Source organism: Mastigoproctus giganteus, chromosome 9, assembly GCF_048544385.1.
Source record: "Mastigoproctus giganteus isolate SK-2022 chromosome 9, ASM4854438v1, whole genome shotgun sequence".
NCBI lineage: Eukaryota > Metazoa > Arthropoda > Arachnida > Uropygi > Thelyphonidae > Mastigoproctus > Mastigoproctus giganteus.
In genome coordinates this window covers 18,262,344-18,550,701 of record NC_143583.1, presented here as the reverse complement: position 1 = coordinate 18,550,701, position 288,358 = coordinate 18,262,344, and the positions used below count along the sequence as shown (strand labels likewise).

Genomic DNA, 288,358 nt, shown 5'->3' with positions numbered 1-288,358 from the left:
TACCTTAAATGTTCCGATAGTTAAGAGGGTCGTGGGATCAGGACGCCTGACAGTTTTTCCACCAAGTGCGAGATCAATATCCACTGCAATTATTCTTTGTTTCCCTCTCTACCTTTTGCTCAAATTAATTACAGCCCGCAATATCGTGGAATGGATTCTGCTAGATGAGATATCTGAGGGAGTATAGCTCTAGGTTTCACCATTCTTCCATCAAGATATTTGTCCACTGCTGTACTGTGGTGGGTAGAGGACTGCGAAGCCGAACTGCCCTTTGTAACATATCCCAGACATTCTCAACGGGATTCGGATCTGGAGATTCAGGACACTAGGGTAGATGCTGGAAATCTTTGGAATGTTTCTCAAATCATTCAGATACAATTTTTAAACCTTGCCATCTTGAAAGCATCCATCTCAATCCTCGTAAAAATGAAGCATTGCAGGGAGAAGTGGGCTCCATATAATAGAATAATATACATTGGCGGTAACAAGACATTTTGATGGCATGGCAGAACCAATCCGAACCAACAGAACAACCACGAGGTCTGTTGGAGTCAATCAAAGGTTTCTAATTTCTTTACCAGCGAGTATAATAGTGCCAGAAATTCTTAGTGCTGTTTGGTGTTTTGACATTGGGCAATCCGTCTTATCTTCATTCTGCCGGTTCTATGGAAATGATCTTTTAATGTTCCAGCTTGTTAATTTTTGTTTAAAACTGGCTAGTGCCGAATACTTTTGACAGTATATGTATATACATACTCATATATAAGTTAAAGATTAAAGAAAAAGCAATGCTCTTATAAAGAAGAATTATTAAAATTCATTGCAGAACGATGGCAGAGAAAATCAAAAGATTAATGATAAACGAGCTGTACTGCATAACGTATGACATGATAGATTTTAATTACGACAGGTGCGCAAACTCAACGATATGTCGGGCTTATTTGTGGAACATAAAACAAAAGATCGTTGCAAGAACTGGCTTCATCTTTCTGTTCCATTTCAGCTTCCTTATTACGATCATTATGGAGAACTTAGATCTGTCACGCAGAAGACATATCGCTGGTTCCAAGGCACTGAGAGGCCAACTGATCGATCAATATCTGCAGCTATAGCTAAACTTACGTGACAGAAGTGATTGAATAAAAATTGCGTTATGATGAATGGAACTAATCTCATTGAAGGAGAGTCTCTGAGGAAATAGAGTGTCTTTTTCTATTTAGGATTACGATTGATAATTTTTAATCAGTCACCATTCACTCGTTTCTAGCAGAAAGGAGTGCTGCTAATCGATTTGACAGATGCCATTATAACGTCACATTGTTTCTGTAACCCATTCCTTACCAACGTGGCCATGATATGACTGGGTTTAATTAAGTTCAGCGTTAATAGGAAGCCAAAAAAAAACCCAATTTTTTTTGAATTGTTGAGAAGTCGATCATTTTTATTTAGCAATTAAAGCTCTGACTGATAAAACCTTTGAAGTTAGACTACTGGCCAACGTTAACTGGAACAATGTGCATGCTGTGACAGGACTAAAATTCCAACTTCTGGAAGTCCATAGAATTCATTGTACACTACAGTAATTAGAGAAATCATGTACACAATTACACATTTATTTATACCTGAAGAAGAACAAATTAAATCTTCTTTGAATTCCATTTGCAATGCGGACAGAATTCTTGTTTTGTTGAAAATTACTTGTTACGAGATTAAAGAGAATTATTTATTTTTTTAAATTAAAAATATTACTATTGAAACTCATAAAAAGTGGACATTATTTTAAGTAGTGCAAAACCGAGGTAACTGGTTGTGTAGGGATCAGTTGGCATTGACAGGAGAGCACCAAAGTCACCTGAAAAGTTTTTAATTTGAACTACCGCTGGCAACCCTTATTAATTTTTTTGTTTCTTTTTTTTTTTTGTTCTGAACGAGGTAGATTTAGGGAAGAAATTACTTACTAACCCTTTAGTAACAATTTGTCCCTTAATATTTGAAATTTACTATTTTTGCAAAGTTAATTCTTAGTTTTTAAAGTAATAAATGATAATTTATTAACTTTTATAATTTATTAATAATAACTTTTTATTTTATTGAAATTTTTAAATGATAAATGAATAGTTTATAAATAATTACTAAATATATAAATAGTTATTTAAAAAAATCAGTAATAACTATTTGTTTAGTAATTTTTTGAAAAGTTATTTGACCTAGATAGCAGATAAAATAACACAGAAATACTGTTATTTGTACAAGCATCTTTTATGATTGTAATTTGTAAATTTTGTAATTTTTGATTTGCAATTTTTGTAATTTTTGTAATTCTAGTTTTTTGTAATTTTTAAATTTTTTTATTTGCAATTTTTGTAATTCTTGTTTTTTGTAATTTTTAAATTTTTTGATTTGTAATTTTTATAATTCTAGTTTTTTGCAATTTCCGTAATTTTTGTAATATTAGAATTTTTGTAATTTTAGAAATTTTGATTTGTAAATTTTGTAATTCTCGGATTTTTCATTTGTAATTTTTGTAATTCTAATTTTTTATAATTTTTATAATGATAGTTTTTTATAATTTTTATAATTCTAGTTTTTAATAATTTTTATAATTCTAGTTTTTTCTAATTTCCGTAATTTTTGATTTTGAATTTTTGCAATATTAGAATTTTTGTAATTTTAGAAATTTTGATTTGTAAATTTTGTAATTTTAGAAATTTTGATTTGTAAATTTTGTAATTTTCGAATTTTTGATTTGTAAAGTTTGTAAATTTGGATTTTTTTGTAATTTTTGATTCCTAAGTTTTAATAACCAATTTTAATCAGCTAATTTTGTTCTAAATCCAATTGTATCGATTTACATCGTAATGCGAATTTTAATTTCCATTTTCTTCAAAAATCTCTAAGACCTAAATCTCAGGAAAAAAAATGGTGTCTTTCGTATAATAAAATAAAAAATTAACTATCAGATAAATTTAAAAAAATAAATAAATTTAATTTTTGAAATTAAATTAAATTTTTTAAATTTAAACTTCTTGTAAAGATTTTATTATGGATTTCCTTTTTTTTTTATTTCAATAAACAATAAACAATTTTAACATAAAAATTCACAATATTAACATTAATTTTTTCCATTTAATCTCTGTTGTATTTGGTTCTATTTATTGCTCATTTTATGTGCTTATTTTTTACACAACTTTTAACCGCTTTCATATATTTGCAAGCAAAATCGATTTAACTAATGACCATTGCTTAAGAAACAAAGAAAAACGTCATTCCAATGATACGATAAATATACCGTACATTACAATATTGACATCTTGCAAATCTGGCCCCTGACGATAATAGTTAACCCCTTCTTACGTGAGCTACCTGCATAAGACGATCTCCTCTCATTACTTCGCCGCTAAAGCCACTCACCACGCCACATAATTGCCACTAATTAGATTCAAATATGTAGAAACAGTACAAATCACTGAGTCGACTCCGGCTGACCCATTTAATTGTCACGGACCGGCAGTCCTCTTTGTGCGAGTGTGTGATCGCTGCTATTGCATCCGATGATTCACTAACGCTTTGGTTGAGTGAAGGTTGAAGGTCATCCCACATAGTAAGGGTGGCCGGGAGAGCGTGGATGAAACGCAGACAGATGAAATAACTCTCTCGAATCACGACTTTCGGTAGCTGGGCGATGCGATAGCAAAAATATATTCTTAACCCGGCAATAAATTGCTGCCTCTACACTGTTATTAGGACTTGTATAATAGTGTAGAGTATGATGGAGTTAATAGCGACCTCTGTAGTCGGCCCATCTTTTAGGTGATGTAGATGCTATCGACTCGCGTACCAACCCTTTTCCTGTAAAACCCAGAAACACTCCCCGTTGATGCAGATAAAACACAATAAAGTAGTTTGGGGGTAAAAAAAAAAAAAGAAAAGAAAAACAGCCAGGGGTCGCTTGAAGAGATGGTCAGGATGTTTAAGTGGTCGAGGATATCTTTCATTAATTCAATTGGAGCACACTGTGGATGACACCTAACGATGTATTTGAGCTTTAATTTCCATTACCGATGTGCTCGTTATTATGATTGCTTCGGAACTGTCTTAATCAATGTCTTATAAGGGCGGGATTTGATTTATATTGAGAGTCATTGGAGGCAGTTGTTACGTACAAACTACACTTGAGAACGAGAACTTTGAATTCAAATCGGTAACTCAGGAATCTAAAGATTGTATTGGACACAGAAAATATTTAAAACAAAAAAGGTTAAAAATTAGCAACAGCAAACTACTGACAGAGAATAATAGTTAAATAAGAGTACATCCAAAAGAAAGAGAACTATAGATGATAGTAAAAGCTGCGCATTGGCATGCTGGACATTTTCGAGCTTCTTGTACTGCGGTAGCAATATCCGGAGGATCCTTTTCTGTTTCAGCATGACAATTCACTATATCATACTGTATAGCCTGCTAGTTTGAAGACATGGGTGTGCAAAAGGGACGGCCTGCCTGGAGTCCTGACCTTAACCCCGCTGAACACTTTTGGACTGAACTGGAACATCGGATTCGAGCCAGGCCAGCATGCTCGCAATCAGTATGTAGTGGGAAAATTGGAAATAATAAAAAAATAACTCATCAGGGTGTTTACAATTAAGTTCGACAATCTCTGTTTTAAATTTTCAATTGCTTTTGCTGTTCCTATGAAGGTCCTCAGTTCATGGAGCTAACTTACTAACAAAGAAAGCGAATATGTATTTATTAATAATGTTTACATTAACAGAGGCTCTTCAATCATTTACCATATCTCCTTCTTACAAGACAATCTACCTTTGTTGGTTTTTAATGTCTTGAATAATTTTGAGTTTATATTCAATTATCGTAAACTTTTTTGATGCTAGTGTTCTATCAACTGCATGTTTCAGAGGAGGAGAAGATTCCATAGGAAAGAAATAACCACTCCTTTCTAAAAATGATTCGTCTTATTGGCCTATGAACATACAGAGAGTGGACAAAATAATACAAATACCTGTGAAAAAATGTTACAGTTATGCACTAATATGCATCTGGGCCACACTTTGCTCTTAAAGCAACTTGTGTTCTACGTGGAACAGATTCAAATAAATCTTTTACTGTCTTAAGAACAACATTGGACCATTCTTCATGGAGGTCCTTGTTTCGAGCTCCTTGAAAGTGCAGGAAATCTGTTTCTCACTCTCCTCTCCAAATACGTCCACAGTGGCTCAATAATGTTCAAGTGTGGTGATTGTGCAGACCACAGGAAATGGTCTGCACAATCACTTAGCTTCAGTTTCATGATCTTCAAATCATAACCGGGCACGTCTTGCTGTGTGTATTAGAACATTATCATTTTGAAATGTGCCATCGTTTGTAGGACATAATGTTTGTGCCATCGGATGAACCTGGTCACTCAGAATATCAAGGTAATCAGCAGTAGTAATTAGCCCATTCATGGTGATGATAGGACCTAAAGGACACCAAGATATTACTGCCCAAACCATTGTTGATCGTCCTATTTGATGGTGGGCAAACGATGGTCAGGATGATGCGCTTCTTTTGGCATTCGTCAAATGTCAACTCTCCCTGATGTTGGAAAAGTGAGAATGATGATTCGTCTGAAAATATGACGTTTCCAATCATCAAGTGTCCAGTTTTTGCACACCGTACAGAATTTCATCCTCTTTCTAGGATTACCATCAGTAACCAATGGCTTGGCAATGGCGGTTCTGGCATAAATTTCACCTTTATGAAGTTCTTACTTCATAAATGAAAAATTCGATTTTCAGGAACTGGTGGTGACAATGTACCTCTCTCCTGAGACCTAGTAATTCGGACTTGCTAGGAAAAAATTCCTCTCGTCTTGACGGGATTCGTATACAGACCTTTCCAATAGGCTGTGCACTAACGAGCGCAAGGGGACATAAAAACTAAAGGGGAAATGAAAATTGTAGGAATCACTATCCGAAGATAAAAATAAAGTTCATTTAAAAACACAAGAATAAACTCATGAAAACTCCACACGAGAATAATGCAGAAAATGTTTATTACAGAAGGAATTGCGTACATTATTTTGTTAAAGAGTGAATATTGAGCCACCTCTGCAGATTTACAACATGTTTTACCGAGTGGCCACTTTATTAGATGAACCAACCTAACAGCGCGTACGTAGTGGTTTCATCATGGCATGGACGAATTAAAGACACGTCAATGTCATGTCCATTTTTTTTTTTTTTTTTTTTTTTTGAACCACACACATACAGCATTACTACGTATCTTCCCACCTGCTTTTTTCACGTGATAAAAACACGTAATAAACACGTGCAGCACTGAGGGAACACTCCAATTCAAGGTAGGTGTAACTAATAAAGTGGCCACTCGTTGCATATACACACTTGGACATCGTAAAAATCAGTATACAATTTTAATTTTATATTCATCGATAAATTTCTTCTTAAATTTATTGTCTTAAATATCTGTAAATCGAATTTAAGACTGCATTTGATCTGTTTTCCGCATATTTCTTCGCATATGTCTCACTACTTCTGTCAGGCATTCATGAAAGAGAAATTCAACTCCTGTACTATAGCTGACCAGGTCCTCGACCAGTATTTGAGTGGGAGGGGTGGGGACGGAATTAACCCACAGCTGCTTGCATTTTGATTTTGTTGGTTGAACGCACGAGGTAATTGTAATGTTTGAAAGGCAGATGTTCTTTTTCTTATTGCAGTAACGGCGTTGGCGTCTTCTATATTTCCCCATTTAATAGTCTATGTTGTATATGAGCCCTAGTAGTTAGTAAAACTGCCAGCAGGTGGAGCATTCAATAACGGAAGAAACAGATAGAACACCGTTGACGTTATTAACACCCCCTTACTGCTCGGAGACAGCAGGGGGGCTGTGGAGAAAGACATCTGGAACAGTAGCACACCTGCATCATATCGACCCGATCTCACACCCGGAATAAATCACTTTAGAAAAAATAAGAAATAAAAAATTGGTTCCTCTTTTCCCTTTGAGATCACCCCAGGTGCCCCAAAGCATATGGTATCATATCCCTCTGCTAGTTTGGGCGATTAATATTACACGAAAAGAAGACAAAGAGACTCGCCCGTGTCCTTTTTTTTCAAAAAAAACTTCTTTTGCGACGCGCCGTCGCTAACAGGAAGTCGACAGGTGTTCTGACGCCCTTCCCCGACCTGATGGTCAAAGATCATAACATCTCGCTAGCATGGTATCGCATCCCATAAAAATAGAGAGGAAAAAAGAAAGAAAAATAACGTACTGTATATTCCATTTCCGGTTGACAGATCTCCATGGCTACGGGCAAGTTGTAATGACTTCGGAGAAAAAGAACACGTCATACGAGACGCAATGAATTTTCTAGGTTCTGCACTACAATGAACGGAAGCTGCTTCCATCTGAACATCTGGTTTTTTCCTTTGGTTTTTGTTGTTTTGTTTCAAATATTCCAGTGTCCTGATGTTGCCTTGTGTTGCATGAAATTGTGGTGTTTTTGTGAGATTCGGTTTTGTCACAAAAGGAAACTGGTGGTTTCGGCTGAAGTGTGACTCATGCGTTGTTGAAAAGCTCGATACCCTTGCTTTGTGTTTACCAAAATATTTCATCACTTCGTATATCATGACGATGACAATTTTAACAATCTCTTTAGAACAAAATATCAAAATTAAGAGACTTTTACCTCCTTTGGTTCAAATTCTTTCTCTAAAATTCATCAGTTGCCTCCTTCGTTCTCCCAACTCTGCAAATCACTCAGAACTTTTCCACTTTTTTCTTTGAAAATCGACTCTTTCCAATCTTGCTTTCTGAACAGTGAGGTAATTTTCCCCCTGTTCCTCCGTGATTTTAATAATTCGCAACTCCAGTTGGTTCAGTTTAATTAGAAATCGCGAAAACTCAACATCTGGACCCAGTTGGCTCAGATGCAGAAGATTTTCTGTGATTTCTAATGACTTCGCACAGCAGAAGAAATGTTTACTTCTTGTTCTTCTGGTTATAACCAAGGGTGGATCTTAGCCTTCTCGACAATATTTTACCAAAAAGCCCTCCAAGAAGCCAAACTTCTCAGACTTCTTATTCTCATGATCTTCAAGTCGTTTTCTACGTCATCCACTCATCTTTTATGTCATCTTTTAATCACCACTTATGTCTTCCTCTTGCCCTCCTCCCCGTAGGTTTCAATTTCATTATGCTCTTAGTTGTTCTGCTATTATCCATTGTCATAACTTGTCTCAATGACGCAAGGCTCTGGCTCTTCACAAATCTGACGATGTCCGCACCCTGAATAAGATGGTCAAGTTCATGGTTCTTTCTCATCCTCCAGGATCCATCAACATCTTGTATGGATCCCAAAGAAGATTAAGCATGTTAATTTACATATCATAATAACAGACATCCTACCTATACATCCAACACCCTTGATCTTTTCCTCGCCAACAACCCTCCAAAGTACACATTCTACGTTAGAGTGCTACTCTAGGTACGTAGAATCACAATTTTCATAATTTGGTGATAGTGTCTTCTCCAATGAGGCCTCTCTCCCTCAGTTATTCTCAGACTCGTATTTTTGGCTTTACAAGAATGAGACATGAGATTACCTGAGTGATTTCTATTCCTCTTTTCGTTGATTGGATCGCTGTTTTAAATCTTCCGATCCTGATGTTGATATAATTTTTGTAAGAATTAAATCATTTATTCTCCATTCCACCCTAAATGTAAACTAGTCTTTTCAAACCTTGGCTTTCCAACGAATGATAATACTGTTTGAAACAAAAATATAGCTTCTCATAAATTGTACTGCATTAAAAATTCTCTGCTTAATTTTGTGCTCATTTCTCCAAATCTGCCACTTTCTTCTAAGAGAGTTAAAAGATGCAACGACAGTTATTATTCATCATTTAAAGACCAAATTTTCTGCCTTGTTCTTTATGTAAACCTCCATTCTTTGAAGTATCCTCTATGCATATATTTTCCCTCGTTTCTTATGTCTTGTAATTCTGTACAGTACACGCTATCCATTGGTGTTCCGCAATAAATATAATCACCATCCTCCTACACTGGGAAGAAAAGGCCTGAGTTCGAAACCTGGTAATTTTTAGTATATAGCTGAGTTAGTCGGTCTCAGGAGAGGGTTTCATGCTTTTTTTTGTGCCGGAAACTCGGGACAAAAAAAAAGCATGAAACCCTTGCCTTTTTTCAAGCAAATGGCAAACCGACTGAAGAATACATGCAATTACAGACCCAATATGCTGATGCCAAGATTAGTTACCTTGGTCCTTAACGCACGCATCATGCGATATCTCGAGCCTCATACCTCGGCATATTAGTCCAGACTTCCATGTTCCTAATAAAGTGACGAAGGAGTGTATACATTATCATATTTTGTAATTCGCATGCAGCCATTTCGGAGATTATAACTCAATGGGTAACTAAGCAGTTCAGTGATGATACACGCGTAACAAATAAATAGTAATATACACTGCCCTGCCATTATTATTCGGAAACCCCTCCATGGATGGGAAACAGGTCCTATGCATGCAACACGTCACAGAACCTGCTATAAATATGCACACTAGGCTTTCGAACAGACAATTGCAAAAGTGGCATGCAAGATGACACGTTCAACAGAATTACCTCAACAGTTCAACAGAATTACCTCAACAGTTCAACAGAATTGATCATCTCAACAAATGCTAGACGTCGATTAATATGGTGTAAGGAGCGCGAATCCTGAAATGTACAGCAGCGGAAAACAGTCCTATGGACAGACAAGTCGAATTCGTACACTACCAGTGGCGAATGCCAGAGGAACAGTTCCTTTCTGATTGTATCCTCCCAACAATGGAGTTTGGTGGAGGCAGTGTCATGGTATGGGGCTGCTTTTCATGGTTTGGCTTGGGCCCATTAGTCGTTATCAACAAAACCATGAATGATGTGCAATACCAGGACATACTAAACAATTATGCACTTCCATCATTATGGCAATACTTCGGGGAAGGCCCATACCTGTATCAGCAAGACAATGCACCATGCCATACTAATCGGGTCGTAACAACGTGGTTTGAGGATATGGGTGTGGTAGAGTTGAATTGGCCAACCCAGAATACTGATTTGAACCCTATCGAGCATCTTTGGGATGTGTTGGATCGTCGGGTACGTGCACGTCGAGATCGCCCAAAGAACTAGGCCGAAATGGTTACTGCGTTAAAGGCCCAGTGGAGGAACATATCACCTGACATTTAATAAAAAGCTGGCTGAGAGTATGCCCCGAAGATTGAAAGCCGTCATAAAAGCAAAAGGTTTCAGCACAAAATATTAAATTACACAATGAAAGGTCTCTTTTTGTTTAAGGGCAGGTGTCCGCATATTAATGGTAGGGCAGTGTATACTTTTTACGAAGCAACGCGTTTTATATGTAGCGAAGACTGAGACAACTCATGGTAATGTCGCATTTAAGACAAAAGTGCGCTGTTTTTCTAAGCACAGAATGATTTTTCTTTAGACTTGGTTCGTATTATTCAATCAATGAAGCCCGATGATTATTAGTTCCAAGTTATTTGAAGTTCCAACCTGGTTTTTGAATTTTAAAAGACCCGCCCTTACGCTCTAAATTTTTCAAGTTCTCTTTTTAAGTATCGACAATAAATTTAGGAAATAAATCGATCCCAACCTGTCATCGTGAATGAGCACTTTTACTATCATTAAATACAATGCCATCTGTTTCGTAGTTAAACAACATCTGTTACATAAAATTTAAGCGGTTTGAACAAAATAGAATTAATTATTGTTTTTCATAAGTGATCTGACCATGACTCAGTAAGCTGGGTGATTTTAACTGCAGGCGTCAAACGTGACCACTGTTTTTCTTACAATGTCGTCCATTCAACCATGAAAAAAAAAAAAAAAGAAAACAGAACAAAAACCAGTATGGTCACAAACGGTGACTTATCCTGCTCTGTTATTACCACTGACGTCACGCTATTTTATAATGGCCGAGATTGTTTACGCCTGTGTCACCAATGACAACATATCGTGACTGGTTTTGGTGTAAAGAACACAGTGAAAACAATGAAGTGGCTTTTAGGAAAAAAAGGTCAAAGCATAACCGATAATTACATTCACGGGGTGGCTTCCCTTACACAACAGCACTCTTCTCTTCAATTAACACCGTTGTTAACTATAAAATTGATTACAAAGAGTATTTCTTAATCTCTGTCTCTCTCAGAGATGCTTTTTTAAACTTTTTCTACTTTAATGACGCAGCCAAAGAGAGGACAATTCTTGGAAGATCACTCGCCATTTCAAGAAACTTACTCATTCGTTGGTAACTATTTTTTTCCCTCTTTGTACATTTATCTGTTTCGTTCAAGTAAAGTCAAAGACCGCCCTACCCATCTGGAATCCAGGTGGAGTGGCATTTTAAGACTGAATGAAGATTTCACGGTTATCTCAATGGACACATTGTTCAGTTCTCGGTAAATTAACTGGCATTTCATCTTTTTTTTTTTTTTTTTATGTTTGGGACGTACGTTGGGGTTGCCCCTGTGGCTTCTTACAAATACACGAGTTCTCGCGCGCCACCTTATCTATCTTCTCCGAGCAGAACAATGGTACTCATCAGTTTAATTTTAGCTTTTGGCATCCGGCGAAGAAGACAACGGCCAGCGGCTTATTTTTGCTGTTAGACATCTCATTCGAAGATGGAATGAGTTTCCAAATGTATCTTTTTGTGACTTCTATTTTTTGGCAGTTCTTTGTGGAAAATAACAATATACGAGGGAGAGGTGAGGTCTTCATTTCCGTTTTTCCATTAGCACCATTCATTCAGTTACAAAATAGATATGACACGTTTTCTGTTGTTTTTTTTTTAATACACAATAAAAAATTCCTAATAAATCCTTTGATAAAAGTAGAAAATAGTTCACAAATTATAAGTTACTAATATATTTTTCTTTTATCTTCTTTTTAATTTCTTAATAATTTTTTCGACAAAATCTGCTGATCAACAGTCATGGGCTTTAACCCGGCTCATTATAATTGCAATCCCACTCACGACCACTCAGCTACAGAAGTCACTCTACTAATAATTCTATGGCAGTGGATTAAACCGACGTGACTCCCAGGAAGTTGCGAACCTTTTGTAAGAGGTACTGATGATTACCACAAATAAAATCATATTAAAAAAGAAGTTCATTGACCTTGGTGGTAGAAGGAAGAATGGTCCCAGGACAAAAAACTTTCATTGCTGCTACTCTGTCCCGTTTTCCGATTATTGTTGGATTGGAGAAACCTGTCCCTAGTGGAAAGCTACTATATAAATCGGTGGAAGTTGGAGTTACTGGTCAGGTCTTACGGTGGGTCTCAGGGTGGCTAAAGGATAGGAAACGCAGGGTTTCATTAATGGTCAGTCTTCAGAGTGGTACACCTTGAAGTTGAGTCCTTCAGGACTATGTGTTCGGTCTTCTGTTTCTAAATTTCATAAATGATATTGACAAAGGCTCAAAGAAAGCTGTCAATTTTTCTGAGGATACGAAGGCAGGAAGGGTGGCTAATAATTCCAGCCAAACCTTGTTGCAGTAAAAAGACTGATCGGTTGCATATAGGGTCCGAAAAATGGCAACTGAAAAACAAAAATCATGGAGTCACATGGTTTTGGAAAGAGGCGACAAAAGTGGTTCAGGACAAAATAAAAAGACTTAAAGAGATACAATTCAATTTGACATGAAATATTCCCCGTGCAATGTAAACAGCCAACTAGGAAGGCACATGGTCTCCTGGTCTTGCAAGTAGGGAGAATGAAGTCATTCTCTCTCTTTACAAAGCTATGGTTTGATCTTCTTTGGAATGTTGCATTCTGGTCTTGACACCGACCTGAAAAAAAGACATTGACGTTCTGGAGAGGATTCAGAGAGGTTCAACCAAATAGGCGACCAGCGAAAATCGATTCACATATGAAGAATGGCTTAGAAAGTGTGGACTGCAAGGTTTTAAAATTAAACATCTAAAGAGAGATATCTGATTGAGGTGTATAAGGCGCTTAAGGAGTTGGGTAACATGAATAAAGAAGTAAAATGAACGAATAATAAAAAATACATATTCCTAGCTGTCTATCTAAGGTTAGTCCAAAGATCGCATAATATACTGGTTCGCACTTATAAATGCAATTATCTTGAAAAACTGATCTCGCACACGACTATAGGAACAGCGAATACATATTTCGTTTTGGGATTATTGATTACTGATCGTTTTAGGATTACAGAGAGCTGCTGTCCAATAAAACATCAATTTAAGAAAAGTGCAAATGTATTAAATGGCCTTTATTTGTATACGAACGGGCTGTGGTCAAGGGAATTTCTTCAAAGTGATTATAACTGAACTTTCAACTCCGCCATAATTGTAGCATTGGCGACCCGAATCGCCTCTGAACGTCTGCGCAGATGATAATTATTTAAGTTCATGAAAAATGAAGAGAAATAAATCCTCTTTGGACATTTATTTGGTTATACGATAAGATGCATCTGAAAAGCAGCCAAGTTCTGTGTTCCGGCAATTGAAAGATGATTAAACTTCGAGGTTTGTCACGACAAAACTGCTTCGCTCGCTGATCAGCGAAGTTCCAAGAAGGGGGTCAGCGATAATTTTTTGTTGCGTATCGAGAAAACCATATTTCTTCTCATACCGCGTTATTTGCTGCTTTTAATGTGAGTGTTTAGCCTCTCACCCTCAACAGTAGCGTTTAATCTCGACTCCAGCGTAAATATTTCATGCTGTCATTCTACTCATGTGTAAAACAGATTCGAGTGGCGGTAAGTGATTTTAACAATTATCCGCTTCGGTATGAGCACGCTCTACATGAGGCACGTGAGATGCCACTCAAGTGGCGCCCGGGAACGTTTTGTCATTTTCTGCTAGAGGGCGCCATTAATATGTCGTTTCCTGTGTTATACAGTCTCGCGGAATTTCCTTACATTGTGCTCATGCACCAGAAAGAGATTTTTGTGCAAAGGTGTAATTATTTTGATCGCGGTCAATTGTACCTACAAGAACGCTCATTTTGTAGAAAACGCCTACAGGCGTCCTACCTTTCTGATAAATCAAAGATGACAACTTCAAGTCCAGTAGGAATTCTGCTTCGAACTATTAAAAAGCAATTAAATTGGAGAACTTTAAATATACGCAATATTCTCAACCGTATCTGGACCCCTCGGAGACGATACATTTGACCTATACCCGCCATCCACGTGTCAGGAATGAAAGCAACTGGGTTCACGCTAGAAGTAAGCGGTTTAATGAGATGCAGTAGATGGTTCCAGGAGTCAAGCTTGGAGATTTACAATCAGTCTGTCCATGCCGTTGCAGCCAAACTGCAATACTCAGTATCAACTATTGCTGACGTGATCATCAAATGGAAACAGTGCTGCTACTGCAACCGGAAAAAGTACTAGAAAAAGCGAAAATTGACGGAAAGAGAACTAAGGATGTTTTGGGGAGTTAACTATGAATTCTGCCAGTTCTGATCGTATACTCTCACCCAGGAGGTTACTGAGTCTAGAGGAATTGATATTAGAGCAAGATGATACGTAGGGGTCTATATTCCATAGGCTGTTGAAGAGGACTGCAGCACACAAGCCATACATGAAGCACCCGTGTCGACCGGGCTAGCCGAGTGGGTAAAATACCTGCCCGGCAACCCAAAGGTCGCGGGTTCGATTCTCGCCTCGGGCTTGGGTCAAAGTACTGCAAAAACCTTGGGAGGTGCAATATGGCCACAGAAGCCGATGCGCCAACAACTACCAAATCAAAGAAAGAAAGAAAAGAAGCACCCGTTGCACAATGTCGAGTTGCCTGGTGCACAATCCATTGTAGTTGGTTCATGGAAAGTTGGAAAACTGAGTAATGGATTGACGAATTACAGTGTCCAGTTTTCCGGTCTGTTGCTTGGTTGTGGCTGTGGTAGACTCTCTGAAAAGATTATTTATTGGAGTATTTAGTACCAACTGCGAAGTTTGGCCAAGTTACTATCATTGTCCGGGTTTGTTTCTTGTAGTTCGGCTTTGAGCATTGGTTGCCTTTCCTGGAACAATGAATGTCATGCAGTAAATAGACATCCCAGATGAGTCTACTTTTCCTACACCGTGGCTGAGACGGGGTGGGCCTTTTCTTTTTTAGAAAGGCACTATGTCATACTGCATAACCTCTAACACCTTTGGGATGAATCAGATAACTGGCTATAAACCAAGCCAACTCATCTACTGTTAGTTGATTAATTGACCACTGCGTTAGAGGAGGAAAAGACAAAAATTCAGCCTTTCTCTTATCAAAAATTGGTTGGGCGTCTACCGACGAGAATAGAATGTGCAATTTAGGAAAGATACTTGAAATATGCTGGTGTCCGGTTACTTTTGGAATTGAAGTGTATAGCCTCATTTAGAAGTGTCAAAACTCGCAATCCAAGTGGACCTATGTTTCCCTGGGTCCAGATGTATCTTTGCATGCCGGAAACAGTGGAATATACAGGCCTCTGTCATCCTGTGGCAGCAAAATAGATAACAAATACGCATGTTATACGTTCGAGCCTACACGCTGTCACAAATTATTCTTTATTTTTTCATGCAGAAGTTTCATAACAATAAAGAATTCAACGTAATCCTTATTTATTTATTTATTTATCCAGTAGATTTAAAAATATATTTATAAATAGATCTACTAATATAAATGTATTTATATTTATTTTTTCAGTATAATGTTTACTTTTTGCGATTGGTGATAAGACTTCGTTCTTGAAATAAGTCGTTGACCTGTTTTAGGATGTCTGAAGATTCACCCTAATCTTGGTATTCTGCAGAAGGAACAGCAGTATTCTATCTTCCCTACAAATCTGAAAAGGAAACCTAGCACCATATGATAAGAGACCCCACATGGAACCTGCAGCATAATTTATTTAAACATGGTTAGACTTCAAAAGCGGTCTTTTTTACACAGTGTTTCAAACTGGGAGAAGAAAGTTTAATCTTATTAAATGCCAGAATATTTACTGCTCAATTAATTTCCTTTTCTCTGGTCCTTTGAGAAAAAAGATGTGTCATTTGCATTTAATTTGTCACCTCCCTTTCATTAAATTCTCGCCTCAATATGGCATCAAAGCGGGTACTGATAATGTCGTCTATGTTTGATCATACAGAAGAATGATTCAAAAGAATTTTCCTCGTTTTCTCAATTGAAATTCTATGCAAACTACGCATTTGTATTTCCTTATGTCTTTCAAAGCTGCTAACTTCAAGGAAAGACAACGCTAAATCAATGTTAATAGACTGCATATTCATTCAAGTTTTCAGCCTTGTTTCTATAACTTTCTGAACACATGTCGCAATGATTTATGACACATTAAAAGATAATATTTCTTCACTTTAAAACCAAAACAGTGAACTCTTTGAAATCAGAAATCTTACACGTAAATCACAAATAAATCCAATTAGTTGAAAATATCGAATTAATGGAAATGACTTTCAAGAAGAACCAGGCATTCATTCTACTTAATAAATGAAAACATTAAATCCAAATCCATTTTGGATTTGAATTTAATTAAAGTTTCCAACTTTGATTCGGCCATTGGAAATAGCTCCTGATTCATGTGTGAGGCCAACAGAGGCTGACAAGCCTCGTGTTGGTCAATGAAATTAAAACCCAGTACAACAGTGGTAACCAAAGAGATGCTGTATTTCAGAATGCGCGACTCGTCGTAACTTGTCACTGATGGGGAATTGCAACCGACAAAGGAACTGCGTTCTTTTCTTGTAAGCAAAAACCAAGAATGTACGGTTACAATTAGTTCAGGAACACCAACACTAGACACTGAAGGACGGGGGAAACGTTTGTCTGCCCAAAGAAATTCCACTGGTGCTATTTCACGCTGAGGGAAGGACCAAAAAATGGCGAAACCAGCATGCGTCCATGAACCTATCTTGACAGGTGTCAACAATGCAGACTGTTTGCGGCAGTGTAATGGTTTGGAGAATATTTTCATGGGCAAATTGGACCTCTTCATACCAGTGGATCAATATTTATATGCTACATGCTATCGGGAAATTGTTTCCGACTAGATGTATCCCATTTCTTGCCGCAATGTACCCAATAGGATAAATGGACTATGTCCCAAGGCTAAATAGTGTGATTCAAAAGCGTCAAAACTCGCAATCCAAGTGTGACCTTTGATTTCCAGGCTCCACATGTAGTTTCGGTACTGTACGGAACTGGTTCCAGGAGCATAAGGGTGAATTCAGTCGGTTCCCTCTTCAGTCACCATATCTCAATCCAGTTCAGCACGTGTGGGTTGAGGGGAAACGAACTCTTTGGACCAGAGATCCTTAGCGATTTAATTTGCAGTAACTGTGGGAAACGATTGAGTTCTGGAACCCTGTGCCACACTTTCAACATCTTCTCGAGTTCATGCCACGACGAATCGAGAGCTAAAACTTGCAGAATATATATTGAGAGTTATATTTTATGCACTTATTTGCATAAAACCTAACGGATGTTTACAGTAAACTCTTTAAACGCCTGAAAAAATCTGTAAAGAGTTTACTGTATTTTGAAGCTTATTAATGAATTAATCAATTTAAAAATAGTCTACATTGCAAGGAACTATCTTAATGTAAGAAGAGTTAACTAATCTACGGAGAGTCAAGGGTTGTGAAACCATTCTCTGAAAGGTTTTTAAAATCAATATTTAAATTTACAGTTATACTTAATATTGCTGTTTTTGTAGCGTTATCAAAATATTCTATTGCTTTTATTTATTTAAAAAAAAAACCAGATTCTTTGAATATTAATCGCTGTTGTCGAACTGGTCGTTTGTACATGGTCTTGCCCAGTTATTTTTCACTTCGCTTCCTCATACCAAGAGTCAATCCAGTTCATGGACTCAACCAGGATTCGTACCTCAGCGTCATGTATGGAACGCACTGTTTAAATGTTAAAATTTCCAAGCATAAAAAATGCAATGAATTTGGGGCGTTTTTTATGATTTAGTAATTGTATTCACTCAGTATAGAAAACTTTCAATACAGAGATTGGATTATGTTTCAATTCAAACATTGGATTATGTTGGTAACTTCTCCTTTTGATCGGAAAGTTATATATTTTTAAAACTTGTGTATGCTTTATTTTACTTTATTTTTTATTATTCTTGGAATATATAAAATTAAACAATAAAATACAATAAATAAATAATAAAATAAGCAAATATATTTGTTTATTAAATTTGCTTTCGCTTGCATATTATGGTCTGAAATTGCAATTCCAACTTCTGACACCGTTCACATATTAACTATGGCATCACTATAAAATTTAAAATAATATTAAACCTTAAAAATCAATAAATGAAAACCTGTGTGTTCTACAAAAAACCTTTTTATCTCTTATTTTGTTTTTTGAATAAAGGAATTGAGAAAGGCGACCTTATCCCAAAGTAAAAAATGTATATAAACAAAAAATAAACAAAGTAGGAAATTTTAAGGCCGGTGTATTGCATGTGGGAGGGCTACTTATCATTGCCTAGTTGCGTAGATATTGTGGTGTAGGTCTGTGTTTGCCTGCCGTATAATCATTAGGCCTGTGAAATTCTCGCTTGATCTTCGACCTCCATTAAACTTGGCCACTGCGGGATGAAGTTCACGTTGTCCTGTCTTCCTGTATTCGCTGCGCCCACTCTGAAACTATTGTTAGTGCTCTGTTCCCTAAGTCTTTGCCATTTGTAGTCCCTTTTTATATGCAGCGCAGAGAAAATCCGCCCATTATTATACCCGAGTTGTTAGCACCCCGTCATACTGTTCAGAGAAGGGAGCTGTTTATTTATTAGCATAGCATATGCCGTTCGCAAAGGCCTTACTGTTGACCTTGCTTCTCGGCTAACAAACAAGTCTCTTGTCCTTGGCCAACGCTTCACCTGTTCTGAGGAGGCCAGTAAGATGGGGAGTGGTCCATCTCTGGCATTTTTTGGCCTTGACGCACTCAGGCAATTACTTGTTCGTTCTAATTCATTTTTTTTTTTTTCTTATTTTCTCTCTCTCTTTCGCGTGGGACACGGGCTGAATATGAATGATCAACATCATCTCACACACTGGGATTAGAGACGATGACATTTTCCAGAAAAATTCTAGGACAACCACGATTAATGATAAGATTTTAGTTAGCGACCTCCGAGCTCCGTAGGTATGTTCGAAGGGAAACGCTGGCGACCTCATGAGAGGTCATTACGTTAAACATTGTAGAATAGCCCCAACGGGTTTATCTTTGCGGAAATGCAAATTATTTTCGACTTAATGCGAACTATTACGGTCTTAGTGGAGGTGGGTTTTCTGGGTACGAAGGTCATGGGTTCCATTTATGACGGCGCCTTTCTGGGCAAGTAGGTGGGTTGGTCCCGTAGCCCAGATTAGGAGGTATTAATCCTATGAAAAACTGCCTGCACCCACGTTATACAATCTTTAGGCATCTCGTTTTAGGTTTCAAAAACCAGTCTTATTATTAGACGTTGAAATCATCTACCAATCTAGACTACCCCTGGCAGTAGATCTCCGAGCAAGCGTTCGTTTTAATGTAATGTCTTCTATCTCTTTATAAAAATAAATAAATATAATTTTATTTATCTTACGTTGTTTTCTCTAAAATGTCGAGGACTTAAAAAACTCCATTGTTAATTCATTGATCTGCAGAAACGCAATTCAATCCAGGATAGAATCACGAGTCTATCAAATAAAATTCAAATAAAATTATTCACGAGTACGTTGTTAAGTTTTATTTGTCCAGTGAAAGTTGTATCACAGTATTCTCACGTGCAGTTTACTATACAGCAAATCTTGACTCATAGCTCGATATACATTTCATCGGAACTTAATACTTGACTGTTCGCTTTCAGCACTTCCATAGATAAGATAGGATGATCAGAGACACGCCCATCTCATTTGAAATAGAGCGTCTTCAATGCTTTTGATAAAAATCATTGAACTCCGAGATAATCATTATCTATTCATAGATCGGTCAATTTGAAGGTAGTTGATTTTTATACGCAGATGAAGTGCTTGAACCTTGAGTAATGATTTGTGAGAGTGGGAGTTAGATCCCATAACGCAGATCACGAGATTTCGCACTAATTTCTGTGTTATCTGAGCTCGGTTATTTTTACTTCTTGCAGTTAGAAGAGGCGAGACACCATCTTTCTTTTCAATGAGGACCTTGAATATTTTCTCATTGTACAGAGGTGGACGAGGTAGTTTTTGCATACTTTCTTTTTGCTTTCTAACGGATGTGCCCCGTTAGTATTGCAGTAATGACATGGTAGTAAAAATGAATAAAGAAATTTCTCAGAAACGGGATTGTCTGCCAGTTCATCAACAGGTTGCGGATAGCGGAAATGGCCCATATACAGAGGTGAACAAAAAGAAGACGGGGGAATCGAGAGACCTTCACAATACTGTTACCACTCGTGAGTAATCCTACGTTAGGTTAACGCAACTTTTTTGATGGGGCGGGTTGGGTTTAGGCTGCCCTTAAATCATCACGTAGATCTCCCGATGAGACACCGAGCCAAAAGGTAGACTTACAGCTTGTAGTTTGGTTGTCGTGTGGTTAGAAATGCTGAAGGATCAAGTGGTATCTGAAGAAGTTACAGTTATCTATTGGATTATAAAAGCTTTTCTCGCGAATGTGACATAGCAGTACTCAAGTTTATGGGGTTTCGCTGTTTCTGTCACACCGTTAGAGAATTCAATTAAACGAATTTGTGTATGTGCGTCTGAGAGAGAGAGAGAGAGAGAGAGAGAGAGAGAGAGAGAGAGAGAGAGAGAGAGAGGGCAATAGATTAAAAAAAAAAAAGAGATGGGAACAGAGTAAGGGAGAAAGAGACAGAAGACACAGAGAAAGAGAAAAAGAGACAAAAGACACATGGCGTGACAAAGAAGACATAGATATAGTGAGAAACAGAAAAACGAGAAGATAATGAGAGAAAGACACAGACACACTGAGAAAGAGAGAGACAGAAAGACAAAAAGGAGATAGGCAGAGAGACGGAATAAGAGAATATAAGTGGGATGGTGAGAGAGAGAGAGAGAGAGAGAGAGAGAGAGAGAGAAAGAGAGAGAGAGAGAGAGAGAGAGAGAGAGAGAGAGAGAGAGAGAGAGAGAGAGACAAAAGGAGTGAGCGTGAGACAGAAAAAGAAAAATAGAACATGAATGAGATGGTGAGACAGAAAGACAAAGAAAATTAATAGAGTAATATAAAGCGAGAAAAAAAGATAATATAGTGAAAAAAGATCGAAAGATAATAGTGTGAAAAAGAGACAGAAAGCGAGACAGAGAAAGAGAGATGTACAATAGATTAACAGAAAAAGAAACAGAAGACATACAGAAAGAAAGAAATTAAGAAATAAAGAAAAAGAATACACAAAGAAAGAGAGAAATAGAAACAGTAGACACAGAGAAAGAGAGAAATAAAGACACAGTAGACACAGAAAGAAATAGACAGTAGACACATCGAGAAAGAGAGAAAGAAAACGAGTGATAGAGATTTGAGAGAGTATGAGAGACAAGAAGACAGAAAGAGAAACAGACTGAAAGATGGTGTAGGTTTGTGTAGAGAGAAAAAAGAAAGAAAGACAGAAAGAAAGAAATAATAATAATAGAGAGAGAGAGAGAGAGAGAGAGAGAGAGAGAGAGAGAGAGAGAGAGAGAGAGAGAGAGAAATAAAAGACGTTAGTGGAATGGTGAGACAGAGAGAGTGAGAGAGAACGACATGTGTACATGTAAAGGATGGCACCTGGAACATCTCTTTGACTCCTCTCGTGTCTCTGTGAAGAACAGAATCATGTTAAAATGGCTAAAAATGTGATTGGTGTTGGTTTGTGTGAGTAGTGTGCATATTTTGTTGTGTTCTGGCCACTTGGCTACACAGAAGCATCAGTTACCAGGACAGATGATTCTGGGTACTCGTCCACACCACGGGAAAGTGGGCTAGTGACAGTAGGGCATGCACTGTCTTAAAAGAGACTCTGACCCACTTGGCGTTGTCAGAAGGTGGGAGCCCATTCCAGAAGAAGAAAATACACTTGTGGTTAAAAAAAAAAAAAAAAACAGTGGTTCTGATAAAAAAAAAAAAAAAAAGAAGAAAGAGAGAGGAACAGAAGATATGGATAACATAAGATCAGTCTATAGTAAAATTCTTAAATTCACAAATCACAGAAGTAGTAAAGTCAGTTTTAATACACTCATGCTTTAACAAAGTTCATAATTACCCAACTAGGAACCAGGATAACTGAGAGGTCATACTGATGCCCTTTAAGATCAGTCCAATAAAAACTTTTGCGTGTACGAACTACAGAAATAAATGTAGATAATTTTGATGCCGTTATGCTTAAACAAATTCATGAGGAACCTCATGAATTTGTTTAAGCATAACACTACATAGAAATCCCTGAGTGTCATCTGAAAGAACATATATTGCCATCGAAGATAACCGAGAAGCAAAATGATTTCACACCCAAAAAGGAACGCATGGTGGACTATTTTGGTTGGTCACTTCGGCGTTGATTGTCTTTATGCAAACAAAGACCTCGGAGGGAAAGCTCTGAATAGGTAAAAGATGGTTTTAATTCTGTAGAAGCAATCCTGACGCGTGAGGATTGCTTCTAAGGTGTCAGGGGATCATCTGTAGAAGAGCTCATCAGGCCCTGAAGAGAGAGATCTGAAAGTCAGTTCGGAGCTTCATTCTAAGATCATCGGATTGCACAGTTAAACAGCAGGTGACTCCAATTTTCTGCATTCCCGCAGCGGCAGAGATCAGTGTGATGCAAGCCAAGCTGATGGAGTTTTTTGATTGAGGTAGCCATGTCAAATTAACCGAAAGGAAGTTTCCATAGTTAATGAGCCCCTAGATTTTAACTGATTTAGAAAGTAAGAAGGTCACATTTGGCAGGAATTTTTTTCTAGCAGCTCCAAGTGGGGTGATGTCTCATCTGGTATGCCAGATACTAATTAGCTATTAAAGCATCTGGATTTTCCTTTTTAAAGATCGTCATTTAAATTTAACTGGATACCCACCAAGTAATTCTGAAGGTATTTTTTTTGTGTCGAAAGCAGAGGCCACGATGGATGACAAATCGATCCAGAAGGAGGGACTTGCACTGTAGCTGTGGAAACAGCTCTGCAGACTGTGAGAATTGAGAGGAGCATGCTCGCTGGATGGTATTCAGTTTTAACCTTATTTTGGAATTGGTGGCCCGGTGGAACCAAGGTTCTGCCGCATAGGTGACTATGGGCAGAAAATACATCATAATAGAGAAAGCGTGACTTCCTAGCGAGACTCCACCACTCCCCCCACATCCGGAAATTCTAATAACTGACCCTGTGAATTTTTTGATTTTGGTAATCATATGGACCAGATGAGGATAGAATGAAAGATTATGGTCAATTATGACTCCAAGGAGTTTAGCCTGAGTGACTATAGGGAGCCGCTAGTCAAAACGTTTTACTTGGGAAGGCTGCCACTTGGATTTAAAAAGCATCATTTTTGTTTTCACTAGATTAATTTTAAGTTTGTTAGCCAATGGTCAGGTGGAAAGGCCAGTTAAAATCAACTTTCCATTCACCTCCTACATGCACGAGAACTGCCCTAGGCTGTCAGGTCATTGGCAAAAGCAATAATTTTACAATTACGGTGAAAGATTCCCAGCCACTCTTGAAGCACAATGTTACAGAAAAGGGGCTCCAGGACTGAACTTTGGTGACACATTCGAAAGACCTTCCTAGCGAATTGACGAAATTTTGATTTGACAATTCATGAGCGGTTAGAGAAGTAACTTTCAAATAATTTGTACATATAAAAGGAGCAGCTGCCAGATCGGAGACGTTGAAGGGCACTGTTCCACCAGACAGTGTCGAAGGAGCTCTCGTAGTCAACCGTAATAGCTAGTTCAAACTTGGACTTTGAATTTTCAATGTGCCAGATGAAAAGGCTTCCTCGCAAGAATGACCTGGAGTGAAACCATATTGACGGGGGAAAAGAGATTTTACCGTTGAAATAGAGTTGTTAGTCGAATAGCTATAAGATGCTCTAAGATCTTCCCAAGATCTTAGAGCATCTTATAGGAGCACAATTGGTCTGTAGGCATGCAGATTTGAGGAAGGTTTATCCGACTTTTTGATAAGACGGAGCAAAGCAATCTTCCGAATAGAGGGAAAGAAATCCTCATTTTATTGAATAGAAAGAGCAGGTAGAGAGGTCTTAAATTTAACAGCCAGAGAATGAACACATTCAATCACGTCCATTCCTGGACACTTCTTCACGTTGATCTTCTTGATTACCGAGGTTAGTTCTTCTAAAGTAAATGGCTCGGTACGTTCTTCAGTAATGTAATTGTTATTTATCTCCCGAATTGCTATAATCTCTGGAAAATCTTCAGAATTCCATCAAGAATTTGGTTGACAGAGTTTGTCCAGCCAAAAGTTTCATGGGTCTCAGTGGTAACAGTGCCTAGGACATCAGAATGTTGTCTACAGTGAATGTTCTCTCCCCAGCTATCTTGTACGTGAGCACCAGGGGTTTTTGCTGTTGGATTCTTTTACAAAGGCGGTCCAGGTTTCTCTCTTTCTCGTTAAAATTGCTTTCTTAAAGATGTTATTTTTGACCATGTAGTTATTATATATTCGCATAGCGTCAGTAGCGGGCCAGTCACGGTGTCGTCGGTATAAAGGTCGAACAGGCTGAACTGAGTTGCGAAGAGCAGTAAGGTCCTGTGACCACTAGGAGCAGACTTTAGTGTGGATGGTCTTCTTCTCTGTTGATTTATAGGAGGCTTTTATAAGAGACTGTTGAGGAAGCTGGGCTAGATTTTCTATAGAAGTTAAACTGAAGCTGTCCGGGGGAGGGTGTTAGTGGATAGTCGTTAGTGATGGAGACAACGAACGAGTCACAATCAACAGTTTTGATGTAGAACCGGAGAAATTCTGGTGTTCTAGGCGAGTTTCAGTTGGTAGGTGCAGCGACGGAGACATAAAGACATGGACACTGGCGGATCAAAAAAAAAAAAAAAAAAAAATAATAATAATAATAACAGGGGGGGAACCATTTTGTGCACAAGAATGGCGATCACATTAGCATCAGTATTCACAACTGTAGTCAGTTGAAAATAGCTGAGCCACAATGCAAAAATAGATAAAATTCTATGTTAACAATGGAAAAAAAAAATTGTAGCTAAAGGGAATTTAAATGATTGGTGTATATTTCCCGAAAAACGACAGGGAGGCACGTGCCACAGTGCCCCTACTCTGAATCCGCCACTGGACATGGAACACAATGGGTCTATGGTCGCTGAATGTTCAATCTGGGATTGTTACTCAACCGCTGATGTGCGAAGTTTAGCCAGCAGTGGTGAGTGTAACGTCAATGTTCGACTTACTGGTTGAGCTGCAATAGGTGGAGAGTTGGCCTGGTCGATTATGAACTACAAGATTATGATTTAAAATAAAGTCCCCACGAAGAAGGTCTCGGGTTTCAGAAACAGCACTGAACCAGAAATGGGACTTTGCATTGATATAGACAGAGAAGAGGCTAATTGCAGCCAAGCTTCTACAGACCTGGCAGGCCAGATGGACAGACACTGACAAGGGTCTAATTACAAAAAAAAAAAAAAAAAAAAAAAAATATATATATATATATATATATATATATATATATATACTACCAAATATATATATATATATTCCCGACGTTTCCCTTGTTTTCCCCAAAGTTCCACCGTGGTTCTCCCCAAGTCTTTACGCAACTTATCTAATAACTTGGCATGGTTCGATCAATCAAAAATTGACTTCCATGGGCATAATAAATAATCCGTATTGCTCTTTTGGAGAAATCGAGGACTAGAATCATTTACTGTACCTCTACCCACTTTATGAGGACCTTCGTAGCATCTTTTACACTAGGATCCAAGACATACCACAGGAACATGAACATTTGATCATTACAGAAGAACAGTACTATGATGCGTTCACTAAATTTGCCCAAGATCTGTTCTCAAGACGGAAGACCCTAGCGCCTACTCATACTGGCAATCATGATGATGCCCAGACTTGAGCCAGCTGAATGCCATTTGGTTCAAAAACTGTACACTGTCGAATATATCTGCTAGTAGGATTTGCTAACCCTGTCTTTGGACAGAGTAGGATTGAACACCCGGCTCTCTAGCTGTGTGACTTCCTTCCCTTTCCTGGGACTTATTCCCTTCCCCTTTTCTTTTCCCGGTGGACCTTTTTACTTGATCTCCGCTGAGGAAGCTAAGGCAATCTGACAGAGACTAGCCAGAGAAAAATGGGCAGCCTGGCTACCTCCTAGTGGTGTGTGCAGCAACGTGGGGTCCCACTAGGGGCCTTGCGGCCAAATTCCAGGAAACACAACAGAACCCAACACAAAACTACACGTTCAACACACAATACCTTTCTGGTATTTACAGGAGTACTGTATCCCTTCACAGCGTACATATGGCGCAGATGTGGGAAATCACAGGTGGCGCCTGACCCTAACACACTATGCAGACCCTGAACAACAACCACATCTAGATTTCTGTTTAAAATGATGATGCATGTTTTAGGATCTTGGGGCTGCACCACTCGAGCAGAAATCGTAGAAGCAAGAGTATCACTGTCGCAAGCAGTTGTTAAGTCGCCATCCGCTTTGGAAAATGAGAACGACGAGACGGCGATCTGCGTATAAAGTGGAACAGTTATTTACAAAAGTCAGCATTAGATCAATGAATCAGATCAGATCCAAGTTAAGTGCAATCATGTTCTTGCAAACCTAGATCCTGGAATGTTTAACTTAAGGACTTTTATTGTGAGAGAGTGATGTGATCAGGAAGACATTCCGAAATTTTTCGCTTTGTGTAACTTGTTGACACGCAGGCCGAAGTGCTCAATATTATCACGATCATTTTGGTTCATACGGAGGATACTTCAACTTTACTTATGATTCACAATGGGGAGAGCACTGTAAACGACCAGAGGACACAATGATGGCAAATCTCTGAGAGGACGAAGTTAGGTCCCTTTATTATTTTTTTTAAGGTCAGTGCCACTGATTGACACTGACCCAGTGGCATCTTCCTTTTGTCAAGCGATAGGCGATCAGTCGTAGCATAGTAGTTGAACCAACTCTCATCCTATGCAGCGTTTTCTTGATGACAGCGGCAGTGTCATCAAGAAAGCTTAGCTGGAGATATCAGGTAACAGTTGTCACCTGACAACTTCAGCTAACGCCTGTCACGGTTCATAAAGTGGAGAAAATGGACCTGACAGACGAAGTTAATTGAGTAACGAATCACAATGCGCAGTCCACGCATTATATGGACCCATTTTGGTATGGTTTATGTCCACGAAACGATTTCCGGAATTAGAGGGAAAAGCACTATGAAAAGCCGACATTGGCTAGCCTGTCTGAATCCATCTGAACTTCTCTGAAATGTTTGCGAGTTCAAAACAGAACAAGTTAAAGCGAACTGGATATCATAATGGACATTTCACAACGATACTTTTTTTTATTATGGATCTCGAAAGCAAAATAAACGTAGCTATAAACTTCAACAGGGGTTCAGTTTTGGCTTTCGTATTTATCGGGAATAAATGTGACAAACGTGATTTTTATAGCAATACCAGCTTTCTACTTAATTACACCCATTAATTATTCAGTCACTTATCCAAACTAGTTTTAGTATCACCCAAAAAATAATTGATGTGTAGCAATGACAACCATCGCAGTAATTAATAAGAAATTGTAACTTATTTCAGTTATTAATGAATCTGCATCAATAGTATAGATAAATACTCCCATAAAATCCCAGGAAATTCTGGATAAACCTGCTTCTCTATAAGGAAGTTAATAACGGACAGTCACTAAAAAACAAAAAAGAAAATATATAGCAATAAAAATGGAATTCAATAAGAACAACGTTGAGTTATACATTGCTAGGTTAGAAGAAAAATGAAGAGTAAACCAGAAGTTATAATTTATGGTATTTTAAAAGGAAAAAAAAAAACTTTGTGTCTGATTAGATTTCAACTGAACTAGTCCTGTATGGCAAAGCTAGAAATGATTTAAGGTAAGAAAAACACAAGATTTAAAGTAATAAAAACACGACACCGTTGTTGATTTGACATTGCAATATCCTTATTTGTCAACTTAAGGAAAACAACAGTTTCAGCTCGCCCAGACATATAATTAGAGCACATCCCCAACAAATTCCAGGCATTTTTTTTCTCTCTCTCTCTCTCTCTCTCTCTCTCTCTCTCTTGGAGACAGACTGGATGACCTTGCTGGAAAAGGATATTTGTGTTCTATGTGGTCAACACTGCCTTTCTGCAATGTGTCTATTAATGAGTTTTGGTAAGTGTGGATGCTTTTAGGTCACGAATACAAGCAGGGACCACTTGATGGCCACTGCTAGTCCTTTATTCCAGGGCTCGCTGAACCCTCAATGCACTATGGATTCCAGGACAGTATCAATATAATGTAGGACCATCAAATTGCTTTCAATGATGACTAGAGTATATAACTGTTACAGGCGATGGTTCATCATACCACGATTTCTATTTTCATTATTTTCATCATCTTTAGACAGTAATCTAAAGATGATGCCCACTTCAAGCGAATAGTGCATTTTGTGAAACCCTTTGTTCTTGAAACTGGAAGAAACTGGTTTAGAATTAATATCAGTAATAGCTATATGGTGAAAGGAAGCTAGAAGTTTTTGCTGCACCAGCCCCCAAAAATTAAATTAAACATAAGAATAATAAAATAAAATACAATAATAAATAAATAATAAAATAAAGCAAACCGCCTATTTGACTACTTCCTCATGTAGTAGTCCTTCACCTATCCAAATGATCCCTGAATCTTCACAAGTGTCAGCCTTAGTCGCTAATGGAAGCCAACCTATTTCAATAATTAACAACTAAACTCTATCACCGTAATTTGAATTTAGGGTTCCTAGTTCTGGGATCATTTATAATAATGAAATTTTTACTTTTCAGAGCCTTATACATCTCAATAAAATCTCCTCTAAGGTGTTTAGTTTCCAGGGTCAATCGACCGCGTGTTCAAAGTCTTTCCTCATATGGGCGCCCTTTTGCTCATCTCACTAAGCGCGCTATCTGTCTTTGAGCCCTTCCAAAAAGCTCGATGTTTTTCTTTAGATGCCATCATCATACCTGAACATAACGTTCCGAGTGCGATCTTACAAATATGTTATACAGCGATATTATGACTTCCCTATATCTACAAGCGAATGCATGTTTAACTCTACATGATAAATCCGCTACTGTTTTTAATTCAAAACCACTAATTGTGCAAATTATTTTGGGGTTGCTGTTCCCCAAGGGTAAAACCTTGCATTTTGCTGCATTAAAACTTAGTTGACACTTTCCTGACAGTTTTAAAATCGATCTAAGTTATCCTGAAAAAGAACTGTCTGATGCTGGTTATTAAGTACTCTACCAGTTTTTGACATCATCTTGCAAATTTTGACATCCCATCTTCTGTCCCTTCGTCAACGTCATTTAAGAAAATCGTAAGCAACAATGGTCCCAGAACCGATGGCCGATCCTTGGGGGACTCCACTTTAGATGTTACATTAGTCTGAAGAATATCCATTAATCTCAATCATCTGCCTCCTATTCCGGAGCCAACCTGTGACCCATCTAATCATTTTTCCTTTCATTCCAACATCTTCCAGCTTATAATCTAACTAACTAACATATTAGGATCATCCCGTAATTTCTTACATATACCCATGTGTATTTGGTATATAAATTGCATGTGCTCTCTGATCGATTTGCTTATTTTACTGGATGAAAACAACCCAGTTTGTGGTGGGGGAACCTTGCTATCTATGCCTGAGACCGACTAACTCAGCCACAGAGTGAAAAAACCCATAAAATTTCACCGCGTCATGGACGGGATTCGAACCTGGGCCTTTCCGACCGGTGTGGGGAGGACGGTGTCGACACCACTGTGCTATATTTGCAGACAGTAATCTAAATAAATAAAAAATAATGTCATGCATAACTAAGTCAAATGCCCTCTTGAGTAGCACAGTTGGTAGGATCGCCGTCTTCCCCACACCGGGTGAAAAAGACCCGAATTCGAGTCGCGTCGATGACGTGAGAAATTTTCATGGGCCTTTTTCACAACGTGTTTGGTTAGTCGCTGTCAGGCGAGGATAGCATGGTTTTTTCTCCTAGAAACTTGAGTTTTTTGTCCAGAAACAGAAAATAAACCTCAGAACACACCCAATTTACAGACAATATACACAGAACAATATATGGTTCAGTCGATAATGCTCCTAAAACCCTACAACAAGAACAACATAAAAATCCAAATAAACTATGTCGAAATTGTTCTTTACATTTGGCTCATGATTAACTGTGCGAAAATGGTTTACCAGGTTGTTAAACATGGTTTTCCTTTAATAAAACAATTCTGTGCTCCCTTCAGAATTCCATTTCTATTTAAGCGATCCTGTATTGCACTGTGATAATTGTTGTCATGATATTCCCTGCTATTGAACTCAGAGTAACTGGTCTGTTGTTACCGACTTCACTCTTAAAATCGCCTTTATGTATTGGCAATACATTGGCATTTCTCCAATCCAATGAAATTTCTCCCGGGTACAGAGATGTCCTCATGATTAACCTTAAGGTTCAATGCACTCTCTTTCCGTCTTCCTCAAAATTACTGGGTATATACTATATGCCATCAATTCCAGAGCTTCATTCGCATCCAGGGGCGACAGTTTCTCTAATAAAAAAGTCTTCTGACATTTCAGTATAGCTACACTGCTTGACAAATTTAACAGAATACGTGGGACGCGTGGTGTAAGCTTGCGATGAAACGGGACAAAATTTGGTATGGTGGTGTACCACAGAATGAACATGAAATGAGGAGACAGCGAGAAACTTCGGACAGGCATGAGGGACATTTATAGGGGTTGTTTAAGAATTACCAAAAAAGGTCACATTGCAGAAATCGATACAAGATTCTCCAAATTATGGTCACATGATATCAGTACGGAATATGATTCAATACAACGGTTAAACAGTCCAGATATTGGTGAACCATTTTCGATATAAAGGCGTCTATAATATTCTGTTGTGACAAATACCATTCTTCCACCAGCGAAGATCTTAGCTCCAGCAATAGTCATGTCCGGTGTGTTTGTCTCAGCGGTCACAGCCGCTGGTGTAAGGTTCAGGGAATGTGTAGAGTCAAGTCCGAGTTGGGTCATCACTGGTGCCTTCGGCCACAGAGGGATCTTGAGACAGGTGAGCAGTGGACTGCGTCGATTCCGTGTCCGGTCCTGGTCCTGTTGCAGAAGGTCCTTAGTGTGTTTAGCTCAATCTTTCCGTTTGAATGTTTCCGTTCAATTAGGTTGAGTTGTTTCATTCAGTTACTGGCTTTAGTTTTGATGAATAGCAATAAATGTCCTCCGCCTAGAAAACACCTCTTGCGCAAACTTCGTGAAGGCCAGAACTCCTCCCTCGAGTCTAGAAGGTGATGCTTCAGTCCTGCTGGTAGATATGTGAGTTCCGTCGTAAGTCGACAGCGGAGGTCTTCATAATGGTCGCAGCTGTACATAATGTGGGACAATGTTTCTGTCTCTCCTCATGTGCAGAGGGGTCTTCCGTTATTCGAAAATAGGTTAACTTGGCGTTGAAGGCAACATGGCCCATCAGAAGAAACGTTGTAAATATACCTGGGTAGAACCAAGAGGGGGATCTAGAATACACGCATCCGACTGTGGGCAGGAACTTCCTGGTAATATGCCCTTTTGTTTTAGGAGCATCTCTGATGCTCCTAAAAACCCAACTAAATAAGGTCATATTGCTCTGTGTATATTGACTGTAAATAGCGTGTATTCTTTGTCGACTTTCTGTTTTCCTGGAACATGAGATTTCGGGAGAGAAAACCATGATACCATCGCTTGAGACCGATTAAATTAGCCACGTTGTAAAAAGGCCAATAAAAATTCCTCATCATCGATGAGACTCGAATTCAGGTCTTTTCCATCCGATGTGGAAAAGACCAGAGTTTGTACATAGTTATTATCCTGTTAACTGTTCTACCCACGAAGGCGTTTCTTACTGGCTTGCCGAATTAAAAATATTGGGGACATTTCTCAACCTCTGTAATAACACAGCCTACAGACTTCCTGACATTTCTCGCCATCAATAATATAATCATGCGTGAAAATTCGTGCACTTTAGTAGACGAAATCGCAATTCACGACATTAGGACTTAAAAGCCAGCAATGTTCAAATCTTCATCAGATAGGTATTATCAAACAAAAGCGATCCTACTACAGTTTACCTTCTGAGCAGAGAATAACGTCCTGGCTATTATCTCAAGAAAACTTTTATCTAAAACGGGTCATTAGTATCAGGTTACCATATGATCATTAACACTGCAACGCCGAGAAAGGTCACTGTATAGGCGTCAGGACACGTGCGGTGTATCTTTGCACAATTGTTGGAAACAGGCGTTAATAACCAGGAAATTAATTATTATGGAGTTACCCTCAAGTTTTATATCACTTACTCTATTGTTCATTAGATGACCACGGTAACAAGGCTGAACACGCCTTTACATAAACCTAGCTCGACAAACGGGTTATGCGAAATTTTTTGCTACGGAACGCTCTGAAAGCAGAAGCCGAGTTCCTAAGTTCGTTTAATATGTGTCTATTTGACCTACCTAACAGGTTTTTAATCCCTTGTTTTTATATCCTTTTAGGGAAGAGCTCCAATAACAACCTTGCGCTTGAGAGCAAATAAATTGATGGGTCAATAAAATGAAATGGTTCAAATATAAAAATTATATATTGTCGGTCTGCAATAAAATAAGTTTGTCTGGCGTGGTTGGATGCGCAATTGATGTGGGCAGTCTGAAGACGTCTACTCCAAACACTAAGTACCGTAAAAAAAAGTAAATAAAAACAAATAATATCGATGAAAAAAAAATATATATACTAAATTTTTTTTGTTAAGTTAGTTCTGAAAGCTGCCGAGAGTGGAGCCACAGTCGCAATCAGAAAAAAATGACGTAAGCCAACTACATGTGTGCATTGTTAGTTTCTAAAAGTCATGGAAACTATCAATTCGATTAGCAATATTCAAATTAGTGAATAAACGTTGTACAAAGCTATCTCTCTTGTAAATAGAACAAAAGAACATTAATCGTTAGGTTAGTTTTAACATCCGGGGATTTGTTTAATGTAATATTCAGAATCATTGAAATAAGTGGTGCGCTAGTCCTAAATTGTCCATAGTTATGTAACTATTAAGGAATTAATTTGGTGTAGCATAATGTTTTAAAACTTGGGAGCTTATTGCTGATTTGTGCTGCCCTCTGGCGGAAAATTTCTTCAGAAATTTTGAACAAACGCAGTGCACTACTGGGCAGCGTGTGTTTTTTGTGAAAAAATGTACGATACATCGTAAAGACTTTTCTTCTGTCCGAAAGATATTCAAAAAGCGTGTAAGATAGAATGTAAGCGATTGCGCATGTCCTCAGAACGTTGGTTGGTTGCTAATTTTTCCACAATCCTGTTATGAGTAAAATGTCCGAATATTCCTGGTAACAGAGGGTATACCGGTACAGAACCGGGCCAACAACCACCTACTTGTTAATGTAAACAGCTTCGAGCCAATATATTATTACGAGCATGGCAATTACGAAGACACCTTTCCCTTTGCACCCACAGCGACGAAGCATCCTGGAAAAGCTAGTTCATTAGCATATAGTTAACATGTAATACAGAGGACACTGTGGATCTTTGATTACATAGGTGTGTTGAGATCGTATGAGCAGTTGTGACTCATCTATGCCCCTGAAGGAAGAACACCTTCTTTTAGCATCTCAGGAGATCTTAAGTGGGAATTCTAGTTGGATCTTGATCAGAGTCGAATTAATAAAATGATCTCTTATTATTCACTTAAAATGTAATCTCATTTAGCTTATTAGACAATTTTTTCCACGTGCTCAAAGACAGATTTCACAATTTCACTTTTGGAAGAAAGTACAAAATAGATAAAAAGATAAAAGCTTATAAAATAGATAAAAGCTTCCAATTGTAACATCACCTTTCCGTCTGTATGAGTTTATTGAGAGAATTTTGGTGACGTCCAGCCATTATGAAGCAACCAGATCTTCTGAATACACTGTCCTTCTAGTGCATCCGTTGACAACTCGCTCTAGTAATTTTGTCAAACGGCATTACGAGTATCTTGACGGTGACCACCTATATATACACCAGTGTAGTCAGGGATTAAGTATGGCATCCACTGGAGGACAAAATATAAGCCAGTGAAGCTGCAGTCCAGGACTTTAGAAATCAGTGGAGCTCCAAAATGACTATGTATAGGGCACAATATCAAAAGCTAACCTTTCTGACATTGAGACATAGGCTTCCAGTGTATTTCAAAACTACTTAATTAATTAAAAAGTACTTAATGTTCCCTTATGTTTTGTGCACATGGACGTATATAACGATGTACTTTCATACTATATTTTTTCCAATCACTATCTGAATTTGAGATTGGGACCATGAAAAATAAATAAAACTCGAGCGATTACTCTAAACATTTCAAAGGTGATCTGATATATTTTACTATAGTGGGGTAGTCAGCTGCTAGTTGAACCGACATTGCCAGGATGTATAGAGGGTCCCTTTAATGAGGTACGCCTGGACCAACACACTTAATACTCCTAATGTTGATTAACAACTTTTTTTAGGAGCTGGAAAAGATTATTGTTTCTAGGAAGGGAACTTTCTTACTGGTATTGTACGTCTTTCTATGAAACCTACATTGGAAGGATGTGAAAACCCATTTATTTTTGAATATAGTCAGCCCTTCAGTCAACACACTTTCCGGTACGATCCACTACTTTCGTAACCCATTAAAAAAAATTTCAGAAGATTTTTGACTCAAACCATCCAACAACTATGATGGATGGAGTTGTTGACTGCATCCATCACAGCTTTGTCGCTGTCAAATGTATTTCCTTTCAAGTTCTTTTTTCAGATTTGGAGACATAAAGTAGTCCGATGGCTCCAAATCCGATGAATAGGACGGATGCTGTAATAGCTCGAACCCACAGTCACGCAGTGTTTTCTGAGTTACAAATGCTGTGTGAGGTCCAAGATTCCTCACGGAAACGTCTCAGTAGGTTAGAATAATACTCGGCATTGATATTGGCACCTCGATCCAAGAAATCAACCATGATCACTCCTGCATCTCAGATGATGCCAAGACTTCACCTTCCACACTTCAATGTCCTTCATAAAGCTGGAAAGTATAGTTACAAATTGAAATTCTTCGTGAACACAGAAGCGTCACAACACAAATTGGTAAATATTGTCTTTCACGAAAACCTTTGCGATGTATATTGAGCTAAAAAAATTTCATCCCCCACCCTACAATCTAGGAAAAGCAGGTGTTCCTGTAAAGGTAATTTTAGAGAAAAAAAGTTTTTTTTTTCTTTTTTGGATTCTTGTGCGAGCAAGTCGATTTAAAGGAAAAGTATGATCATGCAATGAATGGTCATGTGACCTTTTTTTATTATATTTTCGAACAACAAGGGCGTGTCAATCAATAAGTATTTTCCCCCCTATTCCCGGGAGCTTCGACTGACCTTTCAGTTATAAGATGAATGCGGAAGCGGAGGACAACAAGAAAAACGATTAATGTATTAAAAACTGATCGGTTCCTTAAAGGTAAAGAAGTCATTCACTTACGAGATAGGCGCCTCCGTAGCCAGGTGGGCAGGAGCCCCTCACCACCAAATACGGAGGATGCGGAAAGGTCAGGAAATGACCACTGCAAATCCCCGGAGCAATATGGCCTTAGTTGCTAATGCTCCTAAAAACCAAATAATAACAACAACTTACGAAATATAGAAATAAAAATAACGATTTGGAATGGTTAAACTAGTGGGGTGAATGAAAATGGCCTTTAGGTGTTTTACTCCAATCAATGGCACCATGAAAATGATTATCTACGCCTTTCATAAACACTTCACCTTCCACACTTCAATGTCCTTCATAAAGGCCGAAAATATAGTTACAAATTGAAATTCTTTACAGGAACACTCACTTTCAAAAACACTTCTAAGTTTGCTTTTTCGCAGTTCGGTGGGTGGGTATCTGCTAGTGGAACCAGGGAATGTATAGGATCCCTTTAATGAGACGCAGTTTTGTAAATGAGTAAAAGGATAATTAAAAATAGAAATTTTTACTCTTTGATAAAGGTGATCATTCTTATAGTGAATCAAAAACGTGATTATTTTAACGGGGAATTTAAACTGCGCTCGTTCATCGCTCCGTCCCTTACAGGACTGGTTTCGGCCATCAGGTTTCTCCGGTGAAATTTTATTTGAAAAGCAAAACAGTCTTCAACTGCCAACGCTTTTCACACAGATTCGCGTGTACCTCCGAGCCACTGTCGGGCTTTGAAAGGACCGTGAAAGGCCATCATCACGCTGTTGGCAACCCACCCTTAATCATCACCTTGTCGCAGTGGGCCATTTCCAGCTGACAGTCACAGACTGATGCTGCCGTTGACCACCAAACTCAACCCGTCAACCCCTGACATTTGTTTTGAAGAAGACGACTATTATCCGAACACAGAAGGCAGTTTGATTATTAAATCTCCCGACATTCCTCTTGTTCATCCTCTTCCCACCGCAGCCCAATAATCGCGTTGACACCCTACCTGCTTTTCCGTCCGCATAATCATGTCAACCATTACTGTTGTACGTTCGGGGATAATGACAGTGTGTGTGCTCTACGATCAAACTGTCGGTGCTTTGCCGTAAGCTGCTAGGCAACAGGGACGCTGTTCAACACACGGCTTGTTATTAATCCCCAGCATCTGGAAGGCTTGGCCCGTATGCCCAATACAGTGGCAGGTGTTCGGGGGTTCTCTGCAAAGTGGAAGAGGCAGAACGTATTTCGCCAAAAGGAACTTTTAGTGCGCGTGTGTGGTGATGGGGTATACCCGGCATAAAATCACTGCAATTACTAATTTTTTTGTTTCAGTTTATCCGTTAAAAAAATGGTTAAAAGTCATAAAAATATACTATTCGACTTCGCCTAGTAATGTATAATTTGGATCGATGAGGCTCGCGATTCGCCTTTGCCATTACTCGTAAAAATATCGTTAAAAGAACGATGCAAATATTATATAAAAAAACATAAAACAAAATTTAAGTTTATTTATAAAAGCAATTTTAGATATTACTTTTATTTATAGCTGAAAAAACATGTAGATATATAATAACACCTCGTTTAATCTGGACTTCAGTTATATAATATGGCAAGTTTTAAATTATTTAATGCAATATAAGTTATTGCCATGATGAATTTCATAAAATTATATATTTAGCTGATTTACAGGGTTTATGGAACCATTCCATTTATTAAAATGTAAATTATTATTATTTCCACGTCCGTCTGTCCGTTCGCATGTAATAATGCGACTCCCAGTGGTTCAGACTTCTTGAAATTCCATACTTGACTCTTTTAGAAAGATTTCTCGGCTCTTTTCAAATTTCATTAAATCGGACCAGTAGAAATCCGAAAACTTTTAGGCGAGTTAGCATATATATAATGTCCCTATTTGTCTTCATCATGTCTGTCCGTCCGCATGTAAAAACTCGACTCCCAAATTACGGATTTTCGATAATTATTATTTATTTTTTTATACATATCACATAAGCAATACATGTACCTTATACTGTAGTTGAAGAATTGGATATTATGTTTATTGCTGTGAAATAATATTTTCGGATGGGTAAACAGCGAGAACATAACGATATACAGAGGAGGAACAAAATAATGGTAAAATCTCATATGAAAGTAGCAATTTTTTAAATGGTTGTATATGACGTATTTATGAACTTTTAGTGATGATTTTTTCTTGCAGGTAGTTTATTGGGTACCCAATTTTCTCCCTGACCGCTCATGGCAAGAGATGGCAGACGGCTCTCTTTCTAACGTCATCACTAATACTAGTTTTCCCCAAGATTCAATTCTTTCTCCCACTCTTTTCCTCTTGCATATTAAAGAACTTCTTTCACTGAGTGGAAATCCTATTCATAATTATAGCACATTACATTCCACCTTCCAGTTTGAGGAACCTTGCCTTGCTCAAAGAGCTTCAACTTCTCGAATGTCCACTACCAATTCCTTAATTGCTAACCTCTAGGTAATTCTCCAGTGGGGCATAGATAACGTGGTTGATTTCATCAGTATCCTTTTACTGTCTAACTTTAAACTCGCAGAACGTTTCTTCTTCCTCGTTTATTCCTCCAACTTCCAATTTCTGGTATACAAACTCCCTTCACACGTATTTCCTGAAAATTATAATCTATAGAAATTCAAGTCTAATATCATTAAATATCTTCTTTCATCTTCTCAACGTTCAAACCACGCACGATACTAAGTACCAAGGTCGAAAGCACTCTGAAGGAATGATGATAAAAGGTATGCTTATTTAAAAGTAAGCATACCTTTTATAAAAAGGTATATAAAAAGGTACTATGTGAATTCCAAAGAGGTAAAATTATTGGTGCACGTTTAGCAGGGGCATCGGTGATTTTTTGATATCGAGCAACTGTATCGGAATGATGTCTGCATTCACCGCGCATGGAAAAACAAAATCTGATAGGAAGAACTGTGGCAGAAAATTCAAGCTGAATGAAAGAGACCTCTGGACACTGAAAAGGATTTTAGCCTGAAAACAAAACTACTGCCTCAAAAATAACTGCAGGACTTAACCTGAGTCCCAGCAATAAAGTTTCTAGCAACATGGTTCAAAGAGCTTGCGACGTTCCTTCATGAAGAATGGTCCAATCTTTCTCTTAAGTTGGTTCAAGATTAATTTAGTATTAATATTAGTATGCAGGACTTAACGTGAGTCCCAGCAATAAAGTTTCTAGCAACACGGTTTGGCGAGAATTTCAGAACGCTGAAATTTATGGCAAAGCCGCTATTGCCAAGCCACACGTTACTGATGGTAATCTGGAAAGAGGATTCAGTGGTGCAAGGAGCACAAAAATTCGACACTTGATGACTGGAAATATATATTTCAGACGAATCATCATTCACACATTTTCCAACATCGGGGAGAGTTTACATTTGGAAAATGCCAAAGGAGGCGCATCATGCTGATCCTCTTGCGTCAACGGTCAAACAGCAGGATCAACAATGGTTTGCGAAGAAAACATCTTGGTATTCTCTAGGTCCTCTCATCACCCTGAATGGGTGAATTATTGCCACTGATTACCTTGATATTCTTAGTGACCAGGTTCATCCAATGGTGCAAACATTAAGTCCCACAAACCATGCCTTTTTTTAAAAAATGATAATACTCTAATACACACAGCCAAATGTGTCTGGTCGTGGTTTGAGGAGCATGGAGCCGAGGCTAAGCATCTCCAGTGGCCTGCAGAATCATCAAACTTAAACGTAATTTAACTACTGTGGTAGAGGAGAATGAGAAGCAGATTTTCTCCACCTTCATCATTCAACGAGCTTGCAACGTACCTTCATGAAGAATGGTCCAATCTTTCTCTTAAGATGGTTCAAGATTTATTTAGTATTAGTAGTGGAAATGATGGAAGAAAGCAAGCTTATACAGCATCAACAAAAAAAAAAAAAAAATTCGCATTTTACCTATCCATCACTTCCAACTGTTTGTTTATTTCTTCCTTGAATTTCCACATCGGATGCAAGCTTCTTCCAGCAATCAGCCACCATTTGACTGAAGGTAAACTTCCATACATCTATTCTGCAACCATCCTTCCTTAATTCGAACGTATTCCCCCTCATAGTCTGGGAAAGAGGAAGAATGAATCCCATGAGCATTGAGTTTGGAATCTATGAGTTTTGATTTGAATCTGTATAAAGTACAACAGGAGGTGTCATATAAAGCAAATGGCGGCTGAACACCATATTAGTGCATACCTGAAATTATTATCACGGGTGTTTCCATTTATATTGTCCACTTCTATATATAATTTACAAAAATCTAAAAAGGAACGATTAAATGTACTTTAATCGTTTAATTTACTTTGAACACCAGCACGTGCAGCCGAGGTTTTGATTTCGAATTATTGTGCCATACAGCGACGGAGCCAAAACTGCAATTTCACATGAATTTGTGGGTGGGGTTTGCCGTTTGAGGTCAAGCATTTCCGAAAGTCGGGTGTAACCGATTAATGCTTATATTCATTAGCAAGACCAACATTCTCTTTCTCTTTGTTCCACACTTAGCATCCCACGCTGCGAAGAGTTTTTTGCTCATATTCGAGACTATTTTTTAAGGGGCGAGAGCGCACAGTGCTGATTGATATTCCCTACATCGTATCCAAACAAAGAGATAAAACGAATAGTTTTTGATACAATAGAATCATAACTTAGGTGTCCTCATTTGAATACAACACCTTCTTAATGGGGTGAGTTTAAATGATTCATCCTCCAAAACTTTGTGGGCTGCAATTTACGGTTAGACCAGCTTAAGCTTAATTAAGTTTTCTCACAGCTCATTCTTATAGATAGAGGCCACTTCCAGCTTAACCTTGTTCAGCAATTTGTTACGATGCTGACGTGTGATTTACATGCCTGGCAAAGATCCAAGTGGGGGGAGGGGCAGAATAGCTACTTTTAGATCAAAATGTAAAGTAGGGATCCCACCCCCCGGGTATATCTCATTTGTTTTTGTTGTCTGCATCACTCAATTTCTTTTATATGTATTGTCAAGTTTATTTTCTGGGTTTCAAGAAGACAATGACGCCAAGTATTATCAAGACTAAGTACCTCTGCAATAAATTGCCCTTTCAGAGGTATTTGATAGAGAAATAGCCAAGTATTTCAATGATTGTGATGCTGAAACTTAGATATCATTCATGACCTTACTACTCCATTCGCCGTATTACGATTTTTGCCGGATTATCAATTTGTAGCGTATTGAGTTGCGCTAAATTTCGATTGGGTAATGAGAGAGGTCTTTTCTTCAACAGCCAGAAATAAATAAATAAATGAAAACATCCGCGCATTCATATGCAACCGATCGAAGTCTTTTTGAAGCAACGTAGTCTGGCTGGTATTGTTAACCATCCCTTCCACCTTCAAATCACCAACAAACTTTGATAGCTTACCTTCGATATCTTTCAATACCATTAAAGACAATAAGAAAAAAGAGGGGACATGTCCACTCCTTGAGTAATTCCACTTTCTACAGTGGTTCACTCCGACCACTGACCATCTATGTCAACCCTCTATCTCCTGTCTTTTAGCTATTCCTGATCCAGCGTAGCATCTTATCCTTAATGCCATTATTAGTATATTATTAATATAATCAAGTATAATATAATTAACGACTTCATCAAGGTAATTTACTAGGTTGGTCAGACATTACCTCCCTTTAACGAGCCCATTCCAGGATCTATCTAGTATACCATTGGCGCCTCTGTAGCCAGGTGGGCAGGAGCAGCAGTGCGTAGCACATGCTTCTCGATTAGACAGGGGTTCGAGCCCGTGACCACCGAATACGGAGGATGCGGAAAGGTCAGGGAATGACCACCGCATATCCCCGGAGCAATATGGCCTTAGTTGCCAATGCTCCTAAAAACCAAATAACAAACAAACAAAATACCATTCTTGTTGAGATCGTCGCCCTGAATTACATTCTTAATCTACTATAGATGTTATCTACCACAAGAGTCAAACTCACGGGCCGACAGTTATGCAACACCTATAGCGCCATCTTTGTGGATTCCGGGGATAATAGCACTTCTTCAGTCCAATGGTGGAGAGTCTTTCCATAGTTCAATGACGGTCCCATTATCACTTCCCCAGGTTGATACACTCCCATGCAGTCTTTTTAATTACAACTAAATACCACCTTCTTCTGGAGTCCAGCTTACCTTTAATCCCAGTAGCTGTTCTGGCAAAGGCTTCTCTGAGGTTAGTATATATCAATTATATATCAATATTGCATTCTGCTGATGGAGATTTCTGTTGAAAATATCGTTGAGTTGAAAACATCTGCCATTTCTGCTGGGCGTTCTTTGATCCTTTTCAGTTAAGGATTTACTTATGAAAAGAGCTCTCGTTCTTAGCTCTCTTTGCTAATCCGTTCTCTCTCTCTCTCTCTCTCTCTCTCTCTCTCTCTCTCTCTCTCTCTCTCTGTTAACTTACTTTATGAGTGGTTTTGTTACATATTCTGTTATAATACTCATAAGTTCATTGAAATGAGAAGGGGAAAGTTAAATAAAAGTTGTATATCACAAGCAACAAGGAAACAATTTATATCAAAGAGCAAACATCACATGAAACCGTTGTGTTCGTTTTTTATTCAAATAAAATGGATATATTTTTAAAAAGGGCAGGTGTGCCGAATAAAGTGACCATTCAGTACACGTATAACCTGGTACGATACGCAACACTATCTCTGGCGTTTGATTGTTGGATGATGAGAAGCCCAATAAGATAATTTTCTTATATCAGTATTGAAATTTGGACTGTCATAACCAGATGGCCAAGGGCTAGGATACAGAGGAATATTATTAGTGTACCAGAACATCTTCATTCAAGATGTTCTGGTCCACTAATAATAATCCTCCGCAATCTCGCCTTTGGCCACCCGGCTGTGACAGCCCAAATTTCAATGCTGATATAAGAAAATTATCAATAATTTAGAACCTTGCAATGAGGCAAAATTTATAAGCGTTAAAGACTTAGGCTTTTCTGGGGTTTAAAGATAGGAAATGATCTCTTTATGTGACCCTACTGTCCAATGTTTAATCCCTGAACAATAACACGCAGAGATTTCCGCCACATGCTTCTCGTAAATGGAGAAACGTCCATTAAATTTTTTTGCACATTATATTCCATAATCCAAGTTTTGAATACCCTAGTACGATTAGATTATACCATTTAATCAAAATCTGTGCCATAAAGACCCATCTTTAATCCAGTATAAATAAATTAATAAATGATCTTTATTGATATATCAGTTAATATATATTGAACTAAAATACTTCCATCTCTCCTTCTAAACTCAAGACATTTTTAAGTTGGATTCGGTTGGGTTGTTTTACTGCTATAAATGAGGGGATGGTTGAGAGGAGAGGGTGGAACTTAATGGGCACCAATCTTCTTGGATTAATGATATACTGGGTCCCTCGCTGTTTTCATATTTATTTTTATTAACGATATTCATGAAGTCAATCTTATTTTCTAAGTTTCCAGGTGATACAGAGGTTGGTAGTGATTTCGTATTGCAGTTGTTAGTTTTGAAATTCGTAAAATCACAGTTTCTTTGGCTACGAAGTCATCTTCCTAATCAAGCATCACTCATCCATTTTCACCTCACTGTATTGAAAGAACAGACCGATTCATAGCATATTGGCTGATGGAAGACTACGCTGCATTAACTCAAAGCTTAGGGCTCAATACACAGGAAATTATTCCGCTTACTAATGTGATTACCTTAAAATATTAGATCGGGCTACGCTTGGAATCCAAATGGCACTGCTCATTGCTTAATTTATCGAAAAATTACGAACACCTGTTTTTTTTTTTGTTTTTTTTCGCTGATGTATTTTATTCTCATGAGTTCGGGTCAGTAGCAATGCGAAATGGACTGCCGGAGGGATGACCTCGCCTTTTGGGCTCCACCAATCGTTTCGAAATCCATGAATCCGTGATTTGTGACACCAAGGGAAGCTATAATTATGAAAATGAAGACACACCGAGTCATTAAAGAAAACCATCGCTTTATGATTCACCTTCGTGACGAACGACATTAAGTTGGGCGACATTATGAAAGAAGCTACTGTTAGCTTTCGCATTTCCTGCGAATAGGTACAAGAAAACCTATCTGGGGAGGATAATTAAGGGAAATATTGCGGAAAATTGTTGGTCATGATTCTGATTAGTTTCTACAGCATTTCAGGATCTATTCTGAGTTATTATAGCTTCGTTAATATGCCACTGCTGTAGTCCAAAGAATAGAAGACACTGGTCCCCCAAATCTATATACGTGGGAACATCGAAATGTAATGGAACAACTTCTTCAGTGGCAACTTGAATTAGTGGTTAAATCACCTACGCCAATATATCATCCGCTGAAGCTGTCATATCTAAAGAAAGCTACCAACAAGAGAAGTAATCTTTAATTCAATGGCTATTATCTTCTAAGTTTAGCTAAGTTGGTTTTTCATTGAAAAATCTTATAATTTATTGGCGATGAATATTGAGGCTTTGTAATGCGTTTGTCTCTTTAGAAATCATGATCGTTTTGGCGATTATTCCGGGTGCAACATTTACTTGAATATACACTGTATTGCCAAAGTATGCGGATACCCCTGATGTTTGGTAAAAATGAACCATATCTGTCAACCACGTGTCAAAAATATGTTTAAAATTCCTGGAAGTAAACAGATCGACGAAATACAATATAAAAATAATGCAGGTGTTGAGTTTAGCGACTTCGAATGGGGAGGCATCATAAGATGCCATATCAGTAATCAATCTTTTCGTTCCATTGCAGAAACTTTGAGGTAACCAGATGAAAGGACCATGGTGTTTTTACAGCCCGGAAATGCTAGGCTAGACCACAGAAATTGGCGGAAGGAGACCTTGGGTGGGGGGGGGGCTCACAAGAGTGGTACGTGGATCTCATATGCCATCTTCGAATATTGCCAACCAGGAGTTCAGGTAGGCTAGCGGAACTGATAGTGTAGTACAAGAACGATACATAGGAAGCTGCATGGCATCGGATTTTCCAGAAGGACTGTAGTACCAAATCAAACACCAGAGCATGCAATGCAGTATCTACATAGCTGATTACTTCTGTCGTGCTTAATTCAACTTAATTGGTCATTAGAAAGCTGTATTCTGCAGTGAAGAGTCACGGTGTGTCGTCTCACCTGTTAAGTTTAGCGGAGGTGCTGTCACTTCCTGGAGTTCTTTCTCGGGGTTTGGCTTTACCCATTGGCCCTCGTTCTTGGAACAAGGAATATCATGCACTACGTTGACATTTTGGACAGTTCCCCTCTACCTAGACTGAGGCAAGAGCATGGGGTGGGCTGACCTCTATTCCCTCTCTGCATAATAATGAGAACTTAATATACTGCACGGCCTATAGTGATTTGGTTTGAAGATCGGCATGGCCAAAGCTCCGACCTTAACGCCATTGATCACCGTTTGGATGAGCTAGAACGTCACTTTCCGACTAGGTCGACAAGCCTGCAATCAGTAGCTGAATTACCACCTGCTTTGAGGAGAAAGGAACCAAAATACCGCTTTCTTGTTATCAAAAATTCGTTTGGAGTTCACCGACGAGTGCCAGTATAATTAAGGCCAAAGGCGGCGGACAGGTTTGTTTGTTTATTTCTTTGTGGGTTTTGTGGTAAGGGCGACCAGGCCATAAATGCGTCTAACCATGACAGAGATAAATGCGCAGATGGGCAGACACATTATTAAATGTTATATCCATAAAGTGTTCTTTTTTTTAAAAAAACATTTGGCTGGTTAATTTTGGCATTATAGTATAGAAATAAAAAAATGTTGGAAACAATCATCATAATACAGAAATGATATTTGGCTACATCCAAATATTATTTGGATGTAGCCAATAAGTCAATTGTGCGTGTGTGTGTGTGTACAAATGCAAAAAGATAACACCGTTATACAGAAATGAAACAAGTTTATTCAGTAGTGAAAAATTTTGCATACAATGCAAACAAAGGCACAAATGTCAGAAAGGCGATTTCAAACCTGACTAGAAACAAATTAGGTTTCTTTCTTTCTTTTTTTTTAAAAATATATTTGCTACCAAATTTTAGATTGTTTTATGGTCGAAAATAGCACCGAGATTTTAACCAATGAAAACAACTAATAGCACATCACCTAATTCTTACGGAAATAACCCATTGACACATTATTTATATGTGGCCTTTCAGGAGACAAAACTTAAGAACTACTACACCTTATAATCATGGCCCACATGCTTGATTCGCAAAAAAAGAATCTCTTTGTATTTGATTTTATTTCTTTATATGATTATGAATAATAATTTGTGCGCAGTCTGAAAAATAAATGTCCAACCTTGCACGTTTAGGAGTCTAAGGCACGTCTCGAAGAAGTTTATAAGTACTGTCCTAAGGCATTGCTCAAGAGAGAGCATAATTTTAAATCGGAAGAATTCAATTGGCTACTTCCAAATGTTAGCTAATCATATCTAAATGATGAAGTGGATTACAAACCAGACGTATTGTATTTTTTTATTTGAAAAATAAAATATTTTGAAATAAATTGAAAGTATCTTTTAAATATTCTATAAAAGTTTTGTTTGATATGAATTATATCAAAATTTTGGATTCGTATCCTAAATTAAACGCCAATTATAATTTTTAATAACAAGTGGTTTTATTCTATGAGCTCGTATTTTGTTAAAATTACCCCAAAAACCAAAATTAAACCAGATCACTAACCAAAAAATCGTGTTTTTGGTTTGGTTAACCAAAAATCATGTTTTTGGTTAATTAATCAAAATTTTGAATTATTAAAGTATTTTAAATTAAACACCAATTATAACAAGCGATTTTATTCTTTGAGCGCATATTTTATTTGTACTCGTATTTTTGTAAAATTACACAGATATGATAAAGAAGATATATTCTATAGTCTATACATTAACCAAAACATCATGTTTTTTTTTTTTTTTCGATTTGGGGATAACCGAAAGTCTAATTACGAATACACAAGAGAAAAATAATACTGACAATCGGAAGTGTATGTTTTATATTAAACTACTATACCAGAATAATGACAATGGTAATAATAATTATTATTACTACTTATTTTTCTAAAAATATACGAAGGTCACTCAAAGCGTTACCTTCCCCGATAATAAAGGATTTACTTTTGAATACTCATCGTTTGAATACCCCTAGTTTTACCCTCATAAAAAGAAGATTACTATTTATATCTATTACGTTTGAAATAAGAATTTTTTTCTTCATTTTTATCTATGGGGTAATCTATGTAATCCATTATTATTACGAAAGAATTTTAAAGAAATTAAATTCTGCCAAAATAATCATTAGCAAATACCGTATTTAATCGAATCCAATATACACAGAAAAAAATTTGTTAAAAAGTTTGAAAATTTTCAAAACGTTGGTTTTAAATTTGAAGTATAATTAAACAGAATAATCAAAATTATTTATAATTTTTGATATTCTATTTAAATATACTTTTTTATAAAAATGAAAATACGCAAGTTTATCAATGGCTTAAGCACAAATTCATTAGAAGTATTCCCGGTAGCTTTGTTAAACAGAAGGATATTTAAGGGACATTTTAAATTCCCAGAAACGAAATGTATCTTGATTTAAAGTTAAGATCCAATTCTTCAAATTTTATTGCCAATATGTTTTGGCAAAATTATTTTCTGGATGAGAAACCTACACTGGAAAATTTAGCAATTTTTCCTTCTCCAGATGAATCACCACATGTTTAAATCGATGACTGAAGTATTCCTGTTTATGCAAAATTATTAAGGCACAAAGTACATTAACAACTATTCACTGGGAACTGAAGCTTTTCACGCAATCTCTGCAAACAATACTACTGAGGTGCGCTTGCAATTTTACTACTTTCTTTTATATCAAAACTATGGAAGAAGGTGACTCTTATATTCGAGTAAATACGGTAATAACATTCCTAAAAACATTAGAAATTACTCTGTTGCATAGATATCTAAAATCAGCTTCTGCTTAATACATTTAATCTTCTTGCTTTCCCATTCAGTCATTCTATCTCTTACTTTCAATACATCTCGTCGTGAGCATTATCGAAGTCGTTGCAGATTTTTGTTTTGAATACAGAAATGCTTTTTATACAGAAAACAAAAAACAACAACATAAACACGACACACTTTTAACAACAAGTAAAAACAATAAAAAAAAAAAAGAACCAACCTGTCTAAAAAACTAAGAAATGAATATTTAAGTCTACATCTAACTTCTACACATATTTATACGTGTATGTATGTATGTATAAGAGTCAATCGTCAGCCTTAGTAGGCTGGTCTTGGCACACAAATTTAAGTCACCAGCGCATTTTATACACCAAGAACATCTGAGCTCTCACTATGAGTTCCTTGACGCAAAACATAAACAATGCCACATATTTGAATTGAGCTTATCAATGAAATATCAAATTGGAATGCTAGTCTACTTGAAGTTTTTTATTTGGACGGAGGCAGTGAAATCCGGTCTCGCACCGATCTCCTAATCAAAGTTTCATCTACTTAGTTCATGGAAGACATACCACAGACTTCCGACAAGTCCATTTTGAATAATGTGAGCAGTTGTCGCTAGGAGGCACTGGTAGGCAGCTACGTTGATATGTACATCTTTCACCTTTAGGGCCACTTTTAACAGCGATTATGGGCATACGGAAAAATCTTTCTTAAGTCGTCTTTTCTTTTGCTTTAAGTGCGTTGTGAAAGTACGGGAACCCCATCCAGAAACCTCATAGTGGATAAGGGTGGCGGTAGTAATGCTCCAGCTTGTCTATAGCGCAACATCACTTGATCCAGAACTCCAAATAACATCGGTGAAGGTGGCTCGATCGATGCTGGAGTCTTCGACGAGGTTGGAGATTTCGGAGAACCGGGAATGGAAGAACCTTCTTCAGTTGAAGACTTTTTGGTTAAGGCTATACCATTGCTGTTTTGGTAACATGGCTGACAGTAGCCGTGGGTTAACATGTGAGCAGAGAAGGGAAAAGTTTTACCACACTGAGTGCATTTTTCTTGTGGTTCCCCTGGATATAAAGAAAGAAAGAACATTAAGGATCAGTGAGAACGTTAGTGATTCACAAAATATTTTTAAAAATAAATAAAATAAGAAAAATACATTTTGATCTAAATTATTCAAGATGGCGGCAATACTTTAAGTATGGCTGCCTAGGCCAACTTTATATATGTATATAATTCACCTCAAGGGCGCCACGATCTATACAAACCAATTATCCCTCTAAGGAGGTCTTTACTTACAGATCTACCTCCGATAAACGTTTTAAAAGACATTTATTTCCAAGCAAAATAGAAATAACAACAAAACCATTCATCAGCATCGGATTTTAGTAACCTTTCACTAAAAACAGCAATGACCGTGTAGAAAGAAAGCCATTTTTATCTTTTTTTGTGATCAGTCACGGAGGTTGAATGATGGTGAGGTGCTACCGCCTTGCGGCCACTCTTATAACCTACACGTTTATCTACTGGCTTAGCCAGAATGCCAACGTAGGTGACAAAGTCAGAGAGCAGATAAGACTGCTTACAAAAACATTAAAAGCCGGTAATTATGCACCCTTATCTCCTCTACCACGGGAGGAATATGCACGTGTGTGTTGCTATAACATAGCTGGTGGGACATTTTTAAAATCCATCTCGAAGGCTACTCAACCCATGACTCTTAAGCCAGTGACGAGATAGCGAACTCTCTCTCTCCCTCTGTCTGTTTGTGCGTATGTTGCGTGTGTCGACCTCCGCCTTCTTCGTAGGGGATTCCGCTCACGATTCAGAGGATGGTGAGAAGTGGAGGACGACATTCGTCGCACATGTGGATCAAGGTCGAAAAACTGTGTCAGAGCCTACACCACCCCTTGCGACCACACCCTAAAAGCACCTTACCCCCCTCGTAAATTGATGAACAGGCGAATATGTCTTGTTTTTTATACCCCCTTCATCTTTCCCCATCTCTCTGTCTTCAAAGCGATCTCTCACTGTTCCGTTTTAATCTGTCCTTGGTCAGTGCCGCTGCATTCTTGGCCGCCACAGTGTCGTTTTAGTCTTCGCTCACCACTGCCCTTGCTCCAGTTCGGTCTGTTGTTTATCCAGTCCCCCCCCTCGCTTGCCCTCTTCTCCCCCACCTAGCTGTATGCTTCAAGAGGTGACGAGTTATTTATTTAGCCTTTTTCTTAGTGAAAATTCGAATCACGGTAGCAGACGAATTGGTTGGGAGGTAACAATTTGCATTTGTGTGGGTGTTTTGGGAATACCACTCGTTCGTTGTAGTTTCTTCAAGGAGTAAACAGCCTTAGGACAACAAACTTGAAGAGGCTTCGGAATTAAAAAAAAAAGTCGGCAAATATTTAAAGGTGTGTTCTGAGGGCGGTTTGAAACAGAAGAATCAGCATAAAAACCTCATTCTAAGTTTCTTTTTTTAAACGTATTCACCTCGAAGCAAAGAGTTTAATCCTTGAAAAATATTCTTCAAGTTGAGCATCAGTCTTCCACAGCTGTTTTTAGTTTCTCAACATCTTTAAAATGAGTTCCACGAAGATTAGAATTGAGGTTTCTGAACAAATAATAGTCACTTGAAGTCAGATCTCGACTGTACTGGATGATCCAATTGTTCAAATCCACATTCGTGAATTTTAGCATGTGTATCCCAGGCTACGTGCACGGGTGTATTGTCATGGAGAAGCAAAACCCGATGACCCAACTTTCCCCGAATTGCAGCTTTTAATTTTGACATAAGGCTGGCATAATATTCCATTGTTATTGTGGGTTTAGGTGCATGGTAATCAATTAACAACAGTCCTTTTCTTCCCAGAAAACTGATGCCAAAACCTTTCCAAGACGGTTGGGTTAGAAACATTTTCGGGGTTGGAGATCCCTTGTGCTTCCATTGCATGCTTTCTAATTTGGATTCTGGATCATAAATGTAGCCAAGTTTCCACCAGCCGCCAAACGAGATAAAAAAATCTATCTGGATTATCAAAGATTAATTTAAAAATTATCTTTTGATGATTCCACCCTCTGACGTTTGTCAGAGGCTGGAATCATCACGAAGAAACTTTTCCATAAATAGAAAGGTTTCTGTGAACCCATCTTGCGTAAACTGAACATTCCCAAACATTCATATACTGTATTATTGTTGAAATACTTCCACAGGAAATGTTAAGTACTTTTTTCTCAAGTCCACAAACTTTAAATCTTCTATTTTCAAGAATTATTCGTTACAAACTTCGACACATGTCATAATCTGATTTGTAAAAGCGTTGTAGTTTCTCCCGATATCACAATACTTTTGGTAGCATAGTATATATAGGTCTATTAGAAAACACTCTTCGTCTTCCTCATTGCCACAGCCCTAATTTTGAAATGCGCCAAGCTGTCCTCACAATAAAAACAGTAACAACCAATCATGTTCGCATGTCAATAATGCGCATATCAAATAGAACCTCTTTGAAGAACTACACCTAAAATTATAAATATGCATGAGCAGGTGGGTCATATGTAGAATATGATAACGCAAAATGAAGGCTATACTTTATATATTCATTACCTACAGACAAACAGACGTTTCAGATTCCAGACAATTTTCCCCCCTTGCCCATCCCTTCTCTCTTTCTTCTTCTTCTTCTTCCTATTCGCAGAGGAAGATTAATTTGATCTTTTATCATTTTTGATATAATAATTTCGAATAAATTTGCACTGCTATAACCAACTCAGCATACAAGTTTACCTTCACAAGGGGATTTAAGGCGTATAGGTTTGTGTTTTTTATTTTCAAATTCGATATAATTTAACAACTGGTTGGCAAATCATTGCTGTAACCGTGGTAAGTACACTGTAGCGGATTACGTCTACTTAATGGTAAAGGAAATTGGATTATAGTATTTTTCTTTCTCTAAGATATTCGATCCTATCCTGAAACGTAAACAGAACGATTGCCTATATGTCTATTAGAAAGTACCATGCCCTCTCCTCCCCCGCAATCTGACAAATTCAACTGCATGGGCTGTAAAAACGAGCGGTTAATCACGTCTTTAGTAGGCGGAATAGCCCTTCATTTCTTACGAGGGGCGTCGGCCTCTCTTTACAAGTTACTGGACATATGAGGTGTGGTTGTGATACGTCTCGCTGGTGCATTAACAGTAGCCGAATGCAGCTTACCTCACGACTGTGGGTGGACTGAGAAGGTAGACGGAGATTTGAATTCTTGTGAACTATTGTCTTACTGTGAGCAATGATAAGAAGCTCTAACCTGCTGAGAAATCGAAGGTAAGTGAACTCTGAAGCCAATGTCGGGCTTTGCCAAACTGTTGTTTCTAGTTCTTTGAATGGTAGGAAAGAACAGAAGATCCAATTAAATATTTATGCATCGCAACCATACAACAAGAAAGAGAAGTGTAGGATATTTAAAATATTCGAGGACACTCAAAAGGGATTGCAGATCCAAATTCGCTGAGGTTCAATATAGATTGACTATACGATTTTTTAATTAAAAAATTCTTAATTGTAAACTTTCTTAGGAATTCCTGGCTTTGTACAGATCTGTGACCGTAATTCATCAAAGATTTTGACAATAATACAGTTTATTATAATGGACTTTAAAGAATTTGGTAAAACTCCAGATTATGGGTACACCTCCGGAGGAAGTGGCTTCTTTTGCTTGAATTCGTCCCGAATTACTGGCGTAAACTAACATAACCTTTTTTCACTAGCCAAAAATGAAAGTCTATTAAAAAAAAAAAAAAAAAAAAAACACTTCGTTTGCTTGAATCCGCCCCGAATTTGGCCATGCCCGCAACGCAGCGACAGGGTGTACCCATAATCTGGAGTTCAGCCAAGAATTTGCTTGCCCAATACCGAATCGATTTCATTAACCAAGATAAATAAATAAATCAAAATAATGAATTACCTGTTATTAGATACGAAGACTAGCATTCAGAACTGCATAAAGTTCTAGGAGTTTTTCAGAATCGGCGTTTTTAAGAAAAACGGTGTTGAAAGTTTATGACGTCACCACAGTCATCAGAGAAACGGATGCAAAATGACATTATTACACTGGAATACAAGTAGTGCAAAACACACAGATGGCTGATAGTACAGGTCTCTTTAGAGCCAAAACTGTCACGATTTTTAATAATAGGCACCTTTTCTAATTTGCATAACATTGCGAATGTTTTCCGCGCGGTGAATTCCAGTGTGAATGATACTTGTATTATCACATGACCAACGTTTTGCTGAGATCTATGCCATTATCCTACAGACTAAACGTGGGACGCGTTATTTCCACTTTTTATTAATGCGGTTTATATTATTTACTACATTCCAGAGCAATTTATCTTCTAAAATATCAGTAAGGAAACTGATATTTTAGAAGATAAACTGCACTTTCCTCAAAAGTAAAGCGTAGCATGAATAAAAGAAGAAATATATAACTTTTCTTTTCTTCATTACATGCTGTACTCCCTTGTACATTAAGTGACTAAACCAAAATGGCTGCGGTACATTAAAAGTGGACAAGTAAAAATATACGCTCAGTTATTATCAACAGGTGACAATTTTTAAAAGTAGTGCGTTGATGTACCTTCATTTATGTAGTTCATTATTTTGTGATTAACTGTATTTCACAAAACCATCTGTTGCTTGTCTTACCCTTTTCAAACAGCCCTTGCTGTTTCCTGAGTAGACTATTCTCAGAAAAATTTACAGTCTGAGTATTAAGCAAGAATAATTTTTCTTGTCCTAATTGGGCATTATGAATCCATTCGATCTTTTTCTAGAACCAGTTATCTTCTTCATGGAATTTCAACTGGCTGCTATCGCTCCATATTTTTTTTTCCGCGAGTTCACGTTAGCTCCTCAATTGGCATTTCTTCTTGAAACTGAGGTCCATTGGCCACTGCTCATCCACTTCTACTTATTCCAGAAACTGCACTGCAAACCGAATATCATTTGGATCACCATCTTTAACTATTTGGTCTTCAGAGAAGAGTCTTTCCATTTAAGGGACTTCCGTATGGTGGACACAAGCATGTCCAGATGGCGAAGAACTAACTACCCACACAGCGCTGCTACCTTGAGGGTTGGGTCCCACATTTCATGGCAGAACTGTAAATATTTTAGTGGGAGTAGGGGACCGCCCTACAATATAACCACTTACGTACCAGGGGCCTTTAAATTTCTTTATTAAGACACACATACCGATTTGAACATGGCCCAGCGTGGTAGTTGTGCATATATCGCAACTCACGTAGTTCCACCTCCATATTTCAACCTTGCATGTCATTATGATATACTAATTCATCACAGTGCACTGAAAATGGACGTTCGCGGGGTTGGCATATATTATCAGAGACTCTGGTGGCAGGAGACGTAACTACTCCTTTAGGCAAGTTTTGATCTTTCTTGAAAGTCCGACAAGAATTCCAGAATGTTCTACTTGTTCCTAAAAAACCTTTATTCAATTATTTGTTAATTTTAATTTTATTTTATTTTTTAAATTATCCGTCCAGGGTATTTCTTCTACAACAGCCATTCTGTAATGCTTGAGTGTGTAGGTTCTTTACACCTCTGCTACACTGGTTTCCATTTGGCAGCCACATCCTTCATGGAACATACATCAATCTTAATGATTCTATAGCAGCGCCCCTTGAGCAGTTATATCAAATTTCCACACGCTCTTTAGCAAGTACCAAGAAACGCCGACCGTCGTGAACGTACTTGAGATTCTCTGAATGGTTTGTGGTCCGAAACAAGGTCGTTTTGAACCAAATGACCTTTCTTCAAGTTGCTGCACCAACTCGGAGCCAACTATAAGATTCGATGTAGCTCGTGGCACGGAGCTACGCCCTCTATAAACATATCTTGCCTCCTCTGACAGATGAATGATAGCTCTATATATGGATACATACGCTCCAGGTTCGTTATTTAAAACAAGGCACACCCTCATCATACACAACGTGTCAGCGGGACCCTGTGAACCTCAATGTCCGCGCCCACCAGGGGAGATGGAAATGTGACCCAGTTGTGTCTTGGTTAGTGGACACCGCAAAGCTACTATTTTATGGTATTCTGCTTCTGGGGAATGTATGAGGAAATTTTGGGGTTGACGAGTGAACTCCTTATATCAAAGGGGATTTTCCCCTTCAAGTAATGTTTGCTTTGAATGTAAATTTGCATTGTTATATGAAGTGTAGCAACTTGAGGATACTGTGGCTGTTATATGTCAGATGTCAATTATGTTGATGTCAAGTGACTGTTTGTTATTTATGGAAGGCCCAGTCATGTAATATAATTCACAGAAGTAAAATTATATTACGTGACCGGGAGAAACTGGAGTAATTATATTAACTCCAGTTACTCCTTTTCGGAAAATGCCATTTTTACAGAAAGCACTCTGTGAGCTGGCATATTGTCATGGTGTAGAAAACATTCACGCCGTGAAAAATCCAAATAATATGTCCGATTACTTGTTTGGTTATCACACATGAAATATAAAAAAGAAAAATGTAGTTTATGTCAAGAAATAAATCACCAGCGTTTGAATTTTTACATACTTACTTTCTTGACAATATGGAGGATATTAGGATGGTTTTTGGCAACATTTCATGCAAAAAATCCCATCCTAATTATATTTTATAAGTGTATGCATGCGATATATTAATAATTTATAAAACACTCATCACGTTTGTATCGATCGAACTAATGTTTGAATTTTCCCAAGTGGCCAGCGTCCACTATCCATTGTCCACGCATGTAACTTATTCCAGTAATCCTTAATTTGAATTTATTTATTAATTATAACTGAAAAATTTGCCTTCATTCACTTTACTATCTGCTCTCAGAACCTTATGGACCTCAATCAAGTCCACTCTAAGGTGCCTGGATCCAATCACTGTAGCCCACATATTCGAAGTCTTTCCTCATATGGACGCCCTTTTGTCGATCTCACCAGCAGTTGCCCGTTATGGACCCTTTCAAGAAGCTCAATATCCTATTTTTAGATGTGGTCTCCATACTTGTACACAGTATTCCAAATGAGGTCTTACAATTGCCTTATATAGAGTGGGAGTATGACCTCCCTATAACTACAAGTAAATATTCAATAAATCGTCGATAGGATCCCACTGCCAATTGTCCACACCGCTCGGAATACTTCATGTGCACCAGTATCGTAGGTCCTAAATCCCTTTCTTCCTCGACCATTTTTAATCCATCCCACCAGCGTATAAGTTATTTTGTAATTTCCATTCCAAAAGTGTAAGACCTTGCATTTTAGTGTATTAAAAAAACACTTCTCTGACCATCCCTGAAGCCGATTCAAAGTGGCCCTGAAGGACGCAAGTCATTAACCGCTCTCTCGATCTTGACATTATCAGTCAATTTTGACATTCTTCTTCAATGTCATTTAAGAAAATCGTGTTTGGAACCAGCTAGAACATCGGATCAGAGCAAAGTTTTCAGATTGAATGTGTTTTTCATTTTTCTCTCTGAGGATTCAGACCTTCTGATGTTGTACGTAAATTTAAGGCCCTTTAAAGCTATTTTAGGAGTTTAGAATTAATTGAACCACCCTGAGGTCAAACAGACACCATAGACATGGCGTAACTTACCTTCATGAGTTTTAAGGTGGGCTCTTAAGTTACAGGCCAGAGCAAATCTCTTTTGGCAATACTCGCAAGAGTGAGGTTTATCACCTGCAGAGAAAATAAGAAAAATCTATAATAACTTGTTTAGAAAATACTCAACATTTGAAATTGAAATATTTCTAATTTCATTTTTTTAAATTTCAATTTTGGATTGGTGAATTCCAGTATGATTATGGTCTTATTCTTCGTCATCGAGGTAAAAAAGCTTGAAGTAGCTCTAACTTTAATAAACAAGTCCAGTCAGATTCCTTGCCAAATGATGCATTGTCGCGATATGCGCATGCGTATTGTGACAGTTTAAATTATTAGGGCATATGAATGCATATAACACGAAGATTACTAGCAACACTGCAAATTTCGTTAATTTCAACAATTTTCAGACAAACTAGGAAGACTAATTTCAATCATTGAAAGCATCACGACATTACAATGCACTATCATGAAAATACACTGCTAGACAAAATTAATAGAACACGTGGTGTAATTCGTGCAGCTTGCGATGAAGCTGGATAAAATTTGATATGGTGGAGTACCATAGAATAACGAGAAAGTCAGGATACAGCGAAAAACTTCGGACAGGTCTAAGGGACATTTATGGCGGTTGTATAAGAATTACCAAAAAGGTCACATTACAGAAGTCGATACAAGATGCTCGAAAATATAAGACATATGATCCCCTCCAACGGCTAAACAGGCCTGACAGTGGTGAACCATGCTAGACATAAAGGTGCCTATAAGATTCTGTGGAACAAAAAAGGTGCCTATAAGATTCTGTGGAATTCAAATTTTTTAATTGAGGTAACTAGGTAGCTCTAACGCATAATTATATAGTAATACGCTTCACTGTTTCTATTTAATAGTTTCTATTCAAATACTATTGATATTTAATTTATTGATTTTATTAATTTAAACTACCATGCCCCAAACTAGAGCAGCAAAGTAACGGGCACAAAGTGGCAGGAGTGCTGTGACTCGGGGGAGAACTGAGGGGGGCAGTTCTCCAACGCATCACAGCCTAAAGAAATGTGCAACTTGTGAAATGTTTGCCGAACTCTCTGGAACGGAACATGATATTGCCATGGGGGATGTCTTTGTGTGTGCGCGATGCAAGGAGTGTATCGAAATCAGGCAACAACTCAGCGTTCTTATGGGCCTATATGAGAGCTTGAAGGACAGGGTGGATGCCCTCGAAGGAACTAAATTGAGGGGCCCATCAGGCTCTCAGCTGCCCACATCAACGCCAGAGCTTGCACTTGGTCATCACGCAACACAGCGGCAACCCCTAAGGCAGAATGCGCTGGTCCCACAGGAACTAGTTGTTGTTGGTGACTCTATTGTCAGGGAAACGGGGAACATCCTTTGTAAAAAGGATAGGTGGAATAGGACCAGGGTATGTCTGCCAGGGGCAAAGGTTGATGACGTTGTAGAGCGGATATCATCTTTCAAGGGCACAAAAGGTGATATAGTTGTACACGTTGGCACTAATGATATTAAGAGTAGGAGACCGGCAGAATTACTCAACAAGTACAGGTCACTGTTGAAAAAAAGCCGTGAAATAGGGTTGAATTTGAAAGTGTCTGCAATTCTGCCCAGACACGATAGGAGGGAGTATATGATGAGAGCCTTGTCGATCAATTCGGCCCTGGAAGGATTGTGCAAGGCTCAAGGGGTAGAATTTTTTTCAGCCTGGACTGTACTTGTTAACAGGAGAGATTGCTTCTACAGGGATGGGATACACTTAAATAGAAAGGGTGCAAGAATATTTGCTGATGCTATCGAGGCAGTGTTAGGTGGGTCGGAAAACTGCTAGTTTGGGGGGATACAAAGACTAATAGTTTAACAGTAACCGCAGGCAGAGGTGAAGGTGATTCTTGCACAACTTCTATTAGAATAAGAAGCGACCTGGAGCGAGGGGTGTTGGGGGTTTCAGGGACGGATGGCAGTCATCATGGAATAGTTGGGTATATGGGATGTGTTAGGGTAACAAGGAATAGGCATAGGAGCATGTATGCTTGCATGTATACCAATGCTAGAAGTATAGTAAATAAATTTGATGAATTTGAAGTGTTGGTCAAGACATCAAAGGCGGATATTGTTGGGATAGCAGAGACGTGGTGTCACAAAGATATAAGGAATGCAGAACTGGAATTTGGGGAGTACAATGTGTACAGAAAGGATAGACAGGACAGAAAGGGAGGGGGTGTTATGCTGTTAATTAAGAAAAACATAAAATCAAAGGAAGTGCACCCAGTTAATATAGATGAACAGTGCTCTGTTGAGTCAGTTTGGTGCGAGATAAGCACTGCGAAAGGAAAAATAAGGGTAGGAGTGTGTTATAGGCCTAATGACTTGAATGAGTACAATGAACAATTGTACAGAGAAATAGAGTGGGCCAGTAAATCAGAATGTCTTATAATGGGGGATTTTAACTTCCCAGATATTGACTGGAACTTGTGGGTTGGTCACTCACACACCAGTCATACTTTTTGGATTTATTGGATGATTGTTTTCTGCAGCAGCATGTTCGAGAGGCAACCAGAGAAAGTAATACTCTTGATCTGGTTATCAGCAGTGATCATTCGTGTATTAAGAATTTGCAGATAAAGGAACCACTAGGTGGCAGTGATCACAGTGTGCTGAAGTGGGATTTACTCAAAGAGGTAACTACCGTCAGGGGTAAAGGAAAGGGTTTTTGCTTCCGTAAAGGGGAGTACAGTGGTCTCAGACAGTTTTTAAATTCTGTACAGTGGGATCAACTGACGATGTTACCAACAGTAAATTCTAAGTGGGAAGCATTCAAGGAATTAATCGCGGAAGCTACTAGACTTTATATACCGATTAAGAAATATCTTTCAAGGTTTAGGCCTAAATGGTTATCAAATGAACTAATGAGACTCGTGACAGAGAAGAAAAATGCATGGGATGCATATAAATTATCAGGTGACGCAGAAGCCTGTGGCAGATATAAGCTAGTCTGTAATCAGGTCACAAAGGAGGTTCGGCAAGCGAAGGCGGATTACGAGAAATCTTTGGCAAAGGATGCTAAGAAAAACAGCAAGGATTTCTTTACTTATATAAACTCTAAAAGGAAGGGGCTGAATATGATTGGTCCACTTGACATCGATGGTTCGACTGTTGATGATCCTGCTCAGATAGCAAACAAACTGAATGAGTATTTTGCGTCTACATTCACACGTGAGGAATTATTACAGTTTGAAAATGGAAGAAGGTTATCAAATTGTAGCAGGGTGCTTAATGATTTTGTAATAACTGAGAGCAAAGTGGAGGAGAAATTGTTGAAGTTAAACATAAGAAAGGCACCTGGGGTGGATGGGATCTATCCAGTTATTTTAAAGGAGGCGGCAAAGCAACTAAGCAAACCCTTAGCCATAATTATGAGAGCATCCTTGGACTCAGGGGAGGTTCCCACGGACTGGAGATGTGCAAATGTGTCCCCAATTCACAAAGGTGGATCGAAGGGTGACACGATAATTACAGACCAGTTAGTTTAACTTCTGTTCCGGGTAAAATAATGGAGTCACTGGTTAAAGATGCATTGCAGGATCATCTAGACAAGACTGCAGCAATAATTCAAACACAGCATGGGTTTGTTAAGGGAAAGTCTTGTCTGACAAATATGATTCGTTATTATGATGTGGTCACAAAGGAACTGGATGCGAAAAATAATTTTGATATCATATACTTGGATTTCAGGAAAGCTTTTGACACTGTTGCGCATGGAAGACTACCGTACAAATTGGAGCAGAATGGTATTAAGGGTAAGTTGCTACAATGGATAAAAGGATGGTTAAGTGGGAGAAGACAGAGGGTGGTAATCAATGGGTGCTGCTCTTCATGGACTAATGTTATTAGTGGAGTCCCACAGGGTTCGGTGTTGGGTCCACTGTTGTTTTGTGTATTTATCAATGATATTGATGAAGGTATATCAGGCTTAATGTCGAAGTTTGCAGATGACACAAAGGTTGGCAGGGTTGTTAATGACAGTAATGGCAGTGTGCTACTGCAACAGGATCTAGATAATTTGGGCAGATGGGCTAAGAAGTGGCAACTGAAGTTCAACCTTGACAAATGCAAAGTACTGCATATGGGTAGAAGTAACCCCAGAGAAACGTACCAACTGTGTGGTACTACACTTAAGGTGGTAGAAAATGAAAAAGACCTGGGAGTAATTGTGCAGTCAGATATGAAGTTTTCTGAGCAATGCAGACAGGCTGCTAGGGCAGGTCATGGGGTTTTGTCAATGATATATAGGAATTTTGCTAGCAGGGAAAAGGAGGTGATTGTCCCTCTGTATAAGGCAATGGTCAGGCCACGCCTTGAGTACTGCGTACAGGTCTGGAGGCCTCATTTTAGGAAGGATGTAGATTTGCTTGAGCGTGTACAGAGAAGAGCAACACGATTGGTGAGGGGAATGAAGGGATTCTCTTACCAAGAGAGGCTTAAGTTCTGCAAATTGCAGTGGCTGGAGACTAGGCACCTGCGCGGTGATCTGATTGAGGTCTATAAGGCCTTGAATGGGTTGAGCACGCTGAATTCTGATGGGATCCTTCCACTTGTTCAGATTACGAACCTACGGGGACATAAGTTCAAATTAAGAAAGGACAGATGTAGAATAGATGTGCGGAAATTTGCCTTTAGCCAGCGGGTGGTTAATTGCTGGAACAAACTTCCATCTGTCGTTGTGGAAGTTGATAGGTTAAATAAATTTAAGGAGGAACTGGACAGGCATTTGGAGGGAATGGTGTGATGATTTTTTTTTTTTTTTTTTGGCTGATGCTGCATAAGCTCCTACACTTGCTTTCTTGCATTATGTGCCACTACTACTACTACTACTACTATTCCTTGTTGTCTTCAAATGAAATAACGTCTAGAATCTGTAGGCTAAACGGGACTCCTATTTTAATTTGAACAGTGTTTTTGGAGACACTCTTCACAATAAAATAATTTTTTTTTTGTGTGTGTAATAATAATTTTGTGGGTCACCCTAGTTCAGTTTTCTATTAAAAAATGCAGAATTGGTGGATTCGACAGGTGCAACTTGAGTTAAAAATGACAAAAAATGAAATTTTTTTACTAATCTTATGGAATCGTGGATTGCCAATGACGGAAAAGATTCTATTATGGATGGAAATACTGCCCTTGCGTTGTTTGGGAAAATAACGTTTCATGTAGAAATAAAAAAATAATAACAAATAAAAATTCCAGAACGTGAACGCACATTGGCAAAGAAAAAAAAAAGAGAGAAAGAAATACTGAAAAATTTATAGCTCATTCTCTTTTAATAGGAATGAACAGGAACTTCCATTTCAAGAAGAGGCTTCGAAGGCTCACATTTTAAATTTAGCCCTGTCACTTGCGTCTGTATGGAAACACCCTAAAATGATTTTGCACGATAAACGTGTCAGATTTACAAATAGTCATATAGAAATATGTAATGTTATTTATCATGGAATAACGTTTGTTATTATGTAACAAACGATATTCCAAAGGATAAATCATCATTATCTTCAGCCATTGGCGATTAACTGCAGGATGAACGCCTACTCAACATATTTCCAGCAACTGCGGTCTTGTGCTTTCTGTTGCCATTGTGCACAAGAAAATTTCACAATTTCATCGATCTACCTCGTCTTTGGTCGTTTTCTTGGGGGTTTAGAGTCAAGCGGTATCCCTACCAAAATTCGTTTGATCCATCTATCGTCAGTTCTTCTTGATATGCGGCCTATCCATTTCCATTTTAAGCGCTTTGTTCTTTCAGTGATGTCACACCTTGTTTTTTTTTTTTTTTTTTTTTTTTTGAGAATTCATGCGCATGTTTTTCGGTCTCTTTTGGTTATGTTCAAAATTCGGCGCTCCATACTTCTTTGTGTGGCCCTCAGTTTTTGTAAAGCTTTGGCATTCAATGACCATGTTTGATCAAAAACTTTTCGTTTGAGACAGCGTGGCTTGTCTTGAAGTTTTAAGTTTTCCAGCTTGGCATCCCAGTTTTATGCGCCATTCAATTTCCGTCACGATGTTTTCATCTGTTGAAATTTCTTGTACAAGGTAAACTTACTTTTTCTCTACTTCCGCTGTTGTCCATTGGCCATGATTTTCTTTGGTCTGGTAAATTTGTTGAACATAACCTGTATTTTCTTGATGTTCATCTTTAAACCGAACTTCTTGCTTTAATTCTGCAGTTCTTCACTGTTTTTCTGCAATTCTTCCGGGTCATTGGCAAAGAATATGATATCATCTGCAAGTGACTCAGGCAATCTCCATTTATCTTGAATCCTTTATTATCCCAATTTAGTTTGAAAAAAATTTCTTCTAAACAGGCTGAAAATAGTTTCGGAAAGATTGTGTCCCTCTGTCGGACGCCTTTTTCTATGTTGATCTCAACTTTATCATTATTGATCCATATTAATACAGTTTCCTTTTCACATATTGATTGGAAAATATTGATGTAAGCTCTGTCTACAGCTTGGTTAATTAGGGCGTTGATAATTGCTTGTTTTGTGATCTAGTCGAATGCTTTTTCATAGTCATGAAGGCTATACATAATGGAAAGTTGTATCTCTAAAACTTGCTACACTGGTTGGATGTGATCCATTGCACTAAAACCGCTTCTGAAGCCTGCTTGTCCTTTGGGTTATGCCGCATCAAGTATGTGCCTATTCTTCTTGAAAGTACCTTTGTGAAAACCTTATAGACAACTGCCAATAGGCGTTATGGGTCGGCAGTTTTTTAAATCTGCCTTGTCCACCTTTTTTGAGCAGTAGAATGGCTTCAGCATTTTTCCATGCTCAGGTACTTTGTTAAGTATAAATAACTTTTAAGTAACTTTTTAACAACTTTTCTTAACTATTTAAGTAAAATAATTTTTTATGGATTTTAAATGGAGTTTTATTATTAATAAGGCTTATTACTATTAATATTAATAAGTCTTATTAATTTGTATAAATGGGAAATACTGTATAATCATTCTGTACAATTGCGTGGACAATACGAGTTCTTAAACACCACTCTGCGTAAAATGTAGTTTTGTAACTCCTATGCACGAAAATATTTCTTATTAATTACGTTGCAGTTTAGGTAAATTATTAACCATTAAATTGTTGGTTAAGCAGCCTATTTAACTTAACTATCTTAATGTACTGTTTAAGTAACTTCTATTCATCATGCAAATATAATGAGAAAATTTATGATCAATTATAGAGAAGCCAAATTAATTACTTAGTTAATATGGATTATTTAGCTTTTTACTGAACGACAAACAGGAACGAATATTATTTATGTTATTAAATTTATCGCATTAATTAAATTATTTAAGAATAATAAAATTAACATTTATTTTCCTAATAACGGTGGTTAAGAAATATAGATTTATTAAGACACCTTTACTTTTGCACCATCTAAGATGGTGCAAAGCAAGTCAAAACAAGCATCCTGATTTGTGCAAACGTCAGAATTTTGGCTACCAATCGTCATCATCATGATTGGCAATTACACATTTTTGAGATTTAGTGCAGTAGTCTGTCTATGAAAACAGGATCGCGGAAGTGTTTATAACTAAATTTGCACTTAACTTCAAAGTCGTAAACCTTTAAAGAGAACTCCAGAAACCACTTTGCACTCTCCTAAAAATGTTATTCGCTTTATACCGTTCAAAGTATGCCATATTATTTATGATAAGTAGTATTAATGTCACATTATTAATGATTCAGTAGTGTGTTTACATTGGATGTTTGTTGATGGAGCTGTGACATTGAAAACTTCAAACGTGATAAAATTTTTGCAGTCACCACTGCGAAATTCGATCCATTTTTCACTTTTATGTACTGATGCAATCACTTTATATGTTACACATTAATTCTCTGCATGCCTCACTAGAAGGAGATCTAGGCTAAGGTATTGATCGGATTCCAGATAAGAAATACTGAAACAGCACTTACAAAAAAAAAAAAAAGAGAAGTAATGCACATATAGAACCCACGCGAAACCTACCATCGCAAGCGGGTGCAATAAATTTTCGTAAGACGATAATGATTCTCCCCTTAGGGAGTTTGATATTGATTTGTCTGTGTGAGTAAGACAGATTCTGCACACTTTTCCTCAAAGGCGTACAGCCAGACTCAGGCAGTTTTCCAAAACCTTCCCTGTCACTTGACAGATTATAGGTGCACCCCTAGTGGGTGTGGCTGCTCACAAAAAGTAGGTCTCCAGTCTTGGCTCTCTTAGAAACTATCGGGATGCGAAGTCAGATTCGCGTCACCAAGGCGACTTAAAGCAGCAAGACGAAGGTTTGTGTAGTGGCCCAAGGGAACTATGGATTTGGTACAGTTTCGGGGCACAGGTGACCACCGATATTTTGAAACTAATAATGGCCTTCTGAAATCACGTGAACTCCATTAAGTATCGTCTGCACACAATATTTCCCAAAGTTCTCCTGGTGAGGCTGTAATTAGCGGCTGCATTATATAATTTTTCAGCCCCAAACAAGTCCTCTGAGTGACGTGGTGAAGTTCAACTTTCTTATGGTGAACCTCCAAGTTGCCGATCCCCACCGGAAAAAAAAATCAAAAGTCGACTAAAAAGATAGAAACAAGCAATGAAAGAACAAAAGAAAATTATCATTAGATAGATAGATAGATAGGTGGAGAGAGAAATAATTAAAAAAAAAATTCTAAACATACCAAGCAGTTGTATAGTGTACTGTATTAATGCGATGTTCCAAGAACAAATTACAACACCAATAAGAGAGTTGTCGATAAAAACAAAAAGATTTTTTAGTTGCAGTCACACTGTGTGTGTGTGTGTGTGTGTGTGTTCGTCCGTCCGCAGGTATTAACTCAGCTATAAGTTAGCAGATTTTCATGAAATTTTTTATTTGGGTCTTATAGATATATTCATCGATCGGTACCAAATTTCATTAAAATCGGATTGATAGAAATTGGACCTGCTGCTTTTTTTGTTACTTAAAATTTGGAGTTCTCATTACATAAATTTAAGTACATTTCGAATGTACCAGACAAGGAAAAGTCAGATTGGATGGGCACCAAAAAAAAAAATAAAAAATAAAATAAATAAAATAATAATAATAAACTGCAATAGAAATCTCATCTCAAGGCAACTTGAACATATCGTAAACATCATGTGATTAGGTTTTGATAAATACGTCGTGATTGAGCATAACAGGGAAAGGTTTGTTTCCCTGCCATGCTCAATCAAGTTATTTGATAATCGAACATGCCTGAATTGTAACGCAAAGCGTAACATTACCAAAGTTTTTTTTAATTATCAACTATAAAATTAAGAAAAAATTAACATAATATTTAAAAACAAATTAAAAAGATAAATAAATTTTCTATTTATACTCTCTGACAACCAAAAAGGTTCAGAAGAGTTGACAGAGAGGATATAAGGATATAAATAGCACGGTATTTAGCAGTCATGTGACTTGACCTCCTTTTCAAACGCGTGTACATTTGTACCTTTGAGTTTCAAAAGTCTTAAATTTATTTCAGCAAATTCGAACACAATCTGTGCATTGTAGTGAAGACTTAAAAAATTTTCACTTATCGCTGTTTTATAGGCTTTTTTCACACCTCCATGGCTGAATTAGAGGCCATAGGCCGCGGTGCAGTTTTGAATTAATTTTATTTTTTTCTTTTCCTATCCTGGAAACTTCGATTTTTCTTCCACAAAACAATCAGAGCAACCGCAGAATATATGCAGTTTAGATAAAATGGCTGATGCAGGTAGAAAACTGTGCTGAATTAGAATCAAGTCAAGGCGCATTCGGAAACAAAGCTGTGTAGCTCAACTGCGTGTTTGAATGAATTATTACCGAAATAAATAAACGACACCGAATGACCCATGTCCTTGATGATTATGATAGCTAAGATTATTTTAGGCGGTTCACGTCCGTCCGTCTGTCAGACAGCAGGTATGAAGTGACTGATTTCAAGAGCGAGAGTAACTCCCACTTGTTTACATCGGGAATAGATTAAAAGGCTCACAGGAGATGTCCATGGTACGAGTTATTACTGCTGTGACATTTTGAACGTAGCGATATGTTCAACTTCTTTGGATGGAGAAAGTTAATGATTGTCTAAACCCGACAGTGGTGGTGTCTCTAATTGTTACAAAAACAGTGACGCTACACCTGAGAGGTGTAAACTTTCTTTTTATTTTCTGGAAAAAAGTTTATGAGCTTTTTAAATTCTGCTTGGAATTTACCAATATTTCATCTTTTCTTAATGGATTATAATATTTATTGTTAAATATTAAAAGTTAAATTTTAATTGTTAAATGTTAAATTTTAAAAATTTTTACCAAAAAATTTAAACCTTATTGAAAGACGTGTCTTTTACAGCTCTGCTGAAAATTTAAAGAAATGTTATTAGAAACCACTAATACCACTAACTTTAAACGTGAAAATATGCAAATATTTTCGCTTATATAAAGCGGATTTTAATAATTTTAAAAACATTTAAAAGCTATATAACATTTTAGAAAGTATTATTTACTTCCATTTTTCAATATTTTTAAAACTTATTCAAAATTTGGCACACAGAATTACTCGAAATTTGAATCTTGCTAACTACTACTATCCTGAGTGGAATCACCTGTTTTGTTCTTAGCAGAACAATTTTGCGCGCACAAAGAGTTGCATTGGTATTGAACTATGTACTTCGAAACGAATGGCCTCACTAAAAGGTTCACCTACTTATTAATTTTTACATAGAGTTTGCTTTAAGAACATCATACACATCACTGCATCAGTTGGACAGTTCAAGTAGATGGAAAATAACGCAAATAGCCAACAAAAAATACTAGAAAGTGGTGAGTTACGCTATTGCCAGTGAAAAATTGTAACAAGAACAGTTGGCGCTGTACCTGCTGAGTTTAAAAAAGAATTCTAACTCAGGGTAAACGATAAAGAAACAATTGAAAAGTCATATCCACTAAAAATTTGTGGATATGCGCCAACCGACAACGCTGGTTCGTTCTTTTCAAGATGTACTTCACAGGTGTAACGCTAGCACTGCTGGGTTCCCACTAGGTTCATAGCGAAAGCCAATGGTGACTTCTTCTAGATCTTTAACCTCTTGCCATTTTTTCTTTTTGGAGCAATTGAAGCTTACCAACCATTTACTATCTTATTTGCACATACCACTGTGACACCGTGTAACTGGAGAAAGTAATGAAACATCTATCCTGGAGCATTTTGTTAGAAAAATATCTCTTCAGTACCAAAGGAAGTGGCACTAAACCTGATGGTGATATAATGCTAGTTTTATTAATGAACGGTGGTCTAACAATACGGAAAAATTCTTGTCTATCACTTGGAATGTCCTGTTTGTGTTGTAAGTTGGAAATCTTGTCTCAAGGCCTCTGAACTGGTGACTTCCCATTGATACACTTTGCTCCGGGGTGTTCTTAACCGGGACAAGTACACGACTGGGACACTCGGTATTTCTCCGCATAGGCGAAGACTCTTGTTAATTAGTAGATATGTCAGACCTGACATTTCTAATGTACAACTTCGCCACCGCAGGTATTTGTCGGGGGTAAACAGAGTTATTTTATGCAACCTGCTCATTACATCTTGCGACACGAGATGAACTTTGAATTTCGCACTGTATACCAATTAATCACGAAACGTTTCCATTCTTTCACGTTCCTATCTTTAGTTTCCTGGGAATACGGCCGCTTTATTGCTGACCTATAGGGGGTCCTCGAGCGGCGCTGTAGTTAGTGAAGGATAATGTACTCTCACGCACCCGTCAATGTAGCCAGCATCTGGCCAGGAGTCACATACCGTTCGCTGGACTCTCTTCGCGACAGATTCCCCAGCGTACAAACAATGTCCAGTCGCTCTCAGCAATCCGGAGGAGAGGGCCGCTGTTTGTTTTCGATTCTCACGGACGCTGGACGCTTATCGCCTTTATAAGTTATTCCAGCGCACGCCAAGATTGCATGGGAAGGTATGAAGAAGTCAACAACTTCAAAACCGGTAGAGATGAGGGAAGAAAAATTAGTTTAGTTTAAGAGGATTCAGGCGTTGTTGTATTTAAAAGAAAAAAAAAAATGTTAATTTTTTTTAATATGTCTGGACACGTGTGATAACAAGTATGGATTTTAACACCTTAGCCACGGTTTGATAACCTCTCAAGGTACATAACTCATAAGGGATTATTTAGTCTTGTTTCTAACCTAGATAACTCACTTAATTATTACGAATTTTTCATTCTTTTTCGCAGGTTATTTTTAGTATGTATTCAGAGTTTGTCAATTTAGCCTCGCATTTTTTAAAATATAATTTTTTTTTACTCCTTCAGGAAAATGTCTGTGTTTAAACTGATTCAATTTTCACCCTATTTGATCATAAAATTGATTTGTAAAATGAAATTTACACTTTAATTGAAAATATATTTTTTTAAAATAGAAAAGAAAAGAAATTTTGAATAAATATCAATAATAAATAAAATTACGACGCATTTTTAGAATATCAATGGTCTCTTTGCGCCGTTTTTCTAAAAGTTTCTTGTTTGAGAAACTATACACCTGAAAGTATAAATAATAACTGATAGATGTCCTTCTCCTTTTCGTTTTTGATAGTTCAATTTTTTCGGTTTGTTGTTATTATTTTTTTTCGTGTTTTGCTTTGTTGTTTTGTTTCTATTCCCAGTTTGGTTTGTTGTTGTTAATTTGTTTATTTTCCTATTTGGTTTGTTGTTATTTTGTTTCTATTTCCATTTTTGGTTTGTTGTTATTTTGTTCCTATTGTTGTTAAAGAAAGTAAGTTATTTGTTCTTGATGCACACCTCTTTGGTATCTATTACGAAGCAAGAGACCAAAACTGTATTTCAACACACGCTATTTTTTACTGGTTTTGTAGAGAAAGAAGCATCGGTTTATTAAGGTGGTGATCCCTTTTCTTCGCTTACTAACTTAGCTCTCTACCTCCACCGCTTCTTTTGTGTTTATCAAATTGAGTACATGTTTATATACAGGTTGTTTATATATACATATAATATAAATTAATGAGACATTTTCAAAACTTCTTGGATCCCTTTGTGTATTCCCAGTATTTCACTGATTATATTAAATATATCTGAAACTTGGAAATTTCTTAATTCGCATTAAAATATTGTTAATACATCTCAAGCCTCTCATCTAAGACTTTTTTTTCTTTTGTTATCTGTCATTCTTTCGTTAAGAAGTCAAAGCAAACATAACAAAGATAGTAAGATGTAAAATCTTTCCTTAAGAAGCCAAAACAAGCATAACAAAGATGGTACAATGTAAAATCGCTGTCATTAAATTCTCACGGATACTAGTTTGAAAACCTGATGTAGAGTATCAATATAGGAGATACAGTTCTCATGACAATTCTTAAATTATTTTGGAAGTTATGGACTGCCATCTTTAATTTTATTTTTGATTTAATTAAAGCATTTCATTTCGAAAAACAACTGCCGACATTTATAAATAGTTTCAATTAATCAAAATAGAAAAGAGAGGAAAAAAAGTCACAATTCTCTCAAGCGTTACTTGTAATCGCGTAAGGTTAAAAGTTTAACAAAATAAGATTAAAAAAAAAAAAAACTTAATGCCAATTTTTAGGAAGATTTTCAAAAATTACACGAAAATGTAGAATTATGGTATTTTAATGAAATATATATTTTAAAATTTCCTTAATTATTGAATCATTCCTTTAAATAATTGCGAATTTCCTATTTTAACAGGAACACCTGTTTAATGCAGAGATTGTCTATTAAAATCGAAATTTTTTAGATAGATTTTATTATCATATTAGATCAATGTATTTCGTATTGCTAAATTTTTGAACTTATTGGTGAATGTTGGAAATCTGTAGTCCAAAGTTCTGGGTAGAAAAGTGAAGAATACTGGAAATCACAGACTTCGAAATTCTGAAGAACGACTTTGAAATTCCGAGTATTGGCTTCAAATGGATACCGATCTATAAAGGTCTCACGGATCATCAAAAAACGAAACCTTTTTTAGAAAAATCGACAGCTGATGAAGCATGAGGTGTACATCTTTGATATGGCAGGAGAATAATAAAATCTCCGTCTTTTTTTAGGAGGGAAACTGTAGTGACCAACTCACACAAACTGCTCTTCTTAGTATTCTGACAATGCTCGCACCGTTGTCCAATAAATTCTTCGGGTGACACTGCCACGAGTCCCATAGGCGTCGCCTGTGTCGCACAAGGAGGTTAAAGGTCTTAACTTCAGGCGTCCACAGTCGAAAAGTTCGATAAAACGCCTCTTTGCGGAGGCGTGTTGGGAGCCGCTCCTGTGGAAGTGCGTTACTTTACATTCCTTAGGGCGGGAAAAGTGTGGAAAACATTGAGTTGTCAGTCCGCAATTAGGTGGATGGAGCGGAGACGCCCCGTAAGTTGGTGGGGAAGGCCGTAACTTAAACAAATGGCACATTTTCTTGTTTTCCGTAAATGGGGAAAAATGGGAGATGGATGATCTTTCCATTGCCTTCCCTCGATTTCTTTTTTTCCCTCTGTTTTTAATCGTTGGTGATATTGGTAGCGAGCTAAGGTGTTGGGATGAGGCTGCGAAACTGGAGCGCCACCTGACACAGTTATTTCGTTAGAAGGATTTTGCATCGAACGTGTCGAATTTCTTCCTAACCCAAAACCGGATTCTAATTTATTATTATTACTTGTTTTTTGCTCTTTTCCAGTTCCGGAATCTTCAATTAACGCTTCATTTTCACTCTGTCGATATCCACCTAAGCACGACAGGTGCAGTTGAGTTATCTGACATCTCTGACTTTTTCGAGGAAATGAATATTGCAGATCTAGAATGTAGGACAACGTCTAAGGTGGGAAGCTTTTAAAAATCTATTGAACACTTTTCCCTGCTGACAGGAATAATTTTGGAACATTTGGTCAGCCATTTCTTACTTATTAATCTCTGCAAGGAAACAATATTACGTGTTACTAGATATTGCAATAATTTTTCCCAAGAAAAACAAGGCCATAAGATGTTAATTTATTGTTTCCTTCTCCATCTTCTGTAATTCTTCTGCATACTGGGTGTATTCTATTGTCGATGTCCTCCTCACACCGATTGGAAAAGACCAGAGTTCGAATACCTTCAATGATGCGAGGAATTTTTGTTTTTTTTCAAAACATGGCTGAGTTAGTCGGTATCAGGCAAGGGTAGCTTCATATTCGACCCAGCAAATTGGCCACAGAACACCACAATTTCAGATATACCATATACTGCGCAATATAGCTAAAGGTTGCTGATGCGCGAAAAACCATACAACAATCAACCATGGTCGATGTCTATCTCGATGAAAAATCCAGGTTTACGGAAGAAGAGTGATGTCTTACTGAAGATTGACCTACAGCAGCCACGGTGTGAGAAAATCCATAAAAACGTCCCCTATACAGACGGAACTCGAACACATGCTTATTTTTATTTTATTACTTTTGTAATAGAGACTAATAACAAGAAATGTTGGGAAACCTGAAGCAGGAGTTGGAGGGTTGAGAAGTGCGAAATTGCGGCAATTTTTAGGATATGTAAGGTTTGGCAATTACGTTATAGGATTGAGTCCATTGAACATACGAGGGGTTCAAAAAAGATTTGTATTCACCCAGAAGTAGTTGTGATAGAAGGCTGAAACAAACGCCATGGCAATGTATTACACTTTTTTTAGCACAGCCGCCAAACAAAATGACTAATTTTTGCCAACAGCAAATTGACCACCTCTCAAAACATTTCCGCAGGCCAAGTTTGTAGTAGACTGTCCTTGACTGTCCTTCAAACCACGACTCGTCATCAGAAAGCACCTCATCGTCAGTAGCAAAGTGTTTTCCACGAAAAACATTTCAGCCCAGAAAAGAGGAACAAATCCGATGGTGCAAGGTCGGGAGAATAAGCAGGATGAGGCAATACTTCTGTTTTTCCTGGTGCATCGGCAACATTTCATAAGTACATTGTGCCCTTTCCTTCTTCTGGTAAGTGGTCGGAAGCCTGGGAACCCATCAAGCAGACACTTTACTCCCATGCAACTGTTGATGGATGATTTTTTTCCCACAGACACTACACTGGTTTGTAGCTCTGAAGGTAGATCTTTGACTGATATAGCGATCTTCCAAGATTCAATTTTTGCAACACTCACTTCTGTTACAGCAGAAGAGAATGTTGCTAGGCGTCCTGGAGTTTCTTTATTATGCACTGAGGCTCTAATTTACAAATATATTTTCGTCCCCATCGTCTTCTATGGTGCAGCTGTCTGGTACACCAGGGCTACACTCTCACGGAATCGCAGCTAACTAAACTCCATCCAAAGAACAATGCTACTTACAGTTGGCATCCCTGCACTCAATGTCCTTGCAGGCTGTCTGCTCCTCCACTTGGAGGTCATCCGCAGAGGTCTCTTACAACGCTTGAAGAGGGTCATTCCAACTACAATAGCTGATATTACCCTTGACTTCACAAATGATCCATTTCGGGCATGAAAAGAAGAAAATCACAGAAAAACTTACCAGAATCTGGCAAGAGAGAGTTGGAAAAACTCTGACAACGGTAAATACCAGAAAATGCATCCCATCAATTACATTGTATTTACTAGTACTAACTGTCATCCTTGGTATTCGTCAGGCCTACAAGCTACCGTTCTCCTAACAGGAGATGGACCTTTCAAGCTCAAACTGACAACGCTGGGGATTGAAAATGACGCTCTATGTACATGTGGAGATGAAGAAAGTTGGGACCACATTATGTACACTTGTCCTATATACGAAGACTTCTGACTCAGATTAATACCGAAATACAGGAAAACTCACAGCATAATGATCCCCTCTTACTGCAGGATGAGCGTTGCTAACTTGTCTTTACTGAGTTTGAGAAATCAGCCGTTGAAATTAGACGAGTCAAACAAACCCATAACAGACAGATGACAATCAGGACATCTAAACCCTCCAATGACCTACCACGACTTGGTGACTCCTTTTCATGGAGTTACTCTGGCCTTGCAAACTTTTGCTGTCCTTGGGCTAGGGTGAACTTCCCGGACCAGGAGTATCCAACCCTTCATTCCTTCCTTGCCTTTATCATCTGGAGACGCCTTCTTTCTTTGTCCTTCCATCTTCCTTCTCCCTCCCCGCTTTGAGTCCCATTCTTCGACTATCACCCTTGCTCACCTTTTTATGTTTTTTTTCCTTTTTCCTATTTTTTTCTTTCTTTAACTTGGACTTCGTCCAAGAAGCTCGACTAGTAAGAAGCTAAACCACCCTCCTTATTACTCCAGACTACCTATTGTTTCTCGAAATCATATCCATGTTGTAAGAACGATTATATGACTTTGTAGAGGGCATTTAAAAAAATGTGGAAAAGGAATTGGTCGCAGTCAGTTCAAATGCATTTTGAAGAAATGTTTCCAGCCCTTGTACGACCGATTTGATGAGTGTGTAGCTGCTCATGGCGATTCCTCGAAAAATAGTAAAAACAGATTTCGTTCTATCATCTTGCTTTCTCTAAATTTCCTCGAACTTAATTTTTCAACCTTGTACATGAGAAGGAAAGTTATCAAAGAGCAGACGTAGAAACTTGTGTGTGATGGAAAATGGACTGAGTTTGTATGAGAAAGATTGTTAACTAACCACACTGTTCCCTTTTGGGATGATTTGGAAGTCTTTAAACAAAATTCAGATGAATATTCTAATAGTTAGTTGTCTTTTATAATTCAGAGCGCAGTTAACTAGACATACACAACGCTGTTTATCAAACTCGTAATTCTATTTGGTTTTCTCTTTCATAACTTCCTGGATCGGTTTCTACTTCGGAAATACCCCGTTTTACTTTTAATTTCTTTCATTCCAAGCGTTGAAGTGGTTTGCTTCAACGGAAAGAACTTAACAGGCAACGCACGCAGAAGTAACAACAAACCAGCCAATGCATATGCACATCAGCAGTGTAGCATGGTATCAGGACTATCGCGATGTAATCAGGAAACTCTAGAGAGACAGCTGATGATTTGCAGTGGGAAAGCATCCAAGATACGTGAGTATATAACTTAAATAGTATTGGTTTTCCTTAAACTCTCAGGTTTATTTCGAAATAAACGTCAAACACGTTCTAATGGAATTTTTCGGAATGAAATCTTTATTGATTTGAAAAAAGGAATCTTTGATTTAATGAGATCTTTATTGATTTCGATATTGAAATAAACACTCACTGGCCAAAAAAATTAGAAAGCTTTATTCAGTATCTAGGAAGGCCACATTTTGCCCGAATTACAGACTGTACCAGCGTGGAATGGACTTTTCTAGGTAGAGTACGGACTGAGGGAGAGTACAACTCCAGATTTTGACCATTTTTCCATTAGGGTATTGTCAGCTGCTGGATTGTGGTCGGTAGAGAACTGTAACGCTGAACTGCGCTTTCCACCATAACAGAGACATTCTCGGTTGGATTCAGATCTCGAGAATTAGACAACCGGGATAAACGTGGGAAAGCTTGGGAATGTTCCTCGAACCGCACAGTTTTTGTTGATGGATAGTTGCGTTGCCGTCTTCAAAGAATCCATTGCAATATGGAAAACTATAAAGCATTGCAGGGTGATGTTGGTCTGATACGTCAGAAACATTTTCATTAAATGAAACGTAATCGTCTTGCAGTATGTGCAGATTATTCCGTACCAACAGGACATACCCCATACCATGACACCACATCGAAACATTTGAGTGGTGCACACGAGTCAGTCTGGATGCATGACATTTTGAGGTTCATGCCACGCATTCAGCTTACCATTTATGCAAAAAAAAAGTGCAAATCGAGACTTGTCACACCACATGATCTTCTACCATCGTTACATTAGTCTTGGCGTTGGAGAAATCACTTCAGTTAAATATTTCGATTTTTTACAGGAAGTACTGGTTTTCTTATGACTAGCAAATCCCAGATTCTTCAACTACAGCCACATAGTTTGGTAGGAAATGGGTCTTTCTTTTGCCTAAATTGAATTTCGCAGTCATCTGCTGCGCATTGGTCCTTTTATTTTGATCACAACTCGCTTTAAATTCTTGCCCTCTCGTTCTTGGGGTGCTGACTTTCTGTATTTCTTCCTTTTAAAGCTGCATTCAGCTTTCGTCGTCAACTCATTGTACACTTTTGAGATGGTTGACATCCCAATACAATATGGAGAATGCAAGGACAATATTCCAAATGATAATGCGCCGCACACTCAGACATATGAGGTTCCAGAGCAGATGATCCAAGGGACAATCTTTCCTCACCGTTGATTATCATCGACGGCAAATTCTCAACAACACCTTGGACACTGGAGGACTGGAAAGGAATGTGCTGGTTGGACGAGTCCAAATACCTGGTCCAACACGCTGAAGGATGTCTTCGTGCGTGGCACAAGCAACACGAGTCCATGGAGCCTTCATGCATGGTGCCCTCTATCAGGTAGGTGGTAGTGGTTGCTTTATTTATTTATTTTTTTTTTTTTATGAAAACCCCAAACACGAAAGGTATCAAAACCTATAGTACTTAGTACCATGCATGGGTTGAAGGAGAAGTATGGGGAGATGGGGATGCCGGAAACTTTGCTCTAGAGACTAAACATGGGTTTTACCACTTCAAGCCTCCAATAAGCAAAGTGGTGGTATTTCACCGGTTGATGAAAGTGATCTGTCACCTATGGGACACGTTTTGCTGTCAAGCGCTAGAACCCCTGGTGCGTATGGACCAATGTTTCACTGGTGAGGTCTACCGGTAGCTCTTAGGCGACCATTTGCATGATGCCATGTTGCATTTTTCCATATCTGCTAGTCCTCCTAGCCTATGATTGTCCAGAGATGGATAAATAAAGTGATTGGGTTAATAAAGAGATAATAATAATGCATGTTTTTTCTGTTAATACAAATATTTAAAAAATCATTGAAGAGGAAAATAGTTAAATTAATTATTCGATTAGTGTTTTATATACGAGCTGGGTAAATACGAGTAATTTGGACAAGATTTTTAAGATGCCAAACTCATTTTTAATTGATTTACGGATGTCGTGAACTTTGGTAGGACTTGGGTTATTAAAAATACGTGAGTGGGCTTTTTTTTTTTGCGCTGTTTCTTAGTGCATGCAACAACCTGACCGTTTTCTTGGGACACCGAGTGGAATTTCAAGATACTTTCGCAAGAGAGCTGCCTTCTTCCTAGCCGTGATGAGAGACAGCACAGTTTCGTTACATGTGATACTCCCGTAGGTAAACTATGGCAGTTTCTTCGGGTCACGAGAACTTTCTTCGTGCCTGAAGAAGCTGGATTTATAGCTTAAGCGTGAGTCGTTAAACGTGCTATGAGAGTAATGCATGGTAAAGAGGAGGTTCCGATGCTGTGGTTTATTCGATGTTTTTCCACCCCATCTTGACTTTCTCTTCGCCTTTCTTGGACACTTCTGTCGTTAATTTCTCGAGTATTTATCACTTGCAAGTAAACGCGTAATTAGGAAGCTGTTAAATAAATAGGCAATTCAAACGGCAAGCACATTTAGACTTAGTAACTTTTGATGGACCCTAAAGAACCCTTGGAATCTAAGAAGGAAAAATTAAAATATCACGATTTCAAAGGGGGTTTATTTTCCTCTCTCTTTTCTCGTAACATTTTTACCTTCCAAACATCTACTTGCTGTTCCTTTTTTGAAGAGTAACATTGAATTTTGTAATTCGAAGTCTATATTTGTATGAAAACAAAGCAGAATTCATTGGAATTTGATTAAAAATTCAACAATTTGGAATAAAATCGTCCAATTCTATTTGATTTACATTTTTTCGGCTTCCATTTTATTTTTGTAGGCTCCAAAAACTTCGTTTATCCTAGGCACAGTGCCTAAGCAGCCCTAGTCTGTAGCTTTCTAAATAAATCCTGATATATTCTATCGGAGCAGCTGTTCCAAATTTATTGCAATGTTCCCGTGTGGAGAAGAGGGAACTGGGAGGATTATGGAATCGTAATTAGTCCTGGAAGCTCCCAAGGGAACAATGAAGAATATGTTGATCCGATGTTAACCTCCCAACATCCGAAATTAATACAGATTTCTGTAGGGGAAGGGGAAGTGGTGAGAAATATAGAATCGAAATCGATCCTAAAACCTTCCGAAGAACTGAAGAAGCATATTCTGAAAACTTGGTGTCTTTTCAAATGTTTTCCCAAATGAGTGATTTTTAGTCAAATATGATAAAGTCGAATAAAACCTACATTTGTCAAGATTTAATACGCATTGACGTCCAGAGACTAGCCAGGGTTTACACAAGGGTGGCATTCCATCAGAAAGATACCATCAGCATAAATTGAAGAATATATCTTCTTCAATTTATGGCGCAGCAGAAATTACACAGCAAACATTCTTTACTCTATTTAAAAATTTATCCACGTTCTGGTGGAAAAACATGACTTGATTTTAGCAATAAATAAATCCTAAGAACTTTTCTCTTTCTTAAACCTTGTAAATACAAGATTAATTGGAATAATACTCTGACCACCTTGGAAAAACGTTCCTTGAAGACGTTTTTTTAGAGCTGTTATAATCTTATCAGCACAAAAACACGCGCTGTTCCACTTTTTTTTAAGGGTCATGAAGCTGATTAATAGGTGTCGGGTTAATTAAAAATTATACAGTTGTTGTTACCAGATTAGCTTTCATTGCCGATCCATCAGGGATAAACTGGTGGCCGCATAATGATACTTTGCGTGTATTTATCGCTTTATAAGGGGAAAAATGCGATATGTTAGAAGCATAAATATTGATACTGTGATGATAAATGTGGTTATGTTGCCAGATATTTCAAACATCTGGTGACGTGGAAATTGGTTATCAATATGAAAGTTTATTCAAGGATATTTCATGTGTCATAAACAGTCATATATAAAAATATTGCATATTTAACTTTTAAAAGGCAAACTGAAGTAACATCAAGGCTGATCTCGATCGAGCCATAAGGTCCTCATCTTCTACCGATAGTGCGTGATATCGGATAACTACAGCCTTCATTGAAGATGGCTTTTAGAAATTCCTTCAAAACCAGGAATCGAACCTGGACCTCTCCTAAGAATGGTAAATGGCAATGTATCTTACCACTTAGACTGCCACGGAGAACCCTATCATTTTCAATGGAAGACTGTTTGGTTTATTTGGTTTTTGGCTTCTTTTTTTTTTAAATTCAAATGAGCGAAAACGTTTTTAGTAATAGCAAAGGGCCATTCCAAAATAATGAATTACTATTTACAAAAAAATATTTATTAACTAATAACTCAAAACTTCTTAAAACTGGACAGTATAAAAACCTCCCCAGTTGATATTCTGACTTAAGTTATAAACAAATCCTGCGAGCTTTTTCACTGGCAGCGTCATTTTCATTCAACAGAATTACTCGAAGCATCATTAACCGCATGGTCAATGATGCTTCAAGACAATCGTCAAGGTTCAAGGCAACCTTTCGCTCGCCTTTTTCAAAGGGTGGGTTTGTATGTGGCACGTTACAGGAAAATATTAGCAATCATTGCTGGCCAGCACTCTATCCCAAAGAGGGCAGTAAGGTTAATTAATGACTTGTCTTGTCTCATACAAATTTACACCGCTCTCTGTCACACAGGTTCAGTTTCCACTGTATGCTTTTCTACGGAAGCGTCCATAGGCACCGTTCTTCTGTATTTGCTTCTGTAATTTCAACTCCCTCTTCTAAACCAGTCCGAACACGTGCCTCTACCAATTAACATCCATTCATTGCCTATTTCCAAACTCAGAACTTTTTCTCTTTCTCATTTATTCCTTCAATATCTGTTCTTTGGAACAATCTTCCTCGTCCAAAGTTTGTCGATGTTGTAGTAAGGTTTTAGGAGCATCAGCGACTAAGGCGATATTGCTCAGTGTATACTGTCTGTAAATTGCGCGTGTTCTGTGCTTGATTTTTTATTTGCTGGATGAAAAACTCCAGTTTCCAGGAGAAAAAACCATACTACTCTTGCTTGAGACCGACTAATCCAGCCACGTTGTGAAAAAGGCCCGTAAAAATTCCTCTCGTCATCGACGTGATTCGAACTCGGGTCTTTATCACCTGGTGTGGGGGAGGACAGCTGTTCTACCAAATGTGCTACATACGAGGGCTCATAGTTTGTGAAAGATGGGTTTTCTTTCCATGACAGACATCAGAGGGTGAGGTCATCAAAACAGAATTGAAAATTAATTGTTGCTAATGTACTAGACTTCTATCCGTTTGGTGGTCGATATGATCCTGAATCCAAATGAGAAAATATGCAATGGAAACACATGGGCCCTCCAATGCCCAAAAGGTTACGAAAGAAACCATCAGCTGGAAAAGTGTTGGCCTCAATTTTCAGGGACACAAAACGATTGTGTTTAAATTGAGTTCGTTGCACCTAAAACCACAAAGACAGGGGAAATATTACAACAGTCTTATGCCAAAGTTAAAAGCTGCAGTTCCTGAAAATCAGATGAGGAAATTTGGGTCATCGGATTTTGCTTCGTGCGCGAGTTACACAGGATAAAATTCACGAATGTGGATTTAAAAACTTGACCCTCTTCCCCACGGTAAAGCTCAGATCTGTTCTAAAGCGACTATTATTTGTGCAGAAATGTCAAATCTCATCTTTTCAAAGTTTTGTCATCTACAGTAGTAAACGAATATCCTCTTATAAAAATAAGAAAAACCGGAACATTTTATGCACAAATCTCATGTCTCAAAAAGAGTTTCTGTGACAAAGACTAACTCGTATAATCGGATCCGGACACATGTAAGCTGTCAGCATGCCAAGGCTTCTTTGATAAAAGGGTCGGAGAAGACAATGCATGCTCTGTGTGAGCAATCCAAACAAACAAAGAGCGTTCTGTTAAAGGAAATAAAACATGCGTAATAACGCATTCAATAGGATAATTCATTAGCCAATGCTCTTGAAGACTGAATAATGTGCCTGAAGAATTGATTGCCTCTCTGTGAATACATGTTCAGAGCTAATGGAGCGAATTGAGGGGGGGGAGATAGTCCCTCGTGGAACAAAGGAAAGTGACCAAGAGAGAGAGGACACCTAAAAGAGATTTTAATCCAACACTTGTTTTGCTCCCCCCAGCTTTATCACGCAGGGGATCTCGTATAATAGGTATTATTATTTTGGAGTGTCTTTTTATTATTGTTTTCCCCCATCGACTTCCCTGTTCATAAAGAAAAAATCGAAATCCCTAACTCAGAGTCATTTTGGTACAAAAGGTTCGAAATACCTGATGAAACTCCTCTGTTTTTTTTTTTTTTTTAAGGTTGCGAACGTGGCGATCTTAAAATTATAAACTGAAATCAGATCAGTTAATTTCATTGCCAAAAAGTATCTCCATCTTGAGGGGCATTAATTTTCTGTATGCGTCAACGCAGTCGACATCTGATGACTTTTTTTTATTTTTTTTTTATGGATCGCCGAACATATTAGAAAAGGGGGAAAAAGGTGTGGATGTCTGACGATACGAGCGTATCAGAATGAAGAAACTCGTCTGCCTAGAGTGACACATAACTCATTTATTCTAATCACACCTGAAACAAGGAACTCGCCCTTCTCGATGAACGCTACTTCACAATACGGGTTATTAATAGCAATAAAAAAGGTACGAAGAGCTCCATGCCAACTGCACCCGTAGAAGTCCTACCCACTCGCTTCTATCCCCCCCTCACGTTTTAAGGGATGTTTTTACAAGAGTGTAACATTACCCAGCATGCCACATGGGAGAAAATAGATTGTAGGGGGGAGAAGAAGAGCGGGGGCACGGCACCTGACACTAACTCTGTTCCGTTGACCTACGCTAGCAAACAAGATCTTCCCGCCATCCTCGGTACCACCTTACCGATCTTCCCATAGAACTCGACTTGCGTCTTCACTGCAAAGTAGTCGGATGAAACAGCATGGTCCACGCGCTCTGTGGGTCGTGATTTATTACGGGAGCTCCTGACAGCGCGAAGGCGCACCTGCCTGATTAGGGTCAGGCTACTGCTGGCTTCGGACTGTGGAGCGGCGACTAATGAAGCGCCCGCAGCCAAACTTCTCTCTCTTTCTGTCGCGCGTGCACGCACACATACACGCCACAGACAAGGAAGGCACATTGCATGCCGGTCCTCGAAGCTACAGGCATTGTCGAGATCGCACGAGAGATAAGGAAGACTTACCCTGGGAGAAATAACGCGGCAGACGAGAATACTTTTGGCTAAGACGAGTTGAGGGCGAGGTCTTAGTTGCGTCTGTCACCGAAAGTACCCCCATGTAGCAGACGCAGAGATGGTTGAGCTATCCCACTTTATAAATTATTTCCTCTCACCGTTAACGGTAAGGTGGGATTTAGCGCCTGGTTATGCTCCTAGTGCAAAATAAAAACACAAAACACAAGGTGGACCACCCATCGATGCACCACAATAGGAGAGATCGTCTGAAGTAACTATTGTTATTTTGAACTTATCAGATCTGCGTCCCCAACGAAATCTTTTTCTTGATAAGGAGATGCATTTTAGTTGCTCTCCTATGTTGATTAACTATTCTTCTCCTGTTTCTCACGTAGCAGAATAATTAAGATTGATATTGCATATTTAACGGTGCTAAAAAGAAATTTAAAATTGATCAACAATTTTAAAGAATATTTAATTTATCTTTTTTTTTTTCATTTATACTATAGTTTAATAAAAATACTTAAAAAAAATACTAAATAAACCAGCTCATTGGATAGAAAAGTTACTTTGTATTTTATATCATGCATAATGAACAAAAAAATAAAATAAATAAATGATTCCGCTTTACTGCTAACACCTAGTGTTTTTTTATATGTTAACAACCTCATATTCTTGTGTATTATGTTCATAAATTGCCTGTGTTCTCTGGTCGGTTTGCATAAAACTTGAAAAACCTTGATGTCCTCGCCTGAGACCGTTGAAGGGATTCGAACCCAGTCTTTTCCGTCTGATGTGGAGAGAACTCTGTTCTCTTAAAAATTTTAATGCTCGTCTAAATAGATTTTAATTTAAGTTTATTTTAGAACAAGTTGACCTAACCTGTCGTACGGATGGGTAAAATTTAAAGTTCTTTTTGTTGGACGAAATACTTGAGTTTCTAGGAGAAAAAAACATGGAACCCTCTCCTAAGGCTGACTAACTCAGCCACTTTGCGAAAAAATGCACATAAAATTCTTCATTGACAGGATTCGAACTCAGGTCTTTTCCACCAGGACAAGACGGATGGTGATTAAATCCACCGTTACTACCGCGAGGGCATCTAGGGTCCAATTTTCTTCAAACCTGACTAATGAAGCTATTGATTTCATCTTAAATATTAAGAAATTAACGAAGTAAAATATCTATGAAAGTGAGGTCATTTATGAAGAGCTAGATCGTTTGTGAATTTTAATGAGTCTAAAGGAATGCCACAACCAGAACTGATCTGATTTGATTCATGGGCCAAATGTTAAGAGGCTCAAGAATTCCAAAATATTGTAGCCTTGTCATTCAATCAACGCGACACTTGCGAATTACGAGTTGGGCTGTTTTAAAGTCAGCAACGAAGATTATGGGTTGTAAACTATGATATCAAATATTTGCCAGTAGGGGTTGAGATCTCCACTTATCGAATTTGATCCATAATGGTCTGAGGAGGTTTTAGAGACCGAGTATTATGTGTTATCATGGTATCAGGTCCTACAGGTCGGCCATTCTTCAGCAGTTAAGTAAATATTCAAGGTTCTTTTGACTGATAAATTATGATGTAGCATGTTTTCCAACCAAAGACCATGATTCCAAAAGGAATCATGGTCTTAGATTCAAAGCATCTGTCCCGTTAAGTCTGACATGAAATTTGAGATCTTGTTGAGTCACTGAAATTCAATCAGTCATCAAGGCAACAGCAGACTTTTCAAATTAATATTTATTGCTTGATTTTACCAGGTTTAATAGCCCATTTTTCATTTTGATTTCCACCAGGGCCTCCTATTAAGACAAAAGGGGCCCCTTATCACAGTATTTTGAATTTTACGCTTAATAATTTACGTTATGTTAGATTCAACAGTTTAAGGGGTGCTAAAGAAAAACGATACTTCTGGTTGTTTAAAAGGATTGAGCGACAGAATTTGTTCGTGCACTTAATAACATCGTATGTCAAACTCATTTGACACCCCGTGCAACTCTCCAGCTCGCTCTTCTGTTGTCGGGGGCCACTGCTGTGATATCAAAAATACCAGAGCTTTTTCCCACACATCGCATCTGCTGACACCTTATTTGATGGCCAATATTGGCCCCCATACTTCGCCAACGCCGTGTCAGTCCTTGTCCGCAGAATCACATCACAGAGGCTAGTCTAAGTGAACGAGGAACCGCCCACCTGGCTGTATCTATCACGTTTCAACAATAGGAACCATGTCAGCTACTGCACCGAATGAATGGCAAACCAACAAATCAAGGGCAAAAGGGTGTAATGGGGAAAAAACAGGGGGATCTTATAGTGAAGCACATGGACAACTGGCTAAAGCAATAATCCCGCTGTTTCTGTAGTACGTTAACGCCGCCCTCTGGAGGAAGATGGATGCATAGATGGAATGAGACCGTAGTAATAGTGTCTGGGTTTAACACCTCGGGGCTTGGAGACCAGGAACAAAACATCCATTCTCGCCCGTCGATGAAAGCGGAGCAGGGGTGATGTGAAGGGTGGTGTCTGACTTGGCTACTGTTGCTGCAAGTTATATAGGAAGAAGCAGAGGTCTGCTTTCTTTCTTTGATAATGTATGGGAACGCGCCATCATCGGCTGTACTTTCTCTGATGAAGGGTCTGCCTGTGCGTGCGTGTGATCGCAGGGAATAAAGTACAATACCTCGTAAGAATTCAATTATCTTAAACAAGAGTTAATTTATACTAATCTAAGTGACGGCCTTGGTGCGTCCATCAAAAAAAGAATTTCATTGCACGTGATCTATGTAAAAGTTACCTGCTAGGAAAGGGATAAAACGATTTTTAATTTGGAGATGAAGGAATCATATAAGAAAAAAATCGACGTCTTAAGGGGGGAAGGGGAAAAGGCCAGAAATGATCGAATCGAAGACACCATGAAATGTTATGCCTTAAAAGAATAAAAAAAAAAAATCTGTCTTAAAATTAGAAAAAAAATAATTTTAAGATATTAGAAAGAAACAGCAATCTTTTAAGATGCAAGACAATTTTCTTAATTAAACATAATTAATTTCAGGGGAAAGGCCTAATAAAAAGCTATATAAAGTCATTGCATATATTGGCGTAGCCTTTTTATGAGAAAACGGTTTTCTACTTAGTTTATTGATCTCATAAAGTGGAGGCACTTACCACGAGTTACCTTGATATTGCACTACTCTGAATAAAACGCACTGCTCCAATGGAGAAGTATACAAATTGGCAGAAGTGTTTTTTGGCAGCAGTACCAAAAAATGCAGGCACCTCAGAGGACCTGATTGAGGTTTGTAAGGCTCCGAGAGGAATTAGTAAAATGAATGAAGGCGGAATTTTTACTTTTATAAAGAATTTCAGAAATAGGGACCATAATTTCAAATTACAAGGGAAGTGGTTTATATTAGATTGTAGGAAGTTTTCTTTTATCTAGAGAGTGATTGATTGCTGGAACAAGTTGCCTCCGCATAAACCTCAATGAGGTCGCCTCTAAGGTGCCTAGTTGCTAAGCTGTGTAGCCGACATAATCGGAGTCTTTCCTCCTGCGATTGTTCTTTTGCCGATCTCGCCATTCGAGTTGCCCGTCTTTGGACCATTTCGAGAAGCTCAATGTCTTTTTTCAGATGAGGGGCTCCATACCTGAACAGAGTATTCCAAGTGTGGCCTTACAATTGCCTTATACAGTTGGAGTATGGCCTCTATATCTCTACAGGATAACGTTCAATAAATCATCGATAGGACACCATGAGCTGTCCTGGCTGCCTGTTTACACTGTTCAGAAAACTTCATATCAACCCGTATTTTAACTCCCAGATACTTTTCTTCCTCCACTCTTTTTAAATCAACCCCATCAAGTGTATAATTTATTTTGGAGCTACTATTCCTCAAATGTACCTTGTATTTAGCAGTATTATAACGTAGCTGCCACTTATCTGACCATCTTTGAAGTCTGTTCAAGTCATCGTGAAGAAGTGCTGCTTGGCACTGATCGTTAACGACTCTACCAATCTTTATGCCATCTGCATTAAGCATTATATCCCTTCGTCTATGTTATTTATGAAAACAAGAAACAACAGTGGTCCAAGAACCGATTCTTGAGGGACCCCACTACTGACGTTACACCAATCTGAAGGATAGCCATTAATCAAAACCCTCTGCCTTCTGTTCTGATCTTAGAATTTTACCAGTAATCCCATCCTGTTCCAGCTTATACAGTAACCTCTCATGAGAAACACTGACTTGAGTCCAGGTCAGTGTTTCTCAAATTGTTCCCAATATCCTGCTCATGAGTAGTGTCAAAATAGCCTACTAAGTTTGTTAAGCACGATTTCATTCTTAACAAAGCCATGCTGTGTGCCCTTTAGAATGCCATATCTATCTAAGTCCCGGAATTGCACTCTTAATCGCTGCCTGTGAGGGTTTCCCTACCACTGAATTAGACTAACCGATCTGTAGCTACCAACTTCACTCCTAGATTTCTTAATTTCATAAATTACCTCACTCCTAATTTCTTAAATCTCCTTTTACGTTCCGGTGACAAGTCAAGCTTGGCTGTTATGGACAGACAAGAGACTTTGCAAAGATCGCTTCGAGCAGGTTTGGCTAATTGTTCTTTTAATGACACATACCACATCAGAATTATCTTTGTCGGACTAGGAAAGCTTTAAGCATTCTAATCACTGGACTCAGGTCAGTGTTTCTCAACTTTAAAAACAGATGACTTCTTTTACCACGCTTCCGCCAAATATACGAATCCGTTAGAACTTCGTCTTTCATCTTAAGTCAATGCTACGCTGAAAGATTAAGAAAAGGCCAAGGACTCACCATTTCTAGACTGCGTCCAGATACAACAAAATGAATCTGCTGAGTGTACACAAACGAGTAGATGACACCATCGATAAGGGACTTAAGACTGTGGATGGAGAAGTCATTTCGGTACTGAATCATGCATACCTTCGTGGCTTAAGAAAGAACAACTGGAAATACCTGCTAAGTTCTGATACACTTTCTCTTTTCTTTAATGCTTTGAGAAAACCTTGTCCGTTATTTGAGAAGATGCAATGAGTTACGGAGGTCACCCAATAAATGAAACGTGACACAGAAATGAGCGGAAAAGAAAACTCAATCGAGGCGACTTTTAGAATAAAAAGACGAATCCTCACGCACTATTAATCAAGCCTCAGTTCGAGAGAGAGCGTTCCTGTCACAGAACTTTGTTAATAAGATCTAGAAGAAGATGGGGGGGGTGGCGCTATAAAAAAGTTATAGCGGCGAATACTTATGGGGGTTGGTTCTTTGTTCCATCGGAGGGCTCGGACTATTACGCAGTTGTTATTAGCCCCTCCGCAGAGACATAAAGTACCTAATACCCGCTAATGAATACCGAGGAATCCGCTCTCTGAAGCGTATCGTCCAAGTGCGGTACAAAATTATCCATTGTTGCGTGCTGCACGTGAATCGAAAGAGGCAAAAGTTAATTGGTTCCGGTTGAGTTCGTTTCCTTTCGTTGCGTAGGGACGAAAGGACGAAGGGAAGAGCGGGAGGAAGAGAAGGACGGAATAAGAAAACTTTTCTACCAAAATACGCGTGAAACGGTAATTTAGCATCGCGGTACGCGGGGGATGATAGCGGGGTTTCTTAAGCGACGTTACTCTTCGCTGAGTTTCAATTACAAGCAGACGACAAAAGTAAAACGCGTTGCAAAATATCAATTTCGACACAGCCCGGCCCCAACAGATTTATGCCGGTGTGCCAAAAGACGAGGGTTCGAATTTTTACACTTCCTCCTACTCCTCTCTGAAGAAAGGTTTCTACAGACTGACAGAGAGAGAGAGAGAGAGAGAGAGAGAGAGAGAGAGAGAGTCAAAGAAAACGAGAATTACAGTTAGAGAAAGCGAGAACGATGAGAGAAAGAAAGAAAAAGAGTGAAAAATAGAGAAAGAGGGAAAGAGAAAGGAAAAGAGTGAGAAATAGAGAATGAGGGAAAGCGAAAAAGAAGAAATAGAATGAGAGAAGGAGCTATGAGAGAAAGAAAAAGAGAGTGAGAGTTAGAGAAAGCGAGACAGAAATAGAGCGAGAAAGAAAGAAAAAGAATGAGAGTTAGAGATTGAGAGTCAGAGAAAGCGAGAATGAGAGTAACAGAGAGAGCGATGAGAGAAAGGAAAAGAGAATGAGGAAAAGAGAAATTGAAAAAGAAAGATGGAGAGAAAGAAAAATAGTGAGAAATAGAGAATGAGGGAAAGAGAAAAGAAATAAATAGAATGAGAAAAGGAGCAATGAGAGAAAGAAAGAGAGAATGAGAGAAAGAAAAAGTGAGAGTGAGAGTTAGAGAAAGAGAAAGGGAGACAGAAATAGAGAGAGAAAGAAAGAAATAGAAAGCGAGAACGAAAGTCAGAGAAAGCAAGAATGAGAGTCACAGAGAGAGAGTGATGAGAAAAAGAGAATGAGGGAAAGAGAGAAAGAAAGAGAGAGAGAGAGAAAATGAGAGTGAGCGTTAGAGTGAGACAGAAACAGAGAATGAGAGAAAGAAAGAAAGAAAGAAGCAGAGAGAAAGGAAGAGAGAGAGACAGAGTATAAGAGTTAGAGAAAGAAAGAGAACGAGAGAAAGGAAAATAGAGAGTGAGTGATAAAGAAAGAGACAGAGAGAGAAAGAGAGTTAGAGAAAAGAGAAAGAAAGAAAGAGAAAATGAGAGTTAGAAAAGCGAGAAAGAAAAAGAGAGAAAATTGGGAGTTAGAGAAAGAGAGAAAAGCGAGAGAGAGAGTGGATGACAGTTAGAGAAAGAAACAGAGAATGAGACTGAAAGAAAGAGAGAGAGAGATAGAGTGATTTAAAAAGAAAAAGACGGAGAGCGAGTGATAGAAAGAGAGAGAGAGACAAAGAAACAAGAAAGGATGGAAAAGAGAAAGTTGTCATGAGGAGGGGAGAAAGAAAGATATAGGAAACTAGAAAAAGCTAAGAACAAATGAAACTTGTAAACACAGTGAAAAGAAATGTATAAAGAAAAAGTATGAAAAAGCAACTTGGACATTATCGATAATCAGCCGAATCATTTGCTGTTTGGAATTTCTTTGAAAGCACCCGTTTCAACAGATAATGTCAAAGGTTTTCGCTAAAGGCCGCTAGAGGGCAGCAACATCTACTTTCGAAAGTATCTCACAAAAGAAATTGAGGAAGGCAGAGGACAAGTATACGAAAGTTAAGAATCGTCCGTTTTTTATGAACAGAAGAGAAAAAAGGTAAAAAAAAAAAACAAAAAACGGGACTACCTTGAAAATACTCACGATCAGTAGCTGCAGCCACTAACCACCTGCCGACTCCAAGATCGTGCTTATGACCTTTGAAATCGACAACGTCACGAAGTACGGTGTGAACATACCTTAACGGCGCTTCTGCACAACAGGCTGACAAAGACGTGATGAGGTCCGCTTCCAGCCGCGCATTTCATCTGTGCAGACGAACGAAGCAGCGGCGAACCAAACGAAACAGAAAATGATGGAACGGGGTTGGATGGAGCAGATAAGCGACTCTGCACCGTGTACACCCAAGACAGTGCGAGATTGGATACGAGAGCAGATCACTACTTTAGATGAACTCTCGTGTGGAGCGAGTTGGGTGTCATCCTCAGAGGGCACACTCTTTGGGAAGAGCCGTGTAATTTTAGAATTTCTTAAGTCCTGTTTCACATTCCCCTTTCAGTCTTCAGGTTTATTGTCGAATTTGTTTCTTACAACACCGAAGCCGTTTCCTGTTTTCCTCGCGTCTCTAATAAATCAGTTCTTTTGGTTTTTTGTCAATACGTTGATTACGAAACTTCGAGTAAACATTTGCCGGAAGCGAGTTGCGAAATGGTAATCCGGTCCGTACCATTCGATAAGACGATCTGTTCTTTCATATTTCACCCGTATTACGTACTTTGCATTTTAATTAACAGCCTTGGACATTTTACGATTCTGCAGAAGATGGCCTGATTATGGACTGGAGAGGTCATGGGATGTTGTGTATCGGAAGGAACATAAATCTACTGGTGGGGCTGGAATTAAATTGATCCAGACAACTTTTTGCGCGATGTTCTCGAAGTTAATTTGATATTCAAATTTTTATCTCTCTAAGGGAGTGATAAAATGTTCACGACATCCTGGTTATTATTGCTCGATGGGCGGTTTCCTGTTTGAGATTGTACAAGATCCATTACCGGACAAAGAACTGGAAATTCTGAAAAAGAAACGCTATAACAAAGAAATTTATCTAAGATGTGTGTTGAAATGTAGAAAGCCAAGTCTTCAGAAAGGTATCTCGTTATTGGAAGTTGGTTTCAAGAATTCTTAGTGAAGATCGAGGATTGATTCACCCCGGATACTTAAGGGACTCGGTTATCCTCAGTTACCATCTCAAATTTCAAGTTTGTTTGCAAATGCATTGAGGGTTGATTTTTAGATTTTAAAGGTCATACGAAATACAATATTAATTATGAATTACCAAATTATGTAAGTTAGAAAGAACATGTATGTTCAAATTTATGTCATAAAAATATGGCTGTGTAGAACGGGCTTTAAACAGTACAAAACATACGTATGAACACCAACATGAATAGTGTTGATCTACGACATGAATCATACTAGTTACTCAGTTGTGAGTAACCAGTGTGGAAGAGTACAGACAACAGTGTCAATGTGTCTCTTACTTATGTTTCAGGTTCCACGACAACTGTCTCATTACAACGGGTTACACCAGTACTGCACTACTTTCAAATTGAAACCGTATATCCTCCGAGATGATCATGTGGCGATTGGAATTAATTTGAGAAAGGGAACAATCTGTAATAGTTCAATACTAAGACAACTCGTTGCGAAAATGAACAGTGTGCTAAAATAGACTTTATATCATTTATAAAAGAAAAAAAAAAAGATTTTTTTTTATGTGAAACATCCTTGGGGGTACCTACAAGCGAGTAAATCTGATCAGTCACGAAAAATGCGTGACGGTAGTGACGTCATCTGCATATTCCGCCAGAGGCGCAAGATCCAAGCCAATAGCCTAATTGCCCATTTGATTGTAGTCATTTGTTGAATAGTATGACGTCACAATCATACTTCCTGAAGATAGTTGCGATCATACTTCCTGCAGGAAGTATGATTGCAACAATACAAGTATTTGTTATATGACTGCAACAATACAAACATTTGTCAATAATTTCTTTTTTTCGTCTCGCATTTTCGTTACATTCCATTGTCATTTCGTAATAAATATATACAAAATACCTAAAAGAAACGCGAAGGATGTTTCACATGAAACCATATACCGCGTATGCTCGGAACACTCGCCATTTGTTTCTTTTTTGCTTTATAACTGAGACCACTCATTATAAAGCACACCAATATGAAAAAAAAAAAAAAAAATGTTTTCCTGATGGTCACTCAGTTTCCCTTTCCCTTTTTTTTTTTTTTTTTTTTTTTCTTTCTTTCTGTAATGCCCCTTTTCATAAGTTCGGTGCACGTGGATGCGGGCGTACCCACACACAGAGACAGAATTCGTGTCCTTAGTGAAACCTTTAAGAAGCATACGTACACACCTCCCTTTTCTCATCTTTATGTATGGCACAGACCTAGGAAGGGAGAAGGGATGGGGGGAGGCTAAAGCGATCGTCAGACGGGCAGGTTGCACTCGCAGTCGTTTGATAAACTTCCGAACACTGAATCAAACGTTAACGGCACGTAAAGAAAAATCCTAATTTATGTGGGGTTCGCGAATACTGGCCGAGTTATATATGGGATGAAATTTAATTTATCTTCTCGTTTACTTTCGTCTTTGACAGCTTCATTTGGGTTGGTCGCTGCCTTTCTAGCTTACGTATGTGTGCGAAGGCGCATCCACACCTCTCCCCCAACCACCCCACTTTTTTTTCTTTTCTTTAGCAGTGTAGAGAGATAAGAAAGCCATATAGCGGAAAGTGCATCGCATTAACGAGATTATGAAGTTTTAATTATAAGCATCTCAGAATAATACCGGTGTCTGGATAAATGTGCATTTAATAATTAAAAAAATAATAATAATAAATTTATCATCGTTTAAAATTATATGATTTAGTAAATGAAAACTTTGATTTAGTTAATAAAATTTATTTTAATAAAGAATATAGAAAATAAAATTATTCGAATTCCATGATTCTACTTTATAAAAAAATTCATGATTCTTGACAAATCCCATTCAAGATTTCATAATTTCACAATTCTTTCATGAGTCTCGTTCATGATTTCATAATTTCGCACTTCTATCATGAGTGTTATTCATGATTTCATTCTCCTTTCATTGGTCTCATTCATGATTTGATAATTTCATGCTGCTTTCATCAGTCTCATTGATGACTGATGACTTCATAATTTAATGATTCTACACTTCATGATTCCATGAAATGTAATGATTCTATGATTCCATCATTATTCTAAATTTCACGATTCCATCATGATTCTACATCTTATGATTCTTTCATGAGCCTAATTCATGATTTAACGATTCAATATTTCATGAGTTCATCAAGATTCTACATTTCATGAATCCATCATGATTTTAAATTTCATGAGTGTAGTTCATGATTCTACATTTAATGATTCTTTCATGAGTATAATTAATGATTCTAGATTTCATGATAGTTTCATGAGTATAATTCATGATTCTACATTTCATGATTCTTTCATGAGCCTAATTCATGATTTAATGATTCAACATTTCATGATTCCATCATGAGTCTCGTTCATGAATTCATAATTTCACACATATCATGAGTGTCATTCATGCTTTCATTCTCCTTTCATCGGTCTCATTCATGATTTGATAATTTCATGCTGCTTTCATCAGTCTCATTGATGGCGCATGACTTCATAATTTAATGATTCTACATTTAATGATTCCATCATGATTCTACATTTCATGAGTGCCTAATTCATGATTTAATGATTCAACATTTAATGTGTCCATCGTGATTCTACATTTCATGAGTCCATCATGATTCTACATTTCACGATTCTTTCATGAGTCCATCATGATTCTACATTTCACGATTCTTTCATGAGTCCATCATGATTCTACATTTCATGAGTATAATTCATGATTTCATAATTTCATGGTGCTACTTTCTATTTACTTTCTTGAAAAAAAACTTCATCTTGTTTTCTAGAAAGTAGAATCATATGAAATTATTTGGCTTGAAAACAAAAAGAAGTTTTCTTTACAAGTCAAATAATTTCATGATTCGACTTTTTTTTTTTTTTTTTTAACAAGCGATGTTTATGTTTACATGATTCTACATTCTGTCTACATTTTGTTTTCAATTCAAATTTCATGGAATTTCTTACACTTGTTTTTTGTTTTGTGTTGAAATATCCCTCGCCTGTCTCTCTCCCACTTTATTGGAACTGTAGAAAATTTGGTCCTGTAAAATCAAATTTAGTATTTGAAAAAAAAAAAAAAAATCTATAATATTTTTTTATTTCTTTTGATAATCTTTCATACGCAACATCATAACTTTTCGTCGTTTCTCTTATGAGTAAAATGTTTTGAGCCATACATACTGGAATTTATTAAAGATAGACCTAAGTGAACGTACATTTAATAAGAAATGAATAAGCACTTACCCGTGTGCAGGAAGAGATGATTTTTCAGATTTGTTTGCTTACTGAACCCCCTGTTACAAATATGGCACTTGAAGGGCCAAGAACCATTATGGACATACATGTGACTTTTCAGGTCCCCTGGCGTCGGAAATGATTTCGAACACAAGGTACATTTGTGAGGCTTTTCCTAAAAGAGCCAAAATGGTTGGAGAGTGATTTATTGATGTTTTTTACAATACAAGCTGTTTATACAAAACACCTAAAGCACAATAATATTTCGATTTATAAAATAAAATAGAATTATTAGCCGTGTGTACAGGAAGTGAGCAAAATAATAGAAACACCCGCGATAAAAGTCAGGTATGCACTAATATGCTGTGGGGCCAGTCACCCTTTGCTTTTAAAATGTGGCACAGATTCAAATAAATCTTCGTCTTAAGAAGAATATTGGACAATTCTTCATGGGGAAAGTTTCAAGCTCCTTGAGCTATGAAGATGGAAATCTGCTTCTCATGCTCCTCTCCAAATTTGCCCACGGTGGCTCAGTAACGTTTAAGTCTGGTGATTTTACAGGCCATTGGAGATGCTCAGCCTTAGATTCGTGCTCCTCAAATCAAGATTGGACACGCCTGTCTGTACGCATTGGAGCATTATCATTTCGAAACGTGACATTTGTGGAAATAAAGTTTTTACCATGGGATGAAACCTGGTCAGAGAGCAAACGAAGCATCGGTAATAAGTCCAAAAAAGGAATTCAAAGGTCATTCTGATATCCAAAGAGTATTAAGGAGTTGCTAGCTCCTCGTATATTGCCTATTGTGATCCAATAAGTGAACGCGCACCCAACCTATCTTCTAGAAATTCGAAGCAACCATAAATTTTCTCCCAGTTCGTTCCGGATCACTGCAACCGCCATTTCAATCGCTGTCATCGTCCAAATGCGCAGAAGCATGTCTGATTTGCGCCGTAATTCTTCGAGGTGTCACTGGATTCTATACGACCAAGTGTCTTTGGCGTAGATCGTCCGGAGTTGGCGGTGGAACGGGCAATTGGCGTCTCTTAGTTAGCGGTGGTCGTAAATATTCGTCTGTGAAAACCCTAAATTCGTCATGCCCTGATTATTTTTCCCTTACGTTTTAGTTCGTTCATCGGGGTAATTACTGTTTCAGTCTGTGGTGACAGATTTCGTTAATTGTCAGTGTCATTTGACCCACTGATAATCAGAGGTCAGCTACGCTGTACGCTTTTCTCTCTCTCTCTCTCTTTGTCCTGTACGGACTGCTTGAAACCCGACCGATGGATTTTGTTAAGCTTTTGTTGTCATACAGGTGGCGTAAAAGTTTATTTAACGTTTCCGAGAGACGTCGCAGCGTATGTTTCGACAGTCCCGATAATAACTGGCTCTAGTTGAGGGAGAGAAAGAGAAAAAATGGGGTAGAAATTCATACGTTTCGGAGGGACCGCTAATGAAAAACGCAAGATCGGTTAACGGGCATTTCTTTGGAGGGAAAGAAGGTTGGAAAAATGCGGATAAAAGATTCGTTGCTTTCAGTCTGCAGCATTCGTTCTGTTCATTAGCTACTTTGCTCGTGATTAAATCGTCCCTCTCTCGATCAACTTGTCTTCCCTTAACTCTTTATTTCTTTCTCACTTTAAGGAACTCCCTTAATCAGCTTCTTTCGATTTTCCTTAATGTCCGTCTCGCTCGATTTCTCTCAGTCAGTTTCTTTTGGCTTCTCTTAATCAAACTTCCACCCCTTCTTCTTTCTTCTCTCTTTCCCTCTCTCCCTCTCTCACTTTCTTTTCTGTCTGTCCCACTTCTTTCTTCTCTCTTTCCTTTTCTTTCTGTCAATCTCTCTCGCTTTCTTTCTTCTTTCTTTTTTTTCTCTTTCGCTTTATCTCTCTCTCATTTCTCTATCGCTTTCTCTTTATTTTCTCATTTTCTCTGTCTTGCTATGGAGCTGTTTTCATTCTTTCGCTCTCTCGCCGTGTCTCTTTCCTTTTCGCTTTTTCTCTCTATACTCCCTTTCTCTTCTCTTTCCTTCTCTTTCAGTCTGTCTCTCTCTCTCTCTCTCTCTCTCTCTCTTTCACTTTGTCTCTTTCATTTTTTTCTTTCCTGTCGCCTTCTCTCCTCCCTCCTCCACTTTCTTCTCTATTTCCTTGTCTCTTTCTTCTCTCTCCTCTCACATGCCTTTTTCTCTCACTCTCTTTCTCATTCTTTTCTCTTTGCTTCTTTCTCTCTCTCTCACATGCCTTCTCTGTGTCTTTCTCATTATTCTCTTTATGCTTCCATCTCTCTCTCTCTCTGTCTGTCTCTCTTTCTCACGTACCTTCTTTCTCTCTCTCTTTCTCATTCTTCTCAATTTGCTTCCATCTCTCTCTCTCGCTCGCTCTCTTTCTCTCTCTCTCTCTCTCTCGCTTTCTCGCTACGTCTCTATTTTCATTCTTTCGCTCTCTGGTTTTGTCTCTCTTTGTCTCTCTCTCTCTCTCTCACTCTCGCTTTGTCTCTTTCTCATTTTCTTTCTTCTCTCTCTCACACATGCCTTCTTTCTCTCTTTTTCGCTTTCTTCTCTTTGTTTCTATCTGTCTCCTTTTCTTTCTTCTCTCTCTCTCTGTATGCGGATAATATCACTATTGCTATACACAATGATAAAAAATTCGACCATCAAAAAATAAATAAATAAAATAAGATAAAGAGGAAAACTAGCTAGCCATATACAAGCGCCTCGGCAATCCAATAAAAAGAAGAACTGTCCTGATTTACTTAGGACAGTTCTTCTTTTTATTCTTACAGTTCTTACTACTTTGGTTTATCTGAGAAAAACCTGCCGATTTACTCAGAAAAACCAAAGTAGTACTCTTACATTTCATCGGAACTCAATAACATGGATATCCAACTCCAAACTTCGTCATCCATTCGCTTAGGAAGATCACGGTTTGGTTTCGAATAAAGCCACAATATCTCACCTCCGACTGCGTGTCAAAGGAAAACTGTAGATCAAATGTATGCGCTCTGCCACCATGAACCATCTTCCAATAACGAATAATGAGGAGGAAAATCTTATTCGAGGAACTGTGTCCAAGGTACCAACACCATTCCAACTGAAACTTACGCAACAAGTACAAGGGAAAATCTCGACTAGCAACGCATACGGGAGTGATCGTTGGCAAAAAGAAGTTTCTTTTATTCCAAACGTGAAAGCAGCCGGAAAGAGGGGGAGGCAGAGGGGAAGAGTGGAACGCCTGATAAGTAGGCCTAATTAGGCGTACCACTGAAATAGTCGTGGATTTGTAATCATTAAAAAAAAAAATAACGTTATTTTCAAAGGCATATTGTGTAGTACGGGGTTTCTCAAGCTTTTCGAAACCGTGATCCCCTAACGATTGTATCACCCCCACTCTCCATAAATGCAAATAATGATTTTATTTAGGTTACGGTTTGGCAAGAAATAAATATACAATCAAAACACAATCACATTTAAACGATCAAACTTTTAAAAATATGTGCAGACCTAAGTTTCTCGCGACCGTCCGGTGGATCGCGACCAACAATCTGAGAATCTCTATGCACTTACTCTTTGATGGAATTAGAGAGTAGAGGAACGGTCTAAAGAAAACATGAGCTAATTTCCATATGATATACGCTTTTATGTTCACCTTCGATAGCTTTTAGAGATAAAGGGATTTGAACACGCGCTTACCAACTCAAATGGAATTTTGCACAACGGTATGTAGGCTAGTTGGAAGCAAATAAAACCAGCGGTAATATATAGGCTACGGCATAGCCAGAGAGGTCACAATTGAGGAAGCCACGAATTTTTCTTTGACACTATCCTTTCGCTCATATCGCCCCACTTTCCTCTTCGCCGATGCCTGAAGGGTGCCCAAATAAATGTTTAAAAGGGATGCAAATCCACCCCTCCTCTCACCTTAATATTTACAATGTAACCAGATGGTGTACAGTGTTTTATTAGTTTCGCTACTTAGCAATCGAGACATTTTCATCCAATGGAATGTTGTGGACAAGACAACAGTTAAAAGAGAATAAAATGAAGCGCCACCACACTAAATATTCTAAATGTACGCGCATATATCACTTGGGAAAACACCCACAGGACATCTACAGGCCTCGCTGCTGAAATGTTCTGTATTTGTAGTCGAAAGAAGAAAGGTTACGCCTAACTTGAGATGATGCAGTTAACTCGACCAGCAGATTTACTATGTAAGAACGTCATTTTCATTTATAGTCATAAATCTTGACACTCCCATATCCTTTCTAGAGGTCTAGCATTACCGAAAACAACTTGGTATTCCGAACACGGAACAATTCTAAACACGTTGCGTCTTAGCTCGTAAGCAGAACAGCTCAAGAAGCGACTAAGAACTTTGACGCACCTCTTGACGTCATTACGTCACGTCAGATATTCACCCGTTAATTATTTAAATTGGGTAGACGTTCTCTTTGAAAACAGCGGAAATGAAGTAGTTAGAAAGAGGGATCGGTGTAGCTGATGTTCAACGTTTCTCTTTCGTTTTCTTTTTTGATAAAGGTTACAAAAAGTTTGGAGTAGAATAATGTTATTTTTATTTTTCTTCTTTCTAAAGGCTAGAATAAAGTTTGAGGTAAAGGTTTGCTAGACATAATTAGAGGTTGGAGTGTTGAATTCAAAACAAAAAGTAACCTTGCAAATAGTTTTGTTAGAGTTCCAGCAATCTGAATAGCTTTTATTTACATTTAATACTTATACTTTGACATTCCAGACAGTGGAACTGCACCGAATGTCAATGTACCAAATGGAATTCGTTGTTCCAGGAACGAAAACCAATTGTCCAATTGAACCATGAGAAACAACCCTAGACTTTGACAGCACCTCCATCAAACTTCACATTTTGGTGAATAACGTACGCCAGGCATCTGTCAGACCCAAACAATGATCCAAGAACCCATCAGGTCGGAAATCCTTGTACCGTGACCCGTCACGCAGTAATTTAATTTTCCAAAGTTCCAAGGACTACTTCCAATGGGTTGTACTTCCGTAAAATCCGATCCCATTCAGCTTCATCTGTCTTGTACTATTATCAGTTCTTGTAGTCTTCCTGACTACCTGATTGATTTCGATGACCATTGATGGGATCTACGTAATTTTTGTGATAAACCAAAATATATCACCATGTAGTACTATCGTACGTTTTCATTTGGTGGTTCTAGAGTGGTGAAGTTTTGAAACAATGGCAATTTCACTTTAGCCAGCGAGTTATTAATTACTGGAATAAGAAGTCGAAACTGTCTGAACCACTAGGGTGGTTCAGACAGTTTCGGGAAATTCAGAAGTTAGCTAAATAGACACCTACGTGATAAGGGAGTCAAATAGGTAGTTTATTTTATTTTATTATTATTTTAATTATTATTATCTCTTTTTTTTTTTCCATCCCGCGACGGGCACTGGTACCAGGTGTGTGGGGTGGTTGTTGCTGACCGGTTACTATTATTGGTGGAGAACTTTCTGGCTATCCTACAGGCATTTAAGATCGCAGCTTTCTGGAGTTCCTTGTAGATGTTCTCTGGGAGATCTATTGCTGCTAGGTGCTTATGCAGGCTCTTTGGTACAATGTCGGTAGTTAACACGGTAAGCGGGAAGGTCATTATTTGTTCCATATGCCACATACCTTTGACTTCCGTCTTAGCTCTGAGCACTTCCTGATCTTTTCGCTTCATAGGTTTTCTAGAGGTTGCATGTGTCGGACACCACTGTATCGATCTCGTAGGAAGCCATTTCCTTCTTGTCGATGAGGGTTATGCCTGGTCTGTTGTGGGAGATCGTTTTGTCCGTTATTATGGCATGTCCCATTATAGCTCTGAGTGAGGTCTGAGTATAGTCTCTGAGTGGTCCCATTATAGTCTCTGAGTGAGGCTCGTACTTGAAATACAGTAAACTTTCTTTGATTAGCTGGTATTTTTGCACTAGCTTCTGATGTATTATCCTAGCCACCTGGTCGTGACTGTGAGTGTAATCCAGCTAGGCGATCACACTGCATCCTGTGGCGATGTGCTGGATTGTTTCTGGGGCCAGGTGACAACGTCGACATGTGTCATCTGTTATTCCGAGATTCGGAGCGATGTATTTCCTGTAGTTCCTATTGCTGATTACACGGTCTTGGATGACGAGCATGAATGTTGTGAGGCTGGTGTTGCGGTGATCCTTCGGGTAGCGTTGGCGGCTCTTGGTCATTATCATCGTGGTCTATAACCTAATCTCCTCCAGTTCGGTGTTCGTCCAATATGTGATCCCGAAAGAATACGTTAGTACTGGGATTGCGTAGGTGTTTATGACTGTAGCCATATTCCCGCCATCAGCTTTAATTTGAGCAGACTTCTCTGATGGTATTTCTCAGTGAGGCGGGCGTTGATCTCCTTATGTCCAAAGTGGTGGGCTTGCATCATCCCCAGCCATTTGTATGTCTCTCCCTCTGTCATGGCTTCATTCTCATCACCGGTATTCAGCTGGTAGTTTCGTCCGACTGGATGTCCTTGATGCAATCCATGGGTCTAGCAATTGTCTAGACCAAATTGCATCCTGATTTCAGTGCTCTTCAGTGATCCGGAGTAGTAGTAGTAGTTGATTCTGATTTGCGGCATACAGTGTGATGTCATCCATGTACATCAGGTAAGAGAGGATGTAGAAGTTATTATTTCCTTCTTTTATGGTATACCAGTACTTGCTTTCATTGAGCATGGTGGACAGGACAGTTGAGTGCTAGACAGAACCGTAGTGGGCTCAGGCCATCTCCCTAGAGGATTCCTCTTCTAAAGGGCATCGGTCTGGTCGTGAGGTTCTCAATCTTGATTGAAACTCTTAATTTTGTCATTATTGCTTCTAACAAGTGTGTCAGTGTCGGGATGATTTTGTAGATCTTCAGGTTTATCTATCAGCCAGATATGACACACAGAGTCGAAAGCCTTGTGGTACTCGACGTAGGCCGTTTACAGGTTGCGATGCTTCTTGTAGGCTTGCTCCATAATTGGAGCGTCAATGGTCAATTGCTCCTTGCATCCTCTGCTCTTCTGGTGCTTGACCCTGATGTTCTGGCTCTCCAAATGGTTTGATATCGTCTTCGTTATGCAGATGGTCAGGAGTACTTTGTTGGGAGACAGGTGATTGGTCTGTACCTTTCCGAGTTTGTGGTATCTTTGTCCTTAGCCTTAAGGTAGGTGATTACTTGAGTCAGAGACTCCAGAATTGTTTCAGAGTGTCTTGTTATCTGGGTGAACTGCTCTCTTATGTGCTTGCGTGTGTGCAGTGGAATTTATTGTACCACTAGTTGTGGATGTTATCTATTCCTAGGGTTCTCCATTTGTGGGATTTTCTGATCGACTGTTGTACTTCTTCCTCCCGAATCTCCCATTCTGTCATGTCTTGTACATTCCTGGTTTCTTCATTTCTAGATCTATCCGGGGGGGGGGGACAGCCGATATGCTAACTTCGCTGCTCCACAGGTTCCCTCAGAACTCCTCGAGTATATTCTGGTTGGGGGTTCGTTGCTTTTCTTCTTGTCTTGTCCGATTTTCCTGCAGAACGCTCTCTGCTATTCATCAAATATCTTGTCTGTTTTCCTGTAGGCACTCTTATTGTAACAGCGAAGTCTCTCGCTCAGTGCCAGGAGTTTCTGCTTGTGGATGTCAAAGTATTCTTCGATCCACTGATTGTTATTATTATTATAATATTTTGCTGGTGCATCAAAAGTCTAGGGCTTCCCTACCTGATTGTATGCTAAAATAGCGCTTTTTTCTTTTGGAACTCGCTAAGCAGATATGAATGCAGTTGCGTTCCTAACACATGATGCGCGTGTGGTCCATTTTTCCCAAATCCCAAGAGAGAGAGAGGCCGGTTACTTTTGGTAATATAGTGTAGATAGACAGAATTCGCAGCCAATTGAAGATGGTCATTGAAATTCAAGTATAAGAAAGTATGATCGAACAGAATCCTCCAAAGATCACAGAGAGAAAGAAGTACGAAACGAGCAGAGTAGAAAGGCCATCCAAGACCACAGAACTGGATATGTTGATTAATACCCAGAATATCATACACGTGCCTTGAGTGACCGGGGTTCAAGCCCGTGACTACTGAATACGGTGCTGTTTCTTGTATTCAATCTATCATGCGAACTCCTCTGACCGTTTGGTCGTCCCGGAGTATAAACAGAAAATTTATTTTATTTATTTAAATTTGTATAATGGCTTAAAACCATTTAGAATTTTCACCTTCAACTGATTTACGCAAGGGATAAATCATTCATCTCGGGCCGGTGAAATTTATTACAAAGTCTTTCATTTGACCATGAATTCCTCGACAGTTAACAATGATTTGAGTCCATCTGTAGCTTATGAGATCCACAAGAGATTAATCATACTGCTTCTTACCATGAGAAGACACAAAAATTGAAGTTTTTGCTTTTTCAAGAGGGCTACTTTTAAATTAACTGCCCCCGCAGTACATCAGGGAAACCGCTTCTATATTTATGTGACCCATCGCTTGACGAAGCTCTTATTACGGCCATTTTATCGCGATAACATCTAACGCGACCCCTTACGCTCTTACACACACACACACACATACACCCCCATCCCCTCTGCACTGTCGTAATGCTTTGAATGGTCTTAATTCCCGGCCTTTCTACACCTCCAATACTTATCACAGTCATTCGAGTGAAAGTGGAGAAGAAATGGTTAGTTTAACGCCTGGGAAAAGACGGTTAGCCCTAAACTAAATATCAGTTTGTTTAAGCGATTTCCTGCCCTTGGGGACGTTCCTCCCGCACATCGCCTTACCGGGCTTTTGACGGGCGCAGCACGATTATCAACGCAGTATTTCCCAGACAGGTTCAACTCGTCTCCCTCTCTCTCTTCTCTCTCCCTATACATCGCACAATAACTGCACGCGCGGGCGGACCTCCCGGCTGTCAATAAATTGTAACAAGGTAGTATTTACCCCGAAATTACTGAGCGCAAATCTGTAGCTGTTGCTGTCTTGACAACCGCTAGCGTCAAGATGGTGCCCTGTGAAATAAAAAAACAAATAAACGCAAGGTTGCTCAGCCACAGAGCTGAGCCATGTTAATGACACGCTACATCGAGGCACCAGCTTCTAATTGATCCGCTTTTTGTGTAAACCAGTGAGTGGAAACACGTGACTGGTTGCCGGTGCTTGGATTGTAAGGAGTGAGTACAATATAAGGTATTATAGGTGCAGGGCTTCGAATGTCATTGACCCCTTATGGACTGTAAGGCAAGGTAGGTAACATTATGGACTTGGTATGGTGGGCAAGGATGTGCTGGAAGTAAGGAATAAAAAGAAAAGTAACACCTGTTATTCTTTTCGGCGATATATTTATGCACACTGATGTATGGTCTCATATGGCGATGGATACGCCGCTTTCAATACATTAATTTGATAATCCCATAGTCTTTTTTATTTACATCATCACCAACCTCAATTGAACGCTCCAGGAAGCATATACTCTTTTTGTGATACTATAGGGCGTTTTGTTTAACTTTAGGTGATTAAACCAAAATGGTTGCCATATTAAAAACACGAGTGAATGAAGAAATGAACGCAGTTATCCGATTTCCGCATACCAAAGACACTAAGTCCACGAAAATTCACCAGAGACTACGAGTTCTGAATGATCCAACTAAAATTAATTCTGTCTTTGGTTCAGCCAGTTAAAACACAACCTACATTGCCGAATACAATACTGGCTATCCCGTTACATTAACATTAGCATTAGTAGTGGTATATGATGCAAGGAAGCAAGCTTATGTTGCATCAGCCAAAAAAAAAAAAAAAAAAAAAACACTTGCCATTCACCCATCCTTCGCTCCAAAAGTTTGTCCAGTTCCTCCTTGAATTTATTTAAGTTATCAACTTCCACAACGACAGATAGAAGCTGGTACTACCAATCAACCACTCGCTGGCTAAAGGCAAATTCCCTTACATCCATTCTGTGATTGTCTTTCCTCAATTTGAATTTATGTCCCCTCATGTGAACAGTCTGAACAAGAGGAAGAATCCTATTAGCATTGAGCTTGCTCAAACCATTCAAAGCCTTAAACACTTCAATCAGATCACCTCGCAGGTGCCTAGTTTCAAGACGCTACAATTTGCAAAACTTAACCCTTTCTTGGTAAGAACACCCTTTGTTTTCCCCCTCACCAATCTCGTTGCCCTTCTCTGTACTCGTTCCAGCAGCTCTACATCCTTCCTACAATGAAGCCTCCAGACCTGTATACAGTACTCAAAGTGTGGCCTCACCGTTGCCTTATACAAGGGGATAATCACCTCTTTATCCCTATTAGAAAAATTCCTGTATATCATTGACAAGACTCTATGAGCTACTCTTGCAGACCGTCTGCACTGCTCAGAAAACTTCATATCTGCCTGCACAATTACCCCCAGGTCTTTTTCATTCTCCAATGTCCTGAGTGCAGTACCGCGCAGGTACGTTACTCTGGGGTTACTGCTATCCACATGCAGTATACCTTCATCACTATCATGGATAAATATAGAAAACAACAATGGTCCCAACACTGAACCATGGGGTGCTCCATTGATAACTTATGACAGGTGTATGCCCATACACTATACGGTCCCGGCCTTGTTCCTTCGGGCGTTCATCTGACAGAGGAGACAGATTTGGTAACAGAAAGAAGTTACACAGCTAGTTTAAACCTAGAAGTATGACCTGCTAATGCGGTCTTTTCCACTCGGTGTGTGGAGGACGGCGATCTTACTAACTGTACTGCCCACGAGGGCTGGAATTTCTCCGATCTGTGAATCATAAAGTTATAAAACTACTTATATAAAAGAATATACACTCACTGACCAAAAATGTGGAATCCTTTATTTAGTATCTAGTAGGGTTACCGTTTATCTCGAATTACAGCCCACATGGTATGTAGTGGTATGTTATCCACTAAGTGTTTGAGGGAATCTAGCTTCCCATTTGACCATTCTTCCATCAGGTTTGTCAGCTGCTGTATTGTAGTCGGTAGAGAACTATGAAGCCAAACTGCCCTTTCCAATATATCCCAGACATTCTCAGTTGGATTCAGATCTGGAGAATATTGGAAATCTTGGTAATGTTCCACGAGCCATTCAGATACAGTTTTTCCACGGTGAACACACTGCAAGAATACAACTCAATTGGCGTAAAAATAAAGTATTGCAGAATGAAGATGGTCCAATACGTCAGAAAGGTATTCATTGGAGGAAACACGATCGTATTACAGTATGTGCAGATCCAGTCCGTACCACCAACGTCAAGACTGGACTGTGGAACAGTGGGAAAAAGGTCAGGTGGTGTGACGAGTCTCAATTTACATTTTTTTTTTGACACAAATGGCACCAATACCATACAGCAAGTTTAATTGTTTGTTCTCCAATTGCAAACGTTTTCTAATTTTTTTGCCAGTGAGTGTTTATTATACTATAACTATTTTTTCTATCACTACTCATAAGAAGTATAATTCAACGATTATAGTCATACAATATCTGTCAAAACATCTATCATCAGGAGTGTGTATGGTAAATCTGCAACACCCTTAAAAGGCAAAAAGGCTAACTCTCTTAAACATCATCTGGCTACATTACGCACACTTCGATCTAATGAGAGTAAGCAGAGAAATCTGCGTGTTCGTTGACTCTAAAAGAACGAACTAAAGAAAAAATTCTTAAGAAAAATTATGAGTCATTAAAATCGGCATGTCAGAACACATGCCACTTTAAGCCGTAAGACAGAGGGCAGAGATATTTTTGTATCTCTAGGTAAGGAAGTAGAAAAAGATAGGAAGTAAAACTCCCTGAGAGAAAAGCCATTTCCCCTGTGTGTAGATTGAATACGCTAAATGATCAGCACCTGCTTGCTTCGAGCCTTTGTTGCTGACCTTTCGGGAAGGGTTACTATGTGCATCTTGTGGCCTAACTTAAGGCTATTTACCTCTCTATTGTGTCAAGCCTTATGGTTAAGTTTATGACACCTTAATGAGAATAGCTGATCGGTTTATTATTATTTTTTCTCTCTGTTCGCTTGCGTGTGTAGTTTTACAGGAGAGATCAATCTTTGTACAACGCCAAGGGATATCGACTGTGGTGCCACCTGTCATTTAACTATGACCGGTCAAGTAACGACAAAGAATAATTAGGAGATCATTAATTTACAAGTGTCGTGTGGCCGCACGCGTTACTCTTGGAGGTTCTAGTGACAATAAACAGTACTGCTCGGGGTCATGTATCGAAGGGAAGAATGCACTTGGTGTGTGTGTGTGTGTGCCCTGTCAGCATGACTCTACCGGAACTTCGAGAAAGGCCAATATGTGGTACAGAACGCTGACCTTTGCCGTACGAGAACAGATGACTTATGTTACTTACAAATGGTCGAAGGGTATGGAGAAAAAGAAATAAGAAAAGGGAAAAAGAAACTTGATAAACTCGTATTTTGGACTGACATGGGTCCTTAATGATGTACTTGACATAGTCTTTGACTTATTCATAACCTTTGAAAGCGAAAACTACTTTTAGTTTATTCCTCGAGCCAAATTTTGGTTGTCCTGGAGTGGCTAGTTTTTCTTACAAGACAATCTGTTAACTACTGTTGATTTATGAATGATAAATTGGCCTCTTCATTGTGTAGAAGTTTGGGAGTTTTAATATGTTAAATGTTGTTTAATGTAAAGTCAGTCTTCTTTCTCCTGATGACTGTCATCTTCATCACTCTTCATCAGCTAAAGTTCAATCGAGAATTCTACGGCACAGATTTTGCGTAGTTGAGTCATAAATAAATTTGAGAGCGATTTGTCTGAATTCCTGACGATTAGTCTGAATTCCTGACGATTAGTCTAAAGATAGAAGGAAACTTTTTTTTGTGATTAGAAAATCAATTATATTCTTGAAATCAATCAGAATCTTTTGAGAATGTTTCATTTGTCTTTGAAGATAAGCTTGGATCCATGAATTTGAATTTTTCATCTAAGGTACTCGTAAAATCGGAATTTTCGAATTTGAAATATGTACTTTGTAGAGCCCGGCATGGCTTGCATAATAGCTCGATCAGCGTTTTAGAATTTAAGAGAATTTCCTTTTTGTAATGAGAATTGCACACGTCTTCCTGGACCTCTCTGGAAAGATATTCACCATGCAATATCCTACGGCTACTTTCGGATTTCTACTGCTTCTAAAGATTCTTCTATTTCATCCTTGGGATCAGCTACTCCAGTGGAATTTCCTTTAGGACTTCTATTGTCTGGTGAACTGCTGAAGCCAACTTGGCCTTGCTATTGATTGTACATAATGTATATACTGAATTTGCTAATACTGAATCGTGCCCTATTAAGGGGGTGCAATTTGGTCCATGATCTTTGGACTCTTTCCTCAAAGAAGGCAAGAATGTCAATGACGAGCTTTCTTTGTTTGCTGATCCTGATATTAGGATGGGACTTTTGGTAAGATACCAGGCACCGGTCACACAGCATAACAATAGAACAGAGCACAAAATTTACACACAAAACACTACACGCACTTGACTGGAATTGGGGCAAGCCCACCACAAGAAGTATAAAAGTGGCTAATGGGGGGGGAACCCTGGGTTCCGCAACAACTGCACTTAAATACTTAAATACAATACCCTACCAAAATTCAAATGACACTTGCATTTATTCAAAGACATGATAGAATGTTGCCACTTTTGGCCATAATGACTGTTTCAGCGTTGCGGAAGACTTGCTACCAATTTACGGTGCTGGTGGTACTGTGCTCCAGTTCATCTCTAAACATTTGTGAGTTTAACCAACGAACAGATTCATCTTGGCTTTGTTCTAATTCTGCGTTCTAATTCATCTCAAAAATATTCATTTAGGTTGATGTCAGTGCTCTGTGCTGGCCACTGCAGTTTCCAATATTATTCTCTTCAGTCCACACGTTCATCATCATTATGTTATGATAAGAAGCATTGTCGTGTTAGGTTTCTTTATAACTGGCTACGAAGAGAGTTCCAAACTGAATTCCTAGAGGCACCAGAGGGCCATAATCCGAATAGCTACCTCAAGGCGCTTTGGTTCCGACTGGAAAACAAGAAAAGAGCTTTAAAAAGTATAATTGGCATCCATGTTTGATTAATTTATTAAGGTGACATGATTGTAACTTGTTCTTAGTTTATCTCTGATCTTGTTATGGTTTCGAATCCATTCATTTCTAAAAGCTTCTACAACTGGGGCTATAGTTAACCTATCTTAATCGGAGAGAGTAGGGTTTTTCCCGTGAGTTATTATGGGCTTTTCAGCACATACAGCAGGTAATATAGTCTAAGTCGTTCATGTGCCTAAAAACCAGAAACAACAACACAGAATGTGGCTAATGGAAATCCCAGAATTCTATTGTCTGTGCCTCAGGCTGATCTTTCTCTTCATCACCTGCGTTTTGGAAAGAGGAAACGTGTAGCCATGCATCTGCGCTAATAGACCATTAGACCCATTTTATTAAGTAGCCGAAAAAAAATGCAATTTTAGATTTGATGTCCTAATTTCGGATTGAGTTTCTTTAATGTTGTGTGTCTGACACAGAGAAGGAGTAAACGTTAAAGGGAGGACATTTTCTAATGACTCAAAATGAAAACAAATGCGCTGTTTGACCGCGTACTTTACAAAAACGTCTACACTACGTAAGAGTTTAATTAACAAGACGGTACTTCGTGGTTGAAGTGTCAAGGTGATCAGACAACGAGATAGAAATACGTGCTCCGATGGACATACGGTAACAATATAATTCTCGGTACCTTCGGAAAAAATCCCGTAAAAGCGTTTTGAATAATGATCATGGTAATTCTTGAGTCTTCTTGTGATGGTTGCACAGTTAATGATCACAGACTAGTGGTCTCAGCTATAAACAATAGTGAGCAAAAAACACTTAACCAAGAAGGTAATTAATCTTTCTTCAAGAAAGAACTTTAACAATAAGAAACAAAGAAAGAAAGATAATCTATAATCAGAGAGCAGATAATGGTCCAAAAGAAGGCTTGCACTCTAACGTAAATTCAAGCGAAACAAAGTCGGAATTTTCCCTGGGAGAGGCCCGTGTTCCTGGTTAGAATAACACCGGGCATATAGCAAATAAGAGTGTAACTCTCACAGTGAGGAATAGAAAACGTTGACTTTTTCAACTTATGGGTTTTGAAACTAAAGTATTCTTGATGGCGAACTTCAGGAGTCAAATAATTTTGCCAAGATTCAGTGCTACATACAGATTACAATTTCTTAGTCCAAATCAAGATACTCCATGTTTTTCTCTACATTCCTGTTGGGAACTGGCACCTTACATAGTTTCTCTTAACCTATCTGACCATCGCGAGGAAGGCGACTCATAGAACTTTCTATTAAAGAGTCAAAAAAACGGTGTGCAATGTACCATTCCAAGCAACGTTTGGTGTCCTTTGGTATGATATCGGGCTACATGTCAAATGCTTATACGGATACAGAACTTGACCGAGTCCTGCTTCCTCTCTTACACTACGTGCAAAATATCTGGACTGAATGTCCTCTCCTTCTTGCTGGCTGAAATTAAGAAATACTTCTCATGTGGATTGGAGAAAGGTGTATGAGCTCTTTGGCCCATCGTGATCGAGTTGTCTATCTCAGGCGAGAGTTGCCCAGTTCATCTCAAAAGCGTAAAATTTTCATCCCGAAAAAAAAATTAACAACAACGTACAATTTACAGAATTTATATGAATATTGGCACCTCAAAGTTTTGGTTCCTCGTTGAAGACTGAAAGAAGTTTTAACGGTGTCTTCAGGGCTATAGTTAGTCGATCTGAGACAGACAAAGTAGATTTTTCTCTGTAAATTATTCCGGGCTATTCTTGCTTTTATGCCCTAAAACTAATTAGGAACTAAATAAAAACACTCCTATTGAGGGGCCTCCACTCCATCTCTGTAGGTACCATTAAACAAATAATATGACCAAATGATTTGTTATTGTTGTTCTTGTAAGGCATTTAGGCGCATCTACAACTTTAGACCATATTGCGTCGTATATTATACATAAACCGAGTTTCCAGGAGGAAAATCCATGCTGCCCTTGCCTGAGACCAAACCAAATCCAACTAAAGAAAAACATTGAGCATATTTTAACGCTGAAAAAAAAAAACAAAAAAAGACAAAAAGATTTCAAATTTCTTCCGAAACGACCTTGGAATTGCATAAATCTTCCTTTTCGAGAACAACCAAAAACAAATAACTTATTATGCATAGTAACCTAATAAGCACATTGGCTGCAACTGCATTCGACTAATTAAGATGTAGATTAGGTTTTATTGTTCATGGCAAGTAGTATGCCTCTGACTGTTACCCCTTGTGATTTTTTAACTTGCTGAAATCGAGCGTGATGTCTGGATTTTCTGTGCACGCGCGCGCTTCTTATTAAATGTATTCATCATATACACTGCATTGCCAAGAGTAACTGGAAACCTACTTTCCAAAGAGCCTTTTATTGACGTATTTAATAACGTGTCAGTCTATCTTTGTCTTAATTACTCGCCATATCCTCATTGCTAAACTACAACCCAAGAACAAAATAGGGAAAACCCTCTAGCCCGCAAAAATATAATAAAATACTTTGACTTGGAAAAAAAAAAAAACACTTTGAGATCCATCTAATGTGTTTCGTTGATCTAGCGTGAACGCAATTGCGATTATACCTATTCCTGTGGATGGCGAGTATGGTTCACTTTTCTAAAATGGCAGTGGTGTACTAATACTTTTTAGTTTTATGATATATATGCCAGTACAGTATACCTTAATTAATTCTTACAGGCAATTAGTTGAAATCAGAAAGTTGGAATTGATAAAAATTCAAAACAACTTGTTCTTTATTGTTTTTTTCCTATGTCGACATCCTGTTTTTTTTAGCCCTTACCCTTTCCATAGCGGTTAATATCCCGCGCTGTTTCTGTAAATGGGGAACCCTGATGAATATAAATGATCAGTAACACGTTCTTTCAGCTACTGAGCACGCATCGAAAGAGATAATAACGTTTAACGAACTGTGCATAAAAATGGTCGGATTTTCTTACAATCAGAAACGTGAAATTTAGCACTTTTATTAATACGGAAAAAACCGGAGTGCAATTATTCTGATAATGCTTCTCGATGCAGATAGAAAGCTCGTGGTGTTTTTTTTTTTTTTTTTTTTGTACAGCTTTTTCAAACATTTTACAACAGATGTTTCTGTATACATTATATTTAAAGAGACATTAAACTTCAAGGCATATCGCGTTTCTTTTTCGATGACCCTGTACTTGGAGACAAAGAGGAGGTTCGGTTTCATCTTATTAAGAAATATGATTTCCTTGACAGCTCTAATAAGGAAATAATTTCGAAGCAAATCTTTGAAATTGCCTTAACATGTTTTATCTTTTATTACTTGGGAAATAAGATAATGAGGTAGAAAAACAGGAAAAGTCAGTAGAATAAGTACTCGAATATTAATAAACAAAATGGAAATGCATTCAAAGGGGGTCTGCTAATATAGGACTCATAGGAATTTGAAGTGCCAAAAAATCTGAAAGGGAATTCGTACTTGCATACATGTACCCGTACTATGGGAAAAATAAGGAATTCTATAACCGTAGATGATTAAAGCATGTAAGTTAACCGATTTAGGCAAAGCGCCTAATGTCTTCGCCATGTCTGTCCGTCCACATCTAACAAATCAGCTCCCACTAAACGAATTTTGATGAAATTTTATATTTGACTCTTATAATAAGATTTATCGAATAATCTCAAATTCCATCAAAATCAGACAAATAGAAATTCGGCAATTAAGAGTTGAACGAGGCGGAGTTGAAATGACGTTTTAGGAGCCGTCCTTTGCAAGACGGCTCCTAAAATTGGCAAGGGACGTGATCTGACGGACGTCAAAAAATGGATGATTTCCGGGTACCGATTGAACGGTGGCAGCATTACGGAATCTGGGAATCTTGGAAGCTCTTCACGGAGTGCTCTAGTTAAGGTGCTTCAAGAGTGAATCAATTGTGGACAGAGCAGCAGTCAACATGCAAAGGACCGACACCTACGCCTCATTGATGATCGTGGTGAAACGGTGGAACGGCTGACCACGGACATTAACTAGGAAACAACCAGCAATGTTTCCAGGACTACGATCCAACTAACCCTGTTATGTATGGACTTCTGGAATAGGCTCTCATTAAGGTATCCATGCTTCTGGCCATCCATCACGAACACCACCTATAGATTTTGCATCCGAACAGCGTAACTGGACCATTGGCAACTGGGAAAAAAAAGTTTCCTTTTGAGATTTAATCACATTTTTCTGCTATGCCGTGTTGACGGAAGATGGAGGATACGGAGACAAACAGTGAAGAGGAATCACTCCAGTCTTGGTCCAACAGAAACAGGCATGTGGCGGCAGTGTTTTGGTATGAGGGACGTTTCCTGGGAATATCTTAGAGCCCTCATACCCTTAGACTGCACTCTAAATGCTAAAAACTACCTATTCATTGTGGCTGATCAGGTACACGCCTTGATCACTGTCTTCCCGAATGGCATAGGTGTGTTCCAACAGAAAGACAGGTTTCCTTGCCACATTGATAGTATTGTTCGAGAAAACAATATCATCAATACCACCGAACATAAGACATCACTGAGATTACGCAGATTGACAGATCCCGCGATTGGATCCTCCACCACAGATTATCCCAGACAGTCAAGAACAATACTAATACCAATAAGGTACGCAATCCTGGCTAGATGGTACAACATATCTCCTGCAACGTTCAGTGGCCTTATCGAATCCATACCCCTGTGCTCTTCCCACCTATATAATAGTAGGACATACCCACTATTAGGTAGGTGGTCATAATGTTTCGTTTATACAGTGTACATATCCTTATGCGGAGAATGAAGATAATTAATGACAAAAGCAGTTATCCTCTCTCTCTGGAAATTTTCGTGGACATTTCTAGGAAGGATTTGTGGCTTAAATTTTGGACAATATTATACAATAAAATAAGTGTCACGAACTGCAGTATGAGGACGATGAAGATGGAATATTTTAAAATTCTTCTCTCCCCTCAATTAGTATTTTTTTCATGGTTCTAAGAACCTTCCGTTATCTTTTCGATCATTAGAAATTTCACAATTTGTAAAAACCTTGCCAACTTCCTGAACCTTTCTTTATATTTTTTTTAAAAAACAGCGATACTGGTATTGCCTTCTAAAGGTGTAGTTTTCTACGTATATCTACAGCGATCCATGTTACAAAACGCCGTTTTCCGTTTACGATCGTCATAAATAAGAGTCCGTGTTTTACCCACATCTAGAACACACCAACTCTGAATCATTAGCTTCCTTTCGCATGTCGTCTTCATAGTCCATATCGCGGCTTTCATTCTAAAGACGTGATGTGCATTCCAAGGAGTTGCAACATCCAACCACCTGTCTTGTTAATGGAGAAGTGGTGTCTGTATGTATGTGTGTACATATCGTAAATAATCACAGATGCTATTCCTTCTTCTCATTCTACTTTACTCTTCTTACTCTTCATTGTTTCCCTAACCTTGTCCCCAATGCAATTTTATGTGTTCACTAGAAAAGAGAGCAATTGCGCATTATTTTCTGTGCTCTGCATTTAAAAAACGTGGAATTAAATTTACATTTCGAAAATCAGAGAGAGAGGATATGAAAGGCAGAGAGAGATTTCAAAGATAAGTTATCTCCTTTTTTTTCCTAAGCCAGCAATAAATCGTTAAAAGCGAGTGTCTTGTTCTCACGGCTTTGAGTACATTTCCCAATTAATTTATTCAGCATCTCTTTGAGGATGACGCACACAAATGAGCCATCACTTTCGGATTTCCTGTTCCTATCGGCGGTTACGAGAATTCTGCCCTCCGTAGCCGTATACAAGCCGCGAGCTATGGGAGTTCATTCAGCTGCCAAGTGTGTTTGGAAAAGAATACTAACTCGATGTTCAAAGTTTGGTTGAGACTACTCCATTCGTTAATGAGGTCGTGAAATACTTGAAGAATGGGAGCGATAGTTTGCATCCGGTTGCTGGGTAACGCGTTTGTGTTATTAATTACTTCGATAGCTGGATGGATAGGAAGATGCATCTTTGCTCTCTGGTTTTAAACATTTAGAAACTCCCTAAAGGAGGAATGACCAGTTACTGATGGCGTGGTACGGAGGACCCATGGTTTATACCAACCACATACACACACAAACACACGTATGTGTGTGTGTAAATAAATAAATAAATAAATATATATATATATATATGCACACACAGAATGAGAGAGATCGGGATTACTCCCAAGGCATTAACCTCCAGTGTACCCCGAGGAAACGACAAAGCTCTATGGCTTCAGGAGTATAAAGGCTATGTTATTCACCCTCACTTGACCACATTGAATGTATGCAATCGTTCGCCGCAAGGTGATTGTAGTTAGGGGAGGGGTCCAGAACCATTCTTTCCTCCGGTGATTTCATCGTGATGTGTGTGAAGACACTTCGCTGTCTACAAACCAGTAAGAGCGATTTCCGTATTGGAATCTGAGGCTGGCTTTCAGTACTTGTTGAGTTCAATGCAAAAGAAAGTTTTACTCTTTGTTGCTACATTGCAAGACGTATTTTTAATTCAGGCTATAATGACATAAGTTTGGTAATGTACACATTACTGAAATTAAATAACTAATTAACGTGTTAATAATTAATTATATAAAAGTAATTATTTTCATTTCACTGAAAATATCTCGCACCATAATATTAACTCAACGTCTTGTAATATTACTTGTTTACACCTGAGTTTTAATAAAAATCGAAATTATATTCTGGGATTTAACAAAATAATAAAGAAATAGCAAGACGAGCCTCAAAATTTAATTGCAGTCAACATTCCTGTAATGTACTTTACTTATTTCCCCCTGAACTTTAATAAATAAATAAATAAATAAACCACCTATTTCACGTTTCTGCTACTATTGACATAATGAACAAAGAACAACAAAGAACATTATTTATAAATTTAGCAAACTGATAACAAATATTATGTGTAATGCAAAACAAAATAATAATAATTGCCGGATTTTGCTACACCTGACTAAAACCAAATAGATAAAAAAATACAAATCATTTTCTTCCCTTCTCACGTAGGTAACCATCCGATTGAGCTTTGAATTCTTCAAATTGTCAGGCTCAACTACCTGCGAAGGCACTTGTTCCAGTAATCAACAACTCGCTGGCTAAAAGAAAACTTCCTACAATATAATCTAAACCTCTTCCTCTGTAATTTGAATTTAAGCCCCTAGTTCTCAAATTCTTTATAAAAGTGAAAATTCCGCCTGGATTCATTTTAACAACCCCTCTCAGAGACAAAACCTCAATCAAGTCCCTTTTAAAGTGCCTGGTAGCCAAGCTCAGTAGCCCCCATAATCGAAGTCTTTCCTCGTAAGGTCACCCTTTTGCCAATCTCACCATGCGAGTCGTCCTTCTTTGGACCATTTCAAGATGCTCAATATCGACGAGATCTCCATATTTGGAGACAGTTCCAAATGCGGTCTTACAATTGCCTTATACAGTGGGATTATATCCACCCTATTTTTACAGGATATTGTTTGATAAATCATCGATAGAACACCATGGACTTTCTTGACTGTCTCTTTACCTTGCTCAATAAACGTCATACCTCTCTCTGTATCGTAATTTCCTCTCTTCCCTTTTTAATTATACCCCGTCAAGCGTATAAGTTATTTTGGGGTTATAATTCCCCAAGAGTGACTCAGTCCCTCTCATGAGGGACTGAGTCAAATGTTTTGCTAAAGTCCAAATAAATTATGTCGAAATTGTTCCCTACATCTAGTTCATGAGTAACTGTGACAAAATAGTTTATCACGTTAGTTAAACATGAGTTTCCCTTAACAAAACCATGTTATGTGTCCTTCAGAATGCCATTTATATCTAAATGTCCTTGGACTGCACTCTTAATTATTGTCTGCAAGATTTTCCCTACCACTGAAGTCAGACCAACATGTCTGTAGTTACTGACTTCGCTCTTAGAGCTGGCTTTATGTACTGGCGATACGTTGGCACTTCTTCGATCCAAATGAATCTCTCCACGGTCCACAGATGGATGCCCTCATAATTATCCTTAATGGTTCATAAAACAGAAATAACTTATATTTCTACTTTCTTCCAAGTTAAACTTACCTTGCTATGTGTCATTCTGTGATAATACAGGTTAGAGCTGGCGGTAAACCGTTTTCCACATACATGGCACTGATGGGGCTTTTCTCCGGAGTGAATTCGCCTGTGTGTATTAAGTGAACTTGAAGTGCTGAATCCTTTCCCACACACTTCACAAACGTGAGGCTTTTCACCTGAAGAAACAAAAAGAAGAAACAGGAAATTTAATTAAAAAGAATTATTACTAAGAAAAATGTTATAATCGGTCTAATTTTTTTGGCGCTCGCTCGCGAACACTTCACACCTTTTTAAGTATATTAAATTTTCTTCATAATACATTTACCTATTTTTTAGAACAAAATTTTAACTTTATTTAATATGAACTTAAAAATGTCAAGACAAAAATGTTTTATTGACTATCGATTATCTACTTTCGTTTTGACACTCCTATTTTATTTCATTACTTTTTGTGTGGGATTCGGCAATTATTTTATTTTATTTTTCTTCTCTAAAATATACTACTGAGTGACAGATGAGGGAAATCTCACCTAGCGAGCCAACGAACTTCCAGACAGCTTTATCTCTTTCTCTCTCTCCTCCCAAGCCATTCAGGAAAATGTTGAACAATTTGAAGCACTTCTGAAATCAAGTCACCGCCTCGATAGAAAATGATTAAAATAGCCCACGCCCGCGATCATATTTCAATTTTCGTTTCTGGTGTGTGAGGGACAAAGCAAAATGGTACAAAATGGATATGAAACGCGATACCTTTTACAAGATAACACCTGACATCTAGATATACTTTTCTTTGACAAATATGATCACAAAGCTATGACCCAGAATGGTTCGTGTTTCACAATGTGAGGTTAAGTGTTATTGTTTTTCAACTGCTCTGTCATTTGTAAAGTGTGCCAACGCCGGTTTTCTTTTAAAATGACGCGTTTATAAGAAATAGGACTTAAGAATCACAAGGATAAAAGAAAGATTTAAAATGCGTCGTTTAAAATCGATTGGTAAAGTTGAGTGTTGATCACAAAGAAAATTTATGTAGCCCACCTGGTAACAATTGGAGATTAATATCCAGGAATGTTCGTTATATTTTTTATGCCTCTATAAAAACTAGCGATAGTTTGTCGTTAATTTTATAAATGAGTACCCTCAGGGGGAAGGATATTATTGTTAAATGAGTTTGCTGGTTTCTCTACACGCTGTAAGTTCTTACTTTATGACACAGCCCGATAATATCTCCTCTCTAGCCATGTTCTGGTTTCTTTCTTCTACGCAGGCTGTATTTTTCCTTAAATTCCAATAAGTTTGCAAAATCCCCAGGGCATTTGGCCTCGCACCTAAATTGGTACAGTGGTAGGATGTATGGGATTTGGTTGTTTGAAGAATTGCTTTATCGTGTTTCTGCGTGTAAACACATTACTCATTTTTATTAAATACATTCAGCAGTCTGCATAAATCATCGAGAAAGTCGTGAGCACGACCTGGGTTCGAGATACTTCAAAAATACACTCGAAGACTTATTAGGACTATTCTAAAATGTGTTGGTGACAAAAATAGAACGCAACGTTTTTCATTTTTGTCCTTGTACTAGAATAAGTTACACGGGGGTTGTTCATAAAGTAAGGACCATGGCTATTGCAAATAACCCGCTTTGCAAAGATGGAAACGCAATTATCCTTCATTAATATTTGCTACTATCTATTGCAATTAAATTGTCGTAATATCCTTATGTTAATGAGGTTGAGAAATTGTAAACAATTCGTTTACCTTTCACCTCTCACTATTTTTTTCCTCTTTCTTTTCAAGTATGACAACTATATTTACTTTAGGCAGCACTAGGTGTACTGAAGCTTATTTTAAGTCGTCACAATACTAAGATAGAGTGCCCCAGATAACTGAGACAATTAACTTAGCCATGCCAGACAATTTGGGTTACTTGAGCATTAAGGTGTAGGACATGTACAGAAGGGAACACAATACGGAATGCAGTTTCACAAAGATGAAATATGAACTTATCTTGAGGGTTGTAGATATGAAGTGCTCAAGGGTGGGCGATAGAATCTATTGCGTCAAATTCATGAAATGGTTGACTTCATTCTTCTTTTTGCTTCTGCACCGTAATTCACAGAAAATATATGAAAACGCTGCCTCCTTTATAGACTAGACAAAGTCAATAGCAAAAATTAAAACTGAGGAAGGAGTTCGACAAGGAGACCCAATATCTCCGAAGTTGTTTACTCGCCTTGAAGGAGCTTTCAAAAGATTGGACGTCTCAGAAAGGAGTCAATGTGAACGGAGAGTACCTAAACCATTTACGATTTGCAGATGACATTGTGATCATAAGCCACAATCCCAAAGAATTAGAAGAAAATCTTAATCAGTTAATCAGAGTTAGTAAGGATTTCGGACTAAAGTTCAATATGGTTAAAAAAAAAGCAATGATGAACAAGTATGTCAAAGAAAGGGATATTATCGTTGAAAGAGTAGAAATTGATATGGTGGATTCATATACTTATCTGGGACAAGTCATTAGCTGTAATAATGATAAATGGCTGGTAGTCAAGAGAAGAATATACATTGGATGGATAGCATTCAGGAAATATAGTCACATACTGAAGAGCAATATCCTAATTTGTCTGAAACGTAAAATAATGAACTAATGTATACTCCTCACCATGACTTATGAAAGTGAAACTTGGGCACTCACCAAAAGAATGGAAGAGAAGCTGAGAACTACACAGCGAAGAATGGAAAGAATTATATTGGGAATCAGACTGTTAGATAAGAAGAGAAACACATGGATTAGGCAGCAAACTCAAGTAAAGGACATTCTTATCAAAAGTAAAGAACTAAAATGGTCTTGGACAAGACACATAGCTCGAAGACATGATGAGAGATGGACTAAGAAAATAACAGAATGGTATCCAAGAAGAGCTAGAAGAAAACCTGGAAGATAACAATCGAGATGTGCAGAAGAAATTCAAGAGTTCGTGGACAGTAAATGGATGGCCATTGCACAAAACAGAAGGAAGTGTAAAGTTGCTAGAGAGGTCTTCATCCTACAGTGGATTGAAAACGGCTGCTGCTGATCATGATGATGAAATCACAGAACCAACTTTAATTCTTCCTCATTGTTGAAGGAAATTGGAAGTAAAAGGAATAAATATTCCTTCAACTTCCGTTTTCTGGAAGAACATCCTTTCACACGTATTTTTTTGAAAATTACAATCTACAGAAATTCAAGTCTAATGCCAACAAGTATCGTCTTTCATCTTCTCAACGCACGGTACTGAGTACTATAGGTTTTAATAGCTTTTGCGTTTGGGGTTTAATAAAAACAAGGACAGAAATGCAACTGTACGAGAAGAGAGAGAGAGAGAGAGAATAGAAAGAAAGAGAAAATATAAATAGAAAGACAAAGAAGAAGAAGAAGAAGAAGAAGATAGACAAAAGGAAAAGATAGAAAGCCAAAGCGCGCGTAGGCGTGAAAGAAAGAGGATATAGGATAAGAATAATGTATGAAAGAGAAAAAAAATCATATAGAATAAAATGAAACTAGAAAGGAAAAGATCAGAGGAAGTAGAAAAAGAAGAGAAGATACTGGAGAGCGAGAGAGACGCCTATTATTTTCGTCTAGTAAAGGTTGGATTTCGAGTGTAGAAAGGAAAAAAAATCTACAAATGTTAGATAATCATGGATTACGAGAAAATACAATATCTTTCCATCTATCGTACTTATACATAAAACTTAACTGGAAAGGTATTGTATCCGAAATAATTTAGAAAGCAGCCAACTAAACATTTTCTTAAACGCTAAGAAAACAACGAGAGAAGGGGTTTTCGCAGAGGGGATGAAGCCTGGAAGTTTTCTAAAGTAGGTCACAATTGGTACACAACGAAAAGCTCTGGAATTAATGCGACCACTGAGTTTTGATCTACTTCCACCAGCTTGTCAGTTGTTTTCAAAGAAAATCCTTCCTTTCTAAACTGGTTAAAAGTAGGGATTTTCCACAGGCGGTCCTTGAGTAGAGATTTGTCTTTGATGGCTTCAGCTGTTACTTCGTTATCGCAACCATCTTTTTTAGATGTTTTTTTCGTATTTGGGCCGATTAATCTTTGTCTTATTCGCAGTCATTTGTCCACCCTTTTGTTACAGCTCTAGCGAGCTGTCAGTCCTTCTATTAGCATTCCAAGCTTAAACAATAATATCTAACAAATACCAATGTCCATAAAACACCAAAGCGTGATACTGTGGTAAAAATATTTAAAAAAAAAAAAAGCGCAATAAAATAAACTGGTTCAGTACTTAACAAAGATCGCGAGGGGGCACTGGTGTGGACGTGAATTGCTTTAACAAGTATAGAGTGAAGTTGTGCATCGAATTGGCAGAATTAGTACACTTCACGCTGTTGGATAGAATTTTAATGTCGTTTTTACTTTAAAAAGAGAAGAAATATTATTTTCCATATTTAATTCAGTTAAATACGTTTAGAAACGAGTAGTTAATGTGCATTAAATGCGTCACCTTTCAGGTACATCAGCAAATATTCATGATTTATGATTTATAACAAAATAAGTCGACTCATTGACGTGAAAATTTGTTACTAAGATTCCTAAAATACTCTATAAGTAATCACTGAAATTTTGAAATGAATCGGAGTTCCTCTTCCAAATTTATGGTAATATTTCTGTAGGGAAGCTGGAGAAGAAATGCTATGAAATCGGAACTTAATTTAGAGCCATCCAGGAGGTAACAGAATATACTTTGAAAATTTGGTAGGAATCCGCAACCGTAGATATATACCACAGTCAGCTTTTTTCATCAGTGATATCATTTAACTGTACTGACTTTATACAAAAATGTGGCGGTTGTCCACATTTTTGTATATACCGTGTTGGGCCATCATTTACCTAGGCATAGGAATTGACTCCACTAGATGTCTGAAAACGTCCGTAGAGATCTGCAGCCATGCTGCCTGCAACGCTTTCCACTGTGTCGAAATACATAATGGCTGCGTGTCCATATGCCTCATTTCCCATTCCGAAACATCCCACAGGTGTTTGGATTGAGGTCAGGAGAATTTGGAGGCCAATCAAGGTGGATAATATCCCGCATTGTGCACGAATTGTTCCTCCAACCACTCGTGCACAGTGCTGGTCCGATGACGTGGTGCATCACGGTCTTGGAAGATCCCCTTTCTGTTTGGGAAAATGCAACATGGCAGGGTCTCGTAAGAGCCAGCAGACCTCAATTGATCTATACTTACCAGGGGTTCTAGTTCTATTCAGAAAAACTACACCATATTAAGTAACCACCGCTATCTGCCTGGATGATGGGCACCATGCAAGTTGGATCCATGGACTCTTGTTGTTTGCGCAACACACGAAAGCGTCATTTGGCATGTTGCCCAAGGTATTTAGACTCATCCGACCAGCACACTCGTTTTCAGTCCTCCAGTGTCCAACCACCGTGTTGCTGACACCACAGAATCAATATACACGAAAACGATGATCAGCGGCGAGGAGAGGATGTCTGCTAAGTCACTAATGTTTCCATGATTTTTCGGAAAATTTAAGATTAATATTAAAATTAATTATTTAAAAATTTCGCTTACGCTGGTGACTTTTAAATAAATCTGTAAAAATTCTGATCATATGTGATGAACTCATTGCTCTCCAGCTGTAAAACAAGGCTTTCCCTCTTGTTTCAGCTTTTAATGCAATCTTGTGGGACTTAAGACTCGAATGGAAAATTTCTTATATAGCATTTCACATTCCAGTTCATTCCAATAGGAATCTTTCATTAAAATACAGAACAAATCGTGGTAAATGGTACGATTAATTATAAGTGCGATATAAAATTTCAAATTTTCAAATTTATTATTTTGAACAATTTCTATTTAAAATGTTCTTTCAAAATTGCAAAATCCCTCAGGTTAAATATGGCCTCCGTTATAAATTTTATAAGTGCTACGTATTTAAATAGCTTAATTTTTCAACAGACCGATACAAATATTTATAAACATCAGAAATGGTAAATTTTATGGTGTTGATTGATTATCATCAGTCTTACGATTATCGCACTGTAATTTTCTTTTTGAAATTATCTTTGATTATAAATTGGCAACCATTAAAAAAAAATAGAAACACCTTCCTTGAACAGAAATAAAAATGTATAATTTTTCTAAAAAATATATTCGGTATAACATTGCTACAGGGGATTATAACATTTGAAGTACTATCGAAAGGAATTTGTAGATTCTCGTTTGACCTACTTGACGTATTTAATGAGTAAAAATATTGAATTAATTATTGTATACATTTAAATTGTTTTCTTAACTAATTAATGCTCTTAAAAGTATTTGGTGTGAGAAAAATGGAATATTTCTTGCATAATAAAATGGAGAATGTAAGTCCAATGGTCTCCGATAAGTTATTCCATACGGGCCCTCGTGGGCACAGTTGATAAGATCGCCGTTCTCCCCACACCGGGTGGAAAAGACCTGAGTTCGAGTCCCGTCGATGATGGGAGAAATTTTATGAACCCTTTTCACAACGTGGCTGAGTTAGTCGGTCTCAGGCGAGGAAAGCATGGTTTTTTTTCTCCCGGAAACTCGAGTGTTTCATCCAGAAAACAGAAAATCGACCTCAGAACGCACTCAATTTTCAAACAATATACACGGTACACTATAACCTTAGTCGCTGATGCTTCTATAACCAAACTACAACAACAACTCTTTATGGGATAGATCAATCCACATTCCATATGGTTTCGGATAAGATAATTTTATATGTCACAAAATGCGATCACTCGATCACTTTCCATTTCAACAATTTTATTTATTTATTTTTAATTCGGAGAAAAGATACATAACATGTTTTAAAGCCAGTTTCAAGTCCCTTTTTGTTTTTGGTGTTACCACACATGATCACGATGGCATTGCGGTAATCATGAAAACAAATCTGCATGATTATGTAATTCTCTTTATTTTTATTTCATGCTAATGCACATGCGCTACTACTTGAAACGTTGTCTGTATTTGTGGTTATTCAACACGGCCACTGTCGGCATTGACATACTTTTTTTGCCAACCCCTTTTCAGGTCATTAATTCCGTTACTATCAACTGCGTTCCTCTGGATCGACAAAGAACACAAATAATTAACGTAATTCTCAAAGTCAGAGACCTCGTTGCTTATACTTTAAAGAAGAAAGCAGCTGTTTGAAAATAATGTAACAAAAGAAGTGAACAACTCGTATTCATTATAATTGAAATCGTTCTTTCTCTGCCGGTGTTCTTTATGATTACTGCAGAGAAAGAAATAAAATGTGGACGAATCTTTCCATGGACGTACAGCGAGTGTCAATTCCAGAAAAGTCAGACTTCCTGACACTTACTTCCGGATCTCTGAGGTTTTGCTAATTACCTTTCTCTTTTTTACCAGCCATGCAATCACGAGTTTATGTTTAAATGGTTAACTTCCATTCCAAGCAATTAATATAGGAGAACATCTTTCTCTTCCTAGTCACTCGCCCACAAAGCATTTGTTTTTATGTAAGGGCATATTTCGCATGATACCCCGCCTCTAAAGGATGAACAAGCCGGAAAAACTAGTATATGTAAATCAGCTGGTCTAGTAGTAAGATTGGTCAACTGCTGATAAAGGCGGATCCAAGAGTAGAAGAATCGAAAAAGTAATTTAGAAAGAGAGAGAATTTCGCTAATCATGCTAGTCATGTGTGGTTAGATTGTAGCAGTTCAGGAAGCCTGCCTAACTTTTAATACAGAAAGCAACATGTGGCGAATAGAGGGGGGAACACCCACAATGTTCAGCCTTCTTTTTTTCGGCACCGAAATGGCGTTGCATTTATTTGTTTTTTTTTTTCTTTCTTTCTTTTTTATTCCTGCAGTAGTTGAATCCATCATTTCATCGTAAACAAGCGCAGGTGTTTCCTGCTGTCGCGTGCCTCGAGCCATATGGCAAAGATCACGCCATCATCATCAATGGAGAGAGTACCCAACCTAGACTTTGTCCCTACTTCCACTCTGCTCTATAGCTTTATTCAATCAATCCGGATACGCGAAAATCACTATTTGATTTCATGATCAAATTGTTCAGAATGCATCATTTCTAACCGGTATCCTTTTTGATATACAAAACGGAAAATTTTTTACCCTTTATATGAAACCGGTAGGTCCCTATCGGTTCCGGGTGAAATATCCATATGGCATGAAATGCAAGATTGGTATGACTGTCTGTCCGTATGCATACGCCATCCCAATTCTGGCAGAATGGACTTTTATCAACCAACATCTCCTGGATTTTAGCCTCACTTTCAAGCCTTCCCGTTTCTCCAAATTAAGTTTCTTAACCTAATTTGAGCATAATTTCATTCTGCGACAATAATCGGCAGCCACCTGGTGGCTGAAGCTGAATGCCAAGACCATTAAAAGTAGCCCCTGAATCGAGACAAGTTTATATAATGGTATGCAAATGACATACAGACAGCATTGTACCACAGATACATCAGTCAGCGATAGCCTGAATATGTCAAAAGGAATTTGACTTACTATTCATTTAAGGGAATTCAAAGAGACGCATAACTAGGATAAGCAAACCTTTAATAGTATCGTTGTGCTTCGAGGTATTTCCTTTGAATCTACCCTTTATTAAATATGGCACTCTTAAATTTAAATTCGATATTATTACATGTAAACTATATAATTGAAATCATTTTTAAGGATGATTTATTATTACTGACTTTAATTAAATAATTATTAATTTTTCGGTTATAAAGGATTTGTAATTTCTTCAATCTTAAAGCATAATCTCTTCAAAACTTTTGTTCATCTCAAAATCATACAATTCAAAATCAAAATCATTAACTGCTGTAAAAGACTCATTTCTAATAATCCTTTAATGATTGTTAATACAAATTGCGAATGTTGAAGTCTCACTACAGTAAGCCTAATTATTAAATGTACTAACTACCTTGGAAATTTAAGATTTTTATCCGGAAAGTTTCATTCTGTAACGTAGTTGTTAATGTTTGAAAAAAATTGTTAAATATTTTAAACTTAATTTATTGTAATTTAATTAGTTTAATTTCGAATAAATTCTTATTTGTTGAAAGGATAATCTTTACAATCTAAAAATTAAAGCGATATTGGCTCTTTGATATGTGATGTTCATTATTAACGTAGCCTACCCTCCAAAAAGTATTTGGACACAAGTCTGTTTCACAATGACATAACTACCACTCACTTCAAATAGTATGCCACTGCCTTTTCGCCGTTAGGACGCACTCTACCTTCTTGGGTAGGCTTTCCATCAACTAACTATAGACAGTATTTGGATATCGTAGTGGCAAATGATGCAAGAAAGTAAGCTTGTATAGCATCAACCAAAAAATATGGGGGGAAGTGCTTAGTGTTTACAAACGTCCCCATTCATACCCTACAAGAATTTTTCTAGTTCTTCCTTGAATTTATGCAAACCATCCACTTGCGTAACAATAGATGGACGCCGGTTCCATCAATTAACCACCCGCTGACTGAAGGCAAACTACAGTACATCTATCCTGCAACCATCCTTCCTCAACTTGAATTTATGTTCCCTCAAGTGTGTAATCTCAGAAAGAGGAAGAATGCCATTAATATTCAGCTTACTAAATTCAATCAAGGCCTTAAACACATCAGTCAGATAACCCCTCAAGTGCCCAACCTCCAGAAGTTGCAATTTGCAAAACTGAAGCCTTTCTAGGTAAGAGCACCCTTTTGTTCTCTTCACCAATCTGGTTGCCCTTCTCTGCACCCGTTCCAGCAGATCTACTTCCTTCCTAAAGTGAGGCCTCCAGACCTGTATACAATACTCAAGATCGGCATCTTGAATATCACATATTGCCAAACCACGGCCTTGTACAAAGGGATAATCACCTGCTTATTCCTGCTATCAAAATTGTTGTATACCATACGCAAACCGCCATGAGCTGTTCTGGCAGTATATCTGCACTGCTCATGAAATTTCATATCTGACTGCACAATTACCCCCAAGTCTTTTTCATTTTACACTAAGCTGAGTGTAGCACCACACAGCTGATAAGTTACACTAGAATTACTTCTACCCATATTCAGTACCTTGCATTTGTCAATGTTAAACTTCAACTGCTATTTCTCAGTCCATCGACCCAATTTTCCTAGACCATGTTGCAAGTAGCTCACCCTGATTACTATCGTTAACCACCCTGCAAACCTTCGCATCATCATCTGCAAACTTAGGCATTAAGTTTGATATACCTTCATCAATATCATTAATAAATATTGAAAACAACAATAGTCCTAACATTGAGACTTTGTAGACTCTATTGATAGCCTTCCATTCTTCCTTGAGAACAGTGACCAGTTGAATTACCGATATAGGACGTATTTGTCTGGCGCTTAACCGGCGTTCCAGTTGTTTCCATACGCGTTGTACAAGGTTTAAACAGGCACTTGCATTGTTTTCTGTTGAAACAAACATGGGTATATATTAAAGAACTTCCACATCGATGATTCAGCAATGGAATTGTCCAAAGTGTTGAAGTAAGTGTACTATCTGGTCGGAGTAGAGTTTAGTGAGATTCATCGCTCCACAGGACCGATTTTTACTGTTCTACAAACCAATTACGGCTCGTTGTACCATGCAACCAATTAACTGCTGATTTGCAGTTGGCTACTTATGATCTGCCGCTCGCTCTTAAAAAAACAGACTGTGGAGCTCGGTATATAGTGTGTTCGTACAGAACTTAATCCTGTTGAGGTCTCGTGGTTGACGTTTTGCAAGGTTGCCTGACAAGATTGTCGTTCTACCCTTTCGAGTACCCTCTGGTCACATGGAACGAGTTTCCGTCGCCTCCATGTGTGTTGCTGAAAGGTGGTGGTACCGTCACTCTTGCATTTCATGATTACACCGTTGATGGTCGACTTCGAATGGTGTTAGCTGTCAGCAATTACACGAATCGACGAGCCAGCAATATGACATCCGACCACTTTTCTGCTAGTGAGCACAAAAGGTTCAGGGATTGATGATGAAATTGGTTTTCTTCGCGATTTGATGCTTTCCAATTTCCTTTTTTGCTTCATCGTTTATGAGTGTGAAGTACGTTAATTAAAATAAACTTTATTTACTACTAATAATAATATTAATATATTTAAAATAAACTTATGTGCGATCACTGCAAATTGGTTGCTTCTCTGAATGTAACTAACGGACTGGAGTGAAAGGATTTCATTGTCATTAGGAACTGATCACTGAAGTCATGGGTCAAAGTTGCGAGCGAGATCAAATTCTGAGACTAGAGTTCAGAGTCCTCCAAACGGACTCACACCGAGGGTTCTCACTTAGTGAGCTTCCCCTTACTTAACGAGGCAGAAACCACTGAACCACTGTCTGTTAAGTCCTACACTAAACCTAATTTACGGATTAGATGTCTAACCCTGAAGTCGTAGATTAAGCGTGACTTGTCTTTGGAATCTTCCAACATCAAAGATCAATCCTTGATTCCTGGTTTCTCTCTATTTACGGGGAAAGGGGTGGAAACTGAAGGTACAAAACCTGAAATTTATTTAATCGATTGATCCGGTGATCACAGCATATTCTGATGCGTATTAAGAGGATTTTATTTGTAGTTAGTAAATCTTTTGATTGTCATAAATTCGTCTTTTAGAATAAGGAGGATCAGTTATTTTTAGAGGCATATCTCGCACATATACAATATAAAGTTTGAAGTCCATTTCCATCCCATGCGTGTTTCACGTGCCCGATGTTTCCAGTGGTGTGTACGGTAGGGGGGGGGAAGCTAAGTTTTAAGGAAGTATTTTCTGTGTCCCTCTCCACAACAGCGCCCACAGTGCATACGAAACATAACGGCGTTTGTTCCAATTCGGAAGCTAGTGGAGGCAGGTGATAGATGTAGCTAAGCATTCGTGGAGGATGTGACGCTCAGAATTCCCCTTCCTCCCAGCCACCCCACGAAAAAAACGAGAGAGAGAGAGAGAGAGAGAGAGAGAGACAGATGCCCGTAACTCGCACGCGCTGAAACCATCATTTGCAGATGCCACCAGTGAAGGGCCTATTGAAGCAACAGGAGTTAAGCCTACTTTTCATGGCGCAGTGCTGACTCCGGAAACTGTGGAAGAGCAAAGCGTGGTCTACCGAGGGTGGCGGAGCGCGACCGTGGACAAACCTGCTTCTGTTATGCACACAGGTGTTACGGCACAGTTTGATCCTGTCTCACCACGTTATTTGCGACGAACTCTGCGAAGTGGGTCAGTGCGTGTGCGTGTGTGTGTACGCGAGTGTGCGTTGCACGCGCGCGGTGGAGCACCTGTGTTTGTATGCCCTGCTCAAATGTACGGATATATTACGGCAATTAATTTACGTTTTCCCCAAAGACAGTAAGTTGGCTTAAAAAATTATTCTTGTCACGAAGTTTATTTGCGAAACTGCACTCTCGCGAGGCACGTACATAGGGGATAGGAAGTGGGGGGTGAATAGAATACGCTCTTCGGTTCTCGGGAAAATCGCTTCTGTAATATTTTTGACAGGATCTTCTTTTTTAACTGTCAATATATACACACGCGCACGCATCCTATTCCTTCTTAAAAGGCGAGACCTCTAATCACCCCGAGGTATATTTTGAAACCCTATAGATAATTAAAAACTTGCAGACAGGTGGCAGCAATTGTCACGCTGTTTATTCATACTGACGCATCATAGCGTTAATTGATTTGACATACTCAGAAAGAAATGTTGATAAACATTCCAAGATCCTCCAATAATAATTGCAATTATTATACACCACCCTCCAAAGAGTATCCGAACGCCCCTATTTTCAAGCCTGACCCGAATAAACATGCGACTCATCTCGGTATATGTCAGGACTATGAGTACCATAACTCAGTTGTTGTCATAGCATTTAGAGCTGAGCTTGGGAGGTTCTTCAGGAAGCCCTGAGGTACCTGAAATATGATGTAGCATTATTGCCACAAAGCATATGATTTGTTCTGCATTTCTTGGTTTACCCAATGGCTTTACGAGCAAATCATCCCTTCTAATTCGGGTTTTTGAATGCTCGTGTAAATGACCTCTTAGATCGCTAAATTTTCCTGCTTTACATTGTTAATTACTTCTTTTTTCCCCTTCTGATGCATTTATTACCATCTTTAATAGCTTCACTTCCGTTGCTGAAGAACCATTTTAAACCTGTTCTGATGAACGCTTATTAATCATAGCATCACGATAATGACTCGAGTACCTTTAGCTTTAAAAAACAAAGAAGCAAAAAAAAAAAGATTATTTTTGTCTATTTCTTCTCGTTGAATAACTCCCATTTCCTTCATTCCCTCTTTTAGTGATAAACCCAGTGACAAATACTCACCTCTACCGAGGGGACCATTCGGGGTATTGTTACAAAGTGAGCGACCAACTTGTCATTTGGAGAGAGTATTTTTCCTCCCTTTCGCCAGGGGCCGTAGCGGTGGTGGGTTAGACGACAGATTCAGGTAATGCGAATTCCCCCCTCCCCTCTTATGAGTCTTAACAGATGGGTTCTCTTATCAGAGAGGTGGGGACAGAGAACAGAAAGCAAGAGATATCTTTAAGGCTTTTAGAAATGGTTCTGTAATCTTCTAAATCACCACAGACCCGGTTTCCAGAGAGAGGGATGTCGCCACTCGCTCATAAGCAACCATGGTTACGAATATCCGTGAGCAAATCTATGCGAATCATTCATAATTTATGTCCAGAAAGCCGATATTGTGTTTCTACGAAGCTCCTGTAGATGTCGCTACCATTTACTCTCTAAAACACGTTTGCGAGTCATAATAAAGGTGATCTACTTTTACAGAGTCACATTCCAATGAGCAAAGAGCAGTATTGCACGTTGATAAAAACTAATAATAGATAATTAATGATTCGTTCTGCTCCGTGATGCTAGACAATAATAGACAGAAAGAGGGAGAGATTGAGAATAAAGAAGAAAAAGAAAACAGAAGAAAAAAAATCAGCTCAGTTCACAGAAATATTATTGTCCATTCGCGTCATGTCTCGAATCTTACGACACGTTTCATTCTTTCTAAGAAGCGTTGCGAAAGTGGTAAACAGCAGCTGTCTTACCTGTGTGGGTTCGCATATGCCTCCGCAACAGTGACGGACGGTCGAAAGCTTTGCCACATACTTCACACGGTAATAGAGTGCGTTCTCTGCCTTTCTTGAGAACAGGGGGCCGTATGTCACTTCCTAGAGACTGAAGAAGTAAAAGCAACGTTCTTGAGCAAAGACTATTCACATAATATAAAAATAATTATTTCTTATCTCTTCAATCTACTAATTCAATAAGCAGGACTTCCAGCCATTCACTGAATTCAACTAATAACATTTCATATTATTCAAATAATACTAAGGTGTGATGTTATAGTTATGATTTACTGTTATTATTTTGATTTTTCAAAAAAAGTTTATTTTTCTTTTTTAAGTTTTTTTATAATTGTTTTATTTTTTCTAATACGCACCTCATCACTGGGAGAGAGGCCATCACTTGACACTGATCGACGCTCTTCTGGCTCTGACGGCGGTGTCATCAGTGAACGAGCAGAGGTCATTCTAGCGTCTTCTGGGGAACCGGGCGTCATCACCGGAATGCGAGATGATAAGAGAGCGCGAGAGAGGTCAAGAGGTGTGTCTGTAATAGAAAACACGCATCTGTATCAGCTCCATATTCACTAAGACAATCTGTGACATCTTAGTGAACTAGTTCGACGAGAGTTGGTTCTCAGCAATAATTATTTTTCCTTATTAAATAGTGTTATTTAGTTTAGAATAGTGCAATATCAAGGCAACTTGTGCCAAAGGTCCTCTACAATATGAAATCAGTGCACTAAGTAGCAAACGTAGTCAGACAAAACAGCTTTGGCCATCACTAACGATATTTTTTCTTGTTTACCTCAAAATCTTATTTGTGGGCCTGCTCAAATGATGAGTGTCTCGACATAGACAAAGAAGCATAATATTAATCTGAATAATTAGGGTTGTTAACAAAAGGGGGACGAATTTAAAGAAGATAATGGGAGTAATTAGGAACTCCAAGCCATGTGGGGTAATGTGAAACCGGTAACTTTCTCTCTCTAGTCATTAAGGTCAGAGTTTATTAGCTCACGAGCAAAAACCATTGAAACGCTAATTAAACAACTGATGCGATTAAACTATACCGGTTGCTAGTAGCGACAACATACCTCTAGCTGGACAGGGAGTCAAATGTTTCGCTCCATGTAATAAGTCAAACGTACACAACGCAGTTTGAACGGATAATTAAAAAGCCATTACAAATTAAAAATGTGCTGTACTTGTTTTTCGATTCTCTTTCTCGAGGCACAATTACTAAGAAACTCATTGAAGGAGATAAGTATCTAGCTCCTCGGTTTCATTAAAGCCTGATCGTTACTCCTGTAATCCTCGTTGAAAATGAATTGCGACACACCGATCGGTTTTCTTCAACGTAGGATCGGTACGTACACTCTCATCATCAGCAGTACGAGGAAAACTCGATATTATTGAACTTTGACCTACCTGCGTTGTTAGAGGTGAGAAATGAATGGCAACTCGATCGCTTCAAGGACAAAGAGCAATAATACCGTGTAGAGGGCGGGGTATTCTTCTTAACGTAGTAACTGAGAAAGCCCCGAGGACAAAGCTTGATGCATATTTAAAAAGCCAATTCTGCTGAATGTTTAAGATGTATATATTGTTTTCTCAGTAACTTTTTGGAAGATGGCCTCTCTTTGAACAATGCCATCTTGTTTTCGTAGACTAGTTTCCCAATCTATAGAATAAATATTTGAAGAAAATAGTACGCTTTAGGTATCATTTTCTGCACTTGAAAAAGGAAATGGTTCCATCATTTTTTAAGTCCATTAAGCTCTTAGCATTTCACAGGCTGGTTTTAGTGTACTTCAGTTGGCAGAATCGCCGTCCTTCCCACACCGGCTGGAAAAGACTTGAGTTCAAGTCCCGTTGATGGGCCATTTTCACAACGTGGCTGAGTTAGTCGGTCTCAGGAGAGGTTAGCATGGTTCTTTCGACCGGAAACTGGTTTTTTGTCAAGAAAACAGAAAATCGACCACAGAACACACACACACACACACAATTTACAGACAGTATACACGAATCAATATGGCCTTAGTCGCTGATCCTCTTAAACCCTGCCACCACAACAACAACAACCATGCATCAATTTCTTCCAAGCGTTCAACTACTAAAACGCATTTCTTTTACACGCTAAAAGTTTAAGGTTCACGAAGTTAGCAAAAGAAATGAGCTACTACTCTTCCACGTATCTGGGCAAGACGAGATGCTTGCCATCAAGGGAGTTTTCCTAATTACGTAGTCTAAATGAAGAATTAGATATGGATTTTGGTTAACGCTGAACAAAACAGAGCAGCTTGGTTTGGGTGACATCATCCGGATTGTTGTGTCCAAAAGCTATACAAGACAAGTCCAGATGAGATTCTACCACCTGTGTCGGATCAAGCATTTGAAACCTTTACATTAAAGATATACGCACACTGTCCAAAAAATATGAACCGTTGTATTACGATAGCCACAGACCGAATAAATGCAAATACACTGTAGATGCAAAGAAAGCTTTACTTGGGATGATGAAGTGTTGCCTCATTGAGTATAAAGACTGTACAAAGCTGTTCGACGGCAGTAATCCGAGGCCAGAATGGGAAAACATGTGATCTATCAGACTTTGAAAAGAGTCTTATCGTGGGGACACGTTTAGCAGGAACCACAAATCAAGAAACGAAAGATAACCACCAAAAACATCCATCTCAAAAGTTTTTAATGACTGGAAAGCAAGGGGTTCTTCGACAACTCAAAGGCGTAAATGTGGCAGAGAAACAATACTTCAAGAGCAAAGTAATCGTACTCTAAGGAGGACTGTACGGAAAAATAAGACATCCACTGCACTGTGCAGCAAATAACATTTGAATTCAACCAAGTCCATTGAAGAAATTCAAAGTTCGAATTCAACCAAGAAAATTGAAGAAATTCAGTATTTGCAGTCACCTATTCGAAAGCCATTTTTTTTTTTTTTTTGATAAAAACAGAAAAATCCACTTTCAGCAGTGCAGAGGACGTAATGATTGGACAGTAGAACAGTTGAAGAAAGGCATATGGTCAGAAGAATCACGACACACTTTGTTTTGCACTGATGGTAGGCAGAGAGTGGTGAGAACCTCACGAAACAAATGACCTTGCTTGCATTGTTAAGATAACTCAAGCATCTGGAGGTGGTATCATGATATTAAGAATGTTCTGGCACGAACTCGGTCCGTTAATACCGGTGGAAGGTCGAATATCATCCAGAGAGTACCTGAATTTTGTATCATGTCTATTGCACCCTGCGATGTTACGCTTTTATCCTGAAAGTGATGGCCACTTTATGGATGACAATGCAACAGCGCATTGTGCCAGAATCGCGTAAGAATGATTCGAAGAACATGACACGGATTTCCACGATCTTCCCTAGCTCCCACATTCTCCTGATCCCAATCCTATTGACAATGTGTGGGATGTGCTGGAGAGAGCTATTCAGCAAAGAAGTCATTTGTCGCAGCTACGTGGTATTTTTCTGAAAAAATGGTTACAATTAGACCAAAACGCACTAAAACACCTTAAAGAATCCATGCCGCACCACAAACTTGCTGTTATGCGAAACAGACACGGTCCGATTCCATACTGAATTCGTACTTTTTGGCTAGTATGTGTACTAAGCAGTCTGAATTGGGAGGTAAATTGCTTCAATAAATATATGACTGCAATTAATACATGCTATTTTAGGATACTGCTTAAAATCATTACCGGAATTCACAACGGACCGGAACTTCTTCAGTTATTTCCATAGACGTTCTGTCTAAGCGTAGCTGAGCTGTGATATCTGAAATAAGACTAGCAGTGCCCTAAGCAAGTTTAGCTATCTCAATAGACTTTTGTCTTCAGCAAACACACAACAAACCTTTCCTTTGTTAAATCCAGTGTCCTTCGTGACAAGCAGAGCTGATTCATTGTCATTCAGCCAGACCAGCCAACTACATTATTATGAACCATCTCTTCTGTTGGTTTATTTTATTATTTTTTTTATTAAATCTTTAGTATTTATTCTACACTCACTGTATAAAAATAACTAAAATTCTTTATTCAATATCTAGTAGAACTATATTTTGTCCTAATTAGAACCCGTACACGTCGCATGTAATCCACCAGGTGTCTGAGGGAGTCTGGCTCCACATTTCAACTTTCTTCCATTAATCAGCTGCTGCGTAGTGGTTGGTAGATAACTGCGAAGCCGAACTGTCCTTTCCAACATATTTCAGACATTCTCAACTGATTCATATCTCGAGAATCAGGCGACCAAGGTTGGAAATCTTGGGAATGTTCATCGAGCCAATCAGATACAATTTTTGAATGGTGGACAGTTGCGTTGTGGTCTTGAAAGAATATGGGTAAAAATGAAGCATTCAGAGTGAGATTGGTCGATACGACAAAGATATTCATTGGAGATAACACGACCCTCTAACGGTATGAGCGGACTCAAGCCACCCTTTCACCCTTCCATTGGTCCCAAAAGCATAAATCGAAACTGATCAGTCCAGGCGATCTTTTTTCCACTGTTACATAGTCCAGTCTTGGCGTTGATGGCACCACTCCAGTGAAATCTTATGTTTTTTTTTATAGAAAAAAGCGCTTCTGTATAGGCACACAACTGCGAAATATCAAATTCTTCAACTCCCGCAGCATAGTTTGATTGAAAATGGTTCTTTCTTCGCCTAAATTTAGTAGAGGGTAAAAAAACAAATCTCTGAGGAATTCCGCTTGATACAGTGATCCATTCCGGAGTGACCATTTACGTCAACTCTCTGTCTTGTGTCTTTCAGCCAGTAGTGATACAGAGTAGAACCTTGCCAGCAATCCAAATTTGTTCCAGTTTATACAGCAGCTTTCCATGTAAGTACCTAAAGATTTACCAAAAATATACGTATATAAAATCGAAATTGTTTCTTGTATCCAAGCCATTAAATTATTTAATGATTTCTTTATAATAATTTACCATAAATGGCCAGACATGGCATCTCTTTCAAGAACCCATGCTGGGATCTATTCAAGATAACACTTTCGTGCAGATGGTCTTGAGTGGCATCTTTAACCACTGATTCCAAAGCAGTTAACCATCTTAAAATTCGATAATCAGCTATAAACTTCATTACTATAACCATAACTAAATATGATTGCTATCCACTCAATGTTATCAGATCTAAAAAGAGATGCTCTGAAGAATTATCGTCCTCAGATGACATTGTTATTGATGGAGAGCAAAATAGAAACGTGCACTTGTTAACATAGACCTCCATCATGAGGGTCATATAAACGAAAGGGAAGTAATATTGAGTTGTAAAATTATGATCTTCAATACACGTCTAGTAAGGTATGCAGGTGAAACAATGGCTGAGTTGTATTTTAATTAACTGGCCGCATAATGTATTGCATCCATATTTATTAGACTGAAGGGTGTGGTCAATGAATCCAGGTATATGTTCGAAGAACTGGTCTCGGACGTAGCTTGATTTTCTATCTTGTTAATATTTAAATTGTTTCACACTGGTTCTATTTCCTGGAATTCAAGATGGCATTCATGATGCCATAATAGAAGGCGAAAGGAATATACAGATATAAATCCCAGGTACGAAGGAAAACTTTAGTAATTACAAAAGCAGTTACATAACTGAATAATCTCTTGTTTATTGAGAAAAATTGCCTGTTTTTAAGTTAATTTTTGTTATAAGAAACAAAATATAAATAAAATAAAATGGTGCGAGTAGAATTTAAAACAACAAAACAAGTTCGCAGAAGTACGAATCAAGTTTTAAATTTCTTATCACACCATTTATTTTATTTCACCTAAATGAATGTCAATTAAAAAAAAAAAATAAATAATTTTAATGACCAGTTACATTTCCAATGTTTCTGGACATCGGTGATGTCTTTAAACCGACACATCAACAAAAATTTGCACACTACAGGGAGATCCATGCGGACGTACCACCGGTTTTTTTTTAATCCCCTATTCGGAGCAGGTGTTTTGTCAGAGAACGCAGTAGGAAGCGGCGCCAGCTACTTTTGTCCAAGGTCTGCAACTCCTTGAGCTATATGAAACTCAGTCTGCGAAACTCCAAAAAGCATTTTCGCAGTCCAGATGTCTTTCTCGCTGCTTCTGTCATTACCGGGCTGCTATTTGCAACGAGGATCGCCATCCTGTATGTGCTTTCGAAAGAGGTCAATCAACTGTAATGTTCCGAGGACCCGCCTGGCCCGCGGGCAAGGCGTACGCAGTTGTCACGTCGCCCGCCCAGTGCCCTCGAGGAGCAGCAGGTTTGGACACGCATTAAAAGTGCTCCTTTTATCCCCATCTCCAGCTGATGATGGAGAGCGGTCGTTACAGGCGTCGGGATTTTCTGTTCGCAGGAGATCGTAATTATAAAACACGTGCGGTGGAATGTACGTACGAATGCCACCGGCACATCTACTAGCCGGGACCCTGCAGGACGTCGGCAGGTTGGTGTTGCGCGCGCGCGATAGAGACGCTGCCGCTTGCCGACGTGGAGCGGGGAGTCGCGGACAACTTCTGGAAAAAGTTCAATCGACTCCGGACACTCTCCGGCGTTACCTTCGCCGAAGGGATAATGCACGTAATCGCAGGCAGTCTGTGAATGTACTTATCTGTAGATTATGGACCGCCGGTGTCCTGGCGACAGTCCCCTAATAACATGCCCGTCAGAGGTGGGGTCGGAGGGGCCCTTTTGCTCATTCATTATTCGGCTGATATTTCCTTAAAATCATTGTCAGATTTCGGCATCGCTACCCTCATCCTACAGTACCCCCCCCCCCATCGTCTAGGTTGTCTGCGATTCTGGCGCCACCTAGCTGTGACCTAAAGTGCCTCAATAAAGGGGACATTTGTGTGACAAGCTCTTTCTGTTCTTTGAGTCCGCAAATAATAAATTGACTTGTCACATGACCCGGCTTCAATCTGTCTCTTTCCTTACGTTTATTCTGTTGTGAGTGGACCAGTTGACATTATTCCATGCTGCCTTCAGGTGAGAGCCAAACTAAAGAGACAACTCCTTCTCAACTTCAATGTTTTTTGGTGTGTGGTATTTTTGTTCTGTTCCTCTGCTGAAGCGTTTCCTAGCTCCTCCCTCATGCCTTATCTTTATCTCCCTCTCTCTCTTTCTGTCATTCTGTAGGGCACGCGGTCGTTCGTAGAACGTTGGGTGCAGGTTAAATGGTGGAAACGAAAAAGTCAGACAGACTATTAACTGCCTAGAGACTATCACGTGCACAGGTTAAATGGCTCTCTCTCTCTTCTGGTGACAGAATGCGTCTTTTATACGCAACGCTGATCAGGAACAATGAGATGTCATGCTTCAACTGCTTTCTCTCTCTCTCTCTTTGCAATTCGAGGTTGATTACGATGCACGTGTTGCATGTTCAGTAGCTGACCCTCCACCCCTCGGTTCCCCATCCGTAGAAGATGAACAATTGGTCAGACTTTTAGTGGTAATGAGGTAACTAAAAACAGATCTGTTTTTAGATCATTCTGTTCATGTTCATTGCGTCCGTGTATGAACCCAAAACTCTTTAGTATGCATCGCCAAACATTTCACACAAATTATTCGATAACTGAGTCACCTCTCTTCGCCTCAGATACTCCTACCAGAATATTTCTATAAACAAATAGAGTTCTACGTATAATTCTCTGAGTAACAAAATTTATGGAGAATGCTCCGATGGGTTTCAAGATGCAGGTGTTCATCGTCGCGCTTGGTTGCAGATGCTCTATCTCCTTCTGTCTTTTTCACTTTTGGAGCACGTTTAGCAGGGGCCATAATTAGGGAAAGAAAGAAAGAAAATCATTGGTATGGCGAAAGCAACCATTTCAAAAGTATACAGTGAGTGGAAGATGAAAAGAGAACGCAACTCTAGAAGGAAGAAATGAGGCAGAAATCGGTACTCCAAAAAAAAACCTATCTATCGTGGCCCCCTAACTCTGCAGATCGGAATCCAGTTGAGATGTGTTCAAAAAGACAGTTCGCCTTCGCATTTCTCTACCGACTGCAATATATTCGCTGGAAATATCGTGATGGAAGAAAGTTCAAATCTGTAGTTGGACACCCTCAGACCTTAGTGGAGTCCATGTCACATGTACGGAGCTATAATTGGCAAAAGTTATTCCTATTAGATATTCAGTAAAGGTTCTAATTTTTTGGCCAGTGAGTGTAAGTTGCGAGGTTTATAAGATTCCAGTAATAAATAGGGGTAAAAATAAAACAAGGAAATAAAAAGAATATAAACATTATTACTAATTTAAAATTAAAGGTAGATTACAGGTCATAATTAAAATGCCTAAATTAGTGGACAGATTTGTATGGGCCAAGATTTATGAATCTTCATCAGTCTTGATCCTCCCATGCTCATAAAATGAAAAGGAATTCCCAAGATAGAGAGAATCGAAATTAGTATTGATCGAAAATTAGTAGTCAAGCGGTTTGAATCGCGGTCACTTAAAGCCTGTGTACTTATGTACCTTCGAGTTTGACCACTCAGCTACGGAGATCTCAGTAACACTCCACGATCTGTGCACAGAGTGCTTTAAAAGTACTTGCAAAAAATCTTGGAGCTTAATCTAAAACACAGGAAAAAGCTATATTTTGGAGTTGTTACGCTTGAAAATGATTTACAATACCCATATAAAATCATATCATTAATCCAAGATGAAAGAAACAAAGGTATGGGCATGTAAAAACAGTAATGAAGTCGCATCATTAACCCAGGACGAAGGAAATGGAGTTATGAATATGCCAAAACAATAATAAATAAACGCTGATACCGTTGTGAATTTTCAAAAGAATGCGATCTTAAAATGAAGGGAAAGGCTCTTGGCCTCCCTTCTTCGTCTAAGAGACAACACATTCAGGTGCTTCTGCACTGTGTAGATTGAGTTACAGAAGCTCGATAAACATCTTACATTCTTAAGAGATAGTCCAACGTCTACAAGTTACAATCAAGTCACAATGGGTACAACTGTCCCATGTGGCTCGCTAAATAGAGCGGTATCTCGTCGATTGACTGCTTCTAAATCCCTGTCGCTAGAGTGCATGAGACACTTGAATTTTGTTGCGTATGGTTTAAATCTGCCAAATAATCCGCCCTCAGAGAGTCAGAACTCATCTATTCTTAAAACAGTTGACGAATTGGTATATGAAAAGCATAGACTTCCCTGAACAGTCTCGATTGAGGAAGACTGCAACTAAACGAAAAGGGAAAATGCCCTTGTCACCTAGTAGGTTAACTTCCATTCCTATTGGGGCTAAAGATCAACTAAAATTAAGGAAATAGAGATTCTACTTGTTGAGGCTTGCTTCGGTCCAGCTAACTACAGAATGGTGAAAAGAAAGAGCCAAAAGTAGAACCACTCCGAAGCCCTTTTAACTAATAATGATAGCCTGGTCGAGAAAAACATTTAATCTCATTCATCGGAAATGCTCCCGAAAAGTGAGGTTCCCAACCTCGGTTGCGTTTGTGCGGGACGAGAGTATTTGATGAAAGACATCTTTACAGTTTTTTCATGGTTCCATTTCAGCCCAGCCATTGCAAGATATTTGACAAGAAGATCCCTTTCCACAGAGAGATTTTTGCTGATTTCCAGTGCCCTGTGTGGACTATCAGAAGTGACAAACAGCTTTGATTCATCTGCATAGGAACTGGAGTGGGAATGTAAGGCTATGAATGACGCTAAAACTGCAACAAAATAGGTAGTTGACATCGTCCTATCCTGAGAGATGCCCCTTCTGACATTGATGGTTGCCGAGTTTGGGTCGCATGAGATGCTTAATTTCCTCAGTTATAGAAAAGAGGTAAGGTTCTAAAGTAGAGGAGTAGAGATTTTAAAGTAATGTTGAAGTAAATAACGTAGTAAATGAAGTAAATAAATAAAATTAGAGTACCCAAAAGGCACTCAGGAAAACAGCGGACGACACCGTACAAAAATGGGCTCAACAAATCGTTAGAGATTTAGCATTTGATATTCTCTGCATTAACAGTAATCAAGCAGGAGCTTGTTAGGGTCATAAATAGCTTTCCAAAAAAGGCACTGTAGGGTCTGGGGCTGTCCGCTATTCTTGGTAAAAATACCTGGTTACTTTATTATTTGAAAGTCTGCAATTCAATATAGTTAGCTTCTATTCCACCTCTATGGGGAGATCACATTTTCAAACCTAAGGGTAACTCTGCCAGCACCCTAAAAGATTACAGGCTCAAATCTTTTGGTTTCATTCTCCTTAAGATTTTCGAAAATAAAAACTATCATATTAGGGCCGCCCAAGAACTAAGTTATATGCTCATATGTATTATATCCATAAACTGCATATTCTATGGTCGATTTGCTTGTTTTTCTGGACGAAAAAGCTGTTTCCGGCAGGGGGGGGACTTGCTATATACGCCTGAAACCGACTAACTCAGCAACTGAGTGAAAAAAGCCCATAAAAGTTCTTCAAGTCATTGATGGAATTCGAACCCTGGTATTTTCCATCCGGAGTGGGGAGGACGGCAATTACAACCACTGCACTACCAGCGCAGATCTTTACATGGTACAAAAAGATCCACAAGTACTCAACAAACCGGTGTTCTTGAGTTTCCTAAATGTATATTCGAGACATTTTTCGGCAAGCAGTTGGTCTTTCGTCTATAGTAAGTCTAATCTTTGTCTCTGTGGATTGCTCTCAACGAAAACAGTTCTGCCAAGTGTCCTCAATCGTTATCCTAACGAATTAAACAAGATGAGCTTATCAACTCGTATAATTTACAGGAGTGGGCAGAAGAAATCCTCATGTATGATGGTAAGAGCCCATCAAGAGCAGCTGTCTATTAACATTTGGTGTAGTATTATAGGAGATCGTTAATCGATCACCTATAATCGGGTGATAGTTAATCGGGACTTATGTTCTTCCATGGCGAATGACCGGCCAAGCTTTTCGACACCTTTTTGGAAGATATGTTTTCTGGATTGCTTGAGGACGTTGAAATAGGTCGCAGAATTTTTTGAACATACTTCTGAAATCCTGTATACCTTGTAGCCATAAATAAACATAATTCCTAAAATACATATAGTTTTTTATATATATATATGGAGGAGAAAGAGTAATAAATTATTGTTTTAGATTAAATTCATTCTTACCTTCTAGAATTAGACCCATCGCGTGCCTATAATGTGCTGTCGTCAGATTTCGGCAAGCCAGAATTGCTAACGGACTTCGACTGTCTTCTTCTGTATCTTCATAATAAACTACGAGTTCTGTATTTGGCGTTACCATACGGATGGCTTCGTAGACCGGCTCTCCTTTAACTAACGATCCTAACAGATTAACTTCGCTACTCAAAGTTGGCGAGAAACGCAGGAAACGTACCCAGTTGCAGTGTCTTACCTGCCTTGAGTCTACTTCCTGGATTTCATCGTAGCATCCAAAACGATGACGAACCTGGGATAATGAAAAAAGAAACAGTAGGCGGTTGAGTGAGGAAAGAAAAAACAACATGCTGAACTTCCCAACCCTATCATTACCCTCAAAAAAGAAAACAAAAAAGGCAGAAGCAAACCTTCCAACAAATTTAAAGAACTATAGGAAATATTTGAAGAAAGAACTAAAATTTATTTCACCAGGTTTAGTCTTAAAACACTGCCCTTACAAAGTTCCTTGACTTTTGCACATTGAGTGTATTTAGAATTATAAATTCTGTTAACAAAATTCCTTGCCATCATTTTGTACAGTATTCAATGTTAATTTTAAAGTTGCCTACAGATGTCACTGAAAGAATTCCATTTACAATAGTAAATCGAATCAAAATACGTATCAGAAATTAAAACTTATATTTAGAAGAGAATATTTAAATGTACCTGAATGTAAAAATAATGAAATGTTTTTTGTGGGTCACCAAACACACAAAATGACCCGATACTTTTGATTCCCAGCAGTAAAAGTTTTGTTAAGTATTCATAAGGTCTTTAAGAACATCCTCTTCGATTTACTCTTCCGTCTTTCAAAGGAACACAGAAGACATTTACAAAGAACAAAGAAAGTGATACAAAGTTTAAGTACAGGAAGCGCTTTGTGAAGGATCTTCCTTCTTTTTCTTTCTACCTCTTTCTCACCATCTATCTCTCTCTCTCTCTCTTTCTACATCTCTCGACCTCCGTATATACACACTGACTTGATCGGTTGAACAAAGTAAACACTCCAAGGCCACAACCGGGCAGAAAGAGAGAGCGAAAGAAGGAAGACTTAGGAAAATTCACCTGCTCGATACGTATCCGAGGATGGCTCTACCAGTACACACCCCTTTGAATCCTGAATTTAAAATCTCCTCGTTCTTTTCCTATATACTTCAGAGTAATCCCACCTGTCAAAAAATAAGTCCATACAGTTTGCGTTAGAGATACAACTAGTGACAGTTGATCGGATTAGAGGAGATGATTAATAGCAGGAAAGGGTTCACAGAAAGACAGACAGATAGAGGGACAAAGATCTCTCTAATCCGTATACATAGGCCACATTGCGTAATAGAGTGACATGACAGCAGCGAACACACACAACTGACCTTTCGTGGTGACTATACGCGCATTCTTCCTTGGAACTTGCAGGGAGGGTATGTCGAAACACGTGGGTTTCACGTTGTGCCACACACACACACACACACACACACACACACACACACACACACACACACACACACACACACACACACACACACACACACACACACAAGGGAGTAAATATAAGTGCGAAAGGGAGTAAACAGAAACAGATGCACTGAAATGTCCGTCTTGGCATTTTGAGATAATACACGTTTACACTACGATACTATATATGCACTGCCCTACCATTAATATCCGGACACCTGCCTTTAGACAAAAAAGAGCTTTTATTGTGTCTTTTAATATTTTGTGCTGAAACTTTTTGCTTTTATGACGGCCTTCAATCTTCTCAGCAAGCTTTCAACCAGCTTTTTATAATTGTCACGTGATATATTCTTCCATTTGGCCTTTAACGCAACCACCAGTTCGGTCTTGCTCTTTGGGCGATCTCGACGTAGACGCAGACGTACCCGACGATCCAATACAACCCAAAGATGCTCGATAGGGTTCAGAGCAGTTCTCTAGGCTGGCCAATCCAACTTTTTCACACCCATGTCTTCAAACCACTCTGTTACGACCCGAGCAGTATGGCATGCCGCGTTGTCTTGCTGATACAGGTATAGGCAAATGATAGCGACAAAACCATGGTTTTGTCGATAACGACTAATGGGCCCAAGCCAAACTATGAAAGGAGCCCCATACCAACTTCATTGTTGGGAGGATACAATCAGGAAGGAACTCTTCCCCTGGCATTCGCCACACCCAAGAACGGCCATCACACTGGTAGAGTGCGAACCTCGACTCGTCTGTCCATAGGACTATTTTCCACTGCTCTGCAGTCCAGGATTTGGGCTCCTTACACCATGTTAACCGACGTCTAGCATTTGTTGAGATGGTCAATGGCTTGTGAACAACTGCACGACCATTGTAATGAGGAATGATGGAGCGTCCTGCGTGTTATACTAGTGCTGACGTTAGTCCCAATACACTCACAAAGGGTTTGTGTAACTTGAAACAATGGTTAGTTTTCGGGGTTTACAAGAACGTCGATTTTTGGCAAATTCATTCCCATTCCCCTTCCATTTGCATATGATGTCACTAACAGTTGACCTAGGGTTCCCCAGAGTGACTGTGATGTCTCGTACAGAACGCTTGCTTATGTGGCATCCTATTATCATTCCACGTTGAAAGTCCGTTAATTCTGTTGAACGTGTCATTTTGCATGCCCACTTTTGCAATTGTCTGTTCGAAGTCCGTGTGCATATTTATAGCAGGTTCTGTGATGTGTGACATGCATAGGACCTGTTTCCCCATTCATGGAGGGGTGTTCAGATGTTAATGGTAGGGCAGTGTATTACCTGTATTTTGAAAATAACTAACAGAAACCCTATATTATTCAATCGCTGTTAGTATTTGTTTGATACTTAATCCAGTATGTTCATTTGTGATTTATTTGTGAAGGGCACGAACACCTGATTCCTTTGGTTACATTGTTCGGTACTTTCAGATGATGATAATAATTAAATGGTGTACTTTTTAATGTTGAAAAGCTCTGACGACCACATTTGGAATACTGTGTTCAAGTATTGAGATCTTCATCTGAAAAAATACATTGAGCTTCTTTAAAGGGTCCAAAGACGGGCAACTGGAATGGTGAAATCGGCAGAAGGACGGCCGTATGAAGAAAAAGACTCCGATAATGTGGGCTACAGAGCCTGGCAAGCAGGCACCTCAGAGGTGACCTGATTGAGGTTTATAATGCTCTGAGAGGGATTAGTAAAATGAATAAAGGTGGAATTCTCACTATTATATAGAATTCCCGATTGTAAGGGCCATAAATTCAAATTACAGTGTTTGAGGTTTAGGTTAGATTGTAGGAAGTTTTATTTTAGCAAGAGTCGTTGATAGCTGGAACAAGTTTCCCTCGCAGGTAGTTGAGGCTGACAGTTCGAATAAATTCAAAGGTCAGTTCGATAGTTATCTGAATGAGGAGGGAAACATACAATTTGTGTTTTATTATCTACTTTTTTTTTTTTTTTCAGTGCAGCAAAAGCCCGTGGCTTCCTTGCACTTTATGGCAAATACTATTACTACTTCAGTTGAATATCTGAATTAGGAGCTTTGGACCAAATCAAATGCCTTAAAATCGACATGATTCATGCCCACTTGATGGGAACTGTCCAAGGCTTGCATAATAGCCTGCCAAAGTAAGTGTTAAGGGATTTGACACGAGAGAATCATTAATAAAGCCATTCAGTTCAGAGGTTCGGCTTGAGAGTTATGGCATGAAGTTTACCGTAAATTTATTTATTCGATACTTTAGCGTAAGAATTGAAAACAGCAACAAGCCTGTAGGAAGAGACCGTTCTTTTTTATTTTTTCATTTTTGTTTTCGCGATTGTTGTGAACGGGAAAATTTTTGTGGATTGGAATAACTAAGAAGATGTCAGGGTGTCCAGAATGTCGATGTTCCAATGGCATTCATTGTTCCACGAACGACTACCAATGATAGAAGTTCAAGAAACCACATTTCCATCATATTTAAATAACATTTCCAGCATCAGCCCATACCCAAATATGGCCATCGGAGTTTTTCAACGTTCCAGGGCCCAGTTACAATGACTGTGCATCAGGCAAAGCAATGCTAACCATTTCGTGCCTGAGATGTTTAGTTTGTGTGCTGAAATCCGATGCCGTGTAACTCCTTACTATCGTCCCTGTAACATTCTTCTAAATGCCCTCCCGTCTCTTTCCTTCAATTTCTGCAGTCAACCCGAACGTTTTTTTGGCTATCATAGAACCATCATGCTTTCCATTTTTACGCCAGCCATCGTAGATATAAGCTGCATTTTTGCAGCAAACGCGGCGATGTTCTTGTATTCTTTCGATGTTGTGCGCTCCTCTGATCTTATGTGGCTGTCATGGAGTTATTTATATTACAATAAGCTCTTCAGCCTATTAACAGCTGCTGTTTCAATTCCATCGCTCATCTTGATGTTGCTAAAATACAATTTTGTTGACTAACCGCCTTCTTTTATAACAGTTCATCTACTGAGCCATGGCACTAGATGGCGTTGCCATTTTGCCTTTTTGAAAGAAACAAAATTAGATTTGAAATTCTCAATTTTTGTGTTAACACTATCACTACGGGCTGATCAAGTTTGTTCCTCTTTTTCTCGTAGTCTCCTCCTCTGCAGATAAGATTGTTTAGCTGATATGATTAGCTGCTTTTTATCTTCACAAGGTGTGGCCACAGCTTCTGATAAACTTTTTTTTTTCTCATCGTGTAGTAAAGCTAGTAACGTCGTTGTTATAATGCACGTGTCACGGATGCCGAATACCACACCTAGTTCCAAGTGGTGTGGTGGCTTCTCGAATGTGCTTACTCCTCATATATCCCCCCTCTGCTTTTGTGAATCCTTGAGGTGTCTATGTTGCTTCCTGAAATTTTATTTATTTTTTCTCTTTATCATTATTCTATTACACGCTCAGTAACATTTAAAATTTTTGAAAATCTCAGAAAAAAAATCCATAATCAAGAACTTTTTCGGAAACCACGGAATATTTTAAAAATCTCAAAAAAATCCATAATGAAAAGCTTTTTGAAAACCACGAAATATTTTTAAAATCCTCCCCCCCCCCAAAAAATTCCAAAATGAAGAATTTTTTGGAAGCCAGAATATACCTCGCAACTTTTTTTTTAGATCTCAGAAGAAATCGATTTATTTCTACAGTTTCCGAAACACAAGAGACTCCAGTCGGACAGCAAATATCATATTTCTGAGAAATGCAGGATCAACACTTTTGCGTGGATGGGAAAGTCCTCGCAAAGGAAGTTTACATTTTTTTTAAAACCACTAATGTGAGAATATTCAGGTAATAAATGGAGATGGCACCGCTTCCCAAACCCTAGAGGACTCTTCTTTTCACTGATGATACCACAGATGTCGAATTTTAGATTAGCAATAAAACCCTATAATTACAACAGCGCAGGCTTCTTGGAAATACCAGCAAAAATAAAACCGTTAGGATTTTTTTGACCTAAAAGAACAATGGAACTAACTATATAAAGCTTAACTCTCGGGTAGAAACCATTACCGTACAGTTCAGAATAGCTTGGGGTAGTGAAGACCTTACTGGAGACAATTAACGGGCCGCCTTGTCACCCGGAGTAAGCAGGGGACCCCAAATAATGTCGCACAAAAACGTCGTAGGCACCTCACGGGGATACTTGGGGACGCAAAACCTAATAATCATCCAGGAACTTATCGATTAAGTGTGGAAAAGGAAGTATATTACGACAGAGGAAGAGATAGCAGTTGCTTTTACATTCCTTCCGATTTTACTAGAGGCACTGCGAGTCGGCTACAGGCTTGGTATTTCTTTATAGGGGTCTTTTACCCGTTAATAACCATTCCGTTATTCTTTATAATCCCTTCCGCTCTTTGGGCATGTGGCCCAAAGACGCACCAAGAAACATTAACATCCCGCAACAAATTTTAAAGATTTCTTTTCAATACGAACTTGTAGCTTACATGTGGCGATGGCCCCAAATTGTTGAGCTGTTTAAAAGCTCAATATTTCTTTATTTTTGTTTATATATAAATTTATAATTAAAAAAAAACAGGTATTCAGAGAAAATTGATTATTAATGAGCAACATAAAATTCTTCTGATTGTTAATAATTAAGGTTAATTTTTTAAATTTAATTCATCTTTTTTTAGAGATATTTAATGAAAAAAATATATATTTAAGTATTTTATGAAAGCTGTCATGAGGCCCTCCCCAATTGACAAACGGATAACAGCGCTAGTATTAGTCATTCAAAATAATCATTTTTAAATGTTTACAGATATTTTCCCTTGATCGAACTGTAATTTAATTCGGCCCTTTCCAAGGGCCGGATTAAATTACAGTTTGATCGAGGGATAATTAAAAGAGGAGCAAGCTTGTTTGTTATTTTGTTTTTAGGAGCATTAGCAACTAAGGCCATATTGCTCTGGGATATGCGGTGGTCATTCCCTGACCTTTCCGCATCCTCCGTATTTGGTGGTGACGGGCTCGAACCCCGGTCTAACCAAGAAGCGTGTGCTACGCACTGCTGCTCCTGCCCACCTGGCTACGGAGGCGCAAGGAGGAGCAAGCAAGACATTATTGAAGCACAACTGCATTTAATTACAATTATTTTTTAAATTCTTAACTGATTTGATTTGTTCATCTTCAGGATGCATCATGTATTGACTCCTATTCGAAAGAAACTGAAATTATTATTTGAATATTCATGGAGTAAATTTAGGGGAAAAGACCATGCTAGAGGGAACATTATTGTACATGTAGGGCTATGGGACATTCCCTATCAGAGTTTTGGTAATTTGGAATCTCATCTTTTCGATCCCCTCTGGCTTAAAATCTCTTTACGTCATTGTGTCAAATTCATCTGTTGTCTCTACCGTTCTCCTAACTCCACTAATCACTTGGAGCTCTTTGACTTCCTCTCTTTGCAACTTGACTTTCTCCAGTCCAACTTTCCTAACAGTGAGGTAATTTTCCTTGGTGATTTTAATGTTCACAACTCCAGCTGGCTGCCGTTTTCTAGTACCAGCTGGTCGGGATGCTGAGGCTTTTGCAATTACTAATGACCTTGCACAGATTGTTCATTTACCTACAAGAATACCGGACAATCCTAATCATACAGCCAACACGCTTGATCTTTTTCTCACAAACAACCCTTCTAAGCACACGGTCGAAGTGAGAGGTCCTTTAGGCACTTCAGATCACAACTTGGTGATTGTCTCTTCTCCAATGGAGCCTTTATCTCATGGCTATTCCCAACCTCATATTGTTTGGCATTACAAGGATGCAAAATGGGATGACCTGCGAGATTTTTTTCTTATTTTCCTTGGTGGGATTACTGTTTCAAAACTTTCGATGTCAACGTTTGCTCAGATCGTGTCAGTGAAATTATTCTTGCAGGAATGGAATCCTTTATCCCATACTCCACTTTAAAATCTCGTCCTAAACCTTGGCTTTCCAATAAATGTGCTAAGGCGGTTCAAGAGAAGAACATTGCATATCGTAATTGGCTTGTTTCTAATTCTTCAGTTGTATTTTCTGCCTACACCAAAGCTCGCAACAATTGTAAAGCAGTTATTAATCAGTCCAAACTAGAGTTTGAACAGGCTAAGAGTAGAAAACTTGCTTCTTTCCCTAATGGTAGCCGAGAATTCTGGTCTCTTGCCAAAGCTATTGGCTGCAACTTTTGCCCATCTCTGCCCCCACCTCTGCCCAAACCAGATAATTCTGTTGTCATATCGGCCAAAGATAAAGCTGACCTGTTAGCATCCCATTTTTCTTCCAACTTACGTATTAATGATCTTGGTAAAACACCTCCCACCATTCCCAACACGCTCCATTCAATGCCTCCTGTGGTCTTCCGTCAAAAGGATGTCAGATGAATTTTGACGAATCTTGATGCTAAGAAAGCTCCAGGTCCCGATGATATTTCTTCACTTGTTCTCAAAACCTGTGCTCCTGAACTTACTCCTGTTCTTTGCCGCCTTTTTTCACTTTCTTATTCCAAAGGTGCTTTTCCTTCTGTTTGGAAATTTGCTCATATCCAGCCAGTTCCTGAAAAGAGTGAAAAATCCCTCTCATCCAATTATCGTCCCATTGCAATTACTTCTACTCTTTGTAAGGTAATGGAGAAATCAATTAACCGCCAACTCTTAAACTACCTAGAAACCTTCCGTCTGATTAACGATCGCCAGTATGGATTCCGTCAGTGTCGATCCACTGGTAATATTCTGGCTTATGTTACCCATTTATGGACTAATTCAATGGAAAAGTTCGGTGAAACACAAGCAGTTGCTCTTGACATCTCAAACGCTTTCGATCGTGTTTGGCATGAAGGTCTTCTAAACAAGCTTTCATCTTATGGTTTGCCAACTGTTTTTTGTAATTGGTTATCCAGTTTTCTCTCTGATCGCACACTGAGAGTGATGGTAGATGGCTCTCTGTCTTCTAACTTCTTCACTTATGACTGTGTCCCCAAGGTTCAGTTCTTTCCCCCACTCTTTTCCTCTTGTATATTAATGACCTTCTTCCATTGACTGGAAATCCTATCAATAGTTTTGCCGATGATAGCACATTGCATTCTACTTTCCATTTTGAGAAACCTTGTCCTGCTCAATCAGCTTCAACTTCTCGAAAATCTGCTACCAATTCCTTCAATGCCGATCTTCAGGTAATTCTCCAGTGGGGCAAAGACAACTTAGTTGATTTCAACCCTTCTAAAACTCAGTCTTGTCTTATATCTCGCAAAAAGGATTCTTCTGCTCCTATGCTTATCTTTAGTTACACTCCGATTTCTAGGCAAAATGATATATCTCTTTTGGGGATTACCCTGACTTATAATCTCTCTTGGCACAAGCACATTACAAATATTGCTTCCTCTGCATCTAAAAAACTTTGTTTTCTCTTTCGCTCTCGGCGTTATTTTTCTTCCAAACTGCTGTTCATTCTGTATAAATCGCAAATCCGCCCTGCCATGGAATATTGTTCCCACATCTGTGGTGGTGCCCCCAAAACCTCTCTCAGGCTTCTTGATTCCATTCAGAAGAGGGCAGTTAGGTTAATTAATGATTCATCTCTAACAGAGTCTCTGCACTCGCTGTCTGATAGACGTACTGTTTCTGCTGCATGCCTCTTCTACAGATACTTCCATGGGCACTGTTCTTCTGAATTGGCTTCTATAATTCCCGCTCTCTCTTTTAAAACAGTCCGAACACGTGCCGCCACCAGCCAACATCCATTTACTCTCCAACTTCAAACTCACAGGACCAACTTTTCATCTTCCTCATTTATTCATTCAACTGCCGTTTTCTGGAACAACCTTCCTTCATACGTATTTCCTGAAAATTACAGTGTACAGAAGTTCAAGTTTAATTTCAACAAATATCTCCTTTCGTATTTTTACATAAAAAAAAAAAAAGGGCAAAGCCTCATTTTGTAGAAGCAATGAGCAAGCATTTTTATTTGCTAATAAATGCATCGATCTAATATTGTGGAGACCCTTCACTACGAGTTGCCTTGTTATTGCATTACTCTAAATAAAAATGATCCATTATTGGATAGCGGCTAGCCTCTCATGAAATTCGTGGATGAGATTTAATTTTGGCCCATAATTTGTCAGCCTCTTTCAGTCCACTCCTTTATAATTGTAGGCTTTAAATATTAATCGCATCCGAGCATGCCTGAGTTGGTGAAGTGCATGATTTCTGCTTGCCAAAATAAAATAAAAAAATCTGTGTTTTATTTCATGCTGTACATGTTGACTCTTTATGTTTGAATGATTTTTATTAGAAGTGCTTCTTTCTTTATGCGATTTTTTAAAAGTTTGTTTTTGTACTTTACGAATATTATATTTTGGTGTATTGTCTATTTATCTATTTGTATTTATATATTTTATGTTAAGAGCGTAAATAACATGGGAAACAAGAACTAAATTTAGATTAAAGCAATGAAAATATTTAACTATACGTTTTAAAAATCAACAATTTGTTTATTGCCTGTAATGTTGAGAAACCAGATCATTCATGATACTAAATTAATTGAGAATTTACAGATGATGCTTCTGAATCCAATTTTGGCTTCTGTTATCAAATCAAAGCCAAAATGAATAGGACTATTAGCAGAGAGAGAGAGAGATGAAAAGAAAACTGTTACTAAACAAACTTTGTTTTTAAAACGTGGAGTTGTATGTTTACTTTTATCTAATTTTAATTGTTTATATTCGTATGTGTAAAAGCGTCACTATCAATGTTTCTTTGAAGCCATTATTATGGCACATAAAACACGCCTATTTACAATAAGTAATTAACTTTTCTTCACTGATCTGTTAGCAAGGGTTCTTATGAATTTATTTGATTTGTTAGACTTACTAATGAGTTGCCTATGATATTATTGGCTTATGGACTTTTTAATTCTGGAAATAGGTCTTTCCAACACTAATAAGTCAGAGAAAGAGCCTTATCCATTACCATTGACATTAACACCTGCACTTCAACATCTGTGCCTCTGATCTTCTACACGAACCTCTTGTTCTTAATGACACCTGCCTTTTGCCATAACAAAACTCTCTAGCATCCTTTCACGTGAGACACAGCAATTACGTGACACTACACCAAGACAGGAAATGGGCTGACGTTTTCCCTGTTTAACTACAAACTGTTGGGCAAAAATTGCGAGATGGCGAAATGAGTTAAGCTGTTCCATTCCCTTTCAGTCCCCCCACCTTCCATAATGATGGTTATAATTCTTAACACGAATGTTGAACCCAGTAATCTAACCGAAATGCAATTAAAATTAGAGGATTTTGCTACTGGTATTGGTCAAAGTTTTCGCCGCTTAATTTAATTTTTATTTTATTTTGTTATACGTTTATCCCAATTTCTTTGCGAATACTGCGAGGTTGAAATTCTTTTACCTGTTTTACGTCTGATTTGGACATTAAATTGCAGATCTATTTATGTACGTATCCATATTGTTCACAGCACACAAACCATAGTCATTCCAGCCTCGTAATGAGTCTCCGACATCTATACTTACACGCTAACCAGACTTGTACATTGGGGATTCGTTAGTAACCTTGATTGGTGTTATATCTGACCTCGTGTTTTATTTTCTGTCGCTATGTATCCTTTCCAACTTTCAGGCATAAATAGACAATATAATGGCTACAATTAATTTATTGCAGTTTACTCGGCTGGATATTCCAGTAGAATCTTGAAAAGGAAGGTTCTTACAATGGATCGTATCAGCAAATGCCATTAGAAATGATGGGAAGTTTATTATTTCCCACTGAGAAAAGTCATAAATTCAATTTATATTAGGAACATTCGTATGCAAACAGAGCATGTTTGGTGGCTTTAATGAACAAGTTAAACCTTGTGGCCCACTTTTTGGAAAGCTAAAGAGGACAAAGCATGCCCATGAGGTTTGAACGTGGTCTTTGCATAGTTTTAGATGTTGTTGACTGTTAAAATAAAAGAAATGCGTGTATCAAGAGACTTTCAACGCCACGCGCTATTGACATTACATTAAAGAGTATTGAACAGCTAGTTCGAAGAATGGGCTTGAGGCGGGTTAAGTGATCAATCTTAGAAATCAAGGTGCGAACGCTCTAACTCGAATACTTCGAGTATTGCTGACCTACACAGGTGGTCCATATGTCTTTCATTTTTATTTATTCCTGTGTTCATGGTAAAACAACGGCGTAAATCATCCAGGAAAAGAAGGGAATGCATAATTAGGAACCACAAGGTGATTGTTATAGGCATTGCAAAGGTGATTGTTAGAAAGGCAATCCCTTAAGGATAAACAAAGGTGATGTAAAAAGTATCACGTGGTTTGCATGATAATGCAGAATATTGCGCCAAACAATACTAGTAATGAGTTTTATTTTGCTTTGAGATGAATAGCATTGGTTCATGATCGCATCATATATTTAAGATAATATTTACTCTTCCCTAAGTCTAAATCTATCATTTATCATTATTATTATATGAAATAGATAAAAAATATTTCTGCCTTTGTGGCACTAATTTATTCGATAAGTATGAGGTAAAAGTGCACCATAATTTAGTCCAAATATAAAGAAATTGCTGGAATTTCAATGAATTCTTTTAACTGGTGTAAAATCCTACCTGAACTGTTTATTCAGACTCGCTTTTCTCTCTCTCAGCAGGCTTCTCCAGATAAGGTTTCTAGTAGAGAACCAATACTCCTGATATATTCCGTCAGGCGGTTTTTTAAGTGAGACATTTTCTTTTGAAAGATAGTTACCGTGCAGGATCAAACCCCCTCCCCCCAACACCAAAGCACACAGTAATTGGTTGGGTTTTCCAGCGTAAGACCTTTTTCCATTTATTTCCTTTCTTCTGGAGTTAGTCAACTTCGAAGCTGACATAGATAAGCAATACAGGTTCCTCTTGACTGCCCTAGCGTCATTAGTACGTCCATTTGTCACCAGAGGTCCTCGATTTCATTAACACAGGTCAGCGAGTGGAGAAGTGACATATTGCTACACACGAGGTAGAAGCCAATCAGGAGAATTTGAAAAATGCTTTTGGTGAAATGCAATCAGTTAAGTTGAATACGTAAAAACTTTAAATAAGTTACTAAGAAGCATTCAAGATGTCTTCCATGACGTCACTAAGTGATCAAGCGCCGCTACGCATGGTCTTCTGACAATAAATTCTTTACGATATCGATTATTATAAGATTTTTATATATAAAAAGTAAAATATAAGAGTATTTCTTTCAGTTCATTCTCGATTTTCTTGTTTTTTTTTTGTTCCGGGATGCTACTCTGATAATTACATCTGACTAGCGGATCCGCTTCCACACAGATAGGATTAAAACTCAGCAATGCATTCCCGGTTATTTAAGAAAAGCCCCCGAACACATTTTACTTTTAAAATAAAGTCTCAAACACGCCGAGATGAGTTAGGCCTAATGTTAGTAGACTTTATGGGGGTTTGCACACTGCCCACATCATCCTGTACTCTTTCTCAGTAACGATGTAAAGTACTTAGCGTAGTCTTATGCCAACTGATATATCCATCAGAAGGGAGGTCAAGAGAAGGAAGTGAAACCCATACTCCGACCGTAATAAGATTATTTAAATGTAGGTTATGAGAGGTAAATCTGTGCTGAATATTAATGGCCTGAGATGACTAAAGACGATATGGCACATGGCTTCTAGGGGAACATTTATTAGGCGCGTGTTTCCTGGTATACTGCGTACAGTAGGCTGTTTAACTATTCTCTCCAAACAGTAAATACTGAGTTTGGAAAGTAATCCTTTTCTGTGTCGACAACGAAGTATGCAATCCTTTCTTTCTCATCACGTAGAATAGGATTATTCTACTCGGTTGAGTCTTTTAACTAGAATAACCTTGTAATATAAGACATACACACACACACACACACACACACCTCTCGAAAATATTCGGTTGGAAGCCAAGTAGTGTCACGAAGCAACTGATAAAATCTGCCTTATGATTGTTTCTTTAACATTCAGATTTCTCTGTTATTATGGGGTCGATTTTAATTACCAGTTAGCCGTGATACGAGGGGAGGTGACATCTGAATTGCTGGCAGCTGTACAGAACGAGTCATTTTGATTCACAATGGCCAACGCTTGGTAGGGAAAGTCAGCGTTGGCGACAAAACCATCTTACTCCACGAATATATAGAGCCATGAAGGAAAAGTTAAAAACAAATAAACCACTCGATACGTAGTTTCCTGTTGGATTTTATTCAACTACTTTCAGATAATTTCCCAGACTACGAACGTGTTAATCGGTAGGTTTACTAGGAAAAACCTAACGTGGTATAACTGACGCCTAAGGCGTCAGACAAGCTGCTACCCAAAAATGAGAGATGCAACCTCGTGGAAAAGATTTTTTTTTATTTTACCGGAAAACATCTACTTGATACTTTCAAATGAAACATATACAGTATGCGTCAGAATAATCTTTTTCCTCCTTAGTGCATTTTATGCAACAGCAATTTACGAGTATGAGTCAAGAAAATATACTTATTGAAGAACATTCTTGAATCATTCGATAAATTATAGAGTGTGTACACCAGCGTGGAATTACTATAAGAAATATACTAAATTTCTTACTGCAGGGAGCATCGCAAATAATGATCTTTATTTGTCAATATATGCTGTATAAAACTTAAAATATGTTAAAATTAACAACATTAAAATTAAATAGTTAAGAGTAGTTAATACAATTATTTCTTTCCTGACTGTAAATTGTAGGAAAGGTATCGTAATGTTTGTGACCCTTATATTTTAACGTATTGACTCTTGCACAAGAATAATTTTTTTGCTTTTTTTTCTTTTCTTCTAGTACCGAAATCACAGGCTTTTGCTTTCCTGTGGATCATTAAATTAGTAATTGTGGTCAGTATGGTCTTACTTACTGGTCAGTACGTGCACAGCTGTGGCCCGCCTCCTAGAGGCATGTACGAGCACTAGGAAGCAGTCTTCCTCGTAATTGCTGAGTCCTGATAGCAAAGTGGCCAGAAGCAATTGAACAACACACACACACATAGATATGCACCACCAAACATACCACTACACTTAATTCTGGAAATTTTACAGAGTTCTGTATGGATCACAGTGGAGGAGTGGAGCTCGGGTTCAGAAGCCATACTACCTAAGACACAACGCAATATCCATGTGAAACAAAGTCTCGGAGTCTTATTTTTTGCCTGCTTCCCTTCCAAGCAGGTAAAAAAGAGTGCATCCAGGCGACCAGGAATTTGATATTTTTTGCACCAAATTCTGAATTCTGATTATAGTGATCGTAGCCAAAATTTTGGTGACGTTTTTGAGATTAAAACGTTTGCTTTTTGCATTTGTGCTGAGCCAACGAAGAACATAGGGCGATCAATATATTATGTCCTTGAACCGCGGGCACTATAGGAAAAAAAAAAAAAAAAAAAAAACGTTTTCGAGGATAGAAAACCATGCTGATGGCCAAGGTGTGAAAAATGCTTCGGAGACCGGATTCAAAACGTTATGAACTATGACGTTTTCAGAGGATATTTTGATTTTGAAATAATTGTTAAAGTGAGCCAATACAAACGCGGGAAAAGCAACAACGAACGAAATTTGAAAATACCAAAGCGATTTGTGATCATCCTTTTTAAAGAAAAAGTACAGTAGTTGAAATTGTGCACAAAATTATAGCATATTCCTCCGCTGTCTTTGATTTTTGAAAAATAATGTTTTAAATAAATCGGTTTTTAACTGATTAACCTGTTTTTTAAAACATAACCTTGTTGTAAATAACCATCACTTCTTTAAGTAATTCTATCCTGTAAATACACTGCTCGACAAAATTAACAGAACAAAATGTTTTTCATGAATATTTTATTGTGAACAGTGTCGCCGAAGGCGAATATTTGATATAGTAGGCATTCTGGCATTCAAGTTCCGAGTATTCAATAGAAATCAATCTACCACCTTACAGAGCTACACATTATGCAAATTATTCATGCCTATAAAAACACGTGTCGCGACCGCATCACTTCACTCCCGTTTTCTGGCTTGCCAGTATGGCAAGTCATCATCGTTTAGATGAGTCTTTGAGATGAGGACCGTTGGACGGCTTGAAGCAGGGCAGTCGCAGGCAGAGTGGTCACGTTGGCTTCATGTGTCACGCAGTGTCGTCTCGGCACTTTGGAAGCAGTTTCAGGAGACAGGAACTGTTACATGAAGAGCTTGCAAGGTCGCCCGAGGGTTACGTCAACTTGAACAGACCGCTATCTAGCTCTAACAGAAAGAGGGACCCTAGGATATCCTCTCACCAACTGACTCTTGAGGTTATTGTGCCACAGGTGAAAACGTTTTCAACCGGACGGTGTTAAGAAAGTTCAATTTAAAAAAAATAATAAATAAATTTTCTGTTTATATTCCGGGACTACCACATTCTCATAGGAGTTTACAAGATAGAGATAATACAAGGAACAGTTCCGTATTTATTAGCTGACACGGGCTTGAACCCCTTGAATTCAAGTGGATTTAATGGAGTACGCAAGGAAGCCAATGGTTTGTATCCCATTAACCCCAAATTTCAAGCTCCTTGAAACTGGTGCCATGAACATGCGACTTGGAGCCTTGAGAAAAGGGGTACAGTTCTGTCCTCTGATGAATCCTGTTTTAGCCTACAAACAGATTCTAGACGTTATTTCATCTGGAGATAACGAGGAATGCTGCAGCATCCCTCCAACATCAGAGAAAGGGACACAAAGGGTTAGGCCGTGTTCGGGGCAAAATAATGACCAACAGCTGCATCCCTCTTCATGGTTTTAATACGGGTACCGTAACTGTGCAGGGGCACCGAGAATAGATCCTCGAACCCTATGTGTGACTTTTTAGGGGTGCGGTTGGCCCAGTTTTCTTTTCATGCACAACAATACTACTACACATAGGGCTCACGTGGTGGAGGAATATCTTGAAATTGAAGATATCCAGTGACTGAAGATATCACACAAGTTCGATCGGATTTAAATCTGGTGATCCTTCCGTAGTCAGAGCGATCAGTAGACTTAAATCCGCTAGAATATGTGTGGGACGTCCTAGCATGCCGACAGCCAACTCCTCGATTACTTGGTGAACTAAGTTCTGCGCCTGTTGAAGAATGGGATTTGTTGCTACAGAATCTTATAAACAACCTTATATCGCGCATGGTTCGCAGCTGGCAGGCCTGTTTAGGGAGGAGATCATACGCCGTAATGACCATATTTTCGAGCATCTTGTATCGACTTCTGTAATGCGACCTTTTTGGTAAATCTTTTCCAACCCCTATAAATGTTCTTTATCCCTGTCCGAAGTTTCTCGCTGTCAGCCCATTTCATCGTTATTCTATGGTACACCACCATAGCAAATTTTGTCCACTTCATCGCAAGGTGCACTAGTTACACCACGTATTCTACGAGTTCTGTTAATTTTGTCGAGCAGTGCATGAAGTAACTTAATGAATTTTAAAAAGAATTTCTGTGGTCTGTTTAAGAGTTGCATCCGTAAAAAAAAATATTGAAAATAGCAAGTATTTGGTTAAAGATTAAGTACTATGACCACTCATATAGGTATATCAGCCTTGATGACACTTCGGCAACGCATGTGTCCGCGCGTTAAATCCTTGGTTCCTTCATATATGCCCTCGTGGGTAGCACACCGTCCTCTCCACGCCGGGTGGAAGAGACCTGAGTTCGTATGTCTTCAACGACGCGAGGAATTTTTATGGGTCTTTTTCACAACGTGGCTAAGTTAGTCGGTCTTAGGCCAGGACAGCGTACGTTTTTCTTCACGGGTTTTTGATCCAGAAAACCGCAAATCTACCACAGACGCAGCTGATGCACTTGAAATCCTACAACAAACTTCATATATTACTGTTAGAATATCCTAGCTGAAGGAATACCTATCCTTCTGCACAGCTTTTATACCAGTCTTCACTCAACTCCAAGCTATACTAGAACCCGACAAAGCCTCTCTTTAACGGATTATACGAGGGTAAGATTTGTTTATTTAATCCATCTGTCTATTACACTCGAAAGAAATAATATAGTCACCGAAGTTGCTATGAATGTCATGGAAAAGTGCTGTGCTACGAAATAAAAGGATTACGAGAATGTAATTCGTTAATGTTGTAATGCTATAGTCATTGTGTTGTAGATGTGATTGAAATTTTGTGTCGTTTAATAGCAGCGAAAACTGATTAAAGCGCATTCCATTTGAAGAGCTCTAGTACCATCACTGAAGATTCATATGACTCCTTATGGAGATCACCTCAACCGTCAGTGATAAAAATATTTTAACTAATAACAAATACCATCAAAGGAGACAGTACGTCATCAGTTCTACTTTGGAAATCATGTTGTTTAACTCGCCAACCATCTGGTCTTAAAAGATTGATTGATTCGATAATCATTTCTAGCTGTATAAATTAGCTTATGATTTATTAAGAAATATCAAAATAGAGCCTTCTATTAATAAAATATAATACTGTCAACCATTAATGAATGATTAGAACTTTAACATTTCAAAGATATTGGGACACGATGCGTTCTTTCCATTCTCTGATGAAGAACCAATAAAGTGAATAAAGAGCCATGGTGTCTGGGTAAACCTCCATAAACCAATTCACCATCTGGTTATTCGCATTGCATTAGCCTTGTTGGAGACGTTAAAAGACTTTGGGTAGTATAACTCGTACTAAGACATTTCCAATGTATATATTGCAATACAAGAGTATGAGAGGTAAGATAGAGAAAAGCCACAATTCATTAATTGACGTCCCACAAATGTTCCTTTAAAGGCAGCAGAGTTTCAAGAGCATTAGCGACTTAGGCCATATTACTCGGTGTGTATTGCGTATGTTCTGAGGTCGATTTTCTGTGCTGGACGACAAACCCGAGTTTCCGGGAGGAAAAGCCATGCTACCCTCCCCTGAGACCGACTAACTCAGCCACGCTGTGAAAAAGACACAGAATTTTTTTTTTTTTTTTTTTGAGAAATCGAATAAGCAAGTTATCATTTGGACAACTTTTAGCAAATAATACCTAAAATGCTAACTGTAGAAAAAATAAATCTGTTTTGAAAGAACTGTACAATAGAAATGTTATTTCAAATTAGCCAAAAGGTTAAACACTAATGAGCAAAGTGTTAATGCAGAAGGGGGAAAGGCAAGGGGGCAGAAATATATTTCGTATAAACCTGATTCTTCCAGGTGTTATATAATCGTCATCATTCGTAGCCCATTTTTATCCGTGACCCCTGTGTCAAAATTAAGGAACGCAGTTTAACGGAAGTGAGTTAGTATCTGGGTGCGGGTTCTCCAGATGCAGGTGCAAGGCGGAGGGGATAGCAGCTAAAACAACGGCTGTCGTGTGTTAGACTACTACAAGACGGGAGGTTTTGATTGTGGCGTGCTTTCGCAGCGTACCTCCCTTCTTAGCTAAGAGTGGAAATTAGCAATACACCCATCAGGGTAATTAGCGAGTAATGTGGTGGACGAACATTACATGTTACAACGTTCGTAGACTGACATCTTTCTCTGTCGGTGACCCAAATATTTCTTCCGGAAAGTCTAAGGAGATTGGAAGGACACCTATGTGAAGACACGGAGGAGAGGAGGGAGGAAGAGAGATTTTTATACCTTAATGAGCGTTTAAAAACGGGAGGATTTGGTCTATAATGTCGATTTTGCCCCTTTTCTTTCGGTTCAGTTCAAAATTTAGCAGGTGTCAACCAATTTCTAACAAGAATAGCTGAGAATCCTGTTCTCTGAGAAAGCTCCCCTCTACAAACTACCAGAAAATACAAATAGCAAAAGAAAGAGGACCCTCAGGCAAGGGCAGCAAGACGCCAAAGTTTGTGAACCACTAGTGTACATAATATGCACGATAATTGCATTTATTGAAAGTCTGGCGATCCATTCTTCTTTTAAAATCAGTTTTCCAGCACCATAATATGCCACAAAAACAAGCAAACTCGTTGGAATCAAACCAAGAAAGGCGTGTCCGAAGCATTCACGCAATATTATCATTAAGTTGCAGCCACAACCAACAATTCACCACCTTTCTGTCCACGGTAAGTGGCTACCAACAGGAGTGTAAAGATCAAGGTCTAGGACATAGCGTAACAGCCAGTTTACAGTTTATTTCGCAAATTGTTTAGATTGCAATTGATAGAAGTGAAATAAAAAAAAAAAAAGGTAATTACGATCATGACACAGTTGGTTTGGTGGAAACTAGTCTAGAGTTACGAAACTTCTGGAGTTCCCATGGATATCTGAACTGGTGTCGACACTGCATTCGTTAGCGGATATCATGCTTTTGGATTTAAAGTGGAGTTCAAAATCCGACAGAAAACATTTGTCATTTCTGTCCTTTCTGTTAGAACAGTTAAGGAAGTAGACCTTTAATCTGACACCATTTCAGAGAGGGAGCACTAAGTGTCGACTAAACGTGTCCTCTTCGTTCTGGGTATGTGCAACCAGTTGCCATCTAATGGCATCCCATATCGCCTCTATTGTTAAGTGCCAAAGTGCTGATATTCATCAAAAGATTTGGCGTGTTTTCCCTGATCGTTCCCCGACACGTGAACTGCGTGTCGATGGGCAAATCGGTTTTGTCACGGCAAACAGATGTGCCTGACGAAGCAGAACTGTCCGTGATTGAGGAGCAGAATCGCATTGTAGATGTAAAATGATAAAGATGTTTGTTTTTTCTCCGGAACAATACTTTGTGTTCAATAAAACCCCAAGACTTCTTAACTTTGAGCCACCAACTAGAAAAGAGGTGGTACTCAATGTCCAACAGGCTGCACTTTATATGGCTTAGCGCGGAGTCTTGGAATATTTAAAAGAAAAAAACATATTTGACTTTTAAGTTGATTCCACCATAATTCAGATGATGGAACCAACCAAAAAAAAAGTTCGTTATGAAACGACTTGGTTACTGTAAATATATAAGTTTATATGTAACTTTATGCTTTACGTATTTACTTTCTTTGGGTTGTATTTATTTGTTTTAGGCGCGATAGCATATATACATAATTATCCTGTTGTCTTCGCTATGTCTGTCCGTCCACATGTAACAACTCGACTCCTTAACGGACTTTCATCAAAAAATATTTTATGAAAATTCATCTATTTTTCTTTCTTATTTGAAAATATTTATATTCTTCTCGTTTAGAAAATAATGTCAAACAATCCCAAATTTCATTAAAATCGGACCAATAGAAATCCAGGAATTATAAATTCTTATTTATTTCATACAAATCACATAGGTTACCCATACATTGTAGCTGAAGTACTGGATTTTTGTCCGTTGCCATGTTGGTGGAATGAACGGACAATTTTGGGATTTCCCTGTTTGGCGTGAAATTATCTAAATAGAAAATAAATAAATAAGATTCTTCTACTTTTTGGAGTAATTTTCCTCGTTTTTTCAGGTGTTTATAAAGGAAAGTCTTAACTTCAATAGTCATTTCAGTATGTTCTGTTAGATTTATCAGATAACGTCGTGATTAACCTGTTTACTATAAGCAGAGTAAACAAGGAATGAAATTGGTACTTCAACACTTTGTATTGACCACAGATTCTCTCCATTAGCTGTTTTTATGAAGATACCAGCTTTGCGAATAGATTTTTTCATGGAAATTAAGTCTCTCTTTCAACATTCGTATGACAAAAAATTATCGATGATAATTATCAAATAATAGACTTCGGTTGAAGTGATTAACCTCAACTTCACCCTATCCTGGATTATTTAGAATATAATAATGTTGAAATATGCTCAACTGCTATAAACTGTTTCAGATATTACCAAAAAGGAAGACAGCTGAAATAACTACAAGCAGTCTCTTCTACTGTTTTTATGCTCATGGAAAAACAAACTTTGCCTTCATAACGAGCTGCACTGCTTTTCACTACTTTTAAATAAATCAAATTTCCAAAAGGCTAAATCTCCCATTTATTAAATAAGACAGGCTAAAAACAAGTAAAACTTGAATTACGAATAAACACAATCCCAAATTTTGTTGCGTTAATACGATTGTCTTTAGGCTCACAACAAAAAACTTTACCTTCACAACGAGTTGCATTGGTATTGCCCTAGTTTTAAATAATAGATCATAGACAGCGGTGTTGCACCGGACAGGTCCTGAAGTGCAGTAACTCTGGGAGAGCCGGAGCAATAATTTCAAAAACTATACCAAGTAAGAATTTGTCTATATTTAGGAACGTACAAAAAATCCCAGATTTTTATTATTTGGACCTAACAGTTAATGCAAGTTGGTTATTTTCGAGAGAAACCCACAGCATCAGAAAGATTAAGGAGTTCTCACTGATGTGCAATGCTGATGGCAGTGTTTCTACAGCTGGCGATAAAAAGCATAAGAAAGTAACAGTCAGTATTAACCTCCAAGATACATTTATAAGTGATTTGTACAACAACGCTCAACTGGCGTAGGTGTACGTAGTACGCAAATGAGTTCGCCAATTCAACACTGATTAGTAAGTTCCACTATTTGACCTTATATGGCCAAACGTTGACGAATGGACAGAGAGTACATTAAAGTCCAGCTTTTATTGAAAAAAAGATATACGAGGTGTGACAATAAAGTTACCGGACTAATGATGTTGCGGCCATGTTCAATGAGTCTGAAAATAAACGGAAGCGGTATGTTGTAGTTCAAACTTCCACCAACGGATGGTAGTACAGACATTGTCCAGTAGGCTGACAGGTTTCAAGTAGCCACCAGTTTCGTTAGTAGCATTAACCTTCCTTGCTAATTTTGCAATGGAACAACGAATGAATACCAAATTTTGCATTAAACTTGGAAAATCTGCAACAAAAACGAATGATATGCTACATATTGTCTATGGTGATGAAACGTTAAGGAATACCAGTGTGTTTGAATGGTATAAGCGTTTAAAGACGAAGGTGGTATGTTCGCGATGACACAAGAAGCGAGCGTTCGTAAGCCTCACGAAATGAAAACAGTTGCAAAAGATCGGGAAATTGCGGCAAGAGGTGATCGCTTGACCCTTAGAATGATGGCTAATGAGTTAGATATGAATAAGGAGACGAGTCCTCAAATTCTACATGAAGGTTTAGGGAAAGGGAAGGTCTGTGCAAACTTTGTGCTGCACAGCTTCCCTGATGAACAGAAGGAACGAGATGTGTCATCATGCAGAGACTTCATCCAGATTTGTCAAGATAATCCTAAATTCCTCAACTGTATTGTCACAGGATCAAGATGATGCTGATCATGTATTTTGACAAACAGGGTGTGATTCACAAGGAATTAATACCTGAAGAGAGAGAGAGTGAATGATGCGGTTTACGTACAGGTGCTTCAAAGAATACTGAAGCGCATTTCCCATGTTAGGCCCAATTTTGAGAGAAAGACAGCTATTTCTTATCGCATGACAATGCCCTCTCCCATTCGGCACTTGTTTTGAAATATTTCTGACGGAAAATTGAGTTATGCAGATCAACCATCCATCCAACTCTTCTGCTCTAGCACCAGCGGACTCCTTCCTCTTTCCCAAGGTGAAAACTGTCCTCAAAGGAGACAGAGATTTCAGGAGACAGGACGTAAAGAAAAATGTAACCGCCGAACTTCAACATCATCTCTTTGGACTCCTTGGCTGACTCTTTTCAGAAACTTTTGAACCGTGTAATTAGTGCGTTTAGTCAGATGGTGATTATTTTGAATAAAAACATTTTTAAGTTTCTTACTTTGTGTTCTTTTTACTGCAAAAATAAAATTTAATAGTTAAAATTACAATTTCCTTATTTGGATTATAGCTAAATATGATAAATTAGATTCGGATGATAGAAAATTCCTTAATTCAGCTTGGAACCGTTTATACTGCATCAAAATATCTTTAGCTCTGGTTGAGCTAAATTGAAATCTGATGGCCATAAAAGTTGAATTCAAACGCCTTTGTTCATGCTCTATGAATTGTAACAAGATGGCCAATTAACAGTATTTAGCAGAGCATTTCTTCTATCACAGTTGCCCATAATTATCTCTGATGTCCGAGTCGCTTGTGATTATATCACCACACTTTCTCTCTTTTTTCTTTTATTTTTTTTTTCTTTATTTTTTAAGAAGCTCCACTTAATGATTATGTATGCAATGTTCCAATAACTAATTGGCCATACCAAGAAGACAGAGAGATAAAAAACTTGACCTTGGTTGTCTAGTGCAGTTTTTGTTGAATAAAGTATTAGCGTTTGGATTGCTATAACAGTCGGCATCATGTAAGGGTCTTCATCGGAATGCTTATTATTACGGTTATTATTTTGATGCATTTATTTGCAAGTTAAATATGAATAGACGATAGATGAACCCCCCCCCCCCATTGGTGATCAATTCTTTCAGTAACTTGAATGGAAAAGAACGAATGTGCATTATAATATCTATAAAGTACGTGGACATGACAAACTACAATGAGAAACGAATACTGAATTTCCTTTCACTAAACCAATCCAAAGAAGACATTGGAACATCGTTCTTGGATTACCCTGAAACCACCGTTAAGGTTCCAGAAATAATTAAGGTTTATTTTGCGGTCATTCACAGATTACCATGAAATTTATTTTCATTCACAGGAAATTTGCCATAATAAAAAATCTCGTAAACGTTTTAGATTAGTTTTTTGGCATCTCCAAATATCCTTTGCGCATGTGCAAACTAAGCTCCATCACTGACAATTACAGGTTAGTGTATTGATGAGGGTGTGTTATAATTATAGGGACAGTAACAGGGGTGTGTGTATATGTGTGTGTGGAAGGAAAAGGAGGGGAAGTGTCTCTTAGGGCTGAACCCCGATGGAAATTATGGAATTATAATGCTTGGAGTAATGGTAGTGTAGTTTCCCCTTGGTTCGACACACACCCCCCTCGGGAAGAATAAATTCATCTACTTGAGACCCAGTGAAGGTAGGTAGGTATTTTTCAGAGTCTAGCGAGACCCCCTTCCTCCTCTTTGCTGGGAATATTCTCTGGTTAATGTTTATTGTGAAATCTCAGCGACACATAACCAGAGGTGGTTACTACGGAGAATGGCTAGTATCTTAGACAATTGGTTTTGGGATTGTCATATTCATTTATGGCCACTTCGGCTTAAATAAGTGACTCTTGAGTAAGTAATTTCTCCAGCAATTTGTTCCCAGACTGCTTTGGGATATGACATAAAAGTTGATCACGCAACTTACTGCTGGCTGTCTGGGACTGAATTGTGACAGCAAAATTTGGAACATTGTGGAGAGAAAGCTATCAGAACTTGTGGCTCGTGAGGTTAACATTTATCAGTTACCAAAAACTGCATGAACTGTGCCATAAAGGAAGGAGTATTTTGGTAGCTATATATCTGTTGTATATCAGTGGAATATCATCAATATTTTCTGTGGAACATCTGATACTTTGTTCAGGTACCAAGGAAAGGTCTCATCACGTTAACCTCAAATCATAATTACAGAGAGTGGACGAAGGAATTTCCTGATTATTTTTTAATGGTGGCTGTGCTTTTGCTTCCTTTTTTTATTCTGTCGTAAAGCCATATTAATAAGACTTTGGCGAGAAGGTGGCGCCATCTTATGCGAGATTCACAACTCAAGTTTTTGGGCCCGTCCAAATGATGATGTTGCATCGATAGGGTGGTCTTGTAAACGTCAAACTTTGCTCTGTACTTTAAACTTTACCACAGTTCTAATTGACGGAAAAGCTAGTTGGCCTACAGAGAGCAGCACTTCATAAGTTTTCCTTGGAAACAAAAAACAAAAACAAAAAAAGAAAGCTAGAAGACGGCTCTATCATCATTCATTCCTTCACACCTTGAGATTCTGGCGAGCCTTCTTCGCGTACCTCCGTGACACGGAGCCAACGTACAAGAAAAAAATGGAGGTTCTTTCATTGGGAAGCGTTAGAGAAATGAACTGTAGGCTCGCTGCTGACACCCGTGTCTTCTGCCGTCACCTGGAACACAACCTTCCTGCCGTAATCCGCAGATTCCCGCTGTTTATAGTCGCAAAAAGCCCACGGCTGACGGCGGTGGCACTGTCGACGGCTAGCCTCCGCTCCCGACGGGCGGTAGCGGTTGCATCCGTCACCAGCGCTGTACGAAACGAAAGCGGCCGGTTCGTTCGCTTCTACCTGGAATTGGAGTTACAGGCGAGATGGGCAAACGAGGAAATTCAGATGATACTTTGTCCTTCGGACGCAAGGACTACCAGGCTTTTTCTTGCCGTGTTGAACAATGTGGCGTCTACAAATCCAGGCTTTGAGGATCCTACTTCATCGACGTTTTCTGGTATTTAAAACTAAATGGAGTACTGGTGTCCAAGTACTTCGATATTAACGATGCAAATTGTGACTTGCGTCTTTAAGATCGAAGTATTGAACCAGGGAACAAAGTCGTCAAAACAAAGAAAATTGAAAGTTGAATTATTCAACGGTTATAGTGGTGATTATGCCAAGGTCTTTGTAACTTGGATCTCAATCCTGCTATGTCCACTATGTAATTAGCTACCTGTTCATTGTGTGGATTGTCGGTCGTTATCGGACTACCCTGAGTAATTTTGATCTTACATCGATGAGGTATAAAACAGGCTACGGAGTGCTACGAAGATGCCCTAATGATGCGTATGTAGATGACTGGCTTCAAAGACATCGATTTCCGCTCATGTTAATTGTCTGTAATTAGCTTTTAAATGATGCGATAGCGAGGATTCTAAATGCAGTCTCTTAAGCCACTACAGGGGGAAAAAATGGTACATTTGCCAGCTTCGATGCCAAGCAACTATTAGAGTAGAGCTACCGAAATTTTAAACTGGTAGAATTAACGTCAGGCATCTAAACCATCAAGAAAGGGCTCATCGTCTGTCCCATCGCCCGAAGAATCCAACCCTTCATCGAGACAGGTTTTATACCCTGAAGGGGTAGAAATAGAAGAAAAACCTTGCTCTTTCTGGCTTCAAGGTGAACGCTACCAACGCCTTACTGGCCTTCAAGAATACATAAAGTTCCTGGGTTTGTTTTTTATCTTCTTTTAGAACATCAAAAAATTAGGCGGTGACATTCAAGCTAAGCCTAAAATTGCATACCACATAAGCTCTGTTTAGTAAAAAAAATTGTAGCGAAAGTGAGCCGTGGGAGTTCATAGAGGACATTGTGACATCTACGTCAGTCTGCGTCTGCCTGTACTGTTTCGTAAAGATTCAATTTAGGACTAATGTTGACTAGACTTGTCCATGTTCCTTCTGGAAGAGAACTATAGTAATAGTAGGGTTTCAGAAGCATCAGCGACTAAGGTCATATTGCTCCGTGTATATCGTTTGTAAATTGAGTATGTTCTGTTGTCGATTTTCTGCTGGATGAAAAACCCTAGTTTCCGGGACAAAAAAACATGCTACTCTCGCCTGAGCTAGATTAACTCAGCCAAGTTGTGAAAAAGGCCCATAAAATTTCCTCACCTCATCGACCGGACTCAAACTCAGGTCTTTTCTACCCGATGTGGGGAGAACAGTGATTCTACTGTGCTAGGCGAGGGCTCAAAAATATAGATTGACCACAGGATTACTCTCTATAAGAATATTAAAAACTGTAGGTCATGTCCACGACACTTTGGCTATTGGAAGGTTTCCTTCTGGCTCAATGCATATTCCAATTTAATGATGATGATGAGGATGATTAATCATCCCGAGTGAACACTTGGGATCAAACGGAAGACTCAGGAACAGAGATCAGAGGTGATTATATTAAGATTAAAGACATAGGCTCTTAGGCATTAAGCTATGCCTAATGCCTAGGGGACTATGTTTTAAAGAGCCCATAAACCTATGGGTCCATAAACTAATATATAGCAGGTTATCTAGGATTGACCTTAAATGAAGTGAATATTAAGTCTTAGATGTTAACGTGGTTATATTTTCTTGATTGCTTCACCTTAAAGTCAATCTTCGTTATGGCGAAAAGCAAGGGGGTCAAAATTTAATTACTGGAGAAGTGAATTTGGGTATAATAGTGAGAATTACTCATATTTGCAGCCCTAATTTAAAACGGGGCTTAAGGGATGGAATCCCAAGAAATGTTATAGGCAGCAGATACTGTCCAAAGATTCAAAAACGGGACTTCACAAAATATATAAACATTTGTATATCTTAAAATAATTTTCATAGTATCTAACTTTACAAGACAAGATTCTTATGAATATTTTATTAAGATACTCAAATGTCATTGATATTCTAATATTTACTCAATGATTGGGGAAATTTTTTCTGGGAATTCCAATTTATTTTATTGTGGTTCTATTTCAACATCGGGCTTTGAAATTCCGGGGTGGTGTGTTTGACACACTGTGCGTACTAATAACACTTCCATATTTTCCTTGAGAGGGCCGGATTATAACTAAAATATTTATTTAAAACTGGCTGTATATAAAATATATGAATTTTTATGAACATTCTTCAGTGTAATTTTGGGAAGCTCCTTATTTAAAGGAGCTTCCCAAAGTTACACTATTTTAGGGATCCACGATCCGATATTGATTCTTATTACCAGGGGTAGACGGGTCATAATAATTTCGTAGTAAAATTTAAATAATTACGTCTTCAATGACTGATTTCGATTTAATTCATTAGTGTTTGATTTTCGATTCATAAATGATTAAGCTGTTAGCAACATCTACAGATTCTATTCATTAGTCTTCGAATGCTACGCCAAAATCTGTTTTTAATTGCAGCGCCCCTTTCATTGAATTTTAGGATACTTAGTTGAAAAAAAGGCTTAGTAGCATTTTCGTTTTTTTGATTATCAGCATTGCCATTGTATTCTGATTCTCTTGAGTGTGTAATGCTTTTCTTCGAAAGATTCGTTCGAAAAGAACTAGAAATTTTGTCCATTGACAGTTTATGTTAAATATTCTATAAATTTCGAGAAGATTGTTTAAACTTCATTGACCTCAAAAAGGGGAACCAACTTTGGTAAAGTTTCCAATTATGATTAGATGAATTATTATCTCATGCAGATATCGGATTAAGAAATGCTCTGAAATATTCACAGTACGCTTTTGAGGATTCGCCTCCTTTGATCAAGAATTGATAAAAATTCACGGATGTCCCTTGAAACCCCGTGGCAGCACACTGTTGAGTATTTATTTCCTAACTGACATAATCCACGCTGTACCCTGAAATTAGGGATTTTGTTAGGACTTCGGCACTTTCAGAAAGCCCAGTCATAAGCACTTGAAACGAATGTTGTCATTAAAGCGGGCTTGGTTGTGGTTGACTGCGCTAATAAGGGAGAGTTACTCAGAGTCAAGTGATCATCGATGTGTGCAATCCATTGAGTATCGTTTAAGTGTTTGCTCATGTACAATTACGAGGGGGGATACAAAAAAAAAGAAAGGGATTATTATATGTAGAACATTATGGATGTGCATGGGTACACGTGTGGAACAGCATGTGAAAGTATCGTTGACAGTTAGCTAAAAGGAGATCCGTTCTTTTTAAAATAAAACTGTGTCTCTTCTAGGAACATTTATTGTTTTTCTGTCCAGTGGAAAAAGAAAAAGAAAATAGAGAAAGGAAAGCAGCAGGAGCTACAAAAACACACAAAGAGACAGGTCGGATATTAAATCTAAATAAATAAAATAATTTAAATTGGTCGCGTTTGTTATAGGAATTCAGGTTTTTAAATAAATTTATACTTCCTGTTGGACAGTACTTTTGTGGGCACCATTTAGCTCAAAATCTGCCCTGGGTTAAAGTGTGATAAATGTTTCATTGTGACGTCATTGTCTGAACTTTAAGCAGAAGACGGCTACGTCATTTCCTCTAATACACAATGTGCAAGTCTCGCGACCTTATTATTTTTTAACACCAAAAGATAATACATTTCGTTTGGACCCGCAATTTAATGTTAATTCCACGCTCACGTGACACGTAAATGGCGCATTTTTTTACTGACAAATAACTGGTATATTTATGCATCTTTGAAAACGGTCATTGAATTAAACACGGGTTGAAATTCACTTGGCGGTAATTATTGCACGATAAAGGGCCGCGCTCATTACCGTTAACTAGAACAGAAACATCAAGATACTTACATCGTTGTCGTCCAAGTACGTGTAAACTTCTAGCTTGTCTAGTCTGATGGTTCCTTGGAAAGGCAAAAAACGAGTGCCCCGCGGTATTCTTTGGTTGCTCCACACAGATACACCCATTTCGTAGATCTTGTTGCTCTTCCTGTCGGCCTGTCCCGTTGTAAGGACCAGGTTGAACTCTGAGGGGATAACTACACAAGTCTCCATAGTGTCTCTCTCTAACCATCGGCCCTCGCGACCCGCCTCCAACCACTTGTAAACAGTTAATTGAGTTTCATAAGCGCACAAATATAAAAAAGACAGCGGGAGGGAAGGAGAACTGATGGTGAATTCTTGTTTGTTTTATGAATTGCTATCTCGGGGTCCGATACGATCTTGGACATGGACTACCGAAGGGAAGAAACGCGAGTAGAACACGAGATGTTTGGGATGACGTAAGGCACGGTGGCAGGAGACCACGTTTTACACGTGTGTTCCTTTGACTCATTACTAGAGATCTGACGGGAGAGACGGTGCCCATCCCCGCGTTCAACAGGTGGCTACTCACCTGTCCGCTAGATGGCGCACCTGGACGGAGGAGAGAGCGAAAGAGGCGCGGGTTTGAAGCTCTGGGCGTGGCCATGACCGTGTTAGACCATGGAAGTCGCTCTCGTTGGCCTAAGGGAGGGACAGCCGGGCAACTGCGCGTGATAGTTAGCAGATGGACCGGACAGTTTGACGGAGGGAGCGGAGGATTGTTGTGAGCGAGTTTTCAGCCTTGACGAACTGGGACAAGTCGGCTTCCTACGTGCTCCGCATGCTACGCTGTCTGTTGTTATTCCTGGCGACGAGTGCCGTCTCTACGCTCGTGCATTGGCAGCGGGATATTAGTTGCCATTAAGAAGAGCATGGAGAGCTCCTGGGAGTCGGAGGAGATAAGAAAGTACTTATTTGCATTCAGACGGAGGGTGCGAGGAATCCAAACAAGGAAACGCGCGGGATATTATGTAAGATGGAACTTTATCTTGATGATGAAACAGAAAAAAACACTCATAATTCGTTCGGATTCGGCAGAACGATTCACTTCCTTTTACTCACCACGGGATACAATCTAATCTTACTCGCACGAAGTGTTAATTCCTGCGTCAAAATCAGCTTCCGAGATCGGATCGCACGAAAGAAAAAGAGAAACTGGGCGTACAATTTTATTTTTTAAATCTACGATTTAATCACATTATCACCGAATGCTTCATAATCGTGCCGCAAATATTAAGAAATAAAAACATCAATGTGAAGAAATATTGCCACTGATACCACCAGAGGGCGCATTCTGCATTTTACACTTATCTGCCACTTTACATTACAGTTACACGTTTTACTAACATTTATAGTTCACGTTTATAAAACTTTGTTTATCATGACTTCTAGGCCAATTACTGTACTAGCACTGTTCTTATTTATTTATTTTATTTTTCTCATAGAACCAATTACTTGCAATCTTACACCTTAGAGTAAAATCACGATGATTTCAGAAATTAAATAAATTAACTCAAAAAATTAAGCCAGAATCCACATTTATTTACTGGTCTGAAACATCAAATAAGTGCGCTTGCGCACAAGGTGTTAATTTCCGTTTCCTCTGAGTATGTAAACATGCAATAGAAAACATCTCATTTCAGCTATTTGCACAAGGGTAGAGGAAGTTGCTGACCTGCTTAACAAACATTAATGGGAAAAAAGGATTCGTAAAACACGTTATACAAATATTTACCAACTTTATTTGCCAAAAATTTGCCACTTTATGTTAAAATTTACTAACATTTATAGTTATGTTTATAAAACTTTGTTTATGACGACTTCTAGCGGGTTATTATTGTGCTAGCCCTACTCTGATTTATTTTATTCCTCCTAGACCCAATTACTTGCAACCTTAGAGTAAAATCACGATAATTTCAGATTATTTCAGAATTTAAGTTAATTAATTCAAAAAATTAAGCCAGAATCCACATTTATTCACTTGTCAGAATCATCAACTAAATGCGCTTGCGCACAAGATGTTAATTTTCGTTTCCCCTGAGTATCTAAACATACAATAGAAACCTTCTCATTTCAGCTATTTGCACAAGTGTAGAGAAGTTGTCGACCTGTTTAAGAAACATTAAGGGTAAAAAAGCATTCGTTAAACAAGTTACAAATATTTACCAAATGTAGCACGTGATAAAATACATGTAATTAAAAATAGTTGTCCAAACCACAATGCACTCTTACAGTTTACAATAATAACAGGAACGAGTTAAGCTCGATTTGTTTTGCTGTGATATTATTAATGTAATTGCGTACTCGAGTGATACGAGGATAATATCTAGATAAATAGAGGGTCATGACATCGTTTTGTCTGAGCGGTTTCATTAATTAAACTAATTCAGGTCGCAGGCGGCACTTTTCTTTTTTTTTTTTTTTGTTTTGTTTTTGTCTTTCTCCCTGCAGTAAACGTGGAGACGACAGCAGCAGCGCAAGGAGAAAGAGAGAAAGCATTTTGTCATTTTCTGAAGGATGAGCGTACAAACAGACAGGTTTGGTGTGTTAGCGTACCTTGCCCTCGTGATTAATTGTTCTCCACATTTCGGATCGAGTCGCCTATTGATGAAAACTGGAAATCCGCTTACACTAATGAGCTCTCAATGACAGTTGCACGGAGTCTGTTTCGCAGTTGACATCCTCTGTGGGAAATGTTGACAGTTTTCTAGTTCTCATCGTGACAGAGAGAATGAGAGAGAGAAATGTTTTACGTAATTTTCAAGGTTCTTATCTAGAAGGCCTGCCCTCTGAAAATATGTTGTTGTAGTAGTAAGGTTTTCGATTTTCTGTTTTTTGAACGAAAAACCCAAGTTTTCGGGAGAAAAAATCATGCTACTCCCTGAAAAGAATCTCCATCTGAAACGCTTATATTGTTAGAGTAAGCATATGGTGAGGATTCGATGAAACGAATGGCGCTGTATCACACTTCAAGACACAATAAGAACTATTTATCAGATGGTAATTTTAAAATAAGACGAACGACCTGTTTTAACAGAATTTCTTGGTAAACGAAAAGTAAAAAGAGAAGAACTTTATTCTAGTAACCGTAACGAAGCTTGTTTTGAAATGAGGAAGTGTATTTTAATGCATTTGATATTCAGGATAGATTTCCACTGGTTTTTCAAAAATTAGAATTAGGAAAGCTTTAAAGAAAAACTTTTTCTTTAAAGAAAAAACCAATTCTTAAAACGATATTTCAGTTCCTAAGATTATTACGCTTTAATCTTTGGGCTCTTGTGGACCCCCATGTTTAGCGAGAAATATGGGGAATTGCCAATTATAGTGATGCTTTTCGCACAAAGCGCATGTTTCAATTAAAGCGGAAATAGAGAGCACGTGCTTCACGTTTTTAATTTTCGAGAACTGTTTCAGTGAAATGACTTTGTGTACTATGTACTTCTTTTCTGAGTGTTCTGTAGGAATTCACACTACCCTTGGGAACACCTCCAATCGAATCTACAGGGTCCTAGGGTAAGAAACATTATCCGAACAGAATATTTTTATTTGCTACCTTGAAACACTATGAGGATTACTCGGATTAGGGCTCCATCCCTTTTGAACTATTGCATTTACAGTTCCATACAAATCAGATTTATAACACTTATGAGGGAGATCCTAGGGAGTCCTCGTGGGTAACACAGTTGGTAGAATTGCTGTCCTCCCTACACTGGGTGGAAAAGACTTGAATTCTAGCCCCGCCGATGACCTGAGGAATTTTTATTGCCCCTTTTCACAACGTGACTGAGTTAGTAGGTCTCAGGCGATGGTAGCATGGTTTTTATTCCGGAAACTCGGGTTTTTCATCCAGTAAACAGAAAATCGACTTCAGAACACACCCAATTTACAGGCAGTATACAAGGAGCAATATGGCCTTAGTCACTGATGCTCCTAAAACCCTACAACAACAACAACAACTACAGATCTTAGGGAACAACCTAGGATTAACAGTTCTTTTTACTTCGATCCACCACATTAACACGCTGCTTCAAATATCTCTATTTGCTTATTGGATAACCGAGGGCTGGTGACCACTGATTGAACATTATCTGAACTGTGTTTTTTTTTTTTTTTTTTGATCATCACTCTGTGTTTGTCGAAAGCTCAACCATCGGAAAGAATAACATTCAAGTATTCTAAAAGATCATCTCGAGTTTCCTACAAATATAGAAAAACTATCCTTAGAACCCACCATTTTTAGAGGTGCTGTTTAATAGAAAGTAGCGCGCACAAATCTTGATTCGCTTGTGAACGGACTATGTACATGCTCTCAATATACGTAACACGAATTCTCCGTCTTAAGTTGATGTTCTGGACAATTGTTTGTGTCCTATATTATGACACTTCTTTCTTCCATATAATCGTTATAATATAGGGCACATTTTTCAAAAAGAGCAGCACCTCACGTTACACGACTCCTGAACGTCAGTTCAACTCCACCTTGGTGCACTTTGATGAATACAGAACTCTGTAAAAGGCCAGAAATGTGTGTAATGTTACGTTTGTGCAATGCGTGTGTTGTTATGTTGTTTAGTTGTTTCTGGACACTTGTCACCTGGAAAGCCTGCACAGTGCCCGTCTACATCTCGGGGGGGGGGGGACACAACTACGCATGTACTTTGGAGGAACTTGACTAATCCGAAGTTTTAAGGGAATAATATCGGTAAACTGCGGTGGCCGAATGGAATATGATCTCAACCCAAACTGAACATCTTTGGAGAGGAATTAGGGTACCACCAAAATGACCTTCTTCATTAATAAACCTCGAAAATTCTTTAAAGTGGAACACAATACCAACAGGTTTTCCAATGCGCATTGAAGCAGTCATTACAGCCGAAAATGGTCAATGTTGAATTCATTTCTCTGAATAAATGCGTATTTTGTTCTTAGCTACAAGATACCGTGACTTTTGGCAGGATAGTGTACTTTCTGATAGGAGAGCGAGATTTTGACGATTCCTATGAAAAGGCGAGCGTGGGGAGGTCCTATAATGGAGGTATTTGTACTTTGATTCGCCATTTTGTGTCAAGAAGACGATTATTTAATGGACGCATCGTTTGGAACTCTTGTGTTTACGGGCTGATAAAAGCCAAATCATAAACCAAGAATACCCTCATGGTGATGTTTATTTCCATCTGTCACTTGGAAAAAAGAAGAAATAAAGATAAACATTAATTCGCAATTTCTGTTTATGGAGAACAGTTGGGATTCCCTGCTTTCTTCCAAACATGATGAGAATGAAAAAGAAGAAAAACAAATGATCCGTTAGTAAGGATAGGGATTGTTGATTGGCGCGAGCGGGATAAAGGAGGATGGACATTTATTAGCAGGTGATGCGCCCTTAATAATATATGAAGTTCGTAAAGCAAAGTGGTGCAGACCCTGCCGGGACCAACCTTCGATCGCTGAGAGCAGTTCGTGCCGCTCAAGTTAGCTTCGGGTACTTTATCCACGGGCCCTGGACACTTGGCAGGCAGGTGCAGTAACAACCTCCAATTACCAGACTGTAATCCCGGGCCGGCTCCATTGCTCTCGTTTTGGGTAATTTTCAAAGTGCACACAACTTGTTTATCTCCGCCGATAAGCAAGAAGTAAATTACGGCTCACATTATCGCAGACAGGAAGACGTGGATGGACAGAATCTCAGGTGAAGGGGGGGGGGGGCGAAGACAGACAAACTCGAGGGAATAAAGGAAAAGAAAAGTCAGTTTGTGTCAGTGATCGACAGGAAACAGACAAAATAATCTCTCTCTCTCTCTCTCTCTCTCTCTCTCTCTCTCTCTCTCTCTCTCTCTCTCTCTCTTTCGTTCTTTCTTTCTTTCTCAATTCCACTCTTTCTTTTCGCTCTTTTCCTTTATTTCTTCTCCCTCTTTTTTTAAAATTTTTTCTATCTCTCATTTTGCTCTAATTAATTCATTCATTCTCTCTCTCTCTCTCTCTCTCTCTCTCTCTATCTCTCTCTCTCTCTCTCTCTCTCTCTCTCTCTCCCTCTCTCTCTCTCTCGCCCTGCCTTTCTTTCACCTTTTTCTTTCTTTCATTCATTCCCTCTTTATCGCTACTTCTCTCTCTTTTTCTTTGTTTGTTGCTTTTTCTCGTTTTCTTTCTTTCTTTCTTTCATTCTTTCCTTTTGCTACTCCCTCTCTTTCTCTCTCTCTCTTTCTCTTTTTCTTTTTTTCCATTTTTCTCTCTTTCATTCATTCTTTCTTTCTCATTTTCAGTATTGCTTCCCCTCTTCCTCGCTCTCTCTTTCTCTTTTTCTATTTTTTTCCTTTTTTCTCTCCCCCCTTTCTTTCATTCATTCATTCTTTCTCTTTTTCTCTTTGCTTTCCTCTCTTTCTCTCTTTTGCTTCCTGTCTCTCTCTCTTTCTTTCTCTTTTTATTCCTCTCTTTCTTTCTCTCTTTTTTTCTCTTATTCTTCCTCTCTCTCTCTCTTTCTCTCTCTCTCTCTCTATTTCTTTCTCTTTTTCTCTCTTTTGTTTCGTCTCTTTATCTCTCTCTCTCTCTCTCTCTCTCTCTCTCTCTCTCTCTCTCTTTCTCTCTCTCTCTCTCTCTATTTCTTTCTCTTTTTCTCTCTTTTGTTTCGTCTCTGGATCTCTCTCTCTCTCTCTCTATCTCTATTTCTTTATCTTTTTCTCTTGTGCTACCCCCTTTCTCTTTAACTTCCCCTCTTTTCCTCTCTATTTCTTCTTTTTTTTCTCTCTTGCTTCCCCTTTCTCTTCCCTATCACTCTTTCTTTCTCTCTTTTTTCCTCTCTCTCTCTCTCTCTCTCTCTCTTTGTGTTTTTTCATTCATTCTTTCTCTCTCTCCCCCTTTCTCCTTTTTTATTTCTTTCATTCATTCTTTCTTTCTGTCTTCCTACTTCTTTCTCTTTTTCTTTCTTGGTTGCTTTCTTTCTCGTTTTTTTTTAATTTTTTTCTCTCTTGCTACTGTCTTTCTTCCTCTCTTTCTTTCTCTCTCTTTTTTCCCCCCTCTCCTTCTCTCTTTCTTGTGTTTTTCTTTCATTCTTTTTCTCTCTCTCAAATTCATCTGAGAGAGAGAGTTGGTTTGTTTAGAATTTTCTTCGGGGAAACTAAGGTATTTTTCGGGATGAAAGCCTCAAAATTTCCTGGTGAGAAAATCTCTAGCTGTTGCCCAATCAACTAACCACTAAGTAAAAAAAAAAAAAAAAAAAAAACTACAAAGCCTCCCTTCCCCAATTCTGGTATGCCTTGATTAAACAGGCACCTCCTCCACAAATAAACAAATGACACGACCCCTTTTTTGAATCTCAAAGCACGTGCCAAACAACTGTACCCTATCGAAATAACTACACGAAATGGGCTTCCAAAAGAAAACACTAATTTCCAAAAAAACCATTTCATCGATGAACTGATGTTTCCATGGTGATAAACCTTGATGGAAAGTATTTCGGATTTTGAAGGAGCGGTCACAAAAACTTGGATGACCCGTTCATTAAAGCGCACTTTTATTCATCCACTCACTACCTCGCTCAAATTCATAAAACAGAGTTGAATTTGCTCGATTAGAATCCCCTACTTCAGGAAGTGCATAATGGGGGTACTTCCTCTTGGAGTTCACCCCCTTCAAACGGTAATATTCCATTATTTGCCCACTTCAGGATTTCCCATTCCCGGTTTTTATACAGTCCGCATCAATTGCTCGATTTCCTATAAAACGTCAAACTTTCTAACGTGTGTTCTCTGGTCGGTTTGTCTGTTTGCGAGGCACACATCCTCAGACCAAGTTTTAAATGAGGATGGACGAAGAATGACTTATTGGATGTACAAATAATAACAGAATAAATAAAAAAAAAAAATCTTTTCAAGCTCGCTACGACTAAATTAACCTCGGATCACCTGAATGGGCGCAAATTACCCTCAGGAGTACCCCGAGAGCGTTCATGCCCCCCTCCCCTTGCAGCGAATCCCTTAAACGCTCGGTGAGAAACTACAAAACTCCGACGCTAATTCTCCTGGAAGCGATTTGCTCTACGCATGCGCGGTGTGGCCATCATTACCGGAAGTTTTATGGAAACTGTTGCAGAAAACAGTAGCGTTTCCAGCCATCCCCCGAGTACCCGCTAATCATCACAACCGCAAGCCTTATCCCGATCAGAGAGCACGAGCCACAGCAACAAACATCTGCCCTTTCGGCGGCGGTGGCGGTGGCTGGCACCGTGCGTGACCAACAGCGGAAACGTCAAGGGAGGAGACATCCGTTTGCTTTTTTTTTTCTTATTTTTGCACGGGAGAAATTGTTATTCCGCAGAAGTCAGTTTTAGGGGCCGGCGTACCGGCACACACTCGTTGCCAGATGGGAGGAACAAAAATCTGGTGTCACCTGTCTGCGGTGGTGCTATCAGTTCGCGCGACGGGCGACGGGGCAGGTGGATGCGCGACTGTTGTGGCAGCGTTTCTACGCTTGGTTGCTCGAGACTGCGTAGTAAAGAACAGTTTGGACATCATTAGTTTGGCATTCGTTTCAACGATCTGCCATCAGATGGCGCATCTGGGTCAGTATTGTTTGTTTGCCCGGAAAAAAATAAAAAACGCTTTCCAGGGGTTAGGGGGTTGTCGCATTAAAGAATGTCGAAAGTGATAGTAAGGCAAATGAAGAAAAAAAAAAAAAAAAAAATATATATATATATATATATATACACTTCCGCCTAATAAAAATAGGAACAACTTGTTTATCAGTTTTTATTAAAATATTTTCTGATATAAAAATCCAAAAAATTGTAGAAGACTCCTGAACGTGGTAGAATATTGTAGAAGATTCCTGAACGTTGCAAATATAAAACAAACCGGTACACGACCATGAAGTCCTGCTTGCTTGAGCAGGACTTCATGGTTGGATTGGGCTAAGGGCCATAAACATTGGACAATTGAAGAGTGGAAAAACATGTTGCGAACGAATGATTCCAAATTTGAAATGTTTAGATCCAAGCATAGAGTATACGTTAGCCAATTAACTGCAGAAAAAAATTGTGACACATTGTTAGCGCCTACAGTTAAGCATGGTGGTTGTTCCATCATGATTTTCATGATGTTGCTTCTGTTTTTCTGTAGTGGATGACATCGTCAGAATTGAAAGAATAACCTGTTCAATTTGAATTTGTAGAAGAAATTTTATATTACAACAAGACTGACCAAAGCACAGCTCTACAACAAGCTGTGCAGAGACTTTCTAGCAACTAAATAACAGGTGTTCTCTTGGTCTACAATGTTGAACATCCTGGACAAGGAGAACATCATTTTGAATATTATTTTCCTGTAAGATGAAATTGTCTCCTATAGCATCAACATCAGATCGGATAAATAACAGGAGGGGACAATTGTCACCCCAGTCGCCTTACTGGGGTGGCCAACCCAACCGAGCTTTTATGGGATCATCTGGATCGTTAAGTCCATGAAGTCGCCCATCTTTTCAAAATTTATGGGAAACCTTGCAGATCGCTTGGAATAATATTGGTCAAAACACTATTTTAAAATTGATTTCCAGAATGCCTGTGTAAGGCAGTAACAAAATCTCGTTCTGTTCAGTAACAGAATGAGAGTTTGTATTGAGTGTTGTCTGTTTGTCAGGGTTATTTTCTCCCACCCCACTATTAAAGTCTACAACCTCCTCCTACATACCTCGTTTCCAAATACGCATGAACAAATTTGAAACAAAATTTCACTGGCTTATGTCATTTACGATATTTTCCAAAACTTAAACAACACACCTACTTTTTAACATATTTTACACATTAGAGGGTTGTTCAAAAAGTAATGGCAAAACCGCAGCTATATTAACAAGCGTTTGATTATGTTTCCTCAAAGTAATTTCTCACCTGTGAAATTTCATCCGATCCCAAATAGGGATTGAATAGTTTGATACCATCGGCAACCTTGTTTTATTCATTTCTTTTCAACATTTACATCTCGAACAACATGGTTCAATTCCAGCCGTATATAATGATCAAAGTGTCATGTGTGTGCCGTTACCCATTGTCAGAAAACACAGCGTGTGAATTGTTACAGGCATTGGTCGACCAATGACCAGTAGCGGTGTGCGTTGCATACTGATGTTGCTAGATTTGATCCACGAGCGACTGGAGACAAAGACTCATGTGAAGGGGACAAAGGAGCTGTCAGATTTATGATGATATCATTTAAGGAACATTTCTGGGGGAATAAACAATGTGCTAATATTGGCGGGAATTTGTTTGGGTGGATGCACCAACTGGTGTATGTTTTTAGGAGACGCAGTGACTGCAGAGAGATTTAGATAAGACATCCTAGATCCATATGTCCAATATTATGCTGATGCAATAGGAGACAATTTCATCTTACAGAAAAATAATGTTCAATCACATTAAGCCAGGAGATCGTCTCCTTGTCCACGATGTTCAACTACATCGTGGACCAAGAGAACACTTCTCATCATTTCCACCTGGCTTTTTCATAGCTCTCCTCAACAGCATCCAGAATCGCTGCAAGTCTTACATTGGAGTCAGGGTAAACTATACCACCATTGACTAGCAATTGCCATTCCATCTTCGGCATCGCTTGCCACTGTGTTGTCCTCCTCCATATTAATCCTTTGTCATTTTACCATTAAATATCATCAATTTATCAATTTTTATTTACTGATTCCATTAATCTCTCAGAACGCATTAAAGCAAAAACGAAGGAGTGAGAATTCATAGAAGAAGATCAGTTCTGGTTCAGAGATGGTTGTGGGACCAGAGAGGCAATAGGAATAGTAAGAAAGAAGCATGGAAATAGGAAAAGATATGGCAATTTGTTTTGTTGATCTCGAAAAGACTTTTGACAGAGTGAATTGGGTTAAGCTGTTGGAAGTACTAGGAAAGATTGGCCTAGATAAAAGAGATTTAAAACTAATTCGGGAACCTTACATGGGACAGACAGCTGTGGTTCGGATTGATGGAGAAAGAAGAATCAATGCAACATTAGATGGAATAAGATTGGAACATATGGACAGATACAGATACTTGGGAAGCGTAATGACAGAAAATAGGAAAAGCCTGGAGGAAATAAAAACAAGAATTTCAATGGCAAAGAGGCATTTAGTAATAGAAAAGAACTGTTGAGAAGAAGTTTCAGATGGACACTGGGAAGAGAGGAACAGAAGAAGTTTCATGGACACTGGGAAGAGAGAAGATCAGACTGCTAGAAGCTATCAAGATGTGGGTGTGGAGGAGAATGGAAAGAGCAAAATTGGTGGACAGAGTGAGTAATGAGGAAGTTTTGAGGAAAGTAGAAGAAGAGAGAACAATAGTAAAAGAACTAAGAAGAAGACAAAAGAACTCTATAGGACATGTTTTTAGAAAAGAAACCATGCTGAGGAAAGTGATAGAGGGGAAGATGTGTGGGAAGAGAGCTATTGGGAGAAGGAGAATTGGAATTATGGGTAGAGGAAAAATTATGCAAGAATTAAAAGGAATGCACAAGATATAGGAAAAATGGTGTCAATGGAGCGCTGAGCCTGCCTGTGGGCAAAGAACTTGAAGAAGAAGAGATCCCATTAAAGATAATTTACCTGAGAAGTTTTAGAAAGTACGGTATTTAGCAAACTATTTCATCGCATAGTTTTCGTCTATACCTTAACTTTTGCAGATCAGTGTACTTTCATAGGTCTGCTGTATGACAGAGTCGTGAAGAGGTACATTGGAAAAATTCTTCTTCAGTAATGCTCAAATATGTTGAGCCAATAATTTTCCATGTACAGTATGTCACAAAAGTTGGTGAATGAGTTTCGTTTGAAATATAGGAAATTTCGTTTGAAAAAAATAATTCAGGAGTTGATTTTGGTACTATTCGCCAAAGAACTGGGTGTACCAAAAGGTCACAGAGAAAGAAATTCAGGAAGAAAATAAACGGCAATATAAATAATTCCGGGATAATCCCGGTGTGAGCACAAACGCTTTCTGAATTATGTAACTCCTAAATCGCTCACCGTAGGAGCAAAAACTCAAGTTCGGATCATTACCTTCTAGCCCGCTCCTTACGTCCACTCTAAAAGTGCACGAAATTGTCCCGCAAGTCAGAAGATGGATGGCCGCATTGAGGCAACGACATACTTTCTTTCCAGAGTCCGCTACGCAAAAAGGCTATTTCGGAACCCGAACATTAACCTCTTAACCGTTAGGCTTAACTTCACCAGCAGTTTGGTGTAAACAAAGTGATTTTTCTTATTCAACTCCTATGAACAGAGAGGATTTTAATAGAAAATATCGGGATTATATTTGAAATAATTAGTTTTTAGTTGAAAACAACCCGCTAATGCTATATTCATTTTTAGTTGGGACATTAAGAATAAATTAGCTCCCTCTAGCGGTACAACCAGTAACCTGGTAACCCAACATCAAAAATCGCAAATATTGGCCTAGTTAATCTGAAGAGCCTGAAAGCTGTCATCACGTTATTATTTTTTCTTTTTTTTTTTTCAGTATTTGTAAATTTTTTCCGCCTACAGATGATATACGCCTGATTTAAATATTTCTAATTTATGGCCATGCGAGTAACTCCTTTTAATGAATCTGATCCTCACCGATATCGTAGATAAACCCAATTTAAATTACTGATAAATTTAAGCGTGCTACGAATAGTTATAAAAATAAACAAAAATTGGTGGGCCATAAATCAAACTTTGCAAATGTGGTTATACCGTTTAGCGTTAGTGAATTTTAATCTCGAAACCAAGCGCGAAGTTGTGCTCTTGTCATTTGATTTATATATTTATAATCTAAAAATAAACGGCATTAATTCGCAATTAATTAATAACGCTTAAACATACTTCTGGATTATTTCATCATCACTTAGCGTTCGGAATTTTAAACTAGAATCTAATTACGCGTTCTCCTTCAAAATCTAAGTCAGCTTTTTGCATAAATGCACTAACATGCCAAAAGTTAGGGAACATCACTTTAAAGATCGAGAATGAACAGTGACATTGTTAGAAATGTAAATACTGTAGATGTTTTTTTTCTTTTTTTTAATTTAGGTATAAATTTAACTCTACACAATGTGATAAGCTGCATGTTGCCTCAACCTGATAATCTGCGCAGACTCATTTTTGATGGCTTTAGAGATGTCACTTTGATGATTATTAACATAAAGCCCAGCCATCAGATATGAACAAAGTCATTTCGTATTCAAACGGAGAGTATCCGTTGCATTTTAATCAACTATCGGACTGAGGAGCGGTATTGTAATATCAGTAATTTAACCATACTTTTTTTTTTAAGAAAAAGAAAAAAAAAGAAAGACACGAAAAGAAAAAAAAGAAGAAGACAGAAGAATACCATATTATCAAGGCAATTGCTTTGTCAAATTTCCGAATTTTAATGAGTGCACACACACACACACACACACACACACACACACACACACACACACACACACACACACACACACACACACACACAGAGCTGATCGGAAAGCTGTCAGCACACATGTTGACGGGTGAAGTTTGAAGGTGATGTTATCGTAGGTCATTACCGCTTATACCCGGCCCTTAATTGTTAGCCTTCTTGAGAATCGTCAATAAGATAGATTCAGTCATCACTTTTCTCTTTCGTAACACATCCTCTAAATACACCGGTGGACAAATTAAAGTAGCAATTACAAATGGAAAGACAACTTTATTTGGTGTATTATCTAAATGAAAATCTGAACACAGAGATATAGTTTATATTCTTTTAACCGATACTTTTTTTTTTTTTTTTATAAAAGAAAGGAAACATCGACCGTAAGAACAGTTATGATAAGATTATAAGGCACATAAACTGCCTCGTCTCATTTTAGTAAACAAAGTTGTGAATACCTGAAGAAGTTCATTATGTTTATCCACCACTGTCAGAAAGAAGTATTTCTTATTATGCACACATTTCTTATCTATTCTTAAAAATTAACGCGCCTCGTGGACGTTCACAGCTCATCACATAACAGCCCATTATGAGTTGTGGAGTATTGTACGTGTGACAACTGTACAAAAAATAAACTTAAAAAAAAGTTTAGTTTATTTTTAACCACGTGGAAAGAAGTCCGTATAGAAAAATACTGTCCCTTTTATAGTTAAGTTATTATATGCTATGTAATGTATTAATAGCATGCAATATTTTGTTAATAATTAACCGTTAATATTAAATTAATTAACACAATTATCTTAATTATGCTAAATATTAGATAATTTAAACATCTTTTTATCTATTTTTTGTAATTTTTTAATAATATTTTTAAAAATCTAATTTAATTTTGTAATTTTAATATAAATTTTTAAATTAAATTAAATTAACTTAAATTAAATTTTATTTTATTTTACTTTAATTTTAATATTTTAATATTTTATTTTAATATATTTTTTTATTTTAATATTTAATTTTAATTTAATTTAATTTTAATATTTAATTTCATTAAATTTTAATTGTAATGTAATTTTTATATTTTAATTTCATTTAATTTTAATGGTAATGTAATTTTAATATTTTAATTTCGTTAAATTTTAATTGTAATGTAAGTTTTGATATTTTAATATAATTTAATTTTAATTTTAATGTAATTTTAATATTCTGATTTAATTTCATATTCTGATTTAATTTAATATTTTATTTAATTTTAATATGTTAATTTAGTTTAATCTAATTTTTAATATTATTATTTATTATATTTTAAAATAATTATTAAAATTACTTTTTATTATATTAAAAGAATTAATATAATGTTTATTAAAATAAATTTAATTTAATATAATTATATTCTTAACAATTTATTATATAATTATATTTAATGTAATTATAATTATAATCAATAATTATATATTAAATATAATTATATTTAAATAACTAACACCTAACGGTTAATATTTTGACATATTATCTGGAAGGTTGTAGATGGCAATTATCCGTTGTTTACTTCGAAATATTTTTAAGTTTCTTTAATAATTGTTAAAATAAAAATAAAATTTAAAACAATATATCCATTTTATAATTATTCCAATCACATTATCTTTCGATACTCCCCGCCCCCTTTTTGTTCTTCTTCGGATGGTAAAATTTCTCTGTATACGGGGAAACTTAATTATAGCCCACTTACGAGTTTGAGGGATCGAGTGACCCACTTTGATCCTTACCAGTAGACGCCCACGTGCAATTATGTAAGTCGGTGGAACACTTTCCTCAAAGATCATTACTCACATCGGGTAATGTTCCCACTCAACCCTATTCTTGTTGTTGGAAACAAAACCAAGTTCGAGTTTATCAATGGAATTGGCATTGAACCCGCTCAGCAATGAGCGTTTAATATATCACTGGGTGAACCAACCGGTCGTGCACTTGACACTGCGCGTGTTGCAAATGACAACTTTGTTAGTTCTAAGGGGGGACAACAGAAGGAAGATGCTAATTTGAATAATTATTTAACTGCCAAACACTTTTTCAAAGTAATAACTGGTTTGAAGCATTTGTTTTACTTCCAGTCTTAGACACTGTCTGGAGAAATTGGCACTGTTTGGCCTGCGTGGAGGTTGTTTATGAGCGATGGAATTTGAGAACATATAATTTTCAACACAACAAAATTTCAAAACAAAACAGAAGGACGCTTTCTCTATAAACAGCACACACCCATTGGCGAAGCACGCCAAATTCTTGGCCTCACAAACAGTAAACGAGTTGGAGAAAATCAGCTTCTGTCATAGTTTACAAAATTAAAAATGTTTGGACACATTAAAAAGATTCTCCATGCGCGCTTTGAGTTGAGCTTAATCCATCTAATCAATAATTAAATTTCAGACTAGATTCCTGTCAACCTCCTCTCATTGCCAATTGTTACTAGGTTTTGTTTATTCTTTTAATTTAGATCTATCTCCATGATTACACATGCAGTTGGGAAACATATTTTTCATAAAATCTCCATCTTCCCACATTAAGGCAAATCATCACCGGAAAGATGAGTTGATGCTATACAAGTGCCATCTATCGGCAATACATTCAGTTTTGGTTAAAACTCAAAGCTATTTAATCATTTTTAAGTTAAAAAAACAATTATATTTAAGAAAGAAGGAAAAGAAACCCAAAACAAAATGCTACAAATTTGTTCACATATTTTCGCATGCTTATTTCAGTCTTTTTGTTATTTTTGTTATTTATTATTATTATTTTTTTTTTTTCGCGTTTATGAATGCTGGTAGCATATACGATATTGTATGTCACTTCCATTCCAATGCGCCATCTAACGGTAGTATATAAAATAAGCCTTATTATTATTAGAAATTTTTAAGGATAAAACATTACAAATTTGTGATCAATGAATTTGGCATTAAAACTCTACATGACAGTATCTAAAAATACGGCTATACATGATCTAAAAATACGGCTATACATGATCTAAAAATACAGCTATACATGATCTAAAAATACGGCTATACATGATCTAAAAATCTAAAAATATGGCTCTACATGATTGTATCTAAAAATACGGTTATACATGACTGTATAAAAATTCAATCACGGCTATACATTATTGTATCTAAAAATATGGCTATACATGATTGTCTATAACAATACGACCATACATGTTTGTATCTAAAAATACGATTATACATGATTGCATAAAAATATAATCACTGCTATACATGATTGTATCTAAAATACGGTTATACATGATTGTCTAAAATACAACCAGGTTATTTATCTAAAAATATGGCTGCACATGATTGTATCTAAAAATAAGACTATACGTGATTTATCTAAAAGAGACGGCTATACGTGATTGTATCCAAAATACAGCTCTACATGATTGTATCTAAAACTACGGCTCTACATTATTGTATCTAAAAATAGGGCTATACAAGATTGTATAAAAAAATAGGGCTATACATGTTTTTATCTAAAAATATAACTAAACATGATTGTATCTCAAATACGGCTATACATGATTCATCAAAAGATATACGCATTTCTCAAATACGGCTATACATGATTGTCCACATGATGGTATCTAAAAATACGGCTCTACATGATTGTCTACATGATGGTATCTAAAAATACGGCTCTACATGATTGTATCTAAAAATACGGCTGTCCACACGATTGTATCTAAAAAAAATGCGGCTCAACATTTTGAATAAATGCACTAACTTGCCAAAAGATAGGGAGCATGCACTTGAAAGATCGAGAATGAACAGTGACATTGCTGGAAATGTAAATAGATGTCCTTTTTTCAGATCTTTTTTTTTTTTTTTTTTCTATTTGACTCTAAGTTTATTAGTGATTTATCCTCCTCACCGAATTTCGTAGTGTCCAATCTACTCTGCGTTGGTGCTAAGTATCAATAAGCTATGGAAAACCAATAAAATGAGATAAGACATTTGGGGAAAAAGAAAAAAAAAGTTAGTTGATACTATAAGGGGGTAACTTTGCGTTTTTTATCTTAAAAATGTTCTGCTTCTGAATGGGCATCACCTATCCCAGATAACTTAATTAAACGATGCTTTCTTTTCATCTCTCTCCTTTTCGCTCCTTCTCACTCTGTACCCTTGCAGACATAGAGAAAGAGAACCCCCAGCAATGACAGCAACCAGAAGCAGATGCATAATCCTCTCGCAGTATTGAAGAATTTCATGATAGCGTTCGTCATTATCGATCGATGGTGAGAAATGGAATGAGGCAAGCTGCAGCGAATTCCTTATAAGAGAGCCAAATGACTCGTGAGATAAAAAGGAAATTGAAAAGGACATCAAAAAGAAGAAAAATACTCAGAACGCCTAAAACGCAATGGAAGACATTTCTGTGGCTAAAATGGGTTTATTTGGGAAGAATGAATTAGAAAGAATGAATTAAAAATTAGAAAGAATGTTTCTTTCTAATTTTTTCCCCCCAGAAAATTCCGAATATTTTGGAAATTTTGAAATATTTTAGGAGTTTTTAAAGTTTGATGGATTTTTCTGGATTATTCTTTGAATTTTTTTAATGTTTCAGGAAATCTAAAAACATTTTTTTGAAATTTAGAATATTTTTTGAAGTTTTTGAAAATTCTTTAAAAATATTCACTGTTCTTTTAGAAGTTTGAATGTGTTTTTACAATTTTTTTGGAATTCAGTAATTTTTTGTGATTTCTATTGGAATATTTACTTTTTTGGAATAATTTTTCATCTTGAAAAAGAACAAAAAAGTCGAAGGAGAGCAATCATGACGAATAAAGTGTACGATCGAAGTTAATGACTTTTTATTACCCAAAGCAGTTTTAGAGAATGCACATTGCAAGTTGGTGCATTGTGATGGTGAATAATCTATTCAACTAGTCCGAGATAATTCCTTTCGTATCGAACAGAACCCGTTTACCATTTTCAGAATTTCCACTTAATATTAAACATGACTGATTTTTGGTCATTATGTGTTTGCTTTCTCGACTTTCGATAATTACACAACCCGAGAAATTTTTTTTTTCTTCATACCTCTGGAACGAAAGTTGGTTATTCTGAACAAAACGAATGTCTTGATTATAAAAATATCAATCATTTACTTCTGTTACGGCTACATCAAAAGATATACGCATATTTTAAATTCCTTGTTTTTATCCAATATCAGCATACATGGTTGTAATCATTACATGGTTGTATCAGCATACATGGTTGTAATCGTTAAGGAACCAACAGTAATCTCCCATCATGGCAGAGTCCCAGCGACCTTGGTATCGTTTTTCCATTGCAGATACGTCCTGGTGGAAGCGCTCTCTTTGTTCATCACTGACATCTGCTAAGTTTTCAGGAAAGAAATCCAGATGGGAATGAAGGAAATGCATTTCCAATGACATTCGGCACCCCATGTTCTTGTAACATTTCAGCAAGTTAGTCACCAGTTGCTCATAGTTCTCTTCTTTTCTCTTTTCAAGGAATCCGTGTACTATAGCCTTGAAAGATCTCCATGCAGCCAGTTCAAGATCATTCTTTGAAATTCTTCATCTTTTAGTAGTTTTCTTATTTGAGGACCTATGAAAATTCTTTCCTTGAGCTTTGCATGAGATAAATTTGGAAACATTTTCAGTAAATATGCGAATCCTCTGTTTTCTTTATCCAGTGCCTTAGTGAAATTCTTAATCAGTCCAAGCTCGATGTGTAAAGGGGGAAGAAAAACCTTTTGTGGATCAACCAATGGAACATACTTTACATTGCTTTTGCCGGGAATATATTCATCTCTCTTATCCCAGTGTCGTACGACGTAGTGTTTGTCTGTTGCACGACTATCCACAAACATAGGAAACAACAGTATTTAGTGAAACCACCTTGCAACCCAACAAGCAGTCCAATCACTTTGAGATCACCACAAATATTCCAACCATAGTCATTGTAACGTATAGTAGTAAGAATCTGGGACATATTATCGTAAGTTTCTTTCAGGCCAACAGCATGAGCGAGATGAATTGATGGTAAAGTATTTCCATTATGAAGTAATACTGCTTTCAAACTTAACTTTGACGCATCAATGAACAAACGCCATTCAGAGGTATTGTGATCAATGTTCAGTTCGTGCATAAGACTAACGACGTCTTTGCAGACACGCATGTTGTTTTCCATTGCAAAATATCTTAAAAATTCTTCATTTCGCTTACGGTATATTGTAATATTTGTACCATTGGCGAATAAGTTCCACTGTTGTAGTCTGGATGCAAGTAATTGAGCCTTATCTTTGGGTATGCCCAAGTCTCTGATCAAGTCGCTTAATTCTTCTTGTTCAATGTAATGTGGGGCCTTTTCTTTTTCTGGCTCGTAGTCCAAACCACGCGAAGTACACGGTTCCGCGATATCTGGTAAAACGATTTCTTCTGGAACTTCATCACTATTTCCAATACCCCAAGATTTTGGTGGCACAGGTACTGACAGTTCTTTACCGTGTCGCACTGGCCTGATTTTCTTCCAATAGAATTTTGTTCTTCTTGATGGGATATTTGGATATTTGATGCAGTGCTTGCTCTTTTTGGAAATACCTTTTATTTTTGTCATGCAGAAATATCAGTGGTCGAAATGATTCTTGAGCTCGCGCCTCACCATACCGACGGCAACAGGTAATGCTCTCAGCTTGCCATATAACCACAGCCTTAAGTTCGTTGTACAAGTAATACAACAGATATGTGGAGCCAAATGTTTTTCTTGGTCCCGATCTTGCAACTGAGGTACAATGAATATGCAACTTTGTGACAGTGTATATTTTCTTCCTCTGAGTTTTTGGGGGTTAAGGTCCACAAACATAGCAGAAGTTGTCTGGGTGATTGACGGAAGTTCTGTGCTTTGTCGTCTCCATTTTAACAATGCATTAACCAAAAACAGTAAAAGCAATTGGTAAATTTGAACATAAGGTGAATCCTTGTACGTAGTTTATCATATACCATATATTGAACAGTTGAATGGTGTAATAAAATTAATAAAAGTATTGACTTGTCTGGAAAGTGCATGAAAATCAAAATATACTATATTGCAAGGACAGTAACGATGTACTTGCTTAACTTTTAGCCAAATAAACAAAACCAACCAAAAGTTAATAAGTTTAAAAATTGTTTTTCAAATGGTAATGATATCTTTGTACAGAATCCAGTTATCTACCTATATCTTAAAACTGAGACGTGATAGGAAATTTTTATGATTGATTTTAAATTATATACATAAAACTTGACCAGAAACAACCATTGATTTGCTGGAGGTAAAAATCATGTTGGGTAGTGTTATTATTGATGTATTTTCCATTGAAGATACTCGCATTTGTGTTTTGGGTCATACTGAAACATCAAGATCCGCCATCAGTTATAGTTGTCTCCAGAAGATTGCTGTATTTTTGAATTCTACTTGAAAGAATTTCATTTTTCCATCAAACTTCTGTTAATTTTTTACAAGTACTTCACTCTTCAGCGATTAATTTTCCACCAATCTGAATGAATCAGATCTCTCTCGTTTTTGAAAACTTTCATCGATTTTGGAGTTACTCGGTGTCCACTCCATGCATCATCATTATCATCCACCCTGTCGTTTTCAAACCTTTAAAAGTTCTCTGAACACGTTCGCTGTTGACATAACCGCATCCCAATAAACTCAGCTTAACATCTGAAACTTGAGGAAAGCCATCAATAAGGCTTAAAACGTTTTTTGCCCCTCCAGGCACAGACAGATCCATATACATTTCTATAGAGTTAAGATTTTCTTCCAATCGAATTTTGTTCTTGTTGAAGTCCTACCGCGAATGACGATGAGCTACAAACGGTTGTCAATATGCTCTGCTCCTACTATTGAAATAATTAGTTTAAAGTTTTCTTGAAATATGTATTATGCACCTGCATGTCTTTGATGCAGATACGCGAAATTATAAGCCACCCATAATAATGTTTTCTGTTGCAGGTGATTAACTAACTGAAGGTGTACTACTATCTCTCTCTAAGAAATGAAGAAAACCGAGGTTGGAGCTATTATTAAATATTTTGTAAAAAAGAAATGGACTCCGACTGATATCCACAAGAATTGGCGGACATATTAGGTTAATCTTCTCCATCCTATGATATAGTTAAAAGGGGCGGTGAGTTTAAGTGATGGTCCTGAAGGGAAATGTTGAACTTTGTGGATTCTAGAAAATGTCAACAAAATCCAGGGCATTTTCCTGTAGGACCCTCATTCGACATGGTACTGATATCAGTGGGTATAGTTTAGGCATATTGCATATGGTTCAGTACAACCATATTGACTGGCATGAAAAAATGAGCAATACGCAATGTACAATGTGCAACGTTGCATGAAAAATCCTTGGAACGTCATTAGGAAAAGTATTGGTGTTGCAAGGGACTGTTGAAAAATAAAAAATAAAAAATTCGTTGTTGTCATCCTATTGTTTCTACTTGAGGAGCAGAACAACTTGATCTCCCTTGTGTCAGTGGAGAATAAATTCTTATAAATATAGACATAAAAAGTTTAGAATGATTGTTAATTCATTTAATTTATATTTTGTTTCTGTAAACTATTCTTTGATAAAGCTCAGAGTTGCCCCACATTTCCATCCCCAAAGACAGACACGTCGCAAGTCATGAGTTCTTCGCCCTGTTTTTTTTTTTAATTCCAGTATCTTCATATTTGGTATCGTGTATGGAAGTAAATCAGTCAATAAAAATGTATAAAACAACTCACTGGACAACTTCTTACTCGTGACAGTAAAGGAACTACACCCAGAAGAATTTCAACGCACGCGACCACGTCAACATTCTCATCTACTAGAAAATTTGTCAAATGTAGCCACGCAAACCACACACACATACACGCAAGCCTTTGGTAGTTTGTGCTGGTAGTGAAACTGCACTTCAACTCCTTTACTAAGCGCGCTATCATTCCCTCTTCATCCAACACGCACATACGGACAAACAGGTATGCGTTCGACTTCGTTCCTGTCATCTTGTTATCATCAAAACGTCAGATGTCGTAGTTTGCAAGCTGTCACCCTCAAACCAGACCTTTCATTCTCTCTGAGACATCAGGGTGTGGATATGAGAAGAAAAAAAAAAAAAACATAATAAAGAAGAAAACGAGCTAGATGGACACTGTCAATATGCCATCTATTTGGAGAGCTAATGTACATATTATATCCACTGTGACGATCCACAAATGCTCTGAATATGATAATATCAAATAAAATTAAACATAAATCAAGGTCCAATGAAATAATTTTCCTCCTAAACAGTTATTTCAGGTTTAAGCTTATAAAATGGAAAATCCTTGCTTATATTTTATTTTAAAAACGGCGGTTCCATGCATCTCTGTCCCTCTCTTTATCACTGGTATTTTTCTTTATTTTATCTCCAACTCTTTCTCACATACGTCAAGAAAGGTTTGACAAAGCACGAAATATCCTGGAGCCTAAATAATATTATCAATCATCGCTCAGATATGTGAATGCGATATTTTCAGCAAATATATTCCAATATTGACAGATCCAGTAAAACGTGCGTATCGAAATAACAAATGGAAAATATCAGGCTCCACTGGGACACTATGAAAACTTTGAAGTTGGCTGAATATACGAAAGGGGCTACCTATATAACGGTCACTATCGAGTTTATTTTATTTTCGTCCATCACTGATTTTAGTTTTCCTTTTTTTTTTTTAAGAATTCCTCTGGAGATATTTCTTTACGATGCAACTGACAGCTACACGTTCAGATCGAAAAAGGAAGTATATGGTAAACATAGAAATTTATTCTTTGCAAGTTTCTTATCTTTGTCAAGTGTGGGTGCGCATTTGAATTCTTAAGTTAATTCCGAAGTAATCAATAGAAATATTTCTCCAATAAAATGCATAATGTGTATTGCACAAAATAACAAGTTTATACAAATTGTACAAAATATTATTTATTTTTTCTCAAAACCAGCGCCACTCATAGACATACTGAAGAGCCTTGAAATTATTTTTTTCAAACATGGTCTCCAAGAACTGGAATACACTGTCTGCGAGACCACCAAAGCATTGAGTTAACTTTAGGCATCGCGTGTAAGTCATGAGAAAATTTCTCTCCTAAAAGGTGTTCTTCAAGTTTGGGAACAAATACCAGTAACCTACCAGGATAGATGTACCCATTCTAATTTCCATATGTGGAGAATATGATGGATATTTCAATGATTCTGATTGTTCATACCGGATGACAGTCAGGAAGAGGAAAAGGTATTATTTAAATGTGCACCTGAAGATTGGTGCACATATGAATAATTCCAAAGTAATCATGAGCAATATTTCTCTAATAAAATGACTACTATGAGTGCAAACATAGCATGCATCCCGTGCTGAATGTACACAGTTCGTCTAAGGCGATGGCAGCATGGTTTTTTTTCTACCAGAAACTCTGGTTTTTCGTCCAGCAAAACAGAAAACTGACATCAGAACACACGCAATTTGCAGACAGTATGCACTAACCATAGTTGCCGATGCTCCTGAAACCCAACAACAACAACATATAAACAGTTACCAAAACGATCTTTTATATTCAACATGAACATGTTGAATATAAAATTTATATTCAACATGTTCATGTCAATATCGCATCCTCGTGTGTAGCTCAGTTAGTTGAATCTTTCCTATACAGTGTGTCAAATCCCTGAGTTTGAGTCCCGTTAATGACATGAACAATTTAGTGGGCTTTATTCACAACATGACTGAGTTAGTCAGCCTCTCAGGCGAGGGTATTTTCTCTTGGAAACTCGTAGTTTTCGTCCAGCAAACAGAAAATCAACCAAACTTAATTTCTGATGCTCCTAAAAATCCTACTACAACAACTTAATATGGTTAGATTAATCTTACATCATTCTATGTATTTTTTATTTTTTTAAATAAAGCATACTGCTAGTGGCGCCATCTGATGATCCACAATGCATTTTTAAACTTCTATAACGCAATATTCGCAATCAAACTGTTAAAAATTCCTTGTTATCAAACTGTTATAATGAACAACCTTTGACAAAAAATATTTATTTTATATTAAAATAAATTATAACACAATTCTTTTTTTTTTTTTTTTTTTTTGCCCCTAATACACATATATTTTTGCTACAAATACAGTTTTACGTAATTTAGAAACCTCAACACTTGTAGTTCTTATATGTTTTCCTAGATGGCAGCACAAGTAGTCTATGATTTATTTGTAACGCTAACGTTATGATAGTACGATCCAATTTAATTCCTCGCGCTTTCATTCGATTTTATTTAATTAATTAATTTAGTTAATGACATATTTTGGCCATTGTAGATTCCTATAAATAAAAAGCAGTCATTAATCTACTATTTGAATCTAGCAGTTTGTTGATGAAATAACAAAGAACAAAAGACAATAAATTAGATCGAAATCTAATTTTGCCGACCATCTTACACTCAAAGCGACAGTTTTATCTTTCTTGAGAATAGCAAAAACGCCAAGTAAATATTAATTAGAACTATGTAATTAAAAGCGATATATAATTCTTAAAATATTACCTTTCATATCGGCTACTGGTAGAAGCTGGGGATTATAATTCCAACAATGCCGGTGCGATGGTGGCGCCATCTTGTTCCAGTGTCATGAACCAAATCGTATTAAATGTCTCGATATTACTGAATAATTTTGTTTTTAAGAGCTAATGGTAAAGAGCAATTTTTATTTATTTATTTGAAGACTCGGACAGGTCCTATTATGGCTGCGCTCTCAGTGCCTGCAGTTATTTGTCAATATTTCATAACCGTGCAGGTGACTGTATACATTATAGCAAGCTAGCGAGATCCCAATACTCCGATGCAAGCCTTGAGATGTATCTCTTCACTTTCGCCATCATACATCAAGATAATGCAGGAAGTCCATTAGTAGTTGTGTCGGCTCAGTGAGACCATCCCTGTACACTGCATATGGGTGCTCAACCGAAGTAGTCAGGTAGAAAGAAAAACGGACAGACATGTCTTAATATCAGAGGGTGAGCTACTGCAGAGATATTTTTGCATTTGTTCACCAGAGATGACTAGTAGGAAACAGAAACATTGCAGTCCATTTTTTTTTTTGATGAAATGCGTTCACACCAAAGCATTGGAGTTTAGAAGGCGTCAGTTCTGATATATTTACTTTCAAAGTTTTTTGCTTTGCATGTCCTGTGTGATATATGCATAAGCTTGTCATCCATCTTTTCTCTTTATATGTCCGTGTTTGCGCATGCGTGTGTGTATACGTAAGAAAATTAATCTCCTATCGATGTTTTCAGGGTATTCCTTACCATAAAAAGTGTAGCGTGAACCTCTTCAAATCATTCAGGCTGTTTCATATCCGCAACTCAAGAGGCTGGAGGTGGTGTGATGGTATGGGATATGTTCTGTTGGTTCCCTCATACCTTCTGAAGGTCATATTACCTTCAGTGAATATCTTTCTGTAGTATCGGACCAACTTCATCTGCAGTGCCCCAGGTTTATCTGGATTGCGATAAATTCTTTCAAGACGACCATGAAATTATCCATGGTGCAGAAACGATATCTCAATGGCTGGAGAAACATTTCCAAGAATTTCAACATCTATACTTGCCGCTGAATTAAGCAGTGGATAATTCTCCAGAGCTGAATCCAATTTACAATATGTGGAATATGTTGGAAAGGACAGTTCGGCTTCGCAATCCTCTACAGACGGCTGTAGCCACTAGCTGACATTTGTAAACTACGGACTGCAGCAGCTAATAAATATCGTATTGGAAGAATGGTAAAATCTGGTGCTAGATTGCCTCAGACACTAGTGGAGTCCATGCCTTTGAAAGGTATTCTTATTTGGAATTTGACGAATAGGAAAGTTTTATGCATACTGATGTCTTTCCTCGGGTGCATTGCATCTAGCAAGTCCATAATGGGATGCATATCTGCCATCTCTCGATCAAAATGTTAATAACAAGCTCTAAATGAAGTATCCTTGTCAGTATAACTAACTGAAATCACTAAAAAAATGCTAGTAGACCTTGCTTACAAAACTACAGAAAGTCCCTCTACGAAATATCGAACATTGTAAACAGTTGAATGGAGCCAGCTAACTCAGTTTATGGAAAGAATTGCTGGAAAACAAAAAAATGGCTGCAACTCGAAAACAAAGCGAAATCAGACCTGTGTTTACATGAACTGTTTTTAGGTCCTAAAGCCATCCCACATGTTATGATACACCCTATATATATATATTAAATATATTGTTCTGGCTAAGTTAAGCACGTGCGAGCACATCTCCAATTACTGGCCACGGTGTAATCATTTTAGCATCTTTCTCAGATACAGCATAGCAGCTGACTGATTGCATCTGTCCACCGATTCTCACCCTGTGCTTCCAAACACGATGGTTGCTTCCATAGTGCAGTTGTTCGTAATTAGTGCTAATGAGATAATCGCAATGTACTGTTTGTAGTCGTCAAATTGGTTGAGGTTGGTGAAGTCTAATCGAGCTTTACTGACTTCCACGTCTCCCTCTCGAGATTCACGAGGGCAATCTCTATTTAGCTTTCACGGTGACTCTGACTAAATTCCTCAAGGGTGAAGATAAAAGTCATTTCTATCAGACTATTGATTAAGCAGAGTTATCGTTTTCCTTTGGTTTCGTGTTTTAATTTCTTTAAAAATTTCAGTCTCAGTTCCCAAAATATAAGGAATTATGCAAATTTGCTCATTAAACTTTAAATATGCATTAAAGTTTCATTTGTTTAATTAAAATTTCCTTGATATGAACATTAAAAAAAAGCTAGCTAATCATTTCACAGCAAAAAAAGCTCAAAGAAAATCTTCAGTATTAACGCGCATGAATCTCTAATCTGTCTAGAGAAGGTGACACATTTTACCACAGTTATCCTTTACTTTTGAGAGTGAAGTTTCTTAATTACCTCATTCTTACAACCACCTTCTTTTTCGGAACTCAAGTTTTAATCAGCCGTGACTTTTTTTCCCATAAAAAAAAGGTACTTAAAAGCCAGGAAGTACGAAAGAATTTAAAACTACGCCATAAAAAATAGTTCCTTAGAAAGTTGAAAAATGCAATGGATTTCGCCTGTAAAAGAAGGGTTATACGGGAGTGCTGTCACAGTGAAAAGTAAACGCTATCACGTCTAAAGGTTTGCTTATTAATCAGGGATGCGCGGTTATGCACTACGAAATGTCTAGATTTGATTTATTGCTTCACCAATTGGGGTTGTCTTTCTGCCTGTATCCGCTTTCAGATTTTAATAATTTAATTTGCTACTCGAAGGCGTTCGCCTTTTTTTTTCACTTCGAAAAAATGAATGCACGTGCCAATTAGTGTTGGTAGACTAAGATTTATGGTTGTTGCATGTGACTTGGACACTTTGATTTGTTTCGGTAGGAAGTAACTTCGAAAATTGTTTCCTTTACACATTTCTACTGGACTTTGACGTAACTTCAGTTCGGAGCTGTTATGGATTAACGGTTATAACGCCCATTCGTTATAACCTTTAATCTATAACAGCTCCGAGCTGACTTCCAAATATAGAGACTCCATTTCCGACTGCGAGAGATGAGAATGCAAATTGAAATGGATTTCAAAACATTTTTCTCGATAGAATTCAAGACAATCATAATAAAGTTCGGTTTTGAAGAGAGTACGTAGTCGGATATATAAATAGAACCCGGAGAGAGGTGATGCTAGAAGTCCGGAAGAAAGAGAGATAGTGAGAAAATCCATTTTAATACATTAGCACTAAATATACGAAAATAAAAACATTTAATTTTATATTTTTGGTGTTAAGTAGCAGCTGTCCTTGAAAATATGGATTTAGAACAGTTATACACCATTTATAGATAATGATAATTTGGTCACACTTATGCTGCTAGGTGGATGTACCATAAAGCGTTTGAACTAACGGTACCAACGTTTTAAACATGGTTCACAGGTATTAAAACTACCTTTGCGCAGCAGCGAAAAGAGGTCAGACCCATATATAGACTTCAGTGCAAAGCTCGGAAACTCCATCTCTTCTATCATGCAGTATGAGTGATGTCTTTCGAAATTATGATGGGTTATCATGGGGCAAGGTCCAATATTGGTAGGCCAACCACTAGACAGTCCACCGGGCAGAACCTGTTGGTCAGTTATTGTTTAATCTCGCTGCCTCTACTCTGCCAGACAGCAACTGGAGGGAATTCGAGTAGTGTGGTGGGGGAGATTGTCGAAGCCACATTATATGTCGTAACCAAAAATTTCAACAATTCATTTAACGTGTTTTCCTCCTATGCTCCACCCTATCTGCACAAACAGTCAAAATAATAAGCTAAACTAATCTGCGAAAAGATCAGGAATATCAAATGATTGCCTTCTCACGTTTGTATGATTATTCGCTGTGCGATTTCTTTTTGCTTCAAACGTGGTACTTGTGCATTATCCGTTTTGATATTCCTTGTCAGAAACTTCCTCATCTGGAATATCCTCGTTTTGGCTTCATTTTCGTCCTCCTTGTTCCACTAGTGTTTTCCCTTCTGATTGGAAATATGTTCATATTCAGCCAGTTCCTAAAAAAAAGAAGGTAAAAATCCTTCCAGCCAGTTATCGCTCTATTGAACTTACCTGTACTCTTTCCAAAGTAATGGCGAAATCCATCAACCACCAACTCTTAAATTATCTCGAAATTTTCCATCTATTCAATGATCGTTCAGTACAGATTCACTCAATGTCAATCCACTGATGATATATGGCTTGTGTTACTGATCTTTGAACAAAATCAATGGAAAAGTTCTGTGATATTCCAGCTGTTGCTGTCGACATTTCCAAGATGTTTGATCGTGTTTGTCATAAAGGTCTCTAAACATACTTTCATCTTATGGGTTGCCCTCTGTTTAGTGAAGTTTGGGAGCCATTTTCTCTCTGATCGTTAACTTATCCCTACATCTTTTAAAAAAAGAAGGATAAAGCTCGTCCAATCGCGGTTGGACTGTAAAACAGATTTTACAGTCCTAAAAAAAAGATTACTTAAAACAGATTTTACAGTCCTAAAAAAAAGATTACTTAAAACAGATTTTACAGTCCAACAGTCAGGGCGATTGGACTGTAAAACCTATTGATTTACAATGTTCTCTCCAGTTAAATGGGCCGACCGGGCTAGCCGAGTGGGTAAAGTACCTGCCCAGCAACCCAAAGGTCGCGGGTTCGATTCTCGCCTCGGGCTTGGATCAAAGTACTGCAAAAACCTTGGGAGGTGCAATATGGCCACAGAAGCTGATGCGCCAACAACTACCAAAAAAAAAAAAAAAAAAAAAAAAATCCAGTTAAATGTTAACGAATTACCATCCACAGTTTTAATGACGACTCTGACATTCTGAATGACGTCATCATCAGGCAATGTTGAAAGATGAAATTTTCCTAGTCGATCTTATCATTTAAATACCTGTATTTAATTGGACAAGAATGCATACAAGATGATGGTACTCCAAATTATCCAAATGTGTACCAAAACTGAATTATATCTGTAATATTTAATGAAGACATGAAAAAAATTCAATTTTCCAAAAAATCCTCAAGAGCTACTGTTATATGCATATAGACAGAGTGATTAATGGAAAGAAATGCTGCTAATAGGCGTTTGCATTCTTATGAGATGCACTTAACAAGAGAGAGGCGAATTCGTATCGTCCAATTATCTCCAGTTCTCTTTACTTCGTCTATTTCTAAAGTAATGAATAATTCTAAAAATATCCAGCTTCTATGCTATCTGGAAATCTTAAAAGCCTCTCAAAAGCTCCTTAAAACATTCATGTCTTACAATTTTTTATTTAAATCATGGTCGAGCACAGAAAAGGGACTTCTTAGTAAGTTTTCGCTTTATGTGTTGAAGATTCTAGAAAGTCCTATTCTTTCGTCTGAATGATCTTCTGTTTGCTATCAATCCTATCAATGTTTATCCGCGACAATTGCATTTGTTCATGTACTCACAATCAAAAATATGCATTAATTTCATGGAATTGTGACAAATCTAACATTTATTTGAATCGAATTTTTAATTTCTAATTCGATTAGACCCTGGATTTAGCGGGGAGTAACTACAGTGTCATAAAAGAGATAGTCTTCGAGGAAATTTCTGGGGTCAGAAGGAAAAGGTACGAGCCTCAGTGACAAGAGCGCAGAGAACAGTGGATTGAAGAATTTCTTGAACTCTATTCTTTCCAGTGGAGTAGTTCCACAAGATGTGTTCTTTTCCTGCATGTCTATAATAAATTTCTACAAACAGATACCCTCCCTGAACCCTGAAAACAAAATCTGATTAAACCAATCCGAAAAAAAAAAAAAAGAAAGAAAGAAAGAAAAACGTGCAGAAATCGTAGGCTCATCTCGATTGGTGGTGGACTCCTTAAAATATTTGAGAAATCAATCTTGGTCTATGTGCATTGAAGCATTAGATCACTTATTAACCTCGTGGAAATGTTCTTTAGGATCCAAATTATCCTTAACAACAAAGGACGTATTAAATATATTCTTCTTAGATATAGTACCACTTATGACAACACTGATATTCAACCATTCCTTGTGATTATGGAGAAACACTGTGGAATTGCAGGAAATATTCTCAACATAATCTTAAAACTACTTTTTGACAAATAATCAAAGATTATTGAACATAATTTTGAAATGTCCGTCCCTCTCAAGCAATAAAACAGAGACAGCAGTCATGACGCAAATCAATACACATCTTGCAGAACCAGGGAAACTTCCGTGGACAGATCTTACTCACTTTGAAACTACCAATCCATAAGACTTTCAAGAATAAGAAGGAAAAGAAATGATTGTATATCACTCTTGAAGTTTTCTTTATCAATAAAGTAAGTTTTCCCAATAATCTTGCCTTGGGTTTGCCTGGGAAGACCAAATTAATTTAACTATCTTCTCAAATACAAGAAACGAAATTATGGACTGTAAAGGGTAACATAAGACATTGGGAGTGTATCAACCAGAACTGGTCAAGCATCGCTCCACCTGTACGGGTTGGGAAAGACCTGAGTTCGAATCCCTTTAATGACGCGAGGAATTTTTATGAGTCTTTTTCACAAAGTAGCTGAGTTAGTCGTTCTCAGGCGAGGATACTATATGGTTTTTCTCCAGTAACGCGGATTTTTCGTCGAGCAAACAGCAAATCCAACACAGAACACACGCAATTTACATATTATATACGGCCTGAGTTACTGATTGAGAAAATGATAAAAATTGAGAAATTGAGAATTTCTCAATTTCTCAATTAACAAATTGAGAAAATGATAAAAATTTTGGAGAAGTTAAAAAAAATAAAAAATAAATTTTATTAAAAAATCTTCGATTATGTGCAATACTGCTTAAAGTACCACATCAATGGCCAAAAACTCAAACTAGCTTTGCCTAGATGAACCATCTATATTGCGAATCAAATCAGTACAAGTAGCTCCCCCAGTTCTATTCAACAAATAAACAGCACTTGCCCACAAAGGAGACGTTTTTTATACTATAGCTGTATTTTATGTTATATTTAGATTTTAGTGAATTATTATAATATTTCTATATTTCTATTCTTAATCCTTGACTACAGTTATATTACGTATTTTTACGTTTATGTATACATTTATAACGTTTTACTCATCTGTTGGAGATTACAATTATAATCAAATTTAATGATTATTTTTACTGGAACCGAATGGAATCGAATATTGGGTATTACGTTGTTGGCAGTCAAGTCGAGGGTTATCAAGAACTGAGTTACTGGAAGCCTTGAAGGCCGATTGAACCAAAGGCAATTTTTCTATCTGCTGAGGCTTGGGATTAATCAACTTACGGACTGCTGTTAAAAGGATTTCGGACAATTGTATCACGTGAGTTACCACTGCTATTTGGAACTGGCATTTCTAAACCTCACATTCAAGTTACTGTAGAGGGGTCCACATTAATGGAATTAGACTGAGAATTTCAGGTGCGGGCAGAATCCCTGAATCGACTATAACGATTATTGCAATGACCACAGCTGGACGTATTTCATCCTCATTTGTCTTTCTTCGTGCGCTGTAAGCAACGCAAAAATTTATCACTGATTAGTCTGGCCATTAACGTTATCCTAATTTTACAACCGATCCGTGTTAGCTAAATGCAACATAAGTCACGACAAGCAACCAACTCGCCAGACTTTATCTGTCCTGGCCACTTTATCTGTCCAATTACGATTTATCTCCACTGCTCATGCCTTATAAGTCAGTCCAGGATTTTTTTTCCATCACCAAATACATAGCTGAAAATCCAGTTGCCGTTTTTAGGCCATTTTGCAACTGATCTAAGTCATTTTGAAGTAAAATGACCTGGTTTGGTTGTTAACCATCATTCCTTCTTTTCAATATGAATTCTAAATTAAGTCCTCTATGGGGCGCGCAGTGACCAAGCTCTGTAGGCCATACATTCCAAGTCTTTCCTCATATGGGCACCTTTGGCCGATTGCACGAGACGAGTTGTCGGTCTTTGCACCTTTTCAAGAAGCTCGATGTCTTCTTTTTTTTTTTTTTTTTTTATTTGTGTTCTCCACACTTGGACATAATATTCCAAGTACGGTCTTACAATTTGAAGTGAGAAATTATCGACCTGTCAGTCTGACTTCAGTGGTAAGGAAAATAATGGAGGCAATGATCAAGGGTGGAATTCAAGATCATTTGGATAGAATTGAAATTCTCAAGGATATTCAGCATGGTTTTGTAAAGGGAAAATCAGGTTTAACAAATCTGGTTCGCTATTTTGAAAAGGTCACTCACGAGCTGGATTTAGAGAATAATTTCGACATTGTTTATTTAGATTTCAGCAAAGCTTTTGACTCAATCCCACATGAGCGGTTGCGTTATAAGCTGGAACAGGTTGGAATCACTGGGAAAATCCTTAGATGGATAGCAGGATGGCTTCAGGACAGGAGGCAGAGGGTTGTGATAAATGGCTGTTCCTCAGATTGGGTTGATGTAAGAAGTGGGGTTCCCTAAGGATCAATATTAGGACCACTGTTATTTTTAATTTTCATAAACGACATTGATGAAGGGATAGAGGGCTTGATGTATAAATTTCCAGGTGATGTTAAAATTGGTAGAGTGGTTAATGATTACTGTCAAGCTGAGCTTCTTCAATGAGACCTAGATAGACGTCAGGAATGGTCAGGCAGCTATGCTTTAATCCAACAAAGTGTAATGTATTACACCCGGGAAACAGTAATCCCAAAATAACTTATACACTTGGTGGAGTGGAACTAATGCCGATAATGGAGGAAAGGGACTTGGGTGTTACGATACGGTCAGATATGAAATTCTCTGAGCATTGTAAACAGGTTGCAAAGAAGGCCCATGGTGTCCTATCGATGATCTATGGAGCTTTTGCAAGTGAAGATAGGGACGTGATAATCCCATTATATAAGGCTTTTGTCAGACCACACTGGAATACTGTGTTCAAGTATGGAGACCGCACCTAAAGCAAAACATCGAACTTCTTGAAAGAGTGCAAAGACGGGTAACTCGCCTGGTGAGATCGGCAAAAGGGCGTCATTATGAAGAAAGACTTCTAATGTGTGGGTTGCAGAGTTTGGAAACTAGACACCTTAGAGGAGATTTGATTGAGGTGTTTAAGACTTTGAGAGGCATCAGTAAAATGAATGAGGACGAAATTTTCAAGATTATAAATGATGCTAGAACTAGGGGACGTAAATTCAAGTTGCGGGGAGGAATGTTTAGATTGGTCTGTAGGAAGTTTTATTTTAGCCAGCGAGTTATAAATTACTGGAATAAGTTGCCTACATGGCTGGTAGAGGCTGACAGTTTGGGGAAATTCAAAGGTCATCTGGATAGTTACCGTCGGGTGAGGGAAACGCATAGGGTGATAGGTTTAATTTCCTTTTCTTTTATTAATTATTAGTTGTTTTTTTATCATTGTTTTATTCGTTTTTTTTTTTTTTTTGGCTGGTGCAGCATAAGCCATAAGCTTCCTTGCACCATGCGGCTATTACTACTAATAGTACTAATACTGCCTTCCTTGATTTATGACCCCTTTATTTCTACAAGCAAATGTTCGACAAATCATCGATTAGACTCCATGGACTCTCCTTTCCGTCTAAAACGCTGCACTGAGAACTTCGTGTTAGCTCGTATGGTTAATTTCAAATCCTTTCCTTCATCCAACGTTTAAATTTAAATCAAGTGTATAAGCTATTTTGGGGTTGCTATTCTGCAATTGTAAACCTTGCATTTTGCTGCATTAAAAAGATAGCTGCCACTTCTCTGACCATCCCTGAAATGGTTCTTAAAATAAACTGCTTGATACTGATCAATAACTACTCTCCCGATGGCCTTGTGGGTGCACAGTTGGTATAATCACCGTCCTCCTATAGTTGTTGGAAAAAGACCTGAGTTCGAATCTCGTCAATGACGCAACGAATCTTTATGGAGTTTTTCACAACGTGGCTGAATTAGTCGGTCTCAAGCAAAGGTAGCGCAGATTTTTCAAACAACGAACAGGAAATGTACCACAGAACACCCTCACAATTTACAGACATATTATATACGGCGCAATATGGCCTACGTTGCTGATGCACCTAACACCCAACAACAACAAAAAGCCAAGGTGTTAAAATTTTCTCCCCAAGAGCTTTGCAGAGTCCCTCAAGCCTTGAGTTACTCCAGGCTTTCAGCATACAGACCTTCCTATTGTGTCTGGACAATATTGCAGACACATACAGGTTCTTACCTAACTCGCGGCGTTTCTTCAGCACGATCTTTTATTTATCCAACGAATCGCCAGTCCGTGTGTGTAATAGCAATAGTCCCTACACGAGCTCTCTTTACACCCATTAAAATCTGACACTATTAAGTTGCTTCCGGTAGACACACCTTGGTTCTAATCCAAGTATCCTTATTACAAAAAAAAAAAAAAAAAAAAAAGTTACCCATTTCCTGGATAATGGAATTACCTGATAAAACTAAACTCTCTTGAAACAGAGTGGTATGCACTTGATTATTCTGTTCTGGTGCTCGAATTGAGATGCATCGTCATTAAAATCATTTATAATAGAAGGAATCTCTCCGAATGGACTCAATTTTTTAACATATCAGGTTGGGCCCGATCGGAGTCAATTGGAGGAATCCTCTAGGCCGAAAGTTCGTCTCGGAGATTAGACCTACCATCATCTTCAGGATCAGTCTCTCATATATCAAGCCAGATATCCAGAAAATGCCAAGGGACTGTTTCACATGGTTTATTCTTTGCTCTTAAGTAGACTGACTTTTGTCATCATTCACTTAGGAATCGTATGAAAGATTTCGGTCCGTGTGATGGTCGATAACCTTTCTGTTATGAGCGTCTTTTAAAAAAGAATACAAGGATATGCCTTTGATCTGATATGCAACCTCAAACAACTACAGGTGAGCCCCTGACGTCAATGCGGTCAAACGCATATTGGATATCAGGTAGACAACCGCTAACCCAACTCTGTCTTGAAATTTCTCCAGAATTGTGTTGGCAGTTGCTAACAAGTTTGTTATGCCGGACTTCCATTTTAATGAAAAACGGATATTAAGAATACTAGTCATATGAGGATTTGGTTGGTTAAGATTGGAATTAGCACTTTTCCATTAATTTGAAGATGGATGAATATTTCATTATTAGTTGAAGTTGTGCAGTTCAGGTAGCATCTTGTGATTTGGGAAGCGATGTGAACCTGAGTATGTTAAGCACCAAAACAACTAAGGCTATGAGGCGACAGTATATTGCGTCTGTAAATTGCGCGTATTTTGGCCGACTGTTTGTTTGCTGGAAGTAAAACAGAATTTCCGGGAGAAAAAACCATGCAGCCCTAAGTGTGAGCTTTCCCTTCTGAACAGTGACTGCATCATAAGAGTCTACAACTTAGTATAATGGAAATAAATAAATCGCAAATAACAGATGCTTATTATGATATTGAGAAGAATAAAAATTACTCTCTGATGAAGATTGGGCAGCGTGAAAAAGACTCATTTATACACACCTAAGGCCGGTGGGGAAGGCTGGGGGTAAAAATAGAAAAAGGAGCAAAATGGACTTCGGGCCGATACTTTATCATGTCGCGTAACAAGGTACCGCTAGTTTGTGGTCGTCCTGGGAATGACGCTGCCGAGATAGCGAGCGTGCAGAAGATACATTTTTCGCTCTCCTTCACAAGGTACAGCGAGGCGATCGATACTCCCGAAGAAAGGTCTTCGCACGTTCTTCCGCTGCTTCGGAGACAAATTGCTACGTATTTCTCGGAAAAACTTTCTTTCCTAGGGGTTCCTTGACAGGGGGAGGCTGCTTGTAGGTCTTATGTCATCAGACATACGGTGGATACCAGATGGTTTATTGTTGGTACGGAGCACCCGCGCTGTTACTGACAGCGGCATCCCTATTTCCGATCTGAATCGACACCTGACAAACAGGTGTCGAAGTTTATGTCCCTTTTATGGACCCATCAAGGAATGAAAGAAGGACAAAGGTCGTTCATATGAACGGACGAAGAAAAGATCTCCCTAATACTGCCTATCTTTCTGACTCTTTATGTCTCTGTTTATCTGTGTAAGTTGTGTGTCTTTCGAAATCAGTTTACTCGCGCACTTATCTGTACATATCCTGTACATTTATTTCTTCCTTTTCTTGTGTGCTTTTATTTTTATGTATCTGTTTACTTATAGCACTTTTTTATGTTCTCGCTTTTTTACGTTTCTTTCTATATACACTATGTCGCCAAAAGTATTGAGATATTTCATCCCAAATAGTGTAGAGGGCAGTGTGGTGGTATAGGACTGTAAACGAAGTTGCAGGAGTACGTGGGGTGTCGGTTATGCTTGATATGCTTTTCAGAAATGAACTCATTAAATCTGAGGACCGTGGAGACGTCATGGATGCTATGCAGCCAAATAGCGTAGGACCATAGGAATCTTGTAGTATTTCCACGGCCTTTGCCATGAATATTTTGCGTAAGGGGAAATATTAGTATTAGCATGAAGAACTGTACTTAGCCACCCTCACTCACACCTCTGCCTCGCTGTAAGGCAACTTATTCCACTGTTCGACAACACGCTGGTCATATGTGAACTTGATGAGATCCAGTTTCTTTGAATAGAAATTTTTTTTTTTTGATATATTGCATTTTGTATATTGCATGTTCACTGGTTTTTGCCTCACCAACGAGCAAGAACAGGCCTTCCCTTAGATGTCCAGTACCAAACATTGCAGTGTACACCATTTAAGCCATTCTTCACATCCCCATTTGGAGAGGGTTCAGAGAACCCTCTCCCGAAATCTTATGTCTTTTCTTCAAGTGCGTACTCCAGACCTGAATACAATACAGTATTCCAAATGTGGTCTAACCATCGTCTTGTATGGAGTAATAATGATATCCCTACTATCAAAAGCTCAATAAAATCATAAACATAAGCTATGCATTTTTTTCGTATGCAATAAAGATTTCTTCTTCTTATTATTTCTTCTTCTATGTTCTTCTCTCCTAAGCCACGTGTAGCCTAACACGTGACTCAATATTTCTTTCTCCAAATGCATTTGTCATTTGGGGAAAGAAATCATTCAAACTTTATATATGTGAATCATTCAAACTTTATATATGTGCAACAATATATGCAACCGATTCAATTCTTTTTGAAGAAACGTGGCCTGGTTGAATTGTTAGCCATTCTTCTCACCTTACAATCATTAGCAAACTTTGACAGAATCTTTTGGATAATCTTGATATTTAGGAAAATTAGAAATGGGCGATCCAACATCCATCCCTGAGAAGCCTCATTTGTTACATCAGTACACACTGAAGGATGACCATTTATAACAATCCTCTAAATCCTATCTTTTATCCAATCCGCCATGCAGCGTAGGATTCCTCAGAGTTAGAATGCAATCTGCTGACGAATGGGGATATATTTCCTTCAACGCACATCAAAATGGTTAGAAGGTATCATGCTCTTGCTATGTTGGATTATGTTATATTATATTGGATTCAATATCAGATCCAAAAAAATCGGAATGTCTGGTACTCTCATTAAAACAGAATCCTATAATGAGCAAGTCAACCTTATATGAGGTTCCGATGGTTCTGAAGGGTATCGACTTAATAGTTTTCGATCCCAAGTTACGAATCAGTTGGCGCCCCTGTAGCCAGGTGGGCAGGAGCAGCAGTGCCTAGCACACGCTTCTTGATTAGACCGGGGTTCGAGCCCGTGACCACCAAATACGGAGGATGCGGAAAGGTCAGGAAATGACCACCGCATATTCCCGGAGCAATATGGCCTTAGTTGCTAATGCTCCTAAAAACCAAATAACAACAACAACAACGAATCAGTCATCATTTGGAACTGCTGCTTATTTGGGCAAGCTACATGGCTCCAGTGATTCACTAAACAGCACCATTTAAGTACATCACCACTGTAGTCTGCCAATTAATTCTGCTGGCAGCTAAACTCTGGACATCGGTGCTCCCATCAGCTAAAATCTGGACATCGGTGTTCCCGTCAGCTAAAATCTGGACATCTGTGCTCCCTTCAGCAAAAATCTATCTTTATAGTAGATTACTGATTCCTCCAGCGGGTCTTCTATAAACAAGCTCCCATCAACTCAGAACAACTGTCGCGACTCACATGATCATGTTCTACTAAGCACAGTGAAACTATTCATCGGCCTTATTTCCACAACTTCATTCCGGCACTCCTGCACATGAAGGATCCCTGGTTGTTGCTCTCAGAGCCGCCCTTTGGCTGCACTTATCTTATAACTGCCTTCGTCTTGTTGACCAGCGGTTTGCAACTTAACAGATGTTCCAAAGTATGCAAGCACTCGATGCTAATCTCATAAAAGTTGTCAGTGACATGGTATACAGAAACAGTGTTCTGCGCCAAAATTTCCTGACTTCACGCTGACTCCTTAAACTGTGCGCAACCCACTCTGCTCCGTCAGTACCAATAACTGAACTAAGCTTGCCACTCTCGAAAAAAATAACAGAACAAAATGTTTTACATGAATATTTTATTGTGAGCAGTGTCACAGAAGGCGAATATTTGGTATAATAGTCATCTTGGCATGCAAATTTCAAGTATCCAATGGAAATCGATCTACCACCTTATAGAGCCGCACATTATGCAAATTATACATGCCTCTAAAAATACGAGTTGTGACCACATCGCTTCATTTCCATTTTTTGCCTTGCTCAGTGGGACAGCCATATCTCCAGTACTCAGGATGGCAAGTCATCGTCCTTTAGATGATTGAGATGTGGGCTGTTGGACGACTTGAAGCCGGAAATATGCAGGCGAAGGTGGCACGTTGGTTTAATGTGTCACGCAGTGTCGGCACTATGGAAGCAGTTTCAGGAGATAGGAACCATTACAAGAAAGCTGGCCAAGGTCGCCAGATGACTACGTCAACCAGAACAGACCGCTATGTGGCTCTAACAGCAAGATGGAACCGTGCGATGTCCTGTCATAAACTCTCTCTTGAGGTTGCTGCAGCCATAGGTGAAAACATTTCCAATCGGACTGTTTTAAAAAGCCTCAATTCAAGTGAACTCTATACAAGGAAGCCAGTGGTTTGTACCCCATTAACCCAAAACCACCGAAGAGCGCGTCCGAACTGGTGTCATGAACATGACTTGGCGCCCTGACAAATGAGGTACAGTTCCCTTCTCTGATGAGTCCCGTTTTAGACTACAAACAGATTCTAGACGTTATTTTATCTGGAGACAATGAGGAATGCGGTACCATCCCTCCAACATCAAAGTAGGGGACACTTACGGACGGTGGAGGCGATGTTCTCGTGTTAGGTGGAATAACGATCAACGGCCTCACCCCTCTTCATGTGTTTTATACGGGTACTGTACTGTAACTGCGAAAAGGTACCGAGAACAGATCTTCGAACCTATGTTCGAGTTTTCAGGAGTTTAGTTAGCCCAGATTTTCTTTTCATGCACGACAACGCTACTGCACATAGAGGTCAAGTGGAGGAGGAACATCTTGAAACTGAAGCTATCCAACGACTGCCGTGGCCAGCACGATAAGAAGAAGAAGAAGAAGAACTCTTTATTGTATGCATAACCACTGTTAAATCCGATCGAGCACGTGTGGGCATCGCAATGCACGCCGACAGTCAACTTCTCAGTTAGTTGGTCTAAGCAAAGGTCGACGATGAGGGAAGAATGGGATTTATTGCCACGGAATATTATAGACACTCTTATATGGAACATGATTCACCTCTGTCAGGCCTGTTTAGCCGTTGGAGGGGATCATACGCCGTACTGATATTATGTGACCATATTTTCGACCATCTTGTATGGACTTGTGTAATGTGACCTTTTTGGTAATTCTTATACAACTCCTATAAATGTCCCTTATACCTGTCCAAAGTTTCTCGCTATGTCCTCATTTCATTATTCTGTGGTACACCACCATATCAAATGTTGTCCATCTTCATCGCAAGTTGCACGAGTTACACCACGTTTTCTACGTGTTCTGCTAATTTTGTCGAGAAGTGTATAAAATCTTTGTCCGTCTACTATACGTCTCAGTTTACAGTGAGTGCAACTTGCAAAAAAAAAAAAAAAAAAAAATGGTTAATTGGTGAAACCGTTACAGTGAAATCATAATCTACTCTGACCGTGAGTTTGAAGAATATAAACGGATATTTAGTATTTATTTTATTAATTAAATTTCACTCGTTTCACTGTATTCATTCACTCTTTTGTGTCCGTTTACCTGCATCTTTCTACTTGTCATTCAGTCTGTTTTTGTCTCCTTTTATCTGTCCGTACTTTTGTCGACCTCTCCATCTATCTTCACTCTACTGTTTGTCTTATGTCTTTCTTTCACTCTGTCGTTTTGTGTCTTCATCTGTACTCCGTTCAGTGAGCTGCCACTCCTACACCGAAGAGGAACTGGTTTTTTTATGGCATTTTTTTTAAAAAGTGATTCCCAGCTAATCAGTATCGGAAGGGAAAAAATACTATACAATTTTTTTTGGTCTTCGTTTATTTTTTTACCCAACAAATGCGCAGTTCTTACGCCTTCAAACATGTCAATAAAACACTATAAATTGCAACATTATAAACTATGAATCCACCAAGTTTCAAAGCAGAGTGATCAATGATATCCGTTTCGGTAGCTGCATGACTTTGATGCAGTGTAAATAAATACAGCAGAATCCCGAGTAACCGAGTTGAGATCGAATGCGCTCTATTTCTTTCAAACAGATTAATTGGTATACATTCAAGTTAACAAGATACCAAACTTTCAACATATTACCAAATATAACTTTTCGAGTAGATCAAAGTCTGGTTTGCGCATGTCAAAATCATCTAACAAAAGTCTACATCATAAAACAAAAAGGTATCTGAATAAATCTAGAATTATTAACTGCTATATTCATTACTATAAAGTCTTATTTAAAAATACTAATTAGTTTAAATATTTAAGGAAAATAATAAATATATTTTATTAAAACCGAATTTCATACAGTATCATATAGAATACAATTCTTCTTTTGCTATTTGAAGTACAAGAACTACCACAGCGCCCTCTCAGGCCAATCGACTGTAAGTTTGTTTAAGGATTGAGTTTCTTAACTTCGTGTTTTCGTTCTTGAATTAATCCCATCCGAATGTGGATTAAAAGTAGAAGCGATATTCGTCAAGGGATCATATTCTGCTAAAAAATATCCACACGATATTTATTTTTTGGGTTGTTTTTGCCCCTGAAGTTCGATCAAAAGTGTTTGTGTCCATGCGGTAGAACGAGATGGTTGTCAAGGTATTGAGTACATCTTTCGTGACGTCCCATTAATCCCAGATTAAGTTGATTTGGTAACAAATCCAGTTTGTCATTGATCACAAGGCCAATCAGTAGATTTCGCCTTGTCGGCTTCATCTTGTCACATACGATGAAGTCTAATCTCCTTGTATCTGTCTGTTTTATCTCTTTGAAGCTTTTTGCTAAGGAAGGTTGGTGCCCTGGTATCAAGAAGAAAAATGTACCTTTTTTTTTTGTTTTGTTTTTTGATAGTCGGTTGCTCGATTGTGGTCAGTTGCTTATCGAAAATTACGAAAAAGTGATGTTAAAAAATTACAGAAATTAATTTATAGGAGAATTTAAATTGAAGAAAGAAGGAAAAAATATCTGCAATAAAAGAAACAGAAATACAAAGTGTTAAATAAATTGTTTAGGAAATTAAGAGTTAAAAAATTAATTAGAAATAAAATATAAATATTTTATAGACATCAGTGTGTTTATTTTCTTGCTATTGAATTTAGGTCAAGTTTATTTATTTATCAGTTCAATCTACTCTGATTTAGGCCGAAGCCTAAATGACGAATTTAGGCCTAAGTATACCAGCAACAGTATTTTGTTCAGGAATGGGCAAGTCTGGTAGATAATATCTTTTCAGGGAGTCTCAATTTACAAACAATATACTTCTGAGAACTACACATTGTATACTTCTAAGGGCATGGGTTATTTAGGGATTCGTTTAAGATTTATTTCTTATTAAACTTAATATTTCTGAAAGCGTGTTAATAGGAGGCAGATTTGTAGAGAAAGTTTATCCAACAAGCCGGATGTGCAACCCCTCTCCCCACCACAGTGACCCCGGTCTGCGTAATAATCCAGCTGCCCGGCTCACGTGTTTCGCGAGGTGTCCAATGGCATGAAGCCATCATCCGTGAAATTACGAGCTAACACCTCGACAACCAAATTTCGCTTGTGTTGCATGCAGTTGTGTTTTAAGAAAACCTTGATGGACTTAGCAGGAGGCGTTCATTAGTGATGCCAGAAATTTTCCTCATTAAAGCAATCTCATAGCAGCCAACTGTAAAACAGTGAGTTATTTCGCGTGCAAATTATCTCTCCCTCTCCCTCCATACCTTTATGTGAACTTTGTAAACGATTTTGTTTTTCATTCAGAGTTGAGTACAGGGAATCCCCCAGAGCCACTATTTGTTTCACAGCACGTATCAGGCAGGACACAAATGGCTTAAAAGCTGACGTTTCAAGGGTAAAATGTAATTGTCCAATCTGTCTGAAAATCCCGACTTCTATAATGACCTGCTATGAGAAGTGCATGACGTGACCTAATATGCATTATGCTTTCGAGTTATTTACACCAGTATCTTTGGGCTATTTATGACAGAGAAACTCACTTGGGAGTTATACAGTCTATGTCTCAAAAATTACAGGATTGTAAACGTTGAAACATGGACTGTACGAACGTGCCTGTTTAAAACGATTGAAATGTGCAGGATCTTAAAATTTTCCTTATTTTAGAGAAATATAACAGTTTAAAAGTAGCGCAATCCTAAGGCAACTCATTGCAAAGGTAAGTTTGTTCTACTGTGAGAATTAAGACCATCGCATTATCTATCCTGTTTAAATCTTTTTAGCCACACAAAAAAGCAGATTAAAGGACAACACAGTCCTGCACTTTTATGTAGCTTAAAGCTAAATTTAATGCTCACCCGTTGCTCTTCCATTTTTGCTCATCGACTGGTTTTGATGAGATGATGTCTTTCCAACGAAAGGAATGGATTTATCAAACACTCAATGGAGGTTTGAAAGGAGCCTACATCTAATCCTGGACGCATTTTTATTTTTACTAAATACAGTGAACTTAATTAAAATATACACCAAACGCATTTTCGCTGTCCTTCCCCTGCTTATCCACTCCTTTTATGTTTCTTTGTTTTATATCCTATTAGATCTTACACATAATCCGGAGAGTGAATAAAAATACAGCGTCTTCATTTATTACTTTGACCTTTTCGCCTTGGTTATTAATGCCTGTTTAGAGTAGATGACTGTTTAAAAGCCTTTCAGAGGGATTAAGGAAATCAAATTTGCGCTCTCCGAATGGATTTAAAATGAAATTATCTTGGTACTCGTATAGAAGAACACTTCAGAATCACCAACTCTAGTTTCAGGTTTTGTAGTCCTTTTTACACATCCCAGAGGTCAGAAAGAATCCCTCCAAATAATAAGGATCACGGTAAGAAAGAGATCAGAACGCGGATTCTAAAAATTAGTTTTCTCTGGTGATATTCACAGGATTAAGACACGCAGGGACGCTGTAAGTCGCTGAAAAAGGACAGTGAAAAAAACATTTGCTGAAAGATAAATGGATAAGTAGATAGGATCGAATAAGCCTATAGCAAAATGTATTAAACTGCGCAAGAAACTGTAACCGACAATGGATTTTATACAGATTGATCAAGAAAAGCATCTCCAAAGAAGGATTAAGAATTATACTTCGAACCACATCCCTGTAGCAAAGTAATCCGACATAAGAAGATTTAAACAAAGGAAGCAGCCATCTGTGATAAAAGATAAAAACAGCAGTCCTCCCCTTCGCTAAATTTGGTAAATGACACTTTGCTGTATCTGTCAACTTTGTGTAAAACAATTGGTGGCTACTACAATATATTTTTTAACCATTTATTTTATATAAAAGGATTCGTAGCCTCAGTTCTTGGATCATATTGAAATTTTTATATATATATTATATATATTTTATAAACATATATCTTTCGGATTCCACAGGTTGGTTGTAGTCCTTGCTTATGAGTCCTTGCTGGATGGTCCACAGAGTGGTGAACACCTTGGTTTTCTTATGATGGAATGTATTCTGTTTTTACAGCATGAAAAAGTTCTTTTTCACAACGTGGCTGAGTTCGTCGGTTTCATGCGAGGGTAGCATGGTTTTTTCTCCCGGAAACTCGTGTTTCTCAGGCAAACAGCAAAGCGACCAAAGGATGCGCGCAATTTACAGACTTAATTATTCAGTGCAATGTGGCCTAAGTTACTGATGCGCCTAAAACCCTACAAACAGCCTGTTAGATGTCGGCTCCTAAGGCTTAATGAAACTGACCTTTTTTAATTGTTTTCCTTCTATTACAGTCTTGATTTCATTTCTGGTTCTTCTGTTGTTGAATTTGACTTGTGCAGATTTTTCTTGGTTCAGAGCAAGCCAGATGGACTGTACATAGTTTCCGAGTCGGAGTATTTGGGTGTTCAGCTCAACAATTACTACTGTGAGATAGGTGGTATCTTTAGATGCTCCGGAAAGTTTTAAGTCATTTTCGTATCATAGGATGGAATTCAAGGGTAACTAAAAGAATTCTACCCTGCGAAATTCCTTTATAAATGGAATTTGTACTATCAATAAGTGATTTTTGGACGTCTGGTTCGAAGAATACTTTTACAATATTGAGCAGCGGATCAAAATTATTGAAATAATTTCTCCAAATATGAATGAGAGAAGAGATTGATAAATTGTCACTTGTTGTTGTTGAAGTAGTTGTCTTACAATGGGCTAAGGAGAATTAGCGACTAAGGCCGTATCACTCTGTGTATATTGTCAATAAATTGCGTGCGTTTTGAGTTCGATATTCTCTTTTCTGGACGAAAAACCGGAGTTTCCGGGAGAAAAAACCATGCTACCTCTCATGAGACCGATCAATTCAACCATGTTATGAAAAAGATTAATAAAAATTCCTCCCGTCATCGACGGGACTCAAAATCAGGTCTTTTCCACCCGGTGTGAGGAGGACGGCGATCCTACCAACTCTGCTACCCAAGGGCGTATAAACTGTCACACACTGCTTTAATAATAAAAAAAAAAGACATCTAGTTGTGGCTGGCGTTAGGGGCGGTCTGCCGGTAGCACAGTAACATTGTCAACGTCCTCCCCAAACAGAATGGAAAAGGCCATGGGTTAGATCACATCAATGACGCGAGGAACTTTAATATGCGTTTTTCGTTCCGTGGCAGAGTTAGTCGGTCTCAGGCGTAGATAGCAAGATTTCTCCCCCCCCCCATAAACTGGCGTTTTTTCGTCCATAAAAATAAGGAAATCGACGAGAGAACGCACGCAATTTATAGGCACAATACACATAGGTATAAGTAAGAAATTATCGGGTAACTTTAATATAATAGTTTGGGTTTGGGTTTGGGTTTGGGTTTTGCAGTTTAGAGCGTTTAAGATTAGGATTTCTGAGAAGTTCGTGGTTGTTGATCATCATTGATTTTTGTATTAACTGTGGCATCCCGGTTTCGTAATATTGTTGACTTAAAGTCTACAATTTCAAAGATTTTGAGAAAGTTTCAAGTGATGGCAATAGGTTCTTAGTGCTTGGGCACCACCGAGATATGATCGTATTGATACCACACTGATGGGGTTGTGCCGCATTTAATTTGGTTCAAAAGGATTTACTTGTATACGAGGAGCGGTTGAAAATGTTCGTGGCCTGAATATGAAGGGTTTATTTGTTGGGTCTGGTAATATGTTACTTTTCGATATAGTCGATATAGTTCCCTTTGGCGTTAACACCCTTTTGCTATTGATGAGGAAATGCGTTGATTCCAGCTGCGAAGAAAGTTTTCTCTTGGACCTCCAGGAATGTATCCACTGCAGCAATGACGTCACTGTCGGCGTGAAAATAGATGTCGAACCAAGCGTTTTTTTTTTTTTTCAAATTGAGAAACAGGTGAAAGTCCGATGGTGCTAGATCTGGTGAATATTCAAAGCTACACGCATGCAATCCAGCCATGGCAATGACGGACTTGTGAGCAGGATCTTTGTCCTGATGGAACGGGATTCCTCGACCCTTATCATTGATGTTTCCACGCAAACGCCTTAAAAGGTCTGCATAATATGCCACTTTTATGACTGTCTGACTTATCTGAAGGTAATACTCCATCCAGCCATTCAGCAACATTCCATCAGCATCCCAGAAAAAAACCGATTTCACCTTGTCATCAGAAAGAATCGACTTGGCTTTATTCGGAGGGGGAAAAGAGCTGTATTTTCACTGTTTGAACTGCTCCTTTGTTTCTGGCTGACAGTGATGGATTCACATCTCATCCATGGTTACAAACCTTGCATGGAATTTTACTGGATCTGATCGAAAACGATGCAAATATTCAGTTGAATAGACGACTCTTGCTCTCAACAACTTTAGGACCCATCACGCTGACACCTTTTTCATAGATATGTACACACCTATGAAAAACGATGTCATCAACGTGGTACATACATTCAGGTAACGTACCCAAGACGCTGGCAATATACGGCACTGTCACTCGTCGATCACTCATCACCAGATCATGTAGGCTGTCAACTCAATGATGCACGTAGCAGGTCTTCCACAGCGTGGGTCATCTTTCCGGCTCTCCCTGCCTCCCTGGTTTAAATTCTGCTTTCCACGTTATAACCATGGAACAGGAGGGGCATCCTTCCCAATATTGAAACCAGATCTTCATACATTGCCTTTGGTGCTAGTCTCTTTTTTCCCAAACGTTAGATGATTGCACTGTGACTGATTGCCTCTATCTTCCCTCAATCACACGACTTTGTTGACTTCCTGACCTGTAATTAAAAAAGATGTTAGTGGAACTGCATGAAATTTGGTGGGTTACTATTTGAAGTGTTACGCCTTAAGTGCAGAAATTTTTAGCACTTTACCACTATCCTGTCATACTCAGGCCAGGAACATTTCAAATAACCCTTTAATCTACAATGTAAGTGCTGCATAACTTTATCCAAAATAAAGGGAAGTTATCCAACACTGACCACAGTAACAGATTTTAAATGAATGTGGTGGATTTTTAAATTTGGTAAGATTGATTAACTATATTTTATAGCTTTCTATGAATATTTTATAGAACGTTGCTTCCCAAAGATTCTTTTTGATTGTTTTAAGCCTATTTTAAATTAAATAATGACGTGTTTTTCCTTTTTTTTTTGCTTTAGAAATATGGCGCCGATCAGAAATGCTCTGATCGGCTCTCGGCTTGAATTTTTGCTGTCTTATTTGCATACGGAAAAAAAGGTTTCTTTATTGAATGAAGGGTTGGTTCTTTTAGTGGCTGCAATCATTCTAGATGAACAGCTAGCAGCAATATGGTGGAGCACTAATGCAAATTCTTCGAATTGTGTAGCTATCTGGCATATGGCACAGGTGAGTTGAATCAAAAGTAGATAAGCGACTTAGAATAACCAGTTTAAGGTATTTTATGGAGTATATTTTCTTTGTCCCTTTCCCTTCTACCGTTTCATCTGTGATGGTTATATTTTCTCTCTTCGGGTGGAATTCTCAGGTCAGTGGACAGCGTAAATGTTGTTATTGAGTTGAAAACGTTTGAGATTGTGATAAAGAAGGTCAAGGTGAAGATCTCCTCTAGTTGGTGGGACCATCTCCCTTACAAGGGCCAAGGTTCGTAGAGTTATATATCGAGTTCTTTTATCTCCTCCTTTGCACTTGCCCTCGTGGGTAGCACAGTTAGTATAATCACCGTTCTGCCTACACCTGGTGGAAAATACCTAAGTTCGAGACCAGTCAACGACACCAGGAACTTTTATGAGTCATTTTCTCAACGTTCTGAGTTACTCGGTGGGATAGATATGGCTTTTTCTCCGAAAAACTCTGGTTTTTCGTTAAATAAACAGCAAATCTACCCCAGAATAAGTGCAATTTGCAGACATTATATGTTGATGTTGGTGATTTCTATTTGTTTGTGTTAGAGAGAGAGAGAGAGAGAGAGAGAGAGAGAGAGAGAGAGAGAGATCTTTTGAGTAGTTGTAGATTGGCCAGCAGAGATAGAGTTAAGTATAGTTAGCGAGGTCCTTGGATTTTTCTGCGAATGACCAAATCAGCCTTTTCTATTGGAAAATCTTCGACATTTGCATGGGAAATCCTATTATGAGGGAACCTCTTATACGGAAAATAAAAGCATGCGTCTTAGGGACGCATGTTATGACGAGATTTTTACCAAGTGATGTTTATACAAATCTTATGCAGAAAAGGTGGGAACATTATAAGCGTAATAAGCGAGTTTACTCGCTTATAACATTCCCGCCTCAGTAGCATTGGCTTAACACATAGACCTATAAAGAAAGAAAGAACAACGAATAGGAGGAAGCCAGAAAGTGACAATAAAACAAAGCTAGACAGGACGGTAGATAAGATTAAAAGCACCGAACAAAATAGGAAGACAAAGAAACTGCACACCCCCATATTCTGACTTTTAATGATGCAATATTCTGTACCTACATGTTTGCGGAAATTGCTCGCTTATTCGATTGAAGCGATTTGTAGTGTTATCGTCACCATGGCAGCAAAGAAACACGAATATTAATCATAAACAGCACATATCTGTCTCTTTACGGAACGTTAGTCCCATTCCGCTGGGTACGCTGCCACTTTGGTAGCGCAGAACCACCGGGTCCTGCCGTTACTATGGCAACAAAGCACCCTTCAGTTTTGTGTGAACGCGACCGTTGTGCGGTGGAACACCAGGAGCAAATGAAAAGAAAAAAGAAAAAAGAAAAAGCCGGATTAGTTCAAACAGCGAATGAGTTCGCAGGAAACGGCCAGGGAATGATTAATTTTACCGTATTTAGAAAGCACGTGCATTAGGGTTTATTTACTGTGCTTGGAAGTATCATCTTATTTTTGTCAAAACCTTATTGGTTATCTTGACATGATTCTCGGAAAATCAAAATTGCGATGGAAGAGTTTTTATGTTTCTGAACGATAATGAATTAGAGACAAAAAGGAAGATGAAGAAACCGACCGATACATACACGTACTGTAAGTCTCATGGACTACATTTCCTTGGAGCTAAATGACTCGATTCCAATCCTTTGGTTCTCGCAGACATAAACATAAACACTGTGCAAATAAACATAAAACATTTTGTTTTTAAAAGCTGCCTTTTACGTTTAGCTTTTACCATGTTGTTAGTATTCCAACAAACTTTCCAATGCTACTTCACAAAGTCAACAGCAATGGAATCTTCTCTTCTCTATCGATTTCTACCTCGACAAGGAGATTTATTTATAATTTTTAACATATAATATACACAAAAGGCATGCGTCCATTTAACGTGTATAACAGAACAAAGATTGTGCAAAATAGCAGAATAACACACTTCATACAATGAGAGTTCTTCAAACGGGAACAGTCCAATTCAAGGAAGTAAAAAAGGTATTGATGACATCAAGTCCAGTGTTATGAAGAAAATCGCAGAAAGCAGGATGCTGCAGGAGACATCACCACATACACACGAATTAATGAGGACATCATTAGCCCAGAACTCCTCCGTCAGCCAGTCAACCTACTACAAATAGTTCTGTGAAACTCTTTTCTGTTCACAGCCATGTCCAGATCAAACTTGTTCATGAGTGCCAACGTTCTTTTGAAGAAGGAGTTCCTGGATATTTCTAATCTAGCGTTACCAATGTGGAATGTAGTCTTCTGTCTAGTAGCCACCGCTGAAGCATGAAGATCAATATGGAATAGAAGATCCGTCAGGAAGGTTGGATCAGCGAAGATATGGCACAACAGTTTGAGATCGAGAACAGTTCGCCGAGTTTCCAAAGATTGAAGCTTGAAGTAGGAACAGAGATTTCAGTAGAAGATTCTCTAGTAAAACGTGGGATTACTTCTGGAAAGATAGTGGATAATTCAGCATGATGGACTCTCATCTTCAAAGAGCTCATTTCATTCGGAGATAAAGATGAAGCTCGCGGGATTTACATGATCTGATAAATTTTTTAAATAGACTTTTAAATAGACAACAGACTTTTGTTGTTCTTCAGGACCGCCCCAATCCATACCTTAAGAATATTTCCATACAGTGATTTCCCCCTGCCGCTACGTACAGCGGGGAATAGCGAATCCATCTGGTCATGCGATGGGGTACACACTTTAGCCTTGCCGTCTGTACAAAGAATATAAATCGAATTTATGAGATCGAATACTGTTTCCAGTCCTCTACAATCAAATGTGTTGCCTAAAATACCACTTTTCCGTTTCTCATTTTGGACAGAAATGAGGGTAGTCATTGCTAAATCTTATTTTCACAGTTCCTGTGCGTTATTTGAACTGATATTGGATGTCAGGTTCATCCCTGTAGTATCTGCCACTCTTTCCGGAATTAGAAGCCCCCGTTGATATTGTACTGTAGACTTAGCAATAGGATTTTCGTGGTTCTTGCTATTTCAGCCTCATCTTTTCGCGTACAAGAAACCCTGTTCTGTAAATCAGAAATATCACGCATTTTTTCATTCTCGATGTCAGCTTTAGGTTGAATATTCTGATTGTATTTAAAAACAACCCATTAATTACAGTGACCTTTCAAATATGATGGTAAATCTTCTGCTTCAGAAGATTTGCAATCAAAGATACAAATCAACCACTCTGATGAAGAAGTATAAATTATCTTTGAAACGTCACTCCAAATAAAATAGCATTTTAACTAGTTGATAGCAGTATAAGCTGAGATAAATAACTTATTTATGTTTTTTTTTTTTAATTTGCACGTTCACCTCTGAATATGCAAATTCAGAAATGAATATGATTCAAATACGTCCGTTTAAAGAGCTGTGCTGACGACTCTACCTTTAAGATTTTCATCAGCTCCCTCGGAATAAAACAGCATCTTATTTCCTGAAGGGCAAAAACTTTAGTCAGAGAAGAAACTCCTACAAGATGATGTGGGCATTGTAGCAGGAAGACAATCGAAAGTCCAACTTTCTCTTTGTTAAGAGCGTAAACTGTGGAATGATGCAACTATTGGTTGTTCCAAAATCAGTTGCGGATATCGATCAATTAAAATCGCTTTCATAAGCTTGTAAAATTAGCAGAAAAAACTCTCCCCTCAAAACGCATCCCTCTGGCGATCGATACACATTCTGGTTCCATTTTTGCTGTACAGAGTTCCACTTCCCAAGGGTTAAATGTACTCTCAAACTCAGGAAGTCTCGGCCAATCGATATTGGATGTCGCAGGACTCTGGAGGACTGCCGCTATTCAAAGACATCTTTTCAATACCCTCAAGTCGGAGCAGACCTCCGACGAACGGTGAAGTAATCCGGGATGTGGGAATATAAATTCAAAAGAGCAGTGAAACTTTTGTCATCGCAGGGAGCAGAAAAAGGTGAAGTTTTTATGGAAAATATTGTCGCTGTCGCCCCGTCAACATCGCGCTCAGACTTCGGGCAGTGGATAAACCAACCTCCCTCACCACCCAGTCAGCTGGATTTTAATGTCCATCCTCATGGAATGCGGAAGACAAAAGCGAACACGAAAGTGTAATTTCTTTAAAAAGGAAAAGCGAAGTGATGCGTTATTTGTCGGGAAGAATAAATGCTGAAAATGCCACAGAGGAGTTCGTTTCTGAGCATATTACACTATTTTTCATGGTTAGAGGACGGCTGACTGTCTGCAGGCATTTATTTACAGCTCTCAGTGGTCCATTGCTGGAGCTGTAGATTCATTATAGTCAGCGCATTCTTTGACTTTGGGTTCAGCGATGCGATGGATGGATAGAGAGCGAGACAGAGACCTGATTAAGAGTGGGAGGCGAAGGTTGACCACACTTAGTAATAAATTCATTCCACAGATTTTGATTTGTAAAAGTAACGTAGGGTTAAATGGAGCCCCTTATCATTGAGCTTATTAAATCGTAATTTGCAGTTTCCTTTCCGAAGTTAGAAGTAGAATATAAATTGAATAAAGTATAGATAAGTATCCCTAGCATCCAAATTTTCTGTTTTCCCATAAATAGTAATTTAGACCGTGATCAGATCTTTAGAAAGTCAAGTTTCAGAGACAGACTTACATAGTCGCTGATAGATGGAATCAGTACCTGCTTTTATTTGTATTGTATTTTGACCGCTACTTTTCACTCTAAATTGAAAAGAAAAAAAAATATCTATTTAAGCTGTTTAATTAATTAAATTCAACTTTTTTAAGAACACAAAATTGTTAATACTTTATATAATAATCTCGTATATTTTTAATAAGTGGTGTCAGTGGCGATTTCTAAAAGTGATATTGTTATTTATGAATAAAATAAATTTTTTATTTAAATTAAAAAGAATATTTTACGATACTTTTAATTAAAATGTGTTCTTCATCTATGGGTTCTTTAATCGGTTATTTGTTTCGTTCGCGATACTAATAAATGGGTTCATCAATGTCGAAGATTCAGTATTTATGAAATTTGAAGACAACGGAAACGTGTTTTTAATTTATAACAAATAATTTTATATAAAAATGTCTCGCAAAATAACACCGAGTCATTTAATTAAAACATTCCGAATATATTTTCTATCATTTTTGTACTATTTAGGTTCTAAACTGCATACACCTATTTCAGATTGAAATTCAAATGTATGATTTTCATACCGAACTAGATTTGTGAACGTTGCTACGTACGTTAACATCAATACTATACTATCTGAAAGTGGAATATTGAAAACCCTGTTATAACGCTGTAAATATTTACGATGATAGTGTAGCTATAAACGCTCATTATTCTATTGTGTGGTCATCCGTACACGGCCCTTAACATCCTCTAACTCTTTGAGCACGCTATAATAACCAAACTTCCCACTTTCCTCTATCGAAAAATCGCTCAAAGTGTATTTTTTTTTTACGTTTTTCACTTCCGTTAAGACTGAAACTTTCTATGTGCTGTTGTGTGAAGTTTTTTCGGATCAATATATGGAAAATGGGGAGACTGGATGTCTAGACTTTTTCCAAGCGTTCAATTGGCATTTGCCGAAAGCACCTTCGTGGTATTAATCTTATGTAGATGGCAATGTACGGAGCTACTTTTACAGGAGAGAAAATAACTAATAATGACAGAGGTTGCCAATATTTTGAAGCATACCCAGGTGTAAATTAATTATCTAGAAAATTAGAACCTCTTTCTGGAAAGTTCCATTTTTCAACGATATACAGGGGAGGTTAGTAAAATCGCTCAAATGGAAAGAAGCTTGGTAGAAACTGTTTGGAAGAGAATAAACAGCAATCATCTCAGAGTATGGTTTGTAGCGAAAACTGGCCGGAAGTATCCGTTACCTCACATCCGGTATAGCCATGAGTATGTATAAGAAATGGAAAGAACAAGTTGGAAATAATAAAAAGTTCAACTTTTATAATAGCCATGCATGGACAATCCATCAAATGCATTTGCAGAACTTTGAAAATCAACTCCAAAGTGCATCTTTAAGCTACCCAAATTGTGAAAATCACAGGGAACAAGATCAAAACTCACACATCTCAAATTCTAACTCACGGGTGTATCCATTGATCTGGCAACATGGTAACCAGAACTGTACCCCTAATAACAATATTTCCCCTCTTATTAAGGGCTCTTTCGGGTAAATTAACGTCCTCGTAGGTAGCACAGTTGGCATAATCACTATCCTTCCCACAGCCGGCGAAAAAGACCTGAGTTCGAATCCAAAGAATAAGAAGGAATTTTTATGGGTCTGTTTCACAAACTGGCCGAGTTTATCGGTTCAGATGACATAAGCATGGTTTTTCATCCCGAAAACTCTGATTGTTCTTCTAGCAAAAAGCTAATGGACTACAAAACACTTGTTTTTTACAGGCATATTATACAAATAACACACAACACGTAACAGTGGTCCAAGAACCGAGCGTTGAGTGGGTTCCCTCAAGGACCGACTTTTGGACCACTGTTGTTTCTCATTTTCATAAATGACATCGATGAATGGGGAATACAAACAGTGATGTCAAAATTTGTAGATGACGTAAAGATTGGTAGAGTTGTTAATGATCAGTGCCAAGCTGCGCTCCTCCAGGATGAACAGAATTCAAAGATGGCTAGAGAAGTGGCAGGTACGTTTTAATATTGCTAAATGCAAGATCTTACACTTGTGGAACAGCAATCCACATATAAATTATACACTTGGTGGGATTGAATTAAAAACAGTGGAGGATATCTGTAAGTTACAATACGGGCAGATATGAAGTTTTCCGAACAGTGTAAACAGGCAAACCAGGTGTCCTATCGATGATTTAGCTAAAGCTATTCTGTGGAGATAGGGAGGTCATAATCTCACTGTATAAGGCAATTTTAGGATGGCATTTGGAATACTGTGTTCAATATTGAGACCTCATCTGAAAAAAGATATTGAGATTCTTGAAAGGTTCCAAAGACGGGCAATTCGAATGGTGAGATCGGCAGAATGACGACCGTATGAGGAAAGACTCCGATATGTGGGGTACAAAGCTTGGCAACTAGGCACCTCAGAGGTGATCTGACTGAGGTTTATAAGGCTCTGAGAGGGGTTAGTAAAATGAATGAAGGTGCGATTCTCACTGTTATAGAAAATTACACAACTAATGTCATAAATTGAAATTACAGGGGTGGAGGTTTAGATTAGATTGTGGGAAGTTCTCTTTTAACTAGCGAGTCGTTGATTGCTGGAACAAGTTGCCCTCGCAGGTAGTTGAGGCTGGCAGTTTGAATAAATTCAAAGGTCAACTGCATAGTTACCTATAATTTGTATTTTATTATCTGCATGTTTTTTCTTTTTCAGTGCCCCATGAGCATGTGGCTTCCTTGCACTATATGGCGAATAATATTACTATTGCTGTTTGATGCAATATGGCCTAAGTTGCTGATGTGTCTAAAACCTAACAACAACCAACCAGTCCATGAAATATTAATTGAGGCAATATTAATTATTGCCTCATCTTCGTATTTAATATTTTTATTTCTTGGTGTACATTCCGTTATAACTGGATATTTCTGTCTCTGTCGGTCCGTTTACTTCTATTTTAATTTCTTTCTTTCACCATTTGCAAGATATCGATCACGGTTCGCTTCCTCTTTGTCTCCTTCCGACGAGGTGGAGGATTTCCCCCTTTCTTCGTATTGGATTTCAGATAATTTAATTCTCAGACAGAAGTCAAGAGTCCTGAGTATATTACACCGGTTGTCCGTTCCACCCGTGTGAAATATTTATCTACGTGAATAATTTATCTTCACCGTAAGCCTAAAGGAAAGTCGACGACAAAAAACCGTTCTCAACTTGCACGCGCCGTGCGGAAAGGGAAATAGAAAAATCCCCTTTGCTGAGATTAAATATATATGTCTTCTGGGGGAGCAATTTTCCTCGTTGGTGTACAAAAAAGAAAACAGCTCTCTGCCACTATAGCACTCCTCACGTACTTCGCACTACACAAGAAAAATACGGGTTAAAAAAAAAAAAAAAAAAACATTCCCCAAGGGTGTACAAGGATTTTAATATTTCTGGACCTTATCTTCTTCCACATTAAGATTGTGACTCTCTGATAGTTTCTTCAGAACTTTTCTGCTATCGGCATCCCATCACATACGTGACTCTGTTAGTATTGCTTGGCTTATAGCTTCAGATCAACTGGAAATATTGCTTGTGTGTGTGTGGTGTGGTGTGGCCTTAGAGTTTCAGCCTGAGAGTTCACAATTTTCCGATTGGTGAATGTCCCACAGCTACTTGTATTTCGTATCCTTTCTTAACATTATATAAATAGATCTGCGCCTGCGCCCTTTGGTTTTATTGAAAATTTAATATTTAAATTTTATCTATACTGCGAATACCAGTATAGATATCGATTTATAGATATTAAGGTGGTCATAGACATTACAATTTGTAGGATAGCTTTTCGTTCTAAAGGCACACCTGAAGGTAAACCTGAACCTTCACGCGCCAAAATACTTATAAAGGTGACCATAGATTGTAGAGTCTGCCTATTTAAAAGAACAGGAACCACATCTCTTGTTCTCTTATTGTGGTGGTACTTCACCATGAATTGCCTCGGTGTTGCACTACTCACTTAAAAAAAACAGCATTGGAAGAAGTCATTATCATCATCGTCACCCATTTTAAATCCATTGCACGAACTCGTGAATTTCATCTATCCATCTCTGTTGTTGTCGTCCAAGTTTTCTTTTAGCTCCTCTTGGGTACCATCCTGTTATTTTCATAGTCCATCTTCTTATCCAACGGTCTGATTCCTAATGTGCTTCGCTCCATTCTTCGCTGTGTATTTTTCAGCTCATCTTCCATTCATTTGTTGAGTGCCCAAGTGAGAAGTACACATTGGTTCATTATTTCTCATTTCAATTTCTCAATTTTCAGGCGAATTGAGCTATTGCTCCTGAGTATGTGACTGTATTTCCTGAAGAATAAATTTCTATCGGAAATTTGTTCTTCTCTTAACTTCCAGTTTTGTTTATCATTATTATAGCTAATGACTTGTCCCAGATAAGTACAAGAATTCACCTTTTCAATTTCTACTTCTTCAATGATTAGATCCCTTCTTGTGGCATTCTTGTTCATTATTACTGTTGTTTTCACCATGATCATCTTTAATCCGAAATCTTTACTAACTCTGCATAACTGATTTAGATTTTCCTCTAATTTTTTGGGATCGTAGCTTATGATCCCAAAGTCATCTGCAAATCGTAAATGGTTTAGGTACTCTCCATTCACATTGACACCTTTCTACGACAAGACCAATCTGCTGAAAGCTTCTTCAAGGGCAGCAGTAAAGAACTTTGGAGATATTATGTCTCCTTGTCGAACTCCTTTCTCAATTTTAAATTTCCTTCTGTCTTTGGCGAGTCTAATAAAGTAGATAGCGTTCTCAAAAGAAGTACACTGCTTCAACTATTATGTATATACATTCTACTGGTTGTAGAAACACACCAAAAGGTAAGAGAGCAGTCCCAATAGACAAATTAATTCTCAGAAGGTTTTACTGATCGAATTGTGGTTGTAGTTGTTATAGCAAGTATATAATGCGATATACATGACAAACAATGTATATACAACACGTATATACACTACTTTCCATGGAAACATGCCATTCTCGTTGCTGTACATGTTTTTTATGTAATTTTTGTTCAGTATTTTTGCTTCGAACAGATCGACCACGTACCAAGCAAATCGTTAAACCACGTTGCTAAGCTACAAAAGAGGACAAAGCAAAGTTTCTTAAAGCTTTGTAACAAGTACAATCGCTCTCTTTGTGGATTGCTAAGGGGATTCTGCTCCCTACAGGGAATGGAAATGTTCTTGAACATAAGGCGGTGAAAACAAGGCGAGCGTGGTTTGTTAGAGAAAAGAAATATAGATTACGTACATCCCCCGTTTCTTTCATTATAGCTGGCAGTGCGGGATGGACAATGAAAGAAATCTTAACGAATAGGATGGGAAGATAGATTTCTTTGTGAACTCATTGCGCTCGAGGGCTGGAAGTAGATATCAAATGGAAGCAGCCACTACAAAAAGATACACTCGCTACAACTTCTTACCTGATCGCGTGACTGGGTGGATTTTGATTTTATTATTTTTTTTTTTTCAATTTTCGTTATCGATAACGAAAGACAAATATAAACAAGAAGTTCTAAGTTTATTAAAAGATTTCTATTCCAATTCGTTCAACACCAAGAAGAACTGGGATTATTTCAATAGAGCATGAAGATGGAGAACCGAAATACAATTGTCTTCTTCGGGATATTTCATAGTTTAAGAGTCCTAATAGGGACGATGGATTTATAATTTGAGTGCTGCCATCTAGTTGAAAGACGGCTGATTTAAACTGAAAGATTCTACCAGGATACGCTCTTACACCCCTCATGTGTCTTGGGAGAATGGTCATACACATGCAAAGTGTTATATTTTGAATTTTGAAGCAAGTCATCTTTTGAAAAATTATTATAATTTCTACACTCATTGGCAAAAAATTAAAACCTTTTGTAATTGGCATCAACAGATAATTAAACTGGGTTTTGGTAGTCGCACCTATATGAAAGCTACTTATTTCTGTTAAAAAAAAAAAAAAAAAAAAAAAAGATTCGACTGGAGTGGTACAGTAACGCCAAGACTGGACTTTGAAACATTGGTAAAAATAAGATAGTGTGGCTAGTCTCGATTTACACTTCTTTTCACCCAGTGGTAGGGTGAAAGTGTTGGGTGAACCTCATGGATCCATGCATCCAGATTGTCTCGTGTTCATTGCTCAAGCGATTGGAGTTGGTGTCATTGTATGGGGTATGTTGTTTTGTACGGAGTGAGTCAGTTCGTCCCGTTAGAAGGTCGTGTTACCTCCAATGAATACCTTTCTGTCGTATCACATCAAGTTCATCCTGCAATATTTCATTTTTACCTGCATTACGAGGGACTCTTTCAAGACTACAATGCAACTGTCCCCCGTACAAAAAAATTGTTTGAATGGTTCGAGGATGTTTCCCAAGATTTCAAACATCTACTCTGGCTGCCTAATCCTCCAGATTTGAATCGGATTCAGAATATCTGGGATATGTTCTGATGGAAGAATGGTCAAATCTTGATGTACAACGAAAGGACAGAATGCATGGGATATCTGGTTCATGGGCAACAAGACTCTGTCACCCCTCTCACTAGTGGCCAAACCCACCGCTTGGCAGGTATATAGGTACACTGAATTCACGTAGACGGTAATTCGATGTCAGTATGGATAAACGTCGTGAGTTAACTGACTTTGAAAGAGGGATGATAGTGGATGCCCGGGTCACTCTATCCCGGAGGTGGTACAGAAATTGCCCTATCCGTTCAACAGTATCAAGGGTATATCGGGAATACGCTATTTCCGGAATAACATCTCATCGTGGACAGCGCTGTGGGGGGAGAAAAGTGGTGGATGAACGTGGCCGTCGACTTCTGTCTCGCATTGTTTCAGCCAACTGGAGAGCGACAGTGGCACAAACCACCGCCGACTCTAACGAGGGAGGTGTCAGAAACGTCTCCACCAAGATCATCAGGCGATCATTAGCCGCAATAGGTTATGGGAGCCGCGTACCCGCCAGAGTCCCATTGTTAACACCACGACACAGAACTCCAGGCCTCAATTGGACGAAAAAACATCGGCACTGGACCTTAGATGATCGGAGTCGGGTCTCTGGTCCGATGAATCCAGTTTCCAGTTATTTCAAGCCGACAAGAGGGTGCGTATCTGGCGGAAACAGCACGAAACTATGCACCCATCATGTCAACAAGTAACTGTTCAGGCAAGGGGACGGTCGGTAATGGCCTGGGGCTTGTTCAACTGGCACAGGTTGGAACCTCTGGTACGTCTAGACGCATCTCTGAACGGTTCAGGTTATGTGTCCATCCTTGCAGACCATCTGCATCCCTTCATGGTCATCGTGCACGCACAGGGCAATGGAGAACAATGCGGAGAACAAATTCAGCAGAACAATGCGACTCCCCACAGAGACATGGTGAGTAGAATATGGTTTGAAGAGCATTCTGCAGATTTTTTCACCATGGAATAGTCTTCCCGTTCATCGGACATGAACCCTGAATGCTGTGGAAAGGTCCATTCGAGCTTTGGATCGCTCACTCAGCAATGCCACCGAATTATGGACCGCGGTGCAGGAAGCATGGATGGAAATCCCTGTGGAACCCTTTAATGAACTAGTGGATTCAACGCCTAGACGTGTGACTGCCCTTATCGGGGCCAAAAATAGACCTACCAGTTACTAGGTAGGTATCCCATTATTTCTGTCCACTCAGTGTATACTTCCTGAGACGCTTGGTGGAATCCATGCCAGGTGTTGTACGTGCTGTTATTTGGAAAAAAAAAAGGTGGCTTACTAGATACTGAATAAAGCTTTCCAAATATTTGGCCAGTGAGTGTAAGTTGTTTTTTTCGTGTCTTAAAAGAAACCAGCACAGTTAAATGCGATGACATGTTCTCCATTATCGAACGACTTTCATCAGACCAAAATCTTCGTTTAGTCAACATTGGGAAGTCTTTCATGCGTGCTTATGGACTGCATTTTGCGAGCAACTCGCGTTTTATCGATGCATGCTAAATTATTGTAAGTTCTCCTCCAGATCTCCGGAGGTGGAGGGGATTTCGCGTGCCTTTCTCTTTGTCCTTAACGCACATCTCAGACATTTCCTGCCGAATCCCAACTGGGCCCCTTATTCGACGTTTCCATCTCGAGATTTTAATGGGTTTTCGAATACCCCCTTTTCCCTTCAGGGTGTGTTTCCGATATCTCCCCTCACGTCCTCTCCCCCATTTCTAAAGTGCTAGAAAGTATCCCATAATTCTTTTCGTCGAACTCGTGTAGATTAGAACCCGAAGCCCCGGAGGTTGAGTGTTCACTATATTAGCATAGAGTGCATCAGGCTCTCCTTCGCAGTAGCTCCTAGCTGACAGTCAATTTGGAACTCACCTAAGGGTATGGCGAGGAAAGCTTCGTGTTTTAAGCTTTTGAATAGACATCATTATTGCGCTTGAAGGAGCGGAAAAATGATATGGAACTAAAGATTTCCCTCCATCCCTCCCCCGCGACCCCGGCTGTGTGTTCCCCCATCGCGATTTCTTCGCTAGAGCCCACCTTCCTGTTGATACTCCTTGAAAGAACGCGAAGAGATAGAGAGAAAGAGAAATCGAGTTAATGCACTTAGGAGATCTGAATACGTCAAAAGGCTGAAAAAAATGGAAGGATGGCGAAATGTGACTTCTCTTTTGTCACTTGGTTTCCGGTTTCAGTTCTGATCTTTTGATGTAAGGGGAAGAAGCAGAATGAAGCTATTTTATGTACGAGACATTCGCTAATAGGCTGCGGACCGTAAATACGAAAGATGTACCACAAATTGTACGCCATTCATATGTCTAGCTCAACAGAATATCTCTCTCTCTATCTCTCTGTCCTCTTCGAGAACAAAACATACACACGCACATGACGCTTGCTCTCTTCTTCCTGTTTTGCGAATAAAAAATCTTACATTATGGCAGTCAATTTCTGTGAATCTAGATGTTGGTCGTTCTCTAGACGTGATGTACAAGATACACGTCATCTACATATACACTACCCTACCATTAATGTCCGGACATCACTTTGTTGGTAGTTGGTCAGTCCTACCTAAGCGCCACTTATCACACACAACCATAAATATGCACGCCAAAGAAGAGTCCTGAAAAGAATCGTAAGATCAGAACGAAGGTCGAGTTGTCGCAGCACACAACCATCAAGGCTATCAATAAGACAATTGGGACATATGTCAACACCAGAACAGTGCGTAGAACAATACAAGATATAGGTTACCGCATTCGTGCAGGCATCCACAAGCCAACAATCGCCTCGACTAATTCCACATACGGTATAACTTGACGTAAGGTCCACCCGTCTTGGAATGGAATGTTGTACTTTGGAGTGGCAAAAAACATAGTGCTTGGTCTACTAGTGTGATGATCATGCCAGGAGGTGGACTATCTTTCCGAGAATGAAGTCTGGGAATCTTTTTTAAGGTTTGGCCCGGGACCTTTGGTTGTTTTGGACCAAACCATGAACTCTGAGGTCCAGACGTCCTGGAAAATAATGACTTACTTACATTGTGGCAGTACATTGGGGAATGCACATACCCTGTACAGTAGTACAACGCTCCATGTCATACCACTTGGGTTATGATGGATTGGTTTGAGGACATGAGCGTCGAGAAGTTAGACTGGCTAGTTATGAATTGGATCATCCGGTTCGTGCGAGGAGGGACCGCCTAAAGTAACAGAGCTGAAAGGCTACCACTTTGAAGGCTGATTGGAGGAAAATATCGGATGACATTTACATATTGACTGGCGCACTATGGCCAATGCGCCTAATATATCCCCAAACAAACAAACAAACAAACAAACATATCGACATCTACAGCTGGTGGAGAGTATTCCACGGAGACTAGAGGTTGTGATATAGCCTAAAGCTTTTAGCACACATTATTCATTTCCCTGTAAATAAAGATTATTTGTTGATATGCGAGTGTCCGGACGTTGATGGTAGAACAGTGTATACATATTATGGTTTTTAATCCTTTGCTTGGCTGTAATGTAATTTGACTCGTCAACAATATGGGGGTTTTGGTTAATGGTATGTTTTAACTACATTCAAATTCGGAATTTAACTTTCAAATTAAATAGAACAATAATTAATCAATAGTTCAGTTTCAATCTTAAATCGCATTGATCTTGGAACCTTTATCACGGTATCTTCTGTGCACATATAAACAATGTCATTATTCGAAGTAATGAAATATTTGGACTGTTAAAGTGATATGTTTTTACTCTTTAAATTTGGAGTAAAAAGAAAACAAAGAAAAACAGAAAGTAAGAACTGAGCTCCGACATTTATCCATTCTCTCTTTGTGGTAGTGTCACATACGACTATTACTAGATACACTCCACGCCTAGAATCTAATAGAGTGTCCTAGGGGGTTTCCCAGTGGATACAATCACTGTTCTCCTCCTACCAGGTGGAAAATGCCGCAGTTGTTCGAATCCCATCAATGACCCAACTAAATTTTGTAGGCTTTTTTCGTATGGTTGAGTTAGTTGGTCTCAGATGAAGAGGGTGCATGGTTTTTCTCCTGAAAATCAGAATTTTTTTTTTTATCCAGCACACAGACAAATCGACCACAGAATACACACAATTCACGAACATGATATACTAACTCCCCATAGCCTTAGATGGGATGCATTGGCTCTTAACGTCTGAGACACGAATGTGAATTCTGTAACTAACGATGGATCTGAAGACTGTTTTGCTAAAACATTTGCCAAGTAGTTCAAGAATTCAAGCCAAGTGGTTAAGACGTTATTGGTCAAATTCGAACTTTGCGTCTCTAAACGTGTCTCTAAAGACAAACTCACTCATATATGTAAGCAAGAACTTAACGTTTTGATTGCATGCACCAATGCTGAACAATCTGTAACATGCACTAGCATATACTATAAAACAACAGGTTATCTCACAGCTCGAGTCTTGTCCTATGCACCGTCTTGAAAAATCCTCTTAAAAGAGAACAGTTTTACCTCCGTTAGTTTTCTGGAAAGCTATTTGCAACACCTTCATGGCTCGCTCTGAAAGTGAGTCCGATAAAGATACGATCACATGTTTGTCCTATGTCTAGAATTTTATATAACGATGGTAAATGGTGAGAAGAATAAATAGAATGAAGAAGTCTTCTGGAAAACTATTGGATTTAGAGTTTTCGCTGTCGGTCTCTTTCTCTATTTCGTTATGGAGTGGATTCATGATCACTGTGAATGATTTAGACCGATGCCAAGAATGTGTGTATTGGGTGATTGATTTCTTTCAACACTCAACTCATGATGCTTTTCAGAAAAGCCAAAGAAGTCTGATATTTGCGAATGAGAAGAAACTCCATGGGAAGTCCCACTGCAGTTGAGAAAGGAAGAAAGGAGCAGCTGAAATCTAAGCCGGGGAGAAAGTAATTGAAGATGAAGGGAATACATTATAGAGACTCTATTCAGCACGCAGTCTTCAAAGTAAGAAAAGATCTGGAAAGCAGGCGATTTCATTTCGAACCCCAGAACAAGTTCTTCACCTTTCTCAACAAAAAACCGAAAATAAACAGAAAAAGAAAGTTGTGTCTGTTTCTTCCCGTTTAATGTTTGTGTTTTCTCTTTCTGTTTGCGTTTCATTTTGAAGAGATACCGATTTGGGATCTAGAATCGATTCGCCCCACTCAGCTGTATGCTCTATCGATGAAGAAATTTGTAACCTAAAGAAGTTTGTAATTTTGTTTGTACAAATTCTCTCTCAATCGTTACCAAAATTTTGTTTGGATTATAAGACACGTCACATTTTATTTTTGTCATACACTGGTGTGCAAAATTTAAGGATCAGTCAGGTTTTCACTTGTAGCTTCTCATAGAAGTGGCCTGGATATGGGAAAAGCATACCAAAGGAACCTCGTGAGGTACATAAATGATGAAGGAAACAACACCGACACAACAACGGAAACAAAATGGTACAGAGGGACTGTATTCAAAATTGGCAACATAGTACTGGTTACCATGATACAGATGCATCACTGCCAAAGATGAAACAAAGGGAAGAGGTGGGCCTCAGTAGGAGATATGGCCACCCCTAATGTCGATGTAGCCTTTGCATCGCCTATCCATACTTAAAACAACGTTGTTGACAAGTTCTTGCGGTAACATCGTCATTACTCTGTCAGCGCCATCTTCAGCTGGTGAACATTTTCTGTGAACGTCTCCCCAGAGCGTCCCATATGTGTGCGATGGGATTTAGATCGGTGGAACGGGAAGGCCAATCCGTACGAACAATGTCCTCACTTTCCAAAAGCATACTAACAGCTGCAGTGCGATGGGGTGTGGAGTTATCATCCATAAACACGAACTCGGGGCCAATGGCACCTCGGAACAGACGCACATGGAGAAGAATTATCCCAGTACAGTAGTGTGCACTGGTTACAGTACCGCCTTCCAGTATCTGGAGTTGTGTACGTCCATCCAAGATAACGCCTCCCCAGATGAGAACACCTCGACTGCCATATCGATCCCTTTTAGTGATGTTTGCGGAGTGATACCGCATGCCAACCTCTCGCTAGCTGACGTCCAGAATCGCTGCTGAGACTGAATCTACGCTCATCAGTAAACAGTATTTTAAGTAAATATTTTGTGGTTGTAACCTTTAGAAATAGTGTTGGTCTTTAAGTGTTGCATTTTTACTACAAATATTATAAAGTAATGTTTGTGTTTTATATTTCAGAACACTTTAAATTTTATTGCAATAATGAGAAAAAGACGACCTGACAAGTTGTTTTTGTAGTGGGGTTTTGGGAACACCAGTGACTAGGGCCATATTGCACTCGTGTATACTGTATGTAAATTGCATGTGTTCTGTGGTCGATTTTCTGTTTTCTGGAAGAAAAAACATAGTTTCCTGGAGAAAAAATTATCCTTCTCTCGCCAGAGACCGACTAACTCGGCCACGTTGTGAAAAAAGTCCATTAAAATTCCTCAAGTCATTTAACAAAACTCGGACTCAGGTATTTTACACCCGGCGTGGAGAGGCGAACGATCCTACCAACTGTGCTACCCGCGAGGGCGCCTGAGGAACCAAGTTCATGTGCACCACACTTTCGTAAGTAAATTCTGCTGAATTGACATGGTGGAACAATCACTGAGTCCCGTTATCAATCCCCTACCGTAATTTATTGATCTGCACATTGATCTGTCACTGATTTATTTCGAGCTCGAAGTAGTTGGGGATATTTGAATCACAAGTATACTTATTCCACAGAAAAGAAGCTGATGATACGTATTGAATTAAAGTCGTCTCATTTGAGTCGTCTCATTTCGTCTCATTTGAGCATTAATGGGAATTGCTTTTAACATCACAAATTGTACACTTTTCAGAATTTTGGACAAATGAAGCACAAAATTGCTCCTACCTGCAACAGGAGCTACAAAAGGCGGTCATATTCCCACGTCCTCTGTCTGTCTGTAGCGCATGTGCCATGCAAGATTTATGTGAGAGAATAAAAAATGTAATTTAAATTTATGTGACAGCGACTTTAAATATGCACCCGTTATTGACTGTAGATACATAAAGACCTCGGCTCATTAACCGAATTTAGGATAGAAAGAGAGAAAGAGAGGGGAAAAAGAAGAAAAAAAAAGACTTTTAAAGAAGCCTTCTAATCTTTGATTTCTCCTGCTTCTTTTGCTACCCATTGCTGCAAATGGTAAGTTTTTTCCTCCTTTTTTTCGACTACCTAGTAGACAAAGACAATCCATCGATTTGCTGCATCTCATTAGTCTCCTAATTGCTACCCTGGGTCGTAGTTTCTTTTCCATTTTTGCCATACATCGTTCCGCCCCAACCTGCTCAATAGTTAATCAACATAAAACATTTATCTTCCGCTTGGGGAAAAAATAATAAAAAAACATCGTGAGAGCTTCGATTAAAATCTGACAATTGCTTGACATCAGAGGACATCGTGATGTTCGATAGTTGGAGGAAGGCTGACATTTTCCCGTGTGTGATGAGCGTGAAGCTGAATCTCTTGTCCAGTTAGAGATACGAGCTGGTAAATTGCCAGAGCAGAAAATAAAACACTGTTAAAGGTTATACTATTAAAAACGGTGGCTCTCAAAAGAGACCCCTTTTCTTTTCCAACTTGCGTGTCTCATTGTTTGGAAGGAAGCGTGTGAAAGTCATTCAACCATCTTGTTCGAATCAGTCTTTAATAAAATTCGATTTTCCTTATTTTCTTTATTTTTTCTTTGTGTCTCTCAAACGAATGTCACACGATTTACCAGAACAAGGGCCGACTTCTTACATAGTTGGTAAGTGGAGTTGGCAAACAGTAAACACAGTAAAAAAAGTAGAAAGAAAGAAGCTACCACTGTCTCTTGTACAGTGCATCGATAACGTCTGTTATTTAAGGAATTTGTAACGTGACAGGGTTTGACTTGTGGCCGGGCTCTCTTCCTTGATAGTTTTATCGTGCAAGTGATACACCAAATTGTTCTGGCATGTGGGGAATGTTTCTGTTTTGGTCCCACTTATTTTCCGTGGCGTCATGGTAATGTAAGTATCATCTGGAAGTTTTTTGAATTACCTTTAGATTATGGTTATAAACGTTGTCATCAGGTGGCGCAATAATAGAGTTTCTTATTTATTTTTCTGTTAAGTTGTTGTAATGCTTTTTTATTTCAACTCAAAAAAGTACTGATAAATAAATAATTAAAATATTCACTCAGAGATCCCGTTTCTGTCCGGGAAAAAATGCAACCCATTTGTTCCAGAAACAACACAACCAATGGTCAAAGCTCAGACTACAAGAAGCAGCCCCTGATGGTGACAGTACCCTTACCCAAACTTCATGGTTGGGACGACACGCTGTAGTAAGCAATGTTCTCTGAGCATCCACTAGACTCAAGTGGAGCCATGAGCTCAGAATGTTCTCAGTGTCAATATAATGGTTTTGTTATTTTTCATTGTCATTTGGAATGATCTGAGTTCAAGCCCTGTTGGTGAGAAATTTCTAAAGGCCTCATCAATCAAGGCTGTAGTTAGTCATTCTCAGGTGGAGATTGGTTAAGCTAACTACAGAATTGTTTTTCATTCAGTCAGCCAGCAGACCTCACCAATGAAATGTTAGTCCATACGCACCAGGGATTCTAGTTCTTGCCAGTAAAAGATGCCCCATATCAAGAAACCATCACTACCTGCCTGGAAAGTGGGCACTATGCAAAATAGGTCCATGGACTTGTGCTACTTGCACCACACACGGCGGCGTCCATTGGCATGTTGCACCAGATATTCAGAGTCGTCCGACCATCGCTCTCGTTTCAAGCTCTCCAGTGTCAAACCAGCGTTTTGTTGATGCAGAACACCCAAGAGGGTGTCTCTTGGGTCTTCTGCTGTGGAACCCATACGTCTGAGTATGTGAACTCATTGTCATCTGGAATATTGTTCTTGCATTCCCCACATTGTATTGCGATGACAGTTGTCGCACAGTGACCTGTTGTTGAGCCCGAACAATGCGCTGCACCCTTTGCTCATCAGGAATATCCGCTTTGCGTGATCCTTTACATTTTTGTCGGCGGGAGGTGGTTCGACCCGTTCAACACCATTCTTTATACACCTTAACCAAAGTAGGCTGTGAGCAACCGACAAGATGATTGACTTGCACAACCAGATGCAAATTACCACTTCCCTAGTATAGGAAGCTGTTCGGCTTTTTATACTGAGAGCTATGAGGAATAGTCCATTATAGATGGGCTGGTCATAATTCAGTGATCACTGAGTGCACAGTATAATGTTTTAACGAATAAACAATCTTCGGATATTTATTTATATTTTTCCTGGTCAATTGAAAGAATAATAGCGTTTGCATTTTAACGCTGTCCTAGTCGAAGTTGGATATGAGAAGTTGGGCTTATTATTCTTCGTCATATTTCTTCAGTCAATAAAATTCGTTTCGCTAAATAATACTTTTGCTAGTTTAGCGTTCGTACTGAGTCTATCGTACTAAATCTTTGCCGAAATTCGTTTGAGTTCTTGAAGCTACAGACCACAGCGACTAAAACAAAGAACTGGAAATTTCTTGTAGCTGCTAGACTTGTTAAATACTACTCCAAGTCGCAAAGGTCGTAACGGGGACCGTTGCAACCCTGTTATTTATTTAACCCCGCCCCCCGGCATCTTTGCATATCTGTAAGGTCACACAGGTCAAACAAGCTACTGATGCAACCAAAATTCAGTGTTTAAAGAGATTATTCTGATAATATCTGAAAGTGTCAACGTTGAATTTTAAAACAATTTCCTACTGTGGGAGATGTGTTATCTGATGTGTATTCCTAATAAAAAAAAAAGTACAGGGCAATATTTGCTTTATTTTATTTCCAGTTTGCTCTTAATCTCTGTTTATATGAAAAGATAACCTGAAACTCAATATTCGATAGGGAGCTCTCTCTCTCTCTCTATCTTTTTTTTCTCTCTTTCTGGTCTATTTAAGCTACTACCATCGGAATGTTTACTTCTAACATTCATCAGAATTCATTTGAAATATCTTTATCGTAGCATCTCGGAGGAATTCCTGCGAAATACCACAAAATATTCAGAGCTGGGTTTATTTAAATGCCACCTACAGAATTGTCTTGGTTGCGTTAGAAGTCTCACTAGCAGAAGTCGCGCCTGCTTAGAAAATAAATGAAAGAGGCGCACTGAGTTTCTATAAAATATGGCAGCCTGAATTACTAACGGCAACTGATGCGGATGATGTGGGAGATAAACCAGTTCAGAGAGATGAAGGATAGCAAGAGATGAAAGACAGCATTAATAACCTCGCTAGCATGTGCGATGTCGCCTTTTATCCTGTTATCAGTGTATTTCCTTGGGAGAAGATTTTAGTGGCTTACACGATGCATTCGGGGAGACTGCATTGCTCGCGCTGGTGTGTTTGGATGAGTTCGAGATAATGGAAAGCGTTTGTGGATTTCGGTCGTTATGTTTGACGTGTGATTGGACAAGTGCACGTTACAAATGAAATGCAAGACAACCAAAGCGAAAGCTTTTTAACTGAGGAATTCTCAGTTTTCGGATGTTCCTCCTAAATTATCTTTACTATCAATTGGTATCTCCCCAGATAGTTTGTAGGGAAATATGCTAATAAGTGAAAACACATCGGTTTCACTACTTACATCTGGGAAGGCAGATAACTCTTTCCAGATATTTTGCATTATTCATGGTGGACGACGAAATATTTTTAAATACGAAACAGTGTGGACGAGAAGGCTGACAATAAAGGGCATTGTTCCATTTCGTGGATTCCAAAAGGGACTTTGTGGTGCTCTTTAAATTCAAAGATAAAAAGTGGCTTAGCACGCTAACGATAGAAAGTACATGTAACCATAGTAAACTTTGTTTGAGATATCATAGGTTTAGTTGGCAACGTTTATTTTCTTAAAAAATCACTGATTCAACCATTCAAACATCTAATATTTTTACTCCCAAAGTGGTCCAATATATAAAAGTCATTTGTCAAATTGAGTTGCCAGAAAATGCCTGAGTTCGAATCCAGTCAATGATCAGAGGAGACTTTTATGGTCCTTTTTTTATTTTTTTTGTTCCACTCCTTGGCTGATTGGCTTCAGCGGGGAAAGCAAGGTTCACCAGGAAACTCTAGTTTTTTCATCCAGCAAAACAGGCAAATCGACACGCAATTTACAGATACTGTATTTTACAGGCGGATAGATCAGGTAATTCTCGGGTAGCTCCAATGTGGGAATTCTTTTATTTTAACTCCAAAAATACCAATAAATATAATATATAATAAAATAATGTTGCAGAGGTTTAGATTTTTGCAATTATAAAAACCTTTTTGGAACATCCTGAACAATCACAAAATTAATTATGTTTGTTTAGCTGCATGGTATTTCACATGACCACTGAGTTGTGTTCGCATGATTTTTCTCTTTTGATCCAAATCACCATAACTTTAATTCACACGTTGTTTTAAAGAAACCAAATGGACTGTTTACTCTTTCAGATTCAATCAAGTAGTCATAAGAAAAGGGTTGAATTAAGCTTATTAAGTTAAGATCTTGAGTTTCTTCTCAGTAATATTTCATCCCAGTATCTACAATATTTTATTCAGTTATTAATTATTAGTTATTATTCATAATTATTAGACATGTCTTATACCTTCCGAAATGCCATAAATATGCTATAAGTTCAATAATCTACGACCAGAGGTTTCAAAATCAGCAAATTCCCGCATCAAATTAAAATAGTTCAGTATCTCAACGCAAGATGGCGCTATGATGTGTCTTGAACGCGTTGGATTTGTGTTCTATGATATGTTTTGAATACCCCTGGATTCATTTCAGTTTGATGAAAACAGTGAAAGTCCTGCTTTCATCATTACTACGAAACAGTCCAAGAAAATAATGATGTTCTTACTACGCCCTCTAGCGAGCTATAAGAGATAACGTGACAATTTTCAACGAAACAGAAGCGGTAGTTAAAATAAGACAAGTTTGTTGTTTCTTTCAAAAAACCTTGAGAAAGTTTGTTCTTTGTATTGTGCTAATGAGCTCCTTTGGGAACTTAAACAACTTCTTTTTTTATCCAGCTCGATCGAAAATCGAACAGATGGTCCACCCCTTGCTAGTGATAACACTTAATAGCCACACACTTCAGCTGCGTGTGTGGATGTTTGTGTGTGCGTCTGTATGTGGCTTACCGACCGATACCAAATTCACCAGGACAGATTCCGACCTTACATCCCAGAAAAGAAGTGTCTACCATTTCAGGAATGTAATTAGAAGTTAAAATATTTAACAGTTCTATAGGTTGTACTATAATAACTGTAGATACCGCATGTTTAATGAACTGTAGATTATTGGATAATTATTGATTTTTGTTTCAAAAACAAAAATCAATCTAAAATTTAAAAGTTTTAAAAAACAAGATGCATGCAATATTTTTATAATCAATCCCCTTCAGAGTACTTTCCATAGATGAGATACAAGTGTCTCATCGTTCCTGCCACTGCTAGAAGTCATTAACTATGGAGTAGTTGAGTTCCTCTGTGGAGTTCTTTTGGATGGTTGGAATGCTATAAAATCTTTGTGCTTTCAGATTCATTTTCAGTGTAAGGAAAGGAAAAATCTATGGAGCACAATCAGATGAATACGGACGATGGTTTCTTTTTGTTTTCGCCAAAATTTCTCGAATAGAGAGTGTAATGTGTGCAGGAGCATTGCCATGGTACAGAAACCATTTACCATTTCAAACGTCAGGTCGCATTTTCTTTACTCCCCCTCAATTCAATTAGAAACCTGTTATAATAGGTCTGACCACTTTGAATAAATACATTATAAATGATACCCTGAACGTCGAAGAAACCAAACACATTGTTTTCAATGTGTTTGGTTTCTTTTAGTTTAATGGTCAAAGCTATACATCCTCCGATCACCAATAAAGCTGTAAACGATGATATTTAGATCAATTTCTACCATTCATTTTAAATAATCGTACAGTTCTAGAAGGTTTAAATTCTAGCCAGCATTCAAAGAATATTCGAATAAATGTTGCTAGTACCCTACGCACGACAAGATTTTTGGTCAAAATAGCCTGGAATGAACCAAAAGAACATTGATAAATGACAGCTTTACTTAAGCATGCATCGTAAAATGCAATTAATTGGCGTTTTTGCAGAGGCAAACGATGCAAGGATATAAGCTTAATCCTCATAAAAAAAAAAAGAAAAAAAAAGAGAAAAAATATCTATCCACTTCATTTGATTATTCTTACAAATAATTTACCCAAACCCTCTTTAAATTCTTTCAAACTATCCATTTTCACGGTACCAGATAGAAGTTTATTCCAGCAATAAATTATTTGTTGGCTGAGTGTAAATTTATATCTATTCCGCAATCATCCTTTTTTCAAATTTTTCAATGCCTTAATTTTTTAAAGACATTCAATACCTTAAAAAAAGGCATTGAAAAAAGGCATTCAATGCCTTTTTTCAATGCCTTAAAACAATAATATCCTTTTCTTTATATCCTCCATATCTTGAAAGTTCTTTCTTTTAAGGGCAGTTTTCACCTTGGGAAAGAGGAAGAAGTCCCCTGGTGCTAGATCGGGAGAGTGCAGTGGATAGTTGATCTGCTTAATGCCACATTTCTTCAAAAAATGTTTTTAAAATGGTGAATGGGCAGGGAATTTTCGTGCAACAAGAACCAGCAGACTTTCTCTCGAAATTGTGGCCTCAACTTGAAAATGTGCTTCAATAGAATTTGAAGCACATGTACATAGAAAGGCAGTGTCAGGTACAAATTCCTTGTGAATTTGTACCTGATTGTCACGCCCTGCTTGTCAAGAGCCATGATCAGCAATGTCTTGATCCTAGAGTTTTGTAAAAGAAACATTTTGTATTTTGATGTCCACTGTATGCTCTGATGCTCCACCTCTGGGTCATACTGAAAACCCTATACTCACATCGAATGATATTCAGTCGAGGAAATTAGGACTGTCTTGACATATCTTTATGAAATCTTCACATGAAGACACTCTTCGTGCCTCTGCTCATTCGTGAGGCTGTAAAAAATTTGCACAGACCCATTTCCCCCAAATCTTCATGCAGAATTTTACGGATCGCCTCTTTATTTATATCTAACTCATCAGCCATCATTCTGAGGGTCAAACAATGATCTCTTTCCACAGTTTCCCGAACTTTTGCCAGGGTTTCGAGATGTTGACGGACGCCCAATTCTTCGGTCATCGCGAACATCTTCACGTCCATCTTTGAGTCACTTATACCATTAAAACACACTAGTAAGACTTAACGTTTCATCACCATAAACAGTTTTACACATACCATATGCTTATTTTGAAGATTTTCCCAATTGAAATCAAAATTTGATATTCGTTCGTTGCTCCATTGCAAAATCGTAACGCAGAGCCTTACCGCTACTAACGAACCTGGTTGCTACTTGCAAACTATTAGAATGCTGGACAGTTTCCGTACCACCATGTTGGAGGAAGCTTGAGCTACAACACACCACTTCCGTTTATTTTTAAACTCAACTAATGTGACCGCGACAACGCCAGTCTGGTAACTTTATTGTCACACCTCGTATACATACGTTGTTTAATCCATACTAAGTGACAAGAAAAAAATAAATAAATAATGGCAGACAAAGGGAAAGTGGTGGGGGATGCAAAGAATGGATCGATTAAAACAAGAATGGTTAAATAAAAAAATAATAAAAAAAACTCACAAATTGTATAAGCTTTAATGAATACAGGTTCATTACGATAACTGTACAAACCTGCAGCCCTAACATCTCTCTAAATTAAGAGAGACTGTGGAAATAAAAAAACAAAGGGGGGGGAAGCTAAACTGAAATGATAAGAATCTTTCGACAGAGGAAAACAACACGTATGTTTGTCGAGTGCAACGAAATGAAGTAAATAAACTGAGTCCGCGTTACAGAAGCAAAATAATTGTTTTGTAACTTTATATGTTCACCGGGCTTCAAGCAATACGAAACTGCCTAATGGCTTACGGGAAATTGGGAAAAAAAAAATCTCCCAGATGTCCAATCTTCATTGTGTCCGGAAAACACAAAAAAAAAAAAAAACAGAAACTGTATTTGGAAAATTTAATTAGGCAGCATCTTTGCTTCTTGCTTCCCATGAAGACGTAGATAATTAAAATGTCAGCTCTTTGTTTGACTGCCACGTATGAAACATATTTTACCTTACGTAGCACCGTAAATAGGATTTTTTTCCCCTCTCTCTCTCTTCTTTGCTAGTTTGTCATTAACGTTATGAAGTTATACCTCACAGCCCTCGTGTTATGTCGAAGAAAAAAAAAATGCAGTTTATTTGTTTAGTTTTTCGAAAATAGAAAAAGGGGATGAATTAATAATGAAGACTGTTATATCTGCATTTAATGACAGCTTCCTTGAAACGGGGAAAATTATTTAATGACATAAAGAGAAGCATTCTTTGATCGAAAAAATTAATATTGTTATTTATTTATTTTTTTGGTTATTTTAAAGATTGTCGAGGTTTATTAACAGAATTTTTTTGATTAATATAAATGGAAATAGTTCATCGCCTGACTTAGAGATAAAGACGTAATTAAGTTTCTTTAATCTTGTAAATAAACTGAATAATGTGTATATTTAAATATGTATCCCACTGTCCTTCGCGGTAAGATTATCCCCACTATCCATTACAATTATAACTACTGTACTTCACAACTTTTGCACTAGACGACTTCAACAGGCGAAGAACAGTAAGGAGCCTATTAAGCCACCAAGAACAATAACTTGAGACAGATTCTGGGGATCCGTCCCCAGTAGTATCAACCACTAAAATCATTGAATCTTGACTTCCACCCGCACCCTGCAGGGCACATTGGCTACCACCTCGGGACAGTCTGTCATCAACATCCTTAATGTGATTTTCCAAAAATCAGCACACCCGCAACTACCAGAACAACTGCAGATCTGCGATGGAAATGAAGCACATCACATAGAACACATGGAACTATCTTTTGCCCTAGAAGACCTACAACAGACAGCGTAACAAATAAAGAATAAAAACTGCCCAGGCCCAGATCTTCTGGAGCCGGAAATTATTAAAAAAAGTAGTAGACATCTCTCCGCAGACTTTACTAAACCTCTTCAACACATGCCTGAAGACTAGAGTCTTTCCAACCGACTGGAAAATGGCCAACGTCAAATTAATTCTAAAAAATCCTATGAAGCCACCGGGACAACCCGAATCATATCGGCCAATTGCCCTGCTCCAAGTTGCTAGTAGACTCCTTGAAAAGATGCTTTACAAGCGACTCCTTCGCCACTATGAAGCTGCAAATCTCGGGATGCCCACACAGTTTGGGTTCAAATCCGGAACCTCAACAGTGGATGCTCTCGACAGCTCCTGAGTTCGGCTGCTGCCTGTGATAGGAAGTACTTCTTGGTTATTTCGGTCGATTTTGCTGGGGCGCTCGCCACCATCTGGTGGCCGAGCGTCCTGGCTAGACTGAGGAAGCCAAAAATACCCATCAACCTTTACAAAATAATGGTCATATTTATCCCAGAGAAAAATACAAGTAATGACTCCGTACAAGAAGCTGACCAAGCCAGTTTACAGGGGTTGCCCCCAGGGCTCGGTACTTGAACCGCTCCTCTGGAGTAGGGTATTGGATGAGTTTCTAGCCTTCGTGGGGGAAGTCCATTCACAGGAATTCGCAGATGACCTGATACTGACTGTTGTCGCGGACAGCCGACTTCAATTGGAAACCCAGGCAAATCGAGCAATTCAAATTCTATAAGACTGGATGAAGATCCATTTTCTCAAGATCTCACCGGGAAAAACTTCCTCGATGCTACTGAAAGGAACATTAAATCTCCGTAGACCACCGCAAATTAAAATATAAAATACAACTATCAAACTACTCAGTGAGATGAAATACCTAGGAGTAATACTGGACAGGAACCAATCTTTCAACCAGGAGAAAATCAGGAGATATTCTGCCCTCGTCGCAAGAATAGCTAAAAGCCCTAATACAGTCCCAAGGTGTGTCTCTTGAGGAGTCAAGAGACACACCTTGGGACTGTATTACAAAACGACATTTATACCAGCCATAACTTACGCGTCACCCGTCTGGTTTCAGAAAGCAACTACTACAGTTAACAGTCTGACCCTAGACTCCATCCAGCGGACAATACTCTTCTCTATTACACGGGCCTGCTGCACTCTGAGTACACATGCTGTACAAGTTTTGGGGTGAGCACTCCCCTTGACCTTGAGGTGGTGCGTTGTGCCATGATGCAGCATCTCGCAAAAGGGCTTCCCGGCACCTTCCTGGGCCACTCCATTGACCCTACAGGAAACCTGAAAAGCGAGAAAACAAAACTCACCACCCACCTGCACCAGGTCTGGTAGGACAAGTGGTCGGAATCCACAAAAGGGGAAATTTCTGCCTAATGTTGGAAGATTATACCCAAAAGTACCATTATGGTTTCACCCTGGACTGTACACAACGTATCTTTTAACAGGTCATGGGATCCTGAATGCCAAACTAAATAGTTTTAAATTAGTGAACGATCCCCGCTGTGTCTGCGGGGAAGTGGAGACAAGGTGTCACATAATGCACAACTGTGAAAACTATGAAGATCTCCGCTGCCTCCTGATGACAAAACTGACTTATTTCCCTCGCGACAGGGAATCAAACCTGTTGGACTCGCAAGAGGAGTATAAGGAGTTGACTAAATTCGCCCAGAGACTGCTCACCCGAAGGAGGACACTTATTGATATCTACATGGTTCAAAAACAGATACCACGACAAAACTAACCATCCTTGGACCCAACCAAACTGGCTCTCACCCAGATACAAGACTTTCCTTTGGGACTGGACTAGCATAATAAAGGACTCGCAGGACCCGACCCAAGGTAACGAAGGAACCCGTTCAAGATTAATACCATGGACCTGAAAAACCACAGACGGGCTCCAAACACCGGACTGCACGGATAGGATATATCCCACGAATGAGCTTTTAATTGGTCTGATCCCTGCTGGGATCAGACTGGGACAACCGGACAGATCGCACCTCTGTTGCCAAATGCTATTTGGCGATCTGAATAGGGTGCTCTAACCTTATTCACTTTTAATTACCAAACCCCTGACAGGGGGAGGAGACTTTTTTCCTCCCTCCCCTGCCGTCCGATTATTGTAGGCTCAATTTTTTTACTGAAATCCAGGGGAACCCTCGTAATCATGAAACATACCTGCTTCAGAATGAAATAACATACAAAGCCCTAACGAGTTACGCGCAAGCTGTCTTTACCATCAGACGGGCAAAGTTTTCTGAACTTAGAGCTGCTCAGAACCCTCAAGTGCAAATACAAACTGGGGTCGGATAGCATTTTCCTAACTGATAAAAGAGTAAGACTGAAGATTAAAATACTATGCTGGTATCATCATTGTTGGCACTCCTTGGAAAGCTGACTCCCAGAGAGTGCTTGGCCTTTTGCACTAGCACAGTGGCACCTGCCTCTGTGACTTTTGATCCCCTATTTCTCCCTACTCGGGTGGACTGCCTTCTCTATCTGTCCACTTTAGTTTTTCTTCACATTCAGATTCCCCTTCCTCTTTTTTTTTTTTTTTTTTTTTACTTGGTCTTCGTCCAGGACGCTCAGGCGACCCTGGCGGAGATCAGCCAGAGAATAAAGGGCGGCCTGGCTACCTCCTAGAGGTGTGTGTGGGCAACGGGAGGGCCCACAAGGGCCCTGCGGCCAAATGCCAGGACACCCAACAGAACCTAATGCAATATGCAACAGACAACACTTTTCTGGCATATACAGTAGTTCTTTTTTTCTTCACAGCGTACATATGGCCAGATGTGAGAAATCACAGGTGGCGCCCGACCCTAACACTATGCACACTATGCACTACGCCGTCCTTCCTGCAGTACCTACAGGGTACTGAGATCATACTTTAATGAGAGATACATCATAGTCAAGGCAAAGCATCTGTCTTATAATGCCCAGGTTTCGAGAGGATGTCCCCAGGGGTCGGTGTTGGGGCCTCTCCTCTGGACTGCCGTATTAGATCAGTGGCTCACGAGAACACACGAGGATTCTCTAAAGGTGGCCTACGCCGATGACATCGTGATTGCTATAGAAGAAAGGTCACGTAAGGTATTAGAGGGCAAAATTCAACCCATCTTAGATGATTTGGTGGCATGGGCTGAAATCAACAAGCTCAAGATATCTCCGAGTAAAACAAATTTCATGACATTTAAAAACCACTTTAATTATGGAAGACCACCAAAAATTCAACTGAATGGTTCGCAGACACCTTATGTTCCTCAAAACAAATATCTTGGCATAATCCTCGATGATAAATTAACCTTTCTCCCTCATGTCACCAAACTGAAGGAAAAAATTAGAAATTTTACTGCTTCGGTCATAAGAATCTCCAAAAGAGACTGGGGTTTGAATAAAAAGACCATGAAACTATATTTTATAAAGCAATATTTCTGCCTATAGTTTCGTACGGAGCAGGTTTTTAGCACCAGAACATCGTTAAGATGAAAATCAAAAATAAGCTACTATTAATTCAAAGAACGGTGCTTCTGGCACTAAATAATGTCCCTCGCACAGTATCAAACAATGCCCTCCAAATCCTTGGAGGACAACTGCCTTTAGATTTATTTATCTTATACCGTGGCATGATTTATAAACATAAGAAAGGACTGCAGGTATGTATTACGGAAATTACAACAGACCCAGTTAGTAACTTGAAGAAAGAACGGAAAAGATTATGGAGTGAAGTGGTTAGTATTTGGCAAAGTAGATGGAATGAGTCTGTGCATGGTGAAGTCACAAAGAAGTATATTGAAAATGTTGAGTTTGCTTCTACCTTCTGTTTCATGGTTTGCACCAAGCATGTTTACGACGTATTTATTAACAGGCCATGGATCTTTGAGGGGCAGACTTTTCGACAGAGGTTTGAAGCCGGAACCTTTTTGCACCTGTTGTCAAATGGAGGACTGGATCCATGTCTTACTATTTTGTCCGCAATATACAGACCATCGAGTATTGCTACTTAATCAGGTTCCAAGTCTAGCTGAGGACAATGTAAAAATACTAGTTGAGAACAAAACAAAATCTGAGACTTTCCAGACCTTTTCAGAATCGGTCTTTAAGAAAAGACTTGAACTAAGAACCCAAATCCAAAATCAAATATAAATCTGGCAGCTGAGAAGTTAATATATATGTTTGTATCCCATTAAATATAAATAGGATGACTTGAAAGACATTCTATTATTTTGTACAAATGTAAATATTTACTTCGCTAAGTTTATTGGAGTTTTTCAAATTGGCTTGTATCTGCTGAGGCTTGGATATTTTTCCACTAGTTTTTCTTTCTTTTTTTTTTTTTTTTGCTGGTTTCCAGGTTTGGGCAACCTGGGGATGGAATTGCTGGCCCCTACCGGTATTGCGCTATTTTCGGTGGGTGCGGGATTTGTGCACAAGGCACTAAAGGTAATAGTAGATTGCCCGCCTGGGGGCGGGAAACGGCTGCTTAGGTGTTGGCTGCTCCCTGGTGGCGAGGTGGACTGACACAAGCGATACACCAATACAGAATTTCTGCACCAACAGAGACGTGTAAGGTGGAGATGAGCTTAGGCTTAGGAGCCACCCTTGATACAGGTAACACACACACACACACACACACACACACGTGTTCATATATAATATAGTATCTTATATATGTATAATGGGAATGCCAATGTGTATAAAATTGTATATATATGTTCTTTGTAGGTTTTGTATATAATTTGCAAATAATTGTGTGTACAAATAAATGGAAAAAAAAAGGAAATGCCGTCCTTCCTATCCACCTTCCCTTGCGTGGCCCTTTGCCTCCACTTCCCGGGCGGGAGGGGGAGTCAACTTCTGGTCTCTCCCCCCCCCCTCGCCGTCCCTCTCTTCCCTCTGGTGGGCATGGGTCTGCTTTAATGATTTGGGGGTCATCTTCTCTATGGATCTCTTATCTCTATCTTTCTCCCACCCTTCAGTCTCCCTCTCTCTCTCTCTCTCTCTCTCTAACTTACAATTGCTAGTGCCTGAACCATTGTTAAATTGCTAGTGCCTGAACCATTGTTAAATTGCTAGTGCCTGAACCATTGTTAAATTGCTAGCGCCTGAACCATTGTTAAATTGATAATGCCTGAACCATTGTTAAATTGCTTGAGCCCTACACCCAAAAACTTAATAACATCTATTCGCATAAATAGTACTCCTTTTGGCTGACCTCTATCTATAACAGTTTTATTTATTTATTTATTTTTTTTATTAGGTCCTAGCCACTGAAATCTCGAGAAATTAGGAGGCATGACCTGCCAGAGTAAATAACTATAATAGTAGTGTACCCGGTCTGCCTCCACGAGGCGGAATGTGGACAACGTTGGGTCCCATTAGGGGCCCAGTGGCTAAATGACCAGAGGAACAACGGTACACGACACTACACATGTACGAAATCCATACACTTTGAAACCTCTGGCATTGACAGTGTTCTGTTTCACACCGACAACGTGTACTACGCGGAGAGGAGGGGAACCCCTGGTGCCGTTTGACACTAAACACATTCTACACTCCACTCTAACCTCATTGAAGTTCAATTAAACTGAGTTATTCACTACTTGCATCCAAGTTCCATCAGGCTGATATCTACAACTGACCCGCAGACAAGATCAATTAATCGGACTGTGACATTACCTGATTTAGACTTTGAAACCACATAGATTTAGTTGGCAACGTTTATTTTCTTAAAAAAACCTCACTGATTCAACCATTCTAACATCTAGTATTTTTTACTTCCAAAGTGGTCCAATATATAAAAGTCATTTGTCAAATTGAGTTGGAAAATGCCTGGGTTCGAATCCCGTCAATGATCGGAGGGGACTTTATGGACTTTTTGTTCTTTCACTCCTTAGCTGAGTGGAACAACGAGACACGGATTGATACCTAAAACCAATAACTGAGTTGAGAAGTGACAATTTAGATTATGACATCAGTCGATTTGGACTTTGGAAAGATTAAGACTTGGGCAATTCCCTTCAAGAGAAAACACCAATTCGACTCACTAGACAGAGATCATTGGCCTCTTGATGATCTACACTGGGTTCTCCTACCTACCCAGTGTGGTTTCAGCACCAATCAATGGACCCACTCGCCTGATGAACTCATTTCCATTGTTTCTTTGGGGATGACTCTATCTACATCCCAAAACTTCTGTCTGTTCCCCCCCCCACTTGCATGTTTTTTTACTTGGTTTCCTTCCTCAGGCGACTCTGGCGGAGACCAGCCAGAGAAGCAATCTTTACTATCTGGCTCACCTCCTAGTGGTGTGTACGGGCAATGTGGGGGTCTCATCAGGGCCCTGCGGCGAAGTAGCCAGAAGAGCAACAGAACACGATCAAAACTACATAAACCACACGTACACACACACTTCTGGCATTTGCAGAGAACTGTTTTCCTCACATGAGTACTAAAGGCGCAGTTGTGGGAAACCACCAGCGGTGCCTCACCCAAAACACTATGTACACTATATCCTTCGGGGTAGCGCAGTTGGTATAAATACCGCCCTCCCAACAGGGGGAAAAGCCTTAAGTTTGAATGCCGTCGAGGAATTTTTAACTCGTACTTTCCATCCAGCAAACAGAAAATTTACCACAGAACACACACAATTTAAAAACGCGTTATATACAGCGAAATATGGCCTAAAGCCCAACAAAAACCCTGATCCAACTATCAATCCTTGTTTTAAGTTTTTTTCTTTTCTCGAGCTAAGTTTTAATGTTGTTTTTAAACTTGCGTGGCTAGTTTATCTCGATTTTGCTTCGGAAGTAAACCATTGATTTTTTCTTTGTCTTCAGCGTACGCAATAGCTTTTAATACATTCCTCGCGAGTAACAAAAGTGGTTTGCATGGATATATATCTACTGACTGCCAGCAGCTAACGGTCAGCATCGCATATTTCTATTTATAGTTCATCCAACATTCCTGTAATTCAACTTGGAGAGCAATATCTCCTGACTTTGGTAGCCTGCTAAGGGAGAATATTGAACAGCTGAAATATCTGGGAGCTTGCTTTGTGTGCAGAAGTGGCCCTAAAATTTTCGATCATTGATAGCATTCTCTGCGCCATAAACTGGCGCCCTAAAATAGCTTTATAATGGCGAAGGAACAGCGCCAATCTAGGAAATGTAATAAATGGGTTGTTTAGAGTCTTGCGCTTTAACAAATACTGAACATCACTTGGAATGTCGATATTTTATGGACCAATAAAATACGATATAAATATATTAAAATTTGTTATATTTTATCAAAAAATAAAGAGAATACTTTTATACACTGGAATCGTCAATAAAGCCTTAAAAAAAAAAGGCAAAATGCTTAAAAGCAATAGAAATTAATGGCCCCCCGAGTGAAAGGGCCCAAATTCTAGAAAGTTGCCATCCGCAACTACCAGCAATTATTAAGCATTATTATCGTACTCGTTTGTGTCCTAATCTTTGGTAACCTAGTGTATATAAATCAGTTAATGAGGTTTTATTTTTAAAAAAAAAAGGGGGAAGATATTTTCCTAGTTGACGTTTAGGATATTAATAATTCCTCTTAAAATATTAAGAGGAATATTATTAAAGAATATAAAAATAAAAACTGTCCGTTTGCTTAAAGAATTTAGAAAAATAACTTGAATCAGGACAGACTTTTATTTACTCTTTCTGTTTGGCCGTTAGGCTGCGCTGCGGTCGTTTCGTGGACCCATCATTGTGTATTATTGTAAGGAAAGCCGTTGGAAGGACACTTGTTGAAAAACGGAGACCAGCGGTGCACAAAAAAAAGAGCAAAGAAGGTCACAATACCTGAAGCTGAGCTCCTACAAAGGGAGCTTCATATTTTAGATGTGGTTTCGAAGCAACATTTTTCTTTTTTCATTCTTTCTTTTCTGCCTTTCGTTTCCGGAACCTCGGAGTTCGCTGCTCTCTGAGTGGTGTATGTCAAGCGAGCACAAACTGGAAATTTTGGTGTTTTCCTTCACTGCTGTTCATGCGAAACAGCGTTGGAAATAACTTTGCTCAGTCGGCGAAGAAAAAAAGAAGAAAGAAAGAAAGAAGGGAAGTCGAAAAAAACCAAAAAACGATGGTATATCTCCGAAGTGTTTTTCATTCCAAATTGGAATGCCACTCTTTTACTATTCCTAACACGAAATATCAGAGTGGATGCTATTTTCGCTGTAAATTGAAAACAAAATAAGATCACAATCAGCTTGGAAGAGAAAGTGGTAAGTTCGTCCTCCAGAAGAAAGAAAAAAAGAAGGAATTCTACGTTTACCTTCAGATAACTGTATTTTAAAATTCAAAGTAGACTTTAAAAATTGATTGAAGAGAGGTTTTAACTTCGGCAGCGCTCTCTTTTATTATTATGCGCGTGGAGTTTAAGACCCCGACCGCTTGCAAATTTGTTTCTCCACTTGAGTAAATGACTCGGAAAGAAAAAAGAAAAAAAAAAAAAGGCGGGGGTTTACTTTGGTGCGCCGCAGATGTAACGAAAACATCGGAGGAGAGTGTTTTTCTTTTATAAATTAGGAACCTCGAAGATAAGAAATTAATTTTTTACTGAAGAAACAATGGTTTCTAATGAATACTTTATTTTCGTTTCGAAGATTTGTATATTCCAGCCCTCCCAGCCCGATGGGAGGCTATGGTCCCCTTTTCCCAAATCATGGAGATGTCAGTATATCGTACATGGACGAAATCAGTTGATATAAGACTTATGGTAAATAAGTTAACTGGAGTGGTGCTGCCAACACTAAGAGTGGACTATGGAAGAGTAGAAAAAGATCATGTGGTCTGACGAGTCTCGATTTACCCTTTATTACACCAATGGCAGGGTGAAAGTGTGGCGTGAACCTGATGCATCCAGACTGTCTCGGTTCCACCACTGAAACTTTTGGATGTGGCATTATGGTATGGAGTATCTTCTGCGAATCTGAGCAACTTCACTCAGCAATGCTCCATTTTAATCTGGATTGCGATGGATTCTTTCAAGACGGCAAATCAAAGTGCCAAAATTGTATCTGAATAGTTCGAGGAGCACTCCCAAGATTTCCATCTACCCTGTTCGCCTAATTCTCCACATCAAAAACTAGTTGAAAGTGTCTTGAATATCTTGGAAAGGGCAGTTCGGCTATGTAGTTCTCTGCCGACCGCAATACAACAGCTGACAAATATTTTTAGGGAAAATGGTGAAATGCACAGCCCGACTCCTTCAGAAACCCATCGGAATCCATGTCACGACATGCACTGTTCGTAGTTCAGGCAAAAGGTCGACATATTAGATATTTTATCAAAGTTTGCAACAGCCAATATGCTGTCTGATGAATCGTACGAGCAAGGTTCCCGAAATGTCACCTTAATATATAAGAATTTAGTTATTAACTGAATAAACTGCCCTAATCTTCACGTGGAATAAGAGTGATCATTACTAAAAGTATGTCTTTCGCAACCTCGTAACCCCGTAACGTAAAATCGTTCCCCAACTGTATTTGCCTGGATGTTTTTTCTGAAACCTTTATTGTGATATAAATGAATAGTAGAATATTTGAAGAGGTCTGCTCAGCCTCTTTTAGATGGCCAGATCGCCTCCTGAGATGCATAAAGAACCAACTGACAAATCATAAGTAATGATTAAAGTGGTCACTTTCAAGCACTGTTCCTCTCGATGAATTCTCAATGTTCTCAGTGATCATCAAGTACAGATGTACCGTATCATCATTATCTAGTGTCATAAAAGTGATTTTGTTCTTTTTCCAGTCCACAAAGGAATCGAACTCAAGACCTTTGCCAAACTGGTCGAAGAGTGGCATATCCAGTGCACTACCATGAAGGAATTCCGATTCAGATTTTCGTGTCTAACTTTATTTATTCAAATACAGTTCCATTCAGAATATTTTTGGATTGCAACAACTTACTTCAAACATTTTACATGCATTTCTATCAAAGTTTCCTGAAGTCAATGAATTCAATTTAAATTTCATTACGATTGATTTGATTTGTTGGACAATATTGATAAAACCATTTGTGCACTGCAAAAAAATAGACACCGCTAATAGTTGCAACTGCTGGATACTTCTTTGACAATGATTAAATTATAAGTGTGTGTCTGTAAGAAACATGAACGTGAAAGAAACCTCTTTGAGTTTGGGGCTAATGATCGAAACAAACTTGTGGGAAATGTTCTAAATGCTAGAACACAATTTAAGAGAATTCCTTAAGTTGTTCTCGAAGTGAAAATGAGAAAACAATCCCCATCATTGATCCACATCAAGGAAAGAGTTTTGAAACAACGGAATTATGGGAGATTCTCTAACAATGCTAAGTGATTTGCTCGGATATTTTTACACCAGAAGGATGATATTTTCACGGCATGGTGTCGTTGACTTTTAGAAGTTTTTCTATTAGACCTCACCACAGATGTGATAATACTCTCATCTTCGAGATTCTAGAGCGCGCTACGAGATGGATTTGTGGCGTTTTCATTGCGTCCTGAATCGTTCGATGTGTGCCTTTAAGACGATATAAACCTCCAGCTGGTGCCAGTCGCTATATTGATTACGTATTAGACGGAGACTTTGAAGAACTAGCGACAGATGTAATGAGGCGTCCCTTGTAAAATTTCCATTTCACAAAGGCAGTTGCAGGTGACCCGCGATAACAAATCTTATGTAAACAGAACATGGCCGGATATTGTCTTGATTTCCAGACAGCAGAAACTCGACAAAGAAAATTTGCTTCCACACCAGAAATCGATGTCAGCTGTAATCACTGTTTTTTTTTTTTTTTTTTGTTTTTCGATGGAGGCATAGCTTTGTCGTCTTCTGCTGATGGGACACTTTTATAAGTGATCCGGAAAGCACTTGACTCTCGACGAGATCGAATATAAAACACAGGTGGCTTCCTTTCGATTAGATTATAAATTTCTTAGTTTTTGCGCACTATGTACAGTAGGTGCCAAATATAAAGTGCACTAAAATGGATAGCCTAAACTCCTCGGTAATCCATAAAACAAAACGCGAGAATAAAAGAAATCTTTTGATGGTTAAGTATATTGACCACACATTAACCATACGTACGTTGACCACAATCAAAAAACAATTTGAATATATCCTGAGGATTAATAAATCCTTTTGGTTCCTTTTCTTTAAGGGAAATCGGTTTCAAGTTGCTGTTCAGAACAGTATGGTTTTCATCCTGTGGTATCCCTGATCTGGTCACTCACCGTACGATAATATGTCATGTTGGTAGTCAACACAGAAGGATCAAACTGATCGTATAGAGATCGCCTCAGGATTTTCTAACTTTGTACTAAATTACTAAATAAATTACTGCATTTTATTAGATTGTTAAAAAGACTCTATTGAAATGGTCATCTCATTATTTTCAGAACTGTATATAGATCTGCTGATTGGTGAGATTTTTAGTACTTATATATTCAGTTCAGGCACCCTTCAGGGTTTTTTGTGCTCTTTTTTTTAATATCCCTGCTTGTTTAATACCTTTTTTCGTTGATGTTCGTTGTGATTTTTATTCTATTTCCAACTGTATATGCTGCTTTAGTTTACTCTGTTAGATATAATTTAATAAAACGTTTTAAAAACAAAATATTGTTTTTAAAACTTTAAAAGCAATGGCAAATACATGGTCTGGTTACTAAAGTTGATTATAGGTACCATCATACATTATAAATGTGGTGTAGTGCCCTGTAACCAACTTAACCCACCCTATTTGAAAAGCCCTTAAGTTTCTCGCTTCATCAGCCAGATCCGAATCCTGAACTATCCGTTTATAAAGATCCGTATTCGAATTTGGCGTCAGTGGACTCGCTAGAATAGTTTTTTGGCACATAGTGTACTTCTATAGTCGTTCTGTGTCCACCTGATGGTATTCTAAGGAAAGAAAGATTTATGGCGCTGATCTTATTTTTTGTACGGGGTTACTACAAGTTGCTTTTGGTTCAGGGAGTAGCAAGCAAAGTCTCCAGCAATTGATGGTACCCTTTTTCCTCTGGACAATCGCCTCCTACCCTGTGATTTATTCCACTAATACTTCATGATGTCACTAACGGCAAAATGACATGTCATTAAGTATTTTCTCTACACGTGCAGCATACAGCGTAACTCAGAACGTCTTTCTAAACCTTTATCTTAAAGTTCTAAGATAATGTACGCCAAATATTCATTTTTCTTTTCCACTTCGGATTTATTAGCAGGAAATAATTAACTAGCGATTTCTTTTTGAATGATTGGCTTCAGAACATAGTTGGACATCGATTTCGAAAATTTAATTACTACTGTAACAGCGACTGATAAAAATTAACCAGGTTAAGAGCTGTTTGAATATGTTCTGAAACATAAAGTTTTGCTGCACCTTCAGCATCCCTAAATGGATAAACAAAACGCGCAGTGAAGGAGCTCTTGAAAGAAAAGCCATCCGTCTCACACTGGATCATGCAGAGCTCTGTGTAACGAAACTAGCGACAACAAAATCCCCGGTGAAATCTGTACGTGTGTTTTCTCCATCCTTACAAATTTATAATTTGTATTGTCGATTCGTTTTGTTCTGCACTCTCGAATAGGCCTCCTAGGATTTGTTCGAATCCCATCTCAAATGGAAGACTCAGTTGTACACCCCAAGGATGCATTTGGTTGCTTAGCGATGGATGGATTCTGTTGTAAAAGAGCATATGGGGAAGCTTAATAGAGTGTCTGAAATATCCCTTCTTCTTTCGGAAGAACAGAAAGAGGGATACTGTGGTGTTTAGGAAGAGATCAAGATGGATTTTTAGTAGAAGGATTAGGCATCGCTTTTAGAGCGCTTTTATAGAAAGGATCTGATGGAGAAAATTGACAGTTTTTTTTTTTTCTACTGGTAGTTGGCAGATCTATTGGCCTCACTGGAATCATATCGAGCCAAATACACCAGTTTCTAGTGATGCTACATCAGTAAACAGCAACAAAGGTTCTTCAGGGATGTCACATTCGTTCATAGTTACATTCCATCTTCGGTAATGGACTCTGTTATTTTGTTCTGGTGGGAATTTAAACCAAATAGTTTTTTTATCTTAGGTTTTTCGTTTCCATTAGAAACCATACTTGGGTACTATTCTGTATTAGGTTAATGGTTCTCAGCAATTAGGATTAAATCTGTACTGAATTTAGTATTTTCAGTCCTAGAAGATCTATCTTGTGATATTTATTTATAGGTTTGCCTCTGCTCATGTAATCTTGAGAATTCTGATTAATTACGGTGGTTGTTGAAGAGTGCCGTTCATAAATCACCGGTCATTGAATGCATTCTGTTATTAAACATCAGCCAAACCAGATGGAAATTCCATTTTAGATTTGCAATGAAATTCCCTTATTTCTTTCAAATTCCTGAATGCTTTCGTGGCCTATTTATGGGATCATATGTAGAATTTAGGTCGGATGGCATTTAATTCAAGTTCTTTGAGAGATTTACGATATCCAGATCGGCTTTCCAGAAATAAGCACATTACCTTTATTCATTCATTCTATAAAATATTTTTTCCAAAAACAGCTTTTTTAATACAGATCTCAAACAGAGAAACTTAGAATTTTATCCTCTCTCCAGAATCATCAAAGACTACCTTTTCTAATTCTGTTAAAAGTTTATTTATGGAACAACTTTGAATTGCATACCTGGACTTGAGTAAGACATTTGATACAGTTCTTCATGAAAGATTATTGTATAGATTAAAGTTCGGAATAACAGGGAAAATTCATCAGTAGATTAGAGGTTGGTTGAAAGACAATCGACAGAGGGTGGTCATAAATGGATATTGTTCAGTGTGGAGTGAAGTCAAGTGTGGTATCTCAAGGATTTGTGGACAGACGCTCTTGTTTCTTCGCTTCTTAAATGGTATTCAGAAAGGAATTCAAGCTGTCAAAGTTTGCTGGCAATTTAAAGAGTGGGCGGGTGTAATACGATGGGAATCAGGTTATAATACTTCAAAGGATTTGGACCAACTGCAAGTATGGTCCGAAAAATGGCAGATGACGTTTTAATGCTATTAAAAGCAAAATATTTGGTTTTGGTAGCACTAAACAGAAACCTAGGAGTAGTTTATAGTAGAGAGAAAGTCAATGTCCTTCTATATAAGACGATGGTGCGTCCATACTTGTAATATTATATCCAGATTTGAAGGTACCATCTAAAGAAAGATATAGAACGTCTAGAGAAGTTGACAAGAAGGAAAAAATGTGCACAGAGCAGCTTGTTCTCGTGTTTAAAATTACAATTATTAAATAATGCATTCTTTTGTAGGAACGTCTGGTGTTTAACATTAAAACTTAAAATTGTCTTTCTCGGTATGACAATTCTAAAAATCGATAGTTCATTGATTCCCAGAAAAGAAAATTTATAGTTGTTTGGAATTTCGACATTGATCTACCTTATTCTGTCTGGATTCAATAACCAATTTCGAATGATCCGATGAAGTCCACAATCTCAATCCCATTAAATTAGTTTTCATTAGTATATTCTATCAGCAGGCTACAACACATAGTCCTGAAAAATGAATGGTGATTGATGACACACACACAAATGAGCTTTTAGAGCGAAATATTCACAATGAGAAAAATAGACCAACATGAAAAATTACTGAAAATGATTCGTTGGCAAACGTAGCCCATTACTTCAAAAGACGTTTCCGGCCCGCAAGCGCAAATTGCCTGTTAAACATACAGCCACCATGAATTAATAAGTGCACTGTTTATGCTTCATAGGCAAATTACAGAGGATGTGTCGAGCCACGTTTTTAATTTCTCCTTGGAGACGCAGGATTGCGGCTAATCATATAGAAATGCAAACAGAGGATGCAAAAGTAATTATGGGGTGCTACGCGTGCTTCCAGGCAGCCTTCTATCTCAAGCATGCTATATTTTCAATCGGTGATGCGTGCATAACCTTGATTGATGACTGTTGTATACAAGGGGACGGCTGAAGCACCATTTTTTCTGGCAATTTTCAGTCTAGGAGATATTCAATAAGATAAGAACAAATGCATCAAAGTAAAACTCATGGAATATGATAAGGGGTTAACTTAAATACACCCACCTTTCTTCGAACGCTGTTTTCCATCAGAGTCGTGGAAACCTTCGATTTCTAGTAAAATTCTGTTGTTATGTCCGTGCATACACTTTATATCCAGCGAATTCGATTGACTAAAGGTTTCAAGTGATTAGCTGGATTTTTTCCCTTTTTCATTGGAATATTTTTGATGATCTGAAAACATAAAGTGGCCCCTTCTTGTCTGGTAATAATGGTAGAAACGAAAAATCTCATCTACTGGAATACGAATGGGGTATTTCAGGTCAGAAGCAATTTGCAAAGAACGACTGAAAACAAATTGCTTCAGACGTAATCACCAAGACGCAGGTAAGGCCATTAAGGTATGTGATCCAATTGCTTTAAAAAGAAGCATCTTTAAATACACTGGATGGCAAAATTTATGTTGCCGTGTAATTTGCACACTTATCCTTTCACAATGCCTGACCGGTTTATTAGGATCATGCAGGTACTGAATCCTGCCAAAATATATGTCAACGGAAGAGGACACATGGTGTATGACGTATGCAGAATAGCAACGTAAAGCCGTGTGACCCGACTAGTGCCAAATCACTTTGTCAGTGGAAAACAGATAGAATCTTATGGGCTTTAAAAAGGTACGATTGTCAATGCGGGTATAGCGTGTGTTAAAACAGAGTGGATTGTTGTAATTCGCCATGTGTTCAAAGACTAGTGTCATTTGAGTCTTTAACGAATAGAAAAACGAACTGAAAACATTTTTAACCAGACGCAACTGCTGCCGAAAATACAGTGATGGAGGCAATCATTGCATCTAATACAATATCAGATGTCATCTGATGTTGCCATATGAACTGCAGCAACTTAAGTAGAACTCTAAAAATTATGCACTAGGAGACCTTCGCGATAGCCACTGACTCGGACACCATCCAAAAAATATGGCTGCATTGGTGCCAGGAACGCAAAAGATGGATACAGTTGGAGTAGAGACAAGTCATTTGGCATATGGTCCGATGAGTCTTGACCTGTACCCATAAAATATACTAGGACCATCCTGTTGAACACCGATACTACAGGTTGCTGAAGGTGGCGTAATACTGTGTAGCATTATTTTTCTGGAATGCTTTGGTCCTGATCCCACTGGACGGTCACTCCAACTCCTTAGAATACCTTGAACATTACTGAGAATCACGCGCACTCAGTAATATTGAATGTTTACCCCTATGGACAAGAGTGCTTTTAAGATGACAATGCAATCCACCACTCCAAATGTGCTGAAGAGAGTTTAGAAGAACACAAAGAATACTTCAAGGTTCTGCCGGCCAGCTAACTCACAGATCTCGACACCATTGAGCAACTTTGAAACGAATTAAAGCGTCGTTTTCATCAGTACAATCCAGACTAGACCAGTATTCTTCATGACTTTTAACAACTTGGAAACGCTAATTCCAAGTCGTGGTTGAGTAGAGAATGGGACAAATAGTGGCGCAACATTCTGTTAGTTCCTAGTGCTAATAAACTGTATAGGTAATATACACTGGTGTGCAAAACTTAAGGACCAACACTATTTCTTAAGGTTACAACCGCAAAAGCTTTACTTAAGGCACTCTTTACTGATGAGAGTAGATTGAGTCTCAGCAGCGATTCTGGACGTCAGCTAATTTGGCGAGAGGTTGGCACACAGTATCACCCCGCAAACATCACTGAAAGGAATCGATATGGCAGTCGTGGTGTTCTCGTCTGGGGAAGCGTTATCCTGGATGGACGTTCACAATTCCAGTTACAGGAAGGCGGTCTTGTCACCGGTGCACGCTACTATACTGAGGTAATTCTTCCCCATGTGCGTCTGTTCCGAGGTGCCATTGGTCCCGAATTCGTGCTTATGGATGATAACGCCACATCCCATCGCACTGCAGCTGTTGATACGCTTTTGGAAAGTGAGGACAATGTTCGTATGGATTGGCCTGCCCATTCCTCCGACCGATCTAAATCCCATCGAACATATATGGGACGCTCTGGGGAGACGCCTAGCGGTACGTCCACACCCACCAGAAAATGTTCACCAGCTGAAGATGGCGCTGACAGAGGAATGGACGATGTTACCGCAAGAACTTATCAACAACATGTCATAAGTATGGACAGGCGGTGCAACGCCTGCATCGACATTAGGGGTGGCCATATTTCCTACTGAGGACCACCTCTTCCCTTTGTTCCATCTTTGGCAATGATGCATCTGTATCATGGCAGCCAGTGCTATGTTGCCATTTTTGAATAAAGTCCCTCTGCACCGTTTTGTTTCAGTTGTTGCGTTGGTGTTGTTTCCTTCATTATTTCTGTACCTCACGAGGTTCCTTTGATATGCTTTCCCATATCCAGGCCACTTCTATGAGAAGCTACAGTTGTAAACCCGACTAGTCCTTAAATTTTGTACACCAGCGTAGTTCTTCCTCGTATTTCAACTATTGTTTAAAATTAAAGATTGATCACTAGTTTTTGCAATAGATTTTAACAAATAAATATGCAAATAATGGTCGGTATTACTTTTGCCTTTTTTTTTGCTAAACTCAACTGAAAGCGAACTTCGGTTTGTTTTCACTATTCTTGTCATCTCTTTTCAACCATCCTATTCCCTTCTTTTAGTGCCAGTATTGGACCTACTGTGATCGTTCCTTGATCGTATGGTGTACATTCAACCATATTTTCTTCCCTGCGTAATAGAAGAAAACTGGCTGCGTTTTAACTGCTTTATCAACAGGAAAGTATCTGCATTTATTGGTTGGACCCTTCTGATTGGCTGAATTCTCTTTTATTTCTCCCTGATCACGAAAAATGGTGAACCATAAAAACTGCGAAATATAACCGAGATAAATGAACAGAAATTTGTTGCAGAGGATGATTCTCGGAAAATTTAAGGGATTTTTATCCCAAGAAGGGAAATAAGACTTAATATATTCTTTAATGCTCCTCCAGGATTTAACGATAAAACTTAAACAGCTACGCTTCCACTCTTCCCCCTAGTGTCTATTAGAGGAACTATTCCAACTAATTTATCTGCTCGGCTGTGTTGGCTGATATTTGATATTTGTGTCCCTTATCTCTCTGTTCGGCATTAAACTTTAAAATGCATTACGAAACCTTTTCTGTAGATTCGTATCTGGCCATTACATTCAACACCTCCAGCTATTTGCAATAAAGATGGGCGATATCGGAACCATTTTAGCGTGAACGAAGATTTATGTCATATTCCACGAGTGCTTCATCTTCTATTGTTAACATTCCTAAGGGATGAGTCGGTATGTATGCACTTTATTACCCACTTTTCGCTTTTAAAGTATGCTTTATCTTTCGCTTATATTTTTTTCTCTTTTCTTCTCCGATCTCTGTTCATTGACTCATTTTTTGTAACCAAATCCTTTTCTCCCTTGAAAATCAGTTGATAAATATTGTATTAAGACTTTCGAATGCTGCTCTTAGAAATAAATTTGAAACAACTCTTTGGAAAGCGTATTTTTAAGTTGTTCCTTATTGGAAATGGTGATGGTGGTATAAATTTAACTGCTTACTGCAATTGGGAGTATTCCATGGCAATATTTGTCAGAAAAATGACCCACTAGAGGGGATCTGTATTACGTTAGCTTTATGGAGGAGGGAAGTTTGAGATTTCTGAGTTGCAGAGAGAAATCTTGAAATGTAATGAGGTCGCGGTTGAAAATAAAAATTCAAAATGCGAAACCAACGAAATGTATATATATTTTTAAAATTTTAACCTAGTTTATATTGTAAGATATATCGTGTTATTTCAAAAACTAGAGAAAAATTGAGATCTTTGGTAACATCTTTCGTTGGATTAAACGCTGTTTAACAGACAGGAGATAGAGAGTAATCTAAAATGGATATTCCTTATAGTGGACCATTGTGGCAAGTGGAGTCCCCCAGGGATCAATATTGGGATCACTTCTGTTTCTAATCTTCCTTAAGGACACTGTCCTCATCATTGTCCTTAAGGACAGTGACGAGGGAGTGCAGGGGAAGTTGTCAAAGGTTGCTGATGATAAGAAGATTTGACAACTTCCTCTGCACTCCCTCGTCACTGTCCTTAAGGACACTGTCCTCATCATTGTCCTTAAGGACAGTGACGAGGGAGTGCAGGGGAAGTTGTCAAAGGTTGCTGATGATAAGAAGATTTGAAGGGTGGCTAATGACCAGAAACGGGACATTTGTCTTCGAGAACTTTGGCCGGTTGCGAAAATGGTCCGAAAATGGCAACTGAAGTTTGATGCTTCTAAATGCAAAGTTTGCAACCAGGTAATAGAAATCCTCATGGATTTAAGGTTTGCATCCCTCCTCCTAGATGTAAATTTAGCAGGCAGGGAAAATGAATCCAGGAGTTACTTATAAACAAGGAAAAGTAGTGTCAAAATGGTTCGGAACCAAGAGGACTTAGGGTTTACTACAATTAGACTTCAAAATTTTTCATGCAGTGTAAAACAGTAGCCATGAAAACATATGGTGTCTGGTCTAGGATCTATAGGACCTTCTAAAGCAAAGAGAAAGATTTCATTGTCTTTTTATACAAGACGATGGTGACACAGCATTTAGAATATTGTTTTCAAGTCTGAAGGCCATACTTGAAGGAAGACAGAACTTCTGAGACGGGTTCAGAGAAGGGCAACCAGATTGGTGTAGGTAAGTAATCGATGTCTATATGAAGAATGGCTTAGCAAGTTCGCACTGCAAAGCTTGGAAAATAGACAACTTTGTGGTGGGACTTGAGATAGGTGTATAAGATTCTGAAGGGATTAATTAATAAGAAGTTTTTTGCAAGTTCCAGTCATGGTACATTGCAATTTATAAGAGAATCCAGCGTTCCAATTTCCGCACACCTCCCGTCGTACGCAAATGAAATGGACTGTGACGTGTTGAATCACGTGGTGGGACATACTTATTAGAAGAGCATCGGTGGAGTCATTAAAGATATATCACATGAAAGCTAGCGAGTTTGGGTTGGTTATTATAGGGTTTTAGGCGCATTAGCAACTTAGGCCATATTCGCCACATATGTCTGTAAATCTTCTGTGGTCAATTTTCTGTTTGATGGCCGAAAAACCAGAGTTTCCAGGAGAAAAATCCATGCTGCCGTCGTCAGATACCGACTAACTCGGCCACGTTGTGAAAAAGACCCATAAATATTTTTCGCATTATTCGAACTCTGGTCTTTATCACCCGATGTGGGAAGGATTCCTCAATGCCATATCTTATATTGTGATTTTGAAAAGTAAGTACTGTACTTTGAACACATTACCATTCTAACAAATTTTCAAGAGGGTAGTTCTTAAGCGCGCAAGTCAGTAATAAAAAGCAGCTCATTTCGAGTTTTTATTGGTGAGTGAGTATTCGCTGCCCCTAATGATTTTCAAATAAAATTTTGCAGCCCAACTGACTTCGTAAACGAAAGAAGCAAACGTGGATCTGATAGACGACCATCGTGCTGGTGTTTATTATTATTTCAGTCTGTTCAATTCATCGCTACCAAATAAACATTCGGGGATATTTAAAATCTAACGATCAGTTGTGTGGGCGAAAACAGGCGAAAAATCGCACGCGGTGTAACGACTAATACAAAAGTCTGCGTGCAAACATCAACTGGAAATTGAAAAATCTGCAAGAATGATCGAACTCGTGTAAATACATTTCGAAAACATTAAGTCGCGCCACACACATACACACAAATCACGAGGAAAACAATTTACAGTTAGAAAATATGACGTAACACTGATGGCCTGAGGAAAAACGACATTAGAAGTGCGTGCAGTCAGTTTCAACGTTCGTCTGTTAAAGGCCATTATCTGTTGGCTAGCGTAGCGCCCTCTGGTTCGGCACGCGTTCTAAACAGATGCACGCGAACTGCAAATTCGTTTTCTTATGAACACGACACAGCTTTTGACTTTAAACAGCACTTGAAAAATCATTACTTTTCATCCCCAGTTTGACCGAAGACAATGAAAATCAAATTTTGCAAACGTGTCTGGTGTCCCCTATTTCTTTTTCTTTAATCTTGCTCATGCTCAAGTTACGGAATTTTTTCGAGGACTGAAATTACTGGGTTGTTTCTTGTGTCGGTGTTGCATTATTGACATACAGAGCCGAAATATGATAACTGCGCCATCATAAATCACATCTTCCTGTCAGCTTACTTGAACATTAAAGTGTTGCTGCACAACTCAACCAACCTATCGAGTACGGTCGCCATCTCTTAATATAACCAGGGCGAGCGTAAACGAGTGGATAACGAATTTAATTAGATTCCACTGAGCAGTTTAAAAAGTTTTAATAATTCTTTTAGAATTTTAATTAGACTTCAATGGAAGCTCGTTGGGGAGCTTCTAAAAGATAACGACCGAACGGCATATCACGTGACTCATTAAAAGCAAACCCTCCCGAATTATATAACATAAATTTCCTTTAAAAGAGGGGCCCATGATGAGAAGAGGAAGCTCAAATATACTGTAGTCCCAAAATTATTCGCGCTCATTGCTTTAATCATTCCTTTTTTAATGAAAATTTTTATTTATCAGTGTAAGAATGCATTTGACGGTCTCTCCTCCACTTCCAGGAGGTTCCACATCCACAAAAGTTGCTGTATATTTGGGACACCAAATTCTATCCTTTAAAAAAAAAATAACTTCAGGATTTCAGAATATTCTTAAGGACTTTTGTATGAAATTCACACAGGCTGACTGGCTTCTCGAAACATCTTCAAGGAGTGAGGATTTGCTCAAAGTTTTTGGTGATCGAAATCCTGAAATGTAACTAAATGCGCACATTACCCAACTTGTTAATTAATTTGTGAGTTTATATAGTAATATCTGGTGCTGCGCGTTTTGCTGCTCCTTAAAATGTTTCTGGTTCCCTTTTCATCCTTAACAGATTACATCGGAGATGCCTGTAATTGATTTCAATTAATTATAGTTGCCGCTCTCTCATGGAAGGCGCTAATAATTTGAGAATGTCGTGGCCTCCGTGATGAATGGCTTCAAAAGAGTGTGTGTGTGTGTGTGTGTGTGTGTGTGTGTGTGTGTGTGTGTGTGTGTGTGTGTGTGTGTTGCACTTGACTAATGGTACAACTTAAACACCGCGTTTTCTCTTAGAAACCAGACAGACAAAACAAAACAGAAATGGCTTAAAGAGCAAGAGCTATTTGTATCAATCTGCCAGAGACACGTTTTTAGTGGGTGTAGTGCGTGCAAGAAAACTTCAAGAATCAACCGTATTTAATTACAAATAGTTTTGCAAAGTAAAAACTGCGAATTACTGGAAGTAACTTACGAGTTTACGTTTCCTCGAGACAAGAACACATTGAAATTTGCTGCGTTCAACTCTTATGGGTTGAACCAAACACCATGACGAAGTGTTGCATTGAGTTTTCGGGAAGTTTTTTGGAATTGCAATCCTGGGATCCGCTTTTATCGGAGTTGGACGATCTTTAATATAATCCACATTTTACTGTCTCGATATGAGGCTTGTGTTTCGAATGGAATTGCCCTCGTTGGTAGCACAGTTCGCAGGATCGCTGTCCTCCACAACACCGGGTGGAAAAGACCTGAGTTCGAGTCCGGTCGATGACGCGAGGAATTTATATGGGGCTTTTTCACAAAGTGGCTGAGTTAGTCGGTCTAAGGCGAGGGTAGCATGGTTCTTTTTATCCCGGAAACTCGGGTTTTTTGTTGAGGTCCAGCAAACAGAAAATAGACCACAGAAAGCAGGCAATTTTTACAGACAGTAAATTGATAAGAAAATTTTCCCAGTCTAATCGATCTAAAATTCGATATTATTAAAAATTAGCTCGAGTTAAGAATGGGAATTTTATTAAAATGTTCACATCAGGAGGATTTTAATTGTTAGCATTAGCTACAGTAATATGCAATAAGCTCTCATTGGTGGTATGAACTAACAATAAGCCAAAAATTCCCATTTTCGGGATGAAGTAACAATATGTGGCAAACTACCATTGTTGAGATGAGCTAACAATGCGTGGCAAACAGCCACTGTTGGGGTTAGTGAACAATGTGCGGCAAACTACCATTGTTGAGATGAGCGAACAATGTAAGGGAAACTACCATTGTTGGGATGAACTAACAACGTGTGCAAACTGCCATTGTTGGGATTACCTAACAATGTGCGGGAAACTGCTGTTGTTGTGCTGAGCTAACAATGTGCGGAAAATTGCTATTGTTGTGCTGAGCGAACAATGTGCTGCAAACGACCATTATTGCGGGAGCGAACAATGTGCAGGAACCTATTATTGTTGAGGATACATAAAGAAATAAATGTAATTTTAAATGTATATGTGAAAGAGAATATTGTAGATTGTGTTTTGATGTAACTCGGCGCATTTTAATTAGACTCACTGCGTTATGTTTTACAGATTTTGGGCACATGACTCCTGTCTGTTAATCTATCATTGCTACAGGACGCGAAATGTTAACAGAAATCTTAACTGTTTTTTTAAAAAAATCTTTTCTCTCTCTTAAACATTTCCTGAGATTTTGACGTTTAATTTAACGGCTACTTAAAATATTTTCAAACTTTACTTGCATGTCTTGACAACGCCTACCTGGCTTCTTAGAACAGTTTATCGATTACTCTCTCTCTCTCTCTCTCTCTCTCTCTCTTGTACTTTCTTACAACTTAAAAGATGCAAGCTAAGAAATGAAGAAGAATTTTTATCGAAATATTTTGCACAGAAACAAAAAAAAAAAAAACAACAACAAAAAAACAGCTAAATTTTATCAAAGAAGGTGGAAATTTTTGATTGATTTCCTAATTAATTTTTAGCTGATCGCGCGGGGTGTTCAGTCTGCAGTATAGATGCAACTACAAGAAGGAAAAATGAAACATCGGGAGACGCACAAAGAAGTTCTATACAAATATCTCGTCAGACAATGAGCGAGTAAAGAATTCCTTCCGTATATCCCCGCTTTTCCTTCTGTTTGCGCAGCGTCTTTAACGGAACTGCGTAGATATCGCGGCAGAGTCATTCCGAGAAATTCATCTTTTGAAAATCGTCTTCAAAATCCTTTCTTCGGGCAGCATTCATAAGAAACTTCACGCACGTTCGCTGTGTGGAGCCGCGCGAGTCTATAGTGTGCCATTATATGCGCGTATGAAGTGATTGTTGAAAAACCCGGTAGGTGGCGCCACTCGAGCATAATCAACGCAGACTTTGTGCGTACCGCAGAAGGCTTATAAAGTGCTATGAAACAAATTTCTTTCAGCTTCGAAGTCCTTTTTTTTTTTTTTTTTTTAGCTGCAAACAGAAAAAAAAATATACTTTTTAAAGTGCGCGTTCGAAATATGAAAGTTAAGACAGCATTTGAAATCTTGGATCTTGAATCCATCTTATCCTTAATTAGTAATTGTATTAACCATATCACAACCCTCTGCCTTCTGCCCCGCAGCCACAGTAATCCATCTTAGAATATTTACAGTAATTCCAACATGTTCCAGCTCATACAGTGATCTGTCATAAGGAATTGTGTTAAATGTTTTGCAAAAATCCAAATAAACTGACTAAATTGTTCCCTAAACCAGTTCATGAATAACTGAGTCAAAATAGTTTATCTGGTTTCTTAATCATGGTTTTACCCCAAAACCATGTCCTTCAGAATGCCATTTCTTTCTAAATGTATTGCAATCTTAATCACTACCTCTAAGTCTTCCCCTACCACTAAAGTCAGACTACCGGTCTGTAGTTACCGATCTCACTCTTCGAACAAGTTTTATGTATTGGCCATACATTGCTATAATCCACACGATAAGGAACAATTTGGGGAAAATAAAATCAGGATTGTTCGTAATGCAACAAACATAAATAAACACAGAATGGGCACTGAAATTCCTCTATTCATGGTTAAAGTTTGGAGTGCCTTCATTGTGGAGTCCTTTCTATCAATCTTTAATCAGATATTAAATTCCTGAACAATCCCGACAATGTAGAATCACTACAGGGTACAACCCATACCCAAAGAAGAAACTCTAAGGAGCCTAAGGACTTCGGATCGATCTCAGTGGGCTGCTCTCTATTAAAAGTGTTTGAGAAATCTATCTTATCAGCACTGATCGCCCAACGCTTCCTCTCATAGACCGAAACGTCTTCATAATGTGATCCCAAAAGATCTACACATACAACCTACTGGGCACCCTATTTAAAATTCAAATTGCTCTCAACAGTAAATCTCAGTTGGACGTCATCTTCCTTGATATTTCATTTGCTCGCGATAAGCTCTCAATTCCCGCTCTCATCTACATTCTAGAAAAGTACTTCGGCATTACAGGAAGCCTGCTAAAATCCATCAACCTCATCCTTACAACAAGAAAACTCATCATCAGCCATAAATCCTTCCAACAGGAGCGCATTATAACGAGGGGAGTACCGCAGGGAGGTGTCTTGTCCGGTTTGTTGTTCCCCGCGGCCCTTGAACCTTTCCTCTCAAGGTACACTGATTTCTCATCATATGCAGATGACCTCAAATTATATATAATATCAAAAGACCCTGAATAAACAATTCCCAATTCGAGAAGAGCGGATGGGGTTACACAACGTCCATGTAGTCGGAGGATACGTCCAGCGGTGCCTACAACCTATCGCACTATATGAATCCCCAATCTGGTCTTCTGCCCCGATGTCGTATATAAACAGATTCCTGGCAGTCGAGTTCTGGGTAATGTGATAGATCAACAGGGTCACGGGCAATGCATCCACCATCTCCAGGGCTGTTTTATATACCAATTTAAAGATCACTGTTAAAGATCGCTATTCGAACACTCCCTGGAGAGTTCGAATAGCATCCAGGAATATTCTTCTTCTGTCTCAGATGCTAACTGGAGTGATTTACGTTCCCAATCTTCATGTAGTTATCGCTACTCCACGTGCTGAACGCAAATAAGAACCACTACTTACCGTTGCATTCTACACTGTCCAACCTCTGTCGTCTGAAGAACTTCTTTCCGAACAACGCAGTCACCCTTTTTAATTCATTGGCAATAGATCATCCTGTGAAATACTCTGAAGACAAGCAGTACAGGGTGAAGAGCCTCTCTGAGCGCACAGCTTGCTTGAACTATAGAAGTATAAAGAAGATAGGAACTTGAACTTTATAAAGAAGATAGAATGACCAACATATAAAATAACTGTTGAACATCTACTTTTATATGATACTCTGAATAATTTCCTCTTTTAATTATGGGAAAAGTTGACTGTAATAATACTTTCCACTTATGGGCATAAAACATAGCCCTGAAAAGAGTCGATGCGCGGGTATGTGTACAGCTGGCATGTATTGTTTCTTGTGATTAGCAGGTGAACATACCGCATTATGACTGGTTCTATTTCAGTGTCCTTTCAGTATACACTGTTCAACCTCCAAAGCACAGCCATCCATTGGTCGATGGTTCAAGAACGGCAGGCCTTACATCAAACTAAATGGCATCTAACATTAGCTTGGATGATTCGTGGCTTGTGCAACGTCACCTATATCGTGCAGCGTCCTGTGAACTATACTGGTGGTGACATGTATCCCAATCGAGGGCCTGTGTATGTGTTGCGACAATGCCAACCTGAGTTCAGAGTGGACGAATCTTTGCAGGGTTCTCTTGTCACTTTCCCTCACCTTCGGAGGCTTCCCGGGTTGTTTCATAGCGGTTTCAGCACCGATTAGCTTCAATTTGCAGGTCACATCACCTAGCGACCCTCAGTGCAGTTAAAATGTATACTCATCTACAGACCGATTGCTTATGTGCCACTGTATTATCAATCCGCTCTGAAGTCTGTTAACTTGCATTCGCAATACCTTTGTTTCAAGAGTGGATTACGATATAATTAGAAATCATATCAAGAGTGGTGTGAATTCTTTAGGCTTGAAACGCTGTACGAAAGAAGAGATAAAGATTAATGGTAGGGAAGTATGTATGCTGTGTTGCTAATGGTGATGAGACATTTTATAAGAACCACTGTCGGATTTGTATTATAAAATCTCAGCAAATTATAGTAGAAAGGAACGAATAAATTTTGGACTTCAGGACGCTCATAATTCTTGTTTGCAGTTTTTGGGTGGGTGGGTTGTTTAGGGTTGCCTCGAGAGGTCAGCTACAGTGGTTAGGGTACCTCCATTCATATATGCTGTAGGTTTACTTCAATGTATTTTATGTTGCTGATAACCCAACAGATACAAAGTTCTTGACCTTGGTTGCCATTAGATGGATCCATGTCCGCATATCCACTTTCAAGGAAATTTTTCATCCAGATATCTTCATAATGGTTTACAGTGGACTGCCTGCCTTAACTTCATTTGTGATTATTTTTGATCTACTATGTCTTGTAAGATGTGACACGCAACTCTTGTGGAATGTTTCTGTTTTGCTGTAACTAGTGGATCTTGAGGGAAATGGTGTAAGATTTATCTTCGCCGGTTTGAAAGGATCCTTTCTTGTCATTACAACCAGTTTAACTGGGCTTCTAGGACAAAAAAAAAAAAAAAAAAAAAAAAAAAAAAATGGCAAAAGTAAAGTATCCCATAACTTGGGGCTGAGACTGTAAAGTGTAAAGTGTAAAGTGTAAAGTGAAATAAATTGTAAAGTGTATTTAGGGTCAAACGGCACCAAGGGTTTCCCCCATCTCCGCGTAGTTTACATTGGGGTGTGATACAGTTCACTGTAAACGCCAGAGATTTAAAAGCACTGTATATGGATCTTGAGGTGTGCGATGTCGTGTACCGTTCTTCTTCTGGCCATTTCGCCGCAAGACCCCTGCTGAGGCCAGACGTTGCCCACACTTCGCCCCGTGGAGGCAGACCAGGTATCCAGTAGTTGTAGTTTACTCTGGCAGGTCCTGCCACCTAGTTTCCTGAGATTTCAGTGGCTAGGACCTAAAATAAAAAAATAATAAAAAATAAAAATTACGTTTGCGTGGGTTGATCGCTAGATTGAAAGACCGAAATGTGAGCGAACTTAATTTGGAACTATTAAATTTTGACCTGTGGGGTATACGCTGGCGAGCAGATAGAGAGGCCAGGAGACTGAAGACTGGGGGGAGAAAGACAGAAGAAATGGGATCAATAGAGGAGACGACCCCATTATAAGTCAGTGGGGTATAGGTATTAGGTATGTTCGGGGTCTGACGGCACCTGGGATTTCTCCCATCTCCGCGTATGTTCTCTGTATCGGACAAGCCAGAGATTTAAAAGTGTGTGGGATATGTACTGTGTAGTTTGTTGTGCCCATTGTTCATCCGGCCTGTTAGCCGCCGGGCCCCTATGAGACCCGACGTTACCAATACCCGCCACGGGGAGGCCGGCCGGGTGTTACCAATATTTGTACTCTGGCTGGTCTTGCCACTTACTTTCCTGGGATTTCAGTGGCTAGGACCAAAAAAAAAAATAAAAAAATAAAAAAAATAAATAAATAAATAAAAAAAAAAAAAAAAAAAAAAATAAATAAATAATAATAATAAATAAATCGAGGTTGATATTAGTGATACTTAACAAGTTAGTATTAATAGTATGCGACGTGGGGCTGTGCGGTCAAAGTGAGTTTTAAAAACGAAATAGGTTCGGGCAAGAATTTTGATGTTCTCTTTTGATTTTGACATGTAGGGCTAAACGCTGTGCAAGACAAAAGTTTGGGGGGAGGATGAAGACAGGGGGGAAGAAATTGGAAATAAGGGGCCGACAGAGTAGATGGCCCCTGTAGGTGGTGAGGCATGCCCGTGCCCCACCAGAGTGAGAAAATTGGGGAGGCAAGCCTCTCCTTCCCAGGAGTTTGAAAAAAAAAAAAAAAAAAAAAAGATCCGCTCAAGAGAGCGCGGATTTGGGTCGCCAATAGGCTGTTCCGGCGGGAGAGTGCCACCGGATGTCGTCTCCATCAGTTTGCAGGCCCTAAAAAACTGGCCATTGAGTCTCATCTAGGTGGGACACTAATAGGGGGTTAAATCTGAGATGTCATCCTTCCAGACTGCATGTGGTTTGGGGCCTATTTTCTGGTCATTATCTTGGGGTCATAATCAAGTCTACTGGTTGTCATTATGGGGTTTTATCCCTTCCGTGATGTTTGCTAGTCCTTACACTACCTTTTGTCATTTTGTAGTGGGTCTAAGCTGCAAGGTCTTGGGGCACTTTGTTCTGATGTCACGACTATTTAAAGGTTTTTTCGCTTCCATTGGCGGTAATCATGACTCTTGTAGTTAGACAATCTATTATCACTTGTCTTTCCCAGTGCATTTTGTAGTCAGTCCAAGGTCTTTATAGTTGGCTCCTCTATGTCGTCTCGCTGCTATTTGCAGGTTTGCCGTTAAGGTCTTCTGTATATGGCGGTTAGTGTTTGGCGCCTGGTAAATAATCCCTGGGCAAAATCAGTTAAGGCTAAATATTCTTCTTGCGTATCTAGTAGATGTGACTCGAGATCCCTCGGTAGATAGTGAACTCTAGTTATTAGTCTGCATCTAAGGTCTTCGTATTGGACACACTCAAACATAATGTGCACCCAGCTTTCTTGTTCCCCGCAAGTACAACGCGGATCCTCCACTATTCCCAATGCTGTAAGCTTTGCATTGAAAGCCCCATGACCCGTAAGGAGGCAGATCGTGTAAAGTCCGGGTTGCAGCCAGGTTGGAAGAATGGGGTATACTCTGTCTACGTCCGGGATGAACTTTTTGGTGATGTTCCCTTTTGTTGTGTTTGTCCAGCGGTCTTGCCAGGTTTCTTTTAGGTATGTCTGCAGCCTGTTCTTTTCAGCCTTGTGGGTTGCATTGTTATCCACTGTGTAGTCTTGGTGGGTGCAAGGCATTCCTTTGGTTATATAATAGGCTATTCCAGTACGTATGATGTCCAGATCAAGGGGAAGGGCTCCGGCCAAGACCTGTAGGGCAACAGTGCTAGTGGTGCAACAGGCTCTGGTAATGGTTAACAGGATAGTTCTATGGATTGAGTCGATTATGCGTCTATTTACGGCGGTTGATGCCTTGTGATACCAAACCGCAGAGGCGTATGTTATAGCTGGTAGGAATGTCGTTTTATAATATAAGGAGAGCACGCGACGTTTAAGTCCCCAGTCACGACGGACCACACGTGCTAACAGTGCAGAGTACTTCCTTATCTTTGTTCTTAAATGTATGAGATGCTGCTTGAAGGAAAGATTACAATCTAATATCACCCCCAGGTACTTAAGCTGGCTTTGGAGTTTCACTGTGGTGTTGTTCACCTTTATTTGAGGCGGCCTGTGCAGGTCAAGGGAGCCTTTCAGTAAGATTGAGGATGTCTTAGTTGGTGAGATTTTTAGGCAGTGTAAGATGGTCCAGTCCTGTAGTATCCTGATGGCATGGTTTGCTTTTACCTCCAACTGGGTTCTACTGTCGGCAGCAATTTTCAAGATTAAGTCGTCGGCAAAAGCTTGGGTTTGGACGTCACCAAGGTCCATGGCCAGGAACTCATCCAAGACAATGTTCCACAACAGCGGCCCCAGGACAGAACCCTGGGGGCAACCCCTGCAGACACGGCGGTTTACCCTACCATAGGGTGCCACGACACTGATACTCCTATCGGTAAGGTAAGACTTGATAGTGAGATACAGATTGCAGGGAATGTTGGCCCTCCTTAGCCTTGCCAGGACACTTGGCCACCAAATGGTGTCGAAAGCCCCGGCAAAATCTATGGAGATGATCAGGTAGTATTTACTGTTGCAACTGGCCACACCGTGCAGCAGATGTCTAAGTGCCTCTACTGTCGAAGACTCAGGCTTAAAGCCGAATTGGGTAGACATGTGCAGTTCAGCACTCTTGTAATGTGTGTCAATTCGGGTATATAGCATTCTCTCAAATAGTTTGCTGATCACTGGTAGCAAAGCTATCGGTCTGTAAGTGGTTGGCTGTTGTGGAGGCTTCGTGGGTGTTTTTGGGATCAGCTTCAGTCCCGCAGTCTTCCAGTTTCTTGGGAAGATGCCTTGATGCAAACAGTTGTTAAACAGATTTAGGAGGAGTTCGGGGGTCAGATCCGTTACTTTTTTGACAATTTCCGGTTCGAGATAGTCGAGGCCAGGGCACTTATTATTTCTTAAGTGATTTGCTGCGGATTTGATGTCATCTAACGTGAACGGTGGTTCACGGGAGTCAGTGCTGTATATGTCATTTTCTTGGCATATTCTATGCTGTTCAGGTGAAGTAGGCATGGCAGTCTCTGGGAAAATAGTGCCCAAAATATTTGTGATTGACTGTTGCCATGTGGTGGTTTGGCTCCCCTGTGGTGTCAATGTGGTAGAAATAACTTCCCCCCTGGGGAGTTTGTTTGTGATTATCCTATAGACTACCCCCCATGGCTCATTATTTCCTGTTATGCCTGCCAAGTTTTCCCAGGCTCTTTGTTTGCTCTTGTTTATCGCATCCGTATATCTATTTCTTGCTTCTCTATAGCGCTCCTTTAGTATCTGGACCTCCGCAGCAGGCCATGTGCGTCTTGCCCGTTGGAAGAGTTTTCTTCTTCTCATGGTCTCCCTTCTGAGTTGCTGGATCTCGTGAGTCCACCACGGGACTGCTCCCGGTTTGGGATTTCTCCTCTTCATTGATGCTTCACTCGCAGCAAATATTATTTCCGTTACCCTCTTTTGATTCTCGTCTGGATCCCCATTCTGGTTTGTTGTTTCCAGGTGTAGGGCTGCAGCGGGCATTAAAACCTCTCTGAACCTTTCCCAGTTCGCCCAGCGGATGGCGAAGCGATTTAGTGTTTGTTTAGGTATCAGTAGCCTGTTTAATAATCTTCTGATTTGGCAGGTAATCACCCTGTGGTCGGAAGTCGTCCACGAGTCTCTGACGATCCAATCATCAACGTAACCTGCAAGGTTTCCCGTGGACAACGTGACATCAATAGTCGCCTCCCACAGGGTATTACAAAATGTTGGCATCTAGTGTGGTCTGTTCAGGATAGTGAACCGGGAGTTGGAGAGAAAGTCCTCTAAAATCTGTCCATTTCTGGTACCTCTCCTGTCAGGGGTCAGACTATACCAGGCTGGTGAGCGGCAGTTTACATCTGCCCCAATTATGATCCTTTGATCAGGGAGCATGTCGGTCAAGGCCTGCAAGTACCTGGTGATGAGTGCGATGTCCTCGCCCGGCCTGCTGTAAAGGGCCACAGCATAGATTTGGCCCAATGGCGTTAAGATGTGGGCACACGCCGCCCAGGGTGCACAAAGCTGTGTCACTTTAGTCACAGTATAATTGGGATTGCGCACCACAACCGCAGCCCAAGGGGTGTCACTCTCATCATGGACTATTTTGTATGCAGCCGGATATCCACACACTCGTTTTGAGTGGGTATATGGTTCCTGTAGTAGTAAGACGTCAGCTGCTTCTTCGTCTGCTATGACCCTAAGTTGCTGGGCCACTGCTCTAGCTCTCTGTGCGTTATGCTGTATTATTGAAATTTTGGATCTGTTGTACTCTTTAGGGCGTCTCTCCATAGTCAGTTCGTAACTGGTATAACCCTTTTACTTTAAGATAAACTGGACAGTTCGGGTCTCTAATAGAATGCGAATGGTCCATTTTCCCTGCCTTGCAGTTTGTACAGATTGGATCTTGCTCCTTGTTTGGACATGTTTTATATTCATGTCCCCTGCCAGAGCAGTGACCGCAGGTTGATTCTGTTTGTGTACAGGTATGAGTTGTGTGGCGGTATTTACAACACCGGAAGCATTTCGGGACTGCCACATGCTCCCGGAATCGGTGGGATCCCCATTCAATGTAGATTCTCTCTTGTTTCTTTAATTGCTGCCAGACAGTCGGGGCCAGCTCTAGAACCCAGTTTCTGTTTGGTCCTGCCCTAGATCTGGTGGAGTACCTAGGCTGCACCAGGGTTCGCTGTTCCTGTAGTTGCTGGGGCGTCGGTCTCAGATTTCTGCTTATTATCTCTGTGGCTAACTGTTCTGGGGTTAGGTCTTTGTCAATGTCAAAGACAATGATAGCAGGTCCTCTCTTTTTTGGCAATTCTGCAGTCAAACCCAAGGTGGCAATTTTTGGGTTTTTCATTATCGTCTGTATGTCTTCATTTCCCTCCGTTTCAATAACGAGTCCTACATTCCTCGTTTTCCGGATGGACTTTATCTTAGTAGCTTTGAGGTCATCCCTTAGTTCCTTCATCACAGTTGTCTTTATTTCTTCACTAGTTCTCTTTTCCTGGGGGCCATCTGTGGCCACAGGTCTAAGCACAACCAAATTGGGTGTCATCAAGAGAGGTTGCTTCCTTTTTGGGGGCCAGCACTGAGTTTGTTTTCCCTGATTTTGGTTACTCCTCAGCGTTTCAGCATATGTGGGCGTACGCTGTTGCATTTTATTTGTCCCACATTCTTTATAGGCCTGCAGCCTCGCGGTGACCTTTTCATTTTCAACATATGTCTTGAAAAGGATAGTCTCCATCTTGTTAAAGATTGTGACGATTTGCGACCTCACAAGGGTGGTTATTCTGTTATTCGGTTCTTTAAATATTGACTCCAGTGCTGTTTTGAGTGCCAGTGACTTTTCATAGACAGTGCCCACCGGTAGGGAGGGATCTATGGGGGGAGTTTCCTGCTGCTCTTCGTTGTTTGTTTCTTCGTTTGCATTGACATTTTCCTGATTGTCCTTATTCTCAGTTTGGGAGCGTGTTCCCCGCTTTATTTTCGCTGTTAACAGCTTTTTGTTTTTACGCTTGCTTTGTGTTTGGGGGGTCCCTGGACAGGCGTCTTCTGTGTTCTGCTGTTGTTCTGGGGGGGTTATCTCGTCGTCCTGCCCTTTTGGCTCAGTTTCTTTCAGTTTGTGATTTTTTCTATCCATATCAGCAAAGGTTCCGGATAATCGGACGTGCGGATTAGGGGTTGTCAATCTTTATACCCCATGCCCCACCAGGAGAAAATCAGGGTTGGCGAATAGGGGAAGAGGTAGGAGGGGCAGTCTCCTGCTTCCTCCCCTACCGCCGAGGGAGGGGGAAAGAAAGATGGGTCCAGCAAGAGCGCCGGCACCGATTGCCATTATGGCTGACATATGCAGAAAGCTCTGCGGTCTCATTGGGCTGGTTGGAATTCAGCTGAGTAGAAAGTCATTCGTGAGGCTGCTACCCGTCCGGAGGAGGTCCATATCTGGTGTGCACCTTTGTGGGTCAGGTCCGGTTCGTGTGATCCTCTTATCATGGGCTTATTATTTTTATTTTATTTTTTATTTTTTTTGCTGTCATAGAATTCATTTCATGGTTGTTGCTGTTGTGGTGGTGGATGCGGGAGAGTCCGTCTTCTTGTGAAGAGGTCTTGCGCATATTGAGTGAAGGCACTATAGGTATCCTTTTCAGTTAGTATCAGATATTCCTGGTCTTGTAGCATTATTTGGGTGGTGGTTATAAATCGGCAGCGGAGATCCTCGTACAGTGGGCAGTCGTACATCAAATGCCCCCATGTCTCACGTAGACCGCAGTGGCATAGGGGGAGGTGCCACTCAATCCGAATCCATGGACTTTTCCTCTTATGGCGCCATGGCCGGTCAACAGGTAGGTTGCGAGAAGTCCAGGAGAAAGCCAAGGTGGATAGTTTGGGTACACCAGTTGGATATCAGGAATACATTTTTTAGTGATTCTTTGAGACGAAGCACCCCCATTCTGGTTGTCTGCATCCAGTAAACCGCCATAAAGGACAAAGTGAATAACTGAGGAACAGTCATTGAAGGTACAATTTCAATTTTGGCCAAATGGATGCAGCCTTTGAGTCGATTTAGGAAATTACTTTCAAGAGTGCCAATATACTTCGATCCCTCATCATGTTTTTTTTTTTTAAACAGTTTTCTGTTACCTATCTGTTGCTGTCGGTGAACGCTCGGAAAACACAGTGTTTAGCTGTTCAGTCGAAGTCAACTCAATGCAACAAATCCAAATAAACAAAACGATCTGCGCGAATAAAGTCTGCTGTAGGAGAATGTGAAAGATAAATTCTGATAAAGGAGAGACAGTAAATAAGACAGAACAGAAATTGAAAGAATGAATTCAGAGAGAGGGTGTAAAAGAGAAAGACAGATCGAAAAAAAAATTCGGTAGATGGGCTGAAAAATGGCAGTGAATTTTCATTGATAAATGCAAGGTACTGTTTATGGGGGCAGTAATCTCAGCAGATTAACATTCCGTGTGTATTCCACTCAGCGAATTGGAAAATGAAAAATACCTGGGGATAATTGTGCTGTCAGATAAGAAATTCTCTGAACAGTGTAGACAGGCCACCAGAACAGCTCATGGGGTTCTGTCAATGATATACAGGAACTGTGTAAGGATAAGGAGGTGATTATCCCATTGTACAAGGAAAAGGTTAGGCAGCATCTTGAGTACTGCACGCAGACCTGGAGGACTTATTTTAGGAAGGATGTAGGTCTGATGGAATGGATGCAGAGAAGGGCATTGAGATTGGTGAAAGCATGAAAAGGGTGGTTTTAGTAAGAAAGGATTGATTTCTGCGAATTGCGAAGTCTGGAGACTAGGCACCTGCGAGTCGATTTGATAATAATAATAAAATTCTTTATTCATAGAAATGTAGGACACGATTCCCGCTACAGGCAACCAGAGGAATCTTTCAATGAACTGTACACATTACATTCAGTACATAAAAACTACGTGAGTACGCAGCAAATACACAAAATACATAGACAGTGCAATATACACAGCTAATATTGCAATCAATGGATTTTATAGTTATTATAACAGATTGATTATACAGAGCTTATATTGCATTATAGTACATAGATTTTATAGTTATTATATACAAGCTGCAACACATTGAGACAGTCCAGGGAACTTTCACTGGGAGTTGACTAGTTGCGCTGCCAATTGCAGGAATGCTGACTGCACTTCACTATGGATTTGCGCTTTTCTTCTCTTTGGGCAGAATCTCTGGACCACACATCCAAATCAATGTTTGCGGAGTTCAGCGCCCCGATGATGCTGTTCGGGAAGTGTCGCTTGAAAGTCGAGAGCTTCTGCAGGTTAGAGCACTGGACGGTTTCAGAGGGCCCTACCAGGGATTTTCCAGCCTACGATTTCCCAGATATTAACGAAGTCGAGAGCAGCGGAGCACAGATTAAGCGCCATTGTGAGCTTCCTCGCATATTCCAGGTGCTGGGCCGGGGTGTATCTCAGATTTACGCAGAGCTGCGATTTTGATGTTGTATAGGGTAGGTGAGCCCAATTGTTAGCCCACTTTAGGACTCAGAATTCCAGACCCCAGGAGTATCTTCAGACTGGACATAGGAGCAGCCGCCCAAACTTCTATACCATTACTGATGATAGAACTAAAGTAGTAGAGGAGAAATTTTCTGACTGTTTCCTTGTTGTGCACTCTACAGAGATCAAGTTTCATATCCCAGAAAGCCCGTAATGCTCTTGAACGCAGTTGCTGGATTTGTTCCTTATACGTTAGGTTTTCGTCCTTTACCACTCCTAAGAATTTTACTGAATGAGTGGCGACGAGAACATGCCCCGCAATGGAGGGCTGCAGAGAGACTACTGGTTTGAGGTCTGCTTGTGCTCTAGGTGAGAAGATGATGATGATATATTTGGACTTTTCAGGGTTTATTTTAAGCCCAAAATAAGTAGCGCATTCACTTAAAGAGGACAGATATTTGTTCAGGATGATAGAATTCGATAATTCCTCTGCCTGGTCCGGTGAGGTGTTAGCCGGGCTTGAGAGGTAACGTATAATGTCGTCGGCGTAGGCCATAAACGCCGATATTTCATTCATTAATGGAATAAATATTGCTTAAAAGAGCAGTGCCGACAACGATCCACCTTGGGGTATACCGACTTCCACCTGTTTTGTGATGCAGTTATTCCCCTGCTGGAAGGTAAGGCATCTCTTGTTCAGCAAATTTCTGAGTAGCTTCGAGACATTACCCGTGAGACCGTAGTAGTTTTGTAGGAGGCACATAAGTGGCTTAACTTGCATTGAGTCGAAGGCCGCTTTCAGATCCAGAAAAAACAGCATGCACACCTTGCTTGCAGGCTTGAAGGATTTTCAAATTCAGAGCCTGTGAGATCTTTGTGAGAGCGCGTAATGTGTTTGCTGAAGTCTCTGGGAAAGGATCTAATTGGCAACCACTTTAGACAAGCACTTCTCCAGGCATTTCAGAAAAGGGGAGGAGATTGAAATAGGCCTGTAGTCAGCAGTAGAGGTCGGATTCTGCACCTTTGGAATTGGGATGACTCTTTAATTTAGCCAACCATTTGGGACGACTCCCTGTTGTAAAATTCTATTAAACAACTTTGTCAGCTCGTCGCTGATGAAGTAGGAGGCAACCCTAAGGCAAACGGTGGGAATAGAGTCACTTCCCATTGATCTTTTATTTAACAGGGCGTTGATGGCTTTGATTAGCTCCTCTTCGCCAATCGTGATTGAGGTGTTTAAGTCGTTGAATGGTTTGGCAAGCTGAACGGTGATGGGATTCTTCCTCTTGGTGAGGCTAAGCATTTGAGGGGGGCATAAATTCAACTGAGGAAGGATGGTTGCAGATAGATTTGCAGAAACTGTCTTCAGCCAAGGGGTGGTTGATCGTTGGAACAAATTTCCATCTGTAGTTGTGCAAGTGGGTAGTGTGAATAACTTCAAGGAAGAATTAGACAAATTCTGGCAGGGGATGCACACGTAAGGTGGGGAGTTTTTTTTTTTTTTTTTGGTTGATGTTTTATAACCTTGCTTTCTTGCTTTGTAATCCACTTCTCCTTATTACTATTACTAATAATAGTAAAAATAAAGTAACAAAGAGGAGAGGGAGGAAGGAAGGAAGGAAAAGGGAATGAGAAAATAAAAAAAGAGAGAAATAGCAAAATAAAAGGAAAAAGAGAAAGAAAAGAAAACAGAGAAAGAGGGAACGGAAGAGAGAGAAGAGAAAAAAAATCAGAGAATGAAAGAAAAGAAAAGAGAGAGCAACATCAACAACAACATTAAGAGCAATAATGGCACACACATTGAAAAACAAGAAAAGAGAAAAAGGGCAGTTGCAAACTTATAATGAAAGAAAAGAGAGAGAGAGAGAGAGAGAGAGAGAGAGAGAGAGAGAGAGAGAGAGAGATGGGGATAGAAGGAAATAATGCAAGCATCTTGCGAAGGTGCCATGCAAAGTGCGTACGCGTGTTAGCCGAGGGCATTTTCAGTATTGCAGCTAAAAGGATTAAGCGCGAATGAGATTGAAGAAGGAGCAGGAACACATCCACTTTTCTGCCTCGGAGGACCCCACCAACAAACCAGAGCCCCTGAAAAGCCGTCTGGATATCGGGTGGAGGCTGTAATGTGCCGATAAGGGGATTACGCAAAGCGAGATTCACTCGTAACGCGACCATGGTGGCGGACGAGGCTACTCGCTTAATGGCCGCGTTCGGCTAATTATGAAGTAAGCGAGGTCGAACGAACGAAAGAAAACGAAAAGATGCGGACAGGAATGACAGCGAGGGGATCGCAGTCCGCATCCCCTGAGATTACGTGGCGTGACGTCACCGTTATGCATCCATCGTGGCGTCGAATGGAAAGAGCGGTCGTTTTCGCGGGCCGCATTAGCGGACGAAAACAAATGGAGCGGCGCACTTTAGAGGGCGCCCCCTTCCATCCAGCAATCGCCCGAGTTTTCTTCTTTTTGCGTGGTGCGGTGAGAAGGCAAAACTTCCACAAAGAGAATAATGAATTGGCGCAGCCACTTTATCAAGCGTAATGCTTGTAACCTCTTCCGTTACTTGGGGCGACCAATTACCGAAGTCGAAAACAGTTTCCGACTGCCGACAGAATGCTGAATCGGCCCCGCAGCGTTCATCCGATTGTTGGTTTTGTCCGCGGGCAATACGTCTTCTTCATTTATGACGCGCCTAACAAATGGAGAAAGAGAAATTCTCTTTTCAATTAACAAAAGTCCCTTCCACCCCCCACCGAACCCCACCCCTCAGACGACCGAGTTCCACGAGCGACAAACAACCCATAAATTAAAGACGGATATTCTTACCCTCAATTCGGCCCTCAAATGCTGCCCCATCGACACAATGTTCCTCCAATCGAAATTCACTAACATTGCATCGCGGTTATTCGTCTGTTTGCACAGCGCGTGTTTACGATGAGTTCGTCCGTTTTTTACGATTGCGGCCCTTTTCTCTTTTTCTTTCGTTGAATCGGCGATTGTGGAATATTTTCCGATGATACGCTAACTTCCAAAAGAAACTGCAAATTACCACGACAGCGTCTGCAAACAGCCCTAGTTTTAGGGAGAGCGAGAGAATGAAGTGAGACGCGGCTATTTTAAATTGCAAATGGACTTCAAATAAGATTTTTTTCCATCCCTCTATCTTTCAACAACTCAGATTTGGACGCGTTATTCTTGTCACAATACGGACGGTACCCACTGAAGCGTGTTGGAGTTTGTTTTTCTTAATTATTTTTTGTAAGGAAGGGGGAACTTTTTTTTTCTCACCCTTAATACATGTAAGACACTATTGTTCATTAAAGCGTACACGAAAGAACATTTGTTATAATTTTTTTTGTCGCGCGTTTATGAATATATTACTTGTTTAGCTTTGGCTTAAGTATAAAACCTTGGGAATACAACGCGTGATCGAAAAGAAGTTTTTATCTTTAAGTTGTTTGTTGACTTTCGCTGCAATTTTGAAAACATCTTGAGCGTTTCTATAGAAACTACTTGGCGTTTACTGTTCGATGTTGAATGGCGAACGGCAAAGGCGGGGGAAGTAAACTAAAACAAAAGAATTTATTCAAAAGGACACGGCTACACCCGCGCTGGTGTTTTTATCTTTCAAAGGATGCGCTGGGGATTTACTGGAAAATCTCAACGAGAGCCGAATATCCCCTAGTTCGACATCATCTGCATCTTCTACACTGCCTTACCAAAATATTAAATTGGGAGAGCTCAACAAATCGTTCCAAAGGAGCAAAATATAAAAAATCGTGAAAATCCATTTAATGGCAGTCCATTTATTATATGAGGACGGATGAACGGGCAGAACAAAGAAATAATAATTTAAAATTTATATTGGTCTGATTTTAATAATATTTGGAAATAATCTACAAACCTTTTCAAGAGATCCAATTATAAAATTTCATGAAAATCTGTCCATTGGGAGCTCAGTTGTTACATGAGGACGGATGAACGGGCAGAACAAAGAAATAATAATTTAAAATTTATATTGGTCTGATTTTAATAATATTTGGAAATAATCTACAAACCTTTTCAAGAGATCCAATTATAAAATTTCATGAAAATCTGTCCATTGGGAGCTCAGTTGTTACATGCGGACGGCCGCACAAGGTGAAGGCAATAGATACCTTATGCATTTATGCCATTTCTGAAAAGGGAGTTAACTGACAGTCTTTTTAGCCACTATGAAGAAATTATTTCATTGGAATCCATTTTACAAGAAGTAATGTTGTCCGAGACATTACTCAAGTACTTCTGAGGTTCGCAGAAATTATACCATACTGAGAAAACCAGAAGAGACCCGGACAGAAACACGCATTGCACTTTTGATTATTGCATCTGAGGTATCCACAGTACGGTGAAGTATTTTTAACCATATTTCATATTTCCACAGGTCCAGCGACCACTATCGATGTTCACAACACCATTACAAACGGACGTGTCCATTCTTCTGGGACTCAATAAGCTTAAGGATTGAAATGCAGCTTCATAGACCCCTTTTCCCTAACCAGATGTGGGATGGAAAATGGTGACCCATTTTTTAATTCGAAGTTCGGGATTGCGGTAAAAAAAATGAATCCTCTCGTTTAGCATTAAAGATGCCCGTGATTTTACGCGAAGCTGCCTTTCAACTTTTGCTTGCATTAGAAGATAGAAGTAGCCAGTTCCGATTGAAGAATAACCTTTTCCGTCTTGCCTTGTGCGCATGGGCATTAACTGTGAAAGCAGCTTCCGCTTTTTTAGTCAATGCTCACTAATTTCAGACCCACGCAGCAGCGATAAATGTTTCACCTCCGTGTCTCTTAACAATGCTTTTTGCACATGGACACCGATTATCATGCTTCACATGAATCTGCTGCTACTAATGAAAAAGTGTTCTACTAATTTAGTCTTAATTTAATTGCCTGAACAGTTTTTTGGTATCATCAGGAAGAGGAACATTTAGTCTCCAAAATGAGTGCATCAGCGTCTGAAAGAAGTCATCAGGTAAAGTTATTTTATTAATTTTAGATCTGCATAAGCAACCTTACTGACAAATGATTTTCCAACACAAGTAGTTCAGCTCGTACGAGAAGGGCCAATTAAAGAACGTGTAGTCAAAACCATAAAACAAGACTTGAAAGAAGTCAAAGTTAAAGCTCTCCGTCTCAAACAAAGGCGTAATTTTAGAAACTGATTCCCGTAAAGATTTGGATACCATCTCTTCCTCAAAAATCCTGTCTGATGTTGGAATCACCCATGAGATACCTAAGAAATTGAATCCGACCTTATTGGTATACAATATTGATAATGATTTAACCACAGAGGAAATACTTGATTTCTACTTCAAAAACTGGAAAGAATTTAATTTCAGAAGTGAAGAAATCTCACAAGAGATCACTTTCCGATTTAAAATTAGCTGCAAATCAAAGAACACTTCGAATTGGGTGTTTGACTTTACCCCACGAATTTTTTCAGCTATTTCTACTTTAGACAGGTTATTTATTGGGTGGACCGTTCACCGATTTAAGCCTTTCATTGTTGTGACGAAGTGCTATT

At 38.6% G+C, this 288,358-nt stretch overlaps 1 protein-coding gene across 1 annotated transcript; it reads right to left on the bottom strand.

Annotated features, from left to right (window-relative positions):
• Positions 1 to 47,488: 47,488 nt before the first annotated feature.
• On the bottom strand, positions 47,489 to 171,145 carry LOC150080060 (uncharacterized). Its single transcript, XM_090381113.1, has 8 exons — positions 170,672 to 171,145; positions 141,013 to 141,313; positions 130,232 to 130,401; positions 129,837 to 129,966; positions 115,697 to 115,866; positions 93,454 to 93,619; positions 56,555 to 56,638; positions 47,489 to 48,964 (listed from the first exon to the last, which is right to left on the bottom strand). Exons 1-8 carry the CDS (start codon positions 170,873 to 170,875, stop codon positions 48,630 to 48,632), a joined length of 1,560 nt encoding a protein of 519 aa, XP_090237239.1. The 5' UTR covers positions 170,876 to 171,145; the 3' UTR covers positions 47,489 to 48,629.
• Between the last annotated feature and the right edge of the window lie 117,213 nt (positions 171,146 to 288,358).

Excerpts from the sequence above, each read along its gene's own strand:
- LOC150080060 (XM_090381113.1), bottom strand. The coding sequence starts at position 170,875 with ATGGAGACTTGTGTAGTTATCCCCTCAGAGTTCAACCTGGTCCTTACA. Across the intron at positions 129,967-130,231 it reads GCCTCTCTCCCAGTGATGAG|TCTCTAGGAAGTGACATACG; the intron begins GTGCGTATTAGA and ends TTACTTCTTCAG. Across the intron at positions 115,867-129,836 it reads GCATATGCGAACCCACACAG|GTGAAAAGCCTCACGTTTGT; the intron begins GTAAGACAGCTG and ends TTGTTTCTTCAG.